This window comes from Saccopteryx bilineata, chromosome 4 (assembly GCF_036850765.1).
Source record: "Saccopteryx bilineata isolate mSacBil1 chromosome 4, mSacBil1_pri_phased_curated, whole genome shotgun sequence".
In the NCBI taxonomy this organism is placed as follows: Eukaryota; Metazoa; Chordata; class Mammalia; order Chiroptera; family Emballonuridae; genus Saccopteryx; species Saccopteryx bilineata.
Window position 1 is genome coordinate 3,114,428 of NC_089493.1, and position 207,750 is coordinate 3,322,177.

The 207,750-nt window shown below is 46.3% G+C and overlaps 3 protein-coding genes, 1 long non-coding RNA gene, 1 other non-coding gene and 2 pseudogenes across 10 annotated transcripts; 3 read left to right on the forward strand and 4 right to left on the reverse strand.

The window, feature by feature from the left end:
* The first annotated feature begins 3,312 nt into the window (after positions 1–3,312).
* CKB (creatine kinase B) lies at positions 3,313–6,672 on the forward strand. Its single transcript, XM_066276017.1, has 8 exons — positions 3,313–3,407; positions 3,706–3,917; positions 4,118–4,272; positions 4,344–4,476; positions 4,802–4,973; positions 5,655–5,778; positions 6,012–6,201; positions 6,284–6,672. Exons 2-8 carry the CDS (start codon positions 3,725–3,727, stop codon positions 6,460–6,462), a joined length of 1,146 nt encoding a protein of 381 aa, XP_066132114.1. The 5' UTR covers positions 3,313–3,407; positions 3,706–3,724; the 3' UTR covers positions 6,463–6,672.
* A 1,879-nt stretch (positions 6,673–8,551) lies between these two features.
* LOC136333711 (uncharacterized) lies at positions 8,552–13,509 on the reverse strand. The gene is made up of 3 exons (XR_010731079.1): positions 12,963–13,509; positions 9,581–9,677; positions 8,552–8,763 (listed from the first exon to the last, which is right to left on the reverse strand). It is a non-coding gene; the product is annotated as an uncharacterized lncRNA (long non-coding RNA).
* A 6,813-nt stretch (positions 13,510–20,322) lies between these two features.
* MARK3 (microtubule affinity regulating kinase 3) lies at positions 20,323–128,671 on the reverse strand. 6 transcript variants are annotated; one of them, XM_066273260.1, is made up of 18 exons: positions 127,984–128,671; positions 110,186–110,377; positions 84,611–84,664; positions 72,896–72,944; positions 68,718–68,783; positions 63,426–63,496; positions 56,592–56,648; positions 54,046–54,282; positions 53,766–53,885; positions 53,418–53,517; positions 53,022–53,134; positions 51,937–52,090; positions 49,031–49,242; positions 44,043–44,146; positions 28,386–28,643; positions 25,093–25,119; positions 23,730–23,774; positions 20,323–20,863 (listed from the first exon to the last, which is right to left on the reverse strand). In XM_066273260.1, the coding sequence occupies exons 1-18, from the start codon at positions 128,032–128,034 to the stop codon at positions 20,518–20,520; spliced, it is 2,256 nt and encodes a 751-aa protein (XP_066129357.1). In that variant the 5' UTR covers positions 128,035–128,671; the 3' UTR covers positions 20,323–20,517. The 6 variants fall into 6 exon arrangements, with proteins under 6 accessions (XP_066129357.1, XP_066129361.1, XP_066129358.1 ...); XM_066273264.1 differs by lacking the exon at positions 110,186–110,377; XM_066273261.1 differs by lacking the exon at positions 25,093–25,119 and having other exon boundaries at positions 127,984–128,670.
* Positions 89,087–90,838, forward strand: LOC136333819 (small ribosomal subunit protein eS6 pseudogene; annotated as a pseudogene).
* On the forward strand, positions 100,916–101,034 carry LOC136336768 (5S ribosomal RNA; annotated as a pseudogene).
* Positions 128,672–157,238: 28,567 nt separating the features above from the next.
* EIF5 (eukaryotic translation initiation factor 5) lies at positions 157,239–167,401 on the reverse strand. The gene is made up of 12 exons (XM_066272709.1): positions 166,577–167,401; positions 166,238–166,438; positions 165,091–165,370; positions 164,896–164,977; positions 164,437–164,609; positions 164,015–164,126; positions 163,104–163,249; positions 162,542–162,700; positions 161,842–162,003; positions 160,826–160,990; positions 160,351–160,485; positions 157,239–159,372 (listed from the first exon to the last, which is right to left on the reverse strand). Exons 3-12 carry the CDS (start codon positions 165,160–165,162, stop codon positions 159,283–159,285), a joined length of 1,296 nt encoding a protein of 431 aa, XP_066128806.1. The 5' UTR covers positions 165,163–165,370; positions 166,238–166,438; positions 166,577–167,401; the 3' UTR covers positions 157,239–159,282.
* LOC136337123 (small nucleolar RNA SNORA28) lies at positions 163,616–163,739 on the reverse strand. Its single transcript, XR_010731824.1, has one exon. It is a non-coding gene; the product is annotated as a small nucleolar RNA SNORA28 (small nucleolar RNA).
* Positions 167,402–207,750: the final 40,349 nt, after the last annotated feature.

Here is a 207,750-nt window from a genome sequence, read left to right on the forward strand (position 1 = left end):
AGTCTCAAGCACTGGCCTCCTCCCAGGCCCCGGCTGACTCCCCAGGTCAGGTTGGCACCTTGTCCAGGGCAGAGTTTGTATATCAGGACTTCCCTAATAAGAACTGATGCCGTGTAAGCCCGGCTAAGTGTCACTGCACTGAATCCTCTTCACAATCTTATGAAGGAGGGACCAGTTTACAGATGGGGAAACTAAGACTCAGGGAAGTTAAGTACCTTGCTCAAGGTCACTCAGTTAATGTGGCCAAAGTGGAATTGGAATTTTGGCTGCAGAGAACTAATGAAAGATTTGAAGATAGGTGGGAACAGGCAGGAAGGAAAACTGAAGGAAAGAGAGAAGCTGATGCCCATTGAGGGAGGCTGCTCTGCCCACATCCCTGGTAGCGTGAGTTTCCCTCCTCTCTGACCAGCCCAGCTTAGCAACCCACTGTGCTCTGTGACTCCATGGCAGCCCCACCCCTCTCCTGACCCCAGTCAACTTCCCCTCTGGGTTCTGCAGAGTTTAGGGACAAGAGACAAGGAGGAAGCAATGTCTGCCTTGGCTGCACTCTGACAGAGACTCTGAGAATGGTCTCAGGTCCCCAGGCCTGCCCTTACATCTGGCCGACTTCTACCTGCCCTGGGGGGACCATGACCCACAGATGAAAGGCTAGGGACCCCAGTGAGGCTCCTCTCCACCTCCAGGGTTAGGTGTTTAACGTGTAAACAGGGTGATTTCTGAGGAACCTGGACCATAAACTGGTTGGGTGATATCATTTTGCTTCTCTCCTGGACACCACCAAATTGGCTTTTGTGGGCCCCAGGAGAAGTGGAGGGTTTACAGATGAGAGCTAGCTCAGCCCTCCACTCTTGTTGCCCCTGCTCCTGGGACCAGCCAGGCTCCTAAGTAGCCCCTGCTTGGTGTGGGGCTGTTCCTTGACATTTGGGTCTAAAGGCCTCAAAGGCCCCTTTCCCTTCCCTCATCACAACTGTTGACCACCCCGGCTGCCAGTCTGAGTCCAGCCCAAGTTCAGTCTGCCAGGGGTCCCCAGGGTGGCCCCAGTCAGGTTAGCACAGGACCAGCCACTCCAGGATCCTATAAGGATTGCCAGACCTCTGACCCAGCCCCTCCTGTCGCCCACCTTCTGGTCTTCCTTTTGCTTACTTGTGAAAGGCGGACAAAATACCCCTTTCAGAAGGCTGAGGAGTGCTGGAGAGCCACGCAGGGCATCCCCAGGGCCTGAGCCTGTGCAAGGCAGCCCCAAGCTTCTGGACCTACTTCTTCGGTGTGGACCTTACTTGTGGAGGGAGTCCTTCCCTCTCCCCAACCCCCAAAGGGACCAGGTCTTTAGTGGCCTGAGGGTGGGGGAGGTGGCCTGCTGCAAGCCACAGAGGCTGAAGACAAAGAGGAAGCCCTGGCTCCCTCCCCCACCCTTGGGGTCTGAAAGCCAAGTCAGCCTCCGGGGCCAGCAGCTCTAGTTTCTAGACACAGAAACTTGAGCCCATTAGGCCTTCGGAGGTGAGGAGAGCAGCTGCAGATCTTTCTAAAATTGGGGGAAGGGGCTGCAAGGGGTATAGAGTGCAGGCATTCCAGGCTTATGGGACACCTGCCGTCCAGCGAACCTGGACCATTTGCCCATTTACAACAGTTTGTTTTATGGGCCTGAAAACAAATTACTGACTGGAAACAGGTCAAAGCATGCCAAAGCGAGAGGGGGGCGAGAGGCAGGAGTCCCTTCTGCGGTAACCACAGGAAGAGCTAGGGACGGCTGGTGAGACTCCATACCTTTCGACGTGCACACAGACAGAGGTGAAGGGATGTGCTTGTCCCTGGGGTCTTCGCTTCAGTGCCGTTCCCCCAGTACACTGGGATTCCTATCTGTGCCCCCACTCCCAGCCCTACCTGTCTTCTCCCATCTGGTGTTTTGTCCATTTGGTTGCTAGCTCAGGGCCAGTCTTCCTCAGCAGCAGCATGATGTCCACCTGTCTACAGAGCTCACTGTGCAGGCCTGGAGGGATTTTATTAAATATACACAGAGATAAGGGGTTCATCCTTTCTTGCTTTATTCTCAAAACCATATGCGATGGATATCAACCACAGGAGCTCCAATCCACTCTTTTTAATAGCTTTATAATATTCCAATCTGGGGACATGCCTCCCTACCTTTGGCCAGTCCCCAAATGATGGGCATCAAGTTATATCCATGTTGACTTGTGTGTTTGTTTTCCCCCACTATACATCTATTTGCAAGAAGAAATGAGATTGCCCTATATATAGGTTGAATATCTAGAAGTGGGATCGCAGGATCATGGAGTGCAAATATTTTTAATTTTAATAGATACTGCCAAATGACTTTCAAAAAGACGTAGCCATTCACAGTTGTGAATGCCTGTCTCCCCACATTCCAATCATAGGCAACATTGGCTGGTGTCAATCTTGTACTTTTTTTTTTTTAATTTGGGTGTGCTGGGGATAGAGTCATTGTTGTTTCAGTTTGCATGGTTCTATTTTTTTGTGGTTTTAAAAATCTCATATATACTTACAGTTTGTTAGGGTTTCCTCCCATCTTGGCTAGAATCTCTGCAGCCTGCCTTTGGGATTGGGTTGGCGAGGCTCAACCTGTACCCTACAGAGAGAGCCCAAGGCTGGGGGTCTGGAGACTGAGACGGTGCGCTCTTCAGCAGCCTTTCTGGCCTGCATCTATGTCCGGGGGTCTCTGGTTCGGATCTCCCAGAGCTTGGGGACTTGCCCAAGGTCAAGGTACCGGGCAGGTGCCACCGGGCTGGGTCGCAGCCAGACTGCAGCTCCGGTTTGCTTTCACTCTGCATCAAAATCGCCCAGGAGATGCCTGCGGGCACCTTGAGGAAGGTCGGAGGCTGGGAAGCAGCTGGGACAGAGAGGGGTGGTTTTTTTTGGGTGTGTGTGTGTGTGTTAGTACCTGCTGCAGAAGCCCGGGACGCTCTCGCCCGGCCCCTGGCCGCCGCCATCGTGGGGACCGGCGGGAGGAGGGAAGGCGGGAGACAGTATGCTGACCAGCCCTAGCAACTTAAGTGCCCGGTGGCTCTCCTGCCTCAGTTTCCCGCCTTAAGACAGTGTAGTGGGGGACATTCAGAATGTCTAAGGGTCAGAGATTCAGGCTTTCGGGTCTTGGGTGGATGACGGATGGAGTAGGCGGGCTGAGCGGGGTCCCTGTAAGGGGATTCTCAGGGTGGGCGGCCTGGGGAGGTGGTCTGGGGCTGCAGGCAGAGGACAAAGCAGAGACACCGCCCCACAGCGCGGGCCAATGGAATGAATGGGCTATAAATAGCGGCCAATGGGAGGACCGCGCTGCGCCCCTTAAGAGCCCCGGGAGCGCTGAGCGGCCCCTGTTCGCCTGCGCCGCTCCCGGAGCTGCGGAAGAATCGAGTTGTTCCTTCACGCCCCGCCGGGTGAGTGGGCCCGAGGGCCCTGGACGCAGCACTGAGTGCCGGGGCGGGGCGCTGTGCGTAGAGGGGGCGCAGGGACCGCAGTGTTATGCATTCCCGGAGCGACAAGCTGGAGCGCGTGCGCCGCCAGGCTGGGGTCCTGGGCGGTGCGGACGCCCCTGTGCGCGCGCAGCGGACCCTTCTGACCTTGACGACCTCCCGGGGTGACTAGAGAAACAGGGGCGTGGGGCCTCGAGTGGTTTGCGGTCTCCTGCGAGGTCGGGTGCGCCCAGTTCCCGCTGATCCCCGCGTCTCCCTGCAGCCTGCCGCCTGCCGCCGCCATGCCCTTCTCCAACAGCCACAACACACTGAAGCTGCGCTTCCCCGCCGAGGATGAGTATCCCGACCTCAGCAGCCACAACAACCACATGGCCAAGGTGCTGACCCCCGAGCTGTATGCGGAGCTGCGCGCCAAGTGCACGCCGAGCGGCTTCTCGTTGGACGATGTCATCCAGACAGGAGTGGACAACCCGGGTACGCGCAGCCCAGTCCTGTGATCAGGGTGCCGGCGCCTTATACGCAGGACATTCCCGGGGTTAGAGTCCAGCACCCTCCAGAATGCACCTTGGGCTAGGGTCCCCGCGCCCCCTTCCTGCGTGCAGCTGCAGGGTGTCCGGCTGCTGGTTCAGGACTGGTAGTGACGTCATTGTCCCCGTTCTGCCCCCCCCTCCCAGGCCACCCCTATATCATGACCGTGGGCTGCGTGGCGGGCGACGAGGAATCGTACGACGTGTTCAAGGAGCTCTTTGACCCCATCATCGAGGACCGGCATGGCGGCTACAAGCCGGGTGACGAGCACAAGACCGACCTCAACCCCGACAATCTGCAGGTGCGGAGCAGCCCGGGTGGCGGGGTGGGCTGGTGTGGGTGTCCCGGCGCTCACCTCCGTTCGGTCCGCAGGGCGGCGACGACCTGGATCCCAACTACGTGCTGAGCTCGCGGGTTCGCACGGGCCGTAGCATCCGCGGCTTCTGCCTGCCTCCGCATTGCAGCCGCGGGGAGCGCCGCGCCATTGAGAAACTCGCCGTGGAAGGTAGGGGTCGACCGGCTCAGCCCCCTCCACAGCCGGGTCCCGGCCCCTCCCGCCTTGTTTACCCGTCACCCGAGCCGCCGCAGCCGCGCTCTTATCTGCAAGCGCGGTCCGGTTTCCCGAGGGACGGAAGCCCAGCACCGTGCCTACAGCGGCTTGGGGCCGGTGAGGGTCGTCCGGCGGGGTCACCGCTTCGTACCGCCACCCGGACCGTGTGGACTGGGCTCCCATAGGGCTGGACGCGCGTGGAGAGGTGGCAGGCCCGTGCTGCCGGGGCGGGGGTCGGGACGGGGCCCGCCGCTTGTGCCCTGAGCGAGCCTCTCTGCAGCGCTGTCGAGCCTGGATGGCGACCTGGCCGGCAGGTACTACGCGCTCAAGAGCATGACCGACGCGGAGCAGCAGCAGCTCATCGACGACCACTTCCTCTTCGACAAGCCCGTGTCGCCCCTGCTTCTGGCCTCAGGCATGGCCCGCGACTGGCCTGATGCCCGCGGCATCTGGTGCGTGCCCTCTCCCCTCCCACTCTCACGCCCCCCCCCCTTTCGCCCGGCCCGCCAGCGCCAAGAAGGAAGAGGGAGGGGCCACGCACCCAGGACAGGTTTGGTGCTGCCCAGGCCTCGTAGGTGACCTTGACCGCGTAGGTGCGTGGAGGGACCGCGCTAGTGGAGGCTTCAGCCGCTCCGGATCTTAGAGGTGGGGGGACAGATCATGTTGGCTTCGCTCCTCCACCCCCTCTTGGGAGCTTGAGCTTGTTTTCTTTTCTCACCCCCTTCCTCCGGGACTCTGTCGGGTGCTGGGTGACACAGACGCTTCTCAGTGGGGACGGGAAGGGCTTACAGCGTCCTGCTTGCCCCCACTTCTGTGTAGGGCGGGCTTCAGCCCCCAGGTACGGCATTTTCCCCTGGGGGGCTGCCCTGGCTGCCCCTTACCCCCTAGATAGGGACGTTACGTTGCACACCCCCTTCAGGACCCATTCCCCCAAACACATGACTGGCAAGATGAGGCATAGCTCAGGGCTTTTTGAACCCTTTCCGAGTTGTCCTGGCCTCCCTGCCTGCCCCTCGGGTACCGTTTCCAGGACTTGTGAAGTTCCTCAGGTTTGAGGGTCCCACGGAATTTTTTTCTGGATGTGCCCTGAGACCACAGTCCAGGGAGGAGGTTTTACTGTGCCCCTCCCCCAGGCACAATGACAATAAGACCTTCCTGGTGTGGATCAACGAGGAGGACCACCTGCGGGTCATCTCCATGCAGAAGGGGGGCAACATGAAGGAGGTGTTCACCCGATTCTGCAATGGCCTCACCCAGGTCAGGCCTGGCCACCCCCAACTGGAGCTGGCATGAGAGGGGGTTTGGTGCCAGGGAGGGGGCAGGGCCAGGTCCCAGAGCTCAGGGACTGGAGAGCTCTCTGTCTCCCTGGAGAGCCTAGGTCTTGGTGGCCTCGGGACCCAGCAAGGGGGCTCCTGGGTCCCACTTGGTCCCTTGGGGGGGAGGGATGTCTCACCAGGCCTTGCTTCTCATGTTTTCTTCCCTACCTTCAGATTGAAACTCTCTTCAAGTCCAAGAACTACGAGTTCATGTGGAACCCTCACCTGGGCTACATTCTCACCTGCCCCTCCAACCTGGGCACAGGGCTTCGGGCAGGTGTGCACATTAAGCTGCCCCACCTGGGTAAGCATGAGAAGTTCTCGGAGGTGCTCAAGAGGCTGCGACTTCAGAAGCGAGGCACCGGTGAGTGGAGCAGGGTCTGCCAGCCTTCTCTCCCCCTGGGGCAGCCCCGACCCCAGCCCCGCTGACTTGCTTGTCTCCCCAGGTGGTGTGGACACAGCGGCCGTGGGCGGGGTCTTTGACGTCTCCAATGCAGACCGCCTGGGCTTCTCCGAGGTGGAGCTGGTGCAGATGGTGGTGGATGGTGTGAAGCTGCTCATTGAGATGGAGCAGCGGCTGGAGCAGGGCCAGGCCATTGATGACCTCATGCCTGCCCAGAAGTGAAGTCCCAGTCCACACCTGTCATCGCCACCAGCCCTGCTGCTTCCTAACTTATTGCCCGGGCAGTGCCCACCATGCACCCTTGATGCTCACCGCCTGGCGGTTGAGCCCTTAGCCTTGCTGTAGACTTCTGTCGCCCTAAGTAGAGTTTATTTTTGTGATGGCTGAGATGTTGCTGATGCTGAAATAAACTAGGGTTTTGGCCTGCCCGAGTCTGCCCTTTCTGCTTCACTTTCTGTAAGATCCAACGGTAACTATGAGGCTGTTACCCACTGTGCCCACTCAGTCCTGTTCTACGAACTCCTCCTGGATATCCCCTGTTGACCTGGCTTCCCTGCAGGCCTGGGGTGAGCTGGGGGAAGGGGGAGAGAGGAGGAGCAGGAGGAAGAGCAGCAGCAGCTCCGGGTGGTGGCAGAGCCCCAACCTGAGCATCTAAGAGCAAGTGGGCCTGGGGGGTGGAGCCTGGCACTTTGCTCAGCCCTATCCTGTAGGGGAGGTGTGAATGCTGTGAGGAGGGAGGAAGGAACCCAGAAACTTGATACCTTTCATTCCTCCACCCCCCAAATTCTCCCCCCTCCCACTACCCTGGCCCTCCTCCAGCCATCCTGGCAGTGTCCTCTCCCTGACAACACTTCTATCTGCTCAAGAATCTCAGCCCTCAGGCTGAACTGGCCCCTCTACCACCTCCAGGTCCAGCCCTCCAGTGCCTCCCAGAAAGCCCTGGGACCTGAAGTTCCTTCCTCGGGGCCTCTTTAGGAACCTCAGGTGCCCAAGCCCCTTGGTAACGCATAGTGGGTCCCCCCACAGGGTCCATGGCTAGGAGGAGGACTGGGGCTGTTCTCCTTAGTGTGTGTCCCAGCCACGCCCCAGCTGCCACTGACTTCTGTCTCACTCTGGAGCCCCACCATGGGCGGGCACCCAAACGCACTCAACCAGGGCGTGAGGAGCAGAGGTGGGTCTGGTGACTCAGCCAGGGCCAGGCGATTCCTTCTCCAGCTCCTCAGCTGACAGTCTGTGCTGCCACCTGCCGGCCAGGGCCGCCTCTGTCCTGCCCCCCACCAAGGTCTGGGGCACTCCCACTCCTTGAGCTTGGGCCCAACAGGCCTTATCCTCCCCAAGGTTACCCCCTAGCTAGGAGAAGCTAGGCATGGCCTCTGTACCCACCGCATCCTGGGCTGTGCAGTCTTGCCAACTCAAGACTGTGGGCTCTCATTACTTGGAAGCGGGACAGCTTGTCAACCCACAGCCTAGGGCTCAGGACAAACAGGTATGTCCTGGCATCTGCCTTGGTGGCTGGGCTCGCTCTGAGGGGCCAACACAGGCAGGGTCCAGGCTGGGGAGGGCTGTCAGGAGTCTGCCAGGGCCAGCGAGGAGGGGAATCTCTGCACCCATCCTTCGGGCCCTGCCCTGGGCTGAGCCGCCGCCACGAAGGGCTCCCTTTTCTTGGCTTTGGTGTCCTCCAGCCTGTGGGGGCTGGGTCAGGCTGCACGGTGACTCAGGAGAGAAAGGGAAGTACACCCTTGAGAAAGTCCTGACCCTGCACAGTGGGCCTGCTCAGGCATGTTACTTCTCACCAGAATGTTTCAACATCCCCCTTATCGCTGCCTGGACTATCAGATGGGGTGCTCCCCTCAGCACGGCACACTGGAAGGCTCCCGGTGGCAGGGCCTTGCTCAGCATTCCTCCCCGGGAAGTAAAGCCACTAAGGTCACCGCCCTTGGGGCTGGAAAGGCCAAGCCCTGCCTTCTTCACCTGGGCCCCTCAGGAACCTGGTCAAGCAGGCGCACCACTGCTCCCTGGGCCTTGTCTCAGTATGGGCTGTGCTCCTGGGCCACCTGATTTTATACCTTTTCCTCTGCCTCACTCCGGTTCCTCATTTCACCTTGCTGTACAGAATGCCCTCTCCTAAGCTGCCTCCATTCTCTCCGGGACAAGGCCTCTGCTTGGCAGTCCATGCATGAAAGCCTTCCACCAGGGCCCCACACCCTCCCCTCTGGGCTCGAGACCTTTAAACAGGGTGAGTGTAATTTTCCTTGAAATTACAGTCAAACATGGGGAGCCCAAGAAATGCCCTACACATACTACTGAGGGAACATACTTTATTCGGTCACTGTATTGGGTGGAGGACACCCACCGGCAACACTGGCAGCATCCAGACCCATCACGGCCACTGCGGCTAGGACATGAGCCCACTGCCTGGTCCCACAATGGCGCTCCACAGACATCTGGGCAGGACAGGCACTGCCAGGCGCTCCTCCTTGGCCTCCAACTTCTGGATGCCACCAGTATTAACCAACCAATGCCCTGTAACAACAATACCAGGTGTCCTCAGACATTGCAAATGTCCCACGGGAAGCAAAAGTGCCCCCTGCTTCTCTGAGAAACGCTCGCTGCCTTACAGCAGTAATTAAGATACAATGACTTAGAACCAGGAAGAAGCGGTCAGGACTGCCAACATCAAGGGTCCGTTAAAAAAAACCAGGACGCCTCCCTCAGAGAGGCGCCCTGCAGGCAGGCGTCCACACAGTGTGCAGACCTCAATGAGTGAGAGATGCTTCAGAACGGGGAAGTGCAGAACTGGGTTATAAAACAGCTTGTGCTCAGATCCCACACAGAACATGTATGGAAAAACCCCAAGGAACAGTAGTGCGCTGTAGGTGGTGATGTAACAGGTGACTTCCTCCTTGGAACTTAATTTTCCAAATTTCCTAGAGTGAACATGTATTACTTACATAAGCTGAACCAAATTCTTTTAAGCTTTTTTTTTTTTTTTTTTTTTTTTTTTTGTAAATGCTGTGTCACAGTTCGTGGGAGACCCCTGAGGCAGGGCCCCTAAGTTGCTCGGCCTGCATGATCACCACCCCGAGGGTGGAAACTGAGGCTCAGAGAGAAGAGGACTGGTCAGGGCCACCAGGAGACCACACCATTCTGAGCCGTGGGCTCTTTTCACTGCCCTTTGGCTTTTCCAGAACAAACCAGCCCTGTGTGCACAGGACCTGCTGCTCTTCCGCGGGAGCTGAAGAGGTGGCAGCTGCCTGCAGGCTCCCTGTTCCGCATTTCAGTATGGAGCACCGACACCAAAGCCTCCCATGGCGCCCTGGGGGCTGCAACTTGTACTCACTTGATTCTGAGTGCCTGTCCTCTTCCACACACTTCTGATGGCAAGATGTCCTGTTTCTGGCTGTGAGGTTTCCAGGAGCGGAGGGACAACACCTCAGCTGGGAGAAGAGAGGTGTTTCATGTTAGCTGGATGACAAGGGATCCTGGCTCCTGCGTCTGAGGTGCCATGTTTTTACAGGGTGCCTTCTTCCTGAGCCTGTCTCTGTAGATCGGGTTCTGCTTGGTTCCAGAAGTCCTGACTTTCACACCCTCCTCAGAGCTGGGGCTTTGTCAACACTGAAGGCCTGACTTAATTAATTTTCTGACTTAAGACCCAGAAAAGCTCAAGTACTCTTTCTGGCCCCTTCCATTCCTGACGAATCCACGCAGCAGGCTGCTCACTGCCCAGTGGCCACTGTCCCCTCTGCTTTCCTAACAGAGCCTGCTTCTGAGCCTGTCCCACAGCCACCCAGTTGGAGCAGCACATATCCAAGGCCGTCCCTGCAGGATAAAACATTTCCGTGGCCATCTCCGGATGAGGTCAAGGACCCTCAGCCTGGCAGGTGAACACCTGGAGGTGTGTAAGCTGCTGCGCATGTGTGACAGCCAGTACCACTTCTGACCTGGTGATGGGGGCTGGGGCTGGGACATCGCTCTGCCATTCCCTAACCCTTCTGACAAGCAGGGCCTGGCTAGGTGCTTGCTGGTCGGCTCAGGGTGCTGCAGGGCTAGGAGGTGAATGCATCCTGAAATTTACTCAGAACTGAAACCACTGGCTCCAGAAACAATCCGGCTTTGGGCACCTGTCATGCCAATGTGTGCTCAGGGTGGCACATGGAAAGTGGTGGCACTGACACCTCCAGACCCGTTTTCCTTTGCTGTTTCAGTCTAAGCTGGGACTCCTTCCTGCATGTCTCTACTTTCCACATTATCCTGCCCAACCGAAGCCCAGGGGCCCACCTCTGCTCCCTGCCTGCTGCACCCTCCTTTGGGGCAGGACCTCAACCCTCCTCCGTCATTCTCCTTGGGAGTTATTCTTCCTAATGCTCCCCGTCGCACAGCTGCTCACTGTGGGTGTCCCCCCCAGACTGCACGCTGCGGGCTGAGGCTGCGGGCTGTCCCCCGAGACTGCACGCTGCGGGCTGAGGCTGTGGGTCTTCCCCGAGACTGCACGCTGCGGGCTGAGGCTGTGGGTCTTCCCCGAGACTGCACAATGCAGGCTGAGGCTGCGGGCTGTCCCCCCGAGACTGCGAGACTGCACGCTGCAGACTGAGGCTGTGGGCTGTCCCCCCGAGACTGCACGCTGCAGACTGAGGCTGTGGGTCTTCCCCGAGACTGCACGCTGAGGGCTGAGGCTGTGGGCTGTCCCCCCGAGACTGCACGCTGCAGACTGAGGCTGTGGGTCTTCCCCGAGACTGCACGCTGAGGGCTGAGGCTGTGGGTCTTCCCCGAGACTGCACGCTGCAGACTGAGGCTGTGGGTCTTCCCCGAGACTGCACGCTGCGGGCTAAGGCTGCGGGCTGTCCCCCCGAGACTGCACGCTGAGGGCTCAGGCTGTCGGCTGTCCCCCATTCATCCTGACCCACCCCAACGGGTCTGCTTCCATTACTGGTATAGGTGGTCTGTGTTAACACACCCAGGTTATTCCAGAAATACACAATTTACAAAATAAAACAAAACATATTAAATTTTCACTAAAATGGAAAGTTTAGTTTTTTTTTTCATTTTTCTGAAGCTGGAAACGGGGAGAGACAGACAGACTCCCGCATGCGCCAGACCGGGATCCACCCGGCACGCCCACCAGGGGCAATGCTCTAGCCCACCAGGGGGCGATGCTCTGCCCATCCGGGGCGTCGCCATGTTGCGACCAGAGCCACTCTAGCGCCTGAGGCAGAGGCCACAGAGCCATCCCCAGCACCCGGGCCATCTTTGCTCTAATGGAGCCTTGGCTGCGGGAGGGGAAGAGAGAGACAGAGAGGAAAGCGCGGCGGAGGGGTGGAGAAGCAAATGGGTGCTTCTCCTGTGTGCCCTGGCTGGGAATTGAACCCGGGTCCTCCGCACGCTAGGCCGACGCTCTACCGCTGAGCCAACCAGCCAGGGCGAAAGTTTAGTTTTGTCAATACTTTTGATCAAACTGCTCAGCACATTAAATTGCTTTTCAAATGCATTTCACTTTCAAAAAAGAAACATGGTGTTACATCATCACCCACGCTTAAAACTGCTGACTTTGTGTGTGAGGGGGCCCCTGCAGCCTGGGGCCTGCCTCAGAGGGCAGATGCCTCCTCCTCCTTCCTGGAGACCAGAAAGGACAGCTGTGCTGACCGCTCTCCTGGCCTTGAGGACATGGGGGAACATAACTCTCTCTCCAGTCCAGTTCCAGGGTTTCAGTTCAATCTGTTACTGATATCACAGAAGGAAACAGCCCAGCGCCACATGCCCGCACATTTAGAGACACCTGGACAAAGGGTGCAGAGCATGGCCTCCTTGGGTGACAGGACTCCCACCTATTTCTGACAGGCCAAGAGCCATGAGACCGGCCCATCAAGTTTCTCCAGCGCTCAGAGCAAGTGAGGAGAGGACCCAGGGACCAGGCACGGGCCACAGAGGAGAGAGGCCAGCCGAGCTGGGGCTGACAGAACCCCCAGGACTGGAAGCAGCAGGTGCAGCAGAGCTGGGTGCTGAAGAGTGAGCAGAGGCCAGCCTGAGGGCCAAGCAGAGGAGCCTGCCAGAGGGCATGGTGCGTGAGGGGCTGGGGAAGCCATACAGCTTCTGGTGTTCTATGAGTGAACACGCTGCATGCAATACTTCCCAGGCTACTTCCATGCAAAACATGCCTGCTCTGAGAATGTATCACTCCTGCCCACGCCTGCTGGCACTCCCTCCTGAGAGAAGAGGCAGAGGCAAGTCGATGCAGACCTCACTCCGGAAGGAGCGGGCATACCAGGCACCCCACGCTAGGATGCTTCCTCTCTGGACCCCGAGACCTGGCTTCCCACCCAGGGCAGCGGGGTCTGTTTGGTCTGGCAGCAGCAGAAGTCTACCCTGAAGCCTACCAGGTCACTCATGAAGTGTTGCGCCAAAGCCTTCTCTGCAGAACAGAGGTGCATTGTCTGAGACACGTGATCTCTCGGCGACATGACAGAATCTGTCCGGTACTGCACCGACCTGTCCAGCCCCGTCACAGCCCTGTGCCTGGGTGCGCTGCTCCTCCCTCCCCCGCTGAGCAGACTCTGCATGCTGCAGGCTGCACCTGCCATCTGCACCCCACCTGCCCACCCAGGCTGCCTTCCTGCTCGGCCTGTAGCCTTGGCCTTCCTGCAAGCAGCACTAACCACCCCAGGTTCAGGACTGTGTCTGACCCCCTATCCTGGGAGAACAAGCTTCTTAAAGACACAGGTTCTTACCTGCTTTATTTTGGATCCCCAGAGCTCCGCACAGGGCCCTCCAGAGCAGCCACCCCCAACCCCACCTGCTCCAAAGATGAGTGTCCATGAATAAACACAGGAATAAACAAACAATGCCAAGATCTTAGATCTTGCTCTGAAATGCCTGAAAAAAACTGGGGTGGTTTAATCTGGAGAAGCAAAGTTCAGGGAGGGAACACACTGTTTATCTTCCAGTACCTGAGCCTTGACTAATTAAGGCTCCCGAAAGCGGGAGACACCATGGGTGGTACAGAGAGCAGACCCGAGTCAGGAAAATGAAGGCACAGCCAGAACTCTTCCCCAGCTCCCTGGGTGTGCACGTGTGAGCACCCTGATGAGCAACTCAAACTCTCCTCCCGCAGGAAGGGTTTCTAGAATGCTGGCTTAAAAATAACACGGAGAGGTGGGTTAGGTGGGTGGGAGGGAGCATGCAAGCAGGAAACACAAAAGGCTCAGGCTGAGGGAGGCGCTGAGGTTTGATCAGCTGTCTCTTTTCTCAGACACCCCCACGCAGGCCCCTACTTGTTGGCTGATGGGGTGAAAAGGTATTCCACCACAGGCAGGAACCATAGCAATGAGTATCCCAGGAGCTGGAGAACAATGCCAGCCCCTCAGAACTTGTAACCAATCAACCCGGCCACAACAACCGGCAGCAAGGACCAGTGTGGACCGACAAAGCAACAGAACCAAAGCCAAGAGCAACAGAAGTTTGTGCCGTGGCCCCCGCAGCCCTATCAGCGGGCACTGGTCCAGTCTCTGCCCTCCAATGGCCCCCAAAGACCAACTTTCCTGTATTCTTGAACCAGGACTCCTGCACTGCAGGTGTCCCCTTGGGACTGGCGCGGCGACACGGCCTGCAGAGGCGAGGGCTACTGTTAACACCCAGAATTCTGACCTTCAGATGACGCCAGCTCTCACACCAATGCCAAGCCCCAGGCCATTCTGCTTTTAACAGGTTGAAATCCAAACGCCACAATGATCATGGGACTCTGGTACAGGACACAGACGAGGACTTCTAAGCCAAACATTTTAACCCTGAGTTTCCTATCTGATGGCAAATGTCATCCACTGCAGAGCCCATGCCTGCCCGCCAGCCCACAGCTCTTGCCCAGAGGACTTGCACGGTCTGCACCTTAATGACAGCACATGGCATCAGATGTGCAGGCAGCAAGGTGAAAAGAAACAGCACGCAGGGGCCCCGGGGCTCCCCTCTGCAGGCTCCATGCCTGTGCTCTGAGCCTCCGGGAAGCAGGATAGGGGAGAGGGCAGATGAGAGACTGGAGGGCCTCAGCTCAGTCTGACTGAAGCCACTGAAGCAATCTTGTGCTTTATTGATAGTCCAATACTTATTTTGTACTATGTACTAGGTACTATTCTAGGTACCACTTGGGATACAGAAACAATAAAAAAACAAAGATCTGCCTGGCTGGGTGGCTCAGTGGATAGTGTTGTCCCGGCACGCCGAGATTTTGGGTTCGATCCCCAGTCAGGGCACATACGAGAACCAAACGAGTGCTTAACTAAATGGAACTAAGTGGAACGGGAGTTGATGCTTCTTTCTCTCTCTCCCTCCTTCCCTATCTCTCCAATCAATGGGAAAAAAAAGAAAAAGAATAAAAAACGAAGATCCTTACCCATGGGGCCAATGTAGTCAGGGTGGGGAGAGCAGACACAGGGACATGTACAGGACGTTGGCTGTCAGGGCCAGAGAAGGAGCAGACTGGGGGAGCAGGCCCGAGAGCCCAGGGCAGGCCTCCCGGGTGGAGGCCTAAGCAAAGTCTGGGGGAGGCAGGCGCCGTCAGCCCGCCCGTCCATCCCTGTGCTCTCACACTGTGCACTGCTCCTCCTGCGCTCTGGGAACACTGACAGGCACGGGGCCAGGAAGGGGGTGGCACCGGCTGTCACCTCTCCTCATAGCAGGCTCTGAGACAGAAGTCCACGCTTGAGGACTTGGGGGAATTTCCTCTCAGTTTCTGCTGGGAGGGCAGTGCCCTCTCCTGACAGCGAGCCTGCTGGCCCAGGCCTCAGTGCTTCGGTCAGCTGGGAGCGGAGAAAGGGCTGGCTTGTGTTCCTCACGTTCCTCTGTGTGGGGAGTGTGCTCACCAACACCTGCCAGGCGCTCTGCCCTGCACTGCTGTCTGCTGCCGACAACCCAGCGACACGTTACCACCATGCACTTTCTAGGGGAACCCTGAGGTCACAAAACCAGGCTGCATAGGTCAAGAGTGTACACCTTAACCACAAGGCCACACTGCCTAATTCACCTTTAGATGGGACTATGCCACCTGGGAGGACTGAACCCTGAGAGGTCCTGCTCTGGAATGAAACCTGGCCTGCACCCGCCGTGGTGACCTGCGGGGACAGTCTCAGCAGTTCCTCTCAGCCGAGGCGTACTGCCCAGTGGGGACCGTCCCCAGAGCCGCCCAAGCCAGCTGGCTTCTCCTCCGAGTCTGGCTCACTAATGAAGAAAGGTCTCAGCTCCCACCAATCCCTTTCTCCCTGTCCCCAACCTTCCCCATCTAGTCGCTCCCACTGCTCCTCATCACGCCAGCGCCTCTCCCCGGGGACACAGGCAGGCCTGAGCGCTTTCCACCCCGGGGAGTGCAAGGCCGCTGAGCCTGTATCCCAACCTGACCAGGCCGGCTGCCAAACCGCCACATGACATGGCAAGCACCGCCTCTGCGGGAGTGTCACCTCTGCCTGGGTTCTGGCCCCTACAGTGACAAACCAAAGACCGATTTACAAAGTTGTTGGACTCTGTCCTCCTCACTGACTGCAAAGGTGCCCAGGTCCTACTCTGAGACACCGTCACAGCTGGACTCATCTGTGTACTGTCAGGACACCTGGAAGACACGTCCTTCACATCATACCACTCCCTTCTACAGCAACGACTTCCCCCATCTAAGGACCTTATGGCAAATTACCAGTTCAAAAAATCCAAACCAAAATCCAGGAACAACCCCTCCCCCCCAAACCCCCCTCCAAGTTCTAAGCTCTCTGATCCAGGCCACTCCTCGCTCGTCACCACTGACCACACTTCCGATACCCCTGTGGGTTATGCTGGCCCAGAAGACAGAGCCGCACAGACCGGCCTCCACTCCCCTGAGCCTCCTGAGAGTGGCCGCCACTCTGGGGGGGGACCAAGGTCACTGAACATCACTCACTGAGAAGGAACTGCCCAGACAGGGTATGCCAGGGACAGTTTCCACAGCAAGGCGACTTGCTCTTGACACCCAGAGAGACTTTCTTTCAAATACTGCCGTTGTCTAGGCTTCTGGAGGAACCTACGCCAGGAGGCGACCACAGCCAGGCTACCTTCTGAAAGCCAGGCAGGCGTCCTCCATGCCGCACGCGTGCCCACGGTCAGAGACGGAGCCATGCCCCGAGAGCCGGGCACATCATGAAGGAATGCTGTGCTGGTTTCCTGAGCTGCCTGATCTGGACAAGAGAGGCACATTGGCATGACTGGAAATATTAGCCTTATTTTCTGGAGTTGGACAATATCGGCTTGTCAGGTACATAAAACCAGTAGCACTGGCCTGCTCGGGGTTCCCAGGGAGAGAGTGGGTGAGGGAAAAATGGCACCTTGTCCTCACTTAATGTAAAGTACTTAAATGATTTTCAAGCACTTTAGAATATTCTTTTTGAAAATTTATTGCATACAAGATAAAAATGCCATATACCGACAATGTAGCATCTGAAGGAAGGACCTGGGTCCCTCGGTAATGGGTGAGATTCCATGTTTTAACCTCAGCAAAGGCAACACCTATGTTGCCACTAAAATCAAATCAATGTCCATTAGTAACAGCCTTTGAATATGATGAACTCAAGATGACTTCTGCAGGTGAACACTAGTCTTCAAGACACACACCCACTTCTAAATGGATCACTAATGTATTAGAATTTAGGCAGATTATGACAAATAAGCAACTGAAAATAACATGATTTTTTCTTTTGTATTTTTCTGAAGGTGGAAATGGGGAGGCAGTCAGACAGACTCCTGCATGCGCCCGACAGGGATCCACCCGGCACGCCCACCAGGGGGCGATGCTCTGCCCATCTGGGGCATTGCTCTGTTGCAACCAGAGCCACTCTAGCACCTGAGGCAGAGGCCACAGAACCATCCTCAGCGCCTGGGCCAACTTTGCTCCAATGGAACCTTGGCTGCAGGAGGGGAAGAGAGAGACAGAGAAGAAGGAGATGGGGAGGGGTGGAGAAGTAGATGGGCGCTTCTCCTGTGTGCCCTGGCTGGGAATTGAACCCGGGACTCCTGCACGCCAGGCTGATGCTCTACCACTAAGCCAACCAGCCAGGGCGCATGAACATTTTTTATACAAGGAGTGGCCATGGCCTGATCAGGCGGTGGCGCAGTGGATAGAGAATTGGACTGGGAGGTGAGGACCCAGGTTTGAAACCCTGAGGTCGCCGGCTTGAATGCAGGCTTATCTGGCTTGAGCGTGGGATCATTGACATGACCCCATGATCACTGGCTTGAGCAAGGGTCACTCACTCTGCTGTAGTCCCCCGGTCAAGGCACATATAAGAAAGCAATCAATGAACAACTAAGCTCCGCATCAACTCAGACTTCTGCAAGACCAGCAAAGGAGGCACAGGCACCGTGCAGAGCTCTCTGTTAGAGAAGCCTGCTCAGAGAGACAGGGGCTGAAAGCAAATCCCCAGGGAAAAAAGGAGGGGGTGGGAACCTGTTTATTTAATAGAGGAGGTCTGGAATGTTCCAGCAAGGTGAAGTGATATGCTCTGCACTTAGGTTGAAGGGCACTGAACCCGCCACTCGGCCCCAGTCCTGGTGGTCCCCAAGCACGGCTCAGGGCAAGTCCTCTCCTTTCCTCTTGGGCTTCAAACAGGAACCAACACCTGCTGAGGGCTCCCAGGGTCTCTCCACAGTTTCCACAGGGTCTCTACACCTCTCCACACCTCTCCACAGCAGCCAGCCCCCTTCTTTCTGCTGCTCAGGTCACAAATCAGAGAGTCACCCTCATCTTTTCTCACTCACCCATATCCAACCCCAGAGGTAATGCACTGGACTTTATTTCAAAACATATCCTGCCTGACCAGGCAGTGGTGCAGTGGATAGAGCGTCGGACTGGGATGCAGAGGACCCAGGTTCGAAACCCTGAAGTTGTCAGCTTGAGTGTGGGCTCATCTGGTTTGAGCAAAAGCTCACCCGTTTGGACCCAAGGTTGCTGGCTCCAGCAAGGGGTTACTCGGCCTGCTGAAGGCCCGCGGTCAAGGCACATATGAAAAAGCAATCAATGAACAACTAAGGTATTGCAATGCGCCAACGAAAAACTAATGATTGATGCTTCTCATCTTTCCGTTCCTGTCTATCTGTCCCTGTTTCTCTCTCTCGCTGGCTCTTTGTCTCTGTAAAAAGGAAAAAAAACCATATCCAGAGCCCATCTCACCTGGCTGGCACCTCTTGTCTAATTGGTGCCAAGAGGCTCCAAACTCTCCTTGCTCTGCAATAAATCCAGAACACCGCTGCCAGCAGTCTTCTTCTTCTTCTTCTTCTTAAACTTTATTGATTTTACAGACAGGAGAGAAATGGGAGCATGGGACGGGAAGTAATAACTCGTAGTTGCTTCATGTTAGTTGTTCATTGCTTGCTTGCTGTATGTGCCTTGACCAGGGAAGCCCAGGGTTTCAAACCGGCAACCTTGGCATTCCAGGCCAAAGGTTTATCCACTGCACCACCACAGGCCAGGCTTTTTTTTTTTTTTTTAAAGGCAGACTGCCACATGCAGCGCCTCACTTGGATGTGTCTGGAGTCTTGGAAGCTTGACTACCCCCTACATTCTCCTACAAATGGAGCTTGAGACTTGTTTGGAGGTTCTAGCAGGGGAGCGCAGCTACTCGTATTCCCTTGACCGAAGAACGGCCCTCTCCTCTAGTGGGGAGGGTCGTCCTCTTCGACCGAGTGCGCAGCTTTGGGAGGGACGCACATGGAGCGGTGAGGGAGGAAGGGGACACCCGCCTAGCCAGCCAGATCAGCCGAATCAACCCTGGCGATCAATGGGGTGACAGATGTCGCAGCCAGATCGCCCTCACATCCTGCCAGCAGTCTCTTCTGAACGAGGGGGTGCCACTCTTCTGTTGGAAACCCCCAGTGGCTCCCGTGTCAGAGTGAGACACGTTTTGCAATGATATTCAAGGCTTAGCTGGTGTCTAACCACATCTCCCCGACTCTGCTCCAGCGCACGGGTGCACTCAGGGCTCAGGCCTCTGCTGGGTGCCTCCCTTGAAGCCTGGTCCCTGTACAAGCACCTCCCTCCACCATCACCCCATGGCACCTGTCCCAACCCCAGGACCTCTGGAATGCCTTACAGCCTGCACTGTGATTTTTTCCATGGCATCTACCATTTTCTTCCATACCAGGTACTTGTGATTATCTGTCTAGACTTTTCAATGGTGTCCCACAAGCAACCCAGAACCCAAACAGCACATCAATCAATGTGACAATTTCCCTGTGAGAGAAAAGCGCCAAGCTGATGGATGAATTCATCATCTCCCCTCATATAACCAGAGAGGTGCTGGAAAGAAGCTGGTGGTTGAATTCATGGGCTGAATCACAAAAAACAAGAGGAGAATTACATACTTCGCGGAGAAGAAATCCAGAGCCGTCCAGACCTGCATGTCTGCACGCAGGAGCGTGCTGGGCTGCGGGGGCTGCGGCCACCAGCCACTTGCCACTCCCTTCCTTCTCATGTCATCAGGAGGGGCGTCTTCTCCCTTTATTGCCTTTGGGGAAAAAAGATGCTCGTAATCATAAGATGTCAGGATCCAGTTAGGGACAAAGTGGCCCCACACCTCATATACTTTCCAATTGCTTTTGTTCAACTTGCTGATGAAGGCAAAAACACATACGTTTACTCACTGCCTTAATCTTGAGTCTTAAATACAGTACTAGGAGACAATGCGAGGTTTTACTGAGAAAAAGTGAATTTTTAATTATCTTGTGAATCTACTTAGAAAAACACACAAGCAATGTTCACAACTATAAATTTAAACCTTTTTTGCACTAAAAAAAAACACACGAAACAACAACACAAAACCACAGGCATGAACTGTAAACCTGTATTAATTATCAACTAGTCTTAAGGTTAATTCTTAGTAGTAGTTCAGTATTTTCCTCCTTGGCAATTTTAACGTTTTAGCACCAAATGATCTCCCACAGAGGTCTGGCTGCCAGGGCAGGGAGATGCTTGCGTGTGCATTACCCCCTACACACGCGATCCACTCACACCCACACGGGAGGCACATGGAGATAGATGGAGGGCACACGCTGACTTTCGGGGCAATGGAAATAAGACAGAGGGCACACATGTCACACATCTTTAATGTAGTGCATTCGTAGAAAAAAGGCCAGCCTTCGCTCCCAGGCGTGCTCTCGTCCTTGTATTTTAATACCATGATTTAAAAGCAGACGTTATTGCCTAAATATTATTCTATACATTTCCATCAGTGTTCAGGAAAACTTGAGACTGCTACTTTAATTTACACCATAATTACTGGATTACAGCTTTAGCTCATTGGCAATTTTGGAAGCAATATTTTTGAAAGCTATGGATGTCCCCGATATCCGCTTGAACCGGACCCCGTTCAGAGACAGTCTTGGCAGCTTGCACACCTCCATCTCCCACTGCACGAGGTTCTCTGCGTGCCCGTCGCCGTGGACGCAGAAGAGGAGGAAGCGCTCTCTCTGCTCGTAGTCGCAGTTATTAGCGTCCAGCACTTTGCGGATCTCCCGCATCATGTCGTTGGGATCCATGGAACTAGTGGTTTTCATGCTCCAGGTGAAGCGCAGGGAACGAGGTTTTGCTTCTTTGTTTTCCTCCTTTTGCTCAGCAGCTACGTTGCGACTGAAATGCACAGGGGCAGGGTTATTTTTATTTGCACGGTAAAGCCAGCCTCTCTGCTTCAGCGAGTGCACGACCGATTCCCCAACACAGTGTGAGAACGGGTCCCCGCATTTTCCCTGCACAGGTTCACGTGTGCTTATCTGTTCCTCTTCTAAGTGTTTATTTATCTGCTTCCCCCTCGAAATCGTAAACCACACAGACAGAAAATCTACCTGGCTATCAAGTCTTCACAGTCATGTACTTGCTAAAATGAAGAAAACGATTTGTTACATCAGGCAGAGTAGAGAGAGAGGGAGAGCTGAGCATGTGCCCGGACAGCAGCCACAGTCACTGGCACCTGGACAACCAAAGGCTGAGCGCATCACTGGGCGAGGGGCGGGCCATTCTTCTCAAACCCCTCTACCCACCTCTCTATTTTTCCATCTATTTTGTTAATTTAAATGTCTAGTTTCAGTTAAGAAGAATTCTTAGATAACATTATCTTACTACTAAAACAGGAAAATGAAATGTTAAGGGTTATTTGCTGTTGAGCACGGAAGTGACCTATTTGAATGCAAATTATGGTTTCACTATAAGCTGTGGTCCTCACACCCACGAGGTGGCGTCAGAGTGGGGCCCAGTCATAGTTCTGGAAACCCAAGAGCAGGCCTCTATTACCTTACTGTTCTGAGGCATTTAATCATTACTGACACAAACCATTCTTTACATTCTCCTGTGTACATACCTGGAGGCCTCAATTAGGACAGTGAATACCTAGCATGTATTAAAAATACCCAGTATGGTATGTAAAATACACTTAATCTTATGGCAGCGTCATCAGAGCTGAGGGTGGCCATAGGTTTTACTGTGCATACTGTTCTCCCTGTTGTCAACCTGTCAGTAGAATATTCCACTGGATTTACAACCACGAAAACTGACTGGAAGTTTCCTATGTTAACATAAAATGGTGTATCAGATGCTGTAACAGGTTATTAAACTGAGCAAAAGCTCTCAAACTAAGTTGGGGTTAGGAGAGGAAAGGCTGCCACACAAGGAAACAGCAGGTGATGGGGGGGGTCACGAGAGGAGTGCTGGGAGAAAGAAGGCAGGGTGGGCTAAGGAAGGGTGGCGTCAGGGAGGAGCTCTGAAGAGCTCATGGGTTTCAGCAACACCATGCGGTAACCGAAGAGCTCGTGTGTGAGAGCAGAGGGAGAGGCAGGACCAGGAGCTCGTGTGTGAGAGCAGAGGGAGAGGCAGGACCAGGAGCTCGTGTGTGAGAGCAGAGGGAGAGGCAGTGGGACCAGGAGCTCGTGTGTGAGAGCAGAGGGAGAGGCAGGACCAGGAGCTCGTGTGTGAGAGCAGAGGGAGAGGCAGCAGGACGAGGAGCTCGTGTGTGAGAGCAGAGGGAGAGGCAGGACCAGGAGCTCGTGTGTGAGAGCAGAGGGAGAGGCAGGACCAGGAGCTCGTGTGTGAGAGCAGAGGGAGAGGCAGGACCAGGAGCTCGTGTGTGAGAGCAGAGGGAGAGGCAGCAGGACGAGGAGCTCGTGTGTGAGAGCAGAGGGAGAGGCAGGACCAGGAGCTCGTGTGTGAGAACAGAGGGAGAGGCAGGACGAGGAGCTCGTGTGTGAGAGCAGAGGGAGAGGTAGGACCAGGAGCTTGTGTGTGAGAGCAGAGGGAGAGGCAGCGGGACCAGGAGCTCGTGTGTGAGAGCAGAGGGAGAGGCAGGACCAGGAGCTCGTGTGTGAGAGCAGAGGGAGAGGCAGGACCAGGAGCTCGTGTATGAGAACAGAGGGAGAGGCAGGACGAGGAGCTCGTATGTGAGAGCAGAGGGAGAGGCAGGACCAGGAGCTTGTGTGTGAGAGCAGAGGGAGAGGCAGCGGGACCAGGAGCTTGTGTGTGAGAGCAGAGGGAGAGGCAGGACCAGGAGCTCGTGTGTGAGAGCAGAGGGAGAGGCAGGACCAGGAGGTAAGAAGGCACAGAATGTTTGGGGCTGACGTGGTCAAGTGTACAAACTGCCTTGGGGCACTGTGTACCCAATCTGTGGTCACCACGCCCGGAGCCAGGTCATTACTCCCTTCCTCTCAGGGACTAGGGAATGAGCTAGGGCCTACTCGGGGCTGGAATGGTCAGGCCCAGGGTAGACTGCTGCCTCAGCTGGGGGAGGGGAGCTGCTGAGGCCACATAGGGCCTCACGTGGACATGGCCACTTAGGCCATGGGGCCACGGTATGTTTTCATTCAGAAAAGTTGTTTGACCACAGCTGTGCTTTAGAAAAACCAGGAAGGGAGCTAATGGGTCAACACAAGCCTGAAACAGCATGCACTAACTTAACCACTATAAAGAAGGGCACAGAAACAGAGTCCTGAACCTAGCTGGTGACTCCCCTACCCCAAATCTGAGAAATGACAGTCATACAAAATTTAAAAGCAAAACACTTGACTATATATAATTGTTCTTTTAAAAGCCTAACTTGAAATACAAAAATTCTGTTCACTCTCTGCTTTCATTCCTCGAGACTAGAACTATGCTAGGTCACTGAGATGTCTGGAATGCTCCCATCAACTCCTAGACCAAAGTTCAGGCCATCAGGGCCCAGGCACCGGGGAGTGGGGTGGGGGTGGGGTGGAGGGACGGTGCTTTAACACCCACATGCCAAGGTGAAGCCAGGTAAGGCAGGACCAGGAGGTGGCACCCTGGTGCTCTCCTGTGGCCTGTGGGCACAGTGCAGCCCTGGTCCAAGCCTACCGCCAGGGGGCAGCACTGGCACTCACGCTTCCCAGCCACACAAATGCGGACCCACCAAGCAACAACCCCCAGTACAGCAGAAAAGAGAATCACCTCTGCCAGTTTTTAAATAAAATATATTGAAAAAAATAATTTCCCTCACCTGGAGCCCTCATATCTCCCGTTCCTCTCATATTCAGTCGGAAGCCTCAACGAACAGAATGCAGAAGCAGAGAAGTGGGAGAGAGAAAAAGAGGTCTTACATAGCAGCACACACCGCTTGGAACAAAACCAACAAAACCAACAAACCCAAAGTCACCAGTGAGCAAGCTCAGGACTCTCTCAGTGGAGACCTAGCTGGTGCTCCTCCTCTCCGGGGTCCACAGGCTGAAGAGGTGGGGTGCACACCTGCTTCTCAGAGACTGGTATCCTGTTTGGCCCTGGCAAGTGAGCACTCGTGGCTTTCGACTGGGGTTATTCTGACCTTCTAAATCATTCCCCAAATAAACTGATTTCCGTGGAAGGGAAATGGATTTGTCAGTTTAATTTTACGTTCATTTACAAAATTTTCTGTCCAAGGAAAAACCTGGCAACTGGGAAGATTAAAAGCAATCACGGAGTGGAATCTCCCTCAGGAAGAAACTGGTTTTTCCAGTTTTTGGTAAAGAACTCATGACAACCCACTGGTCTCAACGTAAGACCCCGTAGAGGCAGGGGCACAGTGTGGCCTCAACGGCAGATTTTCTGCCTCATCAGCGTGCATTCCAAGGTAGTGAGCAACTTTGGTTTCTTGACTGTCAGCATCAAAAAACAGCCATCTAGTAGGAATGGCACGTACCACGGTGCTTTCATTAAAAACAAGACATGCTTTCTTAGTGGTTGTTGCAAAGTGGCCTTTAGATAGAATACTATTTACTCAACTCCAAAAACAATAAAATATTTCTGTGATGAAGTTGCCCAAAGTCAAACCTAAAGGCTGTAAGATGTAAATGTTATGCTTGCCTCCAGTATCAGAATATTAGCTAATTTTCCTTTGATTTCACTTTAAAGTCTTTTGTTAATTCAGTCCTTCATGAAATAAAAAACGACAAGGAACACAATCAACACTTACCTTTGCCTGCCTGAGGCTAACCATTAACAGTATATTAATGAAACTGGACATCTCATTTCTCAAACAGAAGCATGCTAAGTGTTATTAGTATTAAGACAGAATCATTTGGATGCTAAACAAGTCTACCAAAGGGAGAAAGCGCATAGAGCATGCGTAAGGCCTCTTGTTATGTGGGTGCCACGGTCCCTTTAAAAATGCCTGACAGAGTTAATCTCTTTCTTTCCACAGCTTCCTTTCAAAGAAATGTGTTTAGTTCTCAGCACAAAGTTTAGTTTTTTAAAAGAAAACAAACAAACAGGCAAACAAAAAACAGGGCTAGAAAGCCAAACCTGATGTTAATTGCAGGAGCCATTTTTGGGTGAGAATTAAAAAAAATGTGTATATAGATATATATAGATATATATATAAATCCTACCTTTTGATAAACCTGAATGACATGTTTCTAAAAGAAATTAAGCCAAAAAAAAAATCAACAAAAATGACTTGCATAAATGAAATATAAAATCTAGTCAATTATAGAAGAAAAACAACAAATAAAATGGGGCTCTGTCCAATGAACAATGAAACGATGACATTTGTTGAAAAAGTAAAATTATTACAGATAATTCAGTATGTGATCTTTTAATCAGAAATAATTTAAAATCTGTATTTGTAAGCAAACAATTAGCAGTGAACACTGATGTTAGCTATAATGAACTTTGTGTGAGGCTCTTCACAAAGATATATTTTAAGATAATAAAGTCAATATTTTGTTTTAAATAAATGTCTTAAGTCATCTGCAATGAACTAATAATTTCTCAATTTTCTTCAGAATCTTATGAACACTTTCACGTTCTATAAACATTAAAAATTTCATTATGAAATGTTTAACCACTAAGATAATCATTACTTAAGAAGATGATTTAAACATTAACAGTGGTTAAAAATTACTTTTTAAGAGAAAAAGTTATTAGGGCTTAAAACAAAGCAGATTTTTCGCTTTTAGATATTGAAACAAACGGAAATTATATGACAAGACAGCAGGGGGTTCATTTTTTTATGTTTTAGAAGTAAACTGAAAGAGATGAATTTAAAGTGACTTAAAAAAAATTTTAGGACAATGCTTATGGTATAGAATCTGATCAAAGAAATTTTAGGCCCTGGCCGGTTGGCTCAGTGGTAGAGCATCGGCCTGGTGTGCAGGAGTCCCGGGTTCGATTCCCGGCCAGGGCACACAGGAGAAGCGCCCATCTGCTTCTCCCCCCCTCCCCCCTCCCCCCCTCCTTCTTCTCTGTCTCTCTCTTCCCCTCCCGCAGCCGAGGCTCCACTGGAGCAAAGATGGCCCGGGTGCTGGGGATGGCTCCTCGGCCTCTGCCCCAGGCGCTAGAGTGGCTCTGGTCGCCAACAGAGTGACACCCGGAGGGGCAGAGTATCGCCCCCTGGTGGGCGTGCCGGGTGGATCCCGGTCGGGCGCATGCAGGAGTCTGACTGTCTCTCCCCATTTCCGGCTTCAGAAAAATACAGAAGAAGAAAAAAAAAAGAAAAAAAAAGAAATTTTAAACTACGGGTCAGGCCAGTGTGACCATGTTATCAATGTTCTTGGGCAAGTGTGGCCGGGACTCGTCAGACTACTTCTAAAACCAGTTCTGCGACGGAACACAGGAGGCACACACAGGAATTTGCTGACTGACTTCAATTATTAATGACTCCCTGGATCCCCCCCCATAATTTGGCATAATTTTGGCATTGTTTGTGATATTGACCAATTAAAAAAATATATACCTACTTGTAGGTAACGACCAACCATTTCATAATCAGATCAAAAATGGTACACAGCAAGTATAGAAAATCATGCATTGAAAAGATTTTATAAATAATTAAGCAATGCATAAAGGCAGTATATTCAAAAGACAGTTTTAGCTGAAAATTGATTAAAAGGTCTTTGAAGGATTCATTTCCAACTTTTCTACCTGAGGAGAGTCGGTTATTGGACAAGGACCATAGAACGGCTTTTCTGAACATTTCCTTCCACGAGTCCCTTGAGATATAAAGGGCAGGGAGCTGCAAGCCTGAGGCCTCCGCCTTGTTCCTGCTGACGGCACGGACTATAGAGGTGGCAGGGCCCACAGTTCTCCCAAACCACACAGCAGTCAGGGTAAAGCTGGGCACAGGTTCCGTGGGGCTGACTCTCTTTTCCCCTCCCACGGCCAGCCAGTGGCTCGGTTGGTCCCAGCATTGACCGCGGATGGGGGTTGCCAGGTGGATCCCGGTCAGGGCACATATGGGAGTCTCTCTACCACCCCTCCTCTCACTTAAAAAAAAAAATGAACTGACACTTCAATTATAACACCAAGGGAGACTACAGACCTCAGCTTGCAAACTTTCACAAATATAAGACTACCTTTCTGAAAAATATGGGGGTAGAAACTATAAAGTAAGATGACCCCACTAGAATTCTTTTATTTATTTTAGTGTATTTGTGGGAGGGGACAGAGAGAGAGAAGGAGGGAGGAGCAGGAAGCATCAACTCCCATATGTGCCTTGACCAGGCAAGCCGGGGGTTTTGAAACAGTGACCTCAGCGTTCCAGGTCAACGCTTTATCCACTGTGCCACCACAGGCCAGGCGTAGGCTGGAAACTTCTGACTGCTTTGACTTCTAGTCTATGCTACTAGATATCAGAAATCCTCCCTGTTCTGGTATTCAATGTCCTAAACAGATCCTTTGGGGAAGCAGTTTAATGTGATTCGTTTTAGATAACTGATCTAAAATATAACTACTAGAGGAATTAAGGAGACTGAAAAAGTGATATTTAGCTTCTAGGTTAAATAAGGAAGATGACATGAGAGTGAGCGGCAGGCTAACGGGCCCGAGGGAGTGTAGAGACAGAAGAGGAGCATCCACCATGTGCTCTGAACGATACAGACGAACAAGAGCGTCTGGAACAGGCAAACCTGCAGGACACGTGGACATACTAACCCACAGCAAGGCTTACTTTCAGTGTTTCCTCAGAGTCCTGGACAGGCAGGTGCTCTCAGGTGTCCGGGTGTGGTCCTGGCTAAAGGGGACTCTATTTGCTTGTAGTAAGAGTAACATCTTTTCTATCCCCTCTTGCAGCAGTCAATGTTTCTAGGTTTTTGCAACCACTAGCTAGATTATGGAAATAAAGTTAAAATACCTCAAGGGCCCCATAGAGATTTCCCAAGGCTCCATATGACAACCTAGTGGACACATGCAGAATTTTATACGTGACCACATACTGGTTTCTTCCTGAGAATAAACCATGGCTTTGGTCTCCCTACACAACTATACCTTATTCTGACTATAACTTACCAAGACTAACAGAGAGCACAATTTCAAGATTCAGACTCTTGGAAACTTAGTACTCCTCAGTGACAATGAAATAAAGTGAGAAAAGAGGAAATGTGTTCCCTTTAGTGACTGCTTCTGGGGTGCCAACCTCGGGCTCTGGGGTTCTGCTACACAGCAGTGCCCATCCATGTAAACAAACGTGTGATACAAAGGGACAGGAATTCAAGAGTCACCACCTCCCATGTGCTAGAGAATTCTACTGGGACTTCTCATCTAAAAGGTTTTAAAGTCTAGTTAGACATACAAACCAGAAAGCCAGGAGCTAAAGGTACGATAAACAGCAGCCAGGCAGTGGCTTCACCCACACAGAAGAAATGTCTCCTTTGGCTCCAAACAACCAGCTTCACCTGGCACTTACCTCCTTGTGAGCTTTGAGGTTAGTTTACTGAAAAGATTAGTGGAGCCTCGGCTTCGAGTCTGTGACAGTGGCGTGGCTTCGTGGGACAGGCTGGGTGAGGCGGGCGGGCCGTTATACGTGGCAGTCCGCCGCTCCCGGGGCTGGCCGTGGAAAGTGCTACGACTGGCAGTGCCTCTTGGGAAGCGGATTCGATCCGGAGTGGCCGCACTGCTAATACTGTGTGTGGAAGCAACTGGAGTTCTCTGATCAGGAATAGTGCTACGAGATCAGAAAACACAGATCCTTACATCTCTGTTCACCAAATCCCGTCTTTGTGGCAAACACAGCACACAAAAATTTACAGTCACAATACACCTTTTATATAGAGGGGAGAAAAATCAGTTTTAATAAATCCTGACCTAAGGGGTATTTCACAGCACTGAGGAACAAAAGGTTAAGTTAAACGGACAAGGGACCAGAGGAATCAAGTATAATAGAACAAAGCCATGTGGAGTTTAAGGGAATAGCAGACATATTTCCAAGGACAAGGTAATGCAGGGCAATTGTGGGACACAGCATCTTTCCTTTGCCTCCCCCTCCAATCCTTCCCATGCAGAGAACCTCGCCAATATAAAGGAAATAAAGGCTATGCCGGTGAAATGGAAGAACAGGCAACTGAAAAGTTCTGGAAGCACACAAACGGCATAAATACTGTAAAACCCCACATGCTGACAGCAACTGGGACAGGAGGAAATTCTCACCCTTCTTGTATGCAAAGGCAAGAACACACACACCTGGACGACCAAGGACACCACGAGACAGGTAAACAGAACTACAACCACACACAGGAAGAACACTTTGTGTAAGGAAACCTTATACTAGAACACCCACAAATGAAATTAAGAAGCAGCGGGTACACATTAGAGCCATGGGGAGTGTGCATTTTTCTTACATAGCCTTGAGGTTATCTCCTTTAGTGTCTTTTTTTTTGTTTTTTAGTTTTAGATTTTTTATTTATTCATTTTAGACAGAGGAGACAGAGAGAGACAGAAGGGAGGAGCAGAAAGCATCCACTCCCATATGTGCCTTGACCAAGAAAGCCCGGGGTTTTGAACCGGCGACCTCAGTGTTCCAGGTCGACGCTTTTACCCACTGTGCCACCGCAGGTCAGGCTCCTTTAGTGTCTATTCGAGGTAACATCATCTTGGGGTGCCCAGAGGCTGACATGGACACCGACTTCTGATGTCTCAGCCGACAGGTGGAAGATATGGTACAAACTGAGGAAGGGCTGGCTGCATAAGCGAACATTTCTGTCAGGCCAGGAGGGGGTTCAGGTTCAGGCAGAGGCAGGAACAACAGTGTGATGGACCAGTGACAAAAAAGCAGTATGTGGTTTAAAGCACACAGCCTTCCTCCCAAAACCATCTCATCTCTGTCAAAAAACAGAATCTCTTAAACTTGGTTTAGGGATTCTGAAGCAACTGATAACTTGTAGCTGCCTTTTTTTTTTTTCAAACAGTAGTTTTAAAAGTTTATTAGCTTAAAAGAGAAGAAAACATCTCACATGTCTGGACATTTATGTCAGAGGGACAATGTTTCTGAGCTATATATAAAATAAAGCCTTCCTAAAAAAGAGAGCTTTCCATGTAAACCAAACTGGTAACATCATTCTGTAATATGAATACACTGTGCTCCCAACCTGTTCCCAAGCACAGCAACTAGTAAAATTAAGTGAACTAGTACAATCACGGGAATAACAACTATTATAGTTGTTGTTTATCAAAGTGTTTTATAATGTTTACATAGCGTTGAAAATCTTTCTCAACGGATATTTACTTCTTCATAAACAAGTCAAAATTCCTAAGGGGTCAAGGAGCCCTTTTCCCAAAGTGGAGCTGCACACAGATGAACTGTTCACAGAAAGGGAGACGCACGGCTACATGCCTGCAGCTGCATCTGGCACACACAGTGCAGGGCAAAACGGGGACCTCTGCTCTTCATTCCAGCTCAGCTAGCAGGTCCCTGGAATTCCCAAGGGGTAGTTTCTTTCCTTTAAAGAGAATCAGGATGTAGAATTCTGGCCGTCCATCTTTCAGTGTCTCTGCAGAGAAATCCTTTCAAAGCCTGAAACCCAAAACTCACTGGGCTCTTTCCCTCCTGCCCTGCCATCCAGAGGAGCTGTGCTGTCTTGTGGGTGTCAACTCCCTGGGGGTGCTTCAGGCAGCCCCACCCACCTCTCTGCTCTCTTCCCACGCAGGGTCTGAGTGCACACCCCGCAGTCTGTCCACCACAGAGCTGTGAACTGCCTAAAATACAAGCCGACCTTGTCAGAGTCTTCAGAATGAAGCTCACTCTGCTCACCCTGGCACCCACGTCACATCTTTAGGCACCCCCAGTATGGCCTCCGCCATCTCTCCAGGATTTACCTTCTACATCACCTTCCGGAACTCAACTCTCTGGCCCTCCTGACGACAGGCAGTCCCTTGGTCAGGCATCAGGTCAAAGAAATTGTACAGGAGCTGTGCTCTGTGCCTGGGGCACTGGCACTTCTGTCTCACCCCCTGTGCGGTCAGTGTGTGTGCCTGCCGTACCACAGCAGTGCCGCGGCGCCCTCCCCCTGCAGCAAGGCCTGCACTCCCACCCACATGTCCTCAGTGTCAGCAGAGAGCCTCGGCTGAAGTAGGTGCTCAGCAAGTGCTCTCCTAACTGAGCAGGGAAGTTAATGGAGTAAGACTCTCAAATTCTGACAGTTTCAATGTGAGGAGGGTGGGTCTTTGAAATAAACGGCTCAAGAAGACGTGTTTGAGCCCTGGCCTGTTGGCTCAGTGGTAGAACATTGGCCTGGCATGCAGGAGTCCTGGATTCGATTCCCAGCCAGGGCACACAGGAGAAGCGCCCATCTGCTTCTCCATCCCTCCCCCTCTCCTTCCTCTCTGTCTCTCTCTTCCCCTCCCACAGCCGAGGCTCCATTGGAGCAAAGTTGGCCCGGGCTCTGCGGATGGCTGTGGCCTCTGCCTCAGGCGCTAGAGTGGCTCTGGTTGCAACAGAGCAACGCCCCAGATGGGCAGAGCATCGCCCCCTGGTGGGCATGTCAGGTAGATCCTGGTCAGGCGCATGCGGGAGTCTGTCTGACTGCCTCCCCGTTTCCAACTTGAGAAAAAAAAAAAAAAAAAAGAAGACGTGTTTGTCCCTGAATCTTACTTTGAGAATTATGCCCTCTGTATTGGGAGAGTAGCTCTGCCACACTCATAGAAAAACTGGAAACAAACATCTTAGAAAGATAAAAATCAACTTGGTTGTTTTTCTTTTCTTAACTTTTTTTAAAACTTTATTCATTTTAGGGGAGACAGAGAGAGAGAGAGAGAGAGAGAAGGGGGGAGGAGCAGGAAGTATCAACTCCCATATGTGCCTTGACCGGGCAAGTCCAGGGTTTTGAACCAGCGACCTCAGTGTTCCAGGTCGACGCTTGATCCACTGTGCCACCACAGGTCAGGCTGAAAATCAACTTGGTTTTGTGTTTTTGCCACTCAGCATCCACTCCTTCCTTGTGGCAACACTTGCACCCTGGGCCCCAGATATGGCTGATTCCCCTCTACATTCTCCAAGCCTTCCTGGCCAGTGACAGGTTTTGGGCCAGAACAACAGGGACGGAAGAGACAACCCCGGGTATCTGAGCAGAGCTGAGTGTGGAAGGCAGCAAGTCTGATGCTGCCAGGCCCACCCAGGGTCCACAACAGAGGGAGCAGAATAGAACGAGGAGCTATACCCTGACTCTGTCCTGGACTCTGTAGTTGTTTCATTTCAGCCTGTTCAGACTGGGATCTGTCACCAGAGACACAGAGACTCCTAACTAATTCAACTGTTTGAAGAAAAGCTTGCTTGTTCCCAATATATACATACAGACATACATATACATCTATACATACAATATTATCTTATTTTTAACAAGTTACAGATAAACACAACTCAAACATGTGCTTAAAGCAGGGCAAGGGTCAAAACACTTTATGTCCTTGCCAGCTGGTGACATCCTCTCACCCAATCTGGGAGCTGGGATCAACGACTGCATTACGCAAAGCAGGGCAAGAAGGGGAGACGGGTAGTTTGGCTTCTTCCCTGGGGAATATAAACGGTCCAGAGGCTCTGGGAAGGAAAGGGCTTTTAGTCAGGGACCAAGCAAGACAATGCTCCATTTACTCCCCACGCAGCACACTGTCATTCATTGGACAGTGCAGGCAAGATCTACAAGCATATAAGCAACACAGGAGTCTGGACACTCTGCAACAAAACAGACCTTAGAAAGTTGAAACCTTCCCAAAAAGGAAGTGTAAATCGGTATTTTCACTTTATAGGCATTAAATTCTTTGCCATGCCCTGGCCGGTTGGCTCAGTGGTAGAGCGTTGGCCTGGCATGCAGGAGTCCCAGGTTCGATTCCTGGCCAGGGCACACAGGAGAAGCGCCCATCTGCTTCTCCACCCCTCCCCCTCTCCTTCCTCTCTGTTTCTCTCTTCCCCTCCCACAGCCAAGGCTCCACTGGAGCAAAGTTTGCCCGGGCACTGAGGATGGTTCTGTGGCCTCTGCCTCAGGCGCTAGAATGGCTCTAGTTGCAACAGAGCATCACCCCTTGGTGGGCGTGCCGGGTGGATCCGTCGGGCGCATGCAGGAGTCTGTCTGACTGCCTCCCCATTTCCAACTTCAGAAAAATATTAAAAAATTAAAATAAAAAAAAATTCTTTGCCATATTAATCTTAAAGGCAATTAAGTAAATTATTTCTTTAGAAAGTTAACCCACATTGCACTACAAAGGAAGCAAAAAACAGATGTGTTTTTCTGACTTCCCTAGCACACCTTGATTTAGGAAACAGTACACTTAGTAAATGTTTGTTGAATTTCAAGTTTGTATGATTAAACTCAAAATAATTCTATTCATAAAAGACTGCATATTTTAAGTTTATCAGTTTGGTTGTTGTGAAAGCTGGACAAAAACTTCTCCCCAAAGAAGTGTTAAAAATGATGGTTCTATTCTGTAGGCTAGCCCACACAATCTATAGCAGCAAACAGTGGCTGCATTGCATTTATAGTTCTTCTGGGTCTGAAGAAGAACCGTTTTCTAAATAGCAATGTGTTTCTTAAAATTCAAGTTGCAAGAAGTTCCTATTACTCTTCCTATTTGTTTTGTATTTGTCTGATTATAATCTGTAATCTAATTATCTTTAAAATTTTTAAAAAAGATTTTATGTATTCATTTTAGAGAGATGAGAGAAGGGAGAGAGGAGGAGAGGAGCAGGAAGCATCAACTTTTTTTAAATTTTTTATTTATTCATTTTTTTTTAAGAGAGGAGAGAGAAGGAGAGAGAGAGAGACAGAGGAGAGAGAGAGAGAGAGAGAGAGAGAGAGAGAGAGAAAGGGGGGCAGCTGGAAGTATCAACTCCCATATGTGCCTTGACCAGGCAAGCCCAGGGTTTCGAACCGGCGACCTCAGCATTTCCAGGTCGACGCTTTATCCACTGCGCCACCACAGGTCAGCATCAACTTCTATATGTGTCTTGACCAGGCAAGCCCAGGGTTTCAAATTGGCGACCTCAGCATTCCAGGTGGATGCTTTATCCACTGAGCCACCACAGGCTGGGCTTTTAGTTTTTTGAAAGAGAGAGACAGGAAGGGACAGAGGGGAGGAGAAATGGGAAGCATCAACTCGTAGCTGCTTCACTTGAGTTATTATTGATTGCTTCTCATATGAGCCTTGATGGGGCGGGGCCTCAAAATGAGCCAAAGACCCCTCGCTCAAGCCAGAAACCTTGGGCTCAAACCAGTGACCTTGAAATCATATTAATGATCCTTCACTCAAGCCGGCAACCTCAGGGTTTTGAATTGGGGCACTCAGTGTCCTGGGCCGATGCTCAAATCAACTGTGCCACCACTGGTCAGGGTCTATTTATTTATTTAAACTCTAACCCACTTATGTTTTCTCATGGACAGGTATTTTCAATTTGTTTCATGTGATATCTATCCCATACCAGACATTCTATTATGAAATATTTTGGTTGCTGATTCAAAGCATATGAATGAATGGGCAAAAGCAGAACAAAAATATCCAAAAGATGGATGTGTAATTGTGATCCAACATTCTCTGCTCAGTCCTTGTGCCCTGACGCAGGACAAGTAGATAAATGGATGAAATACCAGAGCAACTTTACAACTGTAAAATTTACCTGTGACATCAAATACCTAAAACTTTTTTGAAAATGTTTAGTTGTGTTTTCTTATCATAAATGATATCACATGATTTCTTTGGGAGTCCTTAAATGAGTATTTCCAACAGCCTTCTAGAGGCAGCCAAAAGCGGTGAGAAGCAGGACAGAGTGCCCATGCTGTGTGGGTGGTTAGCAACATTAACATCACTTAACTGAGAGATTACGTGTAGTCAGTGTGAATTAAGAAAATTCCTCCCATGGACATGTGAACAGTTTATCAGCAATAATAAAAGCCAGTAATTCTTGAGCACTGTGTCAGTGTCTGTGCTAAGAGGCTTAAAGCCCACTGTGAACCTACATGACTGACAGGATGAGGACACAGGAGATGTGACCGCACCTCCACAGGCCTGGTTTGCACTGACCACTGGTCAGTGCTTGAATGGGCCACCTGAGAGACTGACATCTGAAGGGGAAATGACCATAACAGGATCACAGTGAAAGCAGGCTGACTTCAGCATGCCTAGTTTCAAAACAACAGCCTTACTTAGAAAACTACTCACATGGCTCGTGCCAAAGCAAGTGTGCTAATGCACCTGTACCTCACTAAACACCAAGGGCTAGCTTTTCTTTAAAAATTTTTAAAAACATTTATTCATTTTAGAGAGATGAAGGGGGGAGAGAGAGAGAGAGTAAGAGAGAAGAGGGGAGGAGCATCAACTCCCATATGTGCCTTGACCGGGCAAGCCCAGGGATTCGAACCAGTGAACTCTGTATTCCAGGTCGACGCTTTATCCACTGCACCACCACAGGTCAGGCTACATTTATTTTATTTATTTATTTATAGACAGAGAGTCAGAGAGAGGGATAGATAGGGACAGACAGGAACGGAGAGAGATGAGAAGCATAAATTCTTTATTGTGGCATTTTAGTTGTTCATTGATTGATTTCTCATATGTGCCTTGACAATGGGGCTACAGCAGACCGAGCAAGCCCTTGTTCAAGCCAGCGACCTTGGGTCCAAGCTGGTGAGCTTTTGCTCAAAGCAGATGAGCCCGCGCTCAAGCTGGCGACCTCGGGGGTCTCTGCATCCCAGTCCTACACTCTACCCACTGCGCCACCGCCTGCTCAGGCTAGCTTTATTTTTTTATAGAGTAAAGCTGATATAATAGAAAGACTACAGTAGTAACAATCAGTAAATAAAATTAATTTTAAAATGAAAAAAAAACTATTAAAATAAACTGTATTGCCTTGGCAAGAAAAATACATTTGATGAGCCTTTAAAACATCATCAAACGGCCCTGGTGTGTTGACGTCCCGGGTTCGAACCCAGGTCAGGGCACACGTAAGAAGCAACCATCTGCTTCTCTGTCCCCCTCCTCTCACCTTTCTCTCTGTCTCTCCCTTGAGCAGCCAGTGGCTGGACTGGTTTGAGTGTTGGCCCCAGGACGCTGAGGATAGCTCAACTGACTTCAGCGCTGGCCCCAGACAGGGGTTGCTGGGTGGATCCTAGTCAGGGTGCATGCATAAATCTTTCTCTATCCTCCTTCCTCTCACGTAAAAACAAAACAAAACATCACCTAACATGTTCAACGTAGAACACTGAAAACAGTTGAAAATGAACTTGTCGGCCCTGGCCGGTTGGCTCAGCGGTGGAGCGTCGGCATGGCGTGCGGGGGACCCAGGTTTGATTCCCGGCCAAGGTGCATAGGAGAGGTGCCCATTTGCTTCTCCACCCCGCCCCCTCCTTCCTCTCTGTCTCTCTCTTCCCCTCCTGCAGCCAAGGCTCCATTGGAGCAGGGGTGGCCCGGGCGCTGGGGATGGCTCCTTGGCCTCTGCCCTGGGTGCTGGAGTGGCTCTGGTCGCAGTGGAGCGACGCCCCGGAGGGGCAGAGTGTTGCCCCCTGGTGGGCAGAGCATCGCCCCTGGTGGGCGTGCCAGGTGGATCCCGGTTGGGAGCATGCGGGAGTCTGTCTGACTGTCTCTCCCTGTTTCTGGCTTCGGAGAGATACGGAAAAAAAAAAAAAAAAAGAAAATGAACTTGTCTAAGACATATGGTGGTTTAAACTTCTACACAATTTTTATCAGCCAAGATCACTTTCATACTGGAATTCAGTACAAACACTCACATATATAAGAAAAAGTTTAATATATTTGAGGCTAAAAATGGAAATTAATGTCCTTTCAGAAGTTAGCATAGATCCAGGCATCCTATAGCTCACTGGTATTTTAGTTAAAGAATAAGATATATACATATGGGAGAGGAAAAAGCAACAATCTGCCTAAGAAGTGATTTGTGCAGAGAGAATGCTCAGTGTATCTAATTTATGGCTCATGCATCTGTTTTAAGGGTGAGAAAGTTGTTGCATTTATTGCCTTCACTGAAAGTAAAAATACGACCACTAGTGTTGGGCACTCAACCACCCCAAAATTTCGCTGTTATTGAAAACTCACTCTCACTTCATCTGTAACTAAAAAAGAAAATCCCGATATTAAAATTATGGCTCCTACTTATGTGGTGTGGTGCTGAGGCTGTGTCCTTAACAACAGGACAATACTTTCAGGAGGAAAGTGTTGCAATGACTAATCCTGTCAGAAGTAACGAGGCCCAATCGGGTAAGAAGTTGTCAGACCCAACAAAGATGGCATCTGCAGGTAGAACCCAGACAGGCGATGGCATCAAAGAAATTCAACAACTCTTAAAACTATCTGCAGAGTGAACTGCATCTTGTATGAAAGGAAACAAGAGCAGGTGCATAGACACAAAGTGAGGGGACAGACCTTTGTCTTCACAGCCTCTTAAAAAGTCTGATTGTCAACCCTGGCCAGACAGTGCAGTTGGCTAGAGCACTGTCCCGACATGCTGACAGGTTGTGGGTTCGATCCTCAGTCAGGGAACAAACAGGCATCAACCAGCCTGGCCTATGGTGGCACAGTAGACAGTGTCAACCTGGAATGCTGAGGTGCCCGTTCAAAACCCTGGGCTTGCCTGGTCAAGGCACATACAAGAAGCAATTACTGAGTTGATGTTTCCTGCTCTTCCCCCTGCCTTTCTCTCTCTCTCTTTCCTATGTCTAAAATCAATCAAATTTTTTTTCTTTTTTCTTTTTACAGAGACAGAGAGAGTCAGAGAGAGGGATAGATAGGGACAGGAACGGAAAGAGATGAGAAGCATCAATCATTAGTTTTTCATTGCGACACCTTAGTTTTTCACTGATTGCTTTCTCAGATGTGCCTTGAGCGCGGGCCTTCAGCAGTCCAAGTAACCCCTTGCTCGAGCCAGCGACCTTGGGTCCAAGCTGGTGAGCTTTTGCTCAAACCAGATGAGCCCGTGCTCAAGCTAGAGACCTCAGGGTCTCGAACCTGGGTCTTCTGCATCCCAGTCTGACGCTCTATCCACTGCACCACCGACTGGTCAGGCAATAAATATAATCTTAAAAACAAAAAAAGTAATCAACCAATGGTGGCATGAATAGGTTGAACAACAAATTGATGTCTCTTTTTTTTTTTTTGTATTTTTCTGAAGCTGGAAATGGGGAGAGACAGTCAGGCAGACTCCCGCATGCGCCCGACCGGGATACACCCGGCACGCCCACCAGGGGGCGATGCTCTGCCCACCAGGGGGCGATGCTCTGCCCCTCCAGGGCGTCGCTCTGCCCGACCAGAGCCACTCTAGCGCCTGGGGCAGAGGCCAAGGAGCCATCCCCAGAGCCTGGGCCATCCTTGTTCCAATGGAGCCTTGGCTGCGGGAGGGGAAGAGAGAGACAGAGAGGAAGGAGGGGGTGGGGGTGGAGAAGCAAATGGGCGCTTCTCCTATGTGCCCTGGCCGGGAATCGAACCCGGGTCCCCCGCACGCCAGGCCGACGCTCTACTGCTGAGCCAACCGGCCAGGGCTCGATGTCTCTTTCTTTAAAAAGCAATTTTAAAAAAAGCCTGTCCCTCAGAGAATTGTACATTCTAAAGTGGGAAAGGAATCTGACAACAACTCAGAAGAATTTATAAAAAAAGGATGGGTCATGAAACACTCTTCTAGTTCTATAGACTAAAATCCGTAACATATTAGAAACTTCTAAGTCTTCCACTGACTCCTTCCTTCCTTCCTTGATTCCTCGATTCCTCCCTCCCTCCGTCCCTCTTTCCTTCCTTCCTTCCTTCCTTCCTTCCTTCCTCCCTCCCTCCCTCCCTCCCTCCCTCCTTCCCTCTCTCTCTCTGTATTTTTCTGAAGTTGGCAATGGGGAGGCAGTCAGACAGACTCCCGCATGTGCCCGACTGGGAACCACCCGGCATGCCCACTGGGGGCGATGCCCTGCCCATCTGGGGCATTGCTCTGTTGCAACCAGAGCTATTCTAGCGCCTGAGGCAGAGGCCACAGAGCCATCCTCAGTGCTCGGGCCATCTTTGCTCCAATGGAGCCTTGGCTGCGGGAGGGGAAGGGAGAGACAGAGAGGAAGGAGAGGGGGAGGGGTGGAGAAGCAGATGGGGCGCTTCTCCTGTGTGCCCTGGCCGGGCATCGAACCCGTGACTCCTGCACGCCAGGCCAATGCTCTACCACTGAGCCAATTGGTTAGAGCGATACCTTCTATTAAATCACTTTGAACTAGAAGAAACTGGATAGATTTGAAAATGTACCTGTAATAAAAGAAAATTTACCAGAACAGGCTATTTGTAAGCTATCTAGCCCAGTTGTGATACAAGTTATTAATCCAGAGACAATGTTAAAACAAGTAGACACATAGGAAACAGAAAACGCAACACTGGAATGTAAATATTTCTAGAAATTCAATGAATAATCAACATAATCTTACATAACAAGCTTTTACCTTCTAATCAATTCAGATTTAAGTGGTCTGTGGAAGAGAGAATGATAAATGCTGCAGTCTGGTCTTAAAGATAAAGGGGGAAAGAAGAGCCTTTGCCTGGGCAGTCACAGAAGTTAGTGATCACACAAAGTCATGTAACCAATGAGACCGAAAGGAAACAGAAACCTTACAGTGCAATGTAGAAAGCAAATGTGACATGGTAGACACGGTAATGTGACATGGCCAAACAATGTTCAAATTAAGAGGTCAGGGTGAAATGACAGATGATGTAAACTTATTTTCTAGATTTCTACTCCAAACCCTTATCTGCTCACCTTGCTGAATTTAGTATATACACCACTCTTCCAGAAAGAAAGAAGAAAATGCATGCAGCCCAGAAACTGTGTTCTGTACAGAATATACTTAGCTGTCATACCATCCATCTTCCCCTCTTCCACCTCTCCCCCACAAACTCACTCTTACTTCATGGTGTCTGGACCCACTTCCTCTCACTCTTCTGACTGCATTTATTTTGTAGCCCTAAGAAAGCTATATGGGTGACGTCAGAGAAATGGCGCCATAAGGAGCGATACTGATAAATCTCCCCAAAATTTCAACAAGATCTTCAACCAGAGACAGAAAAATCTATCCTAGGAGCCTCCAGAAGTCCCACACTGAACACGAAGGTATGATTGCGTGAAAAATTGACTAAATATATAATCAACCCTGAAGGAAGTAAGATGAAGAAAGGAACACTCCGCCTTCCTCGCTAACCTAAGTAAAGGCTTCTTTCACTTGGAACTGAGAGAACAGGAACTAAGGCAGGCAAAGGGTGTGAATAGAACCAGGCTGTGGCACAAACGTCCGAGCCAGGCTGTGGCACGGCCATCCAAGCCGAGGAAAAACTGTGCTGTGGCAACCCAGTCAACACAAGCTAACGCTCGCGTCAAACCCAGACAAAGAAAGGCAAGTGCGGCAGCCACTGGCCCCTATCTCCTGCTGGTCGGCGAGCGCGGATAGTGGGCGAGAGATTCCTCCTAACACCTCAGGAGTGGGTGCCCGTGTTCCTGGACAGAGGGGCAGAGTCAGAGGCCTTTGCGTGGGCTGTAATGAGAGTCTTGGTGCCGCTCCTGTACCCTGAAATGTGGCACGCGGGAGCGAAATTCCCTACGTTTGAACTTCTCCAGGTGGGCAGGGTGCCTCACCCAAGGCGAGAGGCGGCCGGTGAGCACGGATAGTGGGCGAGAGATTCCTCTGAGCACCCCGGGAATGGGCACCCGTGTTCCCGGACAGAGGGGCAGAGTCAGAGGCCTTTGCGTGGGCTGTGACCGGAATTTCAGTGTCACCCCTGCGTCCTGAAGAGTGACGCGCTAAAGCGAGATTCCCTACGCTCGAACTTCTCCGGGCGGGTAGGGCGCCTCACCCAGCCGTACAAGTTAACAGACCCGAGAAGGACTAGCTTAACCCCCAGTCTGCTCGCCTCCCAACTGACCTATGCGACCCTAACTGACAAGATCTCTCTTGGGTCAGCGATCTAAGACAAGTGGGGTGATATTTTTTAGTGCCTCTTGTTATGCTATGCATGTAGGAGTGGGGACAACCTATGATTGGCAGAGCTTTCATACTCAGGGCTATATGTTAAAAAGAGGGATTTGGCAGCTTGTAAGTCCTCCTGTTTTGCAAATAGAGACTAGGGTATCGTCTACCCAGCCAAAACAGGTTACAAAGTGCCAGAAGCCTAGGGAAAGAGGTCCCACAGAGTGCTGAGGAATTGGGGACACACCTAAAGGTGCATAGAAAGGCACCTTGAAAACAACTGGCTCCCAGCCCCGCCTGATTATGCTAGTGGCCCTGACTGATTGAGCCTTACCCAGAGCCCTGCGCTGAGTGGAGATAGAGTGGGGATTTGCCAGCTCTTTGAGCCTCTTAACTCTACAGGCAGAGGCAGCAGCAACCCCATAGCTGGATCATCAGGCTGCTAATTCAGGAAGGAGAGACTAGGAAAGAAGCTCTGGGAAAACGGGACTCTCTCATTGTCAGAGCCTGCAAATGCTAATGAGCCTCAACTGCCAATGAGACTGAAGTCCAATATATGACATTGCCATAGAAATATATCAACTGCAAACCTCTACCTAAGCGTGCCACAGGGGCTGAACCCAGGATAGAGTCACAGACCAGGAAGAGGGAGAGAAAAGAAAAAGCAAGAAGATAACCTCTCAAAATCAAGAATAATCCACAGACTTTATAACCTATCCCATTTTATTATATTTGTTCATTTGTTTCTCTTATCTTCTTGTCTTGATTATTATCTTCTCCTTCCAAATTGGTCATTTAATTCTCTGCTGGTCTTACTCTCTCCTCTCCTTGAATGACACTACCCATAAATGTTACATCTCCCATTATCTTTTTCCTTTCTCTCTATGAGGGTTGCACTCTAAAACCCTTAACTCTCTCTCTCCTTTTGTTCTTTTTTCTTCTTTTTGTGTTTTCCTCTGTTTTTCTCCCTCTATATTAGTTTCTTCTTTTCTACTTTCCTTTTCCTCTCATTCAATCCTCAATCACGAACAAATTATTTTATTTGGGACTCAAATTTTTCTTTGTGGTGCTTTGGGTGTTTTGATTTTTACTTCGCTTTTTAACTCATTAGCAGTGTTCCCAACCCTGGCTCTCCATTTTATCTAGTTTTTGCTCCACTAAATACAATAGTGATTTTTAAAATTTTTTCCCGTTTTTCCTGTTTCCCTCTTATTCCTCTCATTATATCTCTTAGTCAACCATCACCTAAAAGCAAATCATTTTATTCTTGACCCAAATTTTTTCCTTTTTTGCATTTTGTGGGTCCATACCCCCTTTTTTTTTGCCCATTTATCACTTCTCCCCAACTCAGGCCCTCCGTTATAAGTAGTTTTTGTTCTATTTAGCACAATATAATTCACAGTTCACCATAATTTTTTGTCAAGAAGGAGGGGAGAGGAGAGAAGAGGAAAAAAAAAAGAGGAAAATAATTTTTAAAAAACTTTTTATTCTTTATTAATTCTCAGTACTATCAACAAAACCACCCTCAGATGCCATTAAGGAAAAGGAAATTGAATAGCATGGATACAAAAGACAGAGGTAGCACAGATAGATGAGGAAAAATCTATGGAGAAAAAAATTAATATATTGGAAACCTTGGAGCTAAATAACAGAGAATTTAAAATAGAAATCCTAAAAATACTCAGAGATATACAAGAAAACACAGAAAGGCAGTTTAGGGAGTTCAGAAAACAACTCAACGAACACAAAGAATATATTACCAAGGAAACTGAAACTATAAAAACAAATCAAACAGAGATGAAAAACTCAATTCACGAGCTGAAAAACGAGATAACAAGCTTAGCTAATAGAACAGGTCAGATAGTAGGTAGGATTAGTGAAATAGAAGACAAGCAACTTGAGGCACAACAGAGAGAAGAAGAAAGAGACTCAAAAATTAAAAAAAATGAGAAAGCCCTACAGGAATTGTCTGACTCCATCAAAAAGACTAACATAAGAATAATAGGCATATCAGAGGGAGAAGAGAGAGAAAATGGAATGAAGAACATATTCAAACAAATAATAGATGAGAACTTCCCAAGCCTGTGGAAAGAACTAAAGCCTCAAATTCAAGAAGCAAACGGAACACCGAGTTTTCTTAACCCCAACAAACCTACTCCAAGGCACATCATAATGAAAATGGCACAAACCAACGACAAAGAAAAAATTCTCAAGGCAGCCAGGGAAAAGAAGAATACAACTTATAAAGGAAGACCCATTAGATTATCATCGGATTTCTCAACAGAAACTCTACAAGATAGAAGAGAGTGGACCCCAATATTTAAAGTCCTGAAAGAGAGGAACTTTCAGCCAAGAATACTATACCCATCAAAGCTATCCTTTAAATATGAAGGAGAAATAAAAACATTCACAGACACAGAAAAGATGAGGGAATCTATCATCAGAAAACCCCCACTCCAGGAAATTACTAAAGGGGGTTTTCCAACCAGATACAAAGAATAAATCAAAACAAAACCACAAGTAAAAGCTCCACCAAGAACACAATAAACCAAATTTAAACTGTGATAACAAAAAGCTGTATGGTGACCCTCTGCTTACTGACATATCACCACGTTAGTACTTTAAGTCATGCTTATCCTATGTATGCTTGCCTCTCCATCAGATGAAACTCATTCAGAAGCCTGCACCCAGTTCCTTGGCGGTTCTCAAGCAGGTCTCTTTTAGGGTGGAGACTATGTTAACACTCGCCCACCTGGCACACCGTTGACCTGTAACTGGAGGCTCACCCACCCCACCTCATAATCTATGTCCTCTGGAAACACAGGTCCCTGCTTCCCCTTTCAGGCTTAATCAGTGATTCATGTGCACAAAATAATCCTGACTTCACTATCTACACTTAAACCACAGTTCCTATCTGCCTCCTTTAGGAAAGCTCCCTGGTTTAACACAGTGCTGGCCAGGAGAATAAGCTCTGGACAAGAGGAATTTAGAATTCTAATATCTTGTTAAAAATTCACATTCAAATGTACCTTACCGTTAGAGAATACTTACCATTATTATTTGAAGTCTGATTATAAAAACTGAGAAGTGAACAACATGCTTCCATTTCCCTTGGGAAAACAAACGTCTTACACATAGGTAAGATTTCCTACCTGCTTTCTTTGCCGTTCTGAATTACTGAATGTCTGTCAGCTGTAGTTCTTTCACTGCAAACGTAAGTATTTCGCCGCGTCATTCCGCCAGATGCTGTATTACTCTATTAAAAACAAAAGGGCATTTTTGTCTTAAACTATTTTCTAAGTATAGTGTAATCAGAAAAATAACTCTCCTGAGTAAACATGAATACCCAGTCTTTTAATATACCTACACTAAAATAACAGTAGTGGCCAAAAGAGCAGAAAGGGGGTAAAGGCAGCAGCTCTGCCCACCCTCCTGGCAGAGAGGATCAGAAGCGGCTGTGAAAAGCTGGCTACACTAATCCAGAAAGTGGTAACTCATAGATTAAAGTAGGATAATAGAGATCCACTAATTTAAAAGCTTATATATATAATATATATTAATATATGTTATATATATTAATATATTGTATTATATATATTATCTATCTAACTATTTATCTATCTATCTATATTTTTTTTCCCCTGTGAGACAGAGAGAGAAACAGAAAGAGGAACAGATAGAGAAAGACAGGAAGGGAGAGAGATGAGAAGCATCACTTCTTTGTTGTGGCACCTTAGTTGTTCAATGATTGCTTTCTCATATGTGCCTTGATGGGGGAGAGGGGGGATACAGAAGAGTGACTCCTTGCTCAAGCCAGAGACCCTGTACTCAAGTCAGCGACCTTGGGCTTCAAGCCAACCACCTCTGGGCTCCAGCCAGTGACCAAGAGGTCATGTCTATGATCCTATGCTCAAGCCAGTGATCCTGTGGTTGAGCCGGCGACCTCAGAGTTTTAAACCTGGGTCCTCTGGGTCCCAGTCCAATGCCCTATCCACTGTACCACTGCCTGGTCAGGCTAAAAGCTATTATTTTCAAAGTAAAAAAATTAAAAAGAAAATATTTTTAAAAAGTATTATAAATATAAGGCAAATATACAAATAAAAAGAAAGATGTAAACATTAAAGAGTTTAAACTATTTGGAAAAATATAGGGGTAAAACGGCATGACTCTAGTTTTGACAAGAGTCATAAATATGGCTTACCAAGAGCACGAGTAACAAAAGAAAAAAATGATAATAAATTAGACTTTATCAAAACTTGTACAGCAAAGGACATTATCAAGAATGTGAATAGAGCCTGACCAGGTAGTGGTGCAATGGATAGAGCGTCAACCTGGGATACTGAAGTCCCAGGTTCCAAAGCCTGAGGTCACTGGCTTGAGTGTGGGATCATAGACATGGCCTCATGGTCACTAGCTTGAGGAAGAGGTCACTGGCTCAGCTGGAGCCCATACCCCACCATCACGGCACGTATGAGACGCAACCAATAAACAGCTAAGGTGCTGCAACTAGGAGTTGATGCTTCTCATCTTTCTCCCTTCTTATCTGTGTCTCTCACTAAAAAAAAAAAAAGAATGTGAAAAAACCTATGGAATTAGGAGAAATGTTTGCAAATCAAATATTTTGTAAAGGTTGAATATCTGGACTACATAAATAAAAATTCTTACAACTCAACCAAAAAGTGACAGACAATTGAATTTAGAAATGAGCAACAGACTTGAATAGATATTTCTTTAAATAAGGCATCTAAATGGCCAACAAGCACATGAAAAGACGCTAATTAGCACAGGTCACTAGGGAAATGTAAATCTAAACCACAATGAGGTACCACTGCACACCCATTAGGACAACAGTAATGACAAACAGAAACTAAGTGTTGGCAAGGATGTGGAGAAACAGGGACTCTTCACATATGATAGGAATGAAAAATGGTACAGCCACTGGGGAAAACTTGGGCGGTGCCTTAAAAAGCTAAATACGGAAATTACCTTGTGACCCAGCAATTTCATTCCTAAGTTAAACCCAAGAAAAATGAAAGCTAAGTCCATGTAGAAATTTATACATAAATGTTTATAGTAACATTAATAACTAAAACTAGAAACAAGCAAAATGTCTATTAAGGAAAAACTGTTGCTTGTTAAAAGGAATGAAGAACTGTCACAGGCTACAACTCAGATGAACTCTGAAAACCTGATGCTCAGTGAGAGAAGCTGGTCACAAAAGGCTGCATATCATCTGAGTCCAATTACAGAAAACGTCAGCACGTGACACTCCATCGGGTGAGCTGTTAGGGGCTGGTAGAAGGGCTCTGGACAGAGAAGACTTAATGGGCACTGAAGTTTCGTGTTGCCCTGCGGTGCTGAGTTTTAAAAGCAGCAAGAGTCTGACCTGTGGAGGCGCAGTGCATAAAGCGTCAACCTGGAACACTGAGTCGCTGGTTTGAAACCCTGGGCTTGCCTGGTCATCAAGGCACATATGGGAGTTGATGCTTCCTGCTCCTGCTTCTCCCCCTTCTCTCTCCCTCTCCCTCCCTCTTCCCACTTCTCTGAAAATTAAATTAATAAAAGTCCTTAAAAAAAAAGTTATTAAAAAAAATAAAAAGCAGAGAAAGGTGGGTGGTGGCACTATACTGTGACTGTACTAGATGCCAATGAGCAGTATGCTTCAAAATGGTTAATTATATGTCATGTGAATTTCACATCAATTTTTGTTTTTAATTTCACATCAATTTTTTAAAAAGCCTAATACTTTCAAAATTAAAAAGCAAAGAATGAGGGCCCTGGCCAGTTTGCTCAGTGGTAGAGCGTCGGCCTGGCGTGCAGAAGTCCCGGGTTCGATTCCCAGCCAGGGCACACAGGAGAAGCGCCCATCTGCTTCTCCACCCCTCCCCCTCTCCTTCCTCTCTGTCTCTCTCTTCCCCTCCTGCAACCGAGGCTCCATTGGAGCAAAGACGGCCCGGGCGCTGGGGATGGCTCCTTGGCCTCTTCCCCAGGCGCTAGAGTGGCTCTGGTCGCGACAGAGCGACACCCCGGAGGGGCAGAGAGCATCGCCCCCTGGTGGGCGTGCCAGGTGGATCACAGTTGGGCGCATGCGGGAGTCTGTCCGACTGTCTCTCCCCGTTTCCAGCTTCAGAAAAAAAAAAAAATTTAAATAAATCAGAATAAAATTAAAATTTAAAAAAAAAAGCAAAGAATGAGGCCCTGGCCAGTTGACTCAGTGGTAGAACATCAGCCTGGCGTGCAGGAGTCCCGGGTTCGATCCCCGGCCAGGGCACACAGGAGAAACGCCCATCTGCTTCTCCACCCCTCCCCCTCTCCTTCCTCTCTGTCTCTCTCTTCCCTTCCTGCAGCCAAGGCCCCATTGGAACAAAGTTGGCCCGGGTGCTGAGGATGGCTCCTTGGCCTCTGCCTCAGGCACTAAAATGGCTCTGGTTGCAAAAGAGCAACGCCCCCTGGTGGGCAGGCTGGGTGGATCCCGGTCGGGCACATGCAGGAGTCTGTCTGATTGCCTCCCCATTTCCAACTTCAGGAAAATTAAAAAAAAAGCAAAAAAATTAAAAAAAGCAAGGAATGAGAGTTGTAACTTAGGAATTTAATCAGGTAAATAGCCACCTTTAATACAACACGAACAGACCATGTACAGAAAACTCCAAAGACTAATGGGAGAAAACAAAAATACACCTTTTTCCTTTATGGATAATCTAACATGGCTGATTTGAAAGGCTTGGATATATTTTCGAAAGGGTGGTGCAGAGATGAGTAGGGAGATAGGGAGGGAGAGTGATTACGGCAGAGAACAAGGTTCTTACCTTCCTTTGGCAACTGTCACCAAAAGTTGGAAGTTGAACTTAAATTGCAGGATAAAGAATGACAATCCAATTTTATGGCTTTAGGAAGCCAAAAGAAAAAACATTTTCACACAGGGTTTGCTGGAATAAAGTCCAAGGTCAGAGGACAAGCAGACAAACCCCTCTGGGCTCTTTTATTAAGCAACCATCCCAGAGGGCGCAGATAAGCCTCCCTACCTGGTCCTCACTGCAGGGTCTTTGGGGTGGAGGAGGGCTGTGTCATTGTTCAGTTTGTAGGGAAGAGAGTGGTCACAGAATATCCTTAGGATTGCTCATTCTCTGTGATTTCTTTCTAAAATTACTTTAGGAGCGCTAGAATTAATTACTACATTTGGTAAGCTAGGATACGTTCAATCAATGGAAAAGTTTCTGAAGCTGAACAGAATCTATTTAATTTTTTTTTTTTTGTATTTTTCTGAAGCTAGAAACGGGGAGAGACAGTCAGACAGACTCCCGCATGCGCCTGACCGGGATCCACCCAGCACGCCCACCAGGGGGCGACGCTCTGCCCACCAGGGGGCGTTGCTCTGCTGCGACCAGAGCCACTTTAGCACCTGGGGCAGAGGCCAAGGAGCCATCCCCAGCGCCTGGGCCATCTTTGCTCCAATGGAGCCTCGGCTGCAGGAGGGGAAGAGAGAGAGAGGAAGGAGAGGGGGAGGGGTGGAGAAGCAGATGGGCGCTTCTCCTGTGTGCCCTGGCTGGGAATCAAACCCGGGACTTCTGCACGCCAGGCCGATGCTCTAACACTGAGCCAACCGGCCAGGGCCCAGATTCTATTTAATTTAATAAATACTAATTATTCACTGTGGAGATTTTGTTAAGGGTAGGGATTAAGATGTGGACCTCAGGTCAGAGGTTAATTTGAGGGAATTACCTAGCTTTTCTTCCTTTTCTTCACCTTAAAACGTAGCTAATACAAGCAAGAGCACCTAGCATAGTTCCTGGCACAGGGTGAAGATAGAGTCAGAGTTCTTCATCATCAGAACTCTGAAAGTGGAGTGCAAAGCCCTGCCCCAGGCCCACAGTCAGAGCCCTAGGGCCCCATATGTGGTCCCCAGGGCCCCATATGTGGTCCCCTGACTGTGCTGTCAGGTTTAGTTTCCTTTCCTATTAGACGATGAGGTCTCTCCATCTCTCTGCCTTTAACACAGTCGAACTCTCAGCAAATGTTTGTGGAGTAGCTAGAACCACCCTTTAACATAAAGGGTCTGATAACTCATCTCATGGGCAGATGAGCACATAGGGGCATTTCACCCTCCAGTCCCCAGGATGCTCTAAAGGTCGACAGAACTCACACTGGGGACAGCGGAGCCTGTCTTGCGTTCAGGAATGTCTGCCTTGTTGGGGTTGCTCGCGTTCCCCAGCATGGGGCTGGCTGGAGCGATCCCCTTTCCTGCACTGCTGCCCGACCTCCGGGAGGGAACGCCGTCTTCTTTCAGGTCATTATCTGCGGTGCTGGTCTGACTCCTTTTTGGATATGCCACAATGGAAGGAATAGCTGGTCCAGCTAAAATAAAGAGTTCACTCTTTAAGTCAGAATATAGTTTTACATTTTATTCTGTGAAAATAAACATTGTGTAAGATGACCTAAGATTGCCATTCATTTAATACATTAAAAAACAACAACGAAGAACCCCTTGAAAATCTGACAACAATCACCATTTTTAGAAAAACGTATACCCACACAGGGGGCTTCTCACATGTAAGCAGCTGTGATTCTGCAGAAGCGGGCCTATAGAAAGCCCTCGCGTCTAAAGGCAGGAACAAGGGACAGATGAAAGGAGGGGAGGGCAGCTCAGAGTGGGCCTGGCTACATGCTCGGCTGCTGCCCTTGTGCTCAGTGGATGCACGTTAGTAGACCTGCATGGAACTTACCCCATCTCTAGCACTGAAAGAACAGTGGCAGAGGCATAATCAAATCTTCCTTTTGCTGACCACTATCTTCTTCCCCATAAAAAAAATAAAAAGCATGGAACTGGGTCAGTGACTTCCCATATGCATGGATTTCTGGAAATACTTTCTTATGAACTTCCCTCCAAGAGGGAAGGATGATGATTATTATAAAAAGACTACACCAAGAGGAAATGGGCAGGTTAGTGGACAGACCAACAGGACCAGCAACCAGATGTCCTGGGTGACCCACGTCTGGGCAACCTCAAGGGACTCGGTGAGCTCTCTTGACTTATTTCCTTACTGATAAAATGTGGTTTTAGTGAATGAATGACACCATGTCTAAAGCTCTTTTTAAGTCTAAAATTTTCTGAGCCATGAAAAAGAGGCATTACCAATTCAGATGGAATCCATGTTTTTAAGAAATAATTTATTTTTTAAAAATTTTTTAAATTTACTTATTCATTTTAGAGAGGAGAGGGAGAGAGAGAGAGAGGAGAGACGGGGGGTGGGGGGCTGGAAGCATCAACTCCCATATGTGCCTAGACCAGGCAAGCCCAGGGTTTCAAACCGGCGACCTCAGCATTTCCAGGTCGACGCTTTATCCACTGCGCCACCACAGATCAGGCCAAGAAAGAATTTATTAAGATAGTCACTAGAGTTAGGAGAAAACGCCACTACTAGCTTTCTTCTGGGATTTAGTAGCAAATCCTAACTTGGATGGTTTTAGAGCAATATGTGGGCATTTTGCTAATTGCCCTACAGTCCACAGGCATTGAAAACCTTTCCTGTTAACAACCAAGATGAACACAAAAGAGACCCAGGTCTACAAATGTTATGAGCACAAATCCTGGAGTCAAGCTCCAGTTCCAAGCTCTCAACAAATTTTCCACAGATTCTGGTGCCAAGCTCTCAGTTATATTCTCAAAAGGCAGACATATAGGTCAGTGTTACAAGCAGATTACTGATAGTATCAGTACAATGTGCTCCTTCAGCCCAAACCATGTAGATCAGGGGTCCCCAAACTTTTTACACAGGGGGCCAGTTCACTGTCCCTCAGACTGTTGGAGGGCCGTACTATAAAAAAAAGTATGAACAAATCCCTATGCACACTGCACATATCTTATTTTAAAGTAAAAAAACAAAACAGGAACAAATACAATATTTAAAATAAAGAACAAGTAAATTTAAATCAACAAACTGACCAGTATTTCAATGGGAACTATGCTCCTCTCACTGGCCACCAATGAAAGAGGTGCCCCTTTCAGAAGTGCAGCGGGGGCCAGATAAATGGCCTCAGGGGGCCGCATGCGGCCCGCGGGCCATAGTTTGGGGACCCCTGATGTAGATAGACAGCATCACCAGGAAGAGAAATGGAAACCAAATAAAGTGTCGTTACTTTTGGTACAAAACCAAAGCTGTCCACACCTGGAATGTTCTGTGCAGTTCTAAGTTCCAGATGAAAAAATGGATATGGATAATGTCCAGAGAAGAGAAGTAAACTGAACGAAAGAGAAATGGATGTTCCATGTGAGGATGTATCTTTAAAAGTTAGGACCAGGCCAACATAGATTTGGTTCCTGAATCTTAGAATACTGAACTTAAAGGAAATACTTGCAACATTAACATTCAGTTACAGTTAAACACGCCCACACAGTAGTCTCTGGATATAACACAGGGGACTGCCTTGAAGGTAGATCCCCACTTCTCACTTGAGAAAAAAAAAGAAAGATAAACATACCCTTTAGAGTCCTAAGTCTCATCAAAGATGCACTTGTATAATGAAACTTTTCAGGGTAAGGGTGTTTAGACACACCAATAGCTGGAATATGACACAGGTCAAATTTTAAACCAATTAAGGGAAAACTATATATTCTTCAGGGCTGCACTATCCAATATGCTAGCCACTGGCCAGATGTGGCTAGATTAATTAAACAAAACTGAAAGTCATTTCCTCCATTCAAATGCTCAATAGCCACATGTGGCTAGTGGCTACTCTCCTGGACAGCAAGGACACAGACCATTTCCAGCAGTGCAGAAAGTTTTACTAGACAGCAGAGATGGGGGAAAGTGAACAGAGAACCAGAGACTGGCACCACTGTGGCAGAGGGGGGAGTGGTCAGTTTCCCCCTCAGCAAGGCCTCACCTGTCAAAAGCCATGGAAAGTACCAAAGGGATGCAACCCGAGAGAACGTCAGTACCTAGAAGATGGCAAAAATCCAGCCCAGCCCAAGTAGACCCTATGCACTATGAGGAGGCCTTCTGTTGAGGGGAGACGCTCAGTGAGCACACCAGGATGGTCTCAACTTACCATGGTCACTGTACCGCCTCTGCTTCTGGCTTGAGGAAACACTTCGCTGTACTTTGTGGTGAGGAGACTGGCCAGTGCTGTTGTTGAGATCACTGCTTGGCCTAACCTTAGCAAGTGAAAGATTGCTGCTAGAACTGGAATCGCTAGCATCCAGCTAAGAGAAAATGAGAAAAACAGAGCAAACCACACACGAACTCAAATGGTTTATCAGGAAACTAAACTCATAACATAAAAACCTCTCATAGACAGCTAGCTAATCTACAAAGAAGCAGTATCACAATGTACAGAGATGGTAACTCTAATCTCAGGCAACAGTGCTGTTCTGACTGCTGGACAAATTCACAAAAAGATAGGTATTTATGGTCTTCTTTCTAGGCTTTGAGATAACTTTTTTTTTTTTTTGTATTTTTCTGAAGCTGGAAATGGGGAGAGACAGTCAGACAGACTCCCGCACGCGCCTGACTGGGATCCACCCCGCACGGCGTGCGAGGCTCTGCCCATCAGGGGGCGATGCTCTGCCCCTCTGAGGCATCGCTTTGTCGTGACCAGAGCCACTCCAGCGCCTGGGGCAGAGGCCAAGGAGCCATCCCCAGGGCCCGGGCCATCTTTGCTCCAATGGAGCCTTGGCTGTGGGAGGGGAAGATAGAGAGGAAGGAGAGCAGGAGGGGTGGAGAAGCAGATGGGCGCCTCTCCTGTGTGCCCTGGCCGGGAATTGAACCTGGGACTTCTGTACGCCAGGCCGACGCTCTACCACTGAGCCAATTGGCCAGGGCCTAGGCTTTGAGATAACTTAAAATGCTCTAATTACTTCATCTGATACTTTACATCATTTTTAAACTATGAATAGCTATCGGTTAATTTATGAAAGCCAAATTTTTGACAATATTACCATTAAGGTTATTAATCTTAAAACAGAAGCTCATATAGGTCATAAGAGTTCATAAGAGTTAGATTTATTTGTGGGTAAACTAAAGAATGATATATCAAATGTTATATATATTTAAAAAGTAGAAACTAAAAAATACTATGCATAAACTGATCATTTCCATACAGGATATTTTAGTTTTGTCTCTGATTACTCTTACCTCTGAAGATTTTCTTCCCAGCAACAAATATGTAGCTGTGATTTCATCGTATTTCATTTTACTAAGAGATTCTTGAATTTCTTCTTGTGAATATCCCATTCCCACCATAATATCTAAAAGAAGGGCACAATACAGTTGTATGTTTTGCTGGATAAGAAATCACTGTGTTATAGGGTAAATAATTTCCTTCGTTTGATCCAAAAGATCACAAATTTTCTAACACAAATGGGCAGTTGGCTTATTTCTGAGCCACCGAGTGCTGTCAGAGGAAACTACAGATAAGCTGATTCATATATCTTATGCTTAACTTCCCATTATTTCCATTTTAGGCAGGTGAGTCAAAACAGAAATATGTTGCTGTGCACACACAAGCACAGGTGGGCACACAGTAATTACCTATTCTTTTCTGGTCTGAGATGTCTAGTTCTGGTTCAACAAATGGTTTAAGTTCATCCTCTTCATGCCCTGCATTGATCCACCTGTCCTTCATGATTTGCTGAAAGGTGAACTGTTCATTAGTAGCAGAAAAGAAAACATTCTGATAATCACAACATTTAGAAAAATTTACTTTCAGCATTTCATTGATTATAGCTCAAAGGATAACTTAAAAAATGTTTTTCACATCACAATTCCTGCTTTAAAAGCCCCAGGATAGTTTTCAGTATGTCAAACAAACCAAACAAAGTCCTACAAATACTGTAAAGAGTCTCCAAAGTTCTTATTTATTTTCATTTATTCGATTACCTCCAGAGTGCCTCGTTTTATTGGATTTAGCACCAGGAAACGTTTGAGAAGGTTTTCACAATCTGTGGACATGTAGAAAGGGATTCTGTACTTCCCTCTTAATACTCTCTCTCTTAGTTCCTTTGGGGAGGTAGAGTAGAAAGAAAATTAATGAGTCAATTTTGATGTTAAAAGGAACCCTTATGGCCCCATACTGACATAACATTAAAATATTAACACTCATCATTTTATAAAATCCTTTCAGTTTTCTGAAAAACCTGGATGCAACTGCTTCTTATACCTTTAGGTTCTGTCCATCGAAAGGGAGTGACCCGCTGACTAGAGTGTACAGGATGACCCCAAGGCTCCACACATCCACTTCTGGCCCGTCGTATTTCTTGCCCTGGAAGAGCTCTGGGGCTGCATATGGAGGACTACCACAAAATGTATCCAGTTTACTGCCAACAGTAAACTCATTGCTAAAACCAAAGTCAGCTATTTTAATGTTCATATCAGCATCTAACAATAGATTTTCAGCCTAGAAGGAAAAACATCAAGACAAAAATGAGATTTAACCAAAATATAATTAGAACCGTGATAGAATTAGGTATTTCATAAAAATCTTTGATAATGAAATAAAGTTAATACATCATAATGAATAAAATAAAAACACTCTTTCCAGAAAAAAATAAAGATAAATCAGAACTTCTAATTTTTTAATATTAACAACCAATAAAAGACACGAGATTCAGATTAATTCCAGTACTGATTTAAACAAAGGCTCCATAACAAACAAAGACAAAAACAACTTTTAAATAGTTTTTTTCAATTAAGAATAAGAGGCTTTTAAAAAAATGAATACTTGCTGTCAGTGGACAGCCACCAGTCATAAACCTGCAAACAGCTGCATAATAGAGATTACTGGGGGGAGTTTCCTAAATCCCACTCAAGATACAGATCAAGGAGGTCAACAACATTTCCCAGGAGCAGCCACATGCCAGGAGTGTCTGCATAGGGAATGGTGAACGAAGGTCTCTGCCCTCGAGCTCATGGCTTAGAGGGGAGAAGCAGAGACTAAGTGGCTCTCCTTTCAGACCTGTGCTGCCACAAGAAGTGTGGGGCACAGTGGCCCAGCCCTGCAAGGGACACCACTATTTCCAGAGCGGGTGAAGTCAAAGCCGCTGCCTGAAGGTTCAGTTGAATGCTTGGGATAACACCGGTTAACAAAATCCTATAGGTTTCAGACGCATAATTCTACAGCTGCCGGAAGGTTTAGTCGACAGTAATGGGTATGCTGGCCAGAGATGGTATTTTGGGCAGAACAGTCTGAAAACCCAGAAGATGAAAATGTTTTGCTCAAGAAACAAAGAGCACATGGCAGAGAGAGAGAGGGTGGGAGGAAGAGGGAGAGAGGGAGAGATGGCTGGGGATGATGCAGCCACGGCTAAATCACAAAGGCCCAGTAGAGTGATTGGTAGTCAAGAGTTTGGATTTTCAATCTCAGGGCAATGGGAAGCCAATGAAGAGCTGTTCAAGCAGGAAAATAACAATCTTATTTGTGTTTGTAAAGACTATTCTGCCTGTAATGTGGAAAACACACAGGAGGGAGAGGTAACATTGGAACCAGGGAACCAAGCAAGAAGCCAGTGTGGTAATCAAGTCCAAGATGCTGGTGGTCTCAACCAGGACAGTGGAAACAGGCACAGAAAAAAGCATGGTCAGGAGACATCAGGAACAGCAGCAAAAGCACCTGGGGACCGAATGGATGGAGCCAAGGAGAGAGGCGCCTGAATGAGAAAGAAATATTCCAGTTAGGAAGGAAGAGCTTTTGGCTGTGAACTTGCTGAGTCTGAGGTGCGCAAGGGCTGCTCAGGCGAAGGCGTTCTCCTGTCAGCTCCATGCTGACTGAGAAGAGGGGTCTGGCTCAGCAACTGACTGGGGTTGAAACCACAAAGGCAACCACGCAGCACTAGAGCAGATGCGAAGGCAGCGAGGGTGGGCTCGGAGAGGAACAGGAGCATCTGACAAGCACATGAGGAAAGAAGAAGTGAGGATCGGACTGAAGAGAGTGTGGACAGTGTTTAGAGAAATATGGCTGTGAAGGTGAGGAGAGAACAGGGTGGATCTGGAAAGGGAGCTGGGGCAAAGAGGTCTCTTTGTAAAAGATGGAACAGACTTGAGCATGCTTTGTAAATGGTGCTGGAGAGAATGCAGCTGAGAGAGAGGGAGGAAGACACAAGAGGCAACCAGAGAGTGCAGCAGTGCCTGGTGGGGAGACAGGGCCCAGAACACAGAGGCAGGGCCAGCAGAGTGCCCCGTCCTGTAACAGAGGACAGTTCTGAGAGGTGAGGGCTGGGTGCAGGTACAGCTAAGTGAGGGCCTGCTGGGAAACTGAGGGAGTTTCCGCCTTCTGTTTCTATTTTCTCTGTGAAACAGGAAACCTCACCCTATGCCAAGAGCAAGGGCAGGGGTGGAGGACTGTGAAGGAGGTCTCAAATAGTCAGTGCTGTTGACAAGACAGACACGGAAAAGGGTGCCAGGCGGCAGTGAGGACGCTGTCTGTTCAGGTGAGCATGCATGTTTCGAGATACCCATCTCTTTGCTGGTGTGACGACTTTTCTCCAGAAACCAACTATGAGCTACTTTGATGTAAAAATACTTCTAATAAACTCACTTTTCGTTATTTTTAATGCTCTTTGCTGTAATTGGATTAAAGGATTCAATGACCACACGATTTATTTTGTCCTAAGTTAACAGCACAGCCAAGCCCGTTTCTCCCTTGTGTCGCGGTGCTGGAAGCACCAAATGGATACGAACACAGCATGCTGGCGAGGGAAATGAGCTCACCTTGAGGTCTCTGTGAACGATCCTCTTCTGGTGGCAGTACTGGACCGCGGACACTATCTAGACAAGAGAGATTCAACGTTAATAGTCATCACCGGTGCAGATTCATGATTAAGATGAAAATGTGTCTCTAATGTTCACACTTGCTAAATACTCCATTACCCTCTCAATGTCTGTGTGGATGTTTAAATGTAATTTTCTTATGTTTTGAACTTTTTAGTTTGAAAAAGTTTAGGAGTGAGGGCAAGAAGAGAGGGGTACAGCAGTCCTTCCTGCTCTCTCTAGTTTAACTGGAAAGCCTGCTTCTTCTTTGGCCCTACCCCTTGGCATTCCAGTACTCGAGTGTGGTGCCACGGCCCAACAAAGCACCAGGATCTGGGGGACCCTGGCTGCCCCCCGGGCCCAAGACCAGATGGCTCAAGTGCAAACTTACCAGGCCCCTGTAATCAACTCCAAACCAACTGGCAGTTCTAGACTCTCCATGGCCAGGCTGGCTTTCCTGCTAATTACTTTCCTTCCCAGCCAGTCTGCTCCCTATAATACTCTTTTCCTTTTAGCTGATGTGGGTTCAAGGACAGTACAAGTTACTTCCTCTCAGAGGATCAGTTTCCTCTTCCTTAAAATAGGAGAATAAATGTATAATGTACGTGAACTACAGACCAAGAAAACTATTACTGCTCTGTTAGTAAGGACCATCCTACTCTCAGCAGGTGATACGCTTTCAGTCAGCTTTTCGTTAGTCCCACGATTAACACTGTGAAACAAATGTTTTGCTGAAATTTCACATTAGTGAAATTTTTGCTGAAATTACTTACTAGAAATTCTTTCAAAACTCTCCTTTTCTGGCCCTGGCCGGTTGGCTCAGCAGTAGAGTTGGCCCGGCGTATGGAAGTCCTGTGTTCAATTCCCGGTCAGAGCACACAGGAGAAGCGCCCATCTGCTTCTCCACCTCCCTCCCCCACCCTCTACCTCCTTCAAACAGCCATGGCTCAATTGGTTCAAGCACAACAGCCTGGGCACTGAGGATGGCTCTGTGGAGCCTTGGCCTCAGGTGCTAAAAATATCTCGGTTGCAAACATGGCCCCAGATGGGGTTTGCCTGGTGGATCCCAGTTGGGGCGCATGCGGGAATGTGTCTATTTCCCCTCCTCTCACTTGGAATAACAAACAAAAAACAAAAAAAAACCCCAAAATTCTCCTTTTCTAATTATAAAAGTTTATATGCTCATCATAAAATTTTAGGAAATAACAGAAAAGCTCATACAAATATATGCCTGTATTACCACCAAATAGAGATAACATCTCCTGTTATTTTGGTGTATTTGCTTTTAGCCTTTTCTTTAGTATTGTACACATATATTTATATATACATAGACAAAACTAGGGTTATAATGAAATGCCACTTGTTTCTCCAAATCATTATCAAATTTTAATTATAAGCCACACGCACACACACCAGACAGAAAAACTCAGAGGGCGGTTCAATCAGTGGATACTTTGGTTCAGAGTGAGCAGCCAGCACAGAGGAGCTGGGCTGAGACTAGGGTGGGAGGTACTGAGTCAGGGGTTCACCCAGCAGCTTCACGCTTCATAATAAAGTGAATATTCAGAAGACCAGACCTCCTTATAATCAACAAAAGCAGAAAGACGCCAGTGCCACATTGTGGGTTTCACAGCATCTGGTACTTTAGAAATGCTGTTTCCATTTTGTCAGCAGGAAAACTGAGAAAAGCAAAATAGCTTTGTTTTTCCAAAATATACTAATAAATAGACAAAAAGTAGGTTTATTGCCTAGGACACAGGTAACTTTTCCTTGTGCCTGATCCAATTTTCCCTCTGATTTTCTCCCACATACTGACATTACTATTGTGGTTTATTTTCAAATTCTGCTTTTAAATCAGATTAAACAACTCCCTATGTTTTCTCAAAGAGATTAAAGAATTTCCTCCTTTTATCTCCAAAGAGCTCAAAGCTAAGATAACGCCACAATAACCTGAAAATACCGAATTGTTTAAAAAAAATTGATTTGAGAGAGAGACAGAAGTATTCATTTGTTGTTCCACTTAGCTGTATGTTCATTGGTTGCTTCCCATGTATGCCCTGACTGGGGATCAAACCTGCAACCTTGGGGTTTTGGGATGATGCTCTAACCAACTAAATTAACTGCCCAGGGTCTCAATAAATTGCTTTTTTACATTCTTCTTTTAGGCTAGAAGCAGTTATTTTGAGATAATACTGAGAACCCAGATGTTCTCCAGGTAAGAACTAGAATGGAAGCCTGATTCATTTCTCACCAAGAGAGGTAAGGAGAGAAGACGGAACCAGAAATCTAGTATCTTTTTTGAAAATAACAAGAGCTCAGCCAAAATATTAAGCAGCATAAGCAGTAACTAGGATGAGGAATGGCAAAGGAATTGGGAAGAGCAAAACCCATCTGCTGATGAATATGGAAAGGAGGGCTGATTTTTTAACAGAAAACAGATCAGGAACAAAGTGTAATATGTGTGTGGCATACTTTCCGCTTTGTCATAAATAGAAAAACTTTTTGCCTAAAGTAATGATGACTTATGTTTGGAAAGCATGGCAATGAGAAACAGAAGAGAAGAAACACTGCTATCATGCTTGATTCTCCCAGATTTGAATAAGCTGTCTTAAAAAAAAAAAAATTTTATATGTTGAGTTTAGAGGTGGGGGTGGGGGAAAAAAAGGAATGGGGGGGGACAACAAGCATCAACTCATAGTAGTTGCTTCTTGTATGTGCCCTGACCAGGCAAAGCCGGGGTTTCAACCAGCGACTGAAGCATTCCAGGTCAATGCTTTATCCACTGCACCACTGGTCAGGCTAAATAAGTTGTCTTAAGGAACTGTTGTGGCAAGGAGCAAGGACTAAATTCACTGTAAGCACTGTAAATCAAGTCATTAATTGTCAAAGCATAGAAACTACCTTTCCTGCATGTACAGAGCAAGAGCAGAGCAGAATTTCTGGACACCTTTGACAATTCAATATGGAGCTGCTATCAGCCATGACAGTTATGTCAAGCATTATGTCAAGACTGAGGTAATGGAGTGTAAGAGGAACGCCCTTAAGGGGGTCTAGGATACCCAAAACCGCAAGTCTAGACATGGGTGAGAACTCCATCTAGACACTGATATGACTGGGACTGCCACCCCTGGTGGGCCATAAGAACTCAGAGCTCTGACTACCCAGTGCTCAAGTTTGGCTATGCCAGCGGTAATCCTCAGAGCCCTGCCCGACTTACACTCTACCAGACATGTGCAACCACTGCATTGCTTGGCTCAAGACCAATGCCTGTTTCTCTACCTGTAAGTGTCCACCAACAATAGCCAGTACTTCACACTAGATGCTCTCTCTGCTCACAGCTATCACGTAAGCTCTCCTTCTCTGTGTTTACCTGCTTGTGACTCTTGGCATATTGCAGCGATCTCTCAATATACCCAGCATTGTAGAAGGACACAACATGTGTGAGTGAGTCATTTTGGGAATGCTCTTCGCTCACACTATACCAATTAACGTTCCTCAAATAAAGGCTTCAGAATGCCTGCAACAAAATTTTTTAAAAATATTTTTTTTCTTTCTTTTCCTTTTTTTAGAGAGAGAAAGAGAAACATCGACTTGCTATTCTGCTTATTAATGCATTCACTGGTTGATTTTTGTATATGCCCAGACCAAGGATGGATTCTACAACCTCGGCATATTGGGATGATGTTGTAACCAACTGAGGTACCTAGCCATGGCTTCCTAAAAGAAATTAAAAATAAAGATCTGGGTAATTTCCTCAAGATTCAGGTTAGTAACTGTTGAAGTCCCTTTGATAAGCCAGGTCCCACCAGGGAGATGGGCAGAGATGGCAGAAGAGAGAAGATAAGGGTTTAAGTGCTAAAAGGTCCCTGTGGGGTGAGCCTAGACTCAAAGCTGCCGCCGCCACTAGGCTTCTTCCTCAGTCAGCAAACCATACATAGTCCATTATAATACATCAGCAAGTCAGACACATTCATCTGAGTGGGAAGCAACATAAGTTTTAAGAGGCAAAAAAAAATCTTGGTTTTTAGAAAGCCAATTTATGTAATTTAAAAATTAAAGGTACAGCTATGAAAAGAGACAAACAGACCTGTTTTGTAACAAAAGAAAAATTAAGTTTCCTTCCATTGACCACAGCACAAAAGAACTGAAAGAACTTTAGAATACTAGTGTAACTTTCTCTTTTTAGAATAGAAAAACTGAGTATCACAGAAGTTAAATGACAGTCAAAACTTAGCCTCAACTTTGATATTTAATAGGTTTGAATTCTAAATACAATTAGTATTTTTATTTTATTTTATTTTATTTTTTTACAGAGACAGAGAGATAGTCAGAGTGGGGAATAGACAGGGACAGACAGACAGGAATGGAGAGATGAGAAGCATCAATTATTAGTTTTTCGTTGCGCATTACGACACCTTAGTTGTTCATTGATTGCTTTCTCATATGTGCCTTGACCGTGGGCCTTCAGCAGACCGAATAACCCCTTACTCGAGCCAGCGACCTTGGGTCCAAGCTGGCGAGCTTTTTGCTCAAGCCAGATGAGCCCGCACTCAAACTGGCAACCTCGGGGTCTCGAACCTGGGTCCTCCGCATCCCAGTCTGACGTTCTATCCACTGCGCCACCACCTGGTCAGGCTACAATTAGTATTTTTTAAGCTTTTAAAATTAAATTTAAGGAACAGGAAAAGTTAAACTATTAACACTAGACTAAGCACATCAACAGAGGCAAATGTTAAAAAGAAATCTTGAAAATCTGCTAACAATGCTTTCCAAATACAGTACTTAAAAACCATTCACAACTCTTGTCTAAACAACTACCTTGACAATACTACATGTGAATAAAACAAAAATTTTAAAGTTCTGAGAGAAATGAATCTATACTGCCATTTAAATAAAGAACTTGGCCCTGGCTGGTGGTTAAGTGGATAGAGCACTGGCCTGGAGTATGGATGTCACAGATTAAATTCTGGGTCAGGGCACACAAGAGAAGGAACCATGTGCTTCTTTCCCCTTCCCTCTTCTCCTCCCACAGCCACTAGCTCGACTGGTTTGAGAGTCAGCCTGGGGTGCTGAGGATAGCTTGGTTGGTCCAAGCATGTCAGCCTCAGGTGCTAAAAAACAGCTCAGTTGCTGGGTGGATCCTAGTTGGGGCACATGCGGGGGTCTATCTCCCCTCCACTCACTTAAAAAAAAGAAAAAGGACATAACTATGGGAGTACAGAGTCCATTTCAAAATAATAAAGTACCTGCTCATTCATTTTCTTGAAATCAGGTGGGCAAATCATGGCCTGTAGGCCAACGCCAGCCTACCACCTGTTTTGGTAAAGAAAGTTTTATGGGACATAATTATGTGACTGCATCATTTACATACTGTCTATGCTACAACTTCAGAGTTAAATTGTTGCCAGAGACTGTATGGCCTACAAAACCTAAAATGCTTACTATGTGGCACTTGACAGAAAGTCTGCAGATTTCTAGTCTAAAAATAGCACAACATAATGATTGAAAATTTGAGTTTCAAAGTCAGAGGACCTGGGCCTGAATCAATGGCAGGTCTGCTACTTGCCAGGCATCAAATTTTAGACAAATTATTTAATCTGCCTGTGCCTCAGTTTCCTTATTTTTAGCAAATGGCATAACACTCCTTAACTCACAAGGAAGATTTATATTAATGTAGGTAAAGCATTTATGTCAATGTCTGGCAGGTAATGATCAATCCATAAATGGCAATTAATATTAATAAAGACAGGAAAGTTAAGTCACTTTTACATTTAAAACTTATTAAAGTGTGTGTCTCTTTATTAATTTTAAAGGGGGGAAGGGAAGAGAAAGAGAAAAACAAATTGCCCTGGCCGGTTGGCTCAGTGGTAGAGCGTCGGCCTGGAGTACAGAAGTCCCGGGTTCGATTTCCGGCCAGGGCACCCAGGAGGAGCGCTCATCTGCTTCTCTACCCCTCCCCCTCTCCTTCCTCTCTGTCTCTTTCTTCCCCTCCCGCAGCGAGGCTCCATTGGAGCAAAGATGGCCCGGACGCTGGGGATGGCTCCTTGGCCTCTGCCCCAGGCGCTAGAGTGGCTCTGGTCGCAACAGAGCGATGCCCCGGAGGGGCAGAGTGTCGCCCCCTGGTGGGCGTGCTGGGTGGATCCAGGTCGGGTGCATGCGGGAGTCTGTCTGACTGTCTCTCCCCGTTTCCAGCTTCAGAAAAATACAAAAAAAAAAAAGAGAAAAACAAATCGATTTGTTGTTCCACATATTTATGCATTTGTTGGTTGGTTTTTGTATGTGCCCTGACTGGGGATCAAATCTGCATCCTTGATGTATCTGAAAGATACTTGAACCAATGGAGCTACCCGGCCAGGGCAAAATGAGTGTCTTTTTAAAGAGCAGGGTACCGACAAAGCAAGGAGGTTAAATCCTTATTTAACAGAGTAAGTTCTGTTTGGTTTTTGCTTATGTAAGATAAAGCTATTAATGAATTTTGAGACTGTGATACTCTCCTTGCTAAAAACCAGTAAATGGTTTTAACTAGTACAATCATGAATATTATGAAGGCTCTAGTTTTTTAAGGCTCAACTGTCAAAAACTAAGGTTATAAGTGAGACTACAACTGTAATTATTCAATACAAAAGCAGAGACGGAACGCAGGCTGTCTACAGCACAGCACCGCAGGCACGAAGGGCATAAATACATTTCTGTTGAACTAAATGGCCAGCCCTGCTCCATTCAGTGGGCCCTAGAATCATTTATATGGGCAAACACTTTATCAAATTAATAAACTAAAGGTACATTAATTCATACCTGTCTAAATTTAGCTCTTGCTTCTTTTTCCTTCATTCTTCCATGTGCAACCAAATAGTCAAACACTTCACCTATAATTGAGAAAAATAAAAGTAAACAGAAGTCCTACTTCTGAGAGTTAATTTTCCATAAATGATGTTTCATTTTTAGCAATGCCTTAATTTTTATTTTTAAATATAGGTATGAAGATAAACAGAAACATGTGGAATTTAAACTAAGCCTTAAGTTTAACTACAGGCAAAATTTCATCGACAAAATCTTAAAGCTAGAGAAAAGCCTTGAAATTAAATTCTCATGTTTAAATTACATAACTTTTATTTTAAAGGTATTTTTAATGTGCTTTAATAAAAACTTAGCCATAAAAATAGAAAATTAAAATGAGTAAGTTATTTGTGTTAAAAGAACAAACAGCATTTCCAGAATATATTCATTCAACAAATATTTATTGAATGCCTACTAACTTCCAGGCACTGTTCCAGGCTCTGGGGAAAGAGAGCAGTGAACCAAGTCCCTTTCCTCATGGAGTTTACCGTATCTTGGGAGACAGGTAATAAACAGACAAATGAATTATACGGTACGTCAGATGGGAAGAAGTATGGTGGAGAAAAAAACGGGGAAAGGAAGAGGTAATGTGCTCGTGTGTGCAAGCACTTTGAGGAATACTATGAGTACAGATCAAGGACACAGGGAAGGGTAGGAAGGTGAGGTCCTGAAGAGTCCAGTGGGCTTTGGGAAGGACTCAGGCACAGCTCCAAGTGAAAGCAGAGGAGAATATGACATGACTAACCTCTTACAAGAATCACTGGCTGCTGGAGGGAGGAGGGAGTTAGGGACAGGGAAGGCCCAGGATAGAGCGGATGAGATTGCTAGGCCCAGAATGGGATGTGGCAGCAGTGGTGAGAGGGGGAGGAATAATAGAACAGTGTGTAGGCAAAGCCAAGAGAACGTGCTGGCGGACATCAAGATGGTAGTTCCCAGGACCTGTTTCTTGGGGAGAAGAGGTGATGTTCAGGGAATGTATCAATATTGCAATTGCTTATCAATTTGGAATAAAGAAATAAGGGCTCTGAAATTCACAGAAAAAAATTACTAATTTTAGCAAATGAGGTACAGAATGTGTTTGGGAAAGAATCCCATCTACTTTGTATCATCAGTTTAGTGATAAAAATTAAAATATTCTGATACTTAAAAACAGTGGGTTCAGAACATAAATATTTTTGAGGAAAATGTCATTCTGCGTTTTAATTAATATCTCTATCTGCCTGACCAGGTGGTGGCACAATGAATACAGTGTCAACCTGGGATGCTGAGGTCTCAGGTTCAAAACCCCAAGGTCTTTGAGGGTGGGATCATCTATAAGACCCCATGGTCACTGGCTTGAGCCCAAAGGTTGCTGGCTCAGCTGGAGCCCCCCACCCCATCAAGGCACATATGAGAAACAATCAATGAATAAGTAAAGTGATGCAACCATAATTTGATGCCTCTCACCTCTCTTCCTCTCTTACAAATAAAACAAAAATAAAAAACAAAAAACACGTGACTTTTAAATGTTTGGCCCTAACTCTGAATACATTTTTAAATAACGGAGAACAATTTTCAAATTATCACTTGATTGCATAATGATCTTTTAAAAGGCATTCTGTTGTTAATTTACACCAAATGATTGCTATAACTATTTTGACTTACAAAGTTAAATGTCAGCATTTTCTAAGTGGATGACCTTTTTTATTGTACTTGAAGAACAATATACAATGTCAAAACAAGTAAAAAGATGAAAACAACTAAAGCATATCATATAAAAAACAGATCTGAGTTAAAAAATTTTAATAGATTAAACCTGCTGTTTGTGGCAGTGGGTCTGTGCCTTCTCCGTCCCTAACCCTCTTCTCCCTCTAGCAGCCACAGTGATCCTTGTAAGAGGTCAGTCACTTCACAGTCTCCTCTGCTCTCACAGAGAAGTCTAAGTCTTTCATCATAATTTTAAAACATTTTTATAAATTAAAATACAACATAAACCTCTTAACAGATTTAGGAACCATGAAGCCATACGTACAATTACTGATATAAATAGGAATTCAAGCCAGCTCTTTTTTCCCTTATTAAAAATGTATTAGCATTCAGATTAAGCAGCTAACCTAAAAACCTTTAAAGGCTATCTATTAGAAAACAAAGAGCAAACAGTGGCTTTCTCCACCCAGCTCAGGGACCTCGTGGTCGACGGAAGGACACTGGACAGGACAGTGCAGAAAGTCCCAGGGTGTAAGTTCAGGTCCTACTACTGCGATGGAACTGTTGGCAAAGAATACCTTTCAAAGCTTTAGTTTCACCTGTAAAAATTAGGTAGGTGTCCTGGATGATTTCTAAGATTCCTTCCAATTCTATAACTCTATGATTCTACCAAAATGAAAAATACCAGGCAGGGGAAGGAGTGGGTAGTATATTTAATGAAACTTTTGTTGTTCGAAATGGCAAACATAAACAATCAAATAGATGCCCTGGAGACTGACAGTACTTTGTTGAGCTGATTAAAACTAACAGCCAAAGCTAATCCGCCACTATTGATTAATGCTTTTATAGTGCTCCTCAAAGGAGGGCTGTGTTAGCAAGTCACTGAGAAACTCTAAGACATGTAATTTCTCATGTCACACTGCCAGTGAAGGGCACTGACTGGATGACCCCACCTCTTCTTCCCAAAGCCCATCCTCTTTCTACTAAAACTGGATGCTTCTCAGATGTTTCTGTTTGCCTCTCTATAAGAGCAATCTCTACAACCTTGGTACTTAAAATAAGTGGGAACAGAAAGTCATGACCAACTAACAAAATCAGGAGAGATTATGTGTATCAGAAGACTAGAACTCTAGGCCTGGTAAAGTGACTACAGAGAGACTTCCCAGCCTCCATTCCTCAAGGGTAAAAGCCTATCACTCACTGCCTGGCTACATTACAGTCTTTGTGAAGGTCAAGGAGAGATCAGGTAAGAGAAAGCACTGACTGTAGAAGCTACACACAAATGGAAAGGTTATTAACATTACTCTACAAGACGATAGAATGTATTAGAACTCCACATAGATTTCCGGTTCTGCAGTTAACCTTCAGCACTTCCCACTACTGCTCAATTGTGAAAATCCCAACTAAATTCTCTAACCATACACTTAAAATAGAAATCACACAACTGGCCATGGGCAAACAGTTAGTTCAGTTGGTTAAGAACATTGTCCTGAAATAACAAGGTTGCAGGGTTGATCCCTGGTCAGGGCATACACGGGAAGCAGCCAGAAAATCCATGACTGAGTAAAATAAAAAATGCTTCCCTTCCCCCTCCCCTCCCTCTCCCTTCGTCTGTCTCTCCAAATATCAATGAAAGTTAAGCCCTGGCTGGATAGCTTTGGAGTGTTGTCGTGGAGTGTGGTGGTTGCCAGTTCAATTCCCTGGTCAGGGCACATACAGTAACAGCTCAATGTTTCTGTCTCTCTCCAAAAGAGAACGAGAGGGGGGGGGGGAGGAAGGGAGGTCGGTCGGAAGAAAAATAGATAAGATAGATCACACAACTAATAACGAATCAGGAGTATACCTACTGGAACTTATTAGTGCTAACAGGCTTATAATCTTTTATTTAATAGCTCACTAAAATAAGGGTGTCATGCAACTTTCTGTATTCAGGTTTTATAACCTGGATCAAATACTAATGATAAAATAAAACTCTTAACCCAAACAATTTAGGCTGTACTGTAGAATCAAACAGAGAATGTCCCCAGTAGTTTTTTCTTGTTTTTTTTAAATTCAGTGAGAGGAGGGGAGGCAGAGACAGACTCCATGTGCCCTGATTGGGATACACCTGAGAAGCCCACTAGGGGGCATTGCTCCATTGTTCAGCAACCGAGCTCTTCTCAGAGCCTGAGGGGGAGCCCATGGAGCCATCCTCAGCGTCCCAGGCTAACTCGCTCCAGTCGAGCCATGGCTGCAGCAGGAGAAGAGAGAAAAAGAGAGAGAAGCAAGAGGGGGAGCGGTGAAGAAGCAGATTGGCGCTTCTCCTGTGTGCCCTGACTGGGAATCAAACCTGGGACATCCATATGCTGGGCCAACTTGCCAAGACCTTTCTTTTTCCCTAGTAGTTTTTAATTTCATAAATTCAGCTCAATTCTTATTTGCCAAGAATCTGCTAAGTGCCAGACACTGTGCCAGAGGTTGGAAAAACACAGAGATAAGCAGAAATGCTTCTGACTTCCATAGACAAACTCACACATGGTCCAAAAACTATATGCCTACCCTAACCTCAACCCTAAAATTAGAATCTTTGTAAAAGACAAGAGCTATATATGCTGATCACATAATTCAGGGGATATTTCAAAACAAACATGAAGCAATAAAATATTCCCTAATTTTTGTGAGCAGGTATATTCATTTCAGAAAAATGTTCACATTTATATAACCTTGCAAGCAAATAATTACTAGTCCTTAATCTTTAGGGAAAATCTAACCATATGCACTATAACCACCACTTCTGGCCGTGGGAAAGATGAACACCAATGACATTAAAATCTGATGAGGAAAAACAATCCCAACATGCAGTACATGTTTATTTCAAACAGGCTAATACAGTGCTTTACTTAAAAATCCAAGTACTTGGAATAAACAAAATGTGGCACGTGTGTGCGCACGCGTGTGCACGCACATGTGCTCACACGCGCACACACACACACAATGGAATGTAATTCAGTCTTAAAAAGGAAGGAAATCCTGTCACATGCTACAACATAGATGAACCTTCAGGACATTATGTTCAGTGACACAGGCGGTCAAAAGCAAAAATACTGTAGGATTCCACTCATATAAGGTCCCTAGAGCAGTCAAATTCTTAAGAGACAGAAAGCAGAATGGTGGTTGCCAGGAGGATGGGGAGGAGTGAATAAGGAGTCAGTGTTTAATGGGAACAGAGCTATAGTTTTGCAAGATAAAAAAGACTTCTGTGGATAAATGGTTGTGGTAGTTACACAACAAAGTGTATTACTTAAAGCCCTTGAACTGTAGTATACTTTGAAATAGTTAAAATGGTAATTTTTATGTTTTGGATATTTAACCACAATAAAAAAAATCCAAGTATTTGTACATTGTCAATGAAAAATGCTAAGACTGAAACGACAGCAACCCAAAGAGCTGCTGACAGATTTTCTGATTTTCATCCTAGTGTATTATGACTGTGGATGTTAAAGAAACTCTTAACAGTTACCTATATAGATACTGTGGTCATGTACTCTTCTAAAAGGGAAGAAAAAAAATTAACAAATGTCTTACCTCCACTTGCATACTCCATGATTAGGTAGAGTGTTTTGTCGGTTTCGATGACTTCAAATAACTTCACTGGGAAAGGGGAGAGAGTACAGGAGAAGAAACAAATGTTTGTATGCATATACCACGCACATGTAAATTCTAACTACAAAAATTAACTTTTTTCTCTTTATGATTTTAATATCTAAACCTTTAAAGACTGCTTTTAGGAAATTTATCATATATTACACCAGAAAAGATTGTATAAAAGTATGAAATTCCATAAAAATAACAATTATTTCTGGGTACTGGCACACTGTCACTCAGCATGTGCTCAGCACCCTAGAGAAGCATGTCTGGTCCCCGCCCTCCATCACTGTCTGGCAGGACATCTATTGTATACTGGCCAGCTACCTTCCCAGCAGCTCTTCCCTTGCACCTCAAGAAAAGCATTCTTACTTAGCATTTAAGCTGTAGGGACTGCTCAGATCTACTCTACTCCTCCAAGTGCAAGGCCATTCACTTGCCATTCTAGCTATAAGGGGATATATATCAGGGGTCGGGAACCTTTTTGGCTGAGAGAGCCATGAACGCCACATATTTTAAAATGTAATTCTGTGAGAGCCATACAACAACCCGTGCACCTTACGCATTATCCAATAAAAATTTTGTGTTGTCCCGGAGGACAGCTGTGATTGGCTCCAGCACCCCCCTCCCCCGCATCCATGAACATGAGCGTTAGAAAATGAATGGATAGTAATACATGAGCAGGTGTCCCCAAACTGCGCCCCCCTGAGGCCATTTATTCCACCCCCACCACACTTCCAGAAGGGGCGCCTCTTTCACTGGTGGTCAGTGAGAGGAGCACTGTATGTGGCGGCCCTCCAATGGTCTGAAGGACAGTGAACTAGCCCCCTGTGTAAAAAGTTTGGGGACCCCTGTACATGAGAATGTTTTGTACTTTTTTTTTTTTTTTTGTAATTTTCTGAAGCTGGAAACGGGGAGAGACAGTCAGACAAACTCCCGCATGCGCCCGACCGGGATCCACCCGGCACGCCCACCAGGAGCGATGCTCTGCCCACCAGGGGGCGATGCTCTGCCTCTCCGGGGTGTCGCTCTGCCGCTACCAGAGCCACTCTAGCGCCTGGGGCAGAGGCCAAGGAGCCATCCCCAGCGCCCGGGCCATCTTTGCTCCAATGGAGCCTTGGCTGCGGGAGGGGAAGAAAGAGACAGAGAGGAAGGATGGGGAAGGGGGTGGAGAAGCAAATGGGCGCTTCTCCTATGTGCCCTGGCTGAGAATCGAACCCGGGTCCCCCGCACGCCAGGCCGACACTCTACCGCTGAGCCAACCGGCCAGGGCATGTTTTGTACTTTTAACCTTTTTTTTTTTTTTAATTAAAGATTTGTCTGCAAGCCAGATGCAGCCATCAAAAGAGCCACATCTAGCTCACATGCCATAGGTTCCCGACCCCTGATATATATAATTCCACTTGAGACTTTCGTTGCTTGGGAAACACTACAATTTTCCAAAAACAGGGTTCCTTTGTTACTATTCTAAAGCCAGAAGTAGAAAGAAGTAGAAGGGATTACAGTATAATTAATTATAAAGAACTTTTAAAAGAATTATTTCCAATAGGCCAGTGTTATGTTGCTCTCTACCAGATTGTGTTATAGATAGAAATGATATTCCTATTACTGCTAATTCATAAAACAATAGAAATAAAAAAATATATACTTTAAATAAAACAAGTAAATTTCTAAAGCTACCAAATTGATTTGCATACCTACATTTTAATTATTATTTATTCATTTTTAGAGAGGGGGAGAGGGGGAGAGAGTTGGGGAGGAGCAGGAAGCATCAACTCCCATATCTGCCTTGACCAAGAAAGCCCAGGGTTTTGAACCGGCGACCTCAGCATTCCAGGCCGACACTTTATCCACTGCATCACCACAGCTCAGGCTGCATATCTACTTTAGTTTGGTACTTACATACTTTAAAATTAAATTTACCAAGGGGGGAGAGAAGATGCTAGTCTTTTATATTTTGGGCTATTTTCTGATGCTTTAACACTGAGTATTAGATCAAATCAAGTAACTAACATAGTGTTTAATATATATTTATTAAATAAAAGTATCATTTTCTAAAATGGTGTATTTGTGTTATAAATAAAAATCTTTGAAAGAAATTTAAGATATATATGCTGGTAAATCAACATATAAATAAAACCTTTCTAAAATTGCAATGCAAATATTAGCTCTCCTGGGAAAATTATTTTAATCCAATAGAAATTTAAATTTTTAGACATTAAAATATATTATCAAAGATACATCATTTAGTAATTAATTTAGTGGAAAGAACTTCAATCAGGGTATACAACTTAACTAAAAGATAAAATAAATATGTTCAAGTTAGCTAGTTCTAGGCAATAGTGATAAAGTGTTTTCGGGTAAAAAGTTAGAATTTGAAATCTAGAGTTGGCTAGCTAAGCCCAAAGGGTTGAAATAAAAAGTGAATGAAAAAGGTTTTCTTTCCACTATTATATTCCTTGTTATTTTTATTTTTTCCAAACATGTATTTTATTGATTTTAAGATGTATAATTTTTCACATTTTAATTAGTATCACTGATAATGGGATGATGACTTAGTAGCATTGTTTTTCTCTTAGTAGTTCATAAAACAATGCCTTTGCAATAATGGTGGTTTAGACCAGATGAAACAGGGTATAACTTTTTCTCTCTTATGGTTCCATTTTACTCTTTTCTTCTTGTGCTACAACAATTCTCAATAGGGCCCTGGCCAGTGGCTCAGTGGATAAAGTGTCGATCCAGTGTACCAGAGGTTACAGTTTTGACACCCGGTCAGGGCACATATGAGAAGTGGTCAATGAGTATACAACTAAATGGAACTAAGTGAAAAAACAAATTGATGCTTCGCTCTCTCTCCCTCCACCACTTCACTCTCAAATCAATTGAAAATTAAAGAAAAACAAAACTTAATAGGGTATCCTTAACTTCAAATGTCACTCCTGACACTTCCTAGAAGTGATTTTGATAGTAAACTGATACAACAGCCTGTCTTAAGTGCTATTTCACTTTTGAAGTAATATTTTTAGATTGTAGGAGCTATCACTGTATAAAGAAGCAGTTAAATGTTTGTTAAAAGCTCTATAATGATATGTGGGATCAAAAGTTTTCACTAAGATAACTATACAACAGGGTGAGGTTTAGGTAATTTTGCGTACTTTCATCTTGATTCTGCAATTATGAGGGCAGGACCATGACCCTTCCTCATCTTTAAACCCAGCTTATCACATCCAGCTATGCAGAGAGGATATATAAAACAAACATGTGCCATAAAACATTTCATATCAAAATCCCAGTAGGTAACACGCATCCAATGTCTTTTAAAATAATTCAATGTAGGCCCTGGCCAGTTGGCTCAGCGGTGGAGCGTCGGCCTGGCGTGCGGGGGACCCGGGTTCGGTTCCCGGCCAGGGCACATAGGAGAAGCGCCCATTTGCTTCTCCACCCCTCCCGCTCTCCTTCCTCTCTGTCTCTCTCTTCCCCTCCCGCAGCCAGGGCTCCACTGGAGCGAAGATGGCCCGGGCGCTAGGGATGGCTTTTTGGCCTCTGCCCCGGGCGCTGGAGTGGCTCTGGTCGCTACGGAGCAGCGCCCCGGATGGGCAGAGCGTCGCCCCTGGTGGGTGTGCCGGGTGGATCCCGGTCGGGCGCATGCGGGAGTCTGTCTGACTGTTTCTCTCCCCGTTTCCAGCTTCAGAAAAATACAAAAAAAAAAAAATAAATAAATAATTCAATGTACAAGTATTTTCTTAGAAACATAGCTATAGCAAAAGGTGTTATAGCTTTGAAAACCTTAACTCTAACTTAATTCCCTTCTTTCTATGAATTAAATATAATATTTTCCAATGTTAAAAAAATCGGATTACAATCTAATTATAGGTGTTTCTACTTCATTAAATCTTTAAATTCAAATGTTTAAAACCTAAGCTTTTAACCTATCTCTAGTAATTTAAAAAAGATAATGCAAATACTGAACAATGAGAATATGTATTTTTTGTTCAAAGAGCACCTGGACTGGGAGGAAGGAAGAACTCTTCTCTCTCTCCTAGAATACATGTTTAGCTTTATGACATACTTCAAAGAATCCAATCAAACCCAAGAGTATTTAAGAAAGCAGAAAGTACCTATGTTTGGATGATTTAAAATCTTCATTATTCTTACTTCTCTGAAGAGCTAAAAAAAAAAAAGCAAAAAACACGCACACACAATCCCACACACAGGTTATTCATATAATATTTCACTGTTCCAATATAAATTTAAATTTTTACCTAGAGAACCAATTCATTGATAATGTTCAGTAGCCCACATCTAACATGAAAGACCAGCATAACTATGAAGTAGCTTATAACCCAATACCAAATGCTTTGATTTTTTTTTAAGTGACAGGAGGGGAGACAGTGAGAGAGACTCCCGCATGCACCCCTACTGGGCTCCACCTGGCAACCTCCATCTTGGGCTGATGCTTGGATTAGCCGAGCTATTTTTAGCACTTGAGGTGGATGCCCACAAACCAACTGAACCACTGGCTGAGGGAGAGGAGAGACAGGGGTGGGGAGAGAAGCAGATGGTTGTTTCTCCTCTGTGCCCTGACCAGGAATCAAACCTGGGACATCTATATGCCAGGCCGACCAGTCTATCCAATGAGCCAACTGGCCAGGGCCTTTTATTTTATTTTTTAAGTGAGAGGAGGGGAGATAGTAAAACAGATTTCTACATGTTCCCCACCCCCCCAGGATCTACCCAGCAACTCCCATCTGGGGCTGATGCTCGAATCAACTGAGCCAATGTCTGTGAGAGAGAGGAAGAGAGAGAAAGCAGAGGAGGGGAGAAGGCAGAGAAGTAGGTGGTTGCTTCTCATGTGTGCCCTGACTGGAGATTGAATGTGGGATGTCAGCACACGAGGCCAATGCTCTATCCACTGAGCAAACTGGCCAGGGCCAAGTGCTTCAACTTTATCTTGTGAAAAAGCAGAGGTCCCAGGAGAACGCTATCACAACTGGAAATCTATTTTGCCATCTTGAATACATAAGGTTGGATTCAGGTTAAGAATAGTTTGTGACTTAACTTAGTTTGACTCAATATCTACCCAGGGTAAAAGTTCTAATTCTATAAATAAAAACTTGTACAGTCTCAATAAACTACATTCTGCATGTATTAATTTATAATTTCAAGTAAATCCATGAAAAGATTTTGAACAAAACCACTATAGGAAATCCTCATTGGTGGAAAAGTAATTTAGCTCGGAAGCTGTGAGAGACTTACATTAATGGCCCTAATCAGTACTGCCTCATATGGTCTCACTTTTGTACTCGCTGTGTGACTTGCTCTGGCTAGTGGGACATTATCAAATTTGAAGCAAGCCGAGGCTGGATAAAATGCTTGTACAGTGGAGCCAGCTTTCTTTAAATGATGTCGCCATAATACAAAGATAGTCTAGCTTTTTTGAAAGACTGTACATAGAGAGATGCACTGTTCCAACTGAGTGCAGCCCCTATCAACTTGCTACCTCAATGCTGCTACTACACAAGTGAACCCAGGGAAGACCACGAGAAAAACTGCCTAGTCAGGACTAGCAGAGCTGCACAGCCATCACACAGAATAAGGAGAAATATTAAATTGCCGTTATATATAACCAGGTGGAGGCGCAGTGAGTAGAGCGTTGGTCTGGGACGCTGAGAAACCAGGTTCAAAACCCCAAGGTTGCCAGCTTGAGCACGGGCGGCCAGCTTCAGTGCAGGGTTGCCAGCCTGAGTGCGGGATCATAGACATGACCCCATGGTTGCTGGCTTGAGCAAGGGGTCACTGGCTTAGCTGGAGCACCCCAGTTAAGGCACATATGAGAAAGCAATCAACGAACAAATAAGGTGCCGCAAACTATGGGTTGATGCTTCTCTTATCTCCCTTTCTGTCTGCCCCCACCCCAAATAAATAAAAACAAACAAATGAATGGCTGTTATATATACACGTTATGAATTCAGAGGAGGGTCACGGTCATAGCATTATGGCTGGGGCTAATAGGAGATATTTCAGAAAATAACAAATTTAGAGTTCATGTTATCCAACCATTCTGCAAACAAGTGGAAAGAGAGGAAAAGGTCTTCTAAAGGCCTGCTAGCTTTCTGTGAGGAGTAGAGCCAGAATTAGGTCTGGAAAAGCTCTGGAAGGTGAGAAGCAGCTGGTTTGTGGAAAGAACGCTGGTGAGAAATCACAAGGCTCTCACTGTACTTGTCCTTGCCCACCATATCTAATCTAGAAGTGAACTAGCAGCAAACAATTGAGAGCATGGGAAAAAAGACATGGATGTATCTGACCTACAAACTGAGCTAGCAGCTTAAAAACATGGATTCGGATGAACAGACCTCCATCTGGAACACTGAATCCTCTCTGAGGGCAGAGCGCTTTTATTACCAACATACACACCTCCATTGTTACTGTGTCATTCCCGTACTTGATGCCCTAAGAGAGGACAGCCACCCTGACAACCATTCAGGCTTGAGTTCTTTCTTAGTTTCCCTCTGCCAACCTAACACAGAAATACTGTTTTCCAACCTGTTAGAATTTAAATCCCCCAGTTATTTCCACAAATGCTACATTAGAAGAGTCCACGTTGAATGCCATACCAACAGCTTAGGACACTGCACTTGGCATAAAGCCAGGATGGCAGCCTCAGGTCACTGACAACCTCAGTTTAGCATTCTAATCCAGCAACCTCGACTCCTCTCAGGTATCAGACCACACCAAACTCTCCCTGCCTCAGTCTTTGCTCCTTTACATCCTTCCAGCCTCCGGCAGATTCTCTGAAAACTTTATCCAAATCGGTCTCCTCCGTTTTACAGCATTCTCCCCTGGAATGTTTTTCAGGTTGAGATAGTATACATTTTTGTGTAGCTGTTTACTGTCACTTCGCCTTCCACAGGGAACACATGCATCTCCTTTCAGTACCCTGTGGCTGAAACAGAGCCTAGCGCACAGCAGGAACTCAAATGCCTGCATGAAAGTACTAACTAGTGAGAAGTGTAGTGTGAGCCAGCCTCTTTGGCAGTCTAATGACCATGCTGCTTGTTACAGAGCTGTTACAGTTCTGCTGGCAGGAATGCACAAATATGTGCAACAACAAATCAATGTTTTCTTTTCTTCTTTGTCTCTCCTCCCGCCCCCCTGCCTTAAAATCAAAGAACAAAAATGTTGGGTTTTTTTTTTTTAATTCTAGGTTAGAATTCTTTTCTCCCAGAAACCGCCACTCCCACTTTAATGAGATATAACTGACACATAATATTATGTGTCAGGTTTACAACGTGAAAATTGGATTACACATATATATTGAAAATCTTTACCACAATAATGTTAGTTAATGCATCCTTCGCCTTACACATTACCATTCTGTTACTGTTATGGTGAAAACATTTAAGATCTATTCTCACAGCAACCTTCAAGCATACAACACAGTATTGTTAATTTTCATCAACATACTGCACATAACATACCTCTCCAGACTTATATACCTTGTAACTGTTTGCACCCTTACAACTATTATACCCATCTGCACTTTCCCACCCCTCTGTTTCTGAGCTCTGTCTTTATGAGTCTACATAGAAGTGATATATAGTATTTGTCTTTCTATGTCCTCAAGTCCATCAAACTAGAAGTGATAGCTAATACAAAGACTCATTATTCAAAAATACGCCAAAAGACAGGAATTATGGCAGAAAACCAACAGATCTTTACCAGGAATCAATCAAATTCAGGTAAGAAAAAAATCAACAATAAATGAGGCCTATGTTGAGGGCAATTCCTGTGGATAGCTCAGGAGACTGAGTATTTACTTGGGAGATGGGACCAAGAAGATCCAAAATAAACTGGCTATGTTTGAAGCAGTAGATATAACCTCTATAGCTCCATATGGCAGAACAGAGAAATAGATAACAGTATTGTAGAAGTTTCTAGAAGACAAATGCTATGGCAAATGAAAAGAAAAACCTCATAACTTGAGCATCTGACATTGGAACAAGATAGCACAGGAAGGAGCGGCCTTCCTTCCTACGTGTTTAAAGCTGCCTAACTAACCAGCTACCATAAGCACACGTTTTTAAAAATCAATTATTTCATTTAGTTACAATTTCTTGTTTTTAATGAAGTGATTCCAGTTTAAGAAAGACATTATGATTTAAACCAATTGTGTCACAGTATGGTGACAGTTAAGTGTCTGCCACCAAGACTGAACAACAAAATCTCAGTCATAAGAATCGAGGAGAAAGTTAGGGAATCTCTGAAAAGTTTATTACAGACAATCTTCAAGGCTCCTGGCCTGCCCACGTAACCTCCAGCTCATATTCCTTCGGCTCAGGACCCCGCGCTGCCTTGCACAGCTACAGGCTTCTACAGTCATAGCCTCTGCTGAGGCTTCTCAGGCTACCTGTGTACCAACTCTGAGAACCCTCACATCAATGCTGCAGTGAAAGCTGTAAAAGTCTTTCCATTCTTTGTTACTAAGTGAAAAATATCTAGATCCTTCAAGGTGGAGGTAAAATTTACTGCAAACCACATGGGCTCATGAGAGTCTGCCACCTTATGTATCTTTCATCTGGCTGTTGTTTCTTATCCTTTACTATCCTTTGCAATAAATCAGTAACCAAGTGAGTAGACAGGTTTTCTTGAGCTCTGAGAGCTGAGAAGGCAGTCACTGGAACCCACAATTCAGCTGGTCGGTCAGACGCACAGATATCTGGAGTGGAGGGGCAGAGTTGTGGTGTCAAACCCTTTGCCTGTGAACTCTGATTTCATCTCTCAAGAGATCATGTCAGAATTGAACTGCATTCTCAGACACCCTGTTGGCATCAGAAAAATCCTTGTTGGTATTAGGAAGCCTCCATACATACACATTGGCACTGGGTCAGGGAATCCTTTCCAGACATCAATTTCATGGAAGCAAGAACTTCATTTACCTCAATGTTATATACACAGTGCTTAAAACAGTGCCTGACATACAGCAATATTTAATAAGTATCTGTTAAATAAATGAGTGTATAAGTAAACAAACCTGAATAAAAAACACGGCTTATGAATTTTTGGAAGGAGAGGTGGGGTACAAGGCCTGCTACTTTAAGTATTTGAAATATTCCTCCAAACTTGAAACTATTAATCACCTTCTTTATAGCTCCTACGAAGGAAAATCTCAGATTAGTTCCCATATGAGTTTTTATAAATCCTGAATGAGGGAAATTTAACTAATTACAGTAAGGTGGCATAATGGGTTAAAGGGAACCCGTATTTCAGTCAGACCAAGATTTTTGTCTTCGTTCCCTCCATCACTTACTGGCTGAAGAGCTGGACTAATAAACTTCTCAGTCTGTCTCCTAACTGAAAAATCAATATGGTAAGAATACTCAGGTAACAGTGTATGAAAAAGAAAAGATGCCTTTCAGACCAGCTATGATGAAAAAAATTAACACCTAGGCCCTGGCCGGTTGGCTCAGTGGTAGAGCGTCGGCCTGGCGTGCAGGAGTCCTGGGTTCGATTCCCGGCCAGGGTACACGGGAGAAGCGCCCACCTGCTTCTCCACCCTTCCCCCTCTCCTTCCTCTCTGTCTCTCTTCCCCTCCCGCAGCCAAGGCTCCATTGGAGCAAAGTTGGCCCGGGCGCTGAGGATTGCACTGTGGCCTCTGCCTCAGGTGCTAGAATGGCTCTGGTCGCAACAGAGCAATGCCCCAGATGGGCAGAGCATCACCCCCTGGTGGGCATGCCGGGTGGATCCCAGTCAGGCGCATGCGGGGTCTGACTGCCTCCCCGTTTCCAACTACAGAAAAAAAAAATTTAACACCTATATGTGTAAGAGCATGGGAGGCACAGGTTCTAGTATTTTTTTTTTACTTAGAAAATTAAATTTAATGGTGTGACATTGATCAATAAGAGTACATAGGTTTCAGGTAAACATTTCTATAGCATTTGATCTGTTGATTATGTTGTAAAGCCATCAGCCAAAGTCAAATCATTTTCCATCACCTTATATTTGTCCCTCTTTACACCCTTCCCCCATCCCTTTCTAATATTAATAATAATGAATTACTATGTACAATATAGTGATCCCAGGACACTGTTTAGCACAAATGCTCTACCACCTGAAAACTGGCAAACATGTTTCATTTAGAATTCACCAATGCTTGACTCAATGCTAATTAATTAGACCTATCAAAGAACGACTGCCTGAATATCCATCACTGAACAGTTACAGGATGTGGGCCATTTAGTTCACCTCCCTGGCAGCTATTTTCTAAACACTAGAACTTTACAACTTTATGAAATTGGAAAGGTTGAATGAATTTTGCTCGTCATTTGGGAATTGAGTAGGTTTAAATCAGGTCACGTGGGCAGGTCTTCACGATGGGCTTAGTGCTCTTGTAAGTAGAGACAGCAGAGTGCACTCAGGTGCACCTGTGCTGTACACCTCGGCCCAGACACAATGAGAGGGCGGCAACAGAGAGCGAGCTCTCAACAGAACCTGACCACACTGGTGCCCTGATCTGGGACTTCTCGGCCTCTACAACTTGGGGAAATAAATGTGTTTTTTAAGCCAACCAGTCTATGGTATTTTGTTATAGCAGCTTGAACAAACTAATGAAATGATAATGCTCAGCATATAATAAATGCTTAAATACGGTATTAGCTGTTATCTGAAGTAGTCTGTAGCAATTAAGTCCCACAAAAAGACCTAGCCAGAACCTGCCATTCAATTCTTAAGTTTTACTTATTTTCTGTGAAAGGAAACTGTAAACAAAAACATCTCCCACACCCCAAAACCAAGCAAACAGAAGTCTCCTTTCCAGCAGGGCGCACAACAATGGCAAACACTCAATCCTTACCCCGTGCCACATATCCTTCTCGGCTCTTCTAAGGAGTTCTGAATTTTTGGTTTTTTGTTTGTTTTTTTAGAGAGAGAAAGACAGGAAGGGAGAGAGATGAGAATCATCAACTCGTAGTTTTGTGCCTTTAGTTGTCCACTGATTGCTTCTCATTTGTCCCTTGATGGGTGGGCTTAACCCGAGCCAGTGACCCCTTGCTCTAGCCAGTGGCCATGGGCTTCTATCAGTGATCTCAAACTCAAGCTGGTGACCCTGTGCTCAAGCTGGAGAGTCTGACTGAGCTCAAGCCAGATGAAACTGCACTCAAGTTGGAGATTTCAGGGTTTTAAAACCTAGAACCTTAGTGTCCAAGGTCAATGCACTATCCACTGTGCCACCACCAGTCAGGTTAAGGGGTTTTGAATGTTAACCTATTTAGTTCTCACTATAGCCCTATGAGGTACTATTATTACTCTCATTTTACAAATGGAAAAACTAAGACCCAGGAAGGTTAAGTGACTTGTAACAGTGAGGCTGGGTTAAAGCCTGGCTTTGAATCTGTGCGGCCTGGCTTCACTGTATTCCTAAACCACTATTAATACGCTCTCTGTTTACGGTAACAGTCTACTTCAAGATTGAAAAGAAAGTTAATTACTTTACAAGGGCTACACTTAGTATACTGGTATGTCTTAATAAAATCTAGGGTTTTTTTGGTGTGTGTGTGTGTGTGTGTTTAAATCAAGTGAGAGGCAGGGAGACAGAGAGACAAACTCTTGCATGTAACCCTACAGAGATCCACCTGGTAACCCCAGTCTGGGTTGACTTCTGCCCATCTGGGGCTTTGTTATGTTGTTCATCAACCACGCTATTTTAGCAATTGAGGCAAGGCCATGAAGCCATCCTCAGCACCAAGGGGCCACCTCGCTCCCATTAAGCCATGGCTGTAGGAGGAGAAGGGGAGAGGAAGGGTGGAGAGGCAGATTGTCGCTTCTCCTATGTGTCCTAGCTGGGAATTGAACCTGGGACTTCCACACGCCGGGCTGACACTCTACTGCTGAGCCAACTGGCCAGGGCCTAAAATTTACTATTTTTAAAAGGAAAAACCACACTATAAAAAAGAATCATCCTAAAGCACAGAGGTTGCCAGTTCAATCCCTGGCTAGGACACATAGGGGAACACTCTCTCTCTCTTCCTTCTTCTCTTTCTAAATTTAATATCTAAAAATAAAAAGAGTCATGACTTACTTCTCAATGACAGAATTAATAAAACAAGACTCAGAAAGATTACCTACATATAACCAAATTCAAGCTAAAAATGACTTTGTAAAACCAGGAAGATGATTAACTTTTTATTATTTATGTCGTTTTCAAAACCATCACAGGTATACAACATTACAGAGTTCTTTAAAGGCTGACCTCAAAAACACTAATGAACAGAACATTTCTAATGGAGAAAAACACATCTCTTACTATACTCTCACATTAAATCAATACAGCCTCAATACTGTGAACACTTTGCAACTGACAAGATTTTAACACCTGTGTTAAAACACTTCCTGAATAAGCCAGTCACACTTTTGGGTAGTAGCTAAGGTCCAGAGCTTAAAATCACAATATAAAGAGAGCTATTCCTGATGCAGATGTGATACAATCATGAAAAAGTAAAAAAGGCTGCAAGAACTACTATTAAAAGGACCAAGATGCCAGGTTCACTCCACCCTACTGCTACTTTCCAGGGAAAACAAACTCAGCAAAGAATTTGGAAAAAAAATAAAAAAAGAATAATTCTAATTTATAAGAATACAAACGTATATACACACTTTAAAACAATGCCCTATAAACTGAAACCTTTATACTTACGAAGCTGTTTAACTAGGACAGATATGGATGTAGTGTCTTTTTTTCTTTTTTAACTTTTTTCTAAAGACTTTATTCAATTTTTAGAGAGGAGAAGAGAGGAGAGAGAGAGAGAGAGAGAGAGAGAGAGAGAGAGAGAGAAGGGGGGAGGAGCAGGAAGCATCAACTCCCATTTGTGCCTTGACCAGGCAAACCCAGGGTTTCAAACCGGCGACCTCAATGTTCTAGGTCGACGCTTTATCCCACTGCGCCACCACAGGTCAGGCTATACTGTAAGTCTTTTATCGGTGGCTCAACCACATGACAATCTCAAGGCCTTGCCTATCAGATTATGTGCCAAAATTAATGCTGATGCAAATCTGCATTATCTATCAGGCTAACCAGATAACCTACCATAAACTGATAATAAGACAAACAGTAATTTTTAATAATAATAATAATAATAATAATAGAACAGTAGTGAAAAACTATGGCCAAAAATAATGAAAAAAGCAAGCAGAAATGGAACAGTTATAACCAGCTCAAGAATATATGATAGCCTGCCTGACCAGGCGGTGGCACAGTGGATAGAGCATTGAACTGGGATGTACTGGGATGTGGAGACCCCGAGATTGCCAGCTTGAGCGCGGGCTCATCTGTTTTGAGCACAGCTCACCAGCTTGGACCCAAGGTCGCTGGCTCGAGCAAGGGGTTACTTGGTCTGCTGAAGGTGCACAGTCAAGAAAGCAGTCAATGAACAACTAAGGTGGCACAACAAAAAACTGATGATTGATGCCTCTCATCTCTCTCTGTTCCTGTCTGTCCCTATCTATCCCTCTCTCTCTGTAAAAAAAAAAAGAAAATATGATAGCTTGACCAATGGTGGCTCAGTAGATAGAGCATCAACTTGGGATAGTCAGGGCCCAGGTTTGAAACCCTCAGGTTGCCAGCTTGAACGCAGGCTTGCAAGCTTGAGCTAAGTGGCACCAGTTTGAGTGTGGGATCATCCACATGACCCATGGTCACCAGCTTGAGCAAGGGCTCAGCTGAAGCCCCAGTCAAGGCACATATGAAAAGCAATCAATAAACAATTAAGTGATGCAACTATAAGTTGATTCTTCTCATCTCTCTCCCTTCCTGTTTGTCTATTTTGTCTCATGCTTAAAAATAAAATAGTATGAGAAAATTCTTCTTAGAAAACTGCTATAATTCCAGTTACCTGCAAGGACCCTTGGAGAGTGAAAATTTTGTAATATCATTCAAACACTGAACTCAAATCCTTAGTAAACTTCTTTATATGCTAATTTTAGTTCTGAATATCAAATTTTAGTAGCCCTTAACTTACTTATTAGTACCAAATACTTAGCTTTATAAAGAAATGAAAGTGGCCCTGGCTGGTTGCCTCAGTGGTAGAGTATCAGCCCAGTATATAGATGTTCCAGGTTCGATTCCTGGTCAGGGAACACAGGAAGGGTGCCCATCTGCTTCCCCACCTCTCCCCATTTAGCTTCTCCCCTCGTCTCCTCCCACAGCCACGGCTTGATTGGAACAAGTTGTCCCAGGCTGCTGAGGATGGTTCCATGGCCTCCACCTCAGGCACTAAGAAGAGCTAGGTTGAGCAATGGAGCTATGCCCCAGATGGGCTGAGCATCTCCCCCTTGTGGGCATGCCGGGTGGGTGCCGGTTGGGGCGCACAGGAGTCTGTCTCTCTGCTCCCCCTCCTCTCACTAAATTGAAAAAAAAAAAAGAAAAAAGAAAAAAAGAATGAAAGTTTGACCTGGCCCAGTAGCTTAGTTGATTCGAGTGTTGTCCCGATATGCTAAGGGTGCAGGTTCAAACCCCAGTCAGGGCACATACAAGAATCAACCAATGAATGTATAAATGGAACAAATCGATGTTTCCTCCCTCTCTCTCCCTGCCCCCTGCTTCAAATCAATAAATAAAAAATGGGGGAAAAAAATAGAAAAAGGAAATGAATACAATTTCATTTTCATAACAAAGGACTGAGATTTTTGGATCTGTTCCAGGGCCACCTTGAGAATCCTTAAGGTCCACTATGCCTTTCAGAGCCAATTGTTTAAATACCATTTCTAGTAAAAGGTAAAGTCTACCTCCCTCCCTACCTCACACACCCAAACAAGGTTTCAAAATTCTTAGGATACAAATGGAAAATAACTATTAGTAATGCATTAGGAATGTATGTAGGGCATTATGCTTACAGCATCTTACACAGGCAGTGCTCTGCAGTTTACAAAACTTTTATAATATGCATTATTTCATTAGTAATCCACCCTAATAAGAAAAAGTTATCTCCATTTTAAAGACGAGAAACCTGAGGTCCAGAATATTAAGCGACCTGCTCAAGGTCAAGTCAGACATCTGGCTAAGTGTCACAAACAAGATTAAAATACAGGACTTCATTCCTAGTACAATATCTCTGTATCCCCCACATACTATAGGCCAAATCTAGAAATCAAATGAAGTATATAAAAAGGCTTTGCAAAACTAAAAGTATGAGAAGAAACTTATTATAAAGATGACTAATCATTTGCAGATGCACTAGTGAAATGCCTATGCCCAGGCCCTACCTGAGCAACTACATCTCTCCTGTGGGTCAGTCATCAGGGCTTTGAAGAGGCCCAGATGATTCTAAGATGCACCAGGGTTGAGAATTCCTGAGCTACATTAGGTGATACAAAGGGCAACAGTACATTACAAATATGTTTTTTACAATAGTTTTCCTTTTGTATGAATTAATTAGCATTCCTTAATTCAACCGAGTGTGACAGTTTAATAAAGCCAAAATGCTGATTCTAAAGATCTTAATATTAGTTATATGATAACTAGTTATATGATATGACTAAGACTAATTTTATGAAAATACATTGTCTGCCTTATTTTTAAAAACTTTATTCTAATCATTACTTAGAACATTGAATTTACAAGTACAGCCTTCCGTTTGCTATTAGGAACAATAAAAAGCATTATTATCTTAAACTGAAGGAAAAAATCCAACAATACTACATATAAGTTGTATTCTTTTGAGGAATATGAGGCTTTATTATACTAACCATAATAAAAATAACAATAGAAGTATTTAAGACACAAATTAGATGGCAATTAGCACTGAAAATCATTTAAAAAGTATAAGGTACTAGACTAATCTTACCTTTTGTAGACTTGTTGGATTCAACTGAGTTTTGTCAATTATTTTTATTGCAACCTAGAAAAAAAATGAATAAAAATTAATGGATTTTAAGAATCTGGTCATCAAAAACTAGTAATAGTTTTCAAAATACCAAAACATGGTATTGTTAAAAAGCAAGTAAACAAATCTCAAAACCTAAAACTAAACTAGTTACAATATTTTATAACTTTTTTATAGTTGAGAACAGGGGCTTCGTGCAAATCAGGGTATTATTCTAACATTTTATATGAAGATACCTATAAACACAGGGAGAAAATATCTCCCACAAACCAAAAAATGAAGAGATTATACAATGAGAATGCTTCTAAAATGTGGCAATGCAGCAAATCTATTAATTCACTATTTACTGACACTTTTCTATCTGGCTCTGAGACATAATGGCTGGAAACATAGCTTTTATAGGTTTGTACAGCCCAGAATGCCTCCCAGAGTGTCCAGCACACAGTGGGAATTTGGTAATTGAGCAAATATATGAATAAATAGGTTGTTGTTGAATCTGGAAATTTTAAAAACATTTTAACAACAACAACAAAAAATGAAGTATGCACCCCTACGTTCACTGCAGCATTATTTACCATAGCCAAGATGTGGAAACACAAACCCACACGTCCATCAATAGATGAACGGACAAAGACTGTACACATGCACGCACGCACACACACACACACACACACACACATACACACACACACACAATGCAGTATCATTCAGCAATACAAAAAGAATTAAATTTGGAAAAGCACAGATGGACCTAGAGCAGTGATAGTGGACCTGGTCCCTACCGCCCACTAGTGGGCGATCCAGCTTTCACGGTGGGTAGTAGCAGAGCAACTAAAGTATAAATAAAAAGATAGATTTAACTACAGTAAGCTGTTTTATAAAGATTTATTCTGCCAGCCTGACCAGGCAGTGGTGCAGTGGATAGAGTGTTGTACTGTGATGCCGAGGACCCAGGTTTGAGACCCCGAGGTGGCCAGCTTGAGCGTGGGCTCATTTGGTTTGAGCAAAAGCTCACCAGCTTGGACCCAAGGTCACTGGCTCCAGCAAGGGGTTACTCGGTCTGCTGAAGGTCCGTGGTCAAGGCACATATGAGAAAGCAATCAATGAACAACTAAGGTGTTGCAATACGCAACGAAAAACTAATGATTGATGCTTCTCATCTCTCCGTTCCTGTCTGTCTGTCCCTGTCTATCCCTCTCTCTGACTCTGTCTCTGTAAACAAAAACAAAAACAAACAAAAAAAGGGTTAAGGGGCATAGAGTCAGTAATAGTGTGATAACTGCACAGTGATAGAGGGTTACTAATCACATTGTAAGGTATATAAAAATGTTAAATCACCTGTTATACACCTGTATGTTGTACGCCTGAAGCTAATATTGTATGCTAACTATAGTTTAATTTAAAAGAAAAATGGCCTGACCTGTGGTGGCGCAGTGGATCAAGTGTTGACCTGGAATGCTGAGGTCGCTGGTTCAAAACCCTGGGCTTGCCTGGTCAAGGCACATACGGGAGTCGATGCTTTCTGCTCCTCCTCTCTCTCCCTCTCTCTAAAATGAATAAATCTTAAAAAATTTTAAAAAAAATAAAAGAAAAATGAAAAGCCCTTTAGGCAATTAAAGAAGAAAAAGGGACTAAGCCAGGCCTATCTGCAGACTAAACCCAAGTGAACATACACAGAGGCAACAAACGGGTCAAAAGGGATGAGTACAACCCAGCAGTCTAAAAAACCATTATGATACCAAAAAAAAAAAAAAAAAAAAAGAAAAAAGAACTATAGCTTCTAGTTATATGTACTTCTCACCTGGTCAGTTTATCATTTCTCATATAGAAGTGATTTCTAGAAATTATACTGCTCACAAAAATTAGGGGATTTCAAAATGAATATAAAGCGATAAAAAAAAGCATTTGATATATATATATTTTTGTGACAGAGAGAGGGACAGATAAGGACAGACAGAAAGGGAGAAAGATAAAAAGCATCAATTCTTTGTTGCAGCTCCTTAGTTGTTCATTGATTGCCTTTTTTTAAAAAATTTATTTATTTTTTACAGAGACACAGAGTGAGTCAGAGAGAGGGATAGACAGGGACAGACAGGAACGGAGAGAGATGAGAAGCATCAATCATTAGTTTTTCATTGCGCGTTGCAACACCTTAGTTGTTCATTGATTGCCCTCTCATATGTGCCTTGACCACAGGCCTTCAGCACACTGAATAACCCCCTGCTGGAGCCAGCGACCTTGGGTTCAAGCTGGTGGGCTCTTTCCTCAAACCAGATGAGCCCGCACTCAAGCCAGTGACCCAGGGGTCTCGAACCCGGGTCCTCTGCATCCCAGTACGACGCTCCATCCACTGCGCCACCGCCTGGTCAGGCTGATTGCTTTTTTATATGTGCCTTGACTGGGGGGCTACAGCACAACAAATGACCCCTTGCTCAAGCCAGTGACCTTGGGCTCAAGTTGCTGACCTCGGGGTCTCGAACCTGAGTCCTCCACATCCCAGTCTGATGCTGTATCCACGGTGCCTCCGCCTGGTCAGGCTGATTATTTTTTTTAATTAAACAAGATAATCAGAAAAGCAAACAGGTCAACGAAAGTTGTTCAATTACGAAAATGAGATGCAAAACCAACTTTTATTTCATTGGTAAAAACGCACTACACAAAAGGCTGAAAGTCCTGGAGTACCTGCACGTTCCCTGATCTTGAAAGTGCACATCCTGCAAGTTCCCAGCCCTTGCAATGCCCCTGTAACACGATTTGCCTGAATGCAAAGCCTAGAGAGCCACAGGACATCTTGAAGCTGGTCAAACACAGATGACAGTGGCAACAGCACTTGGAACACCCCATACGTGATTACCAGACTGTGGAACTGCTTTCAATAGCTTCAGACTGTCACAGTATAAAGAAGACAAGGGCAGGGTCACCTATCTGCCCCAACAGCAAGAGATGACGTCATGGGCAAGAAGGAACAGGCACAGAAATGCAACAGAGCTGTGGGGACAGTTTTTTGCTGCTACTAGACAACGAATAAGCACCCAGATCATACAAAATTGGCTCCATCATGTTGGACTGCATGCCCAGCGATCAATGGTATGCATTCTGTTATCTGCTGAACATCATAGACCCCATAGAAAGAGGGCTGATGAGCATCGTCATTGGCCCTGTATTGAGTGGTCAACTGTCCTCTTCTCTGATGAGTCATGGTTCAGCCTGCAGCCTGACGATCACTGTGTCCTGATCTGGCACGAATGAGGAACACAGGAAAATCCATGTTTCTTGTGAGAAAGGGACTCCTTCGGTGGTGGTGGAGTCATGGTGTAGGCTGGCATCAGCATTGGTGGTCTTTCCGACCTCCAAGTCATCAGAAATGGATCGTTGACTGCTGTCAGATTTCAAGATGAGGTCCTGCACCTTACAGTGATACCCTATGCTGGAGCAGTTATAAACAACTTTCTTTTCATGGACGATAATGCAAGGCCCCACCGTGCACATCTCATCAACAACATGCTTCAGGAGGCAGGAACAAACACATGGACTGGCCTTCACATTCTCTAGACCTGAATCCAATTGAACATGCTTGGGAAGCACTGGGAAGACGTCTGGCAAACCATCTAATGCAGCGGTTCTCAACCTGTGGGTCGCGACCCCGGCGGGGGTCGAACGACCAAAACACAGTGGTCGCCTAAAGCCATCGGAAATACGTATTTTATTTAAAAATGTATTGTATAATAAATATGTATTTTCCGATGGCTTTACGCGACCCATGTTTTGGTCGTTCAACCCCCGCCGGGGTCGTGACCCACAGGTTGAGAACCGCTGATCTAATGCCTCCCACAACACTTCTTGAGCTGGAAGTTGCCCTGGAGCAAGAGTGGCAGAGGATCCCACAAGAACTGCTGGACAATCTGATCCTGTCCAAGCCCCATCACTGTCAGTGTGTTTGGGCAGTCTTGGGTGACCATACACCCTACTGAATGTGTGGCACTCTTGTCCAGTTTCACATGCTTCTGTTCACACCCACCAATATGTCACTTGTTAATCATAATAACTGAGTTTGCATCTCATTTGCATAATTAAACAATTTTCTTAAGACTTGTCATTTGCTTTTCTAATGTTCTTGTTTAATAAAAAAAATCAAATGCTTCTTTTTTTATTTTTCATATTCATTTTGAAATATCCCCTAATTTTTGTGGGCAGTGTTATAAATACCCAGAAGGGCAGCAAGGCGGTGACAACAGAATGGAAAGACACACAAGTTAAGAGAGAGGCTCTGCCGTGAACTGGGGAACATAATTAACTCAGTTTTGTACCTGAGGTCCAGGACCCCAAGTGACCTTGCCCCTTTCTCGGTGGTCTGTACGTTCTTCAGAACACAGATCCAGTAAGTACTAGTGAAGAACGTGTTTACAGCCACAGCCTGAGGACACTTGAAGAGGTGCTATGTCAACAGTTCTCAAAATTCTTAGTCCCCTTGACACTCTTAAGATTACTGATGACCCCAAAGGTGCGTTATATCTACTGATGAACCATATTACAACTAAAAACTTGGAAAGTGTAAAAATAAGCAAAAAATTCATTTCAAAATAGTAATATTAAACAGATGGTGCTGCCTGACCGGGCGGTGGTGCAGTGGCTAGTGTGTCGGACTGGGAGGCGGAAGACCCAGGTTCGAGACCCCGAGGTCGCCAGCTTGAGCGCGGGCTCATCTGGTTTGAGCAAAAGCTCACCAGCTTGAGCCCAAGGTAGCTAGCTCAAGCAAGAGGTTACTCGTTCTGCTGAAGACCGGCAGTCAAGGCACATATGAGAAGGCAATCAATGAACAATTAAGGTGTTGCAATGTGCAACGAAAAACTAATGATTGATGCTTCTCATCTCTCCGTTCCTGTCTGTCTGTTCCTGTCTATCCCTCTCTCTGTCTCTGAAAAAAATTAAAAAAAACAACAACAACAAAAAACACAATAAACAGATGGTGCTGGGAAAACTGGATATCTACATGGAAAAGAAAGTGAATTCTTACCTAACACCACATACAAATATCAGTGCAAAGAGGATCAATGACATTAAATATTAAGACCTAAAACTATAGAACTCTTCGAAGAAAACAGCAAAAGCTTCATGACACTAGATTTGGCATGATCACTTAGATATGACACCAAAATACAGGCATCAAAAGAAAAAAAAATAGACAGGACTTTATGACAAATTTTAAATTTTGTGCATCAAGTTCCTGGCCGATGACAAAGTGAATAGACTGTCATCCTACAGTGCTGACCGGTTTTATCCTGGGGTTGTAGTCTCAATCCCAAGGGCACTGGTTCAGCCCCAGTCACGGCACATAGGAGAAGCAATCAATGGCACTACTAAGTGGAACGAGTTGATGCTTCTCTGTTTCTCTCCCTCTTTTTCCCTCACTCTTTCCTCTCAAAAAAAAATTGTGCATCAAAAAGATTTCCAGCTCCTTACTGTGGCACCTTGGAGGCAGTCGGCTATTCTGCGGTAAAGCTCACATCTCCTTCTCATCCATCCACTGACTGCCATAAATTCACTGAACTCACTGTGTCTAGCCACAGAAGTTGCTGCTGAGGCACCGGGTGAAAAATGGAAGGGTTATGTGAATCAAATCAGTGGTGAGAACAACTAACAAGGTTTCCCCATGAAGCAGGGTGTTTTGACCCATGACCATGCCCACCTCCCACTGAGGGGCACTCCTGTTAAGACCAAGGAAGACTGGAGAAAGAAAGCACAATTTTGTTCGGGATTGCGTTGTGGATGCCAATCTCAGTGTTCTCAACTTGGTCACTGTTAAAAAAAAAATTGGGAAGAAAGATATTCCTGGTCTCACTGATACTATTGTGCCTCATCACCTGGGACCCAAAAGAGCTAGCAAAATTCACAAACTTTTCTCTCTCTAAAGATGATGATGTTTGCCAATATGCTGTAAAGCCCCTAAACAAAGGTAAGAAACCTCGGACCAAAGCAACCAAGATTCAGTATCTTGTCACTCCACATTCCTGCAACACAAACATCGGTGTAATGCTCTAAAGAAAAATAAGAAAGAGGCCACAGATTATGCTAAACTTCTGGCAAAGTGACAACGAAAAACACCAGGAACAGAATGCCAAGAGACGTAGGCTGTCCTCTCTGAGAGTTTCTAAATCTGAATCCATCAGAAATGAGATTTTATCAGAGTAAAAAATGAGAGCAGATATAAAAAGAAAAAGAAAAAAAAAGACTATATATATATATATATCACCAGAATAAAAAGGCAACCCACAGGCCCTGGACAGTTGGCTCAGCAGTGGAAGTCATGTGGAAGTCCGGGTTTGATTTCCAGCCAGGGCACACAAGTGAAGCGCCCATCTGCTTCTCCACCCTTCCCTTTCTTTATTCTCTCTGTCTCTCCCTTCTCCTCCTGCAGCCAAGGCTCCACTGGAACAAAGTTGGCCTGGGCACTGAGGAGGGCTCCATGGCCTTTGCCTCAGGCACTAGAATGGCTCTGGTTGCAACAGAGCAATGTCCCAGATGGGCAGAGCATCGTTCCCTGGTGGGCGTGCCGGGTGGATCCTAGTCAGGTGCATGCGGGAGTCTGACAGCCCCCCTGCTTCTAACACTGGAAAAATACAAAAACACACACACACACAAAAAAGGCAACCCCCAGAATAGGAGAAAATATTTGCAAATCATATACATCAGTGGTCTCCAACCTTTTTTGGGCCACGGACCGGTTTAATGTCAGAAAATATTTTCACGGACCAGCCTTTATGGTGGAATGGATAAATATATCATGTGACCGAGAGACAAGCGTCAAGAGTGAGTCTTAGACAGATGTAACAGAGGGAATCTGGTCATTTTTTAAAAATAAAACATCGTTCAGACTTAAATATAAATAAAACAGAAATAATGTAAGTTATTTATTCTTTTTCTGCAGACCGGTACCAAATGGCCCATGGACCGGTACCGGTCCGCGACCCGGGGGGTTGGGGATCACTGATATACAGTATCTGATAAAGGATTAATATCCAAAATATTATATATAGAGAACTTCTAAACCTCATCAATAACAAAAAAAACCACAATTAAAACATAGGTAAAGCCTGACCAGGCGGTGGCGCAGTGGATAGAGTGTTGGAATGGGATGCAGAGGACCCAGGTTCGAGACCCTGAGGTCGCCAGCTTGAGTGCGGGCTCATCTGGCTTGAGCGAAAAGCTCACCAGCTTGGACCCAAGGTCGCTGGCTCCAGCAAGGGGTTACTCAGTCTGCTGAAGGCCCGCGGTCAAGGCACATATGAGAAAGCAATCAGTGAACAACTAAGGTGTTACAACGCGCAATGAAAAACTAATGATTGATGCTTCTCATCTTTCCGTTCCTGTCTGTCTATCCCTCTCTCTGTCTCTGTAAAATAAATAAATAAATAATAATAATAAAAAAATATAGGTAAAGGACTTGAAGAGACAATTCTAAGATACACAGAGGCCAATAAACATGTGGAGAAGAACCTCAACATTACCTGCCATTAGTGAAATGCAAATCAAAACTACGAGATAGCACTGCACACATATTGGGATGGCAATTATCAAAAAGAAATCAATCAATAAAATAAGGCACAAATGTGGAGAGAACAAAACCTTGTGTAATGTCGGTAAGAATGCACAACAGACTCTGGCCAGACAGCTCAGTTGTATGGAGTACTATTCTGACGTGCCAGGGTTGCAGGTTTGACCCATAGTCAGAGCACAGAGTTAACCACTGGATGCATGGATGGGTGAAGCAATGGATCGATGTTTCTCCCTCTCCCTCCCTTCCTCTCTCTTTCTCTCTAAAATCAATGAATAAGCCTGACCTGTGGTGGTGCAGTGGGTAAAAGCGTCTACCTGGAACGCTGAGGTCGCCGGTTTGAAACCTTGGGCTTGCCTGGTCAAGGCACATATGGGAGATGATGCTTCCTGCTCCTACCTCTGTTCTTTCTATCTCTTTCTTCTCTCTGTCTCTTTCTCTCTCTGTGTCTCCTCTCTCTAAAAAAAATAATAAAATGTAAAAAATAAATAAAATCAATGAATAAAAAAATAAAATTAAAAACTAAAAAAAGAATGCAAAATAATATAACCACTATAGGAAACAGCCTCGAGTTCCTCAAAAACTTAAGAACGAATTATCATATGATCCAACAATTCCAACTTCCAGGATTATACCCAGAAGAGCTGAAAGCAGAGACTTAAATAGATATTTACACACCCATATTTACAGCAGTATTATTCACAATAGCTAAGAAGAGAAACCACCCAAGTATTCACTGAGGAATGAATGGATAACCCTAATGTGGAATTATCCGTACAATGAAACACTATTTAGCCTTAAAAAGGAAGAAAATTCTGACACATGCAATAACATGGATGAACCTTGAGGACACAGTGCTAAGTGAAATAATGCAGTTGCAAAAGGACAAATATAGTGTGATTCCACTCATGAGATAACTGGAGTATTGACAATCACAGAGACAGAAAGTAGGCAGTGGGTACCTGGTGCTAGGAGGTGGGTATCTGGGGGTGGGGTGGGTATCTGGGGGTGGGGTGGGTACCTGGGGCTAGGAAGTGGGTACCTGGGGGTAGGGTGAAACAGAGTTTAAATTTTACAAGACGAAAAGAGTTCTGGAGATAGATGGTTGTGGTGATTATGCAACATTATAAATTTATTTAATACCACTAAAATATATATTTAAAAGTGGTTATGGTAGAGCATTGGCCTGGTGTATGGATGTCCCAGGTTCAATTCCCAGTCAGGGCACACATGAGAAGCGCCCATCTGCTTCTCCACCCCTCTGCCTCTCCCTTCTATCTCTCTGTTCCCCTTCTGCAGCCATGGCTGGATTGGAGTGAGTTGGCCCCAGGCACTGAGAATGGCTCTATGGGTTCGTCTCAGGCACTAAGAAAGGCTCTAGTTGCTGAGCAACTAGATCAGGCATTCCCAAACTATGGCCTGCAGGCCGCATGCGGCCCAGAGGCCATTTATCCGGCCCCCCGCCACACTTCCGGAACGGCCACCTCTTTCATTGGTGGTCAGTGAAAGGAGAACTGTATGTGGCGGTCCTTCAATGGTCTGAGGGACAGTAAACTGGCACCCTGTGTAAAAAGTTTGGGGACCCCTGCTAGATGGACAGAGCATCGACCCCTAGTGGGCTTGCCAGGGTGGATCCTGGTTGGGGCACATGTAGGAGCCTGTCTCTCTGCCTCCCCTCCTCTCACTGAATTAAAAAATAAAAATAAATTAAAAAAAATAAATTAAAAAAAAAAAATTGGCCCTGGCCGGTTGGCTCGGTGGTAGAGTGTCGACCTGACGTGTGGAAGTCCTGGGTTCGATTCCCAGCCAGGGCACACAGGAGAGGCACCATCTGCTTCTCCACCCCTCCCCCTCTCCTTCATCTCTGTCTCTCTCTTCCCATCCCGTAGCCGAGGCTCCATTGGAGCAAAAGATGGCCCGGGTGCTGGGGATGGCTCCTTGGTGTCTGCCCCAGGCGCTAGAGTGGCTCTGGTCGTGACAGAGCAACGCCCCGGATGGGCAGAGCATCGCCCCCTGGTGGGTGTGCTGGGTGGATCCCAGTCAGGCGCGCATGCGGGAGTCTGTCTGACTGCCTCCCCGTTTCTAGCTTCAGAAAAATACAAAAAAAAAAAAGAAAATTGGTTAAGATGGTAAATTTGTTATGTGTGTATTAAATAAAAATACTAAAATAAAATAGCCTGACCAGTGGTGGCACAGTGGATAGAGTGTCGAACTGGAATGCTGATGTCACAGGTTCAAAACCCCCAGTGCACAGCTTCAGCACAGGCTCATCTGGCTTGAGCACAGGCTCATTGGCTTGGGTGCAGGGGTGTCAGTTTGAGCATGGGATCATCGAGATGACCCCATGGTTGCTAGCTTGAGCCCCCTGGTCAAGGTATGTATGAGAAGGAATCAATGAACAACTAAAGTGACGCAACTACAAGTTGATGCTTCTTATCTCTTCCCCTTCCTTTCTCTCAAAAATAAATAAATCCATTACATGTTAAAATAAATAACATTTTAATGAAATTCTCATACATCCTTCTGTGTTCAATTTGTTGTGCTAGCATATATCACATAGCCTCTGGAAAATTCAACTTCACACTCATGAGAACGGAAAGAGCAAATGTCTCAACAGTATTACAAAAAGTTTGTTGGGTTTTTTTTGTTTTTTTACAGGGACAGAGAGATATTAAAGAGAGGGATAGATAGGAACAGACAGAAACGGAGAGAAATGAGAAGCATCAATCATCAGTTTTTCATTGCGACACCTTAGTTGTTCATTGATTGCCCTCTCATATGTGCCTTGACCGTGGGCCTTCAGCAGACCGAGTAACCCCTTGCTCGAGCCAGCAACCTTGGGTCCAAGGTGGTGAGCTTTTTGCTCAAACCAGATGAGCCCGCGCTCAAGCTGGTGACCTCGGGGTCTCGAACCTGGGTCCTTCCACATCCCAGTCCGACACTGTATTCACTGTGCCACCGCCTGGTCAGGCCAAAAATAGTTTTGACTTTGCAGACCCTCAGTTTCAAAAAACCACCAGTGTTCCCCACATCTACTTCGAGAACTGCTGCACTTTTCATATTAACACTTTAAAAAAATGCTTAACTTGACCTAAAGCCTCCGTCTGCCCAAGTTATTTGATAAATTCCTATGAGGCTATCAGCCTGCAGAGGAACGATAGGAAGGGAAGTGCTGCAGTAAGGCAGCCCATGAGCCTGACCCTGCAGTGAAAGGAACCCGCCACACCTCACCCTGCCTGGGGGTCGGAAAAATCAGAGCTGGAGAAGAGGCAGAGTTAATGAGTGTGCATGCCTGGAAAAAGCAGTGAGATTTCTAATTCTGTATTTGGAAAACATAATTCTCTTGACAGAAACTAGGTGAATAAGTGAAAGAAAACACTGGCTGCTAGCATAGGCCAACAATGACCACCTGGTGCATATCTCAATCGGACAGAAGACGTCTTACTTGTCATCACAGCCCTCGCACACTGGGTACACAGGCAGCACCCAGTGACTGCCTGCTGACTTGATGTGAGAGCCTGAACACTCAGATCTGTAAGGGCAAATACATCAGAGATGTATTTGAGATAAGACAGTGAAGAAATAGGGATGTGGTTTAAAAATTACATTATTTCAAAGCTGAATGAATTTTCTTCTTCTAACTTTAATTTCTTAAGTTTATGTGGTGCACTTGGACTTCCCAATTTCCAAAGAAATGCTGTTCTTTTTTGGCCACCACTGTTTTCTTTCTCCTACGGCCAAATCCATCCCATACTCTGCCTTTCCAGTTCCTCGTTTCTCTCATCTTCTGAGACCTGGTTTCTTCTGGTTCTGTTAAACAGCCACCTTCTATTCTAAAGATGTTATTCTGTTGACACATTTTTATTTTCAAGTAGTGCTAGTTAAATAGTATCTAAAACAAAAAATAGGAGCTCAAATATGTTGCATTTGACTAAATCAAACTGAAAAAGTCATTTTATCAAAAGTGTCCTCAAAGTGAATTTAATGCCACTTAATAATTGGGGTGTGTGTGTGTGTGTCACTGACGCTGGAGGAGAAAGTTCCTAATCCCTTCTTCCTTCCAGCTCCCCATTGGGATGACTCAACTACCAAAATAACCTTGGCCCAGAGCTGGAGCCCAAACAACAACTCAGACCTTGAGGTCACCAAAAGAAAATACCCCCCTAAAAACAGGTGCATCACTGCCTCAGAAAGATGGAGCCTGGAGAAGACCACACAATCATTCCCAAGGTTTTAAAGTTTTTAGTTTTTTAGGGGGACAGTGGTGTGAGCACAGCAAAAGGGTGGTCACTAGATCAGGAAAGAGTGTCCTTGCAACTTGCATAAAGTCCTGGGAAATTCCACTGATTCACCCTGATGCCAGAAGCACAGTGAAATATTACAAAACAGGGATAAAGAGACTTCATGCGTGACAAGGGCTTCACCCCCAACATTCCTCAGCCGAAAAGGCCAAACAAAACTGTAGCACACACTCACTGGAGAAAAATCCTATCTACTTACTGTCATTCACTGCTGGTCAAAAGATCCTAGCATCTAGCTCCAGAGATTTATTAGAGTACACACCACTACTAAAAGAACAAATGACACAAAGGACACAATAGTCTGGAAGGATGGCATATTTCGAAACTTGGGCTGTCATAACAAAAAATACTACAGAGCCTGACCAGATGGTGGCACAGTGGATAGATCATAGGATTGGGATGCAGAGGACCCAGGTTGAAAACCCCGAGGTCACTGGCTTGAGCGCAGGCTCACCTGACTTGAGCGCGGGGTTGCTGGTTTGAGCGTGGGATCACAGACATATAACCTCATGATCACTGGCTTGAGCCCAAAGGTCGCTGGCTTAAGCAAGGGGTCACTTGCTCTGCTGTAGCCCCCCAGTCAAGGCACATATGAGAAAACAATCAATGAACAACTAAGGTGCTGCAACAAAGAATTGATGCTTCTCATCTCTCTCCTTTCCTGTCTATCTGTCCCTATCTCTGTCTCACTTAAGAAACAAAAACTATGAACAGGGTAGTTTAAGTGATTTTCAACCTTTTTTTTTCATGGCACAAACACACACTAATTACTAAGGTCAGTGCCCCTGACTAAATACAACCATTTTCATCTCATGGCACAAATAAATTAGTTACTAAAGAAGAAGAGGTCAGGGCCCCTTTTTCTTTAATAATTAGTTTATGAGTGCATGAGAAACAAAGGTTGAAAATCACTGGATAGTTTGAGAGGCTGGAGGTCTGAGATCAGGGTGTCAGCACAGCCAGTTCCCGGTGAGGACTCTCCTCTTGGCTTGCACATAGCCGCCTTCTCACTGTGTCCTTACGTGGCAGAGAGAGAAAGCAGGCTCTCTGATGTCTCTTCCTATTGGAGCAGGGTTCTACCCTTATGACCTGCTTTAACCTAATTACTTCCACAAAGGCCCTATTCTCCAAAATGTCACACTGGGGGATTAAGGCTTTAACATATAAATTTGGGAGGATACAATTTAGTCCACAATAATAAAGACCAAGCAAACATCTAAAACAGGTGGCTACAAAATAATACTTCAAATTAAAACCTAATGATATACAAGGGGGAGGGGGAGGGGCACAAAGAAAACTAGATAGAAGGTGACGAAGGACAATCTGACTTTGGGTGATGGGTATGCAACATAATTGAATGACAAGATAACCTGGACATGTTTTCTTTGAATATATGTACCCTGATTTATTGATGTCACCCCATTAACATTAATAAAAATTTATGTATATAAAAAAAAAAACACCTAATGATATACAACAACAAGGAAGGAAGAATGCCGTGGAGTAAAAGAGACAGACACAAAATAATATATGCTGTATGACTCCATTGTATAATGTTAAAAAACAAAAGCTCATCTCTAATGTTAGAATTCAGGATACTGGCAGTTCTGACCAGGTAGTTCAGTTGGTTAGAGCACCATCTCAATACAACGAGGATGTGTGTTCAATCCCTGGTCAGGGCACATACAAGAATCAACCAATGAAGGCCCTAGCTGGCAGCTCAGTGGATAGAGTGTCGGCCCAGTGTACGGATGTCCTGTGTTCAATCCCTAGTCAGGGAACCCATAGGAAGCGACCATCTATTTCTCTCCCCTTCGTTCTCTCCCTTCTCCTCCCGCAGCCAGTGGCTCAATTGGTTTGAGCGTGGCTGTGAGCGCTCAACCTTTTTTTTTCTCTGTCGCTTCAGCCTCAGGTGCTAAAAACAGCTCAGTACTCCAGCACCAACCCAAGATGGGACTGCTGGGTGAATCCCAGTCAGGAAGCATGTGGGAGTCTACCTCCAATCTCACCTTAAAAAAAAAAAAATTAAGACCCAAAGTATGTTAAGAAAACATACATATAAATATGAATAATATACAAAGATAAAAATGGTAGTCAGGTTATTATGACTAAGATTTTTTTCCCTCTCAAGTCTCCAAATTTTCTCTAAAACTAATATAATCTTCACACATATAAAAAAAATGACTAAAATGTATAGCCATTTATCTAAAATTTCAAGCTGTTGTCCCAGCTTGAAAGATGAAGAACTGATTGCATTACTCTTACAATCACTAACAAATATTTACTGAGCACTAAGAGGCCAAGGGTAAATAATGTTCAAGTTCTAACCCTTTCTCCTCCCCACTTTCTGGTGTCATCTCTAGCATAAGAAAAAAGAGACAGTAAAAGCAGACAAGCACAAGTTGAGAAGACAACAGTGAGAAAGACATTTCAATAATTTTCTGAAAGAGTAGAGAGGAAACTAATAACCAGAAACAACATGCTTTGTCTACCATAATATGGAAAGGGCTAGTCTTGTAGGTCCAGGGGAACCAAAGGTGATGTGAGAGCTGCTTAGCTAATTCCAAGGTCAAAGTCTGTATACAGAATGTCTGCTTCTCCCCAAACCAACCAATAAGCACTGGTTCTTAAAAGAATAGAGATGTACTCTTGGAGAAGATGACAAGACTCTGGATTCAAGATCCCAGCAAAGAATGGAGTGAGGCATGGAGATGAAAAAGGCAGAATGAAGTGTCAGACTGCCACTGACAGGAGGGACCACCAGCTCCTCCCAGGCAGAACAGAGGATTCCCTCCCTCTCTTTTCTTTCTTCTTTTAAGAAATTGCAGGAGTTTTATTTTAATTAGTATTATTGTTCGTTCGTTTGTTTGTTTACAGAGACGGAGAGTCAGAGAGAGGGATAGACAGGAACAGAGAGAGATGAGAAGCATCAATCATTAGTTTTTCGTTGCACATTGCAACGCCTTAGTTGTTCATTGATTGCTTTCTCATATGTGCCTTGACCATGGGCCTTCAACAGACCAAGTAACCCCTTGCTTGAGCCAGCGACCTTGGGTCCAAGCTGGTGAGCTTTTGCTCAAACCAGATGAGCCCGCGCTCAAGCTGGTGACCTCGGGGTCTCGAACCTGGGTCCTCGGCATCCCAGTCCGGCGCTCTATCTATTGCATCACTGCCTGGTCAGGCTTAATCAGTGTTATTGTTGAAGTTAATAGTTGATAAAAACTCATTCAGGAAAACATTTTGCTTTCACTGACTTCAGAGCCCACAGACACATGCCAGATGCAGCTTAAAAGTACATAAAAGTTCTTATCTGGAGAAACAGAGGGCTATCTAAAGATATCTGAGTCCTCCAATAAAAGAACTAAATGTCCAACAGGAAAGCTTATGGGGAAAAAAATTTTAAAGAGAGCTTGTGGGCAAACATACCCTACGCATGCAAACCCAACTTCTGATTAGCTTCTGAGGGCTCTGCCTTCAATACAAATAGACCACCAGATATGACCAGATGCCAAAGAGAACAAGAAAGAGCTGGGATGAGAGGGAAGAATGTATGCATACATGCAAGCAAGCACGCTCTCATACACAGAACCCTGGAAGGTAAAATTAAAGACATCTAGAAAGTAAAAAACACAGAAATGAAAAACACCTCTCCCCCAAAAATCAAGGATCTTTCCAAGAGTTCCAGTCTCCAATTAAATAGAATTCCAGAATTAGATTTTTATATTTTATTTTTAAATTGTTTATTTATTGATTTTAGTGAGAGAGGAAGGCATAGAGAGAGAGAAACAGGAACACTGGTATGTTCCTGTGTGTGCCCTGACCGGGGATGGAGCCCACAACCTCTGTGCTTCGGGATGATGCTCTAACCAACTGAACTATACGGCTAGGGCCAAAGACTTTTAAATAATAAAGTGAGCCGGACCAGGCGGTGGCGCAGTGGATAGAGCGTCGGACTGGGATGCGGAAGGACCCAGGTTCGAGACCCCGAGGTCGCCAGCTTGAGCGTGGGCTCATCTGGTTTGAGCAAAAAGTTCACCACCTTGGACCCAAGGTCACTGGCTCCAGCAAGGAGTTACTTGGTCTGCTGAAGGCCCGCAGTCAAGGCACATATGAGAAAGCAATCAATGAACAACTAAGGTGTCGCAACGAAAAACTGATGATTGATGCTTCTCATCTCTCTCCATTCCTGTCTGATGTCCCTCTCTATCCCTCTCTCTGACTCTCTCTCTGTCCCTGTAAAAAAAATAAAATAAAATAATAATAATAAAGTGAAACAAGTCCCCTGAATGAAAAAACAAAAATCACTATATTAGGCCCTGGCCAGATAGCTCAGTTAGAGCATCGTCCCAACTTGCCAAGGTCGCAGGTTCAATCCCTGGTCCAGGCATATAAAAGAAACAACTAAAAAAAAAAGTCTTCGGCCATACCACCCTGAACGCGCCTGATCTAATCTGATCTCGGAAGCTAAGCAGGGTCGGGCCTCATTAGTACTTGAATGAAAGACCGCCTGGGAATATCGGGTGCTGTAGGCTTTAAAAAAGAAAAAGAAAACAAACAAACAAAAAAAGAAACATAGGCCCTGGCCGTTGACTCAGCGGTAGAGCATTGGCCGGCATGTAGATGTACCAGATTCAAGTCCCGGTCAGGGCACACAGAAGAAGCGACCATCTGCTTTTCCATCCTTCCCCTTCTCTCTCTCTTTCTTGTTCTATCTCTCTTCCTCTCCTGCAGCCAAGGCTTGAATGATTTGAGCAAGTTGGCCCCTCATGCCAAGGATGGCTCCATGGCCTCCCCTTAGACGCTGAAGTAGCTTGATTGCTGAGCAATGAAGCAACACCCCAGATGGGTAGAGCATCGCCCCTAGAGGGCTTGCCTGGTGATTCTCAGTAGGGGGAGCATGCAGGAGTCTGTCACTCTGCCTCCCCACCTCCCACTTAATAAAAATAAATAAATAAAATAATAAAGAAAACAATGAAAAATAATGCATAGGCCCTGGCCGGTTGGCATATCTGTTAGAATCATAGTAATGTGAGGAATGAGGACATCTTCACCTTTGAAAGGTCCTGTCAAGATTGTTGCTTCTACAACATTGCTCATTAATTTTTTTACTGCAAGCCGCGTGCCGTTGCAAAGCTTTGGCTGGTTGATTTTTCACAACATGATAATTGGCACACCGATTTTCAATTGCAGTATGTGCGGTGGCATCCCTGGCAGATCGAGTGAATTCGAAAATTCTGTTGAATAATTAACCTCTTCATCTGCTTCCACAAGTGTCGACGGACTTGTATGTGACTGCCTCGCTTTGATTATTAGATGGAGTAACATTGTTAAGTTTGTAGACATCTTTGTTCTTGGCCCAAGAATAGCTCTTCACTCAGCCAATTGTGATTCTTATAATTGGTTTGAATATTAGGAAATACTTTTCCAACCAATTCTTCTTTTGACGTCACTAAATTGCAGAAATTAGGCAATGAAATTCGTCCTGAGGTCAGATCAACCGGCACCTTTCCGTTCCCAATTTCCAGCAACTGATGTGAGAATATCTCAGCTGATCAATCGTTTTGCAGCTAGACACACATATTTATAGTTAATTTTAATGTCTTTACGTGTCGCCACAAGGTAGAGTATTTCAGGTATGCATTTATTTCATCCGCTGGTGTCGATTGAGGAATTACAGGTAATGTTTGCCTAAAATCTCCTGCAAACAATATTAATGTGTTCCCAAAAGGTCTGATGTTTCCACGCAAATCTTGCAATGATCGATCAAGAGCCTTGAGCGATTTTTTGTGCACCACTGTACATTCATCCCAAACAATCAGTTTGCATTTCTGCAATACTTTTCCCATGCTGAATGCTTTGGAAATGTTGCATGTGGGAGTTTCAATGAATTACATGTTCAATGCCAATTTCAAAGTGGAATGAGCAGTTCTTCCACCTGATAGCAATGTCACAGCTATTCCGGACAACGCAAGAGCTAAGGCTATGTCATTTTGGGATAAAAACACGTGTATTCAAATGCAATGTTGTGTCAAAATTTCAAGGCAAGGCCCTGGCCGGTTGGCTCAGCCGTAGAGCATTGGCCTAGCGTGCGGAGGACCCGGGTTCGATTCCGGCCAGGGCACACAGGAGAAGCGCCCATTTGCTTCTCCACCCCTCCGCCGCGCCTTCCTCTCTGTCTCTCTCTTCCCCTCCTGCAGCCAAGGCTCCATTGGAGCAAAGATGGCCCGGGCGCTGGGGATGGCTCTGTGGCCTCTGCCTCAGGCGCTAGAGTGGCTCTGGTCGCAACGTGGCGACGCCCAGGATGGGCAGAGCATCGCCCCCTGGTGGGCAGAGCGTTGCCCCATAGTGGGCGTGCCGGGTGGATCCCGGTAGGGCGCATGCGGGAGTCTGTCTGACTGTCTCTCCCTGTTTACAGCTTCAGAAAAAAATGCAAAAAAAAAAAAAAAAAAATTCAAGGCAATCAGTGAATAACTTTCGGAGATTTAAGATTTTGAACAAACGAACATTTACATTTTTTTATATAGATTCACTATATAATCCATTGATCTCACCACCTTCTTACAGATCAGCGGTTCTCAACCTGTGGGTCGCGAGCCCAGCGCAGGTCGAACGACCAAAACACAGGGGTCGCGACCCACAGGTTGAGAACCGCTGTCATAGATGAAAATAATCTACAGTGTGAGAGGTGTAAAAAAAAATGGACTCCCTTATTAGTTTTAGTATGTTAATGAAGTAATACAACATTTCCTAAAAACCAATTTAGCAATAACTATTACAATGCTAAACATTCATCTCCTTTGACCCAGGATTTCCATTTCTAGGAATTTATCCTACAAATCCACTCTTTTAAAAAATTTTTTTATTATTATGTGAGAGGCAGAGAAACAGACTCCTGCATGCACCCAGACCAGGATCCGCCCGCAAGCCCTCTATGAGGCGATGCTCTGCCCTTCTGGGGCTGTAGTTGCTCCATTGCTTGGCAACTGAGCCATTTTGGCGCCTGAGGAGCAAAGGCATAGTGCCATCCTCAGTGCCCAGGGTTAACTTGCTCGAATGAGCCAAGGTGCAGGAGGTGGAGAGAGAGAGGCAGAGAGAGAGAGACAGAGGGGGAGAGGGAGGGGAAGGGTGGAGAAGCGGATGGTCGCTTCTCCTATGTGCCCTGACCGGGAATCAAACCCAGGACTTAACAAGAACATAGAGAATTTATTTATTTATTTATTTTTTTACAGGGACAGAGAGAGAGTCAGAGAGAGGGATAGATAGGGACAGACAGACAGAAACGGAGAGAGATGAGAAGCATTAATCATCAGTTTTTCGTTGCGACACCTTAGTTGTTCATTGATTACTTTCTCATATGTGCCTTGACCGCGGACCTTCAGCAGACCAAGTAACCCCTTGCACGAGCCAGCGACCTTAGATCCAAGCTGGTGAGCTTTTTGTTCAAGCCAGATGAGCCTGCGCTCAAGCTGGCGACCTTGGGGTCTCGAACCTGGGTTCTTCCACATCCCTGTCCAACGCTCTATCCACTGCGCCACCGCCTGGTCAGGCTAGAGAATTATGTTATAGAATGTCCACTGCACATTTGTAATAGCAAAAAATCAGAACCACCCAATGCCCATGGTAGGAATAAACTATGGCATCAGCACAAGCTAGAAGACAATGTTCCCTAAACAGAAAGTGTTAGATCTATGAATACTAAGATCTAGACATGGTCAAGTATATTGCTAAGAAAAGTCACCATGTCCCATGAATCTCTCTTTACTAAAATAAACAAGTAGGCCCTGGCCGGTTGGCTCAGCAGTGGAGTGTCGGCCTGGCGTGCGGGGGACCCGGGTTCGATTCCCGGCCAGGGCACGTGGGAGAAGCGCCCATTTGCTTCTCCACCCCACCCCTCTTTCCTCTCTGTCTCTCTCTTCCCCTCCTGCAGCCAAGGCTCCATTGGAGCAGGGATGGCCCGGGCGCTGGGGTTGGCTCCTTGGCCTCTGCCCCAGGCGCTAGAGTGGCTCTGGTCACGGCAGAGCGACGCCCCGGAGGGGCAGAGCATCACCCCCTGGTGGGCAGAGCGTGGCCCCTGGTGGGCGTGCCGGGTGGATCCCGGTCTGACGCATGCGGGAGTTTGTCTGTCTCTCCCTGTTTCCAGCTTCAGAAAAATACAAAATAAATAAATAAATAAATAAAAATAAACAAGTAAATGTGTGTAGGAAAAAACCCTGAGAACTTGGCTTTCCTCCCTCCCACGAGCACGCCTATACCTGTACCTTCTTCTCCCTCCCCCCAGGAGCCTTTCTCCCATGCTACAAGGACCCTTCTTTTGCCTCTGTAACCTGTTTCCTGAGCCTGTTTTTTCTACCTCTGTGAAGTTCTAAATAAACTCTCTCTTACTAAAACAAGCAAACAAACAAACAAAAAAACCTGGGAATTTATACCAAACTGCCAAAAGTGATCCTCTCTGAGGAGAGAAACTTTAAGGAACTTGTACTTTCTATACAATTAATTTTTAAAATGTTTACATTTTATATGATTATTAGTAATACCAGCAATAGGGGGGGGAGTAAAAGTTTTTTTTTGGGGGGGGGGTTTGTTTTTTTCTCCAAAGTTAGAAGCAGAGAGGCCGAGAGACTCCCGCATGCACTCGACCAGGATCCACCCAGCATGCCCACTAGGGGGCGATGCTCTGCCCATCTGAGGCATTGCTCCACTGCAATCAGAGCCATTCTAGTACCTGAGTTAGAGGGTATGGAGCCATCCTCAGTGCCCAGGCTGACTTTGCTCCAATGGAGCCTTGGCTGCCAGAGGGGAAGAGAGAGACAGAAAGGAGAGGGGGAAAGATGGAGAAGCAGATGGGCGCTTCTCCTATGTGTACTGGCCGGGAATCAAACCCAGGACTTCCACACGTTGGGCCGACACTCTACCGCTGAGACAACCAGCCAGGGCTAAAATGATTTCGTTCAGTTTTTTGGCTTTTTTTTTTTTTTTAACTATAAAAAGCCTGATTGGTGGTGGTACAGTATATAAAGCTTTGACTTGGGGCGCTTAGGTTCCAGGTTTGAAACCCCGAGGTTACCAACTTAGGCAGAGAGGCTCACCAGCTTAAGCAGAGGGTGGCCAACTTGAGCGTGAGATTATTAAAATAATGCCATGGTCACTGGCTTGAGCCCAAAGGTTGCTGGCTTGAGCCCAAGGTTACTGGCTTGAGCAAGGGGTCACTGGCTCAGCTTGAGCCTCTCCCCCCTTCCCTGACCCTGTGTCAAGGCATGTATGAGAAGCAATCAATGAACAACTAAAGTGACCTATCAGTTCATCCTTCTCATCTCTATCCCTTATCTCTTTCCCTGTCTCTGTTTCTCTCACATGAAAAAAATTAATTTAGCCATTATCTAGTCAGATTCAAGCAATTCTGAGAGAGAACCTACTAGATATAAACACAGTAGGCCAGACTCCAACCATATCAGTAAAAGGGGAGAGGGTCCATCTGTCCTACTCTTCTCACCCACCAGCTCTCTGCCCACATAAGGAAACTGACTGAGTGACCACCTGGGTGGGATTGGTGGAAACTAAACTAGCGATTGTCTTATTTTAAAAAGCTTTGGTCTAAGACAAGAAAAGCTCTATCTCATGATGCTGTTTACTCATTCCCAAAGCAGTCTAGATATCTCAACAAGAAGTCTTACCTCTAGATTTGTCACTAAGACGGAAATGAAATTTTAGGAGGCAAATTTTATAGTTATAGTCTTTACTTAAAGACTCTACTTTGCCTGACCTGTGGTGGCGCAGTGGGATAAAGCGTCGACCTGAACACTGAGGTTGCCAGTTTGAAACCTTGGGCTTGCCTGGTCAAGGCACATATGGGAGTTGATGTTTCCTGCTCCTTCCCCTTCTCTCTCTCACTCCTCGCTCTCTAAAAATCAAAATAAAAAATTTAAAAATCTTAAAAAAAAAAAAAAAAAAAAAAGACTCTACTTAGCCTGACCAGGCGGTGGCGCAGTGGATAGAGCATCAAACTGGGATGCAGAGGACCAAGGTTCGAGACGCCGAGGTCGCCAGCGTGAGCGCGGGCTCATCTGCTTTGACCAAGGCTCACCAGCTTGAGCCCAAGGTCGCTGGCTCGAGCAAGGAGTCACTCGGTCTGCTATAGCCTGCCAGTCAGCCACATATGAGAAATCAATCAATCAACAACTAAGGAGCCACAATGAAGAACTGATGTTTCTCATCTCTGTCCCTTCCTGTCTGTCTGTCCCTCTCTCTGACTCTGCCAAAAAAAAAAAAAAAAAAAGACTCCACTTAGCATAGACCAGTACTTCCTAACCTTCTTCAGATCCCAGTCCACACAGAAAATGAAAACATCGATAGAGCATTGCAGCAAAGAGAGGACGCCGGCTGGCAGAAATGACAGGCCGGGTCCACCTCCAGCAGCCATGTGCATGGGGAGAGCAGGCATCAGTCCCTCAACACACTTGTAACACCATCTTGGCACATGTATCTATCAGGAGACCTGGGACAGGAAAAGCATTTCTTTTTTTTTTTCTTTGTATTTTTCTCAAGTGAGAAGCAGAAAGGCAGAGACAGATTTCTGTATGCCCCTGACACGGATCCACCCCACAAGCCCACTAGCAATGCTCTGCCCATCTGGGGTGTTGCTCTGTTGTAACTGGAGCCATTCTAGAGCCTGAGGTGGAGGCCATGGAGCCGTCCTCAGCACCCGGGCCAACTTTGCTCCAATGGAGCCTTGGCTGCGGGAGGGGGAGAAAGAGATAGGGAGAAAGGAGAGGGGGAAGGGTAGAGAAGCAGGTGGGCGCTTCTCCTGTGTGCCCTGGCTGGGAATCGAACCCAGGACTTCTACACGCCAGGCCGACACTCTACCACTGAGCCAACCAGCCAGGGCCAGAAAAGCATTTCTTTTCTTTTTTTTTTTTTTTACATTTTTTTTTTTCCTGAAGCTGGAAACAGGGAGAGACAGTCAGACAGACTCCCGCATGCGCCCGACCGGGATCCACCCGGCACGCCCACCAGGGGGCGTCGCTCTGCCGAGACCAGAGCCACTCTAGCGCCTGGGGCAGAGGCCAAGGAGCCATCCCCAGCGCCCGGGCCATCTTTGCTCCAATGGAGCCTTGGCTACGAGAGGGGAAGAGAGAGGCAGAGGAAGGAGGGGCGGGGTGGAGAAGCAAATGGGCGCTTCTCCTATGTGCCCTGGCTGGGAATCGAACCCGGGTCCCCCCACACGCCAGGCCAACGCTCTACCACTGAGCCAACCGGCCAGGGCCCAGAAAAGCATTTCTTTAAAAAGCTTCCTTCAGCCTGGCCTGTCCAGCCTGGTATGGACAGAACCTCAATCTGGAATGCTGAGGTCAACAGTTCGAAACCTCGGGCTGGCCCAGTCAAGGAACCTACGAGAAGCAACTACTGTGAGTTGATGTTTCCCACTCCTCACTCCCTTTTTGCTCTCTCCCTGCTCTAAAAAAAAAAAAAAAAAAAAAAAAAATTTTTATTAAAAAATAAAAAGCTGCCTGACCAGGCGGTGGCGCAGTGGATAGAGCGTCGGACTGGGATGCAGAGGACCCAGGTTCGAGAACCCGAGGTTACCAGCTTGAGCGCGGGCTCATCTGGTTTGAGCAAAAGCTCACCAGCTTAAACCCAAGGTCTCTGGCTCCAGCAGGGGCTACTTGGTCTGCTGAAGGCCCACGGTCAAGGCACATATGAGAAAGCAATCAATGAACAACTAAGGTGTTACGACGCACAATGAAAAACTAATGATTGATGCTTCTCGTCTCTCTCCATTCCTGTCTGTCTGTCCCTGTCTATCCCTCTCTCTGACTCACTCTCTGTCTCTGTAAAAAATAAATTAAAAATAAAATAAAATAAAATAAAATAAAAAGCTTCCTTCAAAAGTATTCCAGCTCTGGCCTGACGGGGTGGTGGTACATTGGATAGAGCAGTGACCTGGACTGCTAAGGACCCAGGCTTGAAACCCCGAGGTCACCAGCTTGAGTGAGGGCTCATCCAGCTTGAGCACAGGGTTGCGAGCTTGAGCGTAGCATCACAGACATGACCCCATGGTTGCTGGCTTGAGCCCAAAGGTCACAGGCTTGAGTAAGAGGCCAGTATCTAGGCTGGAGCCCCTCCACCCCAATCAAGGCACAGTTGAAGAAGCAATCAATGAAGAACTAAGGTACCGCAACTATGAGTTGATGCTTCTCATCTCTCTCCCTTCCTGTCTGTCTGTCTCTCTCTCTCTCTCAAAAAAAATAATAAATTTCCAGCTGTGGCCAGGTAGCTTAATTGGTTTGAGCATCAACCCAGTAAGCCAAGGTTGCTGGTTCAATCCTGGTCAGGGCACATACAAGAATCAATCAATGAATGTATAAATAAGTAGAACAATAAATCTATGTCTCGCCTGACCAGGTGGTGGCGCAGTGAATAGAGCATCGGACTGGGATGTGGAAGGACCCAGGTTCAAAACCCCGAGCTCACCAGCTTGGACCCAAGGTCACTGGCTTGAGCAAGGGATTACTCGGTCTGCTGAAGGCCCGTTGTCAAGGCACATATGAGAAAGCAATCAATGAACAACTAAGGAGTCCCAATGAAATACTGATGACTGATGCTTCTCATCCCTCTCCATTCCTGTCTGTCTGTTCCTATCTATCCCTCTCTCTGTAAAAAATAAATTAAAAAAAAAAAATAAAGTAAAAAAATAAATCTGTCTCGCCCCACCTCTGCCTCTCTCTATCAGTTTAAAAAAAACAGGATCATTCCATCCAGTACACAGTATTAAGTACCTGATATGTGCCAAACAGGTACTTAATATCCTATGGACTGGTGGGGGAAGACAGATAAATAATTACAGTAATATTTCTAGGGAATCATGTCTATGATCCCACACTCAAGCTGGTGACCTTGTGCTCAAGCTGGTGAGCCTGCACTCAAGCCAGCGACCTCAGGGTTTTGAACCTGAGTCTCTGCATTCCAGGCTGACACTCTATCTACTGCGCCACTGCCTGTTCAGGTGGGAGATATCAGGATTTTTAATACAAGTCCCATGCTTGAGGAAGGGAAATTTGTCATCTACTTTCTAAAAGTGATTCCGACACAAAACGCTGCAGTATATTTCAGGCAGAGGAATCATGGTACAAAGATCTAAATGCAAGAAGCAAAAAGGGTTGCAAACTGCGCAGGTAGAACATGACAATGAAGTTATCTAGGTAGTTTGGATAGAAGTATTTTTGATAAATACGCATAGTGGTTGAGCAGAAAGCCTGTATCACACAAGGCAGGAAAGCACATGCTTTCCTCCACAATAATCATCAAACATAAGCTATGAGAAAAGTGTTCAAGGATATAGAGAAACTTCTTGAGGATAAGTCTATAAAAAAAGAAACAGCACTACCGATTTGCAAGTACCATGAGCTTATGCATAAAGTTTAAATTAATTTTTACTATGGTGGCAGATCCTACTAATTAAAACCAAAACACTACCCATTTTTAAAGACAAAAGTTTAGTCAATCAATATAATATTTACAACATTTAAAGAAATGGGAAAGCAAAGAAATTCCCAGATAATATTTTTGTTCTTTAAAAAATGTTTAATTAGCTTGGAAATGAACCCAAATCTATACATTCTCTTCCTCTTTCCCTTATGTAGAACAGAGCAAGTGTCGTGACAGAAATTATGCATAATTCTCATTTACCTCTCTGCCTGTAAGGATGTGTCTTGCCAATTTCACTTTTGCAAAATTCCCTTTGCCGATTGTTTTCAACAGTCTGTAGTTTCCGATATGAGGCTGTTCATCTGCACAGGAAGCTATAGAGTTCCTACAACGAGCTCCAGAGCGCCCCGTGCGAGACGTCACTTCTTGCCGCCCATCTCCATGTGACGTGTGCTACAATACAACAGAAAACAAAGATAAGGACATGAGAACACACAGTACCTGCTAAGTTGTAAGGGCCTCTAGCTGAAGAAACAAAACACTACTGCTGCAATTTTAATCCTCACACATCTAGCACTTAAATTTGCCCACGTGATATAAATTAATAGGACAATGGGAATGCTGTGAAGAAAAATACCCAATACCAAGTGTTGCAGTTCAGAAGGGTGCCTGCAGAGAGATGTTTTCTATCCCTGGCGTGGTAGTAACATGAAATAGGAGTAACAAGACTGCCACAGTCATTAGGAATGTAACTATTCTATGTGCTGTTACATGCTCCAGACATACGACCTTACACCACACCTCGTGAAATGCTAATATCACCTTCACTGGATGAGAGTACTTCAGTGATTTACACACAGCCATATCACTGGTGAGAATTTAAAGAATCTAGATTCCCAATTTCTTTTACACTATGCTGCTAACAATAATTCAAAATAATGTGTTTAGCCACACCGCGTAACCCTTGATAATATCTGTTAAATAGATGAATAAAGTACTCAATGTGCTCCATAAAGGTAAAGCAAATCATAAATCCTTAGTTAGAGGTAAAGCCTCTGTGTTAAACGTAAAAGTACTCAGAGTTACAAACACCAGCACAATTCTGCAGGTACAAGCATCAGTTCCTAATGCTTCCTCCCTCCCCACACATGCTCAGGGGCCCCCAGGACCCACACCTACCTTCTGTGGCCGCTAACTCCTGCTCAAGGAAGGCTTCTCACTCAGAGCACTCAGGCACTTCTGAACTCCTTTACTTTTTTCTCTTTTCTAACTTCTTTCTCCAGGAAAATGTCCCTTCTAATGTAATCTCTCTACCTATAGGTCAAAACAAGCCTGATTCTAGCTGATAAACAACATCAGAAACTACTTTGTAATACACCGGTATCAAGGAAGAAACAAAAACAAGTGTTTTAAAGTAAAATCTGAAGAATTTGTGCCATCAAAAGATGTCCTTTTCATAATTTACACATTATCTCCATCCACTCTCTCACATTCATCTAAGTATTTTTCTCTGACATACCAGGTTGTGAGATAGGTTTTCTTCTGTTTTACTCAATTATCACGTAAATATTGCATTACAAATTATGTCTATGTTTTCATTATATGTGTATATTTTAGATAAAACAGGATTTTATGAATTACAAATCTAATCAACTTGTAACACTGTTCTTGTAACAGAAAAGATTCTAATTTCCAAATTAGAATGTAGGGAAATGGGCCCATGGAATTTAGGAAAAATATACTATTTATAAATGAGATCTCATTGATCAAAGAAAAGATTAAAGCAACAATTTACGACACTAGACTTTACAGAAAATTGATTATACCCTGTTGTATACAAGATGAACTTTGGAATGCAATTTTAGTTGATCAACTAAATTATGTGTATAAATAGATTTTGGAGGCCTGACCAGTGGTGGCACAGTGGATAGAGCGTTGACCTCAGACACCAAGTTCCAGGTTCAAAACCCTGAGGTTGCTGGCTTGAGCACACAATGGGGTTGCTGTCTTGAGCATGGGATCATCCCCATGACCCCATTATCACTGGATTGAGCCCTAAGATCACTGGCTTGAAGCCCAAGGTTGTTGGCTTGAGCAAGGGGTCACAGACCTGGCTGGAGCACTACCCCCAGCCCCACCCCATCAAGACGCAATCAATGAACAACTTAAGTGCTACAACTACATATTGATGCTTCTCATCTCTCTCCCTCTCTCTCTAATAAATATATATGCAAGGAAGCAAGTCCAGGCCCTGTTTTGGGTGTTCAAAATACCAGTGAATAAAATAAAGTCCCTATCCCCAAGATGTATCTGTCAAGTGGTTTTATTATTTAGGCTATAAAAATATGGTCATCAAAATGTTACTACTATCCAAAATTTCAGTAGAAAAAGCCCTTGTACTTTAAACATATATTTTCTAATGTACATATTTTATAAACTCAGCTTTTTTTAAGTAAGAGGAGGGGAGATAGTGAGACAGACTCTTGCATGTACCTCAACCGGGATCGACCTGGCAATTCCCATCTAGGGCTGATGCTCCAGTCAACCAAGCTATCCTCAGCACCTGAGTCCAACACTCCAATCAATCTCAGAACCAATCAAGCCATTGCCTGCGAGAGGGGAAGAGAGAGGGATCGGGGAGAGGAAGAGAAGCGATGGTCACTTTTCATGTGTGCCCTGACCACACATTTAAACTCAGGACGTCTGCACACCAGGCCAACACTCAATCCACTGAGCTGACCAGCCAGGGTCAAATTCAGCTTTTTTTCTATATGTTTTCCAGAGTGAGGCACAGTTAAATAGACAAAATATTAAATTCTGTGAATCAACTGTATTCTATTTCATGTAAAATATTAGAAGAATCTTAAGATTCATAGTATCCAAATCATACTTTTTTGCTCACTCTTCAATCTATGTATAATAAAAGACTAACTCCTTAAACTACATTTGTCTGTTTCGCTCATTACCAATTATTCCCAAAACCTGGAACAGTGCCTGGCACATAATAGCTATGAAATACATCGTTGCTGATGACTGTTAAATGAATCCAAGGCCTTTCTGATCTAACTCCTCTTCGCCCTCTACATCTCATTATTCTCCAGCGCAATCCTGGTTCCCTCAGTTTGAGAGTCCTCTCTTCAAACCTAAGAAAACCCTACTCATTCCCTTATGTTTGGGTCATTTGTCACCATCTTTATGAAGTTTCCATCCTATTAGATTTTCTTTCTTTCCTTTGGGCTCACAGTACTTTCCTTTTATCTGTATCTCTATTATGGTACTTTGTTGATAATACTATTATCCACCAAACTAGCTTGTGCTTCTGAATTCCTTGGAGGAGGAGGAGGACACTGACTTCAGGGAGGAACTGATTCCCCTCCGAGGAGGTTAGGCATAGCAATATGCCTGAATCTGGCCAATGAGATGCAAATCAAAGTGACATGTCATCCCCATTTAATTGCCAGTGCTTAACTACAGCCCCATTTGCTGCTCTCCTGAACCCTGAGCCATTGTCCAAAGACAAGGGCCACAGAACCAAATCAGCCTGGAGAAGATCAGTCTTCATAAAGCCAATGAGCCTTCAGGCAAACTTTGTATAAACAAGGTTTTTTTAAATTGTGCTAAGCCACTAAGGTTTGGTTACATATATTACCGTACCATAACCCTACCTAACCTAATACATATTTACGTAAATAAATAATCATAATAATAAATATATGTACCGATTTATTAATGTCATCCCATTACCATTAATAAAAATTTATTAAAAAATAAATAAATAAATAAATAATCATAATACAGGCAAAAAATAAACCTGTATTTCCCCATTAGATTTTAAACTCATATAAAAATACCTGGTGTTTATTACATTTTAATAGGATTAAACTTAGCATATAATAAAGTCTTTAACTTTAAAAACCTAATGTGTTTAATTTTAAAAATTATGTCAAAACAGAAGCAAATTAAATTTCCATTTGCTTCTACTTGGCTTTCAACTTTTTCCATGTACCCACCAATGGCTCTAAAGAAGAAAAAGTTTCCTATTCCTATATCATAGCACTCAATGCCTAAAATAGTGAACATTTTAACAAATAATCTTTAATTCTTGTACTGTTAGTCAGTTATTTTATGCATGGAATTTTTTTTTCTCCTGAAGAAGCCAATACATAAAATGAACCCAAGGACATAAAAATGTTACATAATTCTTTGGTAGTCATTTTATAAAATTTTGTGGCAGCACTAAGCTGTTAAATTTTTTTTCTAAAAGATTTTATTTATTGATTTTTAGAGAGAGGAGAAAGAGAAAGAGAGACAGAGAGAGAGCGAAAGGGGGAAAGAGCGGGAAGTATCAGCTCACAGGAGTTGCTTCTTGTATATGCCTTGACAGGGGCAAGCCCAGGGTTTTGAACAGGTGACCTCAGTTTTCCAGGTCAATACTTTATCCACTGCACCACTACAGGTCAAGCTAATTCTACCTTTTTTTTTTTTTTTTTGGTATTTTTCTGAAGTTGGAAATGAGGACTCAGTCAGACAGACTCCCGCATGTGCCCAACTGGGATCCATCCAGCATGCCCACCAGGGGGCGATGCTCTGCCCATCTGGGGCATTGCTCTGTTGCAACCAGAGCCATTCTAGCGCCTGAGGCAGAGGCCACGGAGCCATCCTCAGCGCCCGGGCCAACTTTGCTCCAATGGAGCCTTGGCTGCGGGAGGGGAAGAGAGAGACAGAGAGGAAGGAGAGGGGGAGGGGTAGAGAAGCAGATGGGCGCTTCTCCTGTGTGCCCTGGCCGGAAATCGAACCCGGGACTCCTGCACACCAGGCCAATACTCTACCACTGAGCCAACCGGCCAAGGCTTTTTTTTTTTTTTAATTGAGAGGTGGGAGGCAAAGACAGACTCTGGCATGCCTCTCGACCAGGACCCTCCCAGCAAGCCCTCTACAGGGCAATACTCAGCCCATCTAGGGCCACTGCTCTGTTGCTCGGCAACCAAAATATTTAGTGCCTGAGGTGAGGCCATGGAGCCATCCTCAGCAGCTGGGGCCAACTTTGCTTAAACCACTCAAGCCATGGCTGCGGGAGAAGGATAAAGAGAGAGATGGGGGGAAGGGGTAGAGAAGCAGATGGTTGCTTGTCCTGCGTGCCCTGATTGGGAATCGAACCTGGAACTTCCATACAACAGGCGGACACTCTACCACTGAACCAACCGGCCAGGGTATAATTTAATTCTTAAAAATGAAGGAGAGTCCTGATCCTTCTTGACCCATGGAATGGAGCTGATACCATTTCATCCACCATGAAAACTAGACTATGTACTGCTACTGAAAATAATGCAGAACCAAGCCAAAGGCAGGAGATTAACAAATTCATAAAGCCTTCATTTTCAAACTAGAATTTCTCATTAATGCAAAACATTTAAGTAGCCAGTATTAGTGAATAAAACAAACACTTGTTATCTGCTCAATATCTGTTCCTTCCTTCTTCATTTCCAAGAGAAGCAAGATATATTTGGGGAGGCAACATGGCCAGTTAAATTAAATTCTTGTTTTCCCAAACTTCCCTGCAGCTAGAGGTAGCATATGGCTTAGTTCTGGCCAGGGAGGTTCTGGGAAAGAAAAAATAAAAATATTATTTAAAACCACTAGCTCCAATATTATTAAACTACTGAATCAAAGCTAGAAGCTGCCTAGATTTCTTTTGTGAGAAAAACAAACCCCTATTTGGTTAGGTTTGCTATTTTCAGCCAAAGCACTACTGTTACTACAGGGGGTATAGTCATACCAATACTAATGTAAGAATAAGTAAATGAATGGGAAATGGACTCCACTTTTTATGTATTAGTTCATTTAAAAAATTTGTTCAACCTGATCTGTGGTGGCAACAGTTGAAAAAGCGTCAACCTAGAATGCTGTGGTTGCCAATTCAAAACCTGGGCCTGCCTGGTCAAGGCATATACAGGAAGCTTCCTACCCTCCCCTCTAAAATCAATGAAGAAAACTTTCTTTTATAAAACTTTTAAAGCCTAACCAGGCAGTGGTGCAGTGGATAGAGCATTGGCCTGGGACGCAGAGGACCCAGGTTCGAAACTCCAAGATTGCCAGCTTGAGCACAGGTTCATCTGGCTGAAGCAAGGGTTCACCAGCTTGAGTGCAGGGTTGCTGGCTTGACTGAGCATGGGATCATAGGCACAACCCCATGTCGCTGGTCTGAGCCAGGGGTCACTGGCTAAGTTATAGTGCCCCCCCCCGCCCCATCACTGCACATATGAGAAAGCAATCAATGAACAACTAAGGTGCCGCAACAAAGAATTGATGCTCCTCATTTCTCTACCTGTCCGTCCCTGTCTATCTGTCTGTTTCTCCCCCTCCCCACAAAAACAAACAAAATAAAACCTTCAGCAAGTATAACACTAAACAAAGAAAACTTTAGAATCATTTACAACAGAAACAAGATGAAACTTCTTAACATAATGTTGGAGGGCATGGCCAATACTTGAAGAAAAGAAAAAGTTTTAAGATATAAGTTCAAAAGGAAAGAGCCTACGGTGGTGCAGTGGACAAATTGCTGACCGTGAACAGAGGTCCCAGGTTCAAAACTCTGAGGTCACTGGCATGAGTGCAGGCTCATCCAGCTTCAGCTCAGGAACATCAAAATGATCCCATGGTAACTGACTTAAGCAAGGGGTCACTGGCTCTGCTAGAGCCCCCCACCCACCCCCACCCCCATCAAGGCATGTATAAAAGCAATCAATGAACAATTAAAATGAAACAACTTCGAGATTATGCTTCCCTCCTTCCCTCTTTTCCTCCATCTCTTCCTCCTTCCTTTCTTCCTGTCTTGCAAAAACAAACAAAAAACAAAGCTAGAAAAATGGGTCAAGAACTTTGTATATTAAACCAAACAATTTATATTATTCACATTTTTAGACTAATACTACAAAAGCTATGTTAAAAGAAAAATAACATTTATAGAACCTCCACCATGTGAAACAGACTGGGCACTTAATAGGTATTACTTTTTTTAATCACAATATCCCTGAGTAGATGGTGTTATTCCCTTTCAATAAATAAAAAAGATGTCATGTACAGCAGTGGTCCCCAACCTTTTTTAGGCCACGGACCGGTTTAATGTCAGAAAATAATTTTCAAGGACTGGCCTTTAGGGTGGGACGGATAAATGTATCATGTGACTGAGACAAGCGTCAAGAGTGAGTCTTACTGCCTGACCAGGCGGTGGCGCAGTGGATAGAGCATCAGACTGGGATGAGGAAGACCAGGTTTGAGACCTAGAGGTATCCAGCTTGAGCGTGGGCACATCTGGCTTGAGCAAAAAGCTTGCCAGCTTGGATCCAAGGTCGCTGGCTCCAGCAAGGGGTTATTTGGTCTGCTGAAGGCCCACGGTCAAAGCACAAATGAGAAAGCAATCAACGAACTGGTGTTGCAATGCGCAACGAAAAACTAATGATTGATGCTTCTCATCTCTCCGTTCCTGTCTGTCTGTCCCTGTCTATCCCTCACTCTGACTCTCTCTCTGTCTCTGTTTAAAAAAAAAAAAGAGCGAGTCTTACTTAGAGGGATGTAACAGAGGAAATCTGGTCATTTTTTCAAAATAAAATATTGGCCTGACCTGTGGTGGCGCAGTGGATAAAAGCATCGACCTGGGATGCTGAGGTTGCCAGTTCGAAGCCCTGGGCTTGCTCGGTCAAGGCACATATGAGAAGCAACTACTACGAGTTGATGCTTCTCTCTCCTTCCCACTGCCCTCCCACCCCTCTCTCTCCTCTCTCTAAAACCAATGAATAAATTTAAAAAAATTTAAAAATAAATAAAACATTGTTCAGACTTAAATATAAATAAAACGGAAATAATGTAAGTTATTTATTCTTTCTCTGAGGACTGGTACCAAATGGCCCACGGACCGGTATCAGTCTGTGGCCCGGGGGTTGGGGACCACTGATGTACAAGGACTCTAGTTAACAATACTATATTGTACATTTGAAAGTTGCTGCAAGAGAAGATCTTAAAATTCTCATACAAGAAAAAAAACTGTGCTCTGGCCAGATAGCTCGGTTGGTTAGAGCATCAACCTGATAGCCACCGGTTTGATCCCCAGTCAGGGCACATACAACAATCAGTCAATGAGTACATAAATAAATGGAACAACAAATCCATGCTTCTCTCTCTCGCTCTCCCTCTCTCCCAAAAACAAAACAAAAACAACTACTAATACTGTTGACTGGAAGCCTTCCCAATAATGTAAGCAGTTGATTAACAAATATTTTGTATGTATATGTATCATATACTGTACTCTTACAATAAAGTAAACTAAAGAAAATCATAAAGAGAAAATGTATTTACAGTACTTATTGAAAGAAAACTCACATATAAGTAGACCTGCACAGTTCAAATCCGTGTTGGTCAAGGGTCAACTGTAATGCAACATTATATGTCAATTTTATCTCAATTTTTAAAATAAATTTTTTTAAAAATGAGGCACAAAAAAAAAAAAATTAAAAAAAAAAAAAAATGAGGCACAGACAAGTGAATTAACTTCCCCACGGTTCAGTTCCTTGTATTTGAGGGCTGCTTTCAAATGCAAGTCTGGAACTCCAAACCCATTTTCTCCTTTTATGTTTTGTTGTTCCCTTTTTTTTTTTTCTGACAGAGATAGAGTCAGAGAGAGGGAAAGAAGGCCCTGGCCGGTTGGCTCAATGGTAGAGCATCGGCCTGGCGTGCGGAAGTCCCAGGTTCGATTCCCGGCCAGGGCACACAGGAGACGCGCCCATCTGCTTCTCCACCCCTCCCCCTCTCCTTCCTCTCTGTCTCTCTCTTCCCCTCCTGCAGCGAGGCTCCATTGAAGCAAAGATGGCCCAGGCGCTGGGGATGGCTCCTTGGCCTCTGCCCCAGGCGCTAGAGTGGCTCTGGTCACGGCAGAGCGACACCCCGGAGGGGCAAAGCATCGCCCCCTGGTGGGCAGAGCGTCGCCCCCTGGTGGGCGTGCCGGGTGGATCCCGGTCGGGCGCATGCGGGAGTCTGTCTGTCTCTCCCCGTTTCCAGCTTCAGAAAAATACAAAAAAAAAAAAAAAGAGAGAGAGAGAGAGAGGGAAAGATAAGGACAAACAGACAAGAAGGGGAGAGAGATGAGAAGCACCAATTCTTCTTGCAACTCCTTAGTTGTTCAGTGATTGCTTTCATATGGGCTTTGACCAGGGGGCTACAGCAAAGCGAGTGACCCTTGCTTAAGCCAGCAAACCTTGGGCTTCAAGCCAGCGACCATGGGGTCATGTCTATGATCCCACACTCAAGCCAGCAACCCTGTGCTCAAGCTGGAGACCTTGGAGTTTTGAACCTGGGTGCTCCAAGTCCTAGCCCGACTCTCTATCCACTGCGCCACCACCTGGTCAGGCTTGTTGTTCTTTCTTTTGTGCTTCACATCTTATCCACTCAACCTCAAAAGTGTCTTCAGAATCTCTCCCGGAACCAGTCTTAGGTTCCCATCTTTCTCTCTTTCTTCCAAGCCCAAACTCTTTCCATTAAGCCTCCCTTTGAGAAGGCTGAAGTTTTAAGAAAGGAGAAAGAAGGTGATCTCATTGGAATGAACTACAGAGGGGAAGCTAAGGACACAAGGAAGAGAAGAGAGAGCATTAACAACATTAATGATAGCTAACATTTGTATTTTACTTTTATGTGTCAGGAACTGTTCTAAACGTTTAATCACTAAGCAACCAATATTTATGTATTGTCACCTGTAATAAATGACAAGCATGTGCCCAGTATTTGCGCTAGTATCAATAAAAACTTTCATAGAGCTTTCAGTATACCAGAGGAAATTGACAAAACACAATAAACATAATATGTAAATTATATAATATATTTGAAGGCAATAAATGCACTGGAAAAAAGAAAAACTAGATCAAGATTAGGGAGATTCGGAGGGCCATGGGTGGGCACAGTGAGCCTCACTGAGGGGATGTCTAAAAAGAGGAGGAGGTGAGGTTTCTGTGGATATGTGGAAGAAAAGTGTTCAAAGAGAAGACCCTATGCCAAGGCTCTGAAGTTGGACTGTCCCCGGTGTGTTCAAAGAACAGCAAAAAGACGCATGAGTCTATGAGTGTAGTGAGTGAGGAGAGGCAGGAGACAAGGACAAAGAGGTAAGGGAAACCAGAGTATGGAAGGCCTTATGCTTGTAACAGTCTTGGTTAAAGGTGATTACCATTTCCTATAGTAATTAATAGTAATGGTAATTACTATTATCAGTTCCATTTTACAAATGATAAAACTGGGACACAAAGAAAGTAAAAAGTTTCTCCAAAGTCACAAATAAAATACAGTCAGATTATAAATCCCTAAGAATTACTATTACAGTGGTTTAAAAACACGGCCTCAAAGTCTTTGACACACCTCCACCTCCTATTAACAGGTAAGGTCCATGTCCTTTCTGCTTGAATTTGGGTGTCTGCGACTGTGTTAACCAAGAGAAGATGGTAAAAGGGATATTATGTGCTTTCTGAAATGGCAGGCAGCTTCTGTCTTGTTTATTGAAACACCAAGATACCTCGGAAGAAGTCCAAGCACACTGATACCTCCATGCTGAAGAGGCCCATGTAGACATTCTGGCCAAGAGTCCAAGCTAAACCCAGTCTTCTAACCATACCAGCCAAGGTACCAGATATGTGAGTGAAGAGACATCAAGGATGTGGATCCTCCAGCCAGCTGTTCACATCCCTCCTAGCCTTTCAAGAGCCCCCAAACTAAAGTCCCAAACATAATGGAACAGATATCCCTGCCTCAATCTGTGAGCATGATAAAATGGCTGCTGTTTTACACTACTAAGTTGTGGAGTGGTTTGTTCCACGGCAATAAGTTGAATTATACAGAAAGCAGGAAATAAATGCTAAGAACATAAGTTAATAGAAATGAGGGGCCTGACCAGGCAGTGGCACAGTGGATAGAGGGTCAGACTGGGATGCAAAGAAACAAGGTTCGAAACCCCGAGGTTGTCAGCATGAGGTCGCTGGCTTGAAGCCCAAGGTCACTGGCTTGAGCACTCTGCTGTAGCCTCCACCCTCACCTCACCCCACCCCACGTCAAGTCACATATGAGAAAGCAATCAATGAACATTTAAGATGCTTCTCATCTCTCTCCCTTCCTGTCAGTCTGTCCCTCTCTATCATCAATCAATAAATAAATAAATGGAAAAAATCAGAATACATTACCATGGTATGTGGAAGATTCTTCATCATTGAATATATTTAATATCTAGACAGAAAACTTCTTCTGAGAGAAGAAAATGTAAACTTTAGTTTACTTCACTAGTAAAGCTAATGCATGCCTACAGATAGGCACACCAAGGCAGGCCTGGGCTAGGCAAGGGAATAAGGACAAGGAAAAGGATGGAGACAATATGTGAACAAAGTCATCAAAACATCTCAACTGCCTCACTAACAAAAGCTGCCTGCCCTAGTTTAAATTATTCTTCTGGGAAAAGAACAGTAAGTCTAAGGGCAGAAGGCTGAGTTAGAAAATGGTTCTAGGGGTACCCCTCTTCAGGATTCTCATTCTAGAATCTGCTATCGTAGTCAATTAACTCATAAAGGTACTGATTGCACAAAGAATAGGGTTATAAGCCCTGGACAGAAAGCTCAGTTCATGATTAGAGCATTGTCCTGTTAACACCAAGGTTGTGGATTCAATACCCAGTCAGGGCACATACAAGAATCAACCAGTGAATGCACCAAGTGCAACAACAAGTTGATTCTCTCTCTCTCTCTCTCTCTCTCTCTCTCTCTGCCCCTCTTATCCCCCACACAGAATCAATGAATAAAAAAAATTTTTTATTAAGGTTATATAAAATCCTGCAATAAAAACCTTTGAGTTTAGCTTATTCAAACTTGATATTAAATTCTACTATTCCAGATTTTCATGCAAAATGTCCGTAATACAAACCCCACAGTATTTAAACTCCACCCAAAGCAACTATTAGCAAAAAATACAAATAAAATAACTTTTGTTTAAGCTTCCAATATGAGCACCAAGATTCCATGTAACCCACAGAAATAATGCATTATTTAGTCTACATAAGCCTGATCAGGTGGTGGTGCAGTGACCCTGCAGGTCAAGGGGATGAGCAGAAGCTCACCAGCTGGAGTGAGGGATCATCCACATGATCCGATGGTTGCTGGCTTGAGCAAGGGGTCACTGGCTTGGCAGGAGTCCCCCAGTCAAGGCACATGTGAGAAGCAATCAGTGAACAACTAAAGCAATGCAACTATGAATAGACGCTTCTCACCTCTCTCCATTCCTGTCTGTCCCTCTCAAATAAATAACTAAATAAATACACAAGACTGGCCCTGGCCGGTTGGCTCAGCGGTAGAGCGTCAGCCTGGCGTGCGGGGACCCGGGTTCGATTCCCGGCCAGGGCACATAGGAGAGGCGCCCATTTGCTTCTCCACCACCCCCCCTTCCTCTCTGTCTCTCTCTTCCCCTCCCGCAGCCAGGGCTCCAATGGAGCAAAGATGGCCCGGGCGCTGGGGATGGCTCCTTGGCCTCTGCCCCAGGAGCTAAAGTGGCTCTGGTCACGGCAGAGCGACGGCCCGGAGGGGCAGAGCATCGCCCCCTGGTGGGCAGAGCGTCGCCCCCTGGTGGGCGTGCCGGGTGGATCCCGGTCGGGCACATGCGGGAGTCTATCTGACTGTCTCTCCCCGTTTCCAGCTGCAGAGAAATACAAAAAAAACAAACAAAAAAAACCCCCACAAGACTAACCATGGCTGAACAGCTCAGGTGGCTAAAGTGCAGTGCTAAAGACCTCTAGCTTGAAGAAAAATTTGAACTCTCCCCTAAAAAGCCCTTTTCCTCCAGAGCCCTCCCAATTACTGTACAGGTAGGTGCATAAGAGTTAGCACATACCCTTTAATATTACTCGCAAACTCCAAGCACATACTTGAAATTCTTGTGTAAGAACATTAAAGCTGGGAGATTCTGACAGAAGAGATGTGTTTTCTCCTTGAGTTTAATTTGAAAGTTTAAAATGGATGTGAAAGAAGTAAATATCTGCTTTAGTTCTCCCAGTGGTGATCAGAAGAGGCTGCATTCCCTGACTCTTACTCCAGCTTGGGAACAAATTCCAGATAAAATTTGACTATATCCAGAATTCTCTCTGATAGTAAAAATAACAGGCACTATTTTATATTAAGCTATGTACAGGTCTCTTATAATTACAATATATAATCATTTGCTACATAAATAATCAAAATGACTAATATTTTACTCACTACAAATTTCTACCTTCCCCTAATCTACATAAGAAATGAAGATGAACTTCAAATTGAAGTCTATAAAATCTTTTCCCACCTTTTTTTTTTTCCCTGAAGTGAGAAAAGGGGAGGTAGAGAGACAGACTCCCACATGCACCTAACCAGGATCCACCCAGCAAGCAAGCCCAATAGGGGGCAATGCTCTGCCCATCTGGGGCGTTGATCCATTGCAACTGGAGCCATTCTAGTGCCTGGGCCAACTTTGCTCCAATGGAGCCTTGGCTGCGGGAGGGGAAGAGACAGAGAGAAAGGAGAGGGGGAAGGTTGGAGAAGCAGATGGGCGCTTCTCCTGTGTGCCCTGGCCGAGAATTGAACCCAGGACTTCTGTAGGCTGAGCTGACGCTCTACCACTGAGCCAGCCAGACAAGGCTTCCAAACACTTCTCTAAAAACTTCTTATTGCCTGACCTGTGGTGATGCAGTGGATAAAGCATCGACCTGGAAATGCTGAGGTCGCCGGTTTGAAACCCTGGGCTTGCCTGGTCAAGGCACATATGGGAGTTGATGCTTCCAGCTCCTCCCCCCTTCTCTCTCTCTGTCTCTCTCCTCTCTAAAAATGAATAAATAAAATAAAATAAAATAAAATAAAATAAAATAAAATAAAAACTTCTTATTTATTGGCCCTGGCCAGTTGGCCAGTGGTAGAGCGTCGGCCTGGCGTGCAGAAGTCCCGGGTTCGATTCCCGGCCAGGGCACACAGGAGAAGCGCCCATCTGCTTCTCCACCCCTCCCCCTCTCCTTCCTCTCTGTCTCTCTCTTCCCCTCCTGCAGCTAAGGCTCCACTGGAGTAAAGATGGCCCGGGCGCTGGGGATGGCTCCTTGGCCTCTGCCTCAGGCGCTAGAGTGGCTCTGGTCACAACAGAGCGATGCCCCGGAGGGGCAGAGCATTGCCCCCTGGCGGGCAGAGCGTTGACCCCTGGTGGGCGTGCCAGGTGGATCCCGGTCGGGCGCATGCTGGAGTCTGTCTGACTGTCTCTCCCGTTTCTGGCTTCAGAAAAATACAGAAAAAAAAACAAAACAAAACCAAAAAAACCTTATTTATTGATTTTTTTTTTCTTAAGGAGGGAGGGAGAGAAAGAAAAACATTAATTTGGCCCTGGCAGGTTGGCTCAGTGGATAGAGTCAGCCAAGGGTATGGACATCCTGGGTTTGATCCCCAGGCAGGTCACACAGAAGAAGCAACTATCTGCTTCTCTTCCCCTCATAGCCAGTGGCTCAACTGGTTCAAGTATCGGCCAGCGCACTGACAATAGCTCGGTTGATTCGCACATTGGTCCCAGACAGGGGTTGCCAGTACGCATGCAGGAGTCTGTCTATCACTCCTCCTCTCAAAACAAACAAACAAACAAACAAACAAACACATTACTCTGTTGTTCTATTTATTTATTCATTCATTGGTTGATTCTTCTATGTGCCCTGACTGGGGATCAAACCCATGACATTGGCATTCTGTGACGAAGCTCTAACTAAGCTACCTGACCAGGGCTTCTCAAATACTTCAACTGAATAAAAAACATTCATTCTTCAGAGGTTAGCTTTTTAAAATTTATTTCCCTATTGAGTTGAGAGAGAGAGAGACATGCATCAACTTGTTGCACTTAGTTGTGCACTCATTGATGGTTTCTCCTACATCTCCTGACCGAGGATCTATTGAATAAAACCAGTACCTCAGTGTATGGGGATGATGCTTCATCCACTGAGCCACCAGATCAAGGCGAAATCAATTTTTTTGAAAGGCCCAAACAGCTTGACTCAACAGATAGTTGTGCTTGTTAGGTTAAAAAACATTAACTGCCTGACCTGTGGTGGCACAGTTGATAAAGTGTTGACCTGGGAATGCTGAGGTCGCTGGTTCAAAACCCTGGGATTGCCTGGTCAAGGCACATATGGGAATTGATGCTTTCTGCTCCTCCCCCTTCTCTCTCTCTCTTTCTCTCTCACTCTCTGTCTCTCTCTCTAAAAAAACTAAATAAAGTTGGCCTGACCTGTGGTGGCGCAGTGGATAAAGTGTCGATCTGGAAATGCTGAGGTCGCCGGTTCGAAACCCTGGGCTTGCCTGGTCAAGGCACATATGGGAGTTGATGCTTCCAGCTTCTCCCCCCTTCTCTCTCTCCTTTCTGTCTCTCTCTCTCCCCCTCTCTCTCTCCTCTCTAAAAAATGAATAAATAAAAATTAAAATTAAAAAAAAAACTAAATAAAGTTAAAAACTAAAAAAAATTAAAAAAAAAAAAGCAAACCAGATTAACTTGCATTAGCAGGCGGTGGCCTGGGACACAGAGGACCCAGGTTTAAAATCCTGAGGTTGCCTTGCCTGCTGTCTTGAGCGCAGGCTCACCAGCTTGAGCATGGGATCACAGACATGACCCCATGGTCACTGGCTCGGGCAAGGAGTCACTTGCTCTGATGTAGCCCCTCCTCCTCACCGTCAAGGCACATATGAGAAGACAATCAATGAACAACTAAGGTGCTGCAATGAAGAATTGATGCTTCTCATCTCTCTCCCTTCCTGCCTGTTCCTCTGTCCCTCTTTCTGTCTCTTGCTTAAAAAAAAAAAAAGAAAGAAAGAAAAAGCTGTTCTAGCTATACTAACCAAAACGTCTGTCAACTGGTGAATGGATTTTAAAAAACTGTGGTACATCCAAATGACAAACCACTGGCACACACACAAATGTGTATCAACCTCAAAAGAGATGCCAGACACAAGGTAACATACTGTACTTTGACATCATCTATATAACATTCTAGAAAAGGGAAAACTATTGGGACAAGTAACATATAAGTGGTTGCCAGGCTAGGGAAAGGGAGAGGGGACTGACTATAAAGGGTTATAAGGGACCTTTTGGGATAACGGAAATTCTATATCTTGACTGTGATGGTAGTTACATGGCTATACATTTGTCAAAAAAACTAATCAAACTGTACATAAGAATGAATGTTCTATCTCAATAAACCTGACTTTAGCAAATGAGCTAGCTGCTCAGAAGACTGAGAGCTCCCATTCATTCCTATACCCTCACTACTGAATTGGCAAGAAGTCTAATATTTAGCAGTGGTTCAGTAATAGTAGGTAAACAATATGGTATACGCCAGATGTGTAACACTGATACAAGGGCACCACACTGTAAAAGACACCCAACTCCGTCCAGGACATGCCAATACCCATGTTAAAATCGGAATAGGGGCCTGACCAGGAGGTGGCGCAGTGGATAGAGTGTTGGACTGGGATGCGGAAGGACCCAGGTTTGAGACCCCGAGGTCACCAGCTTGAGCACGGGCTCATCTGGCTTGAGCAAAGCTCACCAGCTTGGACCCAAGGTCGCTGGCTTGAGCAAGGGGTTACTCGGTCTGCTGAAGGCCCAAGGTCAAGGCACATATGAGAAAGCAATCAATGAACAAGGTGTCGCAACGAAAAACTGATGATTGATGCTTCTCATCTCTCTCCGTTCCTGTCTGTCCCTATCTGTCCCTCTCTCTGACTCTCTGTCCCTGTAAATAAATAAATAAAATAAAATTTTTAAAAAATGGAACAGGGCACGATAAATTAACACATAATGTGCTACAAACCTCTGATTATAACACTGTAAAAAATTCAATTTTAAATACATTCCATGATAATAAAGGCGCTCTCCAGATCTTACATTGCCTTTTTAAGAATAAAGTTAGTAATTTCTAATGACAAACAAAAAGACTACAACATATTCCACAAATTCACCAGATAACCAGGTAAAGAACAATTGGGTAATAAATCCTTCATTATCACACATCTGCTATGACAGTTTTTGGCTTCATTTTATTTAGCAAGTATGGAGCACCTGCTCTGGCCCAATGTAAGATTCTGCTTCTGAGTACAAGCCAATGACGAAAGTTAATCATATCACTTTTTTGCTTGCTCCACAAAGGGTAGTGAAAGAACAGGTTGACAAAGTCAAAAACAGGTTCAAAAGGTCTATGAGAAAACGACAGTACTAGCTAACCTAGTCTACGGCTTTCAGCTTCTCTGTGTAATTTTCTGAATTTTCTTATCAGTCTCAGGTAGAGGAGGAGCGGCCCCCACAGCACTACCTGCGTGGTGCGCTGGCCGCGCACTCCACAGTCACACACTTCCACGGGAGCTGGCGACCAGGCTGCCACACACAAATGACACCACCTGGGGGCCGTCCAGCACACAAGTGGACCCCACCGGCCCTCCGCGTCTCAGGTCTCACTTGAAACCACGGACACGGGCAGAGCAAGGAAGCGCTTCCTCGGTGATGGATGGCGCTCGCTTGCCAGGGATGACCTCACAACACGCACAGGGCAAGTGCGGCGAAGTTTCTTTCTACAGAAGAGTTCAGAAAGCACCCGTGCGGCGGCAACACGTCCCCGACAGAGCGTCTACTACCAGCTGTCGTTCCCTCCAAACGCTGTCGCTGGCGTTTTACAAAGAAGGTGCAGCGGGCAAAACTCAAGGCTCCTTCTCTAGACGCACGGGCTGCGCGCGCGCTACCCGCCTCCCCGCGCGGTGCCCCCAGAACCCCGCCGAGCTCAGCTCCAGCCCACGTGCGAGCCAGTCCACTCGTCCGGCCAACCCCCCTGGGCGGCCCTGCGGCCAGGCCTGCCGCCCGACCGCTCCGAGCGAGCAGGAGCGCGGGCAGAGCCGGCGCCGAGCTCCGCAGAGCCCGCCACCGGCTCGCGAGCGCACTTCCCGGATCCTGCCCAGGAAGCGAGCGCTCCGAGCCGGGACGCAACGGGACGGATGCCCGGGGCCACTTACGTTCTCAGTGTCCCGTTCATTCACCGTGGGCAACGGAGTCCGCGTAGACATCTTCCTTCGCTTCGCTTCTGCACGGCGCCGCCGGGGGGAACGGAAGAGCGCGGCCGCAGGGGCCCGCGGCGGCGTCCTCAGGCGGCCGGCGGCTCCGGAGCAGCGCCGCGGGAAGGTGGTTCCCCTCCCCCACGGCCGTCTAGATCCCCGGCCGGGCGCGGGCCGTCCCCCGGCGGGGTCCGGGGCTCATGCTCCCCCGGCCCCGGCGGCCGCGCCGAGGAGCCCCCGCGCACGGCGGGGGCGGGCCGGCGGCGGCGGGCTGCGGGGCGGGCCGCCGACGTCCCGGCGCCTCAGGGCGCTCCGCGGGCCCGGGCCCCTCGCCTCCTCCTGAGCCCGTCGCTCCGCGGGTTTCAGAGCTGGGGCCTCCACACAGCGCCGCCGGCGGCCCCTGAAGAGAAGGCGGAGGAGGATGAGAAGGAGGTGGAGCGCAAGACAGGCCGCCGCGGGCTGCGGGCACCGACCATGGAGGGGTCTGCGGAGGCAGCGCCTGCGTCTGACTGCTTTTCTCCCTCCGGCTCGCTTTCCGCCTCAGCCTCCGCCCGGTGGCCACAGCCGCCGCCGCCGCCTCTCCTGGAAACTCCGAGTCCCACGGACCCAAGATGGCCGCCCGATAGCTTCCTCTGCTGACTCCGGATGCCGGAAGTGACGACACTGCCGCCCTCCTGGAGTTCGGCCAATCAGCGCGGCCGAGAAAGCCGGTCCGGCTGCTGTTGCTAGGGGCGACTTGGTTCTATCCCCAGCACAGGGGGCGGTGCCCAAGGCCCGGACCTTTTGGCGGGTCCCGGCGGGTGACAGAGGCAGCGGGTTGCCAGCGCTCGGAGCACTAGAGCACCCCCGAAAGAACCGGCAAACGGCCATAGGCGGCGGCCTGACTCCCATTGCTGGGTTGGCATTTACAGTGTTGATCCAGTCCCTTGCTCTGTGCAAAACCTGATGTTGTGTCCCGGACCGCCCTGCACCGAATCGAGCCACGGCAGCAATTACAGGGTTGGAGATGCGGAGAGGAGCCGGGCTCTTGCCACATTAACGATGACTGGGAGTTGAGGATTCGATCACCCTTCCTGCCCCAACTCTGGGCAGCCGGGCTAGGATGGCACCAGGCACGTCCTGCTCTCGAGGAGCTTGCTGTCAGGAGGAAGATGGGTTCTATCCAGCTAAATGCCATCCAGAAGGAAGAGTGCTATAAGGGGGTTGACGGGGGTTGGAAGGGAGCAGAAGCAAAGCCCTGGAAACCCCCAGGGACATGGTGCTAAAAGCACCCAAGGGATTTCTAATACACCAGCGTGTATCTGTAGGGCTGGAAGCATCCCTGGGTCCTAGCGTGCGATTGAGCTCGGTGGACGCTTGCAGTCCGGGACATTGGAAATGCTATCTTCCCTGGAAGCCTTCCTTGTCCTCTCTTCTCTGCATGTGTCCTGTGGTACTGCCCAGAGCCTGGCCAGCGGTGGATGGAGTCCATTGATGCAGGGTTCTGAGGAAGGAGATGGGTATAGGTTGGAAAACAAGAACTGTTGTTGAGTCTACCTTGTGGGTCCATTATGTTTGTTACTGCATTTGAGCCTCAGGGTAACCTTATAAAATGGGCAGGCAATACCTTGAGATCTGAAGTCTAGATTCAGTGACTTGACCAAAGTACCCAAGTTGGTTAACTGCAGAGCTGGGATTTGAACCCATATCCTAAAACTTTCCTGACAGATAAGGCCTTGTAATCGGTATGTTCTGCTTTTCTTTTTCTATTATTTTTTTTTCTCTTTTGTCCCCCAGCATGTGAACTGTCCTGCTACATCTAGGACGTTTCCTGCTCTGTGAAACATTTATGTCTTTAAACACCAGAATCATGCCAAAAGGGGACATGCTCCCAACTTAAAACCATGTGAGAAGATGCACGTGAGGCTTCCATCTCACCCTCTCTGGCAAGTTTCACCAGGCCCAGGGCAGTCCTGTTTAAAATGTTATTGTTTTGCCTGATCACTGGTGGTATAGTGAGGTATGCTGAGGTCTATGGCTCAATCCCAGGGTTGCAACTTGAATGGGAGGTCACCAGTTTGATCCATGGTCAAGGCCAAGTTTGAGAAGCAATCAGTGCACAACTAAGTGGAGCAATGAGTTGATGCTTCTCTCTCTCAAAAAAAATAACAATAATAATAATGTTTAAAATGTATTGTCTTTCCCCTTATTTCGCCAAGCAGAAATGGTTGAATTCTCATTAAGTGTATGTGTCATTCAACATAACTGAAATGTGGGCTGACACAATATTTTGGGAGCCCCAGCAGCGGCATTTGGCCCAACTTGGGTTGGGTCAGGGGAAGTTCCTGAAGAGAGGTGTTTATGCTGAGTCTGAAAACATGAGTAGAATTAGCCAGGTAAGGAGGGATGGAAGGGCAATCCAAGCATAAGGATGGCCTATAGAGGGGCACTAAGATGAGGAAAACATGGCAGGTTTGCATAAATGTCAAGAGAACTAGAATTGAGCTTGGAAGAGTAGGCAGGAGCCAAGCCAGGTTTGGACACGGCATGGCAGTTGGTTCTGCATCCAGAGGCAGATATAACGGCGGGCGCACCAGGTGCGCACTCTGGGCTCCGACTTCTGAAGGGCTCTGGAAAACCCCAACTTTACACTTTTTTCTAAGGTAAGGGGCCCAATATTTTCTTCTGCTCCCAGGGCCTCAATCGACCTTAATCGCCTCTGTCTGCATCCCAATGACGGAAATGTCAATTAGGTCAACTGGGAAACACCCACAGGACCCATAAAAGGATGTTAACCTTGAGCAGAAGTACTGGGGAATGAGGTTTCCACCTAGACGGTTTCTAACTGAAGCCACACATTAAATAATGAGTCAGTGAATGCCAAAAGGTAGGAAACTAAGCTGACATGTGTTCACTCAAGATGCTTCTGGTTTTCATAAAGACTAGCATTAAAGAAACACTTTGAACTTTTCTGCACTTCTGTCAAATGACATCATAGTACTATAGAGAGCCAGGATTGGGAGGCAAGGTGTCCCTGTTACATGCAAAAGAAAGGAGGAGAAAGAAGAGAAGCAGGAGAAAAGAAAAGAAAAAGCAAAGTGTTCTGCCTGAAGGACCCTCTGACTGAATTATGTCCATCTACGGATCTATGGTCTGGAAAGAATGGAAGGGCAAAATCTGGAAGTTCTTCTTGGAATGCCTTCTGTCCTTTTACATATTCTTTGTTTCTTATCTTCATGTTAGAATCAGTTCTATGTCAGGCTGCTGAAACTGAAAAGATGTAATGAAATATATGAAGCTATGTATGTGCATAGGTAGAGCTCTGTCATGTCAAGAAGAAAGGTCAGCCCCGGATGTCAGAGTTGAAGATAGTGCAGTCCTACCATTGCTGCTGTAGGACAGTGGAGGGACTGACCCTCAAAGAGGTGAAGAGCTTATCTGAAGGGGCACAGACAGTTAGCAGCAGAACCAGATGGGGCCCTGACCTCCCTAGCCCCAGACCTGTATGCAGGGCATTCCTAACCAGTGCCATCGTGTAAAGTGGTCAGATTTCCTGACCGCTGTGCCTGTGCTCTTGGCACCATTTGGACAGGGGTGGAAAGGCTTGCTTCAGCTTGGCCACCACAGGACTCACAAGCACAACTCCCTTGCTGCCAGAGTATGTGGGAACTACTGGGACCCAGAAGCCATTCCTGTGTGTATGTGTGTGTGTTGTTGTTGTTGTTGCATGATTGATATACAGCAGACAGAGAGCTGAACACTGAAAATAAAGAAAGCCACAGAGTCTGAGAAGGGGTGTAGTTTACTGTGGGTACCTGGGGTCATGAGGCCTGAGGGCAGTGGAAATGTTAGAACTGGGTCAGGTGTGCCCCAAGTATGCCAAGAAGCTTGGCGGCTCAGGGAAATATGAAATCCATTCCAGATTCCAACCCCCAAGCTGTTCCCCAACATGTCAGGGGGCAGAGCTCTCAGGTTGTCCCCTCCTATGGGCATTCTTGGCCTCACCCTCCCTCAACTGTCTGTACATCTAAGAAGGCACAATGGCCAACCTGGCTTCCTTATTATCTCCCTGGCCTCTCCTGCAATGAGTTCCCATTTCACAGATGAGAAAACTGATACTCATAAAGGTGAAAAAGTTTACCAAGCTTCCCCAGCTGGTAAATGCTGACACCCAGTATTGGCTACAGGCCCATAACTCCAGCTTCTGTGCCCTGGAGTCCATATTGGGTCTGGAGAGTGTCAGCAAACAAGCAAGGTGGGTGTCCTTTCCCAGATCACCAATGGGTTTGAAAGAATCTGGTACACCTAAATCTGGGGAATGAGACAATGAAAATGAATTAGTCGGCTCAGAGTCTGCTTATGTCGTTAACCCCTCAGCTGACCAGGAGGAAGCTGAGGATGGGGACTTATTTGGTAGAGAGGTACTGGAGAGGCCCAACATCATTTCTAGCTCTGACGGTGTAGGAATTTGAAAGGCCTGGGCTGCTCACAGGGATTGTCGTTCTGGTTGGGGGAGCAGGTACCAGCTGTGTCTCGATGGAGAGAACCCCAGAGCCAACTGAAAAGAACAGGAGCTGTGAATTCTCCATGGGGATTGGTGTGCAGCATCTTCCATGGTGCCCCACAGCGGCATTCTCCCTGGTCTCGGCATGTCAGTTTTCTATGGCTACTGCGACCAATTATCACAGAATGTGAGGCTTAAAACAACCTAAGTCTGGCCCTGGCCAATTGGCTCAATGGTGGAGCATCGGACCAGCATGTGGTTGTCCTGGGTTTGATTCCTGGTCAGGGCGCATAGGAGAGGTGCCCATCTGCTGCTCTACCCCTTCCTCTCTCTCTCTCTATTTCTCTCTCTCTCCCTCTGCCGCAGCCATGACTCAATTGGAGCGAGTTGGCCCTGGGCACTAAGGATGGCTCCATGGTCTCCGCCTCAGATGCTAAGAAGAGTTTGGTTGCTGAGCAACAGAGCAACTCCCCAGATGGGCAGAGCATCCCCCCTATTGGGCTTGCCCAGTGGATCCTGGTCGGGGTACATGCAAGAGTCTGTCTCTCTGCATTCCCTCCTCTCACTGAATAAAAAACAAAGAAACAACCATGTCTGTTTTCAGCAGTGCCATACTCCCTCAGGAGGCTTTAGGAGAGGGTCTGCTTCCGGCCTCTTCCAGCTTCTGGTGGCTGCAACAATTCATTTCTTCACATTGCTGTCTCTTTTTCTGTCTGTGTGACTGTCTAACCTCCCTCTGCCTTTCCTTTATCAGCACAATTGTGTGGCAGTTAGGGCCCCTGGGATAATTCAGGATAACCTCCCCATTTCAAGACCCAAGACCAGGGGCCCCCAAACTTTTTACACAGGGGGCCAGTTCACTGTCCCTCAGACTATTGGAGGGCCGGACTATAAAAAAAACTATGAACAAATCCCTATGCACACTGCACATATCTTATTTTAAAGTAAAAAAACAAAATGGGAACAAGTACAATATTTAAAATAAAGAACAAGTAAATTTAAATCAACAAACTGACCAGTATTTCAGTGGTAACTATGCTCCTCTCACTGACCACCAATGAAAGAGGTGCCCCTTCCAGAAGTGCGGCAGGGGCTGGATAAATGGCCTCGGGGCCGCATGCGGCCTGTGGGCCATAGTTTGGGGACCCCTGCCCAATACCCTTAACATAATCACATCTGCAAGGTGATCACATTTAAGGTCACATCCACAGATTCTAAGGTATCTCAGAGGTCATTGTTCAGCCTACTATACTTGGGCTTAAGTGGGACTAACTAACTTGCCCAAGATCACCAACTGGAAGTGACAAGTTGACGAAGAAAGTGTGGCTAACTGTGTGGGTGGTTTATATTGGCTATTATTATGGTTTTGAAGGAAAGGAGGATAATTCTTACTTGCTGGTAATGGGCTTACTTGTATCTTGAAGTTAGTGCACTAGGGCATAATAATTAACAGCTGACCCACCACCTTTCTGTTCCTCACTAAAAATTCCATATGGGAAGCTGAACCCCGACCCTGGCCCCTGGCTGGCTGAACGATCTTGTCTAAGACCCTAAGACTCTTCCTGCCCGCCCTGACCCCCATTTACCCATCTGCTAGTCACAGTGGTTTGGACGGTACATCATATTCCCCAGCATACATCAGATGGGAAGGCGGTTGTCAGGATTGCACTTGGAAAATATTTGCTGCTAGTATAATTCCAGGTCAAAGACAAGAGCAGAACTGAAAAAGCAAAACCCTCAAAGTTCTAGTCTCTCATCCTGATAAAGCCCTGACTCCATGAAGACTGCTCAGGAGCTGGGCATGACGAGGTAGCACGGAGCCCAGCGCGTTGTTAGAACAGGATTCTGTTCCGGCAGATGCGGCCTCAGACATGAGCTGTCCAGGATTTGGCCTTCTGAGTCAGCCCTGAGTCCCACCTACACGCCCTCCCCGTGGGGCTGCCGGACTCAAAGCCTCCTTTCAAAAAGAGGGCAGGAGCCAGAATGACTCGGAGTATGTAATGTGTCTAAGCTTGGATGAATAATTGATGTGCTTGAATATTAATAAGCAGGGACTAGTTTCTGTAGCCAGAGAAGCCCAAAAGAGATTCTATTAAAGCAGACTCTTGAATGTAAAACTAAGGCAGGCAGATATACAAACACAACAAAACCCCAAAACTTCCTAAAGTCTCCTAAAAACAAAATTATAGACATATATACCTGGATAATTTATAGGTCAAAAAAATCAAGAGGGAAAATGTAGAATTGAATGTAATAAAAATTTCACACATCAAAACTTGTGGCATACAATGAAAATGGTATTTAGAGAGGAAATTATAGTCCTATATGTAAAAAAAAACAACTAATGAGCTATATTTTAATAATATAGAGTTAAAAAAACAAACCATATACCCAAAGAAAGTAAAAAGAACATGAAAGCAGAAAGTCATGAAAGAGAGAACAAAGCCTGCCCTGTGGTGGCGCAGTGGATAAAGCGTCGACTTGGAACGCTGAGATCACTGGTTCAAAACCCTGGGCTTGCCTGGTCAAGGCACATATGGAAATTGATACTTCCTGCTCTTCTCCCGTTCTCTCTCTCTCTCTCTCCTCTCTAAAATAAATAAAGTCTTAAAAAATTTTAGAGAACAAAGATAGAGAGATCAACAAAACCAAGAAATAGTTATTTGAAGAAACTACTTAAAAAGGTAAAGCTTGGAATGCTGAGGTTGCCGGTTCAAAACCCTGGGCTTGCCTGGTCAAGGCACATATGGGAGTTGATGCTTCCTGCTCCTCCCCCTGTTCTCTCTCTATCTCTCCCGCTCTCTCTCTCTCTAATAAAAATGAATAAATAAAATCTAAAAAAATAAAAAAAAATAAAAAATAAATAAAAAAATAAAAAAATAAAAAAAAAATAAAATAAAAAGGTAAAGCCCTGCCTGACCTGTGGTGGCGCAGTGGATAAAGTGTTGACCTGGGATGCTGAGGTCACTGGTTCAAAACCCTAGGCTCGCCTAGCCAAGGCACATATGGGAGTTAGTGCTTCCTGCTCCTCCCCCTGCCCTTCTCTCTCTCTCTCTCTCTCTCTCTCTCTCTCTTTCTCTCTTTCTGTCTCTCTCTCTTCCTCCACCCCTCCACCTCTCTAAAATAAATAAATAAAAATTTAAAAATATAAATTAAAAAAAAGGTAAAGCCCTAGCCTGACTAAGAGTAAAGGAGAAGAAGCATGAACAAACCACTGGAAAATATAAAGAAAGACATGAGTATAAATTTTGCAGAGGCATAAAAGATAAGGGAATATTATCAACAAATTTGTGGCAATATTTTGAAAGCATATACAAAACTGATTAATTTCTTGAAAACTATACCATTATAACAACCCAAGAAGAAGTAGAAAATAAATAGCTATAGCCTGACCAGGCGGTAGTGCAGTGGATAGAGCATCAGACTGGGACGCAAAGGACCCAGGTATGAAACCCCGAGGTCACCGGCTTGAGTGTGGCTCATCTGGCTTGAGAAAGGCTCACCAGCTTGAGCCCAAGGTCACTGGCTCAAGCAAGCAGTCACCCGGTCTGCTGGAGCCCCCTGGTCAAGGCACATACGAGAAAGCAATCAATGAATAACTAAGGTACTGCAACGAAGAATTGATGCTTCTCATCTCTCTCCGTTCATGTCTGTCTGTCCCTATCTTTCCCTCTCTCTGTCTCTCTCTGTCTCTGTCACAGACACAGAAAAGAAAATGAATAGCTCTAAAACCATTAAAAAATTTGAAATAGTTTTTTTTTTTTTTTTTTTTTTTTTTTACAGAGGCAGAGATAGACAGGGACAGACAGACAGGAACAGAGAGAGATGAGAAGCATCAATCATCAGTTTTTTGTTGCAACACCTTAGTTGTTCATTGACTGCTTTCTCATATGTGCCTTGACTGCGGGCCTTCAGCAGACCGAGCAACCCCTTGCTGGAGCCAGCGACCTTGGGTCCAAGCTGGCGAGCTCTTTGCTCAAGCCAGATGAGCCCGCGCGCGACCTCGGAGTCTCGAACCTGGGTACTTCCGCATCCCAGTCCGACGCTCTATCCACTGCACCACCGCCTGGTCAGGCAAAAAATTTGAAATAGTTTTACAAGTGGTTTTAACAAGTTGACAAAGAATGCATTTTTTATTTTATGAAAATTATTTTTAATTATAAAAAATGTTTTTTCATTGACTTGAAAAAGACAGAAAGAGAGGAAGGGAGTGAGAGAGAGAGAGAGAGAAGAATCAACTCATTCCGCTTAGTAGTTCCATTTATGAATACTCGGTTGAAACCGTGACCTCGGCACACCCGGATGATACTTCATCCACTGAGCCAACCAGCCAGGGCCTATGCAAATTCTTTCAGACGAGAGGAAGGGCTAAAAATCCATGACCTAAGCAAGCACCTCAGGAAGCTGGAAACGGAACTGTAAACTAAATCCAAAGAAAGCAGAAGAAAGGAAATAATGGAGAGGAAATATTAATAAAACAAATAGTCGAAGCTATAAGGCTCAGCTCTGATGAGACCAAGAGTCACACAGATAACAATGTCAAGCATAAAAAAAAAAAAAAAAACTACTAGAGATCCTCAAGACATGAAAATGGTAGTAAAGCATATTCTAAAGAACTTTATAGAAATACACTTAAGGCCTGACGGGTGGTGGCGCAGAAGGATAAAGCGTCAACCTAGAACACTGAGGTCGCCGGTTTGAAACCTTGGGCTTGCCTGGTCAAGGCACATATGGGAGTTGATGCTTCCTGCTCCTCCCCCTTCTCTCTCTCTCCCTCACTCCTCTCTCTCTCTGAAAATCAATAAAAAAAAAAAAAAAAAGAAATACACTTAAAGCCTGACCAGGCAGTGGCGCAATGGCTAGAGCATTGGACTGGGACACCGAAGACCCAGGTTCGAAACCCTGAGGTTGCCAACTTGAGTGTGGCTCATCCGGCTTGAGCAAGGGTTCACCAGCTTGAGCGTGGGGTCACTGGCTTGAGCAAGGGGTTACTCGCTCTGCTGTAGCCCCCCCCCAACACTGTGAAGGCACATATGAAAAAGCATTCAATGAACAACTAAGGTGCTGTAACAAAGAATTGATGCTTCTCATCTTTCTCACTTCCTGTCTGTCGCTCTCCCTGACTCTCTGTCTTTGTCAAAAAACAAACAAACAAACAAACAATTCAGAGACACTGACAACAGTATGGTGGTTTATAGAGGGGCAAGGTTATAAGGGTAGTAAAGGGTATAGGGTGTCAAATAGATGATGACTGAAGATTTGACTTTATATGGTGGGCACACAATACAATATATTGGTGATGTGTCATAGATTGTACACTTATACAACCTATATAATTTTATTAACCAATGTCACCCCTATAAATGTAATAAAAAGTAATATCTTTCACCTAAATAGCAGAATAAAGAAGAAAAAAATCATATGAATACCATACATGGCCTGACCTGTGGTGGCGCAGTGGATAAAGCGTCGACCTGGAAATGCTGAGGTCGCCTGTTTGAAACCCTGGGCTTGCCTGGTCAAGGCACATATGGGAGTTGATGCTTCCAGCTCCTCCCCCTTCTCTCTCACTGTCTCTCTCTCCTCTCTCTCTCTCTCTTTCTCCTCTCTAAAAATGAATAAATAAATAAATAAATAAATAATTAAAAAAAAAAAATACCATACATGCAGAAATACAATTGATTACATTTTCCCAGCAAACTAGGAATAGATTACAGCTTCCTTGGTCTGTTAAGATTATCTACACAAATCTGCAGAAAACATTATCATCCTTAATGTTAAAATGCTTCCAGCTATCCCTTTACTGTCAGGAAAAAACAGGGCGCCCACTTTTGCTTTTTTTTTTTTTTTTTTGTATTTTTCTGAAGCTGGAAACGGGGAGAGACAGTCAGACAGACTCCCGCATGCGCCCGACCGGGATCCACCCGGCACGCCCACCAGGGGCGACGCTCTGCCCCTCTGGGGTGTCGCTCTACCGAGACCAGAGCCACTCTAGCGCCTGGGGCAGAGGCCAAGGAGCCATCCCCAGCGCCCAGGCCAGCTTTGCTCCAATGGAGCCTTGGCTGCGGGAGGGGATCGAACCCGGGTCCCCCGCACGCCAGGCCGACGCTCTACCGCTGAGCCAACCGGCCAGGGCCCACTTTTGCTGCTTTAACTCAAGATTTCACTGGAGCTCCTGGTAAGTGCAGGAAGAAATGAGAAATAAGAGATGAAAAAATTGAAAAGTTTGGAAATAAAACTGTCATTATCTGCACGTGACAGAATGTATACATTGAGAACCTAATGCACATCTGAAACCCGTGTAATTTTATTAACTGATGTCACCCCAATGAAGTCAATAAATTTTTGGGGGGTATTTTTCTGATCCACTCCTTCTCTCCAGAGCGTCGCCCCCTGGTGGGCGTGCGGGGTGGATCCTGGTCGGGCGCATGCGGGAGTCTGTCTGACTGTCTCTCCCCGTTTCTAGCTTCAGAAAAATACAAAAAAAAAAAAAAAAAAAAAGAGTAAATAAACAAAAATAAACACATATACTGGAGGAAATGTTTGTACCACATATAATTGACAAAGACTCATATACAGAATATATAAAAAAAGCTTTTATAAATCTTTTTAAAAATTTGATTGATTTTAGAGATGGGAAGGGAGGAGAGAAAAAGAGGAGAGGAAGAGAAACATCAATTTGCTGTTCCACCCATCCATACATTCATTATCTGATTTCTGTATATGCCCTGACCAGGGATCAAACCCATAACTTTGGTGTATCAGGACAACACTCTAACTGAGCTACCAGGTCAGGGCAAGAACTTTCATAAATATTTAAGAAAAAGTCAAACAACCCAACAGAAAAGTAGGCAAGACACTTGAAAAGGCATTTTATGGGCTGGCAAATGGCCAGGAAACATACAGAAAGATGTTGAATTTTGTCAGCACCTAGGAAAATAAAAATTAAATTGGCCTTAACTACATTAAAGATATTATAAAGAAAGGGAAAAGACAGGTTACAAACCTGGGGGCGATGCTCTGCCCATCTGGGCGTCGCTCTGTCGCGACCAGAGCCACTCTAGCGCCTGGGGCAGAGGCCAAGGAGCCATCCCCAGCGCCCGGGCCAACTTTGCTCCAATGGAGCCCTGGCTGCAGGAGGGGAAGAGAGAGACAGAGAGGAAGGAGAGGGAGAGGGGTGGAGAAGCAGATGGGCACCCCTCCTGTGTGCCCTGGCCGGGAATCGAACCCAGGACTCCCACACGCCAGGCCGACGCTCTACCACTGAGCCAACTGGCCAGGGCTGCACATGATTTCATTTCTCTCCAGTATATTTCTAGGGATATATTTTCTTTCTTTTTTTTTAAATTTTTTAATTTTTTTTTGTATTTTTCTGAAGCTGCTAACGGGGAGAGACAGTCAGACAGACTCCCGCATGCGCCCGACCGGGATCCACCCGGCACGCCCACAAGGGGCGACGCTCTGCCCACCAGGGGGCGATGCTCTGCCCCTCCGGGGCGTCGCTCTGCCGCGACCAGAGCCACTCTAGCGCCTGGGGCAGAGGCCAAGGAGCCATCCCCAGCGCTAGGGCCATCTTTGCTCCAATGGAGCCTTGGCTGCGGGAGGAGAAGAGAGAAACAGAGAGGAAGGGGGGAGGTGGAGAAGCAAATGGGCGCTTCTCCTATGTGCCCTGGCCGGGAATCGAACCCGGGGCCCCCGCACGCCAGGCCGACGCTCTACCGCTGAGCCAAACGGCCAGGGCCCCTAGGGATATATTTTCAAAGAACTGCAAGCCTCTTTTCCAAAGTTGCTGCACCCTTTCACATTCCCACCAGCGGTGTATGTGCATGAGGGAGCAATATCGCCACATCCACACCAATGTTATTATCTGTGCTTTTTTTTTTTTTTCTGTATTTTTCTGAAGCTGGTAATGGGGAGAGACAGTCAGACAGACTCCCGCATGCGCCCGACCCCGGGATCCACCCGGCACACCCACCAGGGGGAGACGCTCTGCCCACCAGGGGGTGATGCTCTGCCCCTCCGGGGCGTTGCTCTGTTGTGACCAGAGCCACTCTAGCGCCTGGGGCAGAGGCCAAGGAGCCATCCCCAGCGCCCAGGCCATCTTTGCTCCAATGGACCCTCGCTGTGGGAGGGGAAGAGAGAGACAGAGAGGAAGGAGAGGGGGAGGGGTGGAGAAGCAAATGGGCGCTTCTCTTGTGTGCCCTGGCCGGGAATCGAACCCGGGACTTCTGCACGCCAGGCCGACGCTCTACCACTGAGCCAACCGGCCAGGGCCTCCTTAGTTGTTTATTGACTGCTTTCTCATATGTACCTTGATGAGGAGTGTGGGGGAGGAGCTACAGCAGATCAAGTGACCCCTTGCTCAAGCCAGTGATCTTGGGATCAAGCCAGAGATCTTTGGGCTCAAGCCAGCGACCATGGAGTCTTGTCTATGATCCCATGCTCAAGGTGGAGACCCTGTGCTCGAGCTGGTGAGCCCGTGCTTAAGCCAGATGAGCCCGCACTCAAGCTGGCGAACTCGGGGTTTCAAACCCGGGTCCTCTGTGTCCCAGTCCAACACTCTATTCACTGTGCCACTGCCTGGTCAGGCAAACTTGGTGGTTTAAAACAACAGAGGCCCTTGCCAGTTGGCTCACCAGTAGAGTGTCGGACTGGCATGTGGAAGTCCTGGGTTCAATTCCCAGCCACGGCACACAAGAGAAGCACCCATCTGCTTCTCCACTCTTCCCTCTCTCCTTTCTCTCTCTCTCTCTCATCCCCTCCCACAGCCAAGGCTGCACTGGAGCAAAGTTGGCCCAGATGCTGAGGGTGGCTCCATGGCCTCCGCCTCAGGCACTAGAATGGCTCTGGTTGCAATGGAGCAACACCCCAGATGGACAGAGCATTTCCCCCTGGTAGGCATGCCAGGTGGATCCCGGTCAGGCATATGCAGGAGTCTGTCTCTCTGCCTCCCTGCTTCTCACTTCAGAAAAAAATGAATAAAAAAACAAAAAACAGAAATCAATTCCCTCACAGTTCTGGAAGCCAGAAGTCTGAAATCAAGGTGTGGGCAGGGCTGTGCTTCCTCTGAAGGGTCTAGTGATGATTCTGTCCCTAGTCTCCCCCAGCTTCTGGTGGCTGTTGGCATTCCTAGGCTTGTGTCTGCCTTATTCCGCTCTCTGCTTCTGTCTTTACATGTCCTTCATCTCTGTGTGTCTCTCTCAAAACTTCTTTGGCCTCTTCTTAAAAGTTTTTATTTATTGATTTTTAAATATTTATTGATTTTAGAGAGAGGAAGAAAGAGAGCGAGAGAGAGACAGGAACATCTGTTTCTATATGAGCCCTGACCAGGCATCAAACCGGCAACCTTTGCACTTTGGAATGATGCTCTAACCAACCAAGTATCCAGCCAGGGCCAGAGCTTTTATTTTTTCTCATCAAAAATGGCCCTGCAGGCCCTGGCCAGTTGGCTTAGCGGTAGAGCGTCGGCCTGGCGTGCGGGGGACCCGGGTTTGATTCCTGGCCAGGGCACATAGGAGAAGCGCCCCCCCCCCACTTCTTCTCTGTCTCTCTCTTCCCCTCCCACAGCCAAGGCTCCATTGGAGCAAGGATGGCCCGGGCGCTGGGGATGGCTCCTTGGCCTCTGCCCCAGGCGCTAGAGTGGCTCTGGTCGTGACAGAGTGACCCCCCGGAGGGGCAGAGCATCGCCCTCTGGTGGGCAGTGCCTCGCCCCTGGTGGGTGTGCCGGGTGAATCCCGGTCGGGCGCATGCGGGAGTCTGTCTGACTGTCTCTCCCCATTTCCAGCTTCAGAAAAATACAAAAAAAAAAAAAGGCCCTGCAGCATCTCCGGCCTTTAACTATGTGGTAAAAAGTAAACTGTGGTGAGCCTCTCTGTGTCAGGATCTTGCTCCTCTAACTTTGCCATTCCTGTTTCAATGAGATGAAACACATCAGCTAACTCTTTTCTAGAAAACTTCGGTTTGGGAGTTTCTAGGTCCTTTTTCTTCCTAAATGCTACCATTTGCTGCTCTAGTTCCACAAGGTCATCATTGGTTAGTTCTTTGCCACGGGAGTCGACTAACTCTCCAATATCATTTTCCCTGACGTCCAACTGCAGTTGATTACCAATAGCCCTTAGGATGCTCCATTCATAAGAGTTGTATGTAAGTTGGATGTTTGTAATTTGGGGGCCTACTGTACTACGCATGCCCAGAAAAAAATACATTCTCAGAAAAGACCTTAAGTTTACACCTCAGGCTAATCATAAGCACACAGATACCCTATAACAACAACAAAAATTTTTTAAAAGAAAGAAAAGAATATTTGGGGAAGAAAGAGAATCTCAGTTGCAGAGTTATCACACATAAAACTGCAATGTCCCACCTGACCAGGCAGTGGCGCAGTGGACAGAGCGTCAGGCTGGGATGCGGAGGACCCAGGTTTGAGACTCTGAGGTCGCCAGTTTGAGTGTGGGCTCATCTGGCTTGAGCAAAAAGCTCACCAGCTTGGACCCAAGGTCACTGGCTCGCGCAAGCGGTAACTTGGTTTGCTGTAGCCCCACAGTCAAGGCACATATGAGAAATCAATCAATAAACAACTAAGGTGTTGCAATGAAAAACTGATGATTGATGCTTCTCATATCTCTCCATTCCTGTCCGTCTGTCCCTATCTATCCCTCTCTCTGACTCTCTCTCTGTCCCTGTAAAAAAAAACAACCCAAAAAACACCCCAAAACAAAAGCTGCAAAGTCCCATTTTCAACAACTAAATAAATCAAGAGGCATATAAAATACAGGACTATCTGGCCCAAAGGAAAATATAAGTTGACAGAAACTTTATCTAAGGAAGAGCAAGGACATGGTGTACTAGAAAAAACTTTTAAATACTTAACTCAAAAATATTAATAAAATTAGCCTGACCAGGAGGTGGCACAGTGGATAGAGCATTGGATTGGGATGCAGAGGACCCAGGTTTGAGACCCCAAGGTTTCCGCTTGAGCGCGGGCTCATCCGGCTTGAGTGTGGGCTCACCAGCTTGAGCGAGGGGTTGCTGGCTTGAGCGTGGAACCATAGACACGACCCATGTTCTCTGGCTTGAGCCCAAGGTCGCTGCTTGAAGCCCAAGGTCACTGGCTTGAGCCCAAAGGTTGTTGGCTTGAAGCCCAAGGTCGCTGGCTTGAGCAAGGGGTCACTTGCTCTGTTGCAGCCCCTGGTCAAGGCACATATGAGAAAGCAATCAATGAACAACTAAGGAGACTAAGGAGCTGTAACAAAGAATTGATGTTTCCCATCTCTCTCCTTCCTCTTTGTTTTCTTTTTTTTTTTTTTAATTTTAGAAAGGAGAGAGAGAGGGAGAGAAGAGAGAGACAGAGAGAGAGAAGGGGGAGGAGCAGGAAGCATCAACTCCCATATGTGCCTTGACCAGGCAAGCCCAGGGTTTTGAACTGGCGACCTCAGCATTTCCAGGTCGACGCTTTATCCACTGCGCCACCACAGGTCAGGCATCTCTCCTTCCTCTTTGTCTGTCCCTCTCTCTCTCTCTCCATCTCTGTCACACACACAAACAAATAATAAAACTAAAAAAGACATGGACAGAGTCAAGAAATGTATTGGAACAAAATGGAAGTATTGTTAAAGAGATAGAAAGCATAGAAAGGAACTAAAGGGAAATTCTGAACCTGAAAAGTATAGTAACTGAAATTAAGAATTCATTTGAGGGATTCAGAAGTAAACTTGAGCAGGCAGAAGAATCAGCAAACTTGAAGGTAGAACAATGGAAATTACCAAGTCTGAGGAACAGAAAGATAGAGGTTGAAGAAAAGTGAACAGAGCCTAAGGGATCAACATAGGCATTGTGGAAGTACCAGAAGGGAGAAAGGGGCAGGACTTACGATTAATAAACCTGTATTTTTTCAAAGTTTCCTGACGGTTATTGCTGAAGGATATCTTACAATCATAGTAAGAACCACCAGCCACAACACTGATATTGATAAGCTGAGACCAGTATAAAATATATAAAAAGGCAACACGTTTATTTTTTTCCATTGATTTGTATTTGTGTGTGTGTGTGTGTGTGTGTGTGTGTGTTTGTGCCTGCGCACGCACGAAGGAGAGAGAGGGAGGGAGGGAGAAGCATCAACTCATTGTTTCACTTAGTTGTCCCATTTCTTACTTTTTTTGGTGACAGAAACAGAGAGAGGGACAGATAGGGACAGACAGGAAGGGAGAAAGGTGAGAAGCATCAATTCTTTGTTGCGGCTCCTTAGTTGTTGTTCATTGATTGCTTTCTCATATGTGCCTTGACCATGGGGGGGGGGGCGAGAAAACTACAGCAGAGCAGAGTGATCTCTTGCTCAAACCAGTGACCTTGGGCTTCAATCCAGCAAACTTTGGGCTCAAGCCAGCGACGTCAGGGTTTCGAACCTGGGTTCTCCATGTCCCAGTCCGACACTCTATCCACTGTGCCACCACTTGGTCAGGTTTAGTACATTTCTGAATCATTTTGCTAGCATTTTATTTAGGACTTTCCCATTAAATTTTTAAAAGATTTTTATTTATTCTATTTATTTAGAGAGGGGAAAGAGAGAGAGAAGGGAGAGGAGCAAGAAGCATCAACTCCAATATGTGCCTTGATCAGGCAAGCCTGAGGTTTTGAATCGGCGACCTCAGCATTCCAGGTCAACGCTTTATCTACTGAGCCACCACAGGTCAGGCCAATTTTCATAAGAGATATTGGCCTATAGCTTTCTTGTAAATGTCTTTTTCTGGCTTTGTTATTAAGGTTATGTTGGGCTCATGGACTGAGTTAGAAAGTGTTCCCTCCTCTTAAATTTTTGTAAAAAACTTAAGAAGGACTGCATTAAAAATTTAAGAATTTATATGTTTGGTAGAATTCACCAGTAAAGCCATCAGATCCAGGGCTTTTTATTGTCCGGAAATTTCTGACTTAGTCTTCTTGCTATTTATAGGTCTGGTAGGTTTATGTGTTTCTAGGAATTTGTCTGTCTAGGCTATTCAATTTGTTGGTATACAATTGTGCATAGTGATCTTATAATTCTATTTAAGTTTTTTTTTGATTTATTGATTTTTAGAGAGAAAGGAAGAGACAAGAAGGGAGACAGATGAGAAGCATCAACTTGTAGTTGCAGCACTTTAGTTGTCTGATTGTTTTTCCTGCGTGCCTTGACGGGTGGGGGTGGGTGGGTGGGGGCCTCCAGCTGAGCCAGGGATGCCTTGCTCAAACCAGCGACCTTGGGTTTCAAGCCAGCAACCACGGGATCATGTTGATGATCCCATGCTCGAGCTGCTGAGCCTGCATTCAATACAGCGACGTCGGGGTTTCAAACCTGAGACTTCAGTGTCCCAACTCGAAGCTCTATCCACTGCATCACCACTGGTCAGGCTCTAGTTTATTTTTATTGATTTTATTTATTTATTTATTTTTGCATTTTTTTGAAGTTGGAAATGGGGAGGCAGTCAGACAGACTCCTGCATACGCCCGACCGGGATCCACCCAGCACGCCCACCAGGGGGCGATGCTCTGCCCATCCGGGGCGTCGCTGTGTTGCAACCAGAACCACTCTAGCGCCTGAGGCAGAGGCCACAGAGCCATCCTCAGCGCCCGGGCAAACTTTGCTCCAATGGAGCCATGGCTGAGGGAGGGGAAGAGAGAGACAGAGAGGAAGGAGAGGGGGAGGGGTGGAGAAGCAGATGGGCGCTTCTCCTGTGTGCCCTGGCCGGGAATCAAACCCAGGACTCCTACATGCCAGGCCGACGCTCTACCACTGAGCTAACCGGCCAGGGCCTGATTTTTTAAGAGAGAAAAACATAAATTTGTTGTTCTATGTATTTATGCATTTGTTGGTTGCTTCTTATATGTGTCCTGACCAGGGATTGAATCTGCAACCTTAGTGTACCAGGATAACGCTCTAACCAACTTGAGCTACCTGGCCAGGCTACTTTTGTTGTTGATTTCTAACTTCATCCCAGCAAAGATACTTTGTATGTTACCTTTCAAATTACACTGAGTTACACAGTGGATAAAGTGTTGACCTGAAACATTGAGGTTGCTGGTTCAAAACTACAGGCTTGCCTGGACAAGGCACATATAAGAAAGCAACTGCAAGTTGATGTTTCAGCTCCTTTCCCCCTGCCTCATATCAATAAATAATAAAATATATCCTTTTACCTTTTTTTTTTTTTTTTTTTCTGGTGAGAGGAGGGGAGAATAGTGAGGCAGACTCCAGCATACACTCTGACCAGGATCCACCTGGCAACCCGTCTTTGGCCGATGCTCGAGTACTGAGCTATGTTTACAGCCTGAGGCTGATGTGCTTAGACTATCCAAGTTATCCTCAACACCCAAAGCCACACTCGAACCAACTGAACCACTGGCTGCAGTAGAGGAAGAGTTAGAGAAGAGGGAGGATGGGGGAGAAGTAGATGATCCCTTTTCCTGTGTGCCCTGACTGGGAATCAAACCTGGGATAGCTATCCACTGAGCCAAGGCCAATAAAATCTTTGAGACAGCCTGACCAGGCGGTGGCGCAGTGGATAGAGCGTTGGACTGGGATGCAGAGGACCCATGTTCGAGACCCCGAGGTCGCCAGCTTGAGTGCGGGCTCATCTCGTTTGAGGAAAAGCCCACCAGCTTGAACCCAAGGTTGCTGGCTCCAGCAAGGGGTTACTCAGTCTGCTGAAGGCCCGCGGTCAAGGCGCATATGAGAAAGCAATCAATGAACTAAGGTGTTGAACGCGCAATGAAAAACTGATGATTGATGCTTCTCATCTCTCTCTGTTCCTGTCTGTCCCTGTCTATCCCTCTCTCTGACTTACTCTCTGTCTCTGTAAATAAATAAATAAATAAACTGCAGCTGAATACATTTAAAAAAAAAAAATCTTTGAGACAACTTGTGTTTTAACATATGGTCTATTCTAGAAAAGGTCCTATGTGCACATGAGAAGAATGTGTATTCTGTTGTTGGTAGTGTTAATGTTTGCATCTATTAGATTAGTTGAGGCACTGTGTTGTCCTTTATTCCCTTACTTGTCTAGATGTTCTATCCATTATCAAGAGTGAGATATTAAACGTTTCCAACTACTATTGTGGAACTATTTGTCCTTCCAATTGTCAGCTCCTCTTGATTCATGTTTTGCTGGTCTGTTAGTAGGTATGTAAATGTTTGTAATTGTATCTTCACACTGTATTGAAATGTATAGAATGTCCTTTGTCTCTTGCAGCCTCCTTTACTTAAAGCCTATTTTGTCTGATATTAGTATAATCACCCATGATCTCTATTGGTTACTATTTGCACTAAATATTTTTTCCAACCTTTCACTTTCAATTTGTTTTTGCATCTCAAGGGAGTCTCTTGTAGACGTATAGTTGGATCATGTGTTTTCATCCATTCTTCCAATCTCAATGTTTTGAGTTTAATTCATTTAAAGTAACCACTAATAAGAACTTAATTATGTCAGTGTATTTATTTATTTTAGCACACGAGACAGGAAGTAAGATGAGAAGCATCAATTCTTTCTTGTGGCACCTTAGTTGTTCATTGATTGCTTTCTCAATGTGCTCTGACTGGGGGGGGGGGCTGCATTCAAGCCAGTGACCCCTTGCTCAAGCCAGAGACCATGCAGTCACGTCTATGATCCCATGCTGAAGCCAGTGACCCCTTGCTCAAGCTGGTGAGCCCATGCTCAAGTCAGAGACCTCGGGGTTTCGACCTCTGTGCTAGAGTCTGAAATTAACCAAAATGAACTGCAGTTTTCTTGTCCAAAGAAGTTGAAAGCCTTGAGTAAACTCCAGAGTTCCAAAATAGCGATGTCAGGCAGATTCTGCCATTGCAATTGATCTCCAGGTGGGGAGATTCTTGTTGTTTCCTAGTCTTCCCAGAATCCTCTTCAAGTCTACCCATTTGCTGATGTTTTAATGTAGTTTTGGAATTGGTGTCTAAGCCAGAAGCCACAATTGTTATTTCACTAAATTTCTATGTAGTTAATTTAATATACACCTGGACAATCCTGGTTGTCTTTTTCATTGTTTTTAAATTAAAATACAGGGGGTCCTCGGGTTCCGACAGTTCCTTTTCTACAACAAAACCGTTGGCTGTACATTTTCAAAGGTGCATTACTTTAATTGGCCTTCATAATTCACTGCCTCTGCTTCAACAATGTGTAATTCAACCTTTGTGCCAACCCCTAAAATGACCGTTCATAAAAGATAATTGGTGCCCATTTTCACCATTATCCACCTCAAAGTGACAATCTTTGTTGGCCTGTAGTTCACAACTGAAAAGATAGTTCTGGAGCATCAGAGAGCTCATGCCCATTGAATGTGCCATGGGGTGGTGGCACACACTTAGCTGAGAGAGGTAAAGGGAGGGAGATAAGCAACTCCTGTTCTTCAAACACACAGGAGAGAATTGCATCTTTGTTGCTTAAAAACACACAAAACTTTGATTTAGAGAGATATTGACTCATTATTCCATTTATTTATGCATTCACTGGTTGATTCTCATGTATGTGTCTCAACCAGGGATCAAGCCTGCAACCTTGGCATATTGGGACAAAGTTCTAAACAAAGGAGATAACCAGCCAGTACCTCATTACTCTAAAAAAAATAAAAAAGCTCTAGTCGGTCGGCTCAGTGGTAGAGCATCAACCCAGCATGTGGAAGTTCTGGGTCCAATTCCAAGTCAGGGCACACAGAAGTGACCACCTGCTTCTCCTTCCCTCCCCAACCCCTTCTTTCTCTTTTCACCTCCCACAGCCATGGCTCAATTGTTGGGTGTGTGTTGATCCATGGCTCCATGGAGCCTCTATCTCAGCTTGGTTGCAAGCATGGGCCCCAGATGGGAGTTGTCAGGTGGATTCTAGTCAGAGCACATGCAGAGCACTATTTCCCCTGTCTCACTTAAATTAAAAAAATTAAAAACCCATCAATTCTACATTTATAAGTACAGTGTGTCCATAAAGTCATGGTACACTTTTGACCGGTCACAGGAAAGCAACAAGACGATAGAAATGTGAAATCTGCACCAAATAAAAGGAACACTCTCCCAGTTTCATACCTGTTCAGGGCTAACAATCTTAAGCCTGCTTCAGAGTCCTGGGCTTAGTCTCTGCATCTCAGTGTGGACTTCAGTACTCACCTTCAGGGAACTTGTCTTTCATATTTGCTCACACTGCATAGGTCTCTGTATCAGTTTAAGTTCCTGTCTTCTCTACTCACTGATGACATTTCCAAGTGGTTTTGGTGAGTAGAGTAACCCATTAAAACTACACCTGAGTCATTTTGACAACAAACTACCTTTTAGTGATTGGGACCTTCAGAGAAAGGTATCCAACACATGTCTGAAAAGGGGTCTCTAATATTCAGTTTTTATACCAATCTTTTTGTTTTTGCTTTAAATCCGGGAATTTGGCTTGTTTACACTTGGTTTTAATCCTTTATTGTTAAGTTCCTTATACATTTCTGAGGTTTCCTCTTTTTCCCTATTTGGCCTTTATTTTACTTCCTTCTCTCTCGTTAGGTCAGAAAATTTCATGCTTTGAATTCTACTACTGATTACCTTCCCATTCCTTTTGGTCACAATTTAACATTGATTAGGTCAGCAACTTCCAACTGGTTTGCCACAAGAATTTTTAAAACATGTGACCTAACTATTAAGTCAGGGGCACTGACTTTTCTCCCCTTAGGTTATCAAATTAAAAATAATAACAGTCAACACAACTGCTATCCGGTGTGAATGAAGTAAAATGATACCTAATTTTTGGTCAAATCAGCAAAAATATTTTCTGGGTGTAGAGCAGAATTTTAGCAAGTACTATATATAGTTCGTGTGCCATGAGATGAAAAAGGTTGAAAAATGCTGGATTCGGTTAAAATGACCTGCAAAGGACTAAGTGGAGTTTGGGTGCTCCCAGGTTTGGGTGGGTGTCCAGGTTGTAGACTGAGCCAGGGCTGGCTAAGATGCCATCCCCACAGGTAATGAACATTTTAGGTCTCAGAAGTCTATTCATATAACTACCAAGCCAAAGAAAAACAGTAATGGAGATAACGGAGACTGGCATACGGAGAGAGTGGGGTACAGGTGGTGGTGGGCTGGAAGACGAGATAAACAAGGTCAGCAATGACAAGAGCGGAGAACATAAAGGTAGTTTGGCTTGTAAATGGGTAGGTTAGGACTTCATGAAAAGCAACAGGAAGGCCCTGGCCGGTTGGCTCAGCGGTAGAGCGTTGGCCTAGCGTGCGGAGGACCTGGGTTCGATTTCCCGGCCAGGGCACACAGGAGAAGTGCCCATTTGCTTCTCCACCCCTCCGCCGCGCTTTCCTCTCTGTCTCTCTCTTCCCCTCCCGCAGCCAAGGCTCCATTGGAGCAAAGATGGCCCGGGCACTGGGGATGGCTCTGTGGCCTCTGCCTCAGGCGCTAGAGTGGCTCTGGTCGCAACATGGCGACGCCCAGGATGGGCAGAGCGTCGCCCCCTGGTGGGTGTGCCGGGTGGATCCCGGTCGGGCGCATGCGGGAGTCTGTCTATCTCTCCCTGTTTCCAGCTTCAGAAAAATGCAAAAAAAAAAAAAAAAAGAAAAGCAATAGGAAAATGAAAGACAAGAACCTCTTGGTCTTCATACAGTATTACATACGGACTAGCTAGGAAGGAAAAGCATGCTCCAATTCAGTGTTTTTTCAACAACATACATCAAGGTGGTTAACTCTTGTGGATGGGCAGATGAAAACCAGTTTTAAATCACTCACTTCCCAATGCCTCATCCACTCATCTGTCTCTTCACCACCCAAACATGCATCCATCTACCTACCTGTCCAGCCATGTACCCATTCACCTTCCCACAGATCTATCCATCCATCATCCATCCAGGCACACTTGGTGATTTCCTGGGTACCTCCTCTGTGTACAAACCCAGTTCTGGGAATATGGAATGCAGATAAATTAGATTTGCCCCTGCCCTTGCAGATGTCAGACTATGGGGGAAAAGAAATGGAAACTCGGTGTGAGCAGTCTGCTGTTGCCTGAACAGATCCCAAATCAGGACTTGACGGCTCTATACTCATCTCTGAGCGCCTCCTGGACCACTCCCCACCTACACATGCCAAAAGCACCTCCAACTCACCTGGTCCCAAGGTTGAACCACCTTACTCCCTTTATGCAACTTGTACCTCTCCTGATGTTGTGTGGTGGAATCTGGTCACCAAAGCCTGATTTCTCCTCATACAAAATGCTCCTTGAGAGTCCTTGGCTCCACCATTTGGGACTCCCTGTGGCCTGGAGGGTATTATCTAATCCAGTGACTCCACAATGCATCCCCTAGGAAACCTTTCCTGACAGCCTTTCATTGGAAATCTAGTCAAAACTGCATGATTACCTCTGATGGTTTTCAAAATGCAAATTGGGCCTCCCCTATGAGGTTGTAAGACCCTGTGGCAGGGCCTGTGTCACTGCCTCCCACACAGGGGAAGAATCCAGTGCTGGGTGCCCATAGAAGACCTGCATTCACTTGATTTCAGTTGACTGGTTATGAGACTGCTTAGATGCCTTCGGAGCCTACTAATTATAGAAGAAAGGTTCCAGGGAAAGTAACTTGTAGATGTCACCAAGTGCCAGGGATTTCTGTTGCAATCACAAACCCTTATTATAAGGCAGATCTTGGCAGCCCCATTTGAAATCTCTCGTGATGCCATACCCTCCTTAGCCAACAGTTGACTGGAGCTGCCAACACAGCTCTTGGCAGCTGGTAGTGTTCAACCTGATAAAAATGCTGAGTCGCACTTAACCTGTGGTGGCACAGTGGATAAAGTATTGACCTGACGTGCTGAGGTCAATGGTTTGAGACCCTGGCCTTACCCAGTCAAGGCTCCTAAAAGCAGCTGAGTTGATGCTTCCCATCCCCAGCTGCTGCCTCTCTCTCCTCTAAAATCAATGGAATCTTTAAAAATAAAAAAAGGCCCTGGCTAGTTAACTCAGTCGATCAGGAGCACTGTCCCAAAACAGCAAGGTTGTGAGTTTGATCCTTGGTCAGGGCACACATGGGAAACAGCCAATGGATGCACAACTGAGTGGAACAAATGAATGCTTCCCTTCTCCCTCCCCTCTACCCCTTGCTTTCTCTAAAACTCAATCAATAAAGATTAAGCCCTGGCCGGATGGCTCGGTTGGTTGGAGCATGTCCCAGAGCACAGAGGTTGCCGGTTCGATTCCCCAGTCAGAGCGTACAGGAGCAGCTTGATACTCCTCTCCCCCCCTGCCCCTCTTTAAAAAAAGAAAAAGAAATGCTGAGTACCAGTAGGGCCTACACACATACCTCTCCCCAGGAATATGAATTGAGAGGTTTAGAGCACTAGCCATTAGGAAGCAGAAACAGAGGCTCGATGACCAGACAGGACCAAGATAAAGCCAAGTCAAATAGGTTCAGTGTGGTTCTAGAGGGCCAGAAAGCTTACAGGTAGTAGAAAGCAGCAGACGCCACAGAGCAGCACTGGTGGACAGTGCCTTGGAGGGATGCTCTCTTGCACAGATCCCTAGAGCCCTGGTTGGAACAATGTCCACAAGGCTGAACCTGGAGTTACCTGGGTCCTCACAAGGCCAGGTTTGTGCAGCGAGGTTACCAACCATCTTACAACCTCTGACTTGCTCTACATGGCTCGATTGGTTCAAGTGTTGGCCTCAGATGGAGATTGCTGGGTGGATCCTGGTTGGGGCACAAGCGGGAGTTTATCTCCCCTCCTCTCATTTAAAACAAAACCACCTTGACCAATATTTAAGGCCTGTGGTCACATGTGAAGATGCTTTTCTTCAGCTTGAGTACCCAGCCCTCCAACTCTCTAGAGAGGGCTGTCACTGACCTGGAAACCTTCCAGGGACACTCTCCTGCATGCTATCCTTCACCCAAACCCAATAGGAGATACAAAAGGTAAGGACCCATTAACCCTGAACGTTCAGATTTTGTTGCTTGTGGAACAGGAGAATGGGTCTACTGATCCATCTAACACTGGACCCTCAGGATAGCCAAGGCTGCTTGGAGGCCCTAATCTTTCCAGCTTGAAGGGCATCTTGGTCTGACCCGTCTAGCCCACATGGCAACTAATGCCAGTCTCTCCTTCTTAGCCTTCCATGCAATAGGATGGTACAAATGTGACTGTTCCTGCAGTCCACAGACTTAAGGTCTGAAGATAAGGCCCTTCTGCCTCTCCGATTATCTGTTTCCCTCAACTACAGGGCTCAGCTTCCAATTTCCAGAATTACCCGTTCATTCCATATCACCACCCCAGGGTAAATTTTAACTCATTCTTCGAGATGCTGCCTTCCAAATCCCCAATCATATTTTTCCTCTAAAGAGTTCCACCCCTCTGTCCTATGTCTGCTTTGGTTTGGGAGATCCTGTAAGGTAGGAACAAAGAGCAAATGCAAGCTTACCCAAGGTGTGGTACAGACCAGGGGCTCCAGGGGGATCTGACAGGGAGTATAAATGGCCAATGCCCTGCTCCTCTAGACTCTTGCTCAGCCTGGCAATGGCTGTTTTACATGGCTCCAGCCCCCTCAGTTGGAGCTTCACCAAAGGCCCTGGAATTGCTGCTACCCTGTTCCCATCTATCGTCTAACACCCTAAAGGTTAAAAAGTTCTTCATAGCGCAAGAAAAAAAAAAGTGTTAGCTTAGGCACAGGCCACGGAGTCCAGTCCCCATGTGGTGTGCTGTTGGACCATGAACTAGTGTGGTCTCCTCCTCCTCTGGGCTTTTTCCCCATCAGGTATTACCTAATCCCTGTGCCGCCAACCCCACTTGGTGCTCTGGAAACATCCCTTCCTATGCGCGAGGACTAGTCTTCCCCACAAGCCCCTCCTCACTCTGGGCTGGGGACTGAATACCTGCAGGACCAACTCACTGCCCCATGGTGGTGGTGAGAAATTCTCAGCTAATTCAATCAGCTGAACAGGCAACAGGCAGGGCTGGCTACTGGCTTGAATATTATTTGCTGCTGTCACAGGACTCCAGGAAGAGCTATGGCCTGTCCTCGGCCACTGACCTGGCTTGGTCTGAGAGTTACTTTGGAATGTGCATTATTCATGACAACTGCCTAGGCCTCATTAGGTACCAGCTGCTTGAGAGAAAAACTGTACCACCCTGAAACTGCTCCCCAAAATAGCCTTTCCTGCCTGACTGGTGCTGGCACAGTGGATAAAGGTATCAACCTGAAACCCCAAGATCTTGCCAGCTTGAGCCCAAAAGTCGCTGGTACGACCCCAGTCAAGGCACATATAAGTAGCTCATGGTACAACTAAAGTGAAAGCAACCCAAGTTGATGCTTTTCCCCCTTCTCCTTTCTTCTCTCAAAAACAAAACAAAAAAAGTACTTTCCTTTAATCTACCTACTACTTCCCTCCAGTCTACTGTCCCCTGGTTCCAGGTATATAGAGGTCTCAGCACATTTATGCTCTTCCACCCTGTTTTTCCAGACAGAACAATCTACCTAGCTGCCCCAACCAGGTATTACGATTACTGACTGCAACATTAGGCTCCCAGCAAAATTTTAAGTGTTGCCCTGGCTGAGTAGCTCAGCTGGTTCAAGACTCGTCTCAACACACCAGGCTTGCAGGTTCGATCCTTGGTCAAGGCACATATAAGCAGCAACCAATGAATGCACAACTAAGAAAAAATAGATTGTTTCTCTAAAATCAATAAATAAAAAGTAAAAAAGATTTCAAGCGTTGCACACAGGGTTACCATTCCATTAAGTATGCATGGAACAATAGTTTTCCAGTTTATAGGGAGATCCTGGCTAGAATACAGGTTCAGATTCCAAAGCCTAAGTGAGTATTTCCCTTAAAAAGAGTTTACTAAATAGATTACCAAATAGCAGGCACCGGGGCAACTTAAACCCTGATGTCCACTTTGAGATCCCAACACTGTATCCCCTGGTTGAGGTTCTTGGGAAGGTATTTCTCTAGCTATTGTTACCATACCCTAGTACATAGGAACGGCTCAATTTTCTGACTGTAAAGAACCAGAAGTATGCCCTGGCTAGCTGGATAACTTGGTTGGTTAGAGGACTATCCTGAAGTGCAGAGATTGCTGCTTCAATCCCCAGTCAGGGCACATACAGGAACAGATTGGGCCAAGGGCTAAGGCTGAATGAAGTAGAGACCTGCAGCAAGTGAACATAAAGCACAAGCTCCCGACTTCCTATAAACAAGGCTCACCGGGCCAAACTGTGGAAACTATCCACACACAAGCTACCACAGGCCTACGGCAAGTCATCAGTCCGTTTTACTCCACTTAGGGAATGCCATTCCCAAGAGTCAAGGTATAGAAAGCACGGGAGACTGGCCCTGGCCGGTTGGCTCAGTGGTAGAGCACCAGCCTGGCGTGTGGATGTCCTGAGTTTGATTCCTGGTCAGGACACACAGGAGAGGCGCACACCTGCTTCTCCACTCCTCCCCCTCTCGCTTCTCTCTCCTGTAGCCATGGCTCAATTGGAGAGAGTTGGCCCCCAGGGGCTGAGAATGGCTCCCTGGCCTCCACCTCTGGCGCTAAGGGGAATTTGGTTGCTGAGTAACAGAGCAATGCCTCCTAGTGGGTTTTCCAGGTGGATCCTGGTCAGGGTCACATGCAGGAGTCTGTCTCTGCCTCCCCTCCTCTCACTGAATTAAGAAGGGGAAAAATAAAAAAAAGTAAGTACTAGTGACAGAGAAGACTGTTCTCTCAGGAAAAACAGAACACACCACAGGATAGACAGAGAAGGAATAGACAAATATGCAGTAATATTCCCGCTACTGAGCACACTGAAGCTTTGGAATGGTCAAATGTGCCAGAATTTGAATACTCAAAGTGATGGGAGACTGGGCTAACTTTGCGTTTTTGGATTATATTTCAATATTGGCAGGTAAAGCTATAGCAGTCAGGAAAAGATAGATAAGGATTGTTTGCAGAGCTATACAGGAATTTAAAATCTCACTGGTGGTTTGGTTTTCAGCAGAATACCCTTCTGGATTTTCCACTTTTCTGGGAAAGCCAGCTTTTATTTTATTTATTTTAAATTTTATTTATTCATTTTAGAGGGGAGAGAGAGAGAAAGAAAGGGGGGGGGGGAGGAGCAGGAAGCATTAACCTCCATATATGCCTTGACCGGGCAGGCCCAGGGTTTTGAACCGGCAACCTCAGCATTCCAGGTTGACGCTTTATCCACTGTGCCACCACAGGTCATGCGAGCTTTCATTTTAAAGTTACCTCCAGGACAAAAGCTTTTAGTCAGAGCCTGCTGCACTGCAGTAACAGGTGGGGTGAGGGTGATCCCCATGCACCCTAAGGTAGGAAGCTCTGGGCACTAGATTAAAAAAACACTGCCTTTCCTCCTCAAACATTTAGGACCCAAACTAGTAGCCTGTAAAGTCATCTCTAGTATTTCAAGAAAGACTTGCTTAGAAAGCATCTTCCCACTTTCGTTCTTTCTCAACTTGATTTCTGATCCCCAAATAAATATACACAATAATTTCATGAAATCAAATTAAGGCAGACCATTTCAGTTCATAATCAACTGAAGCTGAAGAATAGGAATACCAGACCTAAGAAAATTCACTGACCCAAGGTAATAAAAAACATGTTTTGTGAGTAGGGCCAGTAACTGCAAAAGGCAAAGTCCAATAGAAATTCAAAGCAGTAGCTACAAAACAGGAATTTCAGTATTCCAATCTTATGAAAATTTAAGTTAACTTGAACAGTAAAGCAAAGACAAAAATGTAACTTTAATATTGTTTTAATCAAGTAATGTAGCTGTTTCAAACAGGACATTTTTAAGACAATTAAATAGAGCAAAGGAAAGGATTACTCTATTACGACAGCCTGTGAGTAAACTCTTACGTGGATTTGAATCTATTGGAAGTTTGGCACCAGACTGAACACAGGCCTAAGCCAAAATTTCCTTTCTAGTGTGTATATTTAGAAGCCCTGAACATGTCTTCATTCAGATTAAAAGGGTAAAACAAAAGAAAGAAAAACACACAAAAATCCAACCTCTATAACAGAACCTCAGTAGCTTGGGTATGCTGAGTTTAATTTTACCTAGGCCACCAATATCTCCTGTAGAATTTTAGGTAACTACAACAAATTGGCCTATATCAAAGAATTTGAAACCTAGGTTGAGACGAATTTGCAGAAACTTTTTCTTTGGTGTGACAAAGCACATTCCCTCCAGATATATGACTTCGGCTTCATTCTCATCAAAATCAGAGGACAGGTATAGATCAATTCATCTCTCTCTGATGATATAACAAACGTTTTATTATATCAAATGTTTGTGTAATTTCAATGTGAAAACTTTTACACAGATTTTTTAAGGTCTCATATAATCTTAGATCACGAAGAAAATCAGAGAGGTGAAGGATAAAAGCCCATGCTCCAAACAAAACCCCGTTGGGTGTCTTATTCTGAAAATGATTTCTCAGACGTAAGAAAGAATCCGTAATAAGTGCGTTTAGATCAGCCAATTAGGCAAAGAACTCACGAGGAAGTTATTTTCAAATCTAAAGCCCAAGATAGGCTCAGCCAGGCCCTAGTCACCTGTATTCAGTGGCCACCAACACACTTTGTAAGGGTCTAAATTCAATGTGAAATGAAAAACACTGCTAAGTCTTACCCAAAATATAGGCTGACTTACTCGATAAGTATAATTTTAGCTTTTCTTTTTAAATAAGACATTTTGAAAGAAAAAAATCAAGTTTCAGATACAGCAACACTTATTTTAGCAAGATAGAATAAAAACCTATGTCCAAATGTAAAAGGCATTCAGGAACAACCCATAGTATCAGAGAAAATCCACACTGAAGATACAATTTGAAAATGTCTAAACATTTTTAAATTGAACTTAAACTGTAAAAGCTGGGAAATGCTGTTTTTGCTAGAAATCAAGTGCACCTTTTTCTTCTTCCCCCAAATAAAACCACAGAACTTACTATTTAATCATACCCCAACGCTTGAGTTTTCTCTCAGCACAAAGCAACAGCTACATACAAATAAAATGCTTGTCAATGTAATAAAATCCCCCTGGCTCATCCAACTTGCAATGCACATGACTTCAAAGAATACAATTTGGGGCAAGTATAAACGAACTGAGGGAAAAAAAGAAATCAAATTCCAAAACCTTCTCTTAAAATTATTTATAGGACACTCAGGTCTTTTTCACTCTTAGGAAGATCAAGGTGTTTCATTGTCCACCTTGGCATGGTAAGAATATACATTACCAGATGCCTATTTAAGGGACTCGAAATAAGACTTAAAAAGTACTTTATTTCTTAATGGCTGAATAAGATAATTACATATAAATTTGTTTACATTCTGCGAAAGACCTCCTTATAGTCTCAGCACTTAACAGGCTCCAGAATCCTATCAGGTTAAATGATGATATAATGTTTTAAAAAGGAGCCAAAAATTTCAGCTGGAGCCAAAAATTTCAGCTAAGTCATTCAGAGCCAAAAATGTGAAGAATGACCAAAATCAAATCTTTATTTTTTTAACTGTATAAATGTGATCCAAATGTGTCCACCACTAATTTTTCAAAAAGAAACATGCTATAAATAAGCAAACTACATCAGCTCACTGATATGTGTATGGACTCCCAAGATGTCTCATTGGGCTTAATTACAGACCACTCACAGCAATACGTTTTTAGCAGAAAGTGTAGCATGATGTTAAGCCATTTTAGCTTTTGCACATACATGTTGCACTTCTGACTGATGATGCAGAAAGGTTCTCAGCATTACAGTTAAGCTGGGCTGCACCCACCCCTTTAAATGGCATCAATATCAATGTCATCATCTTTGTTGTCAGACTTCACAGCTTCAACTTTTGGTACACTGGCAGTCTTCGAATACACCACCTGATAAAAAAGTTTTTTTAATGAATGTTAATCTTTAATTAATGATAAAGGAGAAAAGTCACCAAAAACAACTCAAAAAGGAAATACGTGGACTCTGGCTGGTTGGCTCAGTGGTAGAGCGTCGGCCTGGCGTGCAGGAGTCCCGGGGTTCGATTCCCAGCCAGGGCACACAGGAAAAGCGCCCATCTGCTTCTCCACCCCTCCCCCTCTCCTTCCTCTCTGTCTCTCTCTTCCCCTCCCGCAGCCAGGGCTCCACTGGAGCAAAGTTTGCCCGGGCCCTGGGAATGGCTCTGTGGCCTCTGCCTCAGGCGCTAGAAGGGCTCTGATTGCGGCAGAGCATCGCACCCTGGTGGGCATGCCAGGTAGATCCTGGTGGGGCGCATGCGGGAGTCTGTCTGACTGCCTCCCCGTTTCCAACTTCGAAAAAAAAGAAAAAAAGGAAAAAAAAAAGGGAATATGTGGAAATTACCTAGATGAAGCCATCATTCAGATGAAGCCATCATTCAAGTCCCCTCCACATCCAAAATAAGCTCTCTCCACAGCCTAACAGTATCTTGTTAATTTTTAGACTACTAGGTACCTCTATACACAACCTATATTATTTAAACCTTAAAAATTCAGGAATTTGGAATCATGTCTGCAAATGAGTTTTCCACCACCCTTTATACCAGGGGTCCCCAAACTTTTTACACAGGGGGCCAGTTCACTGTCCCTCAGACCGTTGGCAGGCCGCCACATACAGTGTTCCTCTCACTGACCACCAATGAAAGAGGTGCCCCTTCCAGAAGTGCGGCGGAGGCCGGATAAACGGCCTCAGGGGGCCGCATGCGGCCCGTAGTTTGGGGTCGCCTGCTTTATACTAAGGATTATTTTCCAAATTATCAAGACTATTTTATTGCCTCCATCACCCAAGCTTGTCATTTTACAATTCTTAAGCACCCATCACTAGCACTAAATTTAACTTTCCCCAATGCTTACTTCAATATTCTCATCTTCATCATCTTCTTCACCACCAGAAGATTCCTCCTCTGCTTCCTTCAACCACTTTATAAATGGTTCTGCTTTGACACGAATCTCTTTGGCAAGTTCTTTTGAGACATATTTCTTTGAGGCCTAAAAAAGCAATAGAGGAATTAAAAAATTTTTAGTTTGAGGAATTAAAAAAATAATTTGAATTATTCATATAGTTGCTCAAACAGGTCTTTGAGGGGACTGGATCATACCGTAATACTGAATCCTCAACAGAACACATACATTCAACAGATAGGTATTAAGAGTCTCAGTCGTTTATTATTTACTTGCCAAATGCCATGGCGGCAATACCCTGCAAGTTACATCATTTGGCAGAGTAACTGCATCTTCACACAGAAGAGACTAGGTATTAGAGGTTCCCCAGTCCAGAAAACCCCAACAACTTGTGATCTTAAAAGGAGCCCAGTTGTACATTCCCCACCTTTTCCGACCAGCTGATGATAACCTCTTCCTCCAGAAGGTCTGCGTCATACATCTCCTTCAGGATGTGCGGAATCTTTGAGATGAGCTGAGCTTGATGCATTGCTACCACACACTCCAAACCATGAAGGAGGTACCGTTGAGCTTTTTTGTTGTTGTGACAAAACTGCAAATACATTACCTTTATGTTAACAAGCTTTCACAGATGATCTAAGTTGACAATTCTAATGTTCTAGTATATTTACTGCCTTAGGCTTGTTCTTTAAAGCTATGGCCCCTTAACAGTGGTTCAAACGGGTCAAGAGGACAAAGAGGCTCTGTATTAATGTATTTCCCCATATGTAAGACACTTTAATTTTGGGGCCCAAAATTAAAAAAAAAAGTATTACATCAAGATATTGGACTCAAGTTTTATTCATCATAAAATTCATACAACTCACCCCTATCAAAACTCTCATCCATTAGCTTGTCTTCATCTGTGTCTTCAACAATGAGCACAGAAAACAAGTGCAAAAAAAGTGGAAAATGCAAGTAAAAAAACCTACAACCACTGTATAAGCCATACCAATTTTTAGACCCCAAAATTGTCAAAAAGGTGCGTCTTATACATGGGGAAATATGGTACTTTATCTGTTAAGAGACTTCATGCAATTTTCATATACTCCCATGTTGTAAAGAATGTCAATATCATGCCTGGCCTGTGGTGGCACAGTGGATAGAGCATTGACATGGAATTGCTGAGGTCACCGGTTCTAAACCCTGGGCTGCCTGGTCAAGGCACATATAACAGACAATCAGTGAACAACTAAAATGAAACAACCATGAGTTGATACTTCTCACTTTCCATCCCTCTTTCTCCTCTCGCTGTAAAATCAATAAATAAAATCTTTAAAAAAAAAAAAAAAAAAAAGGAATGTCAATATCTCCGTTTTCAGGATGACAGAGAACGAGAGGTTAAACTGATGTTCCCAAAGTCACACAGCTGTAATCTCATTTATATATGTAAAATTCGCTTACACGTAGGAAATGGCGCCTGTATTTCTTAATCTGTTCTCTAATTTTCTCATTAAAAAGAACTTCAGTCAGAACAAGAGGGCCCATAGCTTTTACATCCAGCCTTTCTGCTTCAGCAACAATTTCTTTATCAGATGAGTCAATAATACCCTCTTCTTTCTTTTTCTGCAAAGGAAAGGAAGCAATTCAGTAAAACAGGAATCACATTTTGCTCTAGGGATACCAATTAGCCTCTACTCTCTCAGACATTTCCCCTATTTTGACAGTTCTAAGATTTCTCAACAATTTCTAAACAATCAACAGCTGTCAAAGATATCACTGATATAATATTAAAAAATATTTGAACAGTAAAAGAAAGCCTTGCATTTGAATATTCAAAAGGTAGCATGAAAATGTTACTCGCCAGGTACCAATTTAAAGTAATAAATATCTAACAAAAGCCCAAGGGTTGAAGCTGATTCTATTATCAAGAAAATGTTCAACTGGCCTGTGGTGGGATAGTGAGCAGAGCTCTAACCTGGAGCACTGAGGTTGCTGGTTCGAAACCCTAGACTCACTCAGTCAAGGCATATCATCAACAAGCAAGCAATGAACACCTAGAGTGAAGCAGTCACTTCTCGTTCCCTGCCCCACCCTCTCTGCAAAAAAATTAAATCTTAAAAAAAATAAAATGTTCAACTGCTCCCGAAACAAACATTTTTACCTTAACAAAATCAAACAAGATATTGACCCGTTCTTCAACAGTTCTTTCCAAATCATCACTGAGTGTCAGGACTTTTGCATGGTCACTGATTTCATCCATTCTGCGTCTTTGAGCTTCCTCAGTTGTATCCTCACCCCAATCATCATCCTCCTCTTCTTCCTGTTTACAAGAGCCAAGATGCTTGACCATAAACCTTCAAAATGTAGAAATTGGTTCCTGGTGTGCCGAGGTCACGGGTTCAACCCCCATTCAGGACATATACAAAAAAACCACCGAGTGCTCAATTAAATGAAACTAAGTGGAGTAGAGTTGATTCTCCCCCCCCTTCCATCCCACCAATCAATGGGAAAATTTCAAAAAAAAGAAAAGGAAATAATGTTTCAGATTTCTAATCGAATTAATGACATCAAGTTCATCTTCCACTAAATTGGATTCACCTCAATTCAGTCAACCACACCTGGAACCCAAAACAGTGTTGCCATGTTACAGTATTTTCTGTTTACTATAACCAAGTATATTTTACAGAATTCTACTGCCCACCACACCATTAACCTGCACTTACCATAGCATGTGGAGGAGGACTGATTTCATTTGGTGGTGGTGGGGGTGGGGGTGTCTCACTGCTGGACACAGAGCCATTTTCCTTGTCTTTGCCTTTCCTATTTTTTTTTTCCTTTTCTTTCTTTCCTGTACCACTGTCACTATTCTCTACCAGGAAACAAAAAAGGTCAGTTAAGTACCATGGCTTATTTTATACCTCCCTCATCACCCATCATGAACATTTAAAACCCTGCCCTTTTGCTTTCTGAACTCCCTTCTCAGAAAACCACAAACATGGTGCTACCTAAAATTCCCAGAGGACTCACAGACTAAATCCATTCACTATATTTCATAGAAGAATCCCAGGTTAAGGATATGTCCCAAAATGCTACCGGTATTAATTCTTGGGTAAGCTCAAGACAAAGTGATGATTCAGAAGACCCAATAGTGAGGGTTGGCATTCATGATCTTCTTCCACCATTCATGAACTTGAGTAAGAGTAAGCTCAACTACATTTTAGCCAACAGCTGGAACATTGTCTAAGTCTATATAAAGGTTTGTCTCATAGAGGAGAGAGTACCCGAATAGGTTAGACTTTGTTAGTATAGCAAGCTCAAATTGTGTCAGACAGTTTTGCATCTGCCACAGAGTGTTGCTTGCAATGTTTTACAGCCACTTAGGCTTAATGAGCTAACATCCCCTCCCACCCCCTTCAAAAAACAGTATCCCAGAAGGAGAACCTTTGCTGGGACCCATCACAATCTGTTTTACAATACCTATGTCATCCATCCCAAGATGACAGGTTTTCAACAAAACATGACACAAGGATTATAAATTCATTATATTCATTTTACAGCAACAAAGAAACTTTCACTTTGTTTCCGAAAATCAGCTGCTTTACAGTAATCTTAGAAATTCATTACCAAGACTTACCAGGTGGGTTTTTGAGAATGAATGTGCAGAGTTTATGATGTGTGTCAAGCATGCCTCGATAACCACAGGCTTTACAAGAATTACCTATTGTTTGCTTCTTTGGATTGACATGCTGCCAAAAAAGCAAAAACAAGTATGTCACCCATATTATACAATAAAAATTCTAAGAAATTAAGTGTGAAAATAACCAACAGAATACACCTAAAACACCAGCTTAACACAAAAAAGAATTTTTCCACAAAGTGATCAGCTAAAGAAAAGTGTTACTTGAATCTCCAAAATTTGTAGGTTTTGTGTTTTATTTCCAATTAAGTCTGTTCTACTTTGTCAATATGTTATTTAATGCTATCACAGGACTGGACAAAGACAAAAGCAGACACACAGTTTCTTCTCTTATTAAGAAAAAGTTCAAAGGCACTCACCAGCTCCGTTTCAGGATTCTCACACTCAGGACAGAGAACAAATTTTTTAATGAATCCATCCAACATGTCTTGCAGCTTATTCGCCTCATGAGATCCATTGACAATGTAACGGTCATTCTTAACATCAAACTGGGTCTGTGCTCCCAGCTCACAACCAAAATATTTGGTGGGATCTAGTTAGAAAAACAAAGTTTGATTCCAATTAAATAAATGAATCTTTGGCTACTCAATCTCATTTATCCTATTATAACTCCCTATGTCTAAGTTCTTCAGTCAAAAGTGGCATTGCCTGGGAAGACTTTTAAAGGCAACTAATCAGTTGGTTCTATATTCAAGATTCTTCTCAACCTTTAGGCTAAATAGAATTAGTACATAATCCAGACAAGATTTGCAGATTCAAGATGATCATGACTGTATCAACACTATGCCTTTCAGACTTCTCCAAAAGGCATTACTTACACGTTGGAGGCCGATTAAGCGCCTTTGCAACGTCAACCATGTTGACTATAACTGTCTTGATTCCATTTCCTTTGCCCTCAACCTAAAGGAAACAAGAATTTAATTTTGCACCCAAGAGATGCAATCTTTAAAAAATCTATGAAACAAAAATGAAAAGCGCTTAGAACTTGCTACAAAATGAACATCAGTGATCACCTTGGCAATCAGACGGGGCATCTTGTAGCGATAGAACTGGTCTGACACACTGCGGTTGACGTTGACAGACATTTTGGCTTATTAGTGGCTTTATCAATAAGATGAAGAGATCTTTGATTGCAACTTTTTGGTATCTTCTGTCTGGAGAAGAAGGGATGACATAAACGACTGCAAGAGTTCTCGGTCTCTGACATGAAAAAGTTTTCGCCGCTGAGGCTGTAAGCTCCTTGCTTGTATGCTATGTTTCCCCAATACAGGTACCAATGGCTGCGCAACAGCTCTGAAAAGAGAAAGGAAAGAGAACACACGACCCCCCCACACACTTAACACGACTGCTGCGTGGACACACCTCCCCCTAGGTTCTCGTTAACGACGCCTCACTCTCCTGTGTTAGAAAGCACCCGAGTTCGCGTCAAAACGCCTCTTCCCTAACACAGGACACCTGTAACCTAACAGGCCTTCATTTTGATTACAATGAGACCGGCAGGGAACCGCCAGAGGAAACTATGAACCGTGCCGACCCAGCTGCTGCGCGTTTATAAAACAGACCCAACAGACGCGGCCTTTCTACGACCGGCGCCTGCGCAGGGAGCGGCCTTATTCCCTTTAATTCATGAGAACAGGTTCAAAACCCTCTCCTCCTCTCAAAGCGAGCCTGGACCAGGCCCCGAGTTGCGACAACCCCTGCGCCCCTCAGGAGCTGCACCCTTTCGATGCTATGGAATGGCTCTGTACGAACTGTTCCTCCGGCAACAATGCTTACTTCTGACACGCGCACGCGCGCTCCGGACACGCAGGCCCGGAGCGAGCGCACCTCGACCTTTGCTCCCGTCCCCGGCGGCAGCCGCGCCGCTCCTCCGGGACGGCAGGTGGCCCGAGCCGCGGCCATCCCGACCGCACGCCGGGCCCCGCGGCTCCCCGCGACCGGGGGGCACCGGCCCGCCGCCCCCGCCCCGCCCCGCCCGCGATGACTCACAAATGCAGCGCAGAGCCTGACTCGGGACGCGCGCGCTCCCGCGGGCGGGGGCGGGGCCGCGGAGGGGGCGCCCGCCCGCCCGAACTGCGCCACACGCGCCGGGTCACGCGGCGCGCCGCCATCTTGTGCGGCCGCCATCTCCCCGCCGACCCGCGCCGCCCGCGGACTCACCGTTTTCGTCAAATAAAGACATAAACCCAACGCTGCTCGCCCGGGACTGGGATGAAGTGAGGCGCGTGGGAACCCGAGTCCGACGAAGGGCGGCGGAGAAGCGCAGCGAGCAGCGGCCGGGCAGGCGCCGCCGAGCAGCGGGGAGGGGCTGTCCCAGCGACGTCCGGGGTCCACACCCTTCAGCGCCCGGGGCCTGACGACCTGGCGCGGAGAGACGGCGCCGTGAGCCGGGCACGGCCGCAGGGGCGCTTCCCCCGCCAGCCGGCGGCCCGCAGGGGGCGAGGGGGCGGGGAGGACCGGGGCGGGGGCGCGGGACTGCCACCTCTCCGCCGGACTCACCTCTGGAATGTTCTCGCTCTGACTGAACAACGCCGCCGCCGAGCTCAAGCTACCCTCGGCCCCAGTGCCCGCCCTCCGCGCCAGGCAGCACAGCCCGTTGGCGGGAGGTCCGCCCGAGCTCGCTCGTCATTGGCCTGCATGCCGCGTCAATCCTGTCTGTCCCCGCCTTTTCTGCTTCCTAAGGCTCCTCTCGCCGCCTCAGCCGGCCCCCAGCCCCGGGTCCCGGCTTCCTTCACCTGCCTTCCCTTCCCCCGCTTTCCCAGAGGCCTCCACACTCTCGCGAGAGCTGGTCGCGGGGCCTCGCTATGTCGGTTTGGCCTGGGTTGGGGAAGATGGCGCCTGGCGCCACTCCTCCGCAGCCGGGTCCCGGCCCCGGCCCCGTTTACACCCGAGTTTTCCGTGCGGTAGATGCGCAGTCTCGTCTAGTGGGCTCGGTCCTGTGCTTTCCGTCCCCTAGGGTCGCCCGTGGCCCGCTCTATGGGGAAGAAGTGTTTTTCTCCCTACTTCGCAGGCCTTGTGCTTTCATCCTTGACCCTTCCGACTCCCGAGCTCGGGTCTGCGTGGCCGCGAGGACCGTGACCCGCCGAGTCAGCGTGACGGGGTGGTGGTGAGGCGGGGTCGCCCGCCCGGCCGCCTGCCTCCTTCCCTGGCACCTGGCGCACGCGGCGGATTGGGACCTTCTCAAAGCGCACCTGGGGGGGATCCCCTCTCCAGTGTGTAAGTTGTATAACCCGAAGCAAGTGTTCCCAGTGTTCACCTGAAAATGAGCGCGATTTAGAAAGAGCCTCGGCCCCGGCCGGATAGGTCGGTTGGTTAGTTAGCACATCCTCCCGAAGTTCATAGGTTGCGGGTTTGATCCCTGGTCAGGGCGCGTACCGGAGCGATTGTTCCTGTCTCGCTCAAATCGATAAAATAAACCTTAAAAAAGAGAGAGAGAGGAAGTTCTTCATTTTAGTTCTGGTGATTACAGGAACTCCTTTTCAGAAACGTATTTTATATAAAACTTTCAGTTGGGACTGTTTAAGAATTCAACACGAAAACACGCTGAACTGTGAAACATAACGGAGCCGCTGGTTGGAACCCGCTGTCCCGCGGTCTCAAGCCCTCCTGTCAAGTGTCCCCAGGTCTGCAGAGAACCAGCCATGCTGTGGAGGACAGGATGAGGTGGATTAAGGGGCTGACCAGTTTCAGACCAGTCCAATCTGCAAGAAGGTTAGCATGGAAAGATGGGATTTTTGTGAAGTTCAAGATGACTCTTCCATAGCTTATATAAACCTTATAAACCATTTTAAAATTGACAGTGTTGTTGGGGAGAAAAAATCAAAGGGAGATGTAGACCGAGAGAAGCGGTTTGTGTCCTTGGGCGCAGGGGCTTTCATAATCGCGCGGCGTGTGTACCGTGTACACCCCTGCGTAACTGTGAAACTGTGTGCATCATGCCTTCTGGATGCCGGGGTTCCTATCAGACAAACTGGAAAGGTAGGTCCCAGGAGCGCTGCATTTGGCTCACCTTGGAGCATGACTGAGCAGTATTGAAACGTTTTGAGTTTTTGCATGACTACATGCAAATAACATTAATTTTGAAACTCCGCTGGGAAACGTGGTCATGAGACTCATCTGTGGTAAGAGGGCTGCTTCCTTAGAAAAGTTTTTAAATAAATACATACAGAGTGATGTTTTTTCTTGCTGTGGTTTGATGGCCTCCATATATAATTTCTTTTCAAAAGTTTGTACTAATTTTAACTTTACTTTTTGGTATGTGTACAGTGGATGAAAAGGGTTTTGTGAAAAGAAACCTCACAGGCCGATCTGATCATGTCTCTAATGGGCAGGTCCTGTTGGGTAGTCATGCCTCGAGCTTGTAACCTTGAGTAAAATGTTAAACATAACTTTGAAATAAACAAAACCCTTGAGAGAGCAGATAATCTTAGCTCTCCTGTAATGCAATTCCTGCCTTGCTTTCTACCACCTCCATGTAATCTTCCTTACATTCCCTAAATTTCAAATGCATTAAAAAAAAAAAACACCCTGGCCGGTTGGCTCAGTGGTAGAGTGTCGGCCTGGCATGCAGGAGTCTCGGGTTTGATTCCCGGCCAGGGCACACAGGAGAAGCGCCCATCTGCTTCTCCACCCCTCCCCCTCTCCTTCCTCTCTGTCTCTCTCTTCCCCTCCTGTAGCCAAGGCTCCATTGGAGCAAAGTTGGCCCCAGGCGCTGAGGATGGCTCTGTGGCCTCTGCCTCAGGCCCTAGAATGGCTCTGGTTGCAACAGAGCAACACCCCAGATGGGCAGAGCATCGCACCCTGGTGGGCATGCCAGGTAGATCCTGGTGGGGCACATGCGGGAGTCTGTCTGACTGCCTCTCCGTTTCCAACTTCAGAAAAATAAAAATAAAAAAAAAAACAAAAAAACCCCAAAACACTGTAAAACTCATTTTCAGAAGCATTTGAGACTTTGCTTGCTTGCTGGTGCAGCTGTCATCAGTTTTGGCTCAAATAAACTTATCAAAATTCACAACAGGTTTGGATGTTCTTACCTCAACAGTACCACTCATTTGTATTTAATCATGGACAACTTTTAGAAATTACTCTTAACCATACCATTTGTTGAATGCTTCTATAACCTAGGAATTTTCTAAGTCCTTTGCAACTATCTATCTTACTTCTTAGCCTCTAAGAGGAATATTTTATTCCCACTTTACAAATGAACCAACTTAGGCTTAGTGGGGAAAAAAAAATCAAGCAACTTGCTCAAGATTGTGTACCTGGTAAGTGGCAAAGCTAGAAATTAGGCCCAGATCTGTATGATCCCAACGTCTATTTCCTTAACCTTATGTATGGCACAACCTCTCCAGATGACACAAAACTGGGCAATTTCCATATGTAACCACACTTAGTAACATGTTGAGGAAGTGTTGCCATACCCATTTGACAGGGCAGGAAAGAGACTCAGGAAGGTTAAGTAACTTTCCTAGAGTCACCTGCCTAATAAGTGGTGAACAGCGTTTGAACTCGAGCTTGTTGGACGCCGAGTTCATTGCTCAATTCCACCTCCCTTTCCTGGGTCTCCGCCTCATTTGGCTGCATTATTTCCTCCAGTCAGGTGCTCACAGTTTGCTAAATAATGAGCACTCACTGCTTATGAAATCCTTTGTGAGTGACTCCCCTGATTGTCCATTTCAGTGTGTGCCCTGGACAGCAGACCTGAATAGCCGCTGAAAAGGTAAATTCAGAGATTGGCTTTTATGGCTGTTTAGATGTTGGTGTCTGTGAGTCTGTTTAGCATGAATTAGCCCCACAGAGCAACATCAAGTCTGCATGGATGGAAAACCTTGCACTTCGGAGCTTTGGGCCATTGGGCGACCAGGTGACTGCCCTCTGCGATGGGCTTTGTGGTTGGCCACCTGGCCTCCCTTGATGACAGTCCTCTCTCAGCTTTCTCTCACCTCCCGTGTGTTTCAAAACTGCACGCTATTTATTAGCCATGTAAGTTCCTGTCTCTCCCAGAGGAGGCTGAGCTACCTGAGACAAGCTCTGTTTGTCTTCCAGTCCTAGCCTGTTCCAGTGTGTGCACAGAGCAGACATTCGAAAGTGCTGGGAGGGAACCGAAGGTTATCGGGTGTGTACAGAGTCAGGAAAGGGCGTAGGCTGTGTTGAGGTCTCATGTCCTATACCATGGTAATCTCATGCACCCATATCAGTACACATTTCTGAATGCTAGGCAGCAAGGATCCAGGCCCTACCTACTACGCGGGCCCTGCCCAGTGAGACCACACAGAAATAAGCCGGTGGACACCGCAAGAAGGCATGCCCTCTCCGTGGCAACTCTGAGCCTCTGGGCAGGATGTCTCCCCACCTTTGTGACTCCCTTCTCCACCTCCTCCACACCCCTGGCATTCATGGAACTTTACTGCAGTTGCCTGTTTACTAGGCTGCCGTCCTCGTGAGGCTAAACGTGCAGGCAGAGGACTTGTCCTTGAGAACAAAGGCATCTGAACTTTGGCAGAGGACTGGGGGCCTTCAGTTTCCGACGGGACAGAGGCAGGAAGCAGAGGTGTCTCTGAGGAAGCAGCAAAGCATCCAGGAAAAAGTGTTGCTGGAGACTGCCACGACGCCCTCCTCCTCCCTCGTGTGCAAGCTCCACCCCAGCTCCAGCGCGTGTCACTCCTGGAAAGAGAAAAAAGTGCAGAATGGCTTTGATTCCGTAAACAATGGAGAAATTTGGCAGAATGGAAGAGTGGGCCCTGCTTGCAGGTGGGGAGGGTCTTGGTCACACAGAAGCCACACATAACACCTCGGTACAGGACAGTGACCATGCCGCTTGCTGCCAGCTTGGCTCGGGCCCTTTCCTCAGGGAAGCAAGGTGAGTGGCTGCTGAACTGAACCCTCTCCTGCCTAATGCTGGTGGCGTTAGTCCCGCACAGGGCACTGCCCCGAGATGCATATGTGTGCACGAGAAGGGCTGGAAGACGCTGAGGTGAGGACAGGCCCTGAGACTCTGGCTCCCCTGTTCCTGTCAGCCACTTGCGAACCTCTCTGAGAGAGCATCTTAACGTGTCCCCAACCCCGGCCACACATTGTCCTCTTTCGCTGTGAATCTGGTACATTTTATCCACCCAGAGGAAGTGTCCACATACCAGGCAGTGAGCTCACTGATCACTGAAGGGCCGGGGGCTGTGGCCTGTGGCCTGCGCTGCAGCACCCGACCCACAGCACCAGGAAGCACGGCTTGTGACCTTCTCAGCTGAGTCAGCTGCCACTCTGGGCAGAGTTGCCATCAAGATGGCGTTTTTGAGTACGAATATCTGTGGTGACATTCTGGGCTCTGTGTTTCTTGATGGACACCTGTCCTGCTTATCTCAGCACGGCCTGGTTTCCCTAAGCCAGCCTTTCTCCAGTGAGGGTGACACCAGAACCCTGGAGGGCCAGGCAGAACACAGGTGGCTGGGCCTCTTGGGGGGTAGGAGCAGAATTGAGATTTCTAATAGATTCCAGGTGATATAGCTGCTGCTGCTGGTCCCAGAACCAGACTTTGCCTTAAAGCCAGGGAGGGGCCTGTGACTTTGGGACGCAGATACCCTTTCTCCGCTCACCATAGTCTCCGTAGCTTTCTTCTGAGATATTTCCGGGGCCCTCATTCAGGCAGTCTGTCTGTGAATGAAAATAAGTGAGGAGTGACGTGAATGAGCGGCTAGTAATTCCAGGTCCTGAGTGGGAACAGTGCGGATTAAGAAAAATAGGCTTACACTGTGGAAAACAGTATGGAGATTCCTCAAAAAACTGAAAATCAAGCTGCCTTTTGACCCAGCTATCCCACTTTTAGGAATATACCCCAAGAACACCATAGAACTGTTCCGAAAGGAGAAATGCACCCCCATGTTTGTGGCAGCATTGTTCACAATAGCGAAGATGTGGAAACAGCCCAAGTGTCTGTCAGAGGACGAGTGGATTAAAAAGCTTTGGTACATTTATACTATGGAATACTCCTCAGCCATAAGAAATGATGACACTGGATCAGTTACCATAACATGGATGGACCTTGATAACATTATACGGAGTGAAATAAGTAAATCAGAAAAAAACTAAGAACTATATGAATCCATACATAGATGGGACATAAAAATGAGACTCAGAGACATGAACAAGAATGTGATGGCAACGGGGTGGGGGGGTGGGGGGAGGGGGGAGGGGGCGAGGAAGGAGAGAGGGGGTGGGGGAGGGGAGGGGCACAAAGAAAACCAGATAGAAGGTGACAGAAGACAATTTGACTTTGGGGGAGGGGTATACAGCACAATCAAATGTCAAAATAATCTGGAGATGTTTTCTCTCAACATATGTACCCTGATTTATCAATGTCACTGCATTAATTTTTTTTTTTTTTTTTGCATTTTTCTGAAGCTGGAAACGGGGAGGCAGTCAGACAGACTCCTGCATGCGCCCAACCAGGATCCACCCGGCACGCCCACCAGGGGTCGATGCTCTGCCCCTCTGGGGCATTGCTCTGTTGCATCCAGAGCCATCCTAGCACCTGAGGCAGAGGCCACAGAGCCATCCTCAGCGCCTGGGCCATCTTTGCTCCAATGGAGCCTTGGCTGCGGGAGGGGAAGAGAGAGACAGAGAGGAAGGAGAGGGGGAGGGGTGGAGAAGCAGATGGGTGCTTCTCCTGTGTGCCCTGGTCGGGAATTGAACCTGGGACTCCTGCACGCCAGGCCAACGCTCTACCACTGAGCCAACCGGCCAGGGCCTCACTGCATTAAATTTAATAAAAAGAAAAATAGGCTTAAAGAGAAAAAGGATGGGCTCGGGAGGGCTCTTGGAAATACAAGAGATAGCTTGCAAAAAGCCACCTCCACCCCCCTACCTGCTTTATTTATAGGGCAAAGTGAGGCCATTAGCAAATCAAAGAGATCATTAAAACAAAGTCACATTTCCAAGGCATCCCAAGAATTGAACCACGTGCAGAAAACCCCCACCCTACATAACATCTTCACTTCACAAAACAAATGATTAAAAGAAACTCCCTCCTGACCAGGTGGTGGTGCAGTGGATAGAGCGTTGGACTGGGATGCGGAAGGACCCAGGTTCGAGACCCCGAGGTCGCCAGCTTGAATGCGGGCTCATCTGGTTTGAGCAAAGCTCACCAGCTTGGACCCAAGGTCTCTGGCTAGAACAAGGGATTACTCAGTCTGCTGAAGGCCCAAGGTCAAGGCACATATGAGAAAGCAATCAATGAATAACTAAGGTGTTGCAACGAAAAACTGATGATTGATGCTTCTCATCTCTCTCCGTTCCTGTCTGTCTGTCCCTATCTATCCCTCTCTCTGACTCTTTCTCTGTCTTCCTCCTTGGGGGCAGATCCATTGCTGCCTACCTTCTCCCCTGGTTTCTTGATGCCCTGACCACTAGCTGATGCAGCTGGGCCCTTTGGACCCCTCCCTGGCATCTGGCCATGTGGCCACCAGCACAGCCCACTCTGGAGCTGATCTCCACTCCCCCACCACACGTGTACACACACATAAATACACATAAATACACACACACACACAGAGTGCACTCAACACATACACACACAAACACACCCACTCATGTGCGCACTCTAGGATTGGGCAGCTCTCCTGATCTATAAAAGGAGGACATTTGGTGTATAAAATCTTTTGTCTCCAGGCTAACATGAGAGCCTGTCACATCCAGCCCTCTGAGAGGGCCATGATCCTGGACTAAATGGTTCTAAATATTATACCGTCTTGTTCAAAAACTGTTTACAGAGACCTCCCCTTGTGCCGCGCTGCACTGCATTCTGGGTGCACAGAGACAACAGCGAGAACGTGTGACGTCTTCTTCTTGGCATCGTGATGTACTTGAAGGGGCTACGCCGCTCAGGGGCAGACGGATGCCTGGCTCAGAGGCGGGGCTGCCAGCCAAGGCAGCGCCCTTCCTCCCAGTTGCTAAGCCGCCATGAGTGTGCTCAGCGCTTGACTGACCCCTCTGAAAGCTTCCCCCGGAGGATGTCATTGTGCCAGCTGTGAGCGGCCCCTTGGACATGCTCCTTGGGTCATCCTGCTTTGCCCCCACTGTTGCTGGGAGCCTCAGCTCCAGGTGTTGTCTGTGACCTCCCTGGAATGTTTCTCTGCAGAACCAAGGAGGTGCTCCATCGCTCTGAGGGCAGCAGGACCCTAACTAACTCCGTGCCATCCATCACTGCCCAAGGACACTGAGAGGGATCCTCCGCGGCCTTGTCCCCAGGGAGGAGGATAACAAGCAAACCCACAAAGGGGTCTCGTCCTCCCAAGGTTAGGGGCCACAGCAGCACAGAGGGCAAGAGCCCAAAATTACATACACACACTCCCCCTTCCACTTTGGGGTGCCCTGCCCGCCCGGTCTGCGGTCATAGCCACCTTCTAGGAAGCCCACTCCACCACGCCCTGTCCTGTATCCCCACCAATCTGCTTCCCAACCCGAGCGCTAGCCCCCTCCCCTCCCGAGCTGGCTGGGGTTGGAGTCACAGTTGAGGAAAAGTGCAGTCCTCAGCTTGGTCCCAGGTGTCTCGTGGGCCTGGGGAATGAGAAGGATCACCTGCATTATTTAAATTGGTTTTACACCTTTTATTGTTGTTGTTGTTTTTACTGGGTACATATCGTTGAGTATGAACACAAAATGATGGTCATTTTACAAGTTCTAAAACCACAGTTCAGAGGGATATGTTCTGTGACACAGGACGTGGTTCTAGTGGGTCTGTGACACATCCCATCATGTCGTTCTGTATAAACAAGCCTATCAAGAGCTTCGGTCGTGCAGGAAAACCATGCGGGCTGCTTTTATGTGACGTATCCAGCCTCACAGAGCAAGAAGACAACACGTCCAGCCATAGAAGCCGGGAGACCAGGAGACGAGGTGTCTCCGCCCTGTGCTGCCACCAGCTGCAGGGAGGGGCATGTCACTTACCTCGTCTGCACCTGCACGAGGAGCAAACGACAGGAGGCGAGCTTCCAGGCCCCTCTGGCTCTCGTTCTCTCGTGTACACGGAACGTCCCGAGCTCTCTCCCAATTAATTGGCAGCGAGCTGTGTCTGTGAAACTTTTCAGAGATACCTTCCTCCTAGAAAACTGTCGGAAACCACAGTGACATCAAAAGGCTGATGGGAGAATGCAGAGGGGCTTGACCCAGACTGGAATTAGGGCTTCCACGGCTCTGAAGTCAACCAGACACGGCTTCTCATCCTGCTCTGCCCCTTGCCTGCTGTGTGACCTTGGGGAAGCCCCCTACCTCTCTGGGCCTCATTCACTTCACCTGCAAAGTGGACCTGATGCTCGTGACACTGACCACAGAGGGAGGGGTGCAGGTGAGAACACCACCTGAGCACTCTGGGCCAGCTGCCAGACAATTACTAAGTGCTTTGTAATGTGGTTGTTGTTCTTCTTCTTCTTATTATTATTCTTATTGAAATGTGTTCCTGGGCGCGCACACACAGCCCCAGCCCCAGCGGCTGACCAGCTCGCTGCAAGGCTAAGCCACACACAGCAGCAGCGTTTTGCCTGTGAAAACATTTTGGTGCAATTTTCTGACCCGCAAAAATATTTTTACAGTGAAAACGCACGTCTGGCGTGGAGCTGCTCAGTCTCACCGGCTTGTTTGGCTTCTTTAGAAAATAAACAAAAGTGAGTTTGTGGACACCAGAGGATGGACTCAAATCAAATAAACAAACGTGGCCCTGGCCAGCGCCCGGCGTGCCCTCCACACGCAGCAGAGCGGCGAAATCTCAGACGAGGTCACTCAACCCTGGCAGTCACCTGAGAGTCCCCGGAGCCCAGAGCCTCACAGCCTGGGGGCAGCGGGGACCCCTGGGCACCCAGGACTCCTCGCTGCTCAAAGGAGGTGACGAAGGCCAGGCGGGAAGGGTACGGGCCCAAGACGGCACGGCAAGATCGCAGTGGATTGTTGGTCCATTTCTTTAGATATCCGATATCCTCCCTGAACACGCTGATTCTAGAAGGAAGCCGCTCTCCTCTGAGCTCTTAGGGGAGGAAAATGCGGTTTGGGGAGGTTGCCTGAAACACCCCAGGTCGTCAGGTTCTGCGGCTCGAGTTCCTTCCTTCCTTCTTCTCTCTGCTCTCGGGAAGAAGGCCTTTGCCCTGCGCTAGCTGTTTCCCATCAGTCAATGGATGGGGGAGACAGGAGAACCAGCTCCTGGGCCTTTCGGCTGCTTCTCAGAGAACCTCTCCGACCTTCCTGGTAACAGCTGAGCGTGTGTGCTGCCAGCTCACCCCGGAAGTCCCGCGGGAAGCTGCCCTGGTCGACGTGTGTTCCCCCAGGATGCCCAGCCAGGTCTGCCCGTGGCTCAGGCACCCATGGAACCCACCGCCCTCCAGTTTTCCCAGAGGCCCCTCCCCGGTGCCTGCAGTGTCGACCATTCGGATGAACCCAGAAGGCAATCCTGGGGACAGATCTGCGTCTCCGCGTAGAGAACTGGCAGGGAGTCCGTTTCGTACAAAATGCTGACCCTGTTACCGTTCTTTCTCATTAACTGGGTGCAGGGACAGCGACTGTGCCGGGCAAGGGGGTGCCCCGGGGCGGGCACACCTGGCCCCTGCCTTCCTGGCCCACGGGAGCCTCCAGCAACCGCACAAAGCACTGCCTGCAATCCCGGCGACAGCAGCCGTGGAGGAGGATCACGGGCTGCCTGTCCTTATTCGGGCTGCAGAGGCCTCCTGGAGGAGGCAGCGTCTCCGGTGAGGTAGCAGCTGAGCAGGGAAAAGAGGGAGGAAGGGAGGGTGTGCGGGCAGGGGGAACCTGCGTGGAGAAAGGTCTAGTGAGGAGAGGGGCGCGCTCTCGGTGCATTGACCAATGACAAGCGAGAGAAAGCTAGTGCCCACCAGCAGGGAGGGTTACAGAGCAGCACGGGATGGGGCAGGCCGGTCCAGGCCTCCAGGCCTCCAGGCCTCCAGGACGATTTGGCCTGGCAAAATAAATCACCGATGGAGCAGAGGGATGTGTGGACACAGGACAGTCGGTGTTCAGGTGGGTGAAGCTCGGAAAGCCACTTCCTGCTTCCCCATCACGGTCTTCCCCCTTATGACGGGGACATTGGGAGCTAGCCTTGATCTTGGCCACCATTAGAAACCTTATCTTGTTTTTTGTCCCGTGTAAGGTGAACCTGGCTGCCTTTGCTGCCCTGTCCACTTCCCAGGGTGAGTGCGGGGGGCTTCGGGTGTGAGGGATCCCACAGGTCTGATCGCTTTCTGGACCCACAGGATGATGTTTCTAAACTTCCTAGGTCATTTTTCTATATCTCAATCATCTTCTCTGGTAAATAGGAGAACCATCCAGCAACCACTACAATATGCTCCAAACAACCTTTATTTTGTAGTACTGATCTAAGTTAATACAGTTAGTGCCAGATGGAACTTTTGCAACGTAGAGCTCTGAATAAAAAAATGGATTCATTTTGAATTTCCTTAAGTTAGGTGAAACATTGTTTTAAAAAATTTATTGATTGATTTTAGAGAGAAAAGAAGGAAGAGAGAGAGAGAGAGAGAAACATTGACCTTGTTCCTGTATGTGCCCTGACCTGGGATTGAGCCGGCAACCTCTGCAGGACAATACTCTAACCAACAGCTAGGGCTAGGTGAGAGATATTTTTCTTTCCTCAGGAATGGACTCCCACATTCAATATTCCCAGCATGACATTTTGTGCTGTTATACTTGGTAGGTAAAGCTTAGCTATTCTGAGTGTTTATGGGCTATGAGCCTGAGTTCTGAACTCCTTTTAGCTCCTAAAACAGCTTGTATGTTTGAGGTTTTCATGAAGGAAGCAGACTTCTGGCCTAGGTCATTCACACACCATATTCTCTTGCTAGATATTTACAAGATTTTGACTATTTTTAACACAGATTTTTGCTGCCTTAAAACCACAGTCAGAACTTCAAGTCATAGCTGGTTTCTTTCACTGAGCATAATGTCCTCAATGTTCATCCATTAATGCTCAGTGAAAGAAGCCAGTCACAAAAGAACAAATATCGTCCCTGGCCAGTGGTTCAGTGGATAGAGCATCAGCCCCAGCATATGGACATCCTGGGTTTGACTGCCAGTCAAGGCACACAGGAGAAGCAACCATCTGCTTCTCTCCCCCTCTCTCTGCCCCTTCTCTCCCTCTTCCCCCTTCACAGCCAGTGGCTCAATTGGTTCTAGCGTGGCCCTGGGTGCTGAGGCTAGCTCAGTTGGTCAGCCTCAGGTGCTAAAAATAGCTCAGTTGATTTGAGCATTGGCCCAAGACGGGGTTGTGGGGTGGATCCAGTTGGGGTGCGTGCAGGAGTCTGTCTCATTATCTTCCCTCCTCTCACCTAAACAGATATTGTGTAAGTTTACTTACATATGACGTTGGTAGAATGGGAAGATTCATAGAGACAGGGGTAGAATGGTCAGTGTGAGGGCCTGGGGAGTCAGTGTTTAATTGGGCCAGAGTTTCAGTTTGGAAAGATAGAAAAGGTGGATGGACGGTGGTGACGGTTTCACAGCAGTGTGTATTACCTAAGGCCACTGAACTGTGCACTTGAAATGATTAAAGTGGTAAATTTTATGTTATATATATTTTACCTTTATATATATTTTATATTTACATTAAAATCCTGCAATAGCCCAGGTGACTATATCTAAATATATCCAAAATAATAGTAGATATATAAAAATTTACACTCCTGTAGTTAATATGATGTTCATCATAAACATTTCTAACAATCATTTATATATTTATATGAAACTTGCTTCCTATTTGGTGCCTTTCTATATTTTCTTTTTCTTTTTGAAAGAGACAGGGAAAGTCAGAGAGAGGGACAGTGAGGGAGAGACAGACAGGAAGGGAAAGAGATGAGAAGCATCAATTCTTCATTGCACCATCTTAGTATTTCATTGATTGCTTTCTCATGTGTGCTTTGATGGGCGGTGGAGGGGTGGGGGTTTGGGGGGCTACAGCAGAGTGAGTGAAAAAAGTTGTTTTTTTTTAAAGAAAGAAAAATATAGCCTGACCAGGTGGTAGCGCAGTGGATAGAGTGTCAGACTGGGAGGTGGAGGACCCAGATTCAAAACCCCGAGGTCACCAGCTTGAGTGCCGACTCATTCGGCTTAAGCGCAGGCTGACCAGCTTCAGCGCAGGGTCTCTGGCTTGAATGTGAGATCATAGACACGATCCCATGGTCACTGGCTTCAGCCCAAAGGTTGCTGGCTTGAAGCCCAAGGTCGCTGGCTTGAGCCCAAGGTCGCTGGCTTGAGCAAGGGGTCACTCGCTCTGCTGTAGCCCCACCCCAGTCAAGGCACATATGAGAAAGCAATCACTGAACAACTAAGATGCCACAATGAAGAACTGATGCTTCTCATCTCTCTCTCTTCCTGTCTGCCTGTACATCTGTCTCTCTCACACTAAAAAAAAAAAAAGTAGAAAATGTCTGTTATTTTATTATTATTTTTTTAGCAAGAGAGGAAGAGAAAGAGAATGAGAGGAGCAGATCTATTCCTGTGTGTGCCCTGACCAGGGATCAAACTGGCAACCTCTGCCCTTTGGGACAATGCTCTAAATCAACTGAATCCAGCCAGGGCAAAGTGCCTGTCCTTTAAGAGAAACCTTCATTTGAAATTTTCTCTAAAGGACCCTGAAATCACAAGGCTGGTACTGAACTTCATTAAAAAAGTATGACAACTTTTTTTCCCTATTGATTTGAGAGAGAGAGAGAGAGAGAGAGAGAAGAATCAACTCCTTGTTTCACTTAGCTGTTCCATGTAGTTGTGTACTCTCAGTGACTGATTCTCACACATGCCCTGACCAGGGGTTAACCCGTGACCTCTGGTGTGCCAGGTCGATGCTTTATCCACTGAGCTCTTGGCCAGGGCAACTTTTCTATCTTTTTCAAGTTAAAAAGTTTCTTGGTAAGTATAATCACAGCTCTCTGACTCATTAACTTTGAGCTAGTTTTTGTTATTGTTGTTTTAGCACTTTTGAATTATTATTGTTAGGGAAGATAGGAATGATACTCCGCAGGGAAAAATGACTTAAATACATGAAATTTACTCAGCAACACAAGTGGAGACCAAAGTAAACTGAAACCACCCCTCATTAGCGTTTAAGTGCTAACATGGTCAAGTGCAATGTCGGAAATTCCTTAGCCTTATAGAGTAGTGGTCCCCAACCCCCGGGCTGCGGACCGGTACTGGTCCGTGGGCCATTTGGTACCGGTCCGCAGAGAAAGAATAAATAACTTACATTATTTCCGTTTTATTTATATATAAGTCTGAACGATGTTTTATTTTTAAAAAATGACCAGATTCCCTCTGTCTAAGACTCACTCTTTTTTTTCTAATTTTTTTTTTTTGTATTTTTCTGAAGTTGGAAATGGGGAGGCAGACAGACTCCCACATGCGCCCAACTGAGATCCACCCGGCATGCCCACCGGGGGTGATGCTCTGACCATCTGGGGCATTGCTTTGTTGCAACCAGAGCCATTCTAGCGCCTGAGGCAGAGGCCATGGAGCCATCCTCAGCGCCCGGGCCAACTTTGCTCCAATGGAGCCTTGGCTGCGGGAGGGGAAGAGAGAGACAGAGAGGAAGGAGAGGGGGAGGGGTGGAGAAGCAGATGGGCGCTTCTCCTGTGTGCCCTGGCCGGGAATCGAACCCAGGACTCCTGCACGCCAGGCCGACGTTCTACCACTGAGCCAACCGGCCAGGGCCAAAGACTCACTCTTGATGCTTGTCTCGGTCACGTGATACATTTATCCGTCCCACCCTAAAGTCCGGTCCGTGAAGATATTTTCTGACATTAAGCCGGTCCGTGGCCCAAAAAAGGTTGGGGACCACTGTTATAGAGCAAAAGTTGTTAACCCAAGTCCTTTAAAGGCCAGGTAGGTGAGAGCAAAGTTGAAGCAGGCTGGAGTGAGGCAGTAGGGCATGGCATGGACTGTGGCAAACTGGAGAGCCTGGCTATGAAGGCATTCTCATTCAATCAAAACAAAACAAAAACTTATTCAGGCCAAACAAAAAGGGAAGAGATTGTGTCTGGCCTGGGGCCAATAATTGCCCATTTCTGGTTTAGAGGAAGAGATATTTACTTTTTTTTTTTTTTCTTGTTTTCTTTTTTTCTGAAGCTGGAAACGGGGAGAGACAGTCAGACAGACTCCCGCATGCGCCCGACCCGGATCCACCCGGCACGCCCACCAGGGGCAACGCTCTGCCCACCAGGGGGCGATGCTCTGCCCCTCTGGGGCGTCGCTCTGCCGAGACCAGAGCCACTCTAGCGCCTGGGGAAGAGGCCAAGGAGCCATCCCCAGCACCCGGGCCATCTTTGCTCCAATGGAGCTTCGGCTGCGGGAGGGGAAGAGAGAGACAGAGAGGAAGGAGGGGGGTGGGGGTGGAGAAGCAAATGGGCGCTTCTCCTATGTGCCCTGGCCGGGAATCGAACCCGGGTCCCCCCGCACGCCAGGCCGACGCTCTACCGCTGAGCCAACCGGCCAGGGCCTAGAGGAAGAGATATTTAGATCTGGAAAGGACACTGAAGACCTTTTCTAGTCTCAACCCCTAATTTCAGAAGGGAGAGACATGACCATTTCAGGTTTCTCTTTTTTAACTCACTACTGGCTAGAAACATTTCTTTTCCCCACAGATACTATATATCATTTCAAGTTTGAATCTGAATCTTTTCAACATAGATACATTTGTGGCATTTAATCTTCCTGCCCAGATTAAGTCAGCCCCCCCGTGTACTTTTCTATTTCAATAATAACTGCCACTTCCCAACAAAATCCAACATTCAATGCTGAGCAGAAATTTTGCTATGGATGTAATGTGCCCACTAGCCTTTTAATATTTTTCTCTTTGTATTAAAATGCCAAAGGAATATGTTCATATCTCTGATTCTTCTGGCTTTCTCTGAGATTTAACATATCTTGAAAAAGATGGATTTTTTTTTTTCACAGAAAGTGAGAACGCTGACCCCAGGCCATGAACAGGCAGACCTGGGATGAACATGGCCCTTGCAGATATGTCTATACTTGGCTACACCAATTTTTTTTTTTTGGGGGGGGGAATAGAATGCCTTCAGGACATTGTATGAGCTGGGGAGCCCTGCACACTTTCCCACTCCCCTACTAGTGACATCTTCATTTTCCCACACAGACAGCCCCTCCCTGGCCCCTGGGGGTACATGAGGTTGTGATTTATCTCCCTCAAGGGAGATTGGAGTGCACTGCTATCAAAGTGAACTAACTGCTCCAGGAAATGTGCTCAGAGGTCAGGAGTTTGAACAAACTTCACAGGGACAGCCACGTGTGTGGCCAGCCGATTTGGCCTGTTGGACAGGGTAAAGACGCATTCAGCTGCTCTGCTTCTGGCCATGTGCAGGATTGCCACGTGGCCTTTCAGCCAGAACATTGGGACACAGTTTGAGATTGGAATTCAACACCGCTCAAGTACAGCAATTCAGTAAGCATTTATGGAAAACATCTGCCCTCAACATGAGCAAGAACAATGGAAATAGTAGCCCAGAGTTATTCTGCAGCTGCCTCATTGCGGGTTCTGAGCAGAGAGACATTGAATGTACTCATGTGCTACATGTTGGAGTCTGTATTACTAAGACTGGCTCCGAGGGGGAGAGCTCAGAGGACTGACCAGTTCCAGTTTGCTCTGAACCTTCTTGGCTTTTAGCATTGCACGTCCCTTGTCCTGGGAATCCTCTGAGGCCAAACAGAACTAGAACCATGAGACACTCTGGGGATAGACACACTTCTTACCTAAATTACATAACATAATAGTGGAATGGAAAAATAAAAAAGAGTGGAAAAGTATAAAAAAAAAGTGGACCAGGTCCTGGCCAGTTGGTTCAGTGGTAGAGCGTCGGCCTGGCGTGCAGGAGTCCTGGGTTCGATTCCCGGCCAGGGCACACAGGAGAAGCGCCCAACTGCTTCTCTACCCCTCCCCCCTCCTTCCTCTCTGTCTCTCTCTTCCCCTCCCGTAGCCAAGGCTCCATTGGAGCAAAGTTGGTCTGGGCGCTGAGGATGGCTCCATGGCCTCTGCCTCAGGCGCTAGAGTGGCCCTGGTTGTAATAGAGCAATGCCCCAGATGGGCAGATCATCGCCCCCTGGTGGGCATGCTGGGTGGATCCTGGTCGGGTGCATGCGGGAGTCTGTCTGACTGCCTCCCCATTTCCAACTTCAGAAAAAATACAAAAACAAACAAAAAAGTGGACCAAAAAATTGCTCAAGGTCAAGATCTTATTTATTTATTTATTTATTTTAATTTTTTTTAAATTTTTATTTATTTATTTTAATTTATTCATTTTTAGAGAGGAGAGAGAGAGGGAGAGAGACAGAGAGAGAGAAGGAGGGAGGAGCTGGAAGCATCAACTCCCATATGTGCCTTGACCAGGCAAGCCCAGGGTTTCAAACCGGCAACCTCAGCATTTCCAGGTAAACGCTTTATCCACTGCGCCACCACAGGTCAGGCAAGGTCAAGATCTTTAGGACATGTTATTTATACTGCGATTGTGGCCAGGTGTACAAGCAACTTAGTGGGGCCAGAAGAGCATTTGTTTAAATTTTGTTTGTTTATTTTTAAGTGAGAGGAGGGGAGATAGAGAGACCACTCTATCTCCTGCATGCACCCCAACCTGGATCCACCCGGCAACCCTTGTCTGGGGCCAATGCTTGAATCAACCGAGCTATCCTCAGTGCCCAGGGCCGATGCTCAAACTCATTGAGCCACTGGCTGTGAGAGTGTGTTCTGCCAGCCAGCAGTATAGGCCTCACTAGGGAATTTTTAAAAATTGCAATATTTAGGCCTGACCTTGGACCTATGGGATCAGATTTTTGCATTCTTTGAAAGACAGCAGCCTTATTGAAAGGTATAGCTAACACACACTAAACAGCACACATTGAAAATACACACAACGTGATAAGTTTTGACCTATACGTGCACCTGTGAAACCATCACTATGCTCAAGACAGTAAAGAGATTCATTCTTGCAAAGTTTTCGTGCCCTTGGTGACCCCTCCTGCTTGGCCTTCTTTTCACACCCCTACCCCCCTCCAAGTCACCACTGATTTGCTTTCTGTCACAAAAGGTTAGTTTGTATTGCCCAGAGTTTTTTCTGGCTTCTTTCACTGGCAATTATTTTGAGATTCATTTATGTTCTTGTATGTATCCATGACTAATTCCTTTGATTGCTGAGTCATACACCATTGCATGGATAGAGCACACTGTTTATTCGTTCACTGACTGATGGTGAATCAGGGTTCTTTATAGTTTTGGGCTATTACCAATAAAGCCACTATGAATATTTGTATATACAAATCTTTGTAGGAACATATATTTCATTTTCTTTTGGGTAATTACCTAGAAGTAGAATGTCAGGGTTGTATGGTAGGTGTATGTTTGATTTTTAAAAGAAACTCCTAAACTATTTTCCAAAGCAATTGTACCATTTCCATTCTCATGAGCAAAGTATGAGAATTCTAGGTCCTCTACATCCTTGTCAACATTTGGTATAGCCTATCTTTTTATTTTTATTTTATTAATTTTTTTAGAGAGAGAGAGACAGACAGACAGAAAGGAAAGGAGATGAAAAGCATCAACTCATAGTTGCAGCACTTTATTCACTGATTGCTTTCTTTTTTTTGTTTATTTGTTTTTGTTTTCAGGGACAGAGAGAGGGATAGACAGGGACAGACAGACAGGAACGGAGAGAGATGAGAAGCATCAATCATCAATTCTTCCTTGCGGCTCCTTAGTTGTTCACTGATTGATTTCTCACATGTGCCTTGACCGCGGGCCTTCAGCAGACCGAGTAACCCCTTGCTCGAGTCAGCGACCTTGGGTCGCTGGTGAGCTTTTGCTGGTGAGCTTTTGCTCAAACCAGATGAGCCCGCGCTCAAGCTGGCGACCTCGGGGTCTCGAACCTGGGTTCTTGGCATCCCAGTCCAACGCTCTATCCACTGTGCCACTGCCTGGTCAGGCTGATTGCTTTCTCATAGGTGCCTTGACCAGGGGCCCCAAACCAAGCCAATGATCTCTTGCTCGAGCCAGAGACCTTAGGCTCAAGACAGCAACACTGGGCTTCAAGCCAGTGACCCTTGAGCTCAAGCCAGCAACCATAGGGTCATGTCTATGATCCCACGCTCAAGCTGGAGACCCTGTGCTAAAGCTGACAACCTCAGGGTTTCAAACCTGGGTCCTCAGCATCCCAGGTTGATGGTCTATCCACTGCGCCACCACCTGGTCAGTCTATAGTTTTTTTTTTTAATTATTATTATTCATTTTTAGAGAGAGAGAGAAAGAGAAAGAAAGACAGAGAGAGAAGGGGAGCGTACCACCACAGGTCAGACATTTAGTCTATCTTTTTAATTGCAGCCATTTTAGTAAGTGTAAACTAGTATCTCTTTGTGATTTTAATGTGTCTTTCCTTAGTGACTAATGATTTTGTGCATCTTTTTGTATGCTTATGTCATTTGTATATCTTCTTTGGTTATGTGTCTACTCAAATCTGTTGACCATTTAAAAACTTGTGATACTTGTTTTCTCACTGAGTGTCAAGAGTCTGTTGACCTTAAAGAAATAGAAAGCTCACTATTTCTCCAGCAAAATGGGTTTATTGAGGAACAATGAAGAATTGCAACTGGGGACATTGAGTCTAATGGTGAACCACATGCAAATCCAGAGAACAAAAGTGAGGAATGGTTCTTTTTGTAGAAAAGAAGGAGGCCTGAGGGACTGTTGCAAACCCAGAGTCCATTGGAGGAAATTGGAAGTTGGAGGTGTGGTGGCTTCTCATTGGCTGCTTTGTTGCTGGGCGAGGAGAAGATCCTCCCTCTTGCTGAAGTAGCTGAGTAGGAAACATCTCCTACTGGAGATAGGAGGTAGTTTCTCCCTGTTTGGGGTGATTGAGGCTGGGTGGTGGAACATGAGAGCTTCCTCTGCAGACCTTCTCAACTCCGATTTTAATTTCTGTTGATTAATTTTCACTTGTATATTCTGGGTAAAATTTATTTTATTTATTTATTTTTTTATTTTGTTTGGTGTCTCTCGGGGGTTTGGTGAGGAACTTATTCCGGGAAGTTTTGTTTTATTACTTTTTCCTCTCCCCTCTATTTTCTTTTATTTTTAAAGACTTTATTTATTCATTTTAGAGAGAAGAGAGATGTGAGAAAGAGAGATTGAGAGAGAGAAGGGGGGAGGAGCAGGAAGCATCAACTCCCATATGTGCCTTGACCAGGAAAGCCCAGGGTTTTTTTGTTTTTTTGTTTTTGTTTTTTTTTGTATTTTTCTGAAGCTGGAAACGGGTAGAGACAGTCAGACAGACTCCCGCATGCGCCCGACCGGCACACCTACCAGGGGCGATGCTCTGCCCACCAGGGGGCGATGCTCTGCCCCTCCAGGGTGCCGCTCTGCCGTGACAAGAGCCACTCTAGCGCCTGGGGCAGAGGCCAAGGAGCCATCCCCAGCGCCCGGGCCATCTTTGCTCCAATGGAGCCTTGGCTGCGGGAGGGGAAGAGAGAGACAGAGAGGAAGGAGGGGGGTAGGGAGTGGAGAAGCAAATGGGCGCTTCTCCTATGTGCCCTGGCCAGGAATCAAACCCGGGTCCCCCGCACGCCAGGCCGACGCTCTACCGCTGAGCCAACCGGCCAGGGCAAGCCCAGGGTTTTGAACCGGTGAACTCGGCATTCCCGGTTGATGCTTTATCCACTGCGCCACCGCAGGTAAGGCCTCCCCTCTGTTTTCTTCTTTTGACATCGTAAGAGATGAAGAGTGACCGTCTCTTAGCTTTTCCTTCATCTGTTCCATCTCTTTCTGTGGTTGAAACGCAAGTGTTCCCCGTTGCTTGGAATTTTGCTAGTGAGTGAGCAAAAGCAGTGAATGTCCTGCTCCCATCCTGGCCGGAGAGGCTGGTGATGCGTCATGCAGTCTAATAGTAAGTCAGCAAGTTATTTCTTCGGTTACAGAGGATCATCGTTGTGGAGGAAAATGGGACAGGGCAAGAAGGGGCAGGGAGCCTTCGTTGGGAGCAGGCGGGCGTGATCTCACCCGGAGGAGAGATAAAGGCCTTAAGTAAAAGGGGGAAGTGTCAGCCCCACGTGCAAGTCAAGGGGAGACCTTGGGGTGAAGGGAACAGCAGCGCCAAGCCATGGAGGCCAGTCTAGCTGGAGTGGAGTTGGTGACAGGGGCCTTGAGGAAGGGTGGTCAGAGAGAATCAGGGCCAGGCCCCTGAGGTTCGGACAGCATGAGCACTTTGGCTTTAACTTGGAGTGGATGGGAGCCACAGTGGGTGTGGGGTGTCAGTCTTGAGGACAGGCTGTAGGGGTGGGGGGCGGAGATGAGGAGGGAGGCCAGGCAAGAGGCCTTTGCAATGGTCAGGTCAGGGAGGCAGTGGGCTGTGGAGCTGGTGGGGGGTGAGGTAGCTGTTCTCTGTCTACCTCTGGGAGAAGCAGCGAGATCAGATGTTTTATTGTGGGAAATGCCCGTGGGAGGGAAAATGAGGAGGGAGGTGTGGAAGGCCAGAAGTGCTGCTGGGATAGCCATTCAGGTCTGTGTCTGAGGGAAGGTGGGCAGTGTCCTGGAGGGCCGGGCAGCCTAACGAAGGTCTGGCATGGCCATCAGGGAGTCCTCGAGCCAGGACTGGCCATCAGAGGAGCCCCTGTCTCCCAGGACTCTTCGTACCTTGGCACAGTGGGGCCCTGGCTGCTCCCAGCCAGAGGAAGCGTGAATCCCAGAGTTCCGCAGCTGGGGCTCTGGGCCTGCTGCCCTCCCTGGAGCTGGGGGTCTGCATCTTCATGGCCACCCCACTTTCCTGGGCATGACTGGCATGGACCTGCCCCTTCACTCCACCTCCCTGCTTCCAGAGGCAAAGGTCAAGGGAAAGAATGACCCTGACTGATGTGTTTGTCACTGGTTTCTCCCTGCCCCCCCCATGCCTACACCCTCTGTTTTGGGGGTGGGATGGGGTGGGGGTGGGGTCAGCCCTGTTTGAGGGGTATGGGGGTGACAACGGAAAATGATTCTCCTGCTAGCGTATAGGTTCCAGCAGAGAGAAGATGGAAAATCAGGTCACAAGATCTAGGAAAGAATGTAGGTTAATTAAAGTTTAAAACACAGATCTTTCTGCAGTGGTTCCATGAGTCAGCATCCAGCTTGGGGAAAGCGGGACAAAGCACGTGACCCGGGATGGGGTCCTGCCTGGGGCTGAGGCCTGGGGGGGGGAGGGCGGCACCGTGCAACCGTCCCCTGCGGGGAGGAGCCGCCCAAGTTTGCTCTCAAGCTCTCATGCTTTTAAGCAACATTTAAATTCATCTCAGTACCTCCTCGAACTGCCTGGGAAACATCCTAATTCAAACTGAGAATCTGGGTCAGCTGTTTATAAGAATAGTATTTGCTGAATGAAGCTGGCAGTTGGGACAGTGGGTGACATCTTGGGAGGCAAGAGAAGGTTGGAAGGGGAAGGACTTTGGCCATGAACAAGTCCCTTCATATCTGCTGTGTGCTGTGCTGTTGTTTTTACTCTCTGGGTGTTGCCCTGAGCATGGGCACCTCTGTGCACCTCAGGGGAAGGCAAGACAGCCAGGGTCCTGGGAAGGCTCTCCTGCAGAAAGGGGCGGGTGGAGGCTGCAGGTGCCCGTGGCTCAGGTGACTTAAGGGCGCCTGCAGCGCTTGCGGCCTGCCCACACCTTGTCTGCTACGTGCACCGAGGGTTTGTTTGAGCCTGGCCAGGCGTCTCTGCAGTGGTTTTGGGTGAGGGGAGGCCACAGCCAGGGACTTTGCTTTGAGGGTGCTATGGGGCTGGGCTGTGTTCAGGTCTCCCAGGCTCTGAGATCCCAAGGGTCCCAGAGTGTGTTTGCTTTATCTGTTTTAAGCCCCAGCATCCACATCATGGGCTGAATTGTAAGCCCCTTCCCCCAATGAACAAGTTGAAGTCCTAACCCCTAGTATCTCAGAATGTGACCTTATTTGGAGATTGAGTCATGACAGAGGTGATCAAGTTAGGAAGAGGTCACTAGGGTGGGACCAGATCCAACATGACTGATGTCCTTATGAGAAGATAAGAAGAGGAGACCGGGACACAGACCTGCGCAGAGGGATGACCACGTGAGGACACAGAGAGCACGGTCAGCAGTCCACAGACCAAGGAGAGCCACCTTATAAAAGAGATCCCAGAGACTTCCCTTCACCCTTCCGCCTTGTGAGGGCACAGCAAAATGACAGCTGCCTGGGAACCAGATAGCGGGCCTCAGCAGACACCAAATCTGTCAGGGCTTCGACCTTGAACATCTTGTTCAGTCTCCAGAACTCTGAGAAACGCATTCCTATTGTTTGTAAGACCCCCTCCACCCCCTGCCAGTCTGTGGTATTTGCTATAGCAGCCTGAAATAAGACAGGTGAATAGGCCCTAGGGACCAACTGCCCCCTTTACCTAGGACACAGGGCTTTCTTTCTCTTTCTTTCTTTCTTTCTTTCTTTCTTTCTTTCTTTCTTTCTTTCTTTCTTTTTTTCTTTCTTTTTCTTTCTTTCTTTCTCTCTTTCTTTCCATTAAGTGAGAGCAGGGAGGCAGAGAGACAGACTCCGCATGCACCCCAACTGGGATCTACCCGGCATGCCCCTACGGGGTGATGCTCTGCCCATCTGGGGCCACTGCTCCATTGCTCAGCAACTGAGCTATTTTAGCACCTGAGGCAAAGGCCATGGTGCCATCCTTAGCACCCGGGGCCAACTTGCTCAAACCATTTGAGCCATGGCTGTGGAAGGAGACGAGAGAGAGATGGAGAGAGCGAGAGAAGGGGGAGGGGAGGAGTGGAGAAGCAGATGGTTGCTTCTTCTGTGTGCCTTGACTGGGAATTGAATCTGGGACTTCCACATGCCCGGCTGATGTTTTACCACTGAGCCAATCGGCCAGGGTTTTCATTACTAAAGTCAGGAGATGTGGGTCCCATCTGTGGCCCATAATACTGGGAGAATGACAGGAAGAGAAAGCAAACAGGAAAGAAGAAACTCCTTCTTTTCTACTGCATTTCAGTCTCCTTCTGGTGAACTCTTTTGGAAGAAATGGTAAGAAACCAGCTGACGATGGAGAAATATTTGCAGAGTCCCACAGTCAATTTGCAGAATATCAAGTCCCAGTGACCTCATTCCTGAGCCCTGTTCACAGAGAGAAAGTCTAATTCAGTATATCTCAAGTAAGTACCAAAAAAGAACCCCCCAAACCCAAAACCTGAATTTCAATTTCTGTTGGCATAGTCAGAGCCAGTCTCATTCTAAGAGCTCTCATCTCAGATTTCAGGGTCCCAGATCTCCAGCCCCTCGTGGGATCCTCTGGGTCATCAGCACAGATGGGCAATGATCTTTCCTCGTGAGATGTGAGGCCAGCCAACCCTTACGGGACTCCTCCTCTGAGCTCCCGATGTCCCCACACCATACGATCAGTGCGTCATCCTCATATCTCCGCCATGACGTGTGGCCCCACCTGTGAGTTGCTAGGTTCTGATGACCCCAAGCCTGCCCGTTTGTCCCTGCGAGCTGTAGGGGCCAGGGCTGCTCCTCTCTTTACCATCCGGTGTCAGCCTGGACATTTCCTTGGGCTGCTCCTGACCTTCATACCAGCCCCACCAGTTCCACAGCAAGCCTGCTCCGCGGAAAGGCACGCGGCATTTCCTGACTCAGAACCATTCTCAGCAAAGGAGCGAACCATCCCTGGAACGTCTCTGGGGAAGCACTGTTCAGCCAGCGTAAAGAGCAGGGAGAGATGCCTAACCTGTGGTGGCGCAGTGGATAAAGCGTCGACCTGGAACGCTGAAGTCGCCGGTTCGAAATCCTGCACTTGCCTGGTCAAGACACATATGGGAGTTGATGCTTCCTGCTCCTCCCCCCTGCTCTTTCTCTCTCTCTCTTTTTCTCTCTCTCTCTCTCTCTCTCTCTCTCTCAAATGAATAAATAAAAAAAAGAAAAAAAATTAAAAAAAAAAAAGAGCAGGAAGAAAGCCCTTAAAGCAGACACATACAAGGAATGTTTGAGAAACAGCAATCAAACGCTGGGGTGGATTAAAGTGAATGAGAAGCGGCCCTGGCCGGTTGGCTCAGCGGTAGAGCATCGGCCTAGCGTGCGGAGGACCTGGGTTCGATTCCCGGCCAGGGCACACAGGAGAAGCGCCCATTTGCTTCTGCACCCCTCCGCCGCGCTTTCCTCTCTGTCTCTCTCTTCCCCTCCCGCAGCCAAGGCTCCATTGGAGCAAAGATGGCCCGGGCGCTGGGGATGGCTCTGTGGCCTCTGCCTCAGGCGCTAGAGTGGCTCTGGTCGCAACATGGCGACGCCCAGGATGGGCAGAGCATCGCCCCCTGGTGGGCAGAGCTTCGCCCCATGATGGGCGTGCTGGGTGGATCCCGGTCGGGCGCATGCGGGAGTCTGTCTGACTGTCTCTCCCTGTTTCCAGCTTCAGAAAAATGAAAATAAAATAAAATAAAATAAAATGAATGAGAAGCAAAAAGAGACAGCGAAAGAGGCCAGATCATGGATGGCCTTAAACTTATATAAAAATAAACAACAAACTTCAGCTTGACCAGGCAGTAGCGCAGTGAATAGAGCATCGGACTGGGATGCAGAGGACCCAAGCTCAAAACTCCGAGGTTGCCGGCTTGAGCGCGGGCTCATCTGGTTTGAGCACAGGCTCACCAGCTTGAGCTCAGGGACGCTAGCTTGAGCATGAGATTATTGACATGGGTCATCAGCACAGATGGGCAATGATCCTTCCTCGTGAGATGTGAGGCCAGCCAACCCTTACGGGACTCCTCCTCTGAGCTCCTGATGTCCCCACACCATACGATCAGTGCGTCATCCTCATATCTCCGCCATGACTTGTGGTCACTGGCGGAGATATGGTTACTGGCTTGAGCCCAAGGTTGCTGGCCTGAGCAAGGGGTCACTCGCTCTGCTGTAGCCCCATGGTCAAGGCACATATGAGAAAGCAATCAATGAGCAACTAAGGTGCTGTAACAAAGAATTGATGCTTCTCATCTCTTTCCCTTCCTGCCTGTTTGTCCCTATCTGTCCCTCTCTCCGTCTCTCTCTCTTTGTCACAAAAAAACAAAAAACAAAAACTGCAGCTTTTATTTTGAGTCGGAGTGATTGGAGGAGAATATATATATATATATATACATATATATATGTGTATATATATATATATTTTTTTACAGAGGCAGAGATAGACAGGGACAGACAGACAGAAATGGAGAGAGATGAGAAGCATCAATCATTCGTTTTTTGTTGGGCGTTGCGACTTCTTAGTTGTTCATTGATTGCTTTCTCATATGTGCCTTGACCGCGGGCCTTCAGCAGACCAAGTAACCCCTTGCTGGAGCCAGCGACCTTGGGTCCAAGCTTGTGAGCTTTTTTTATTTTTTATTTTATTTTATTTTATTTTATTTTTGCATTTTTCTGAAGCTGGAAACAGGGAGAGACAGTCAAACAGACTCCCGCATGCGCCCGACCGGGATCCACCCGGCATGCCCACCAGGGGGCGACGCTCTGCCCACCAGGGGGCGATGCTCTGCCCATCCTGGGCGTCGCCATGTTGCGACCAGAGCCACTCTAGCGCCTGGGGCAGAGGCCACAGAGCCATCCCCAGCGCCCGGGCCATCTTTGCTCCAATGGAGCCTTGGCTGCGGGAGGGGAAGAGAGAGACAGAGAGGAAGGCGCGGCGGAGGGGTGGAGAAGCAAATGGGCGCTTCTCCTATGTGCCCTGGCTGGGAATCGAACCCAGGTCCTCCGCACGCCAGGCCGACGCTCTACCGCTGAGCCAACCGGCCAGGGCCAAGCTTGTGAGCTTTTTTGCTCAAGCCAGATGAGCCTGCGCTCAAGCTGGCGACCTCGGGGTCTCGAACCTGGGTCTTTCCGCATCCCAGTCCGATGCTCTATCCACTGCGCCACCACCTGGTCAGGCTATATATATATTTTTGCTTTAATATATTTTATTGGAATCCTTTTGATAAAACCAAGTGCTTGTTTAAGACAAGATAAAGAAATGAAAAGTAATGGATTTTAAGTACCTCTCTCCCCAAATTTTTCAAGTTTTTTCCTCCGTTAAATTGATAACTGCTCACACTGGCAAATGCAGGAAAGATTTAAGTTGGAATCTGCCCCACACCAGATAGAAGGCATCCTTTGTGTCAGCAAAACCCATAGTAGCCTGACCAAACGGTGGTGCAGTGGATAGCATGTCGAACTGGGATGCGGAGGACCGAGGTTCGAGACCCCGAGGTCACCAGTTTGAGCGCCGGCTCATCTGGATTAAGCAAGGCTCACCAGCTTGAACCCAAGGTCGCTGGCTCGAGCAAGGGGTCACTCGGTCTGCTGGAACCCCTTGGTTAAGGCACATATGAGAAAACAATCAACGAACAACTAAGGTGTCTCAATGAAGAATTGATGCTTCTCACTCTCTCCCTTTCTGTCTGTCCCTATCTGTCCCCCTCTCTGACTTTCTCTGTCTCTGTCGCAAAAACAACAACAACAAAAAACCCCATAGTAGCCAGAGCTCTTGTCACAGCCTGAAGTGGCAGGAGCCACTCCCTAGGCATCCATCCTGGCCATCTCAGCAGCATTTTAACAGGAGTGACCTAAGGCTTTCAGGCACCAGGGTAAGCGGTGACTCTGAAGGGACACTGCCCTGGCTAAGCTTCTAGAGCCCAGGCTTTATGCAAGGATAATACACCAGTGGATCTCTTAACCCCCCCTTGTGGTACTGTCCTGCCCACGAACATCAGGGGCCTTCCAGCAGGCAGCCGTGCAAAGACACCCGGGGTTCCGGGGACAACCACCATCCCCACCTTGGGGTGTGGGGTCGCTGTTGAGCACAGCAGCCCACGCACACCGGAGGACACCGCCATGGACCCCCTTGCAGCTCCTTGTCCGAAGAGCCGGATGAGAATTTTTTGGAGAGGTATCACTGTGGCTGCTCTATTTAGAATATATTTAGCACGACAACAACAACAATAAAAAGATACCAGTTAGGTAGGATGATCAATTCGTTTTTAAAATTCTGCACCATCTTTTTCCCTGCAATATCTTGGAGTACACCAGCCTTTAGCATTTATTCACTTATGAACAGCATTAGATTTGGTTCACAAAACATGTTTAAGAACACTGTTGCCTGACCTGTGGTGGTGCAACGGATAGAGTGTCAACCTGGAACGCTGAGGTCTCTGGTTCAAAACCCTGGGCTTGCCTGGTCAAGGCACATAGGGGGTTGATGCTTCCTGCTCCTCCCCCCCTTCTCTCTCTCTCTTTCTCTCCCCTCTCTAAAATAAATAAATAAATAAAATTCTTTTAAAAATGTACATTGTTACACGATTATGGCACAACCTGTTAAAAAATTTAAAATAAAACAAAAAACAAAACAAAAAACACACAAAAGAATACTATCAAAATGTCCTTTTAGAAAAATGCAAAGGTCCAAGTTCTCATGACAAAGTATTGAGTGAAGTCTCTCCTGTTTACTGACTGGATGTGAATGTATTTCCTGTCTGTTCTTAGTAATACAGATTACTGTGAGAAAACACAGTGAGAAAACTCACCTAGGACGTGGTCATCTGGGCATTCACTGAGGCATCTCTCATTTGCTTGACTCCAGCAGCGTCAGTGGCATCAAGACAGGGCACCGTGCTCTCCCGAAGCTAGAAGGTGGGTGGCTCTTGGCAGGTGGTGACCGCCCGACTCAAACCCCAGTTTCTCCACTGCCTCTGGTGTCCCCTGTGGAAAGAAATGCTCATGGTCCTATCACCTAAGGTCATGTTTTCAAACTGGGACCTGTGAGTCACTGGTAGACAGTCAAGTGGGATCAGGGGATGGTGACCGGCACTTTTAAAAAGATGGAGTTGAGTTATGGTTGCCAGGTAAAATACAGGACACCCAGCTCAGTTTGAATTTTAGATAAAGAACTAATAACTTTTTAACTATAAACATATCTTAAGTTTTGTATGCATATAGATAGAATGTGGGAGGGGGGAGCCTTTTTAAAAAATATGAAATGCAAATTTAACTAGGAGTCCTGTGGAGTTTTTGTTTTGTTTTTCTAAATCTGACAATGCTAAGTAGTGTCGTCACATGGAAGGGGCCATGTAGTGGAATAATCCATTGCATGGCTTTGGATGGGAACACAGCCAACAAGAAAAGAATGTTTTGCCAAGAGAATTGTTTTGTGACCTGAAGACGATTCACTGAAACAGGTCTATGTGACTGAAGGCAGTTACTGGGCTTTTTCTCAGTAAAACATTCTCATAAGATTTCTGTACCTTCCAAGGTTATCCCTTGAGATAAAGAGAGGAATGTTGTGGAAACCATAGAAGCAATAGCAATTAATGCCTTTTGATATTATGTTGTTATTAAGCTATCATGCAGGTGCACTCCATGTATCTTTAAGTAAAAGTTACACTTGATGTTATGCCAATTTCTCAGTAAACAAGCTTTTTGAAGTCTTGTGAATAAAAATAGGACACAGCACAAACTCGGTGCCATTTGCCTGAGCGAGCAGTGGTCCTTTGCTAGTCCTTGATGATTTCGTCTGCTGGTCTCTCTCTCTGCGCCCCCAATTCACAACAACGGGGCCACATGTTGTAGGAGTAAATGTGACTTCCTGTGGATTTGTGGGCATACATTGGGGCACCCCTGACAGGCATTTCTCACTGTGAATTTGAGCACACATGTGCACGCCACTCTCCTGGGTGGTCATGAGTGTTCAATGTGAGGTGACCACAGAGGTGTTTAACAGTGCTGGGCTATAACAAGGGGCACCCTGGGGTGCCGTGGTCATCTTTGTCATTCCATTCTCCACCATTCTGTGTTTTTACAGAGGATTTTGCTTGAAAGAACTCTGAACCTTCAAATATTTATTGAAATGTAACTCAGAATTCCTCCGTTGACCTGTCTCACCTCTCTTCTGCTCTCTGGGCTTTACCTAGGAGAAGATGCCACTAGGGGGCAGTGTGTGTGTGTGTGTGTGTGTGTGTGGTGTGTGTGTGTGTGTGTATGTGTGTGTGCGCGCGCGCGTGCAGTGTGCCAAATGCCAATGGCCACATCCATCCACTGCCAGTAGGTGGCAACAGCAGCTGCGATCTCTTTGGAGAGGCTTGAGAGCTTGACCATGCCGGCTTCCCAGCCTGGAGAACTAGCTTCCCATGGATCACCCCCTTTATCCGTGTGCCCTCCCCACTCCTCCTGCTTCCCGCAACCCCAGACCAGGTCCTCTTCTCAGGCCTGTTCTACAGCCCGGAGGCGTCCCGGAACCCTTCCCGGGAAGCCTGCTGTGAGTGTGGGATGGAGACACCAGGCCCAGCCAAGCCAGAGACACCCCTGCCTTCAGGGGACAATCAACCCCCGGGCAGAAGGGCAGCTGAGACCATGGGCCTCAGAAGTAGGAACCAAGTAGGCACAGCCCAGGTGGGAGGCCTCAGGGCAGAGGCACCGAGAGAATGGGAGGTTCGGGATGTACTTTTGCTGAGTCCTCAGAGGACCTGAGAGAAGAGGAAGGGGAGAAGGGCCCAGGCAGGTGGAGGCAGTGGCCTTGCCTCCGCTCAGCGGGGCAGCTGTGTGATGTCACCCCCTCAGCGGTGTGGCTGTGTGATCCCCCCCACCCAGGACAGTCATATGCGGCTGGAAATGCCTCAAGGCCATGGGCGTTTTGTTGACTCCCATTTGTGTATGTTGCGGGCAAAGAAGGGAGAATTTGCTGGTGATTTCTGAGAAGCTCCCTGATTATAGTAAGAGAGCCTTCCGGAAGTAACACTGTTTCCTCCCAAGGAGAAAACGGGAACTCCCAGGTGAACTCCCTGGTAGATGATTTCTCTGCAGCCTGACAGACAGGCCTGCCTTGTGCTCTGACTCAGCATTGTCCCCGGGAGGGGCCGAAGCCTGGAGTTCATCAGCTCAGCAGGGCGGGAGCTGTGCCAGCTCTGATAGGGGTTGGCAGCCGGGGAGGGTGGCTTCTGCTACTGGCACCAAGCCCAGCTGGTGCGTTTTTTGTTTTTGGTCCACAACCCCAGCCCACCCCCGATCGCAACAGAATGGCCACGGCTGTTAGTGCTGTGGGTTCTGAGGCTCTGCGGCTTGCCTGCCTGTGCTGCAGGCGGAAGACCCCGGAATCACGGCCAAGCTCTTCGACCCGGGCACAATACTAAGGCCCTGCCACCCAGTGCACTAGCCACGGGCGTCATCCCAAGTCTTGATAGCACTCACCTCAGAATGCACGTGGGATGCTGATATCCACAAGCCATCCTGCTGGGCTGCTGGAGGAAGGCCCCTCTCCGCTGGACGTGCTGTGAGGGCTCCCATCACGCATTGGACTAGGGGAGGCACATCTGCGTGCATTTCCCTCCAGACTCAGTGTCCTGTTGCTTCTGGATTTTGGATACAACACACTTCAGTATTCATAGCCCCCCAATCTTTGAATCAGGACAAAAGGCTACCATGGGTTCTAGAAGCATCTCCCCCACCCCAGCCCCCACATTCCACCAAGGAGCAGTGGCCCTAGAGGCTGCCCGTCAGGGTTTGTGCCGTGGTTCTAGTACCTTCAAGCCGTTGGAACCTCCGGGGCATCTCTTGCCTGGCCCAGCCTCAGTTTCTTCATCTGTAAATGAGAGCCTACTTTATAAGGTTGTTGTGAGGTGTAAGGAGAGTGTCTGCGAGGAGCACTGAGTGTGGGAGAAACCCTGTTTTGCAGCACATTGGATATCAGTCACAAGGTGTGTGCAGGGCAATGCCCACACCTGGAGGACTGGGTGTGCTCTGGGAGCTCCTCGCCTCTTACTGAAACTAGACACGCGCAGGTTTCTGTCTTCCTGAGCCGGAAGTCAGGAACAGAAGGATTGGTAGTCCCGGGAAATCTGGACACCCATCTAGAAATAGAGGGACATTCTAGAATGCAGAATTGAGTCCCTGACGATGGACAAAGCCCGTGGGTTGTGCTGGAGTCCAGGACAGAGAAAGACTCAGCCCTTCAGAGGGGGTGGGGAAGGGGTTGAGGATGGATACGTGAGAGAGTGTAGGGACAGTAGGTGTTTCCATTGAGAGAGGAGAAAGGCTGGAGCTAATGGTCTCTGGATAGACAGACAGACTGCTCCCAAGATGTCCATGACCTGACCCCAGACTTGTGATTGTGTGGGTTCTGAGGGGAGCTAAAGGCACAGGTGGACTTAGGTTGTGATCAACCTACTTGAACGACAGGAGCTGAGCCTGGATTATCTGGTGGTCCTGATGTCACCACAAGGTTCTCAACAGTGGAAAAGGGAGGCTGGGCAGAGGTCAGAGTGAAGTGACACAGGGCTGTTGCTGGATCTGAAGCCAGGAGTGCAGGCGCAGCCAGAAGGTGGGACAGCAGGAGATGGGTTGTCCCCCGAGGCCACCGGAGAAGCGCAGCCCCGGGAGACCCGTGTCAGACCTCTGACCTCCAGAACCGTGGGATAGCACACCTGTGTAGCTTAGGCCACTGAGTTTGTGGTAACTTGTTATCACACAGACAGGAAGCTCACACAGGCTGTGCAGGATGCAGGCAGGAGGCCCCCCTGAGGTGTCCCAGGGCTGCTCTGAGATAGTGAATAGAAGATGCAGTTTATTTATTTATTTTTATTCAGTGAGAAGAGAGGAGGCAGAGACAGATTGCCTCATGCACCCCGACCAAGATCCACCTCGCAAGCCCACTAGGGGGCGATGCTCTGCCCACCTGGGGTGTTGCTCTGTTGTTCAGCAACGAGCTCTTGTTAATGCCTGAGCCAGAGGGCATGGGGCCAACTCGCTCCAATTGAACCATGGCTGCAGGAGGGGAACAGAGAGAGAGAGAGAGAGAGAAGTGAGAGGAGGAGGGGTGGAGAAACAGATAGACGCTTCACCTGTGTGCCCTGACCGGGAATTAAATCCGGGACATTCACATGCCGAACTGACACTCTACCACTGAGCCAACCGGCCAGAGCCAGAAGATGCAGTTTAAATGGAGGACACATGGGGAAGGGATGGCGTTATGTCAGAGCACAGAGGAGACACTGCTCAGTAACCACATCCAGAAAACACGGTGTGCACACTGGAAAAGATGACATGATCCCTACTTCACATACTACATGAGGCAGAACCCACTTGAGTTTGGGCGGTGCTGTGGGTGGTGCTGTCCCACGGGTCTCTCCCAGGAAGTCTCTCCAGGAGTCAGCCAACCCCATGGGCCAGAGAGATTTCAAGGCGGGTGGAGTGTCCAGACCACAATGGAGAAAACACCCACAGTGAGAAGCGAAAGCAGGGGCTCGAACAGATACGTGGACACCCGTGTTCGCAGCAGTGTTGCTCTCACAGTAGCTACGGGGTGGCGGCCACCCAAATGTCCACTGACTGATGAATAGATAAGCAGAGCGTGGTCCATCGACACAATGGGGGTATTATTTAACCTTGAAAAGGGAATTCTGACACCTGCTACAATACAGCTGAACCTTGAGAACATTATGGTGAGTGATATGAGCCAGTCACGGAAGAACAAATCCTGTGCAATTCTACTTACACAAGGTCCCTGGAGGAGTCAGACTCGCAGAGACAGAGTGTAGATGGTGGGGCTGAGGGGAGGGGATGGGGGAGTCAGTGTTTAATGGGAGCAGAGCTTCAGTTTCACAAGACAAAAGGGGTTCTAGATGGATGGTGGGGATGGTAGCACAACAGTGCCTATTACTTAAAGCCACTGAACTGGGCATTTCATTTTATTTTTATTTTTTAAACTTTTTTTTTGACAGAGAGAGAGAGACAGAGAAAGGGACAGATAGGGACAGACAGACAGGAAGGGAGAGAGATGAGAAGCATCAATTCTTTGTTGAAGCTCCTTAGTTGTTCATTGATTGCTTTCTCATTTGTGCCTTGACCTGGGGGCTACAGCAGAGCTAGTGACCCCTTGCTCAAGCCAGTGACCTTGGGCTCAAGCCAGCAACCTCTGGACTCAAGCCAGCAACCATGGGGGCATGCCTATGATCCCATGCTCAAGCTGGTGAGCCCGCACTTAAGCCGGCGACCTCGGGGTTTCGAACCTGGGTCCTTCGTGTCCCAGTCTGACACTATTCATTGTGCTACTATCTGGTCATGCTATTTTTTAAACTTTTTAATTTTTAAAATTTTTATTGATTTTAGAGAGAGAAGAAGGGAGAGGGAGAGAGAGAAACATTGATTGATTCTTTTTGTGTATGTGACAGAGACAGAGACAGGGACAGATAGCGTGACAGAGAGACAAGCATGGAGAGAGATGAGAAGCATCAATTCTTCATTGTGGTGTCTTAGTTGTTTGTTGATTGTTTTCTCATATGTGCCTTGACTTGGGAGCTACAGCAGAGTGAGTGACCCCTTGCTCAAGCCAGTGACATCTGGGCTCAAGCCAGAGACCATGGGGTCATGTCTATGATAACATGCTCAAGTCAGTGACCCTGCGTGCAAGCTGGTGAGCCCATGCTCAAGATGAATGAGCCCGCACTCAAGCTGGTGACCTCGGTGTTTCAAACCTGGGTCCTCTGCATCCCAATCTGACGCTCTATCCTCTGTGCCACCACTTGGTCAGGCTTGATTGATTCTTTTTTTCTTTTTTTTTTTGTATTTTTCTGAAGCTGGAAACAGGGAGAGACAGTCAGACAGACTCCCGCACGCGCCCGACCGGGATCCACCTGGCACACCCACCAGGGGCGACGCTCTACCCATCAGGGGGCGATGCTCTGCCCCTCCGGGGCGTCGCTCTGCCGTGACCAGAGCCACTCTAGCGCCTGGGGCAGAGGCCAAGGAGCCATCCCCAGCGCCCGGGCCATCTTTGCTCCAATGGAGCCTTGGCTGCGGGAGGGGAAGAGAGAGACAGAGAGGAAGGAGGGGGGGTGGAGAAGCAAATGGGCACCTCTCCTATGTGCCCTGGCCGGGAATCGAACCCGGGTTCCCCGCACACCAGGCCGCCACTCTACCGCTGATCCAACCGGCCAGGGCTTTGATTGATTCTTGTAAGTGACCTGACAGGGGTTGAGCTGCTTGACCATGATTGAACTGTATGCTTTAAACAGTTAAAATGGTAAACTGTGTGTGTGTTTTAATGTTGATTTGATTGAGTTTTAAAGAATGAGGAAGGGTGAGAGGAAGAGAGAAACAGGAACATCAATCTGTTCTTGTATGTGCCCTGACAGGGAATTGAACTGATGACCTCTGCACTTCTGACCAATGCTCTATCCCCTGAGTCATCCAGCCAGGGCATTTGTTTTGTTTTGTCTTTGAAAGCAAGAGAGAGGAAGGGAGAGAGATAAGCACCAACCCGTAGGTGCATCACCTTAGTTGTTCACTGATTGCTTTCTCATATGTGCCTTGACCCGGGTCTCCAGCTGAGCCATGACCTCTTCCTCAAGCCAGTGACCTTGGGATTGTGTCTATGATCCTGCACTCAAGCCGGTGACTTTGGGGTTTCAAACCTGGAACCTCAGCATGCAAGGGCAGTGCTCTACCACTGCACCCACCACTGGTCAGGCTAAAATGGTAAATTGTATGTTGTGTATATTTTATAGTTAAAAAGAAAAGAAATTGAGACCTGAAGATGGCAGAGGAGTAGGCGGATGCCCAGACACCCAGCTCTTACTACCAAACTGGAATACAAATCAATTTAGGAAAAATCAGTATGAAAAACCAACTCTGGACTACAAGAACAGTTCTCAAAAACCAAGGAGCAAAGAAGAAGCCACAACAAACCTGGTAGAGAGCACCTGAATCTCCCCTGCTTACAAAAATGGAGGAGGTGTGTGTGTGAGGCTGAGAGCCCAGAGGGGATCTCACTCCAGGGAAAAGAGCAGAAAATACTGCTCACAGCCACTTGCCTGGCAACCAGAAAGCGAGGTGTGTTGAAAAGACCAGCTTATTTCCCAAGTGGAAAGGAGAGAGAGAGGGGCAGACTGTGAGGGGCTAAGGAATGCAGGAGATGACCTTCAAAAGCTGACTCATCCATGCTGGAGGCGGCCATAGCTGGGGGAGGGACTGATCCTTTCACAGTACTGAATTGCTTCCGAATCAGAGATCTCCAGACATCTCTCCAGCTCCATTCAGCGCAACAAGACACAGCTGAAAACAAGAAGTGGGGAGGAAGGGCAGTAACTCAGGTCTCCATGGAGATCTGAGATACACCTCCCCCTACTGAAGCTGAGAGAACACCCTGCCCCCAGAGAGATTAGTTGGTGGAAGAGACCTTCAGAGTCTCAGGTTACACCCATTGCATTCCTGGATACAGTTTCAAGGAAGTCCCCTGCTGAGATCAGTAAACAAGACTATCACCTGTTAAGAAAACAAACAAATCAAGACTTCAAAGCTGCCCAAATCCGAAAGTGGATTACAAATAATAGCTGATACCAACCCAAGAAGATCTAGAAATAACACAATTGAAAACTGGAGGCAGACAACACCAAGCCTAGACTCAACCAACTCTACAAACAAAACACCCAAACACAGATAATGAGAAGACCAAAAAGTGCAATCCAAATGAAACCACAAGAGAAACCTTCAGGAGATGAACTAAATTATATGGAAATAATCAAACTTCCAGATGCGGAGTTCAAAATAATGATTGTAAGGATGCTTAGGGATCTTAGAACAACAATGGATGATCATTATGAACACCTAAATAAAGAAATAGCAAGTATAAAAAAGGATATTGAAATATTAAAAAAGAATCATTTGGAGATGAGAAATACAATATCAGAAATAAAGACCACAATGGAAGGAATGAAAAACAGGATAGATAGAGCTGAGGATCGAATCAGTGAGTTGGAGGACAACTTGAATGAAGGCAAGAAAGCAGAGAAGAAAAAAGAAAAGAGACTCAAAAAGTCTGAGGAAACTGGCCCTGGCCAGAGGGCTCAGTGGTAGAGCGTCGGCCTGGCGTGCAGAAGTCCCGGGTTCGATTCCTGGCCAGGGCACACAGGAGAAGCGCCCATCTGCTTCTCCACCCCTTCCCCTCTCCTTCCTCTCTGTCTCTCTCTTCCCCTCCTGCAGCCGAGGCTCCATTGGAGCAAAGGTGGCCTGGGCGCTGGGGATGGCTCCTTGGCCTCTGCCCCAGGCGCTAGAGTGGCTCTGGTCACAGCAGAGCGATGCCCCGGAGGGGCAGAGCATCACCCCCTGGTGGGCAGAGCGTCGCCCCCTGGTGGGCGTGCCAGGTGGATCCCGGTCAGGCGCATGCAGGAGTCTGTCTGACTGTCTCTCCCCGTTTCCAGCTTCAGAAAAATACAAAAAAAAAAAAAAAAAAGAAAGAAAGAAAGAAAAAAAAAGTCTGAGGAAACTCTTAGAGAGCTCTGTGACAACATGAAGAGAAATAACATCCGCATCATAGGGGTTCCTGGAGAAGAAGAAAAAGAACAAGGGATAGAGACTTTGTTCAATCATATCATAGCTGAAAACTTCCCTAAATTAATGTAGGAGAAACTCTCACAAGTTCAAGAAGCACAGAGGACTCCATTAAAGAGAAACCCAAAGAAACCTACACCAAGACACATCATAATTAAAATACCAAAGTTAAGTGATAAAGAGAAAATATTAAAAGCCGCAAGAGAAAAAAAAGCTATCACCTACAAAGGAGCCCCCATAAGGATGACATCCGACTTCTCAACAGAAACACTTGAGGCCAGAAGGGAATGGCAAGAAATATTCAAAGTAATGCAGAACAAGAACCTACAACCAAGACTACTTTATCCAGCAAGGCTATCGTTTAAAATCGAATGAAAAATAAAAAGCTTCCCAGACAAAAAACAACTAAAAGAATTCATTACAACCAAATCAACGCTGCAGGAAATGTTAAGAGGCCTGTTGTAAACAGATCAAAGTGGGAAAAGAATATAGCAAAAAAAAAAAAAAAAAGGGGGGGGAAAAACAAAAAAAAAAAAAAAAGAATACAGCTTTAAAGAATAAAATGGCAATAAACAACTATATATCAATAATAACCATAAATGTAAATGGATTAAATGATCCAATCAAAAGACATAGGGTAGCTGCATGGATAAGAAAACAGGACCCGTACATATGCTGTCTACAAGAGACACACCTCAGAACAAAAGATACACATAGATTGAAGATAAAAGGATGGAAAAAAACATTTCATGCAAATAGAAATGAAAAAAAGCTGGGGTAGCAATACTTATATCAGACAAATTGAACTTTAAAACAAAGGATATAGTAAGAAGGCCACTACATAATGATAAAGGGAGTAATCCAACAGGAAGATATAACTATTATAAATATCTATGCACCTAATATAGGAACACCTAAATATATAAAGCAGACTTTGATGGATTTAAAGGGCGAGATCAACAGCAATACTATAATAGTAGGGGATTTCAATACCCCACTAACATCACTAGATAGATCCTCAAGAAAGAAAATTAACAAAGAAACAGCAGACTTATTGGACACACTAGATCAACTCGATTTAATAGATATCTTCATAACCTTTCACCCTAAAGCAGCAGAATATACATTCTTTTCAAGTGCTCATGGTACATTCTCTAGGATAGACCACATGTTAGGGCACAAAAGTGGTCTCAACAAATTTAAAAAGATTGAAATCATATCAAGCACTTTCTCCGATCACAACGGCATGAAACTAGAAATGAACCACAACAGAAAAGCTCAAAAATTCTCAAACACATGGAAACTAAATAGCAGGTTGTTAAATAACGAATGGATTAAGAATGAGATCAAAGAAGAAATAAAAAAATTCCTAGAAATGAATGACAATGAGCATACAACAACTCAAAATTTATGGGACACAGCAAAAGCAGTACTGAAATGGAAGTTCATAGCACTACAGGCACACTTTAAGAAGCTAGAAAAAGCTCAAATAAACAACTTAACCCTGCATCTAAAAGAACTAGAAAAAGAACAGCAAGTAAAGCCCAAATGTAGTAGAAGGAAGGAAATTACAAAGATCAGAGCAGAAATAAATGACATAGAGGCTAAAGAAACAATACAGAGGATCAATGAAACTAGGAGCTGGTTTTTTGAAAAGGTAAACAAGATCAATGAGCCTTTAACTAGACTCACCAAGAAAAAGAGAGAGAAGACTCAAACAAATAAAATTAGAAATGAGGGTGGAGAAATAACAACTGACACAACAGAAATACAAAATATTGTAAGAAAATACTATGAAGAACTGTATGCCAAAAAACTAGACAACCTAGATGAAATGAACAAATTCCTTGAAACATACAATCTTCAAAAAATTAATCTGGAAGAATCAGAAAACCTAAACAGATCAATTACACCAAATGAGATCAAAATAGTTATCAAAAAACTCCCAAGAAAGAAAAGTCCGGGGCCTGATGGCTTCACAACTGAATTCTACCAAATATTCAAAGAAGAACTAACTCCTATCCTTCTCAAACTATTTCAAAAAATTCAAAAGGAAGGAAGACTTCCAAACTCCTTTTATGAGGCGAGCATAATTCTGATTCCAAAACCAGGCAAAGACAACACAAAGAAAGAAAATTATAGGCCAATATCTCTGATGAATATAGATGCTAAAATCCTCAACAAAATATTAGCAAACTGGATCCAACAATATATGGAAAAAATCATACACCATGATCAAGTGGGATTTATTCTGGGGAGGCAAGGCTGGTACAATATTTGTAAATCAATCAATGTGATTCATCACATAAACAAAAAGAAGGAGAAAAACCACATGATAATTTCAATAGATGCAGAAAAAGCATTTGATAAAATTCATGATCAAAACTCTCAGCAAAGTGGGAATAAATGGAACATACCTCAGCATGATAAAAGCCATCTATGAGAAACCCACAGCCAACATCATACTCAATGCGCAAAAATTAAAAGCAATACCCGTAAGATCAGGAACAAAGCAGGGATGCCCCCTTTCACCATTCTTATTTAACATAGTCCTGGAAGTCCTAGCCACAGCAATCAGACAAGAAGGAGAAATAAAAGGCATTCAAGTTGGAAAAGAAGAAGTAAAACTATCATTATTTGCAGATGATATGATATTGTATATAGAAAACCCTAAAGTCTCAGTCAAAAAACTACTGGACCTGATAAATGAATTCAGCCAAGTGGCAGGATATTAAATCAATACTCAGAAATCGAGGCATTTTTATACGCCAACAATGAACAGTCAGAAAGAGAAATTAAGGAAACAATCCCCTTCACTATTACAACCAAAAAAAATAAAGTACCTAGGAGTAAACTTAACCAAGGAGACTAAAGACTTGTACTCGTTAAATTACAAAGCATTGATAAAAAAAATCAAGGAAGATACAAACAAGTGGAAGCATATACCGTGCTCATGGTTAGGAAGAACAAACATCATTAAAATGTCTATATTACCCAAAGCAATTTATAAATTCAATGCAATACCAATTAAAATACCAATGACATACTTCAAAGATATAGATCACATATTCCAAAGATTTATATGGAACCAAAAAAGAACACGAATAGTGTCAGCAATCTTAAAAAAGAAGAATAAAGTGGGAGGTATCACACTTCCTGATATCAAGTTATACTACAAGGTCGTTCATTGTACTCAAAACAGCCTGGTACTGGCATAAGAACAGGCATATAGATCAATGGAACAGAACAGAGAACGGAGAAATAAATCCACAGCTCTATGGACAACTGATATTTGACAAAGGAGGTAAGGAAATACAGCGGAGTAAAGACAGCCTCTTTAACAAATGGTGTTGGGAAAATTGGACAGCTACCTGCAAAAAAATGAAACCAGATCACCAGCTTACACCACTCACAAAAATAAACTCAAAATGGTTAAAAGACTTAAATGGTGAAGCCATGAAACCATAAGCATCTTAGAAGAAAACATAGACCATTGGTTCTCAACCCCCCGGGGTCGCGACCCACAGGTTGAGAACCGCTGACATAGGCAGTAAGCTCTCTGACATCTCTCAGAGCAATATATTTGCTGATTTATCTCCACGGTGAAGTGAAATAAAAGACAGAATAAACAAATGGGACTATATTAAAAAAAGCTTTTGCACAGCTAAAGACAATAAGAACAGAATAAAAAGACAAACTACACAATGGGAGAACATATTTGACAATATGTCTGATAAGGGGTTAATAGCCAAAATTTATAAAGAACTTGTAAAAACACCAGGAAGACAAACAATCCAATCAAAAAATGGGAAAAAGAAATGAATGGACACTTCTTCAAAGAGGACATAAAGATGGCCAATAGGCATATGAAAAAATGCTCAACATCACTAATCATTAGAGAAATGCAAATTAAAACCACAATGAGATATCACCTCACACCAGCCAGAATGGCGCTCATCAACAAAACAACACAGAAAAAGTGCTGGAGAGGAGGTGGAGAAAAGGGAACCCTCCTGCACTGCTGGTGGGAATGCAGACTGGTGCAGCCACTGTGGAAAACAGTATGGAGATTCCTCAAAAAATTGAAAATCGAACTGCCTTTTGACCCAGCTATCTCACTTTTAGGAATATACCCCAAGAACACCATAGAACGGCTCCAAAAGGAGAAATGAACCCCTATGTTTGTGGCAGCATTGTTCACAATAGCAAAGATCTGGAAACAGCCTAAGTGTCCGTCAGAGGACGAGTGGATTAAAAAGCTTTGGTACATTTATACTATGGAATACTCCTCAACCATAAGAAATGATAA

Bases quoted from the DNA above. Each gene is read 5' to 3' on its own strand.
- CKB (XM_066276017.1), top strand. From the start codon at position 3,725: ATGCCCTTCTCCAACAGCCACAACACACTGAAGCTGCGCTTCCCCGCC. The intron at 4,477-4,801 runs GTAGGGGTCGAC...GCCTCTCTGCAG, and splicing joins TGAGAAACTCGCCGTGGAAG to CGCTGTCGAGCCTGGATGGC. The intron at 4,974-5,654 runs GTGCGTGCCCTC...CCCCTCCCCCAG, and splicing joins CCTGATGCCCGCGGCATCTG to GCACAATGACAATAAGACCT.
- EIF5 (XM_066272709.1), bottom strand. From the start codon at position 165,162: ATGTCTGTCAACGTCAACCGCAGTGTGTCAGACCAGTTCTATCGCTAC. The intron at 164,978-165,090 runs GTGATCACTGAT...TGTTTCCTTTAG, and splicing joins TGCCCCGTCTGATTGCCAAG to GTTGAGGGCAAAGGAAATGG. The intron at 163,250-164,014 runs GTAAGTCTTGGT...GTTTCCTGGTAG, and splicing joins CATTCTCAAAAACCCACCTG to AGAATAGTGACAGTGGTACA.
- MARK3 (XM_066273260.1), bottom strand. From the start codon at position 128,034: ATGTCTACGCGGACTCCGTTGCCCACGGTGAATGAACGGGACACTGAG. The intron at 63,497-68,717 runs GTAAGACATTTG...TCTCAATTATAG, and splicing joins CATGGAGTATGCAAGTGGAG to GTGAAGTGTTTGACTATTTG. The intron at 53,518-53,765 runs GTAATCGAATAA...TTCACCTTTCAG, and splicing joins TAAAACGAGGCACTCTGGAG to CAAATCATGAAGGACAGGTG.